This window comes from Copadichromis virginalis, linkage group LG22, assembly GCF_057382275.1.
Source record: "Copadichromis virginalis isolate Kocher_CV1m ecotype Utaka linkage group LG22, C_Virginalis_male_GT1.1, whole genome shotgun sequence".
NCBI lineage: Eukaryota > Metazoa > Chordata > Actinopteri > Cichliformes > Cichlidae > Copadichromis > Copadichromis virginalis.
In genome coordinates, this window is record NC_140638.1 from 17,007,329 (window position 1) to 17,216,334 (window position 209,006).

General features: G+C 41.9%; 5 protein-coding genes across 8 annotated transcripts; 3 read left to right on the top strand and 2 right to left on the bottom strand.

Annotated features, from left to right (window-relative positions):
• The first annotated feature begins 10,453 nt into the window (after positions 1-10,453).
• On the top strand, positions 10,454-24,144 carry mylipa (myosin regulatory light chain interacting protein a). The gene is made up of 7 exons (XM_085446095.1): positions 10,454-10,692; positions 11,820-12,010; positions 19,844-20,029; positions 20,900-21,097; positions 21,204-21,368; positions 22,137-22,560; positions 23,140-24,144. The coding sequence occupies exons 1-7, from the start codon at positions 10,606-10,608 to the stop codon at positions 23,332-23,334; spliced, it is 1,446 nt and encodes a 481-aa protein (XP_085302221.1). The 5' UTR covers positions 10,454-10,605; the 3' UTR covers positions 23,335-24,144.
• An 11,266-nt stretch (positions 24,145-35,410) lies between these two features.
• gmpr (guanosine monophosphate reductase) lies at positions 35,411-42,963 on the top strand. Its single transcript, XM_085446265.1, has 9 exons — positions 35,411-35,822; positions 38,558-38,677; positions 38,894-38,977; positions 39,183-39,356; positions 39,442-39,523; positions 40,629-40,735; positions 41,234-41,276; positions 41,669-41,828; positions 42,191-42,963. The coding sequence occupies exons 1-9, from the start codon at positions 35,736-35,738 to the stop codon at positions 42,369-42,371; spliced, it is 1,038 nt and encodes a 345-aa protein (XP_085302391.1). The 5' UTR covers positions 35,411-35,735; the 3' UTR covers positions 42,372-42,963.
• Positions 42,964-45,127: 2,164 nt separating this feature from the next.
• On the bottom strand, positions 45,128-163,699 carry atxn1a (ataxin 1a). Of its 4 annotated transcripts, none has more exons than XM_085447026.1 (5): positions 163,433-163,699; positions 124,072-124,258; positions 77,776-77,891; positions 56,312-58,660; positions 45,128-51,544 (listed from the first exon to the last, which is right to left on the bottom strand). In XM_085447026.1, exons 4-5 carry the CDS (start codon positions 58,148-58,150, stop codon positions 50,948-50,950), a joined length of 2,436 nt encoding a protein of 811 aa, XP_085303152.1. In that variant the 5' UTR covers positions 58,151-58,660; positions 77,776-77,891; positions 124,072-124,258; positions 163,433-163,699; the 3' UTR covers positions 45,128-50,947. The 4 variants fall into 4 exon arrangements, with proteins under 4 accessions (XP_085303152.1, XP_085303153.1, XP_085303154.1 ...); XM_085447027.1 differs by lacking the exon at positions 163,433-163,699 and adding an exon at positions 163,087-163,397; XM_085447028.1 differs by lacking the exon at positions 163,433-163,699 and adding an exon at positions 155,907-156,054.
• On the top strand, positions 134,018-136,067 carry LOC146683112 (E3 SUMO-protein ligase ZBED1-like). The gene is made up of 2 exons (XM_085446983.1): positions 134,018-134,486; positions 135,037-136,067. Exons 1-2 carry the CDS (start codon positions 134,018-134,020, stop codon positions 136,065-136,067), a joined length of 1,500 nt encoding a protein of 499 aa, XP_085303109.1.
• A 29,049-nt stretch (positions 163,700-192,748) lies between the features above and the next one.
• Positions 192,749-197,726, bottom strand: fam8a1a (family with sequence similarity 8 member A1a). The gene is made up of 5 exons (XM_085446555.1): positions 197,211-197,726; positions 196,504-196,624; positions 196,262-196,385; positions 195,039-195,178; positions 192,749-194,858 (listed from the first exon to the last, which is right to left on the bottom strand). Exons 1-5 carry the CDS (start codon positions 197,590-197,592, stop codon positions 194,714-194,716), a joined length of 912 nt encoding a protein of 303 aa, XP_085302681.1. The 5' UTR covers positions 197,593-197,726; the 3' UTR covers positions 192,749-194,713.
• Positions 197,727-209,006: the final 11,280 nt, after the last annotated feature.

Consider the following 209,006-nt stretch of genomic DNA (forward strand, 5'->3'; position numbering starts at 1 on the left):
GTTATGGAAATTAAAGCGTAAAAGCAAGCAATCATAAAAGCAGTCAAAACACCACCACTCAGAGTGCTATACGAGTTCTGATGCAGAAATGATAAAGAGTCTTATATCAGAAGGGTAATTTCTTACTACATAGCAAACCTAGCTGCTTCAGGCTTAATCTTAACCCAGAAAATCGAGTGAGGAAGAGTGATATTAATGGGAATTATTTGCAGAAATCCGTCACGCCCATCCCACTCTCAGCAGGAATGTCCAGTACTGCTTTGAGGCACAAAATCCTCAGCTTAAGTTTTCCTTTCCTGACAACTTGAGGGTTAAAGTTCTGGTGATTACTGCAGCCGGCTAAAATTAACCGCTCAGCTATGTGAAAAGCAGCAGAATACCCACTTCACCACCAACAGTGCCTGTGTGCAGTCTCCTCTGCTAGAATAGTGTCGTAGGAGAGAATATGTATGTGTGCCGGTGACAGCAGGAGGCATTACTGAGGAGTCTCTTGACTTGATAGTGATCTATCACATAATCAACCAGCCTGATGCTGCAGCAAAATGGCAAATACACACACACGCACACACACGCCTCAGCACGCAGCAGACTATGAACCCACAAGGACAAACACTTCGCATAAGAATCCCAAACAGCAACAGCCAAGGATGTCACCAGAGTACTTCAGGCCATCTGCAAAGCCTGTTGGTGAAAGCGTGCAGGTGTGTGTATGTGCATGTGTGCTTGTGTCCATGGCTGACTCATCTCTGCCACCACCACAAATGTCCTGCTGGAATCATCCATCACTCTCCTTTGTCCTCCACAGACAGACCACAAATGTAAACACACACAACATCAATTCATCATCCCAAAACACGTGCTCATTTCACCAAGTTTTTCATGCCCCTCTATGACACTTTTGGCATTACTGCACGTCAGTAAGCTAGGGCATGTTTTTAAATGCATGAATAAGGTCTGGCTGTCTGGAATTAACATTACAGATTATAAACAGGTCAGTCGGAAAAGTTGCAATTTTAATTTCATGTAATCTTTTACATTACACCAGTGCCCAACTGTTTTGTATTGTATTGCTCATAAGAGGTTTCACATTAGATGTTGGCCCAGCAAAGACCTTGAACAGCATGAGCTGCTCGTTGCTTACTGTTCTCAATAATATAGTTAGAAAATGCCATAAAACATAACGAGCTTGTGGACTTTGTGGCAAATGAAAACTGTTGTGGAAAAAAATTTGTCGCATATCTGTTGTTTTTGTTTCCTCTCTGGCCTCACTTGAGGATTTGTGATAAAATCTCGTCATACGTTCTCTGATCTCCAGTTCAGAAACAATATTAGCTGAAAACAGAGTTTTCATGACATCTGTTAGTTAGTATTTTACTAGTATAAATACTGAAATGGAAAATCCATGAAGAAGCAAGCACACTTTTGAGTCTGACTGACAGATCCTTTGTACAACTCATGTATGCGTACGTGCGCAAATAATAAGATACATCTATAATACATAAGAGGCAGCACAGTGTGCCAGAATGAAGAGAATTAACCTCGCTTTACCTCAGTTAAAAATTTATACAAAGGTGCAAATGGGGAATTATCTGCCGACTCTGTACCTGACAGAATCTATACAAATTAACCTGCAGAATACACCCACTCATGGGACAGCAGGCATATATAGTACGCAAGAGAAGACTTATATATGCACGAACATACTCTTTTCCTGTGATTCAAAACAATCTATATTCTCTCGAGATGCACGAGTTAACTTTTCTATTCCTCCCTCTCTTCCATGTTTTCTGCACAGTGTGAAAAAAATTGAGATGTAGAAATGAACCTAATAATGACCATTTGACGGGGTATGGCAACTTTGCACATCTGTTAACAAAAACAGTAACTCTTGACATTACCACTAGCAGTCTTACTCCTATTTTATTTCTGCTGAGCGATAATAACTGCCACCATCATGCCTTCACTCCATCTGACTTGCATGGCTGGTTGGAAACCAGAGCAGACCTTAAAAGCAATACCAAGATGTTAAGAGGCAGGAAATTCAACTTGCGGCCTCATGCTGTGAGGTGACAGCGCCGGCTGCTGAGTCACAACCAAGTCTCCTAAAGTACTCTTGGGTGGGGGTTGCCTCTGGGGGCGTAAGTCATCTTTATTCACTTTACAGTTCTACAGAAGTTGGAATTTCACCAAGAGTCCCAGACAAGTATTCAAAGTTTGGAAGAAAGTTTAGTTTTCACATTGATGTGCTTTTTCCAGTTAAGATTTTGCTAATCTAATGATCTACAACAGTCTTAGTCTGGCAAAGCAGCAGCGGGATCACATTTGAGAGTATGGTATAATGGGTTCTCTAAAATGCTTTAAATCTAATAGAATATAACTAAAAGGCTCAGGAGATGAAGCAATTGCTGTCTGGCTGGCCTCCTAGGACCTCAAAATTCCATGAAGTCACATTTGTCCTTTGGCCATTGGAACATGTGTCCTCTGCTAGGATTTGCAGTCTATCACCATGTTATGCAACTATCTCTGGGGACTGTTCCTTCAAGCACAGTTTACAAACACACTTGTACACCGTCGTCAGAAAATGGACCGGGGCACTCTGTGTTCTGCATTTCATCTCTTCTCAACAGAAGATGAGAAAATCTTCTCTTTTTCAGTCGCACTCTGTCATTACAACCTCGAACGCCTCCTGCCAGGAGATGTCAGGTGGCTGATTGTTCCTGGAATAGCCAGCCAAAGAGATAAAGTGTCCTGCCGAGCAATAGCTGGTGAATTATGGCATAAGAAAACAGCACGGTCTGCTTACTGACAGATATGTCTAACTGTAAACCAACCACGTCTTAAAAGGTAATATCACTGATTTGAAGTGTTTGAGCATTACTTGTACTTGTTTCATTCTTTAGTGTCATTTACTTTATTGTAAAAAGAAACCATCCAGACATATTGTTTGACTGTGAATGACGTCATATGAATATAACAACTGATGTGATTATTTCAACTTGTTGGATTTGAAGGGAATCCAGAGTATGGATCATGTTTTCTTGCTAAATGTTTAAAAATACAAATGGCTTTCTCCACAGTGGCAAAAAGCACTTAAATTTAATAATGCACTGGAAAAGAGGCACTCTGTACAGCTAATTACTTAGAAACACTGACTGTGGGAAAACAAAACTACGAAAAACACACTCACACACACACACAAATAGGGTATAGCTACTTATAAATCCTCAATTTGGTTTTACTGTGTTATTAAACTGTGCCATTTTCAGCAGTACATGTATCATTTGCCTAATGAGCAGTCATGATGGGCTGTCACTTGTTTGGCTTCATTTTTTTCCTTTGTGTTTAACATAATTGCACACTGTGCTAAAACATTTCAGCAATTTGCATATATCTAAGTCTGGCTAACGCCTACATAAATGCATCTTTCGACATCTGTACACCACACACATGTGGCTCTGAGCAGCAAAGAAAAGTCACACACTAAGTAGAACATATACTACCAGTCAAAAGTGTGGAACAACCTTCTCATTTAATGGTTTTTCTTTATTTTCATGACTACTTACATTCAAGATTCTCACAGAAGGCATCAAGAACTATGAAAGAATAATTAAGGAACTATGTAGTAGTCAAAAAGTGTGAAATAACTCAAAACATTTATGTTTTAGCTTCTTTAAAATAGCCACCCTTTGCTTTGATGACTGCTTTGCACACTCTTGGCATTCTCTCGATGAGCTTCATGAGGTCGTCACCTGAAATGGTTTTCCAACAGTCAGTCCGACAGGAGTTCCCAGAGATGCTGAGCACTTGTTGGCCCTTGCCTTCACTCTGCAGTCCATCTCATCCCAAACCATCTTGACTGGACTCTTCAGACCAAAGCACAGATTTCCACTGGTCTAATGCCCATTACTTAGGTTTCTTGGACCAAACAAATCTCTTCTGCTTGCTGCTTTTCCTCAGTAGTGGTTTCTTAGCAGCTATTTGACCATAAAGGTCTGATTCGCACAGTCTCCTCTGAACAGTTGATGTAGAGATGTGTCTGCTACTGGAGCTCTGTGTGTCATTTATCTGGGCTCTAATCTGAGGTGCTGTTAATATCTGCAGCTGGTGACTAGGATGAATTTACCCTCAGCAGCAGAGGTGACGCTTGGTCTTAATTTCCTGGGGCGGTAACCAGTTTCATAGTAGTGCTTGATTGTTTTTGCGACTGCACATTCAAAGTTTCAGCAATTTTTCAGACTGACTGACCTTCAGTTCTTAAAGTAATGATGAACTGAGTATGAATTCTTGCATTTGTCAAATAGGTTGGTCCACAGCTGACAGCCCTGACTTCTGCACAACACAACTGATGGTCCCAACAAGAAATTCCACAAATGAACCCTGACAAGGCACACCTGTGAAGCGAAAACCATTTTAGGGGACGGCATTGTGAAGCCCATTGAGAGAAGACCAAGGGTTTGCAGTGTTGTCAACAAAGCAAAGGGTGGCTACTTTCAGGAATCTAAAATATAGGACAAATTTAGAGTTATTTATCTTTTTTTTTTTCTTTGCTACATAATTCATATGTTTGATGCCTGCAGTTTGTATCTACAATGTAGAAAGTATTAAAAATATAGAGACAAACCATTAAATGATAAGGTGTATCCAAAATGCTGACTGGTAGTGTATGTAACACACCCACATCACAAGTCATAGTGTTTCAAGTCCCTGGTACAAGATACTAAGAATACACTCACTGGTCAACATGTGAGGTACACCTGTCATACTGCTTGTGAACTCAGATATCAAATGACCCAATCACACGGCAGTGACTCAGTGCATTTAGCCATCTAGACACCATCAAGATGACCTCGTGAAGTTCAAACAGAGCATGAGAATGGGGACGAACGGTGACCGGGCTTGTCTGAGTATTTCAGAAACTGCTGATCTACAAGGATTTTCCCATAGAGCCAGAAAATGGGAATCAGCAGTGATGAACATGTCAGAGGTTGGAAGAGAATAGCCTGATTGATTTGATCTGAAAGGAAAACAACTGTAACTCAAACAACCACATCATATACACGTATCCAGCCAAAGAGTCTGCAGCAACTGTGTGATTCTGTCATGTTGATATGAACCAAAATCTCTGAGGAATGTTTCCAGCACCTTGTTGTGCCATGAAGAGTTAAGGCAGCTGTAAAGGCAAAGGGGTGTCCAACCCAGCACTAGCAAAGTGCCTCTAATAAAGAGGTCAGTGAGCGGACACAAAATGATATGCTTGACTCCTTGCTTGGATTCACCCAGTATTCCTCCCTAATGTGATCTTTGTAACTGGTAGTACAATACAGTACAAATCACAACAAATCTAAGTGGGATTACTATAACCTGCAGGCACAGAATGTCCATTAGAATTGGTTTTGGGTTTACATTGTAGTAGTTTTGCACAATAATTTCACTTTTTTCATCTAAACTTTTCATTTATTCTATGCATTTATTTTCAAATTTCAGCATGGTATGACCGTCTGTGGTTTTACTATTCTCTCACTACTCATAAAAACAAACTCCAGGTTGCAAAAAAGGCTTTTATTCATAAACACATGATATATTGGATTAAATCTCCCTTTCCTCCCACACATGGAACCAGCCATGTGTATAATATTTTCTCAGACACCCAGAAAGGCAAAAAAATAAACACTGACACTAACTGTGCAGTGCTGCGTTTCTGAAAATAGCATTTCTAATTAGTTAGCCACAGTGACTGCATTTGAATCAGCACAGTTTATATCAGCAGGCGGTGGTTTACACAGTCTTCATGCAAAAACAATCTCACTGATTATTCACCGAAATCTGGGCCATTTCTAATCAGCAGTCAGACTAACTAAGATTTGAATATAATTAACCTACATGGTGCATGGTATGAAGTCCACCACATCAAAGACAACCAAACCTCTGATTTAGGAGGTCAATCTATTAGCTGTTAGGCTTCGAGAGAGCCATACTCCCTCTGCCAGTTCCTTAGTTCTCTCTGATAACTTCCATTCTGCCCGGTAGCGTAAATCATCCCTCTCTTCTCCTGAATCAACAAGCTCAATCCTCAGGAACATTTCTTTCTCCAACATCATCGAAGCCAGCACAGAGTCTGCAGCTTGTCTGCTTCTTGGTAATCTGGGAGAGGACCGAGACACCCCTCGACGAGTGGGCGGGCCACTTTTAACCCCTCTGCTTCTGACGTCGTCTTCCTTTTGCTTCACCGAAGACACATCTCTGCCATCTGAGGTAGATGTACTAGAAGAACTCTCATTGGTTGATTCTGAGGTGACAGATGACTGCGTGTCCTCCAATTGGTCAAGATCCACTTGGTAGGCTAATTTCTTATTACTTTGTCTGCTGATGGAGAGACAAGGGGGCCACCGGAGGGAGAGACATTTTGTCACCGCCAGCCATAATTCTTGAGGCCTGAATAAACCTGACCTTGGCTGATCGGTGTCACAAAAACTGTTTCTTTCCTCCATTTCTGCATGTTCTCCTTCAGAATCCGACTCCACCACCTCTCTGACGGAAACTCTGTTAGAGTTCTTTGGTGACGGTTCTGCTTCTTCACCTTTGTTTTTTGACGCTGCCTCCTGATCCTCCCCAAAGCTGAAAGAACTGCTGAACCTCTGGCTCCTCTTCATTGCTCTTTCTGCCTCCACATCAGACTCCGACGATGAATCTCCCTCTGACGAGCGTCCACGCGGTGACGACCGATCCTTTGAGTTTTTCGACCATGGCCGATGATTCTCTTCAGACTCAGAGGAGCTGCTGGCCCTCTGGCCTCTCCTCATACTTTGGTAAACAATTCCTCTCCTCCAGCTGCCCAGTACTACTCTTCCTTTGGCTTAACAGCGACAGATTGACAGAAAAAGAAGCGAAGTAGTAATAGCTATCACAACAACAGCAGCCGCAGCAGCTCTGCTAGCATGGCACATTCTGACATAATATCTGCTTCAACAGGCACAGCTATGCCAGTGGAGCTGGGCAGTGATGACGTTGTGATGTCATGTGCCCACATGCACACATACACACACTCTTGCACAAATCCCCTGCGTGGCTCTGTGTTCATGCTTCAGTCGAGTGAGATGTGACTTGCCTCAAAGGGAAGTGATGTCACATTGCATGATGTCATACCTAGCCTCGAACCAGGAGTCTACAAATGGTCTGTGTTTGTGCAAGAGCGCAGATGGTACAAGAAAAAAAAATAGATGCCCTACCCTTGAAATTGACCTAGATGTGCAACATGGTAGTCGTGAGAACGATTTTCCTTTCTATGCTTTATTCTTTGTGCTACAGTTGCGATGATATGCATCAAAAATAGTTTGTCTATTTTTGTCACAGGCTACCAAAATATACATTAAGTATTTTATGTTTTATTTACCCAATTAATTAAAGTGAAAAATAAAAGAATCATTAAAATCACTATGAGTTGCTCCAGATGTTTTTGTGTTTGCCATAAATATTGGTTCATTTGTCCAATTGTGTGTGCATGTGTTTACTTTATTTTGGGGTGCTGTAGGACAAAGAGAGAATTTTTGAAAGCTTAAACCAATAACAGCAACAGCAGCTGTGCTCCTGTTGGAGCTCTTTGTGTTGTAGTAGTAGAGTACGTGTTTGTACGTGTGTGTTTGTGGTCTTATGAGGGCAGTCTGCTCAGTGAGTACCAGACTAACAGCGAATGTTAGGTCACTGGCTATATGCTTGCTTTTCCATTTATGGTCCTGGTGGCTGCTCAGACGTCACGTCTCTCTGCTCATTCACTGCACACTTTCTTGCATCACCTCGGGGCAAAAGGACATTGCCTACTCCAAGCTGGCTGACATTCTCACACACAGAAAGACACACATACATGTTACATCAGATAAAATCTGTTGAGTCGACGTTTGAATATAGGCAGCGATGTGTCGTTGAAGGGAAGAGAAATTGATAATGACTGAAATGAGAATAATAACATTTCTCATACTGGTTTTATCTGATGTGATCAACAATAAAAACCTAGTAGTTCTAGTCTGGACTACTGTGATTCATTATTATTGGATCGCTCTAAAAGCTTCCTGAAAAGCCTTCAGTTGATCCACAATCCGGCAGCTAGAGTACTGACAGGGATTAGGAAAAACAGCATATATTTCTTCCATATTGGCTTCTTCTGATAAATCCCTGTTATATTTAAAATTCAATTTAATATCTTTCTCCCAAAATCTTGAATAATCAGGCCATGTCATATCTTAAAGACCTCTTAGTACCTATCCTAACAGAGCACTTTGTTATCAGACTGCTGGATTACTTGTGTTTCCTAGGGTATTTAAAAGTAGAATGGGACCCAGAGTTCAGCGTTCAGGCCCCTTTTCTGTGGAACCATCTCCCAGTTTGGATTTCGGAAAGAAACACACCCTCTATTTTTAAGATTAAACTTTTAAAAAACTTTATTTTTTGATAAAGTTTATAGTCAGGGCTGAATCAGGTGACCCATGAATCCTCTCTATAAGTTATACTGCGAAAAGTCTAGGCTAAAGGGGTCTTTCCATGATGCACTGAGTGTTTCTTCTTCACTCACCTCTTTTCACTCTATGTGTTTACACACCTCTGTGCATTTAATCATTAAATGGTAAATGGCCTGTATTTATATAGCGCTTTACTAGTCCCTAAGGACCCCAAAGCGCTTTACACAACCAGTCATCCACCCATTCACACACTGGTGATGGCAAGCTACATTGTAGCCACAGCCACCCTGGGGCGCACTGACAGAGGCGAGGCTGCCGGACACTGGCGCCACCGGGCAACGGGTGAAGTGTCTTGCCCAAGGACACAACTACCGAGACTGTCCAAGCCGGGGCTCGAACCGGTAACCTTCCGATTACAAGGCCTTGTAATTGAGCCACGATCGCCATTAGTTACTATTAATCTGTGACCCGCTTCCATAGTGTGTCTTTTGTCCCATCATCCTCTCCTTACCCCCTGTCGCAACAGATGGTTGCCATTCGCTGACCCTGGCTCTGCCTGAGGTTTCTCCTTGTTAAAAGGGAGTTTTTCCTTCCCACTGTCACAGAGTGCTTGCTCATAGAGTGCTGCGTGGTTGTTGGGGTTTTCTTTCTAATTTTGTAGCGTCTTTCCGTACACTCTAAAGCACCTGAAGGCAACTGTTGTTTAGTAAACTGAAATATGAATACAACTAAATTTAAGTGAATTCAATATGACATGAACATCACATTCTACAGATTCCACGTCAATCAGTTTTTTAAAAGATAAACATGACGTGACCAATTGTAGCCACCTTTAACACGATAAACTCGCCTGTTTACTCTGTTTGTGTTTATGGAGCCCTGATAAAAATTTATGGTGCTACCCAGATTGGCAAAATCTATCCGGAACCCAAGTTTGGGTGAAATCACTTTACTCGTCTCACAAGGATTTTCATGGCATAAATAAATGAAACCTGGATCCTCAGGTAAGATTTAAATGTGATAAATCGGAAGCTAGCACAGACAAAAATACAGCTGCCAGGAAATTACTTCATTTGAAGAAAAGTGTCAGTGCTTTTTGGCATTCAAAAAGTGATCCAAATAAAAGGGCCACAGAACACATTATACATCTTTAAATGTGCAGTATGTAAAGCTGAACCTTATTTTCACATCCCTTCCAAGTAAGTGCTTTAATACAATATCTAGATGATGAAGTGAGTGTTTTTAGGACTTGGCGAGGCAGTAATGCAGTGGCTGGGGAGTAGAAAAATATAGAGAAGCACACTGCATCTACTCTAAAATGTCCGCTGGCAGGAAAACTCAGAGCTTGGCTGAATACTATGCCTCCATAGTTTAAGTGTGGCTGCAGCTTTCTGCAGTGTCTTATCTGGCATCACTGCAGACTGATGCTGAATAATATATCATGAAATAGCAAGATGTGAAGAAATGATGAGGTAGAGCAGGGTGAATTATTAAGTCTCTCTTAGTCGTTTTATCTTGACCTTTTCCCCCACCTTGACACACTATAATCAAACAGTTTCACGTTCTCCGACACTCAAACGGAGCAGCGTTATGGAAAAGTTGAAGTTGCTAATGTATATAAAAAAAAAAAAAATCACAAAAAGCTTTGGATGGAAAACAGCAAGCCAGCGAAGCTGAATGCGCTCCAGTTATGGGAGTTATTTCTGGACTGCTTCCACATACATTATTCACACGAAACGAAGGGTAGACGGCACACAAGCCATTAAACTCACCCCGAGATCCGCGCGAGCTCGCTGAAACATCACAGCCACGAGGACAAGGTGAGTTCAGGTGCATGCAACAGGCGAGCCAAGTGAGGGCGCAGTGGACTCCTCACAGTTCAAGGCACGAGAGGCGAGATCGAGCCCGAGCGGCGTGCGGATGATACGCCACTTCTCATTGGCTCAGGATGTCAAATAGGCGGTGCTGTGCGCGGCGTTTCATTGATATACCCTACAGCTGGTGGCTGCGGACACCAAACGGAGTGAAAGGGCTAAGAAAGTGATGACGGCTTGATGTAGAGGGGTTGTGGGGGTTTTTTAAGCGAAGGCTCGAGAGTTGGTAGAGTGTTTTAAAGAGTGGCACACCAAAGATTTTCAGAAACAAAACAGTCAAAATGCTCTGCCACGTTACTCGTCCGGATTCGGTGGTGATGGAAGTGGAAGTTGATGCGAAGGCGAACGGTGAAGATTGCCTCAACAAGGTAAAGACGGGCTGCACGTTTTATTCTTCTTTGTGTCTTAATGTGAAAATAACGTCGCCGTATGTCCGTCGGTGAGCCAGCACGGCTCGGGTCGTCCGAAAAATATTTTCTTATGTTTCAGTCAACTTCACCTCTAATGTGTCGCGCTCATTTATGAGTCGACTATATGTGGCGAATAAGACTGAAGAGCCGAGTTTCTGCACGATTAGAAGATTTTATTTGTTTTTATTTCTTGAATTAATTAATTCGCCACAGCTTCATTGAGCTTCAGCTTTAAGCTACAACAAAACTGTCACCTGCTTTGTTGCTTGTAGCAAACTAGGACTGAGGAAACAATGTTCTGAGCGCCAAGTGCAGAAAAAAGGTCAACTCTTTCTTCTTTCGTGTCCTTTTCTTCTTCTTCTTCTTCTTTCGTTATTCTTTTATTTTAATAATACAAACCCTCTAAAGTGTCACTTCTGTCAAAAAGACACGGAGCTGAAACACGTAGAGAAAAGTTTTGTTAGGTTGCTGGGAAGCTGCCGACTGCCACTTCAGGCTCCTTCGCTTAGTCAGAGGCAGATGGCTTTGTGCAGGTTACTCCAGGTCATCCTGCCGCCTCTCAAGATGAAACTTAGCTTTTCACATCTCTACCCACCACCACCCCCAACTCAACATGGACACAGTAGTAACTGTTATTTCCTTTGATTGCCATTTCCCCTCCTCATTATGATGTTAATCTATTTAATATGCACAGAACGAGTTTTATCTCAGCCTCCTGGCTCCCTGTGCAGACTTTCAGCAGCAGTTATGTAATAAACCCATGGCTGCTGCCGCCGGAGGAGCGTGGGATTGCGGGCTTGATGAGCCCCTGTACCCCGGGAGGGGCTCCAAGTTCACTTCGTGAGCTTCAGAATATTGATGGGGGTTTGTGTGTTGGCGTATCTGCAGTAACAGCAGTACTGGTGAATTTCCTTGTAAAAAAAAAAAAAAAAAAAGTCCAGTGGGACTTTACTCAGTTGGTTCTCGTCACTTTCCACATGACAAGAAAAGTTATCGATTGCCTCTTTAAAGGAGCTCTTCACCATCTGTCACTGTCCTGTGGTGAAAAGCTTCACGCCTCACTTCGTCTGTTTGCCTTTCTTCAGGTTTGCAGAAAGTTGGGCATAATCGAAGTAGACTACTTTGGGCTGCAGTTCACAGGCAGCAAAGGAGAAAACCTGTGGCTGAATCTGAGGAACCGCATCAGCCAGCAGATGGATAATTTGACACCCTGTCGGCTCAGGCTGCGGGTCAAGTTCTTCGTGGAGCCCCATCTGATTCTGCAGGAGCAGACGAGGTACTTTTGAAAGTTTGCCCGCTGTAAAGACACCGTGTGCAAGGAAATTTGCTCATAGGCCTTAGAACAGCTATAACTCTGAACTACTTCCTCTTATTGTTTTGAGTGTGTAAATGTGTTCGTCATCTCCTCTAAAACGGGTCGAAGAAATGACATCAATTTTCTTTTTCATGACTTTAATGAGGAGCACGTGTTTGGGGAAACAAAACAAAGCCACCATTGGCGAGTTCCCAGAGCATAATCTGATCACTGTTTCCAACAAAGTGAAAATGCCCTATAGTAACCTCTTCCCCAGTCCTTCCGGGGTTACTATAGGTCATTTTGGTGAAGCGCCAGGCAGGAAATATGATCCAGCAGCTCTGGTGCTGTGTGCTGCTCTGAGCCTACCCCCAGGGACCCTCTGTGTGACAGCCAGGACCTCTCGTCACTGCTCCCATTCAACTCGAAATATCTTTTTGTTTCAATTGGCCGTGGCTGTTTTTCGTGTGAACAAAAGCCCTCCCGTTTTCTGCTTTTTCTGCAGATGCGGTTTGGGGAAAAGCTTGTGTGAGGGGTGCTTACCCTTGCGAGAATATGCCGTCAATTAGAATAACAGTTGCAGCTGAAGTTCTGGATAACTCTTGTTCACTTTCTGTGCTTTATTGGTCATTAGGCGATGGCAAGCAAAACTGCTGCTACAGTGAGTTGACATGTAGTTTTAACATGTGCCCTTCTCTGGTAGACTAGTTTAAAAAAACAAGTAACAATCCCAGGCTTGTCTGACTCGGTAGTCCCCTGCCCACAGACTGTAAAGTTATAAATGGAAAGTGAATTTTCAGCCTTTGAAACGAGTCCCAAAAACTTGTTTTGATGGAGTCGATGTTATGTTCACCCCGGGTGATGTGGTGAGTGTTTGATACCATGGATAGGAATCAAGGAAGCACTTGAACTGCAGCATTCCACTAGAACTATTTATCAAGCTAAACTGTCCCTGTTGTTCTCCGGTTCACCTACTGCTCCGACTCTCTTCCTTCTCCCTTCACTGTGCTCTATCAAATGTAAAAAGAGGGGATTTCTAATGTTTCTTCATGTGCTGCAGTTGGGCGATTAAACTGTGCCCACTCCTATTTCCTCTCTTTCTGGCTCTTCTCCCTCCATCTTCCAATTCCACTCCACTGTAGCCCATATTTGGCAACCTTTTGAAGAAGAAAGTGAAAGGACAGTCAGGGGGGCTAAGGGCACGGAGGACACTTGGCTGCCTGTGCGCTGACCTCCAGTAGATTAGCAGGAGTTATCAGCAGATGGCTGGTGTTTGGTCAAGACGTGGGGGGTGGGCGGTGAAAAGAAGTGAGATAAAGATTTTAAATTGCAGGTAAGGTCAGGTGGGTCGCTGCTAATAAATACTCGCACATGTCACACTTCACCACGCTGTGAGGTTAGGTGTTTAATTTTGGCTCAGCCTTCATGCCGTCCGTCTGCTCAGATGTGATATAATATGAGGGGTGAGCCTGCAAACACTGGCATCAGTTTTTAGAGAGAAGGCCAAGCTGTTGATGTTACAGCAGCAGCATTTTGAGGACAATCGCACGTGGCTCAGAAAATCCTTTTAGTGCATTTAGAGTGGTGGCATTTCTATGAAAGACTCGCATCTTTTTTTTTTTTTCTTGATTTTTATCTCGTGTGTGTGCATTTAACATCATCTTTGCTAGTGAACGGTCTACAAAAGAGTGGCATGCAAGGACCTTCTACACCAATTGATTAATTTTTTGTACTTGTAAAGAAAGGCAAAAGGACCAGTTTTAGCTTATTGTGTAGCTACAATGCATGGATGATTAATGCATCGTTTTCCTGAAAGATGGGTTTTGGAGGTTTTTTTGTTTGTTTGGTTGGTTTTTTGTTGTTGTTTTTTTTGCTTTGTAGAAAATAAATTCAAAATTTAAGCAAATGGTGCTTAGACAGACTAGCTTCCCTTTTCTTGTTCTGTCACCTTTGACCTAGTTAAGCTACAAGACTTCCTGAAAGTTGCTCTGAATGCACACATGCTGTCATGACACGCCTCATGACACAAAGCCATCTTCTACAGTCCACTTTAAAAAAAAAAACAAAAAAAAAAAAACCTTTTTTATTAGTCACACCCCTACACCTTCCACTGCAGCAGAACATCCAATAATTATTTTGAGTGCATTTGTGTACCCATCTGAGTATCTTCTGCTGCTTTTTTATTTATTTATTTTTTTTCCCCTCTTGTGTTCAGTTGAGCAATAAGTAGCAAGTGTGTGCGAACTTTAGTAAATATTCCATGCAGAGCTTGGAGGATAGCCTTGCCACCGTCACTGTCCCCTTATGGGCCTTTATAGACCTTACATAACCTGATGAACCTGCAGAGCTGCTTATATAAGCTGCTGCGCACTTTGCTGCTGCTTTAAGCCTAGCAGGTCACAAGTGTTAACCCTGCACGTGAGCATTAAAAGAAGCCTTAATGCTCAGATGCAGCAGACTGTTTGGGCACATTCTGCCAATTCATTTTAATCTTTGGTAGATAAACGTGACATTCAGACTCTAAACCTGAATTCATAGTATTTAAGAGGGTATGCAGTGTGACTGTATTGCGGGGCTTAAATTCAGCTTGCATCTGCGATAAAAGTGTCCCAGATCATGCTTCTAAAACCTCATTTACTTTTTTATCTGTTTGCTTTTCTTTTGCAGACTTGTTTAATATAGCTTGTCTAGAACAGTTTATGCTATTGTGTATAAAATTGACTTGGGGTGGCTTCTTTCCATCTCTCTATCAGCTTGTTTGTTTTTATTTATGTATTTTTCTTCTGTTCGTAAAAGTTCTTCGTTCCATAAGTTCTATAAAACATCCAGCATCAACTGACCTGTTACTGGAATAATGCTGCTTTTATTGGTTAAAGGATGCTGACAGAAGGGCCTCAACAGTCTCTGTTATCTGCATTATTAAACGCTACTTGCTAAAGGGCATTTATAGTTTAAATATGTGAATGTTTTCCCCTTCATTAGCACTCCTGTTTAGCATTCTGGTCAGGCAGTAAAAAAACAAAAAACTAGATGGCCCCAGAAGGCACAGCTATTAGCACAGGCTGTATCAGAGGTCCTGGTTGTTAACCCGTGTGCCTCCTCTGGTTTAAGCCTTTGTTTAACATCAATCCAAATCAAACTCAAAGTGAGTTTTATTTAAAGGAGAATTATTTTAATTGATTATGGCTTTTGAATAAAATGTTTATTTGAATCACTGTTGTTCAGGATGGTGACACAAGTAGAAAAGACACGGACAAACCCTAAACAGTTTTGCCTAAACGGTCTCGTGTGTGTGTGTGTGTGTGTGTGTGTGTGTGTGTGTGTGTGTGTGTGTGTGTGTGTGTGTGTGTGTGTGTGGAAAAAGCTCAATTTGACTGCTTTTTTTTTTTTTTTTTTTTGTATTCTCAGCAGATCAGTTTTGTTTCTATAACGCACAATTGCAGATAAGGACTATGAAGAACGAGCCGTGTTTGACAAAGTTCATACACGGCCTCTTAGAGTGAATGTTCTACAAAAACAATTTATGCAGGTCACACTCGATTATCGTTTTCAGGTCGTTGTGACATGCTACACAGACTATTAAGCCAAAGATCACATGATGCCTGTGGGTCTTCGAGTGTTGTTTTATCTGCAAGCTCTACAATCAGTAATTCTTCTCCTCCAGCTTCTGTATAAATTTCTTACCGTCTGTTTGTTGTGCACTTGAGTAACCTTGCCGTGGTTCTTTTGAAGCCACAACATGACAGTTTTTATATTTTTATGGTGCCTGAACTTGATGCTGGGCAGTAATGGCAATATTTTACCAGCCAGTTGCTTGAAACCCAAGAAGTGTTGCAGACAAGCAGCGGCTTTGTTTTAATACAGTGTCGGCTTTCAGTCCAACTTGTCAGTTCAAAAGCAAGTTTTATTTAGCGCTTGGCATTAATGCTGCGCAACTGTGCATCAAACTATGCGATCAAACCGCCCACAGCTTCAGAGAGGATGAGCAGAGGTAACTATAGTTCACTGACTGCTAGTAACCTCACGACACATTGCTTCTGGCAGGGTGTTATTTGACTAACTTACAAACCGCATTGTTGAGAGTCCAACCGATGAGGTCGGAAACTCTAGTAGTGATTGGCTGAAAGAAGTGCAGGCGGAGGTGTTAGGTTTCAGTTTGCGGGGATGTTTTGTACTCCTGTGAAATGAACCGGTTGACATTCAGCTTGGTGGTTGGTCACGGCACAAAAAAAAGATGAAATGGTTTTTATAGATGGGTGGAACATACTGGAAAGTTTAGTTGACTTTGAAAAGTTCTGTTTTCTTCTTCAGAGCAAATGTATTTAGAAAAAAATAATAATTAAAGGTTCTCACTGAGTTGCTGGAGGGGGGGACAATTCCTTTAGGGATATTTCAGTGTTTTCAAATGGTTCAAAGACGGAGCAGAATAAATCAGCTGAAAAATATATCTTCATCCCTCTTAGCTCCGCTCTTTGGCCGGTGACCTATTTTGAAATATTCGTTCTCAGGGCCCAGGCCTGCTTTAATTGAATTATTCCAGTTAGGCAATCAAGTATTGAAACTCTTGCACAGCCCTTCACACAACGATCTCCACAACATCCACAAGCTCTGTTTTCAGGAGATTTCATTTCACCTGTGCTCTCTTGGCACTGACGAGTGTTATGACTGTAAATGAGTAACCCTTTTAAGCCTTTGTTTATGGGTTTTCTCCATTAAAAGACAAAGCAATGGGGTGTATACAAAGTAATACAGTAGAAGTAGGCCACGAGACTTTGTGCACATTTCCTGGCATTCAGTCTGCATGTGTGCACGCTAGTTGGATCAGCCTAGAGAACAAAACAAATGCTGAGATGATGGCTGCAGCTCTAAAAGTACTTTCTTCAGTAATGATGCATGTGCAAATGTATCTGGATAGTATCATGCATTGCTCCTTGACACTGTGACTCAGAGCTGTCTAGCTGCTGATAAATGGCTCTCCGGTCACTCAAAGGGGGGTCACGGTGACTAGATTCTTTATCATCTGCTTGGAAACCAATTTGCTTGGGCCTGAGGGGGTTTATTTGTCCATTTCTGTTGTCTTTTGTTGCCGTTATAAAAGACGCGTAACCCTGAAGGATTTGTAAAAGACTTAACACTTTTTTTTTTTTTTTATGCGTCCAGACATACTGAGTCACAAATCCTTCCTTTCTTTCTCAGTGTTTCCAAAAGGAAGCTGCACAGTAAATTTAAGGAAGTCTGCCTGAATTGGATCAAGACCACATCAGCAAATCAAGCTCAACTCCCATGTTGGGTTATATTGTGAATTTATGGGCTCTTGCTTGTCTAATAGGAAGGATCTTGACAGGTGCTGAGACTGCCCGATCCTAGCACAGCTGTCTGAAAAGCTCTTTATTCAACAAATAGGTCAGGAAGTCCTTGCCTTGTAACTAACAGGGACAAAAGTGATAAAACTTGCTTTTACCAGGTTAAATTTGTGACTGTGTGGTGTTGCTGTTCAAATCCAGTGTTTAAAAGCACAACAGCAGGACGCGTGCACATGAAGCAGTTGTGTGCCGAGTTGTTTTTGTGGTGTTCAGTGGAGTGCATATTTGTTACCTCAGGCTCGTCAGACAGGAACGACTAGCAGTGATCTCTAGTTACCTCTTCTTCAAGATTTTTCTTCCTAATAGTTATTTTAGCCTGAGCTCAGCAAAGCACGCACACCTGTTTACACATATCTGGCTTCCCACAACACTGGAGTAACACAAGTTTGGTGTCTTACCCTGCAGCCAAAGGGAAGGGCCCAAAAGTGCATCTCATGGCACACTGACACAAGTCGAGCAATGTTGAGGTAAAAGTTTTGGGTACGTCTCCTCTCTTGTCTTATCTTATCGGTGCTGCGATAGCCAACAGGTCCGCACTTGTGCTGAAGGGCGCTTTTGAAATTTTAATTGCCGTTCATGGCAGCAATGTACATCTTGGCAGTCCCCACTTAAACTAGAGTAACCTCTGCGGCTTGCCCTATGGTAACCCTTTACAGCAACCTGTAGTAACCTCTCCGTCAAGTCGGTCCTATTGTTTGCGTCAGGCAGGTAGCTAACGAGCAGCTCGCCGTCACATGACGCCTGCTGGGCTTGACACAATAGATTGCAGTGTTTGTGTGTGCGCGTGCTTGAGGGAATGGGATGTTTAACACCATATCAAAGCAGTGTTTGTTATGCCTGAGGCTAGTCAGCTGCGGGGTTTCGTTGTTACAGTCTGGCTTTATCTGGGATGGTGTAGACTTGACTGTTTGTGTGCCCCACAGCTGCTTTTTGCTGCTGGAAACACTGCGAATGTGTGTTGGAGGAGGTGTCTGTTTTGTTTTTGGTTTTTTTCTTTTTTTTTGCATTGCAAAGCTGATGCACTGCATGTGCATATTCTGTGTGGGCTCCTCCTGCTCCCCTGAGATGACAGAGGAAACGCCACATCCATGTCTTCTGTAGTTCCCATAGGGGTTCTCAAGTACCGGTAGATGCGTTTTCCACATAATCAAAACAAACGCTTTGTACACACATAATGAAGAGTGTGGTGAGTGCTTCTTCTCCACTCGACTCATAAATGTCCTTGTAAAGCTTCTCAAATATCCCGAAGTCACGGTATGACCTGATTTGCACAAATGAAAATGTCTCTCTTGGCATCATGCTTCAAAGGGAACTTTGGCCCAAGGGAGGTTTTGCTTTAGTCGAAATAGCGAGCAATTTGAGGCACAATATGCTTTAAGTCTACATCAGGAATATGGAGCTCCCAAAAAAATGCTGAGAAGAGAGAAAAGTGCATTTTAAGTTTTATTTGTAGAGCACTGGAGGACTAAAGATGACAATCAGGATGTTTGTCCGGTGGAAGCTGCAGAGCAGGTTTATAGACAGTTACTTTGTTATAGGTCGAATCGAGGAAGGATCGTTTGGGTTACTTGCGTTCAGTGTTTTCATGATGTAAGAACTGAGTCACTTAGGGTGTTCCTGTTGACGTATTGTCTCCTGCTGCTAGAAGGAAGAAAAGTCCTTACATCTTTTGGTCAAAACAATAGCAAGACATGTCAAGACTTGTGTTTTTGGAGTATGGAGATATTTTCCTTGACCACGCCAGAACTGTGTGTTCCCTGTTAAAACATTAACTCAAAACAATAACAGTTCTTGCCCACTGTAAAACTTCCACATTTCGGAGCAGAAATGGTTTGGTTTAGGCACAAGCATGAGTAACGACGTAATTAGGGTTTAAATGGCTATATCACATTTTTGGCAAGAAGCCCAAGAGATGGACATGGATTACACACAGAGCCTGGCCGGCAGTCACGTAATCGAGCCCCAAGCAGTGCATGTTCAGTTTCCCATCGAGCTGCAAAGTCTAAATGCGCATGACATTAGAGAGCTGTTGTTTGCATCTTTAACTTTGTTTCTCAACTTCTACTTTTAGGGTTTCCAGTGAAATTACACTTAAAGGAAGTTAGTGGTGTATGTTTTTGAGGAAGTTGTAGAAACGGAGAGAGTGGTTGTAACCGCCGAGTACGAGCCAAGTGGTTTTTCCTTCTGCTGCACACACAGTTGCAGTCTGTGATGGGATTTAAGCTTTGCAATGACCACCTGCTCTGACATGTCTGGGTGACTTGAGTATAACACATGGAAGTTGGTTCTGCATGACTATGTCAAAAGTAATAAATGAATCCCTCTGTTTATTTTTTTAAGCCAATGGTTATTTAGGTAAAGTTTTTTTTTTTTAAATAAACAAAATAAAATCTCCACTAGTGCTGAGTTTAGTGTGAAAAATTCTTATTTCTCCTCTTTTTCTGCCATGTAGACACATTTTCTTTACGCACGTGAAGGAGGACCTCCATAACGGTCACCTGCGTATGGGCTCGGAACAAGCCGAGGAGCTGAGTGCACTCCTGGCACAGGCGGAGTTTGGCGACTACAACCAAAACACAGCCCAGTACTGGTATTCAGAGCTGTGTGGAGAAGAGCCCAGCCCCGCCACCATCGACAGGTACAGCACTTGCCAAACATGAAAATAAAATGTCTTTGTGAATATGCGACATTTGCACATGAAAGATGTACTAAGTTATAAATTATGCTGCAGCCTAACATTACCTCTAGTGAAGTTTTCTTAGTTTATGAGACAACTGTAGTTTTTATAGCCCACAAACATGCTTTCTAAGACACTCTGTACCACTGGAAAGTCACTGAAGCCACCGTGCTATTTTTGAGGGGGGTAGGAGTCCAGCCGAGGAGGCATGATGAAAAGTAAATAATGGAGCATGGCAACGAGCCAAAGGTGGCATAATGTGGCAGCTAATGGTCATCAATATTAAAATAATTTAAGAAATTAAAATGCTGTCTTTAGCAAAAAAGGAAGCAGTACAGTTAAACAGAACTGTCTTTTAAACTAGACTGCACTTTTCCCCTACATTGCAGCAGTTTTTTTTTGTTTTGTTTTGTTTTGTTTTTTTTTTCTTTTCCAAGTGAAAGACTTAAAGACTCAGATAAGAACACATCACGCACAGCCACATGGTTGGTGTATGCTGTGAGCTAATGCACAGACTGATAAGCAAACAGAAGCTGACAGGAGATCAGAAAGCATGTGCTCGCAGGGTTTCACTAACAGAACCTCCCACTTTCTCGTTAAATATAACAAGGACGACGGTTTTACTGCGTTTTTAACGTATGAGAACATGGATCGCGTTCTGTTACGAAATGTCACGTGTAGATGGGAAAGTGTAAACACAGCTTCCCCTTCTCTTCCTACATGTTGTGCAAATGGCCCGGTCTCTCTATATATTTTATAGCTCTCAGTATGGTAATACATATACTCTTGTGCTTTTTTGCAACTGACTAAAAACATTTTTTGCCCCTGCAGTATCATTTCCAGACACAAAACTCTAGAAGGTCTGAGCCAGGGCTCAGTGGAGTATCAGGCCCTGCAGCTGGTCTCCTCTCTGGAGCATTACGGCGTGGAGTGGCACTGGGCTCGCGACGCAGACGGTCAGAGGATGGCAATAGGAGTTGGTCCTGAAGGCATCGCTATTTGCAAGGAGGATTTCAGCTTGGTCAACAGGTACAACGACCGACATCTATAGTAATAACCTTGTTTCTAATATAACTGCATGTTTGATAATACAGGACGCGGCAGCATTTAACAACTTCCTGTTAACTTATTTTAGGATAAGCTATCCAATCATCCAGATCGCCACCCAGTCGGGGAAAAGTGTCTACCTGACAGTTACCAAGGACACGAATGACAGCGTTGTGCTTCTGTTTAAGCTGATCAGTAACCGGGCAGCCAGCGGCCTGTACCGAGCCATCACAGAGACGCATGCTTTCTACAGGTGAGGGTTAGAGCCATATTTAATCCCAGATCAGCGACTCGTGTATATAGTACACAAAGCCTATGTACTGCAGCTATGTGGCTGCATTTAAGAGAAGTGGTTCAAAGCTTTAAACCATAACTGTAAGTTATTGCATCTCAAATGTTAGAAATCACAGGACAAAGTCTGCAGCTCACCTAATGTCATGAGCCCAGATGAGTTTAAATATTGAAATAAGTTTTTATGCATTGCTGCACAGCTGTGTGTGTATCATTATGCACGTGTGTGTGTGTCAGCAGTCTTTGTTGTTAGTCATTCACCAGTCTGTTTATTGTGGACTATCCTTCACTTAACACTAGTGAATTATTAGAGAGGTGCAGTAAAACATAACCTAAAATGTGCTCTGTAAAAACTTGTTTTGTTCTCTTTAGGAGAGCATAAAGTGTCCCTGCCTGACCTGCTTAAGTAAATATGAAAGTGAAAAGTGTGTGTGTGTCCCCAAAACTCTTTGCAGTGAGCAGGGACAGTTTAGATGGCTGAGCTATGAAATTGTTCTCAATCACAATGATACAAAGACAGACCTGTCCTTTAGCTGCCAGGATAGTTGTTTTTTTTGTTTGTTTGTTTTTTTTTTTAACTCTGCAGACAAATCATTTATTTTAGTAGTAAATGGAACAGGATGGTTGCAAGTCACAATTTGCATTGATTATCTTAAACTGAAATCAAAGCTCAAATTCGTTGGCAGTAGTATTAATGCTTTTTTTTTTTTTTATATATTATTATTTTCAGGTGTGACACAGTTACCAATGCAGTGATGATGCAGTACAGCAGAGACTTCAAGGGCCACCTCGCCTCACTCTTCCTCAACGAAAACATCAACCTGGGCAAAAAGTACGTTTTTGACATCCGACGTACCGCCAAGGAAGTGTACGACCACGCTCGGCGAGCGCTCTACAACTCTGGCGTGGTGGACCTGATTTCCCGCTCTGAAAGCAGGGATCGCTACTCCCCTTCACGCTCCCCAAGCAGGGACGGCGAGCAGGACAAGGGGCTGGACTGTGGCAGCTGCCAGCAAAGCCGCGCCCTGCAGGAACGTCTGCAGAAGCTCAGAGAGGCTCTGCTGTGCATGCTCTGCTGCGAGGAGGAGATAGATGCTGCATTCTGCCCCTGCGGCCATATGGTGTGCTGCCAGACCTGCGCAAATCAGCTTCAGGTGAGGATTTCTCCACAGTCACATGTGCTGACAAATGACTCCTTAAAAGTGACTTTTGCTTGAAAATCAAACAGTTTCTGCTCCTACGTTGAGTTTTCAGTTTCACCAAAAGCCTTTTAAAATTATTTTAGCTCCAGATTCTTATCTTTTTTTTTTTATGGTCTTTTAAACAACATCCAAAGCCTTGCTTTACACTCTGCTGACCTGATTGTCCCCCACACTTAATCAGCTAAATGTGGCCCATCTTGTGGAAGCAGATGGTGTGTGAGAGTGTGCCCTTATGAAGGGATTATGTCAGCCAGGCAAATCTCTCTTCTATTAATTCAAATGGGGAAACGTGACCCAACTAATAGATGTGTGAATCACTCCGAAACTTTAAGGCAAAAGGAAACGTTTACTTCTTTGGAAAGAATCACAGTTTAGTTTTGTGGTTAAGTTTGTGTTGCCCTCACTGCAGCACGATCAAAGTTGAACATTGAAATCACGAGGCCTACGTGTTTGTGAAAGTGGTGCAGTTTTCCTGTTTCCCCTCTTAAACAGATGTATTTTAAATGCTTTTCTTCCTCTATTTCCCCCCAGTTGTGTCCCGTGTGTCGATCGGAGGTGGAGCACGTGCAGCACGTCTACCTGCCCACTTGCACCAGCCTCCTGAACCTGACGTTGACGGACAACCACCAGCACCGCAGCAATATTCCCGCGCCCATCCACAGAGACACGGCCTCTCCTCACACCTGCTCCACCACAGAGTATGAACACAAGCTCTACCACACATAAAGACGGCACCACCAAGAACTCCACCGTGAACACTTTGAAGTTATAACAGACAGATTTCATACAAAAGAAGGAACATTTGCTTTTTCATCAGCTTTTTTCCCTTTTTCTGTCCCTGACTGAACTTCAGAAATGACCAAAAATAGAAACTCCTGAGCATATTTAAAGATCTCCGCACTTAAACTACACTGATTCTTTGTTTTTGATGATGTTCAGTTTGTCACTGGTTCATTAGTATTTTTTTTTCCTTCCTTTTTGCTCTTTGTGTGTCATTCTGTCCAAACATTGTCTATTTTATTTTTTTAAATATCATTATGCCCTGCCACAGTATAATTTTTATTAAGATTAGGCTCTTATTGTGAATTAAATTATTGCATCAGTTGACCTGATACACAATTATGCTTTTGAACTTGTATTTTGGTTGAATGCTCCATCGTGAGTAGCTCCTAGACTGGCTAAAAACGGTATTTAATTGAGGGTGTTTTTGTTTTTTTTAATAATTATTTTTGAAGCTTTGACATTTTAAAACTTTTATGTAATGGCTTGAAATGCAGTTATTTTTTCTTAATGTACATTTTTTGTTTTTTAATGCCAATGAGGAGGTATTTAGAGGTTTTGCAGCATACTGCTCCTGAGTTTGGCACGCATCGCACAAACTGCAGAAAGACTACCACAGTCTTCGTCTTGTTTTGATCAGAACTGAATCTTACTGACACTCCACTCGGTTTCTTTCATAGACCGCTCAATCTTCACGAGTTTATCTCTCGTCTGGACAGAGATAAAATTAAAAACACTAAAGACACAGACACAGAACGGTTGTATCCAAAAAGAATTGGCATTTTGTTGAACAGCAGCTGCTTCCTCTGAAAACCTCACCTATAAACTTCCTCTCTCGGATGTGCTAGTGAGTTTCGGTATTTTAGGGTACTGGGACATCGGTATGTGCAATACTTGCTTGCCAAGCTTTTCATTTTCAGTTTTATTTAATTTCAAAGAATATTAAAAAGATGAGGAAAAACCCATATACACCATTGTCACTTTACCAAGGAAGGTTTCCTCAAATATGCCTGGGCTTTGGCCTTAATGTAGCAGCAATGTTGTTATTATTATTATTATTATTATTATTATTATTATTATAATTATAATGCCAGCTTTCCAGAGTTTCTGCTAGGAAGATGAATCTTTTTGTCTACGCTGACCCAGCTAAGCTCAGTCACTGAAGGAGAAGGACTTTTATTTTTCACATTGTACAAGTAGTGATTTGTTTCTGTTTTCTGAAGCAAATGCCACTATGCTCTGTTAAACGACTTGGAATTAAACCCTTTTTTTTTTTTATATATTGTGCTTTAACAGAAAGTATTAATAAAGTTGGTTTTTTTTTAAAAAACAAAACTGAATTGTCTGTAAATTTGTGGCACAACCATCACTGTTTCTGGCTTTTACACTTGACTGTCGACCAAGCTTAAGTATACCTGTTGTGTAATGTGCTGACTGACATTAAGAACAAGGAACTAAGCTGTAGAAACCAGCAGGCTCGGTGTTTTCCCATCTAAAGGCTGATACTTCCTAAAATGTTCCCATGTGCATAATAAGACAAACCACAAGGAAAACTGCATGGAAAGCTTTGTTCATTGTTACTTTGATCCTCTGCCTTCTGGTAAATTCACCCGGTGTTTTCGTCCTTAAAGTGATGACACCCCACGGGTGCAGTTCCTCAAGTGGTCACTTGAGTTTGTTCCAAAAGTGAGCCGAATCCCCTGTAGAAGCCAGTCACTCCTTGTTTGGTGCTAATCCCAAACCAGGTCAAGTAAGGTGATGGGTTTTTTTTTTTTTTTTTTTTTTTTTTGGAAGATTCTCTAAGAAGTAACCAACCCTCAAAACTCAGGAGCTACTTTCAGAGAAATATAGTCATCAGATTGTCTGACTGTATTTTATATTTTGCATAATAAAGCAATGTGGATGTCCTTTAAATCCAACCAAAGTTAATGTCTGGCATGACTGAAGAACTGCAGGACCATGACTGTTCCTGAATACTTGAGCCTGCTGTGTATATTGTACAGCGAAAGATCAACCCATCATTTTCCATGGCAGGGAGAGAGGTGAATAAAGCCGAGAGGCTTTACACTAATTAGAAATGACAGTTACCACTGGACTGCCATTAGTCTGGGAGTAAGAGTTTAAGTAGAAGAGATATTGATTAGCCTTCCTCTTCCCTCTAACGCCTCTGTCTTTCTCTGACCTTCTCGATAAAAACAGTGCTCTCTTACCCACACACACCCTCCTTCATTGTCATTAAATACCTCCAAGGACATGATGACAGCTCGGAGAAGGAGCGCGGTGATTCCAACTCGGTGATCCGTGCAGAATTTGTCTTAATGCCGGTTTAAAAGCAAAACGGGTACCAGCAAATGAAACGCGACCTGAGAGTAAAGACAAAATTAATCCTCTCCAGACGTGGAAAAACAGTACTGCTTTCAACCATTTCAAAAAGCGCGTTCACCTCCCTGGATAGAAGTTCTTCACAAATTATTCTCACAACTAAACTTTAACCAAAAAGAAATGAGCCTTTAGTCTCAAACTGAGCAGTGACCTGTCACTGTATACACTGAGCCTTGAATAACCTCCATGTAGGGTGAGGCTTCAAAACACGGATGCTTGAGATCAATAGCTTCTTTTTTTCCCTTGGCACACATTCTCAGTGTTCTCACGTTGCCACAAACTGGTTATGTAGCATCTGCAGCAGTAATGCTTTACTCTGACCTACAGATTTGTAGTTAAAAAAAACAGTTCAGTTTAATTGCAGTAAACTGAACACTCAATTGTATTAGGTACACATTGCTGTTGAACCCCCCCCCCCCCCCCCCCTTTTTTCTTAATTGTTTGTGGCATAGATTCAACAAGGCACTCTACTGTGTTTGAGATCCATATTGAGATGGAAGCAGACATAAGAAAATGGTCCATGCACTTTATGTGGTCATAAAGGGCATGGATGTGGTCAATACACAGGCAGGCTGTGGCTTTTTGATGGTGATGGTATGAGAGAATACAGCATTACATCATCAACATAAGAACAGGCATTGTTTTTCCGGTCTTCTGTTGTTCCAGGTTTGGTAGCCTCAGCTTCCTGTTTTTACCTGTTGGGCGTGGCACCAGGTGTGGCCTTTTTCTTCAACGTTCAATATGTTGCGTGTTCAGAGTTGCTCTTCTGCATATCATGGTTAAGATGAGTGCATGGGGAGAATATGCAAACTCCACACAGGATGAGTTGAATCAGTACATTCAAACCACGGTGGTTAGCACCTTTGCCGCCGCCATGCTGCCCCTTTTTGGTCAGTTCTCTGTAAACCCCAGAGATGGCTCAGCAGTTTCCAAAACACTCACACCAACAGCCACATTCAGCATCACTTACATCACCTTTCTTCCACATATTGATGCTCTGTTTGAACTTGAGTGGAACATCTTAGTCATGTTTACATGCCTAATGTAACTGGCTGATTTATGTTAAAAAGAGGTTGAAAAAAGCACCCGATGAGTTTATTAGCAATAGCAGGGGCAAGGTGCACAGGTCTTTGTAAGCCTGACACTGTGCTAAAAAATTAATTGCAGAAAAAAACAGCCAATACCTCGAGTCATAAGCTCTTTGCAAGGTGAAACTTTTGTCACATTAAGCTAAAATATTTCTGATTCCACACAGAGGTGCATGAATTGCTTGTTGAGAAATTTCCATCAAAAAATTCAGAAGAATGGAAAGAAAACAGTTTAGTTATTCATTGAAGACTGGGAATTTCTTTGGACGAGCCTAATCTGCTGCATATTTTTGCTCAGTCACGTTTCAATAAAACACGTGTGTCTGAGCCGAGAGCCTACAAAACTTTGATGATTCTAAAACATGAAAGTTGGTTGTTTTTAAAAAGCTCACCATTAGAACCAAAGAGCAAGTCAGTGAGATATAATGTGTAAGTGATGCTGCCTGTTGTTTTAGTCTGACTGTACTATACAGGGAGCTCATTTATATTGTGATGGTGGCCTATAAAGAGCTGCAGCAGGACTCAGAGTATGTCAAAGCAAAACTACAGCTAAGGTTGTGGATATGAATCATAATGTGCACAGACTGTGGTTGTGGGAATATAGAGGCGCAAAAAAACACCACAGGTTAACAAGAACTCGACTGGGTGTCAAACCATTGTCTCTGGGGAATGACGCACTTTCTGAACTTTGTTCTTCTTCTTAAACTTCTGTTTGTGTGTAAAAAAAAACAAACAAACAAAAAAAGCAGAGCCTGCTGAGAAAAGACGTTATGCAGCATGTTGTTTGCGGTTCATGACAAATTTTACAGAGCTGTGCATCTTCCCTGATGGAGAAAAAATAATAAAATCTCCTTCATCCTCATCACCTTAGCTCGTCAAATAGAAAACAAATAGAATCTTTAAATTCTCATCATTTCAACTCGTGCCAGGAAAAGAACATCAAAGTTCTTCTCCAACTTCACCCTCCCTCTGCCATGTGGTCTTCACATCTGCTTGGCCCAGTGACACACTGCCGGGGGAAACACACTACTTCTGAACGTGCCGGAGATCTGGTTCCTTGGAAGCATCAGCTGGTAACCTAATACAGGGAGATACAGTCCAGTCTGAGTGTGTGTGTGTGTGTGTGCAAGTGCATGCCTCTGTGTTCTCTCAGAAGTTGTAAAGGGGACCAAACACCATCGCTGTGCCAAGATACACAACATTCTCCACCCAGAGGATTTAAACTTCATCATTTGCAAGCCGACTTCAGTGTGTTATAATGAAGTCTGCTGCTAACATGTGTCTTTGTGCGTATAACTGTGGCGCTTTGATGAATCATTTTAAAATCACACTGTGGAATAGGGTGCCTTGCTCTTCCTGTTATTTCCAAGTTTGCAGCTGGGCAAATAAAAATTTAAAAACTCAAAAAATGTTGGTGAGATAAAATTATCTGAGGGGAATGAATATGTTTGTTGTCACTGCCTGCCAAGAGGCTCGAATGGCTAAAAATATGCATTTCACATGATAAGAAAATAAAGAACCAGATTGTTTTAATAAGCTGACCTGTTGGGTTGTTATAGGGAAACATGGTTATATACAATACAGGCATTATATACGAGTTCCACGAACAACGAGAGCTCATACAAGCATTTACATAGTGTGTGTATACCCTTGTATCTACCTGCTTCCCTTTCACCTACTTCCTACAAAAGCTCACAGCTCAAACACAGGTCGCAGCCTCCAGTTACGAGCTGATAAACGAAGAACACAGTTAAGAAAAAGCTGTTCCTTTCTTATCAGTTTTATTGCCGCGAAAGGTTTTAAAGGGCCAACACTGCTCTGCTTGTTTATCCGTACAGTACAGTGCGACGTGCACCACGGGGCTTAAAGATCAGTGGCCTTAGTATTCTCTGTAGCCTTATCTCATGTAGATTACGTTGATGTTATCAGTCACAGAGCGATAAAGCGTCGGGTCAGACTTCTGTGTATCCAGCCTCGGTCTTTTCCAAGCTCAGTAGTTTGAATGATTTTAAACTGTCGTTTCAAGATCCTTTTAGTTCAGTCTGTTTGTTGCACGTCGAGTCAAATTGATGTTACGTAACACGATCCCACGATGCAGTAGTTTTAGGGCTGATTTGCAAAAAGTCAGCTCATTTCAATATAGAGCACAAAAAAACAAAGACATGACTTTTTCATCGCAAAAAGTAAACTGTGTGTCGCAAACATTAGTCTGATCAGTTTGCCCGCTTGACTTAAATATTCTCCTTCTAAGCAACAGGATCAGAAGCAAATATCTCGTTCCAACCTCTTCCACGGTTGTGTGAAACTGTAAAGTGTGAGTGTTTATTAATGAGAGTTTGTGTAGCAAATAAATGTGAAAGAGGCTGATGGGAGTGAAGAGAGCGTGGAAAATAAAGGGGGTTTTTTTACCACAGAGAAGAGCTTTGGTTTCAGTGGTTAAAATGGTTTTAAGGTAACGGGATCAATTATAGACATTTAAAATAAGTTTAAAATAAACACATTTCTAACTGTCATATGAAAAATTGTAAAGTGCTGAGAGCCCGTTCTTTATGGGCGGGGCCTATTCTTTATGGACCTTTCTTGTGTGCGGAGCCTGCTTCCAACAAAGAGAATCAGGTCATTATGTCACATGAAATCCTATATAAAAACGTCTTGCTGCGTGTCTAAAACTGCAGTTAAAGAATATGTAGGGTTCTTAAAATACCTTCACAACTCTGTCAAGTGTGATTAATCGATGTATCAGTGTTGTTCATTTGAAGAAAAAAGTTTCCAGTACATATTAACGCTGATCCACTGATTAATGAAATGTTCTGAGACGTGAGCGGAGGGTAAAAAAACTATTTAGAAATTGTGGAAAATTCTAAAGTTGGTATGTTAGTATGTGTGATCGGTGGCTACTGAGCCTGAGAGTCAGAGGCCTTTGTCACATAAGCAAGAATGACAAAGAGAGACTGAAAGTAGTAAGAAGGGTGGGAACAAGTTCAGTGGACGTGATCTGTTTGAGCGAGGGAGTTAATGTTAACAATTAACATGCTAACTGAGGCCTGTAGAGTTTGAGATGTAGCCATCGGGTGTTTCTGAACATAGCACCATCTGGCGTTGTGGTGAATTTGCTAGGAAATCCACCCCTGAGAGGTGGAGCATTCTGTTAACATGTACCTGAGTGCTCCATGCTGATGCTCAGTTGTTCATCAGTATATCAGACCCAGGGTAAATAGAATATTTGTTTCCCTTTTGATTATAATTCTCTTCTAATGGCAAACTAGACAAGTGAATCTGAGAAAATAAACAGACTCCACATACATATGAAAAAACTAAGAAACCTTTGTATCTTTACATAAATAAGGATTACACTTCGATAAAGTACAGCTTATTAACAGTTCACTATTCTTTGAACCAGTTTGACAGTAATATAGATTTTTCCTCTGTTCCTCCTATTTTTGTCAAACCATAGAAGGGTTTCCATGCGAATCTTTAGTAAACTGAACTAATCCGGGTTTACAGTGTGGTTCAGCCACACAAAAAACATCCGTAGCACAAATGTCCATGGAAACAGCATCTATAGGTCCATTACTTGATCCCAAGTCACTCACTGAAAAATGAGTTATAGCAGGCCTACTCCACAGGACCAGAAACAGAAGGAAACAAACTTGGGCTGGCTGTCTCAGCCACACCAGACTTATTTGGACTAGTTCTCTAGACTGAGACATTTCTGTCCCTTTATTCATATCAACACAGTCAAAATGTTCATGTGAGGCTCTGGCTAGTCTGAAGTCATTTTCTTGGCAACATTATTCCTGTTCTTTGAAAGATAACAGGTCCACGTCTGAAATTGTAGTAGGGTTCAAGTAGATCATAAACATAATCCCACAGAGAACAGCCGGGAAATTCACTTCAGTTGAACATCTTTGAGAAGGCCCAGCTGAACCACGTCCTGAACCTCGTCAGAAGGTGGTTCAGAGACAGGAGTCTCAAGTCACTCAGGGTCAGTAGGATTTCTTCTACTTTTACTTCATTTCATTATTAAATGCTGCATTTCTTCCATTTGGCACAGAAGATTTTCCAAACATTTCTTGAGATTTGTGTTCTTTGTCTTTTTCTTTTTCTCTCACTTTTAAACTTGGACAGCAGAGCAACAATGTTGCTGTTCTGCTCAAGGAGAAACTCTTGCTTGTTCTCAAGCACAATCAGGTCATTCTGAATTGTTTTGATCTGCAGTTCTATCTTCGGGGATACCTGCTGTGTCTCTCTTTCCTGAATATTCTGGGGCTCCATCCGCTGGGCTATTCCTCTCTCCGCTGACTCAGTAGGTCTGTGTGATTCCTCTCTCCTGTCTCTGTCAGACACCGAATTGTTTAACATGTATTCATGTTGCGACATTTAAAAGTTTAATGCAAACAAACAAACAAAAAACTGACCAAAGACACTGACTGACTCAGTCATTTGTCTTTTCCTTCACATGGTTCACCAGACTTCCCTTCCCTGCTTTTCTTTCTTTTTACTTTGCTGTCTAATGAAGGTGACTCCCCCTTCTTACTACTTTCAGAAATACTGAAAGTAGTAAGAAGGGTGGGGAACAAGTCCACTGGACTTGATCTGTTTCAGCGAGGGAGTGGTCTTTATCACATGATCGGTCTGTCACATTATTGTGGAGGAATTTTGATCCACTCTTCTACACTCCACAATGTTGCTTCAGTTCATCAAAGGCCTTTACAGTTAGATGTAGCTATCAGGTGTTTTGCAGTTTTTCTGAACATAGCACCACCTGGCTGTGCTATGTCTGGATGAATTTGCTGGGAAGGCCACCCCTGAGAGGTGTAGCATTCTGCTAACACACACCTGAGTGCTCTATGCTGATGCTCAGTTGTTTATCAGTATGTCAGGCCCAGGGTCAAAAAAATATTTGTTTCCCCTTTAAATAATATTTTCTCCTAAGGAAATATTAATCAAGTGAATCTGAGAAAATAAACAGACCTCACATACATTTATAAAAACAATATACAAATATTTAAACTTTAACCTTAAACAGTGACATTTCTAAACATATTTGCAAACATGCTCTTTACACCAATGTAACATTTTATTATTTAGAGATCCATTATAATATCTTTCAAAAAAGCATCTCTTCACAGCCCTCCAAAATCTGTTTCATGCATTAACGTTACTCTGGAGCTAACAGTGCTGATGAGACTTTATCTCTGCATTAGGCTGAGTAATATGAGACTGGATCTGTGAAAAAGGTCTGACTCCTTGATCCTACACAAACCTGTGCTCTAGATTTAAAAACGATGGTATCGCATGACTCAGTCTCTTTCTAAGCTCCACGACCTGCAGCAACAACATGCTGCATACATACTATTAATAACACTGATATAACATTAATAACATATAATACTCTAACATACTATTATATGTTATATGATTTTAACTCTCAAGCAACTAAGCACTAAAGTACTGAAGCATTTGTTTCAGTAGTTCAAATGTTTTTGTTCCATATGCCTGTTTCTGTCGGTAGTATTTTTGCTAATCTTATTGCATGAAATTGTTGTAACAGCTACTCTTACTTCTATTATTAATAGAAGCTTATTACTTATTATTACTTTTTAATTATATTCTTATTATTACTTCTATTTAACTATTTTCCAGACTCAAATCATCTGCACAAAATACTTAAAATCTTACATACAATATAGTTTTCATACATAATGTACGCTCACTGGAGTATACATTATGTATGTATATTAGAAAACTTTATTAGATACACCTTGCTAGTACCTGGTTAGACCTCCTTTGTAACATAGATTTAACAAGGTGCTGGAAACATTCCTGGAGATTTTGAGCCATATTGCCATGATAGCATCACACAGTTGCTGCAGATATGCTGGCTGAACATGCATGATATGAATCTCCCATTACACTAAAATGTGCTCTGTTGTTGAGATGTGTTGACTGTGGAGGTCATTTGAGTACAGTTGCCGTGTTCCAGGAACCAGTTTGAGATGATTTGAACTCTGCGACATGGTGTCTTATTATGCTGGAAGCAGCTGTATGATGATGGGTACACTGTGATGGGATGGACGTGGTCAGCAACAATACTCCGGTAGACTTTGTTTAAACAATGCTCAGTTGGTACTAAGGGGCCCAAAGAAAATATTCCCCACACCTCTGCATCACCAGCAGCCTGACACAAGGAAGGATGAATCCGTGCTTTCATGTTGTTTACATCAAATTCTGACCCTACCCTCTACATGAACTGAAATCGAGGCTCATCAAAGCAAGCAACATTTCTCCAATTTTGGTGAGCATGTACAAACTGCTGGCTCACATTTCTGCTCTTAGCTGACACGAGTGACCCCCGATGTGGTCTTGTGCTGCGGATGCCCATCTGCTCTGCATTCAAAGATGCTCTTCTGCAGTTGTTCCTCTCAGTTAGAAGCAGTCTGAATTCTGCTCTGACCTCTGAGGTCAACAAGGCATTTAAATCACTCAATGGATATTTTCTCTTTTTCAGACCACTCTGTAAAATACTCAGACCAGCCTATCTGGCACCACCAACCGCGTCACATTCAAAGTCACTTTCTCACCCATTTCAATGCTCAATTTGACCTAAATGCACTGAGTTGCTGCCATGTGATTGGCTGATTAGAAATTTGCATTAACACTCAGTTGATCGGGTGTTCCTAATCTTTTTTTTTTTTTAATAGAGTTATACCGTAGTTAAAATTAACCTCACCTTTATCAGCTGCGATGTGAAGAGATATTTTTACTAATGCATCACTAAAAACAATTACAATTCAATTATATATTTTGCACTGGTATTATCACAAAATAAATAAAAGCTGAGAGATGATAGAAGAATGCCTCTGCATGTGAACATCAGGAAGGGACATCCTGTTCCCAGGAAAAACTTAAACAAGTGTTGTGTTGACGCTCCTCTTCTGACGTTCATATAGTATCTGTTTTCTGAAACTCTGCTGACATCTGCTGGTTTGACCGGAAACTGTAACGGGGCTCTTTATTTCCTCAGCTGCTATTTAAAAGATGCTACTGGGTTTAGTATGAATACACTGACTAATAATAATAAATATCATTAATAACATAAATATAATAAATGTAATTGATTCAGAGCGTAAGGTTGCAGGGTAAGAAATCATTATAATACATTTTTAGCGTGTTGCTTATGAAAGATGATTTATTTTTATGAGACAAAATGGTTTAGGTGTAATTAGAAATTTCTAGTCAAACACAGAAACGTTGGTACTGGGTCTGTGACTCAGGGTTTTGTGTTTATTGGTTAATTTATATTCTTGGATTATTGTCATTCTTGGTTTTCTGCTTGTGTTTATTCTTAGTTCCCAGGATTTAATTTTCTGTTACTTTGCCTTCCCCGTGTTCCTCGTCTAATCACTCGTCTTCATGTTCCCTCTGTCTCCCCAGTCAGTTATGTCTCTATGTCTCAGTGTCAAGTCCACGTGTTTGTTAATGTCTCTTGTCTCCTGTTTTATTTTGATAGTCCCTGTCCTGTGTGCGGTGCATTCTGCTTTGCTTCCTTTGTCTCTTTATGTCTAATTAGTCCTAGCTGTGTTTCCCTCCTGTTTCTCACTCCCTCATTACTGCCTCTGTATTTAAGCACCGTGTTTTCCTTTGTTTGTTGCTAGTCTGTCAGCGCTTCTTCCCCTGAGTCAGCTCCTTGATGTTTTGTGTCTCTTGCCCCTCTCTCTTGGTTGTAAGATCTTTGTAACATTTTCCTAGTCTCCTCATGTACTCTAATTGCCTTCCTTTTTCTTTTTTTTCTTTCTTTTTTTTTGAGGGGGGGTGGGTCCACTTATTCCCTTATTTTCTTATCCAGTTTGCTCAAATTTGTAAGGACACAATTCAAACCATGCTGAGTTTTCAGCTAATAGCTCTCTAAGAATCCCCTTGTTGTTGCTACAACTCCATGTAATGCCTGTCTGATTGTGTTAGCTTTAGCATCTTTTCTAGATTCAATTAAAGAATAAACGATGTGTTTTGTGACAGGCTGCAAGTACCAAAGTGTCTAAAGATAGAAAGATTTAAAACTGGTTCTTTGCTAACCTGTCGAGTTGTTGTTGTTCTTGTTGTTGGCTAGTCACAACACAGGCTTAAATAATTCATATAGGGTTAACAAAAAAAAGATATTCCTCTGAAAATGTTCACGTACAAGCACTGGCCAAATGTTGACAGAAACACTTGAAACACCTTCAGAAAGGCCTTGGTAGCTATTGCTGAAGACAACTTGACAACAAGAAAGTCTGGCTCCTTGAAAGCAAAATATAAAGAAATAAGAGGTGGCTCAAGACTTTTGCACACTACCGCACGTGTGCATATGAATCTACGTGACTGATTTAGTTTTTAGTTTTAGCTTTTGTTTGTTAGCTTGTCCTCACACTGTCTTGCCCATCGACAGCAAAGGGAGCAATGCCCCAGCTGGACACCAGGTGTGCTCTTTAGCACTGCAGCACGCGAGCCACTGCAGTGCTGCCATGTCTGTGAGTGTGTGTGTGTGTGTGTGTGCGCGCGTCTGCAGATGGGACAGCCCGGACCTGCTTGCCAGCTCAGCCACTGCTGCTCCTGCCATTCAGCTGAAGAGCGGCGAAGGGGGGAGGCACGCGAGGCTGGAGCGAGAAAAAAGACAGAAAGAGGGGGGAGAGAGAGTCCAGGCCCAAATAAAGACATGGGGGCCAGGACTGGGCTGGGTCCCGCTTTGCTATAAAAACGCTGGCCTCCTTGAGACTCGGGTTTGGTGGTTGGGGCTTGGGACCAGCGACCACCACAGCTGCTGCAGTCTTCCTCGGGGGAGCTACGTCTGCATACTCACCATCATCGTCCTGGTCATCATTTCTGGGGGCATTCAAGATGCCTCGAGTGGACGCAGACCTCAAGCTGGACTTTAAAGATGTCCTTTTCAGACCCAAGAGGAGCAGCCTGAAGAGCCGCTCAGAGGTCGGTCCTGTTAATTACGTCTGCTCATTACGCATAACTCACGCATTACATGTATAGTGTAATCAACCATCAGAACAGCTCTTTGGGTTAGACAGGTGTATTCTCCTGCGCATTGTGCCGCAATATCGTGTTAACTGTTTGTACATGAGGGCAGATTGATGAGGGTGGTGTCCTGGAGCTGTCTAGTTCTGATCAAATGCGAAAAATACTTTACATTTACTCCTAAATCAACAAAGATACCTCGTTGAAGGAGTAAAATGCGTCCTTGTCTTGTTTAATGTTGAGCTATCAGGTGTACACTGCCTCTGTGCTGGGCTGAAATAGTGTAACAGCGGAGTGACCTTCTTAAAGGTGACAGGAAACAGGCTGGACACAGGCATAAAAGAACATTTTGATCAGTTTGGCCTTGATCTAGTTACCTGTCATTATTATCTAAAGCAGACTAAGCAGGCCACATTGTGTCCAACATCACCATACTTGTGGTGGCACTAGATCTAAAGCAAAGAGTTTGAGCCCTCTGAGGGAGCAAGCAACATGAGACACAGGAGACTTCTCAGAAAAGTTGTTTAAAAATAGGACGGAGCGTGTTGCAGCCAACCAGAGCACATTCCACATGCCACAGAGATATCAGTATAACAGCAGCTTTAATCACATCGATTCAGGTCTCAGACACATGTGTGGCACCTGATGAATGCGGTTTGGTTATTTTGATATTTCAGATCGTAATGTGGGCAGCGGGCCGCGACTGAGACCACTGGATGATTTATTTTAAGTACATATTTTGCAGTGATGTGGTTTATTTTCAGCTTGATGGTGTTGGTGGCGGGGTTTAGTCTTTATTATGACAGGACAGACTGAGAGTAGACAGGAAGAGAAAGACAGCAGGGGGAAGACACACAGCGAATGGCCCTGCAATAGCCTTGCTGCACATGGGTCTTCTGCTCAACCTGGTGAGCTACACCAGCATCATTACTTTCTCATTATTAATGGTGAATAGAAAGGAAGTAAACTGAAAGTCCTGAGTCAGTGTGCAGCATCTGCTGATGTGCTGGAGCGAATCAATATAGACTATAGAATATCTCCCTCGTCCATGTCTTCCACCTCTTTCCTTCCTCTCACTATTATGAGGCATGACCTCATTATATGCCCACATTAAAAGTTATGGTGCATTGCGTACGGTAAGTCTGTAGCTTAAGTAGCTTTGCATAATAAATGTCTTGGTTCTAGTCAACAAAAGCATTCAGCACTAAGAGGGAGCCATTTAGAAAACTTGTTTTTAACTGTTGGCAAGGCAACTCACCGTTATGTCCCACTTTTTGACAACTATGCCGACCATCTTTACCTTCTTTTTTTCTAGGTTGAAAATTTACCAGTTAGACACATTTCTACATTTTCTACATATTAATACTGATAGTTGGTGATTAAAACCCCCAATATTCTGATATTTTGGCATTTGTTGAGCCTAATTTTTTTTTTTTTTTTGTTGGCATTTATAGCCCTTTTCCACTGGCAGCTACTCGGCATGGTTCAACTAGACTCGGTTTTTAGGGTTTTCCATTAGGTGGTAGAATCTGTGCCAAGGAGGAGAAATGGCTATAGAAAAAACAACAATGTGGTCGCTGAGTCTGACTAGAAGCCATGCACGGAACAGCAGGTATACCATCGCCTTAACGTCCTCCACTGTTGTGTTGTGTTCAAATTATGTCACAGGACTGTGTAACAACCCCACACACATGGAACTCGATTGTAATGGAAAAACATCCAAAACCGAGATGAGTCGTGTAAGTACTAGTAGAAAAAGGCTATCACAGTTATTTACAAGTGAGAAGTTTCAGAGTGCCCTCTGGTGGACAAACTATGCAATATCACTCACACCATGGTGAAGGGCGTTTTTGCTGTCTCTTCTTTAGTTTTTAAAATTTTTATTATTGGCCGTTAAATGCAGATACTGAAAGATTGGCAAATAACTATTATCAGCCAATAATATTAGCCTCAGTAAACACATTTAGATTGCTTACATTAGCTAACATTAGTAAGCTATACCAGACCAAGTAATGCTACAGTAGTAAAGCCACCAAGACTGTTGAACGATGGTTCTGGGAGAAGATTCTTGAGTAGTAACAAAGTTCAGCGTTTAGATCGTTAACTGGAAAAAAGGTTTATTTTAATGATTTAATTTGAAAGAAATAATTTCCGCAAGTGACTCAAACACTTTCCTGAAAATGGTGCAGCTTGTGTGTCACATTGAGCTCAGCTCAGCACAGGCATATCCATTAGAAGCTGTCCATTAGATCTAAAACAGCGGTCCCCAACCTTTTTTGCGCCACGGACCGGTTTATGCCCGACAATATTTTCACGGACCGGCCTTTAAGGTGTCGCGGATAAATACAACAAAATAAAACTAGTACCAGTACCGAAAAATTTTTTTTATTCATAACACACGTGAAAAGACCCAGGAAAAGCGAGTTAACGATAAAAACGATAACAAAATAACGCTGAAAACTGATAAAAACCCTGAAAACCGTACATTTCACACCTGAGCCTCAACTCTCGCGGCCCGGTACCAAACGACTCACGGACCGGTCCGAGGCCCGGGGGTTGGGGACCACTGATCTAAATGATTCAGTGCACCCATGCACACTCAGGAGACGAGTATTAGCCTTCTCATATTTCCAAGAAAAATGACAAGGATAAAAAAATACTAATAAATTTTAAAAAATTCCTTCCGTCCTCAGGTGGATCTTCAGAGGACCTTTACATTCCGCAACTCTAAGCAGACCTACACAGGTATCCCCATCATTGCAGCCAACATGGACACCACAGGAACATTTGAGATGGCACAAGTTCTCAGTAAAGTGAGTGAAGACAATAGTTATAAAAAAATAAATAAATTAAAAATACATTTGTTTTATTTTGTATGGTTGTGGATTCATCAGCAGGTTACTTCTGTTCAAGTTGAAGGACAATGATGGATGATAGAGAGAATGTCAGTGGCCCAGAGTATCTAAGGTATTTCTGAATCTCTCATTTTCTTCCTGTCTTCCTTTCTGTCTGACTGCTTCTTTCTTTAGCACACCCTCTTCACAGCCATTCATAAACACTACTCTGTAGAAGACTGGAAAAACTTTGCTGCTAGTCACCCAGAGTGCTTAGAGGTAAGACTTCCAGTCTTTGCTTTAACGTAGTCTGTGTGTGTGGATTCTCAGTCATCCAGGTCATCGCCTTAAGAGCTGGAAAAGAAGGAACTGGAACTTAGAGAAGTCCAGTTGCCTTCTTTTAAGCTCTTAAGACTTTTTACATGTATGTTGTCTCTCATAAGAAACTAGAAAATCTAAATAAAACACATTTTCATTCCCATAGCACGTAGCTGCTAGCTCAGGGAGCGGCAGTGCAGATCTGGAGAAGCTGTGTGCCATCCTGGAAGCCGTCCCTGCCCTCAAGTACATTTGCCTGGACGTGGCCAATGGCTACTCTGAGTACTTTGTGGAGTTTGTCAAGAAAGTCAGAGAAAAGTTCCCCAAACACACCATCATGGTAGGAAAGACAGTGCCTCACGTTGGCTGGCAGTTTGTCTCCTGGTGGATTATGGGATATTTAAGACTGTGTGCTGGTTTTGCAGGCTGGCAACGTGGTAACAGGAGAGATGGTGGAGGAACTCATCCTGTCTGGGGCTGACATCATCAAAGTGGGCATCGGGCCAGGTGAGTGGGTACAAAGGTCTCTTAACACAAAGCTGCACGGTCCTCAAACACAGAGACCAGCAGTGAGGCATGCAAACACAGATGAGACATAAGACAGAGACGTACAGCATTTTAAACCAAGTATAGCGGTCATGTTACACGCCATTAAGTTACTGACTCATTGCATGACTAATGTAGCCACTCTAACGTTGCTGTGGAGACATGAAAAATGTGGTTTTACTGGTACGATTACAGCAGACTAATGTTTGGGATCATTGTCATGCTGACAAATTAAGCCGTCGCCAATCGGACACTTTCCAGATGGTATTGCACGGTTTGTTTGTTTAATCAGGATTCCCATTCCCAGCCTCAGACTTATCTGTCCTTCCTGGGTTTACTTGCAAACTCAGTCCAACAACAACACGACATAAAAATGAAAGAAGCTGGTTTTTTTTTCCTAACACAGATAGCACTGAGTTTCATAGAGCGAATATAAAAATGGCAAAAATAATAAGATGAAGCTGCTTGTTTTCTAACGGGTGCGCCTATGAGTCACAATCATTACTAAGCAGCTGAATACTAAAGAAAATTCCATCAATTTTGGAGATTCCCAACGGCAGTGGCTGAAACACAGCCCCAAACCAAGACGCTGTGTGTAAAAATGGCACTACTGTTGTGTTTGTTTGTTTTTTGCACTGCACACCATGCCAACATTTGGCAAATTTTTAGCTATTAACTCCTTGCGAATCACCTTGATGGTGCAAAACTCCTATTTTATGCTTGTCAAAATGTGTTGTTACCAAAAATGGTGCCTTTTTTGTGACAGCCTGCTAGTAAAAATGTGCCTTAAGATACAATTTTATGTGCAGACACAACACTTGACATGGGTGCCTTTATTGTGCTTTTATGGTTCACAGGTCAGTGTCACATGATGTAACAAACAAAAACACTCCTTAAAAAGTCAGGTGCATGATTGGACTAAAAGCCAATCATGCACCTGAGTAGTCACCTGACTTGAACAGATTAAAAAAGACGGCAGGTTCCTGTAGTTACAACAGCAGCAATCAGCACAGACAGAGAGAGAGATAAAGATGTGGTTCTCTAATGTGTGCTCTGACTGTTGCAGGTTCTGTGTGCACAACAAGGATCAAGACAGGAGTGGGTTACCCACAGCTCAGTGCTGTTATAGAGTGTGCAGACTCCGCTCATGGACTCAAAGGTCACATTATCTCTGTAAGTCCACAATATAATTTTTTTAAAATAAAAATAATGAAGTCAAACAGTAATTAAAGTAAATATTGGCAATTTCTGCAACAGTAGGAAAGCTGTCTGCAGAATATGCTGCAAATATGCAAGAGGCTGAAATGAAAATGATACAAAGCAGAGTGCAATGATGTGGTTTTCATGTAGATACTGAAAATGCATCAAAGAGATTTCCATTTTAAATTGTGTTGTACTTGGAGGACAGGGTGGCAAACAGTGAGCAACAGAAGAGCATTTATTGCTTGAAAGACCAGGTTTTTTCTCGTCAGTTCAGCAGGTGTAACACACTGTAAACATGTGCAAAAACCAAAAAACATGTGCGATTATGCATCACTAGATTTGTTCATGCATGTTACTGAAGGTTTCCAGCCAATAGGGGGAGCAGTTTAGTCCTAAAATTAAACATTAAACCTGCTTCTCTGACCTAATGTGAACCAGTAAACTGACATGTGTTTAACTTCTGTTAAGGATGGTGGCTGCAGTTGCCCTGGAGATGTAGCTAAGGCCTTTGGTGAGTAACCAACCCCACGCTGTAAGAAATGCCCCAGTTAAATTACAGTGAAGTAGTGGCAAATCTATTTCCCAGATTACTTTTGTATGTATATACAGCTTACCTGCTGTAATCTACAAAAAACATATCTTGAGGTAAAAACATTTACATAATGGTGTCACATACAATTGTGATTATACTGTTTTTTTTAGTCTTTTACGATATAATCTCCATGACTTCATGCCCTTGTCCAAATTCCCTGACTTCAGCTTCGTGTGCTTCCCCATTCTTCACACTGCATGGCTACGGGAATGCTGTGGTCAACAGTGCGCTGTGTTTGTCTCTTCAAACTTGCTGTGTTGTTCTATACATCTTACCTCTGTGCCTACTCTGGCTGTGCCTCTGCTCCTCAGGTGCCGGTGCTGACTTTGTAATGATGGGAGGAATGCTCGCAGGCCACGACCAGTGCTCCGGGGAGGTCATTGAGAAAAATGGCAAGAAGTACAAACTATTTTACGGCATGAGCTCCGACACAGCCATGAAGAAATACACTGGGGGAGTTGCCGAGTATAGGTGAGATAGTGATACCCTGAGACTCGCAGCAACACCTGTGAGTCATTCATTTTGGCTTCATCTGTGTTGCTATGGGAATTCCTTTTTTTTTTGATTGCTTACAGTAACAGTGTATTATTATAGACACACTTTAATCACTCAGGTGTTTGCAACATTTTTTTTCTTATTGAATCCATTTCATACTTTGATGATTCATAACACAGACAAAAGAATTCTAGAACTCCAAAAGTTGCCTTTATAAAAAAAAGATGAGCCCATTTTAAACTTTCATGCTCTGGTCTTGTACTAGAATAGATGAGCAGATATTTTACCAAAGAAAGGTTTCTAAAGTCCACCTTCTCACCTCTTTCCTTGGCTCCCAGGGCATCAGAGGGGAGGACGGTCGAGGTTCCCTACAAAGGAGATGTGGAAAATACCATCCGGGATGTGCTGGGGGGCCTGCGCTCCACCTGCACCTATGTGGGTGCCGCCAAACTCAAAGAGCTGAGCCGCAGAACCACCTTTATCCGTGTCACACAGCAGTCTAGCTATATGTTCACTTAAGGGGGTGGTACTACTTTCTCCCAGTAGCAGCAGGACCACATACAGACCTACACCTCACTTCACCACGCACCTGTTTCTCTCAGGATATCTGCTGTCCGAAAGCTTTCAACTCCTTCGGGCTGCAATTAAACCAACTCAAAAATTTGACTTGAATTACCCAGATGGATAACAACACTCTACTCTCTTTAATCTCACAGTGAGTGTGTTTCTATGCTTGCAGAAACCAATAAAGTACTGTTGTAATTTATGCAGACATTGTTTTTGAATGGGAATGTGCAAATACGCTTCACCTGCTACCTTTCAGTTTTGGGAAACGGCAGTGAAACTACTACAGTAGAGATTTTTCAGAAACTTGTATATAAAGTTGTTACTGGAGGATATTTCAACATTAACAACATGTCAAGAGCAAGCAAGAATATGAGATTTGTAAAACACACTCAGCAGGAACGTGTTGGTATTAGTGGGAAGATCAATGATTTTGCTGAAGTGTATCCTAAAATGAATGTGCAAGTTGATATGCGAGATTAAGAGACTCCGGCCTTTAATTGTCAAGGCAGAAATTGTGTTGCAATAAACTGCATGGAGAACCTTGTGCTGGTTTCCTCAGTGGTGTTGGTCTTTCAGTTTGAACTGAGTTGGGACGCTTTCATAATGAGAATGAAGTCTTCACAGTTTGTGCATTTCAAGTATTTGGTATATTTACTTAAAAATGTGTCCCTCATTTTAAATCATGCAAGTCTAGAGATTTGTGCCTTTTACTGCATTGTAAAGTAACGTAACGATGCCATTAAACGCAGGAAATGAAAACCTACACTATGTAATGCATACTGTGATAACTAACAGTATTACATTGTTTATTGCAGTCAAGACAGAAAATGGAAGTCATTAATCAGTGAATGATTAACATAATTCCTCTTTCTGGACAATAAACTGTAACTAGAAGCTTTTGAGATTTCGGTTTCTTTTTCTGATTTAAAAGTTTCAACAAAAAAAAAGAAGAAGTGGTAAACCAACTACCAAGATGTCTGGCTTGGAGTTGAGACCATTTAGATTCATGTTGCATTACAACGAAACTTCTTTCATCACTTACTGCTCACATATTTCTAATATTTCTTTGTTGCTGGTGTTGCCACTTCCTGTGAAAACAAAGCTGCATGGAGTAGCTGCTATAAGATCAGGAGGAGAGTACTACAACTGAAGGTGGAATGAAACAGTCATTTCTTTTGTGCTGCTGGTCACATGTTGGGTCCTTGAAAACTTGTTTCTAATGTATATTTAGGTCCTTAAGTGTTTATAATTTTGCTTGTGTACACCACCACAGTGGATTTTAAATCAATCAAGAAGCCTCTGACAGGTTCATTTATTATTTTTCCCAGATAGACTCCCTCACATGTCTTTGCACTTCCTATTCAGAGTGAACAGCTACCAAATACAAGGTCAGCAGATTGAATCAACTCCAGAGTTTTATCTGCTTAATTTGTCATGAAATAATGGGGGAACAGGCCTCAACAGGTTCAAAAAATGCTTCCCTGCCAGTCGTCCAATTACGTTCAAGCCTTGGGACTATGATTTGACTATGTTTTAAATATGGCTGTAATTCCTAAACAGTTAATGCAAAACCTTTGTGAAGCCCTTTGAGTTAAAGCCGAACGTTTGCAATTAAATCACATCTTTTTTATTCAATTTATAATCCACTGTGATTGTACAGAGACACAATGTCAGTGTCCAAATAGGACCAAACTGTAATAGTTAGCTAAGCCCACACAGTGAGCTCTGTGCAAGGAGGCAAAAATCAATAACCTTCAGGGGCTACAAATATTAATCTGTTTGAGTACCATGTTTCATTTTGTATTCTTCTATACCAGCTTTTTGGTTGCAGTGTGGCTTTTAGACAGAGCAAGCACTTCCATAACGCCAAAGCTTCAGAAAGGCTCAAAACTGTAGGGCAGGTGTTATGTAGCCCACTAAACACTAGAGGGAGATATTATAAAAGGTACCAATTTCAGCACTGGGTGAAATCACAGTAGCTGCGTTCTGTACAGATATCCAGATCTTTTGTTCACGTATGCATTGCTACTCAAAGAAAAACACAAATTGCCCATTTGTTCCAGATATGTCAAGGTTTCATTTTGTTTTTCCAAAGAGGTGCGTTTGTACAGATGTCAAATACATACACCAACAGGGTTTCTCCATTGCTATAGAGGAAATGGGGTGGTGAGACACAGGGACTTGGTGAGTACAATATAGTACAAACAAGTTGGCTGGGAACTGCTGTGGCCCCCCCTGTAGGCCAGACTGTCCATGCAGGTCTGCGCTGATGTCCAGTTCTCCGCCACCATCTCACAGGCCAGTAAGTCTCACTTTAGTACGTGGTGACGCAGGTTAACTGAGAAACATCTTGACAGACAGGTTGCTAGCCTCAGGGCTGAGTGTTCAGATCACAGGAAGGACACAGCTGACAGATCAACTCCACCCTCTCCCTGGCAGTGGGCAGGGTCAGAGGTCAAGAACCACACAGCCTGTCCTGAAGTGTTTTTATCGCCTTCCACAGAGAGGCCGCCCAGAGATGATCAGTACACTAAAGAGTAATCCAAGCCATCTCCAGCATAATACACATAATATCATAATAATTTATAGTTAATTTCCAATAAGAACATTTGTTAATCAAATCAATTCAAATATCAAATTATAGGTAATAAATTTACATATCTTATAACCCATATCAAAAAGCCCACTATGCAAATTGACTGGTGTGAAACTAACTGTTAAGTGGGCCTCTACACTTTTTTTTTTTTCTTCTTTCTGCCTGAGTTGGTTATCCAGCGCTATGGACATCGACAAGACATCATACAAAAAAAAAGAAAAGAAAAATAAATTCATGAAAAAAGTGGAATCCTGATCGAATTCTGTTCACTTTTAAAACACAACAAAAGTGCCAAAAAACACATTTTTGTTTACGCAAAATGAAAGTACAAACATTAAGAAACAAAGAGCACACATGCCTTTTTTCTGATCAAAAAAAGTCAAAGCTCACTCACCAACATTCATTTTATTTGTCAAGTTGTGCAAGAAGCCAATTAAAAAAAAAAAAAAAAAATGACATTAGCACTGTTCCTCCAGTGAGGACGCTTGTCTTGAAAAACTCAACAATGACACATTCTCTACATAGTTTTAAGTCCCCTGACATTATACTGAGTGCTACAAGGAGACCAAAAACAAAACAACAACAACAAAAAGCTCCTGCACCAAAGATAATGCAAACAAAGCAAAGGTTTGCACGCGCTCTTTCCGCACCGCACAACCGAACCAAGCCGTGAACATCAAGAAACCGAATTTATCCGTTCAGGCAGGTTGGCGGTGTGCGCTGGAAAAGATGAACGCAACGAAAGAGGGGACGCTTTCCATGAGAAAGGGGTTTTCCTAGTAGAAAAGAACCAAGGAATCACCTAACACCTCGGCCCGTTGGACCCAAGAACGCGCCGGGCGCCAAGCGAGATGGAGCACAGACAGATAAAACACAAGGTTACGGCAAGGTGATGTGCAAACTTGAGCCATCTCTCCCCCTCTCTCTTTTTATTCATCAATAGTCACCCCGTTTAGTTTTTGTTTGTTTGTTTTCTCATTCTCTCTGTCTGTTTTGAATGAATGTTACCCCTGGGACAGGCGTCGGCCTGAAAGAGAGGGGTTAGACCGAGCCCCGTCCCAGGATTAGAAAGTGCTGAAACATTATCAAGTCTTTTTACATCTACATACATGTGCATCTCTTTCGGTTGGTTTAGAATCTTTTTTTTTTCCTTTTTCTTTTTTTTTCTCTTTTTTTTCTACAAAAAAAAAAAAGTGGTCCCCACTAGCGATGAGGTTTCTTTTTCCTGTGGGTCTCACCGTGAACCGTCGAGGGTCAGGGTTTATGATCTCACAGACTATTAGAGGAGAAAACACTCCCCCCCCCACACACACACACAAACACTCACACACATTTGAACACCAGGTGTACATAAGCATACATCCTACACGCACGACGACACACGGTGCAGACTCACAACTGAGGAAGGCCGCGAGGACGAAAGGGAAGGAGAGGAAAGAGAGGAAAAAAAGGAAAAACGCTTTGCTGTTTCTCCTCACAAACATCCTGACTCAGATGTGACACACACGTCAACAGATATTTAAAAGAAATACACGAGCCTTTAACGAGGATCAGACACTGGAGTCGAACTTTTGCTACATACACTTGGCACAGTAAAGAGGGGGAAAACAAAATCAAAGTATTGCACATTGTGGTACATTTCAATGGGATTTAAGAAAGACTTGGGAAATGATAACTACACTAGACCCTCGGAAAAAAAAAAAAAAACCTTGCTGATTGATTTATGTTATCATCTATAGTAAAATATAAACTCAGTGGCCTTTTTAAGCTGACTGTGAACAGGAGACCGAATATGAAAAGATGATGTAATTGGGAGGGCAGACCTCCTATATCCGCATCAGGCCACACTGAAAGGTAGCGAACGGTTGTCGTTAAGGGTTAAACAGATTGCTTTGCCTCAGAAGGAGGTGCTCGTGAGGCTGGCTGGCTATGATTGGGTACCTGAAACAAAGTTAAAGAGGTCACTACGGGAGTCGTGGCAAAGAGGCAGAGCTTGGCGGAGTCAAAAAAACGAAGAGGAAAAAAAGAAGTCTGCTGGTTGGCTTCGTGCCACACCGAGTCGGTTCGCCTTCAGCGTTGACAGTGTAACAGCAGTGTTTGTGACTGACCAGCAGGGACAGAGGAGGTTTCAGGGGTTGTGTTGGGTTACTGCATATATGAGAAACTTCCCTGAAAGATCAGCAACTGGTGTTGCAACTGCAATTTCTGAGGATTCAAATGAGTTTCATGAGGAGGGGAACTGCGGTACCTGGAGTGAGCTGGGTTCAGGTGTGTTAACGTCTGCAAACCTTTTTGCAGTATGAGACGAAAATTGTACTTCTTCTCTGGGCAAAAAGAACTGTTTTTGGTTGTCGTGCTGGAGGATTGTTATTAAAATGTTTATTGCAGAGATTTTGAGTGGAATGACTCGCCGAGCGCGCGCTCCACTCGCATACAAGGAGACTGCCTGAATACTTTTTAACTATTGCTTTCTAAAGTAACCAAAGCAACCACAGCGTCGCTTGGCTTTGGATTATTATTATTATTATTATTAATAATAATCTACCTGATCAACAGTAAGAGTCTGAATGGTTTGAGTGGCTGACAGTTTTGTTCAGATGTCTATTTTTCCTTTTGTTGGTAAGGGGGTTGGAGAAACATGTAGAAAAAAGACATACATTTATAAACCACTGCCACACACACACACACACACACACACACACACACACACACACAGCGGTTCCAAACCATGCGCACACACATATAACTACTGCTATTTCTACCAGATGTTTCAATAGGAACAGGATCAAATGAAAATGCGCTGCTGTGTGGGTGTCGATCTGAGAACCCTGTTCTATTATAAAAAATAAAGCATTTTCAAATCTCATTCGGGGCTCTTCTTACTCGCTCGCCTTCACTATCAGTCTGTCTGCTCATTCGACCACCAATCCACCCATTCCTCATCCATCTGAATACACATCCATCCTGCCATCACCCTGGTAAACTCCCACCACCTGAAACATTGTCGCCTCTATTTTTTCTTTTTCTAAAGGCAAGCAGCAACAGCCATAAAACATAAATACAGGCTGAGCAGGAACAGATATGCTCAACAGACATGCCTGCAGGAAGCCGCTGCCTCCCTAACAACAGCATTGTGCCAGCAACATGTCAAAGCTAATCTCACAAAACCTGAGATATGTTTACATGTTGTATGGCACCTCTATGTTACATGGTATAGATTTAAAAAAAAAAAACTAACCGGCCAATTGTTTTTTTATTTTTAGTTTTGTTTTGGGGTTTTTTAAGAAGAAGAAGAATCAGCCAAATGATCAAGGATGGCCAATTACACCGAAGGCTCGTGCTTTCATATTAGAGAAAAACCCCAAACTCCGTGAGGACGATCGACCGACTGACCACGCAAGCGCATCTGTTGAGGTAACTGCTATCTAAGGGATAAATGAGTTTTGGCTGGCTGAGCACAGGCCGTGTTCAAAAGCGAACCCTAGCCCCCCTTTACACTCTGGGCACCCCGGTTTAATCAGCAGGGGCAGATATTCTCCTTAAGCAACCCGAGAAATGGTCGGCTTTTAATTCAGTTTAGTAGGCAGGCACATGTTTGCCATAACTGTTGATCAGAAACGTTTCCTCTACAGTGTGGCAAGTGCCTGTTTAGGAACAAAAACCCTGATCTCCTCCAGTGTGTCATGTGGCTCTAGGGCTAGTTTTGGGACAGGGCCTTAAAAAAATGAAATAAAATAAAATAAAATAAAACAAAAAATAAAAATCGCGTCTCGACTGAACTCCCTCCTCCTGATGTGCAAATTGCAGGATTCTCTTAATTAAAGACTCCAAGTAGAAACACTGGACATTTAGCGTTGTCTTTATATCATTTTCCTATACACAGTGCACACACACTCTTATACAAACTCCCACCCATACACAAACACAGCTCAGAGCACTTTTTTCTGCACGGCTGCACTGTAGCAGTGCCGCGTGCATTAATCCAACGTCAGTCCACTAGTGTCTTTGCAGTAGGGACAATATGCACCAAAATAAACGCTTGCCTCTGCAGCTGTCTAAATATGGATTGCCAAGTACAGTACGTATTGAGTTTTAGAGACTATTTTGTGTCTGTGTGAGCGCGTGCGTGTGTGTGAGCAAACACACCAGCATCATACACACACATATTACAAACATATGATGACCTTCACAAGTCTGTGGGTGTGAGCTTCTGATTGTTGCTCTCAGTCTAAAACAGATCTTGAGCAGGATATTTCAAAGACTTGTTTCTTTTTTCCCGTCTTAATCGAACTTTCCAGACACGTTCCGATACTTTCCTGCCGCGCACATGCCGAAAACCGCGATACCTCCCGCTTCATCTCACTTCCTCTACCCTAACCTACTAACTGAAACTCCTCTCGCTCTCACATTTGTCCCTTGCTCTGTGATTTAATGGCACATCTGCTCCCACGTTACTTAACAACCTCTTTACCTTTCACAAAGTGCTTCTGCTACTTTCTGCCTTTGTCTTTAAAAAAAGAAAGAAAAAAATCTAAGAGCATACAGTACTTTGTAAATAAACACACAACATCATCATTTTTTTGTTGTTTTTTTTTGTTGGCTGTATGATGAGAGTGACAGGTGTGTTAAGTGCTTTGAAACATCCGGACCCTCTCAGAGCTAACGTGGAGATTCTCTCGCTTCCCCTCACGCGACCTTTCAGGATTTGTAAAGAAAAATTAAAGTGATTCATTAAATAAAACTCAAACAAAACCGCTAGGATCGTATGCGAAGACTCCGTTCGAGTGCAAACACGCTGGGTTCACCAACCCAGTGTGTTTGCATTTGCTTAAGGTTAGGGGCATCGCATATTGATACATGAACATTGACCCACCTAGGCGCGATCGATTGATTATTAAAAAGGACCCCTGATTAAGGTTTTAAAAAAATCTTGAAAAAAAATGTAAAACCTATGTGGTGAGATGGGAGATGAGGGGTTAAAGAAGAAAAAAAGTCAAATGAAAAACACTAACATGAAATGAAAGCAAAGACTCCACTGTCTACAAACTGAGCAGAGTAAGTGTTGTTCCCTCACAACTGTGTGCAGCACACGGGCATCGACACGATGACCTCAGGTTCCGGTCAACCACAGGCCCGGATGACACAGTGACAATCAGATCATATTAACTTCTGGTCTGATTTAGCAAGTGAAAATTTTTAATGATTTACCCGCAAATCCTTCATTATTACCAGAGGCGAATCCAGGCAGCCTTACTGCCCGAGTACACAGGTAACATCACTGTCACAGAGTGCGACTGTGAACCACCCATATGGAAAAGAAATAGTAAAAACTTATATGTGATTACTCATGAAAGTGGCCACTTTCTCATTACTTTCATACATTGTTTTAGTAAGTATCCAAAACATACAAGTTTCATTATATAATTTTTCAAGGGATCTTATATCCGTTTTCACTCTTATATGCTTTTCATACAAGTTTCACACAAGACAGATACAAACTTTATAAGATTTATATATATCTTTTCCATATGGGCAATCAGGGTGGAAATTTCAGCGTAAGGTGTCGCCGGCCAAGCAGAGCCATCGAATGTCGCGCCCGTGTGCCACAGAGCAACCGATAAACATTCAACGCACAGGTCAGAAATCCCTCACCAGAAATCTTCTCATGAAAATCACCAAAACTGCACAGATTGCTCATGTGATAATTAATCAATCTATTAAAAAAAAAACCATAAAGGTGTTAAACTACATGGACTTAATGTAAGGTGTAGGGTAAGGTTACCGCTACAGTACAGGATGTGAACTAAAAAGAAACAAAAAAACAAAACCACGACGAATGAACCTTCACCGTGGACATTTATGGGGTTTTTGTAGAATCTTTTTAGCTGTGTTTATTTTTTATTTCATGGGTTGTTAACAGTCCTGCTAGCCTTCACTTGCCAATATTTGACCTTCCTTCAATGCTGATTTTCACCTCATGAGGGATGAAGGAAGGTTTGGGAAGGGTCAAAGGTGGTTCCTCCTCTGATTTTTCTACTTTTCGACCCTCGGGCGCAGACCATCTGCGCTTCCTGCTTCCCGATGGCTTAGTAGAGCCAGCTTCTGTACTGCCGACAACCTGACCTTTGGAAACTCTTTCCCCAAACACGAGATCCCCGTTTTCCACACCGGAGATCCCTCTACCTCCATTTCCACTCTCCCCACTCCCTCGCTGGCTGATGCCATTCTCCCGCTCTCTGTGCCTGGGACCTCCTCCACTGCAGCTCTGAGGAGCGTCCGACACAGCTCTAGGGGGTTTGAGGTGTCCGTGGCTGGAGGGGACAGAGGCGTGGGCGGCCGGCTCCAGGGGTTGAGTCTTCTTCAGAGATCCGTTCCTCAGGTTCTTGAGCGTGAGTGAAATACAAACATCGCCTACAGAAAGCTTGGTACAAGGCAGCTCCAGAAGCTGGGTGGTCCGGTCCGGGCAGCATGAAGACCAGCCTTGGCCAAAGACGAAGAAGGGGTATTCCAACAAGACCTCCACGCTCACCTAAAGAGAATTGGGGACAAACGAATGAATACCTTATTTACATTATATACTGTTGTTTCACAAAAAAATCCACTTTGATCTTTTGATTTTGTTAAACTAAACAATCTCACGTAGAGCCGAAAGCTGTAATGTTTAAAGCTCCTTCAGGAAATTAGATCGGAATACGGGGAATTTTTTCTTTGTGAATCTCAGGTCCAAAAATCAAGGCATGAACTAAACCATGGTTTTAACATGTTAATTATGAAAGTTCATGACTTTAACATTATTTTCCACTCAGTTTTGGAGCTTCGATAAGAACGCAGTGTCTAAAAAAGGATAACGAGAAAAAAGAAGAAAGAAGAAGAAATACAGGAAATTGAATGTAACCCAGTTCCCAGACTAGCCCAGCAGCACGACAGCAGCCAGTGTCCTGAATTTTATTTGAGAAAAGCTTTAAAGGAAAACCTGCCATGCCTCTGTTTGGCCATTTTCTAAACTGAAATCTGAAATTCTGCGGCCTCCTGTTGACACCATGTCCTATAACACTGACCCTGTTAAGTACACATTATTAAAAAAACATGGAGAAAATCTGCTGCATATTACTTTACTGTTTGTGAACCTTTTTGTCATGACGAATACTGAAAACACTACACTGCTATACTACTAATACTGGTGTCAGCTTGAGACCTGAAACTCTCATCTGAAAAAGGACGTTTTCACAGAACTCTGAGGTCCACACCAGGATTCAGTAGCTTGTAGAAACACTTTTAGCAGCAATAACTTGTTCTCTGTACAACTTTCAGAGTCTCTCACATTATTGTGAGAAACTTCCAAAACTTCTGCTTTCATAGAGGTGCTCACACTTGCTGATCATCAGTTAATCAAGAGTGTTTGATTAGCAGCACATGGCTGCTATTCAATGCTCTTAGTAAGGCAGTAAGAAGCAGTAAGGGTATCCAGCTGCTCCTGTCTTCTAAGACTTTAAGTTAGAAAGAAATACAAACGTTTTCTGTTAGTGTTCTGCAAAGTCAAAAAGATATTTATGCAATAATTGTGATTTTTCTTTCACTTCTGATTTAAACTGTGGACTTAAAGCCCTGACTGGGTCTGTATTAGTGTTTGAATGTATAAAAAGAATGAATGGATGACAAAAAGAGATCGGCTGCAGGCTCAGGAGAAGGAAAATAAACATCAGAAACATCCGAAAGAAGGCAAAGCCAGGGATAGGATACCGTAAAAGAGCGAGATGATGGAAGTGGAGGAAGCTTCTAAGATGGGGATGAAAAGACAAGTTTAAAAAGAGAGAGTAGGTTGGACAAGAAGAAGAGGGAGGAAATGAAAAGAGAGCTATGTCAAGAAGGATACAAGCGAAAGACGTGACAAGTACCAAATCTCAAATCTTACGTCAGGCAACACTTTCCCCTCCTGTATTATATAACTTTTGACTTCTTGGAGTAAGTTCTCTGAGTGTGGACTCAAAGCTATAACCGCCGCTCAGGAAAAAAGTAAGAGGAACCATTAGAGCTGGGCGATAGAACGATAACGATATGTATCGCGATATAACTTTTACTCGATAGAGAAATTAAGCTATCGCGATAGACCTCGCCGCTCTTGTCCTCAAAAAAAAAAAAAAAAAAAAAAAAAAAGGTCAGCCAATCCAAATTAAGTAGCGCAGAGCCGAACCAATCACAGCCGCAGCGTCACGTCGCGTGACTTGTTATGTACAGCACAAGTGCCAAGCCGCACGTGTGTTTGTTTGGGAAGCAGCCAGCGGGTAATGGAGCCAGCGCGTAATGGAGGAAATGAGTGTGCCGACTAGAAAAATCAACCGAGCGTGACCGAAGAGAAAACAGATGATGGTTCCAACGCCGGAGAGATTGTCGAACGGAAGAGCCAAAGAAGTTCCGTAGTGTGAAGGTATTTCGGCTATTTCAAGTCTGACAAAAATAGAGTAGCGTGCACTGTAAATTGTGCCGAAAGCAAGTCTGGAAATACAATAAACTGGAGCATGCGTCACACTGCGCCACGTTATTGTTTCGGTGAAATTAATTTCTACAATACTGTTACTGTTAATTCTACTCTCTGCAGTGTTTAAATGCTTACATATACACACAGTTACTGTCCCTCCACACATACGACTCGGTTCTGCTTCTGTGCCCCAGCTTTGTTTACTTTTTCCCACCGAGGCTTCTAGACTTCTGATTGGCCAACATTTCTGCACGGTTAGGAATCTAGCGCCACCTGCTGCTTTGGCATGTTCATAGCAGCGTTTTCCTTCATTTCTGCCTTTATGTGTGGACGGGATTATTTTTTAAAACGAAAACGGAAAATCTCCGTTTTCAAAAATACCCGTGTACGTGTGGACGTAGCCTCAGTCTCTGACTGGAAGCGCTAATTCGTCATTCGGCTTTTGTCAGACTAAAGTAACTGTTAAAACTGTTTGAAAAGCTAAGCTATACAACAAGGAGAGATTGAGAATTTCCTTTTAGTTCTCAGTTTATTTGATATTGACAAAAGTTAGTCAGTTTTGTCTGTTCTTCTGTAAAACAAACTAAGATTTATTTTTAGAATTAATATTTTGTTTCTAAGTGGAATTGACAATTTAGTCTGTTTCGTTTGTCCTATTTTGAAACTTAAACGCTTTAGCGGCTGCCTTTTGTGTAGTTTGCAATATTTGCCTTTATTTATCTGAAAAAGTCTCATGTTCCTTAAGTACATCTACCCTGTTGAACTTATTATGGGAAATAAATATTTAACATTTCACTACATATCGTACTGTGTATGACTGTGTACGTGACAAATAAAAAAAAAAATTTGAATTTGAATTTTAAATAAAAACAAGCTGCTGATTATTTCACATTTTACTTGTGAGCAACGGCACATTTAAATCTTACAAATATAGTTATTTGGCTTATATCGTGATAGATATCGTTATCGCCTGAAATGAAAAAAACATATCGTGATATGAAAAAATCTCATATCGCCCAGCTCTAGGAACCATTGAAGGAGCACAAGAGAGAAAGAGAAGTCTTTGAAAGATGGTCAGCTTTTGTGGGGTACGACATCAAAGAGCAGCTGGGGGCGAGAGAGACGGTTAGAGATGTGCTGTGTGGGTGGACGAGTCGCAGCATGGACAGATGAAAAAGATTAACTGGCTTCAACGCACATCCTCAAAGACAGGGCGAAGGCTGCATGAGTGTACGTGAGCGCAAGTGTTCCTATAAAAACCCGAAAGATAAACTGTGGCATAATATCGGATATTAAGAGATTGCTGCAATTCACATTTAAATGTAAATGTATTTATACAGCTTCAAATCGCAACAAGGGTTGCCTCAAGGCACATATTATACTATAAGGTAAAGACTCTACAATAATATAGAGGAAACCCCAACAATCAATAATCAATGTTAATGAGAGATTCAAGTATGTTTGTATTTAACTGTGGCAGAGTAGAAAAGAAAAGAAGTAAACAAATGTCCCAAAAAAGGACAATTTAACCACTAAAAAAATGTAAAAACTAAAAAAAGACCACCAACATGTCATCTCGGGGTCTGCAGGTAACTATTAGCGTCAAATTGCACATGACTGATCGGAAAGAGATAAAAGAAAAAAGAGAACTTTAGTGGAAGGGGAAAAACATCAGAGCCAAACATCTGCCTATTAATGAATGAAGATATGAAGATAACATAAAGTCACCTTTACCAAAGTTCAAGTTAACCCACAGTTGAATATTTCTGCACAGGATAACGATCTAATGCACAGGAGCAAATCTACCAAGCACTGGTGGCAAAAGAAGAAATGAAGGCTTAAGGAAAGGCTTCGTCAAAGCCCAGACATCAATCCGACTGAAATGAGGTGGAAGGCTTTAAAATAGACAGTACATAAAGAAAACCTACAAACACCTAGCAACTGAAGGATACTAGATTAGTCACATACTAGATTTAGGTGTGCTGGTACCTCGGTCCCACCTGGAAAATGCCAAAGGACCGAGTAACTTTTCATTTACATGTTTGTGTGCATGAATGAGATAAATCAAACTTTGACAACCTCATGCAAACAGAGCTCTGTAAAGATCGTGAAACCACATGTGAACATTTTGAGAAATTATTAAATCACATTATTACAAACATTAAAACAATGTATGCAAAGGGGAAACAAATATCCTAGCTGTGTGAGAAGGTAAACACAAATAAACTTTAATCAGCACATTAAATTTAAGACCATAAATGGACTGCTACTTACTACCACTACTCGCACTTTTCTGCTGCTAAAGAGCGAACACTCAAAGTGATTTTAAACTGTAAGTCGCATTTACTCATTCGCACACATTCACACAGCAGTGTAATTTTTTATTCCTTCGAGCACTTTTTACCTCTCAAGCACCCACTCGCACATCAGTAAACACATCAGGGTCAGTGTCTTGGGAAAGACTGAAGGAACGGGGAACCTTTCGATTAGCAAATGACCTGCTCTACCTCTATCTTGTTTGTTTAATTCCTTTGCAAAAAAAGGCGAACACATCACAGTTTCATGGTGAGGTTACGTGCTAGAGCAGTGAATTTTAAGAATCTTGTTGTTAGTCAGAGGAGACTTCATGCTAAGCTAACCAGCAGCTAAAGTTTGTAAGATAAGACGATGCTATTGCTTAGCAAGAAAGCAAATAAGCTAGTTTCTCAAAATTGTAAAAACACCCCTGTACGTGATAAACTGATTAAGGAAACGTGTGATTGCGATACTGGACTCCTGAATCTGCGATGTCTGTTAAATGTTTCAGATTTTTTCCCTCACCTGTGTACGGTGTTCACCAACGGAGAACTGAACCACAGCAAAGTTGGGCGAGGTGTGGCTCCCCTCAATGCGCTCCACTGTGGACGAGTCTATCTTCAACTCGCTGCTGATCTCAGCACTCTGGATGAAGTCCTCTGTCTTCAGATCCTCCACACGTTTCAGCTCGCCATCAGCCAACTGGATGATGGAACCTTTGATGAAATATGGGGGGAGCGAGGGAGGCAGCACCGTACTAGAGGGGGGATGTGCGGCGGAGGTCGCCACCAGCCCTGGTGGAGCAGGAACAATGGGGAGATGAAGCTGGGCTTGGACCACTGCACCTGGGGCATCCTGGTGAAATGAGCCAGTGTGGGTCTCCAGAGTTTCTCCTTTGGGGGCGGTGGCGGCAATGTACGTATGTGGGAGTGTAGTAGGAAAAGGTGCAGCTTGGGTAGATGATGTAACATGGGAGGTTACAGGCTCCAATGTTGTGACTCCACCTCCACTGACAGGGATGATGACCGGTTGGGGGCCTGGAATGAGTAAGTGTTGCTGTAGGCTGGTGTGGTAGCTGCTACCACTGCCTCCTGCAATATAGCCGATAATAGGTTGCTGAGGGTAGATACTGGTGGAAGAGAGCCCCATTGAGAGTGGCTCTGTGGCGTTGTGGGTGGTCTGGATGACGGTCTGGGGTGGCAGTGTGCTGACAGCAGCTTTCAGGCTGTCTACACTTAGTGGGGGTGGAAATGTGAAAGAGGAGGTGGTGCTGGATAAGGATGGAGCACGACTGACAGGCTTGCCCATGATGTTGCCACTTTTCTCCAGGTGTGCAGGGGCTGAAGTTGTCACCTTCTCAGGGCTGGCTCTGGGTGGTACCAGCTGGTGGTCCCCATGGCTGTTGGGCATTAACATGACAGAGGTTCTCAGCCCTGATGGATCATGCGGAGAGTAGTCTGTTGGCAGAACCATCTGTCGAGCCTCATAGGAAGACAAAGAGGATGTGGCATCCCGTGATTTGCTCCCTGACTTGGAGATGTTAGACTCGAGTGGCGCGGCATACCGCCGGCCCCTTTCCAGCTCTCCATTGTGGAGCTCTCTGGGTCTCTGAGAGCCACCTTGCTCTTTTCTGGTGGGTCCATCCGTATACTGCACCACCACCTGAGACATGCTGTGTCCCAAAGTATGGTGAGGGTACATTGAGTGGGGCGAAAGGTGAGTGCCTCCTTGGTGATGGGATGATGGCACAGTCCGTGGGGATGTTGATATTTGAACATGGTGAGGGACAGGGTCTGTAGAAGGAGGAGGCATGGAGGTACGTCCTGTGGATGCTCGCTGCTGGTCCTGCTTGGAGGCCTGTGAAGGAGCAGAGGCCGTCTCTGTGTGTGAGGGTCTCTGTGCAGCCGAGGAAGAGGAGGACAGGGGGGGAGGAGGTGGAGGAGGAAGCAATTGAGAGGGGATGTAACTGTATGGGGCAGTGTAAGGTGAGGCTATAAACTGCATATTGTGAGGCAGATGGGTGTAATGGACAGCTCCTCCAACTGTGGTCTGTGGCAGGTGGGATGTGTACACTGTAGGAAGAGATGAGACCACCCTCAGTGAGGAGGCAGAGGTCAAAGAGTCTGATATGGAGGAGGGAGATTTATACTGCGATCCGTCAGAGTGACTGGAGCTACGGTGCGCACCCACACTGCTCTCGTTCCCACCAGCCACACTGGCGAGCCAGGTCATGTTTTCTGAGCGCTGGCTCTCAGTGGCAGGTGGCATGATAGGTGAGCGATTTTCAGATGGTAGCGTGCTAGAGAGGATTTCCCTCTTCTTTGGGGGCAGACATTCATTACTGCGCTCCTGGTTGGACTTCATGCTGATTTCACCTCACGCCCCTCAACTATACTTGCGTTATCCTTCCTCGAGTTTTGGACTACAGCTTTCTTTTTTTCCCTTGTTTTGCTTCCTCGTTCTTTCACTTTCGTTGTCGCTTTTGTTCGCTTTCTCACTTTTTGATGTCCGGTCCTTTATTTCACATTAATTAGCCACAAAATGAAACTTCCCCAATCTTGTCTCTTTTCCCTCTCTATCCACTTCACCCAAGGCCTTTTCTTGACAAAAAAAAATCCAGGCCCTAACAAGCAGGTGAGGAAGGATTAAAGATGGGGATGACGATATGGAGGGTTGGTTAAAAGGGGAGGGGGAAGGGCGGTCCGTTCCGTCCGGGGATCTTTAGCGACTGATGGGTGAGCTCAGCGTGGAGGTGGAGAGCGTCACAACGTCAAACCTGCCGCTGTCGCAGAGGACGATGGGGGGCCGAGTGCGTCGCACTTCATGAGGAATCATCTCCTTGTGAAAGAAAGTCTGCCCGCACGCAGCACAATCCTGTGGAAGAGAGAGGAAAAAATAGATGGTTAGACAAGGTGTGGCTCGTTAACTGATGAATAGGAGAATACTTTATAATTCTTATTCTGTGCTTTTTTTTCAGCAAGACTGCAACTATAATGACAGAGCCATTTTCAAAATCCCTTCTAGTGAATGCAGCGCATCTACAGACCTATAAAGACAGACAGGTTAATAATGTGTCTGAGCAAAACAACTTCTGCAACAACAAATTTAACAATGGAACAACACTTTAGCACCAACAAATCCATAAAAGGACAACGTTTTGAACTACGAAGAATAAGCCAGCAGGACATTCGGGAGGTCAAGTAACAGCTCTAAAAAGGTGACAAAGATGAGAATTAGGAGGCTAACAAATACAAAAAGCCCACTGCAACAAGCGTGACCTGTAGATTGTGTGGATATGGAGGTGTTTTATGTAACAATGTGAATAACAGCAACACAGGTCAGTCATGGGTAACTGCAATTTCAAGAAAAGAGACCCTGCTAATATAAAAATGACCACTCCAAGCAACAATAACCAGGCACTTTCAGTAAATGACTAATAATAAGAGTTTGATTACAAGCCTGTGTGTATACCATAAATGAGTGTACCACATGTGTGTGCCTGTGCGTGCCATCTGTTTGCGAGCATCCCCTACTGTGAAAGATGGGAAGCTCAGTGTGAAACTCATAAATAATGTAGAGGAATTTCAAGCACATACATCCCCAACACACACACACACACACACACACACACACACACACACACACACACACACACACACACACAACACCGAGCATGAACCGCTTGCTTACTCAAACACTGACACCTGTGTATATTCAATTATGCTGACACGTGTTTTTTTTCTTGAAGCACAGCACAACTTCACATACAGACACACACACAGACATGCACACGCACAGGTAGCTCACATATCGTTCACTAACACACTGCTGCACGGCTCACCAATTTATTTGTTCTTTGTAGAGTCAGTGAGTTTGTACCGTCCTTGGTTTCTGTGACCGCCTGCACAGTTACACATTTAGAAAACCGTCCATTTCTGCAGTAAAACAGCAAATTATATCAACGCCTAAGTGATGCTACAGACTGAAAAAAGCCTTGTGATGGACTGAGAGTCTGTCCGGAGCGTAGCCTGTCTTTGGCCCTATGACAGTTGGGACAGGTTGTGGCACCAAACAATCCCCTAACTGGAAATGCAGTTAAGAAAATGGATGGACTTGACAAAATAAAAGTAAAGGTTTTCACTATTTTTGCCCAATAAGGAACCAGATGATTAACATCTGAAAATACTTTTCTTTTTCTAAAAGCGTCTTTAATGAAGAAGATGGATGGAAGATGTGGACCATCCATCCATTCACTAAAACGTGTCAAACGGGACTGAGGAAACTGATTAAAAACAGGTTACAGCCGCATTTATTTAGCTGGTTTGGCAATATCATCAAATAAAATACAATACTGCATTAAATTTTAACAGTTAGTGGTTCTCAATTTGAGTCCTACTCTAAAGTTGCTAAAAAAAAACCCCAAAAATGTAGTTTTTCAACCAAACTTTGGAGGCTTCCACTGCCTTCTTAGCTAATTCCCCCACACACAGTATGTGTGTAAATGTGTGTTCTCTAGAGCGAGGGACATCATGCAGCTCAAGCAGATTCCTGTAATTTAAGACGTGTTGTAATGCTACTACAACACAGCTGCAGAAACAGGCGTAGGAGTAGGAGTAGAAGTACGACACAGGAAATCATTCCTGCCTGTGGCCATCTCCCTGTACAACGCATCCACTTAACACACTGTTTGCTGCTACAACTACACATGTTTCTTTTCCAAATATTTATTTATAAGTGACTTATGTATGTATGTATGTATGTATGTATGTATGTATGTATGTATGTATATGTATATATTGTACTATTCTTAGTTAGCGTATTGTCTGTCTTGTCTTAATGTTGGTTTAAAATGGAGCACTGTAACAAAAAATAATTTCCCCCAGGGATCAATAAAGTATTCTGATTCTGATTCTGATTCTGATTAAACACACATGCATATTCACATTCGCACGGAGCACACAGCAGCCTTTGTTTCATGGTACACAGCGCACACTCGCTTATTCAAGTATATACTTTATCTGTTTAATCGAGCCGGCATGATTCAGATGTGTGCTGAGAGGGAATGTTGATCGCTGAGCTTTTAGCCCTGAGATGCACTCTCTGTATCTCCCTCTTTGTCTCCTCTCTGTCACTCCACCTCCACTTGACTCTCTTGCCTCAGCCTGTCCACCTCTCCTACTACATAACCATTCTCAATTATCATTCTTCCATTTAATGGTTTTATGCTCCCTATTTTCTACATTAGTATTCACTTGTACACTCTTGGAATCCTTTTGCAACAAATCTTTGACATGTCTCTTCAGCAAACCTAACCTCAGTCACGCTGTTTAGTCACAAAATACAAAAACAGAGACAATAATGCACATCAATCCAATAGCTGACCTCACCTCAGTCTTAAAGAGTTTGTATACACCGTGCAATACTATTTTTATTTATCTTATTTTACTGTTCATGTGTAATAGTCAGTTGCCCTATAATCTTAACCTCATTCTGTCTTTATTGTGATGTTTTTGGTGGTTTTTCTTCCCTTCTGTACTCATAACTTCATTCAGCAATGCATCTGTGATGTACTGACTGACTGACAATAAAGGAATCCGAATCTACTACGTAAAAACAACTCAACAAGCTCTTGCTCAACTTAAGACTCTAAGGTAAAGGGAACGTTATATGCCTGAGTGTTCAAAGATGAGAGACATTTCATATCAGCTGTCACCTCAAACACGGACAATGTCGGTACATGCAGCTCAGATCTGCTCATGCTGCTGTCTGTGGCAGCATCAATTTGTCACAACTGATTCAGACACATGAAAATGGTTGTACTCCAAGAGAAATCTTATATGTGCAACATAAAATAATAGTTAACCTTAGACAAAAATCAGGTAAACAAGTCATGACAACAATAGCATAGCAGCTACTGAACAACTTCTGCTGGAAAAGTGTACTATCATGTCACATTAAAGGTAATGTGGGAAATTATAAAGCATTTAAATATACAAATATAACTAGAAATCACAGCTGTGCTGCGGGAGCAGAGACACCAATGCTAACTTCATAATCCTCCCGGTTGCTTCCATTTTATCCTGCAGTGTTACTAAGAGCCAGAAAGAAGTGTTCATAGTGGAAAAGAGAAAGAAAAAGAACTCAAAGTAGAACAAAAGAGTAATTCCCACTGTAAATCCCCTTCTCGCATCCACTGTGGGAAACTTTGGTATCTTAAAGAAAGAAAAAAGAAAACAGCATGGCTACAACAACAGTTAATGAGGGAAGAGACCGAGGAAGGTCGAGAAAGGGATAAACAGAGGCAGGGAGGTGAGAAAGACTGGAGAGCAGAGGGTATGAGAGTGAGGAAAAGCTTAAGATGCATGGGAGACGTGGAGAGGGATCGAGAGAGCAGGCTCAGCTGACCTACATTGCACAAAGAGAGGACTGCTTCACTGAAAGTGACACTCAAACACACATTCGCTGAAAAGCTAAGTCACCTGAATCTTGCTGAGCTTGCAGTGTGTACGTGCAGGACTGTGCGCTGTGGTGTGGGTGTGTGTAGATATCAGATGACCTGTAACCCAAGCTGCCTGTCCTCCATGTGCTTGAGCCTTTTTTTTCTCTATACACACACTCACAAACACGCTTCTCCACCTTACCAAAACCTGTGTGCAGGTCAGCAAATACTGGCATTTTTCACTCACTGCAGGTTCATATATGCCACCTTTCTCTCACAGTTGCTACTTCAGAGGACACAGTACTCATGAACATTAATCTCCTGGAGACTTACCCTCACCTTAAAAGGCAATCTATAATTTATAAACACTTTATGTTTTACTCTCACAGTAATGGAGTGCATTGTGGTTATGGTGCCACAACAGAAGTCATAAGGCCACCCACAACTATGACTGTTTAATACAACAATTACAAAATATTTACTTAAACACTGGACTGGACTGTCATACTGTATCTCTAACAAATCGATATCCTTCCAAACTATCGCTGAAAAACTGGCATATTAAATACAAAAAAAGTCTCTTTTTAGCATTAAAGTTGAGCTGTTGTCTTTAACTTAGTGGCATATATAGTACCGGTACACTGAAAAAGCTGCCAATTTTCATCTACACATACTACATTGCTTCACTGTGGGTGGATGCCCAAACTAGAAAATCTGACATATGCTTTATGACTTCCATTTCCCCCCTTTTTGTTGCTTACTTGGATTTTTCCACCACACATGTATGTCAAAGACCCCAAAATGCAGGGCTTTAAGAACTCTGAAAGGTTCTAGTTCCTGCAATGCAGACATCAACAGAGATGACTTATTTTTAAGAGTTATAACAGCTATGAAAAAGTTCCAGTGGCCAGAATCCACCTAAAAAAAAAGAGAAAGAAAAATCTGCAGCTACAAAAAGAACAAGGAGTCCTGTGACAGACTGCATGGTCCCCACAGAGCACTGATCTCAGCATTACAAAGTCAGTCCTGGATTACACAAAGAGATGGGAAAACAATGAAACAACTCAAATTCATAGAAGAACTTCTGGAGAGTCTCTCAGTTGTTTTGGAGGACCTAACCCTACAATGACAAATTATATGCAAAACTATGTACAAACTGATGAGGAAGTTCTTTAAAAATCTACAAATAGAGTGAATGATAATTTTAAAAGCTGCTCACTCAAATCTTTGCATGCATCTGTCAAACAGGCCTCTATAATATACTAAATATGTTGAATGCTGATGTTATCTTTCCAATACATCCATTATTACAGTTTCTAGTTGTAGTTGTCACTTTCGATCTGTAACTGCTTTCAAGTTGGGAAAATTCCCATGTTTGTTGAGTTCTAAAACCACTGGATCCCTTATCAAACATTTACATTCTCTATTTGGTGAGTTATATCAAACATCTGCAGAATGCAGTTCGCTAATGACCCAAATATATGATCTTGTTAAATAACAGTGACTTGTAGTGACTACAGAATAAACACAATCCAATTAAACTCCCATCAAAGCAAGAAAAACCCATTATACTTTGCATCTCTACCCAAGAGCACTGTAATAAGCATATTGGCTTATTAAGTCAACATACAGCAGACACGTTGTGGACATCTAGACACAGAAATTCTGGTGAGGCTCCACGATCAGTGTTTGCTACAGTGCATCTGTTTGCATTACAATTTTTGAAAACATTCCAATTTATCATTAAATTTCAGAATATGATGTATGACATACAAAAAAATGAAACTTTGTGTCGATCTGGAAACAAGTCAATATGCAAAGGAATAAAAACAAATATATCAGTAGTGTATAAACTGAGCACTGGTAAACAAGCAAAACTAAACTACAAATGATCTTCCAAAAAAGTTGAGATGCTGTTTAAATAATGAATTTGAAGCCAGAAGCAAGTTTGAAAAGGGTTAGTGGAGGAGTAAAAAGACAAAAAAAAAAAAAGCATAATATTAAAAAGCACCTAGAGCTATGGAAACAGGTCAATTACATAAAACATCCAGAGAACCTGACATTCAGAGTTAAAGATGGGGGAGGTGTTTACCCACTCTGGAAAGGTGTCAAATATTTCAGCAATTTAAAAAAATTATGTCTTTTAATTTGACAATCATCCCTGAGAAATCTTTGCATGCAAGGGATGAGGCCAAAAGCACAAGATTCTGTAGTGGTATTTCCTGTCAGTTGTGAACCAGTCCTAGTCGACACATTTCATCGTCGTATCCACAAATGCCAGCTCAAGCTCTACCATAAAAAGAAAAAAATATTTATATAAACAAGATCCAGAAATGCGGCTGCACTTTCTGAGCAGCTGCGGTTTAGATGGTACAGCGGGCTGGCCACTAATCATACGCTCCTGCACAAGCCCAAGTGTCTTGGACAAGACACTGAGTCCCAAGATGCTGAAAATGGCAGGCCAGCATGGCATCTCTGCTTCTACAGAGTGAGTGAAATACAACGTATAGAACGATTAAAAGGTGACGAGATTTGCAGGATAAGGAGCCTAATGCAGTCTCAGGAGGCAGATTCATTTAAACAGAAAATGCACCTTTTATTAGGCGGTTAGAAAGTCCATGCAAAAATCCAACCGATGACCAAAAACTTGCAGACGGCACACAAGATAGGTAATAGACACTGTGACAAAGGACAACGGGAAGACATGATTATTTATACACACAGAGACACACTAAGGGGTAATCGGGGAAACAGGAAATGCCTGGGTAGCAAGACACAGCAGAAAACAATCAAGACAACAAGACAAGCAATGTCAAACTACACAAAACACAGAAGACATACAGCTATCTACAAAATGTAAAACAGGACAAAGGAGACTAACATACTAAAGTTTGACGTGGAAAGACATATGAGAGAAAGCTGGGACAACAACCTAAATAAAGAACTTTACAACTTTAACATCTTTTGGAAACTATAAGGAAAATGACCTCAGAGAAGAGGGGTGATCTGACTTGTTATCAGCACACAGTTCAAATAGGGAAGCATGGCAGGGGCCATTTGTGAAGAACCACTAATACTGAGAAATATTTGAGATTTCAAAGCAACACAGACTGCCATCCAGATGAAATATTTTTTAGGAAGATAATGCCAAACCACATTTTACACATATACCAACATACTGGCTCTATGGTAAGAGTGCTGCTTCTAAACAACTCCCTTTGGTTCACCCTTATGAAAGGAAATAGACAAAAGAGTAAACTGCTGCGCAGCTGAAATCCTATAAAGAATGGGTAAATATTACAGCAACTGGTTGCTAAACACTTATAGTATTGTTAAAAAAGGGTGATGCAACACAGTGGTGAATGTGACATTATCCTAACTTTTTCAAAATGTTCTTCAGACATCAAATGTTAAATGAGCAAGTGTTTTTCTAATAAACACATTTCTCATTTCAAGATATTTTTATGAAATAACGGTTTAAATGAATGCAAATCATCTCACTCGGGTTTTGTTTACATTTTACATGCTATTGCAACTTTTTTTATGCAAATGCTGCTGCACATAATGTATATGCCTTTCAGTGTGTGTGTGGGTGCATGATTGCCCAGTCATAATCATAATCATGATCAAAGGGATAAGTCCAACGTGATGTGTTATCTCACAGCTAAATATAGTTCAACTAGAAAGTAGAGTGTTGCTACAGGCTTATACTTCACTGTCTGTCTCTCCTTCTCTTATTTCTTGATCTAAGCTTCTCTGCAGTTTTGGTTGACGTAGTTTTGCATTCATCTGTGTGAGTGTGTGTTTGCAAGCACGGCGCTGCCTATGTGTGTGCGTGTGCGTGTGCACATTAGAAGAACCCTTGCCAGACTGGGAACTTTGACAAGGCTGCCACTTTATTCACTGTCATCCTCCGCTCGTAATTGCACACAAACAACAACAAACAACACACATATAGGAGTACGGACAGATAGTGAGAGAGTGATGGAGGATCTGCCAATGACAGATGGGCACAGAGTTAGAGAAGCTCAAGGGGGGCCGAGAAAGAGAGTAGCAAGGCGGAGAGAAACTGAGAAAGAGGGAGAGTGGTTAAGAGTTACACAAACAAAGGGAGATAGAGATGGAGAGAAATAAATGACTGTGAGAAAGAGAGAGAGTCTTGTTCAGAAAACAAACACTTAGGCAGTGTTGCATGACTTGCACTTTCTCACCCCTCGGCAGCCCTGAGCTTGGTTGGATGGTTGGGTGGATGGAGGCTGGGGTAGGGAGGAGGGAGAGGGGGCAGACACACAGACGGGCAGGCAGGGAGAGCCAATGGAAGGAGAAGAATGAGAAAAATGTGAGAAGAGAAGAGAAGAGAAGAGAAGAGAAGAGAAGAGAAGAGAAGAGAAGAGAAGAGAAGAGAAGAGAAGAGAAGAGAAGAGCTTCAGGAGAACGGACGAATGCAAGAAACAAGCAACGACGTTTGTAGGGTAAACTAGGGCAGTACGCATTTACAAAAGGCATACTGTGAGACAACACCACAAGCATTTGAGACACACACAGGCTGACTCTGCTGCTCCCATACACACTTCATTCAGAGCGAGCGCAAAACTGTGTGAAGTGTACTTACCAGGGTAGCAGGAGTAGCCCACTTCTGCAGCATGCTTTCTCTCCCCCTCTCATTCCTTTGCTCCCTTAACTGCTCCCTTCTCCTGCTCTGCTGTGTCCCTTGTAAAGCACCCCGAGTCTCTCTCTCCCTCTCTCACGCTCTCTCTCTCTCAGGCGGTAAATCCCAAGCAGTGTACTTGTGCTACAAACTGCTATCTGCCTTTCTCCCCCCCCCTCCCCCCAAACAGACACCACAGACACACACACACAGAGCCAGCAACCTTCTACTAAATCTGGCAGGCAGGAAGCTCCCTCACTACCACTGAAATACAGCACTCAGGTGATCTCTCTCACACACACACACACACACTCGCACAAACGTACACACAAAACTGGTAGCACACACTAGCACACGCCCACAGGGAGGGAGTCCCGCATGCAGAGCTCCAACGTGTATTATGCAAGGGGCTGAATGCGAGCCAGAGCTCTCACACTGTCTGCCCCACACACACACACACACACACACACACACACACACACACACACACACACGCAAGCACACACAGGGCCCCTCCCACAGTTCGCTCGTCCAACTTCATCAGGTATTCATTCAAAAAACACACACATGCCAGCTGGCTGCACGCCCAGAGACCGCTTACAAGCAGAGAAAGAGAACGAAAGGGAGGGAGAGGGAGAGAGAGAGGCTGGGTGGGAGGGTGTTACAGTGAGAAGGGCAGAGAGGGGACTGTGGGAGAGATAAAGGCGGAGGGAGGGAGAAAGTGAGTAGTAGAGATTAGAGAGAGGGAGGCAGACAGAAACAGAGTGAGCGCATGAAAGAGTGACACATGGAAAACTCGTCGAGACACACCGATAGACTTGCATATAAGGCTGATCTGATCTGATCTGATCACGGTGACGCCAGACATATTTGATATATGCTGGAGAGGAACCGAGGAAAGGTGTCTTGTTTATAAAGGTGTAAGGGTTTGTGAATTAAATCAAGGAGGCAAAAGGAAAATCAGAACCTCTTTTCGTCCCCCTTTTCAGATATAGTTGGTTTCATGCTCGGATTCGACAAGCCTGCATTTCCCAGTTTTGACCACTAGATGGTATGACTGATTACAATTGTAGAGGAGTCTATTTCCGTTAGTTAGCTGACCTAGTTAAAAGACCATTTGGAAGTAAATATAGATGAAATGTGCTCTTCAATGCTAAGAGATGTAGCACGCACAGAAGAGAAATGAGCACTCTCTTATAGGATGTTAACACACACACAAACACACGTGCGCACACATGCAATGACTAACTAACTTACGGAAAAATGATTCCCGAAAGATTTAGTTGGTCTAAACATGCACTAAAAAGACATCCTGTTTGTTTTAGTTGGCCTTCCTGTCAGCTTGATATCATTCCAGGGTTCCAATGTTCAACACTGGGTATTCATAGTTTCTGGCAGCAGGAGACATTTCAATATTTGCAATGAATGTGGTAACATATAAAACACAGAGTAAAATGCTCAATGTGAAGAGTTTTAAAAAGCAGGAATGTCACAGTTTATTTGTAGTCTTTTTATTTTATTTTTCATAGGGCATTCTTACCGATAAGCGATCATCTAGTACGGTTGGGCTTTCATTCATGTTGACAACACAGTTCGTGATTTGCTATGGCACTGAAAGTTGCGAAATTTCCTTCCTGTTTCAAAAATATTCCACCCATTTCTAAAGAAATTGAATATTGTGCATTTCTTTAGAAATGTTAAGATCGGGGAATTTGAAGGCAGTTTTGGAAATGTAACCAACACCACTGCATTTTATCATGATCCTTCATGATGCACTGCATATGCGCTATAAAATCGTAATATTACGTTGTTAACGAAGAGTCTTTTAACATCAAAATGAAGCTCAAAAGAATTAACTCAAAATATCTGATTGAGGAGGAAAAGCAAAGCAAAAAACTGCACAACTATGACTATTTTGTCCATTAAACATCCTGCCCTAACCCAAGAAATACAATATGATTAGTAAGCCTGTAGCCTTCTAACATAGAGATATTTCTCAGCAAGCTTGAATCATAATTCACTGTATGAAGAGTTCACTAGAAGAACAAGTCATTAGTTTTTCCATTTAAATCAAATACAATGCAAACTATGATAAAGTCTCAGTACATTAAAGTACATTTTAGTATTTTAACACGCTTTGCCGATCCGATCAGCTGTTCGTAACACTTCCCACATTGAAACAGACGTCAACGCGAACTGTCGCATGTCCACCATTTCCTGTCCAAAACCGGAAGTGACGTCATTTTCGCGGAAAATGTAGTTTTTTACTTGTAGGCCTTAAAAGCCTATACTGGTGTTTTTATAAGTCATGTTTGACTCTATACTTTTCTGAATAGTTTCTGGGATGCTTAGAACTCGAATTGCACTGCTGGAAATAGTTTGTTTTGATGCACCTGCTGTTTTCTTTGCAAATTTGCATCATAGGATTGTTCTTTGTTTTTCCTGCAGTATATAAAAATTGCTGTATCTCCAAAATAAAACTATGAAGACACTCAAAATAAATTTCCTGTTGTTGTAAACTATTTTTTTTTTGCAACTTTTTTGTATTTAAAGTTTTGAGGGATAAGCCCCTTAAATTTCCCCAAGTAGAAATATATGTAAAAAAAACAAACAAAAACGATTTTCAATTTTTTTGTAGTTTATTGCACTTTTTTGCAATTAATGTACTTACTATGGACTTAATGCATACATATTATTAAAATATGGGCTATAACAGTTGTATTGATGTATAGCAACTTGAAATGCTCCCAAAAATGCCACTACAACATGTAAAAAAAAATATATAAGCTCTGGCGGATTTGGTTCTATGGTAGGTCTTAAAGGGTTAAATAAATATCGTCAAATAATCGAGAGCTCAATTTCAGTGAAAATAATCGTGATTATCATTTTTGCCATAATCGAGCAGCCCTATTTGTGTGGGTTTGTTTACAAGTGAAAGCAGGATAAGACAAAGAGAGCGAGACAAAGTGGGAGTAGAGAATGAGCAGAAAGAAATTAGAAATTTTAGTTTCTTGCTTGGCGATCCGAAGTCTAGCCCTGCACGCCTCCCTCCTTTGATCAGGTGGACCGTCTCGCCTGAAGCCTTGGTGAAACTTTTCGCCAACTGCTGAATCTAAAGATAAATGATACCTGTTGTTTCAAATGTAGCCTGAAGCCCAACCAAGACAACTGATTCAGTTGGGTGTGACTGAAAATTGGAAACCAATACGCTTCCAAAACATCACTATTGCTCAATCTTGGCACGACTTGCCTTCCTCAAAACCCATTTCTCATTGTCCTTTAGCATAAAAGTGTCCTGTTGAATCCCTACAAATGTACATAACTGCTTCATGGTGAATGTGCTGTATGTGTATAACACGACATCATAATCATCGCACATCTCCAGCTTTAGAAAAACACACATTTTTTCTTTGATTGACAATAATTTGACATAATCTTTCCACTTTAAACAACAAGAAGCACTTTAATGCAGACCTGACTGACAAGCCACACTCCTTAGTGAGTTTGATTAGAAATGGCCAGAATGAAGGTTGAATCAAAACACACGCATTGAGCTTTTCAACAAGACTCACTCATAACATGACACCTCAGTCAATGATCTCCTCTCATCAAGAATCAATGAATTGTTAAGTGCACTGAAAAATTCACTGCAAAACCTGCCTTATTCTGTCTCAGCCTTCTGCCTTTCTGCAGAGCACAGTCTCAGTCACAGCCAGTCACTAAGGAAACTGATGAAAAGCTTCTATATATACACACACACCCATATACATATCACACACTGCTCTGCTCTCTCTCCCTGTCACACACACACTGAATCTCTGTGCCGCTCTCTCTCAGTCGCCCACGCAAACTTCACACACGCTGTGGTTATGACAACAGCAACCCCCGCCATCCTACGCTCTCTTTACCCATCTATCCCCTCCCGTCTCCGTCGGCAAAAGTCTCAGCTCCCTTGTTTATCCATGTCTTTCCATCTGTCTCTGGGCCTTTTGTGTGACTATGTGTGTGTATGTGTGCGCAAGCTGGTGAGAGAGCACGTGTAGAGCCATCTAATGGTCACACACTCATACACACAAACTGTGTCTGCCAGACAGACTTTATGAACTAATGTTCTGTCAGTAATCTATTATTCAGAACCTTTTGTAATCATTTCATAATTATGCTAATAGTGCCCTCTGAACTTTGGGGCATTTACACGGTCTGCAAATATCTTTCATTTTTCACCTTGCTCACAAACCCTCTGCCAGACTGTTAACTTGCTGGCAGTGTAGTGCGCTACTTCGGCCCAAGCCACATCCCATTCACAAACCTACTAATCCACACACACTATTAGATCCCTGCTAGTCACACACACAAAGAAGTATGCATGTGTGTGTTTGCAGGATTAGGGAGGGACTGGAATGGATGGGCAAATCACTGCTAAGCTCCTCTATTGCTGCATAATCCTACTGAGTACACACACACACACACACACAGGCACACATACACTCACGCAAACAATAGTAGTCATCGTTGACATTCAGACACACAAATATGCAGGCAAAAGTCCAACACACTTATTCAATAACAAATGCAGACATAAACACTCAGATATCTTTTCAAAGACAATATATAATCCTGTTCGGAGTATGTGTGTTGCAGTACAAAAGGGAGTAAAAGAGAAATGTGGGATGGGAGGTAGCTGGAGACAGAAAACATGAGTTGGGTTTTTTTCATCTTCTGTTAAAAAAAAAAAAAAAAGACCCCAACGAAGAGAGAAAAATGGAGATAAAAGTAAAAGACAGAAAAGAGGCGTAAAAAAGAGAGATAAATGTAATCCAAACACCATTATGCAATCTATTCATTCACTCTGCCCACACAACTAGAACCCTTTTGTCCATTCAACCACCTTCCCCAACCCTTCAAGAAATGCAATACATACAATTAGTAATCCTGTTTTAAATTCTAAATATGACTCAATTAGTGTTTAAGAACATCGAAATATTTCTCCACAAGCTTGAATCATAATTTATTGTGTAATGTAAAAGGGTTCACAAGAAGAACCAGTTATCCAGTGACTGTAGTTAATAAACAAAGAAGAAGAAAAAACAACAACCAGTAAGGTCACTGTAAATTACATACGCTGACCCCATGTGGTCCTATGGAGTTAGTGCAAGCATACAGCCCATTTGTATCTTAAGTCGGCCAAAGGAGTAAAAAAAGAAATACTGTACCCCTTACTTTACTTTACTTAGAGGTTTATATATTTAATCCCTGAGATGTCTGAATAAAAATATTGAATGAACATATCTATACATATCTATATATACATACATACATACATACATACATACAAACATACATACATATATATATATATATAAATATGTAGTATTTGTAGTTTTGGTAGTAAAACTAATGAAAATACAGTAAAAAAATCTAAGCCATCTAGTGGGCCAGATTGGACCTTTGGGCAGGCCAATTTTAGCTCATAGGTCAGATGTTTGGCACCCCTGCACTAAGCTAATGAAGCAACAAAAATTGTAAAAAACAAAAAACTTTTTCATATTCACATAATGAAGAAATGGTTTACTGAATCTGTGTGTTTGGGGGTTTTTTTGTTTGTTTTTTAAAGGTTTTTAAAGTTTACTCATGGTTGCTTCATTACTTTCCTTCACTACTTTTTGTTTTAGGCATTTTAAAAATGTTTGTCTTGCTGACTCATCTGACAAATCTTACTATAATACACATAATGAGTTTGTTTGCCCGTGAACTCCCGCTTCACAATCAGGAGTTGAACAACCAAAACATGCACCCAGGTTGAGTACCCAATGGGCATGCAGATTGCTAAAATGTACCTTCCTGACTTATGTGATATAGATAAGAACCAGGTTCTTATCTATATCACATAAGGCTAAAAGGTTTTTTAGCATTTATTCATCCAAAGCGCCTTATAAAGCATAGAATCATTTTAATTTCATAACAAAAACATAAAATTTATTATCACAAAACTTTAAATGAGCATGGTATTATGATGACAGTATTTTGCCTAGAAACCACCTAACAACACATCATGCACTAAGTACCATAGGCCTGTACTAGTACTTCTACTGGTATCAAACTCAAGATGAAAAGAATAAAAAATTTCCCATATTAAAATTTTCAGTCAGAACCACTATAGTTAAAGCTGATGCAGTAATTTGCCAATATGGCACTGTTTAGGGGGCATTCCCTCCCTTCTGTCCGCACACATTCAAATCATTAGGTGGGGAGAGCAACAGCAAATCAGTGGCAGGCGTGTTTTAGTCAGATACATCAGGTAAGCTTTGTACTTTGTAGAGCTGAAGTGGAGGTGGGTTGAGAAGTAGCTTGCAGGTGAACAGCACCTATAAAGAATTTTAGTAGCTCACCCTAAATAAGATTTTCCAATTGGATGGGAAGAAAGTTATGCTCTATAATTCTTTTATTATCTCCTACAATGTAACATATGTAGAGTGTGACTGACAGAGTTTTTCTTATTAAACCGATTTCCTTCCTTCCATCCCATTTTTTCATACAAAAAGTCAATTTGCGATGCCCATGTTTATCTGATGATTTGTTCATATAAGTGGGAGAAATGCGAAAAAGAAAAGAAAAAGAAAAAAAAATCAGACTCCGCTGACATGAGTAAGAGCTTTCAAAATCTGATGTCAGGCTGAGAACTATGCTGACAGGTGCATGTGCGCGAGTCTGAGGTGCTGCAGAGATCACAGCACTAAACAGAATGGCTGAGCAGACAAATATTAATACATAATGTGGCTGGAGTTGTTTGTCAGTGCACATACACTTTATTTTTTTCCCTCCTTGACAGAAAAAAAAAAGAAGAATTCACTCAGATTTTAGGATGGTCGCTGCATGTGTCGACATCTAGGACAGAGAACAATACTGCTGTGTTCGCTGAAGGTGAACTGCCCGCTGTAATGGACACAGACAGGCAGACTGGCACTAATTGGCATGAATGGGCATGGCAGCAGGCCTTTTGTGGATGAAGGAGAGGTGAGCGGCTGCTCAGCATGTGTCCTTGTCTATGAATAATGCGTTCCACCTTTTCAAAGGCACACGGACAAAAATGTCAGAGCGGCAGCGCCACTGCTTGAGCACACATTCATCAAAGTCCTCTGCTCTACACAAACACACATCCAACACTCCTGAGACTCAACAGGACACACGTGCAGCGCACACCAGAGCCAGTACAGTACTCAGCAATCATCCAAACAAACAAATTCCACAGGCAGACTCTCACAAACACAAAGGCTCCACGCTCCACAGGTGTCTGCATGCTGCCCAGCAGCATCCCTGCTTGTGAGGCTAAAATTTGTGTGATGAAAAGAATAGAGTTTAACGTAGCATACAAATCCATACATCCCTCCATTCATGTTACCCTGCACACTATGGAAAATAGCTGTGCTCTGTCCTCTCGGTCTCCCAGAAGGGAATAAGGTTTTCTGTGCTGGTAACAAAGGGATAATATTTTATTTTCCAAATCTGTGATCAACTGAAAATACTGCAACAGAAAATAAAGCTGCATTTTAAATGTTATATGTGCGTAGACAAATAAAGATGGAAACTTTCTCACTAAGACAGAAAGCATGCAGTTAGTGGGTAACTGTATTTCTACATTTTCCAAAGAAAAGACCTCACAGGACTGATTGATTTCATCACTGGACACACATAACAAAGAAGTGGAAGTCTTTACATGTGTAAACTCTAAAGGCTGCTTCAATTTCTGCCTATTTGTTGATAAGGAACTACGGCATTTCAAGATTTCTTAAATGCGACTGTGTGTTTAGGCAACACTTTCCACCAGCATCTTCAAAACACCACTACACTGAAGTTGTTCTGACGGGCTGTAGTGACCTTAAGCACCATGCCAACGTACTTTATGTGGTTTTTCTGGCCTTCAATTTGTTCCCCAGCTATATATGCAACGTCTTGGCTGATAATACGAGCCAAAGAATTACTTTGACTTTCTAGCTTACACTAGAAATACCATAACTGAAGTTTATGTTAGTGCTTCAATCTCATTTTTCCAACTTCGCCTGACCTGACAAAGCAATTTATATTTAGAGATTGTGGTAAAGAAAAAAGCTTCAAGTATGCACAAACAGTGAGTTGGATTTGGTTCACTCCAACATTCCCACTGCTTCAGACTTTGAAGCTAGAATGACAAAAAGGAAACAGACAGACTGACCACACAGGCTTGTCACTGCTCGCTTCACTTTCCCAACTAATCTGTCACTTTCTTTTAACATCATTATTCTCGGTTTGTTTTTATTCACACACACAAACACACACAAACTGAAAGACCAGCAAATTGTGTGCAGTTAGCAAAACAAGCTTATTTCTGTGCAATATGCTTCCGTATGCATGCAGCTGTCTCGTGTTTTAGAAAGACACACACCCTTGTTTTACTATCTTTATTGGGACTCCCCCTAACCCCAGTCTCACACGCACACTCAAACACTCACAAATTGCCTTCAGGATGGTCGTACGTGTCCTCCTGAGACACAACACCCTCTGACCATGACCCCATTTCAACACCAAACCCAATCTCTGCCTGGAACACCAGAGGGTTTGACTGCAGTTATGTAAGCCTTTGCAGTGGTAGAGAAACAGAGGGAAGGACAGAGAGAAGAGGGTAAAAAAAAAAGAAAAAAGAAAAAAAAAAGAGGGCAGGAGAGATGGACACCGGGACCAGGAGTGGGGGAGCGGGATTAAAGTACAAGTAAATGATGGCGAAGCAGAAAGAAGATAAGAGAGACGGTGAACGAGACAGTGATGTCACCTTGTACTTGCGCTGCAGTGAGACGGACAAAGAGAGCGAGTAACAGAGGTAGAGAGAAAGGGATGTTGAGAGATCTATTAGCTGATAGAAGCCATGCAGACAGCCTCCCACTCCTTAGGCAATTGATTCGAAGGATATTGTGCTGAATGCTGTCTGCGTGTGTGCGCAACTGAGTGACAGTGAAACTAGCTTTGAGCCTCGGGGCATAAAGTACTAGTACTAGAAAGCTACTGGCGTGTTTCTACAACTGAAATGTAAACCATCACATTTTAGGGTAAATTCTTAATGTTTCGTGAATGTAACGATTTGGATTTAGCACATAGTGATTATGGTTAAAATCTCCTTTGAGTAAGTTTTGGTGAATGCGACGTCCTTTTAAGTGGCAAAAACAAGTTTGCATGTCTGTGTGTGTTTCAAGAGGACAACATAATGGAATGCCTCGATTCGAGACTTGCCAAGAGCCCTTTTCCCATACGCCAGGGAGCCAAGACTTCCCCAACCAGCCAAGAATAGCACCGACACTCTCTCTCTCTGTCTCTCTGCTTTACTCTCTCTCACCCACACTCACGAGCACTCACACATTTTTACTGTTTGGATTTGACAAGAAGGGTGATAGTGTGAAGGAGGAAATAACAGCCGTGTGCACTTCAACACCGTTACAGAAAAAGAAGAAGAAGAGGGACATTTTCTAAATTCATATTTGTACTCTTCAACAAGCAGTGCAGTGAGACGTTTTTTAGGACACAATATGTTTTGATCAATATGACGCTAATAAATCTTCATTTATTTGAGTTTCAATTAACTCAAGGAAGGAGGGGGGGGGTTAGGGAGGCAGGAAGACAGAGACATACAAAAGCATAGAGAGGCAGTGAAACTGCCGTGCTGGCTGCTCCCTGTGGGGTAAATGGGTTTGCTGTTCTCTCTGTGGATGTGTACTTACAGTATATGTGATTTTTTTTTCTTTCTTATTTTTTTGAGGCAGCAGTAAACTGGTGGATAGAGATGTGGACCACAGTGCATTCCCTTACTGCCACTGCATCACAACAACAGGCAGGAACATGTTTTCTACTCCAAAAAAAGAAAAAGAAAAAGCAATGACATACTGTATAAGAACCAGCCTTACTGACAGTACAGCTCACTTTTTTTGTCTTCAAACCAGTGTTTAAGCATCTCTACTAGATGTGATTACCAAAGCTGGGCTTAAAAGGAGTTAAAATATTCTACTTTAAAACTTGTTTCTCTCCTTGTGACTCACTGGGAAAACAGCTTATAGTGAGCTGAGAGGCTATCCATCAAACAGAAGACCCGAGTTCAAATCCTTGACCTCACTGAAATGTCTGTGAGTGAGATAATCGGCAGCAGCTCCAAAGGTGCTATTCTGTAGCTGACCCTGCCATCTTACTTCCCTGCGGTAAAGGTAGGAAGCGAAACAGAATTTCCCCTTTGGGGATCGATATTACCACAAAAAGACAGCACTTTCGCAGTGAGTAATTCAGAGAAAATCAAAGCAGTTGTAGTCTGTGCTTTTCAAGAAATGTTGAGAACAGCAGCTCTATTTGTAGAGAAATATTAGATAGCAGATACTGAAAGAAAAACATTAGAAATACATATGCAATGCAAACAAAGCTGTAAACCAAACAATTCCTTCTCAAGCCGTACATTTACCTCACATATGAAAGGTGGTTTTTGGTGTGTTGTTTTTTACATGTAGAAGTCGCTGATTTGAACCTTGCTAAACACGCATCTGTGCAGCAGTTGGAATGTCAGGTTTATTGCAAAACTGGACTCTTAGTCAAAGAGAAAACACTGATCTGGAAAAGTCCTTGATGCCAGAACTAATAACATCAAATTAACCATGGCAGACTAACAGCTTTTAGGTTGAAATAACAATGTGATAGCAGTTTGTCAGTTGTGATTCAGCAGTAATGAGCCAACTACTGTGTCCTAGGTTGTCAAGCACAACCTGAGTTCTAGCAACTTAAAAACACGATACGCAGCGGGTCGCCGTGCACAGACGAAACTAGATTACATAGCAAAGAACAGAAGATGCTTTTTAAAAAATAATTTTCACCATGGTATCAATGCAAAGACAATTTTACCTCATTCAACACAACCCCTCCAGAGCCCCCAGGTGTGTCAGCAGGTGGTACAGCCCATGGAGAGGGTTCCAGACTATCCCAGAATGCAGTGTGTTGACTCAGGGACACAGCACTCCCTGGTGAATGAAAACAACAAACAAAGTTACTCAAAATTTATAGGGAAATATAGGGGGAAAGCGCATATGTTTATATAAATTCACATATATTCATATACGCTGTGTCAGCAATAGCAAGAATGGATCTGGACACACAGCTGAGGACAGACTGCATTGTTCCGTCAATAAAAATAATCACTGCTCTTCTTTGATTCAAGAAGAAAAACCGTGGTTCTGATTATTTTGCTACAAACAAGTAAATAAAAGTCCTACAATAAGACAAAAAACCCCACTTCTGTCATGATTATGTGGATGTTGATGAATTATGTGTGAATAGGTGGATTTTATGCTGCGATTGTTGCTGTGCATGAACATAAGTTAAAAATGATTTGTGATATTTGTTAGAGAAAAGGTGGGGGACATCTAGCACTTCCATATCTATGAGAAGCTTCAAGTGCTTCGCTGTTTTAAAAACTGCAGGTCATCATTATACACAGTGCATGTCATACTCGGGGAAGAAACTCCAGAGTATCTTTAAAGACATCAAATGTGCAACAAGCTGACTCGAGCAGACGCCCACGCACCAACATAAGAGACAGACTAGCTGATTGTCGACAGTGTGTACACACTCTGTGGGACTAATTAGGCAGGTTGTGCTGGAGTGACGGCTATGTTATGGGGATACAAGACACATGTTCCCTGCTGTTAGTCAGCGGCAGTATGTGTGTGTCTATGAATGTTTATGGGGTATATGTGGGATGCCAAACATCCTACTGACCTAGTTCTTATATGTCTGACAACAAGAAAAGAGGTGGGGAGGTGTGGGAGGGAAGTTTGTATGCAGCTGTCTTAGCTGTGGGAAAGTGTTTCATTGCAGCTCATAAGAAACCGAGATGGGATTACAGCATTTGGCTGGTTTTGTGATAGTAAAATATGTCATTCCATTCACACTTTTTAAGTTATGCATGATCACTCTGTGGGACGGAGAGAGGAAGAGAGAAAATAAATATCTGGTTAAAACTGATAGTGCCCAACAGAATCAGGCTTAAACATTTACACATGCGTTAAAGTGTCTGCACAAAGAAAGCAAGAGGGGTTCTGTGTATTACAGAGACTTGTAATGGGTTTATGTAAGGAGGAGAAAGAGGAAAAAATAGATGAGCACTGAGGCCATGGATTAGCAAACACTAACTGGCAAAGGAATTGATCACATGGTATAAAAAATACAAGGGAGAAAAGGGGGATGCAGGGAAGAAGCATTACACACAGAGAAAGAAAACCCAGCACCAGAGAGCCAAAAAATATGTTGAGAGACCAAAGAAAAAGTAGAGTACAGACAATCCAGAGGTGATGAAAAATAAAGACAGATGGAGAGAAAAGAGGGGACAGAGAGGTAAAGCAAGCAGGGAGGAAGAGGGAGACAACAGAGAGGCAGAGGAGAGAAACAGATGGTGGCAGAGAAGAGGCAGATAGAAACTCAATGGGATGACAACACTGGCATAGCCAGCGAGGCACAGCAGGGAGTATGAAAAGCTGAAAAATGTCAGCAGAAAGGGAGGAGGATGATAAGAAGTGAGGGCAAAGCAGGACAGACAGCGAGGGTTTTCATCTAACGCTGCACCAACTTTCAGGGAAAACAAAACAGACCTTCTCATCTTATCAACACAATTTATCAGCTTATAAGCTTCTCTTATTAAAAAACAAAAAACAAACCAACTAACTAACAATGCTTTATTTGCTCATTTCTCATATCTGTAAATTAGAATTATTGCGATAAAATAGACTTGTTACAATTCAAAAAAGCTAATCATATAACTGATATCTAAATCACCCTTCACATGATGCTCTAATTACTTCAGACTGTGCCTGTAATCTGAATCAGCTGTCTATTTAATCCTTCAACTACCTGGGGTCTCTTAAACAGAGACACCTGCTCCTTTCTCCTCACACACAAGCTGAGATAAATCTCTGTTCTAGATTGTGAAGGGTAAAAAAACAAAAGTAACATGATTTCTACAGCTTCATGAGCAGAACCAATACTGTCAGACCTTATTTATTAGTCATTATAAAATAAAGTACTTAATAATGTCTTTTTAATATCCACACACAGAAAATATAAGAAATCTACGGTGTAAGAGTTTTACCTCATTAACCTCCTAATCACGCTTATTGTGAGTGATTGTAAGAGTTGTTGCACTTGAATTGCTTTGCTCAATACGGCTTTTAAGGTGGAATTACCGCAACAGCAGTCCATCTCCCTTAACAGTGCTTAATACATGTGGTCTAATCTTTTGACTGAATATTTTCTCTATTTCAAAGCAACATCTTGTTCATGGTAGTTTGATACTTTTGAATCCGCACATCTTCAGAATAATAACAAATACACCAGAAATGTCTGTCAGCTGAAAATTATTCAGCAAGTCCAGGTAGTAGATTCGTTCAAAGGCTTTAAGAAACGAAAAAAAAGAGCTTAATGGATATCTGAACTCTGAGTTCATTAATCAACAGTTTGTCTTGTTCTGACTTTGGTCTTTTACCAATAATGGGAGTAGAGCCTGTGCATCTTAATAGCTTTGTTAAAGTTGTTGTCCATGACTTAATCACGCGTGCAAAGTAATGAATTTAATAAGTCTGAATATGAGCAATAAGGAATAGGAGATCTCTCTGGCTGTTTGGGTTGGTACCATTTTACTATGAAACAGGAAATCTCTGTCTGTGAGTTTGTTTCTTTGACTGCCAACTCTTCCTAGACCGTAATGAGTTGAGCAGCCAAGCTTGGCACATAGGTACATCTTAGGCTCCTAGAGGCTCTTATCTACAGGGTGGGCCATTTATATGGATACACCGTAATAACATGGGAATGGTTGGTGATACTAAAGTCCTGTTTGTGGCACATTAGTATATGTGAGGGGCAAACTCCTCCAGATGGGTGGTGACCATTTAGAAGCCATCTTGGATACAACTTTTGTTTTTCCAATAGGAAGAGGACCATGTGACACATCAAATTTATTGGTAATGTCACAAGAAAAACAATGGTGTGCTTGGTTTCAACGTAACTTTATTATTTCATGGGTTATTTACAAGTTTCTCTTTGTTCACAGCCATTGACATGTCAAAGAGGTTAACACGTGAGGAGCGGATCGAAATTGTGTTGATATCTGGTGAACGCAGTAACCGGGTCATTGCAGCAGATTTCAATGCAAGACACCCTACGAGTCCACCCATCTCCCATGCTACAGTCAGCAAACTGCTTGCTAAGTTTCGTGAAACTGGTTCAGTGTTGGATTTGCCAAAATGTGGACGCAAGAAAACTGTCACTAATGAAGAAACATCAGTGGCTGTCCTAGCTTCATTCAGCAAGAGCCCACAGCGTAGCACTCGCCGCATGTCACTGGAGAGTAGCATTAGTCGAACATCCCTTCGGCGGATATTAGCTACTCACAAATGGCACCCTTACAAACTCCAGAATGACCCAGATCGGTGCACAGAATTTGCAGAATGGGCAAAACAAAAATTGGAACAGGACCCTCAGTTCACGCAGAAGATTTTGTTCAGTGATGAGGCAAACTTTTATGTGAATGGTGAAGTTAACAAACAAAACCACCGCTATTGGTCTGACACTAACCCAACAAAACAAAAGTGATGGTTTGGTGTGGTATATGGGGTACAACGATAGTGGGTCCATTCTTCATCAATGGAAACTTCAAGGCCACTGGATATTTGAAATTGCTACATGATGATGTGTTTCCCTCTTTATGCACTGAAGCTGGCACGTTCCCTGAGTTTTTCCAGCAAGATGGTGCACCACCACATTATGGGTGCCAGGTCCGAGCATTCCTAGATGAACAGTTTCCTGGAAAGTGGATTGGTCGTCGTGGGCCAGTTGAATGGCCCCCAAGGTCTCCTGATCTGACCCCCTTAGACTTTTATCTTTGGGGTCATCTGAAGGCAATTGTCTATGGTGTGAAGATACGAGATGTGCAGCACCTGAAACTACGGATACTGGATGCCTGTGCTGGCATTTCTCCTGCGGTGTTGCTATCAGTGTGTGAAGAGTGGGAGAAGAGGGTTGCATTGACAATCCAACACAATGGGCAGCACACTGAACACATTTTATAAGTGGTCAAAAATTTGTAAATAACTCATGAAAGAATAAAGTTACGTTGAAACCAAGCACACCATTGTTTTTCTTGTGACATTACCAATAAGTTTGATGTGTCACATGACCCTCTTCCTATTGGAAAAACAAAAGTTGTATCCAAGATGGCCGACTTCTAAATGGCCACCATGGTCACCACCCATCTGGAGGAGTTTGCCCCCTCACATATGCTAATGTGCCACAAACAGGACTTTAATATCACCAACCATTCCCATGTTATTACGGTGTATCCATATAAATGGCCCACCCTGTATATCAGACGTTATGATGTCATCATGTTGCCCAGCAACCATCCAAAAACAGGCTAAAATGACCTGTTTGGGGGATTTTTGGACTTATAAGACTTTATAAAAGCAACTTTTTTTATTTCATGACTGTAACCTCTAATTAATATCCAAGAAAATTATTAGCAACAACCTGAAATGACCTTTTATTTTTGCCTTTAATTTCATGACAATAACATCTCATTTATATCCACAAAGGCTCAGTTGCACATAATATATTATATCATCATCATGTTGCCTAGCAACCACTTGCTAAAATGATCCTTTTTTTCCATTTATGCAGCTACAACACCTTATACAAGCATAGTACCATTTCAATTTCACTGCTCAAACAGGCTAACAATACAGGTGGGATGGGCATGAACTAGTAATAGCAATAAAAATGAATGTTTGGGATGAATCCAGAAGACTAAATAACTCACAAGCTCATTAAAATAAATAACAAAACTTTAATTTAACTTTAAATACACAAAATCTATCAGTAAAATACTGTAAATATAGTGTGACACAACTTTATCAGTCCTAATCTTGGTTTTGTTGTTCCATTTCATTTTTCATAAAGAGAAGAAAATCACTTGAAATTTTAAATGAAATTGTGATAAATACGATATAATTATTTCTTACCCCACCCCTACCGAAGCTTTTTCCATACTCCACATTGTACGCTGTCTATTTTACACATATAAACACTGTATTAATCCATCACATCCATAAATTAGGGAGGCTAAATTAGTCAGGAGTGGTTCAGTTTAAACCACATTAAATAAATAGCTGATCTAATTCTAAACCGCAGTGGAGTAGCCAGCTCCTGTGTGTATTTATGAGAGGTTGTTTTATTGTGTGTACTGAAAATGAATGTGCCTTAAGGTTTTCCATTATATTGTACCAGAATTATACAGCATTACATTTATTTGTCAAAAGTGACTTGCATTATGTGCATTCAACCTCCAAACCAACAAAGACCACATTCAGTGCTACTGTGCAAACGCTCATATGATCAAAATGCCTCCAGTATTCATCTATTTGCTGCTAATCTACCTCAGTCTCAACAACAGACCCTGTACAACAGCAGTCGGTGAAAGACGTTTTATGTATGCTGATTCACTGTCATCAAGACAAACTTGTGATCATACAGTACAAAAGTTTGGTATATTGCCCAGAGCCTTTTCCCAGAGCAGCTACTTTAAGTGTTGGAGCCAGTAAACAAATGACAAAACACCAAAGCTGCAGTCTTTTGTGTGACTTTGCTGCTGTTCTGTGCCCTCACTTTGGGTAAGCGGGTTCACAATGATGCATGTAACAGTGCGTGGCTCTCTCTTTCAAAGGCGATGATATTCAACACGCCTAACAAATGTTCTCTGTGTGAATGTTTCGCTGTACTTGACTGCATGCTGGCGTGATTACGGCATGAATGCTTTTGTCCACTCAACCATCACTTCATCTGTTTAAGTGCTTGCATTTTTCGCCAAGTGTATCAAATAAAACATCCACCCACTTCTACCATGACTGCAGCCAAATCCTATGCCTACTGCACAAGTTTGGTCGAACATGTATGGTGCATTTTTTCCCTTTCCTTTCCTTTTTTGCTGTAGACTGTAGAAACCACAAATGCTGGGTTCAAGAGCCGAGCTCAACCAGACCTTAATTTAACAATGTTTTGCAGAATTGTGCAGAATGTTAGTAAATAGTAGATAAATTCAAGGTTAAAAAGCCTTCAAAGTCTAGATTTTTGCACTTTATCTTCCTGTAAATACTGAGGGATAAGTAAGACCATTTCAAAGCCTCAAGAATCCAGTTTCTCTTTTCACTTACTTACCAATTACCTTTGCTGTAGTACAGCACACAATTCGTCATTATAAGTATGGCAGACGATCACAATCACAAGAACACATAGACGGAATACTTCAGGAGCTGACGTAGTGTCTGACAGCTGTTTGGTTGCTTAAGGCAGAAGAATGCAGTGTGTGTGTGTGTGTGTGTGTGTGTGTGTGTGTGTGTGTGTGTGTGTGTGTGTGTGTGTGTGTGTGTGTGTAGACTGAGTGACTGACCATCATTGTAATTTAAGGGAAATGCCTTCCTCAACCACAATCCTATTTCCCTAGACTCCAACAATCTTGTCATACCACAAGTGAAGAATCAGCCCTCTGCACGTTTAAGGTGCTGAGAACAGGAATGTTATCATAGGCGCACATGTGTTTGGAAAGAGCCGTGTCCTTCAGTAATCATCACTATCCTTTACTTAATGTTTGCCGTGTTACTGGAAGTGTGTACGTGGCAGCTGTGTTAGAATCTGTGCCAAAAACAAATCATTCCTGTTACAGGCCTGGACTATTTTTAGCATACAACCTTAAAATGTGTTTTTGAAAAGTAGGAAGATGAACAAATAACAATCACATGCACATGCGCACATGAAAAAATAAGAACAATCTCAGAGGAATGTCTAGTTCACCCAATAGCATTTCCTTCTTAGTCGTTTCAAAGCCTAAAGTAACAACAATGCCATTATAAGGCTGAGAGTATAGAACAGTTTAACTGATGGAGGTCATAGTTTTCAAACACACTGGTAAATGAGAATTGATCTCATGTAGGATATTTTGTGTGTGTGATTGTATTAAAAGAACAAAGAATCAATATGTAATTGAGTGCTAAGCTACAGTATGGATAAGAGTTGGAACACCAATACTGCTGCTGTGATCACAGGCCTAATTAACCTGACACAAATCCGTGCAAAACTCTGGAACCAACTCTCATTTCTTTATATGCATGTAAGGCCAAAACAGAGTTTGTACAATTACAACAAACTTGTAAGCCAATATTTGGTATGACCACCTTTATTCTTCAACACCTGAGCCTAAACTCTCTTGAACATGTTTCCTTGTAATTTCTTTCAGTAGTCATCAGTATTTCACGAGGATTCTTGAAGGAGTTCTTCTTTGAAAGTTGGCTGCCTTTTGTTCAGTCCTCTGTCACTCAATAAGACTTGTTTCGCTGCTGTTTGTACTACACTTCTTGTGTATTTTGGCATACCTCACTCTTTTGTTGACATTCAACCTTCCAACCATTTCTGATGAGACCAGACAGAGTTACTGTGTCTGCTCTTTGCTGGATTTTTTTTCTATTTCTTGCTTGTAAAGCCACTTAACTCGTTGCTTTGAAAAAGGTTCGGTACAAGGACTGGACTGTAAACCAGAAAGCCTGGAGAACTATTGCTCAAGAACACTTGACCATATGAAAGCCTGGCTCCGTAGAACCAAAATATAAAGAAAAGACAGGTGACTCACGACCTTTGCGCAGCACTATATGTTAGTGTCACTGTCCAGTTAAAACTGCTTACCACCACATTTAGTGGTCAGTAATTACGCTGATAGATTAAGTACTATACAGTTCAGGAAAGTTCTGAAATATGTTAGCTAACACATTAAAACCCAATTAAATGCTCTGAAACGTGGGAACACGACAGCTGATGTTCAGTGTTCCGTGACAGTAAAATATCATATAAATAAACAAAATAGTGACTCGATCAATCAAAAGCCTTCACTGTAATTTAATAAGAGGAGCATTCCACACTTGCAAAAAAAGGCAAAATAGAACATCTTTTTAACAAGTTGGAAAATGTTGCTTCACGTTACTTAATCAGTCACAATCAGCTGGGGAAGGAACGAGGTTGCAATCATCACTTTGTACCACTAGCTGTCAATAAAATCTAGGAAAGCAACTAACTTAATATTTCCCCACTGATTAAGACCCTAATGCCAGATCAGTTGAGTGAAGGTTGACAGCCCTTCTACTTTTTGTTTTTACTTATCCCACACAAATTCACAGGCAGGGTATTGTCCTGCCTTAGCATTACTTTGTAAAACTACACTTGTGTGTTTGTCTCACACACACACACACACACACACACACACACACACACACACACACAGAGCCGTGGGATTGTCTTACCCCATTGTCTTTATTTAGGGCAAATGAATGCCTGTCCTTTCTCGCTCTGTGTGTGTGTGTGTGTGTGTGTGTGTGTGTGTGTGTGTGTGTGTGTGTGTGTGTGTAAGCTTCTGCGTTAAGAGGGCATGCTGAGAGAATAGGAAGCGTGCTTTCTTTGCCAACCCTCTCCTTGGCAGTAAAACAAGGACACACACACACACGCACGGACACGCACACACACACACACACACACACACACACACACAGCGTTGAGCATTTTTAATTGGCCCCTGATTTGCCAGTAAGTGTTCTTGCCACTTTCTTCACCTCACTGTGCTGGCCCCCTGCCTCAGAGCCTGGCAGAGGCACAACTGGACTTAGAAGATCTGTGCATGTGTCAGTGTAAGTATACATACATGTGTCATCCTCAAGAATAACACATGTCTTAAATTGGTTTCTTGGTCACGACAATGAGTTCAGTGTATCCAAATGGCCTCCATAGTCACCAGATCTGAATCCAAGAGAGCACCTTTGGGATTTGGTGGAACAGGAGATTCACACCATGGATGTGCAGCCAACTAATTTGCAGCCTGATATCAGAAACAGATTGCATCCTCGCCTGCTATCTTTGCAAAGCAGTGACAAAAAACCTCATTCCTTTTGCACTCTGCACACACTGAGACAACTGCAGGCACACACATCTACCAGCAACTCAAGGTCAAAACAAAGAGGATGAGATAAGTGTGTGTTGAGTGGTCTATACGTGTGCACGTGTTTGTGTGAGTGTGATGACATCATTACTACAGCCGAGCACTCTATCGTTGATTGATGGAGAAAGGGTTGTTATGGTCGACTGCTGCGAGCTCAGTGCCCGCCAGCTAGGCACACTCTGTGTGTCTGCGCGTGTGTGCGTGCATGTGTGTGTGTGTCATGCAGCTCGTGTAAAATGATAAATAGGAAGGATACATTAGCCATTTGTTGAAAAGGCAAGTTTGTAACGTAATTGCCTGCTGTCACAACAATTATTATTTATTAATAACTGAGTAAGCAATAGCAGTAATTGATAAAATGGAAACTATCCATAAATCCACATATCCATATATATAAGATGTAAAAATATAGGTACAGACACACACAAACACTACAGGACTGTTTTCAATCCTAATTTATGGACAATGAAGAACAGCAGATATCTGTGTCTATATTTTTATTGAAACATGCTCTGGAGCGGCTTCATTTACATAATTACAGAATTACATCTTTAGTCTGTTTTGGTAATTATATACTCATAATCTCATCAGATACAGTTTATTCTCTATGAACCTTTTCTAGGTAGCACTTGTAAGCAGATAGTCCATTCAACCTCACTCCCTGCCCTATCAGGTTATCAATCACACACACACACACACACACACACACACACACACACACACACACACACACACACACACACACGTATGCATACACACATGTACTCATGCTACTCAGATGACCTCCCATTGAGAAGCAGAAGAAGGAGACACAATATTAGCATCACGTCACAAAAAAACCCAAAAACACACAAAACAATCGTGGCTCAACCATCTCTGATGTCGCCTGTGCAACCAGAGCTCTTCAGCAGACTTCAAACACCACGAGGAGCCTGAAAATCTTACAGGAATAATTAAAAACAAGCTCATAGGAGCAAATAAACAAAACCGCAATATTTTCAAGCTATGGGGGGGGGGACAGAAAGTGCCTCCAGAAAGTCCCCTCTATCACAGCTCTAAACATTAACTGTAGACACCTGTAAGCATCTGAGGACATTTGCATTATATCAGAGTGTAGAGGGTGTGATTTAAGATGAGCAACACTGTATTGCAACCAAGAGTGGCAAACTGTATATAAAGGATGGAAGTAGCAACTATGACATTGCCTACTGGTTTGTGAACTCCAGTTTTGAAGCTTGAGTTCTTGAGTATTTGTGACTGCTGACATCTTGCTCTGTTTGCAATGTTCTGCCATCAGCTAATATCACAAAAACACAGAAGAGGTCCAAGTGAGCAACTCAAATTAAAATAAGTGTAACCTTACAGACAACTCGTGGCTCGCAGCACCTACTTGTCTAAGCAGAATTATAATAATATGAATGGGTACAAAAACAATAAAAATCATATTCATCTATAGTAGTCAAATGAGGGAAATCTGCTTATTACTGGTGTCTATAAAAGCTCTTTTTGAAGTTACCCCAAGTGGCCAACTCGAGGAACTGCAGTTTTTAGCACTTCTATGTTGGCTTAATCCAGGGGTCTCCAACTCCAGTGTTCAAGTGCTACTGTCCTGGAGATTTTAGATGGATCCTTGTTCCAACACACTTAAATCAAATGTTGTTACCAGGCCTTTGCCAAATTTGATGGCATGGTGAAGAGGTAATTCAACCATTTGATTCAGCTGTGCCGGACAGTAGCTGTCGTTGATTGGAGTTGGAGACCTCTGGCTTAATCACAGCTGAACCCATACTGGCTGTATATACAAGCAAAACTGCAAAAAACATTACACATTCAGTTTGGTAGATTTCCATTTAGATTACAGTGAAAATCCTGTTTATTTTTCTTACCTCATGTCTTTGACTTAATGACTATTTATTGTGGCTAAATTATACATGTGAAGTGTGTTAAACTGCACAATATATGTGTATGGTATGCCTCAGGTGCTCACTGAGTCAATCACCTGACTAGCAGAGTGCTCCTGCTGAGGTCACATGTTACAAAATGAAAAATTAAGCAGATTAGGGCAGCAGTGCGGACTCATCTGACCATCTCATAAAGAAAGGTCACAAGTTAATGTAAGAGTAATTCGCCTCTTATTGAATGAGAAATCATTCCCTATTTCTTTTCTTTCAAAAGAAATGCATCAGCCTAAATGCGCTGTGGATTAAGTTACTGCTTATGCGGTGGGTCACATTTTATCAATGAATGTTTAATAACGTGGACGGCAACCTAAACTCGATTTATGTCTGCAACTGAAGTAAAAACCGAGTCTCAAACGCACTGCACTGCTGCAGAATGAAAACAGAGCGTCTTTGACTGTGAAGCAGATAAAATAAAGACAGGAGGGGGAGAAAAAAATGCTCCGACAGATAGGGGTGGGGTGATAACAGAGGGAGTGAATAGAAGACAGAGACGAAACACAAACGAAGAAATAAAGAAACCGAGTTGTGGCAGAATATGATAAAAGAACGAGGACCTCGTCTGAGTCTCTCTCTCTCTCCCGCCCTCTCACTCTCTTTTATTCTAAGATCTTCAAAGACTAATGCAGCACTCCTGAGAGACTGCTACCAATACTGGCGGGACACACACACACACTCAGCTGGGAGACAAGCTCTGCACAAGCCTTCTCTGAACCAAAGTAATGATACACAGAAATATCAGACAGACAGATGAAGGGAAAGAAAAGTGGCTGAGTCAGGCAGAGAAGAACCTTTGACATAAAAGGAAAGAGGAAGAAATTAGATACACCGTCTTCAAGCGAACAACTGGAAGTCTAGGTATTTTTGCAAAAATCAGTTAACAATTTTGTCATATGTAAATTTAGCAAAGGAAAAAGCGAAACAGGTAAAGAGTTCCAAACTCAAACTGTGACAGAATTTCACCAAACGTAATGCAGTGTCACACAAAGCATGGGCTGTGTGTACTGTGTAGTAATATCCTCGTGGGTCTCCAGTAAATGCCCCCTTTTCTCGTTGTTTTTTAACACTGTTTTCTCATTAAACACCAGTGTGCACACCACAGCGTCTTTATGCCGAGTGCTTGACATCTTCACTAGCATTATTTTTTCACTTGTCAAATATTTTCTCTTATCTTTGACTGAAACGCGACAAAAAATAAAGACAACACAATGAAGACACATGCCTCCTCCTGCTCCTTCATTTTTGCCCTGGGAGAAAATTCTAATCTAGCATCGCTGTATTCCTTCTCGCAGCTTTGCACAGAAGATGAGTCTCGCAGCAGCAGCATAAAAATGTGCGCTGCTGTACACGTAAGGCTTTATCACTTATCTGCACGGCTGATAAAGTTGGACTCATTATTTGCCGTGGTTGTTAATGCGGCTGCTTGGTCTGGGGAAATAATATTCTTGCATGCCTTGTTAACTCTGTTTCTCTTCAGTCCTTCCACCCGCCCGCAATTTCTCTTTGTCTGGCTCTTTTTTTTTTCTCTTTCTTTTTCTTTTCACAAACCGCCTCCTTGTCTCTCATCCTCCCACCTCGCTTTATTTTTATTGTTGTCATTCGAAATCTGTCACTCGTCTCTCACGCTGGCTGTCGGCTCTACGCATCCTCTCCTTATTTGACCTACCCACTTTCGTCTATCTGCCATCGCCCACCATTCACAAGCCGCGCTTGCAAATTCCACAACGTAACATGTATGGCCTGTGAACACTTGTCAAAGGAGCACTTGAGGGATGTTTGACACAAATGACAAGGCCTTACCATTCACACTACGTAACGTACAGCATGTTGACGGTGACAGTGCAGCGCACGCTTTAAGTAACTGAACAAATCACCTAAAGGAGCCAAAGATTTTCCCGCTGCACCCTCTGAGCTGTCACATATTTAAAACTTAACTAGATTTTAATACATGTTGATGTTAGCACCTGCAAGGGCATAAAAGAATAAGCAAATAAAAAGAACTATTAAAAAGACACAAAATAAATCAATATAAACTAGACGGGAAAAACAGAGAAGGGCAATGAAGCCTGAAAAGCCGAGACAATAAAAAAGATAAATATGAGAACAAGCCAGAAAGCAGGCTGTTGCTTTGTTACTGTGGTCTAAGAACACAGAGTTAGTACCAGACTCACTACCGGCATTTAAAACTGAATGTAGCTGAACAAAGCCACGTTAATGAGTGTGTGTGTGTGTGTGTGTGTGTGTGTGTGTGTGTGTGTGTGTGTGTGTGTGTGTGTGTGTGTGTGTGTGAAATCTATTAATAACCCAGCTGTTTTTGAGTACTCTGTTATATTTACATTGGAGAATGTATGCACACAGGCGCACACACCGCTGTACATTCTCACTGACGCATTTGTATTTGGCCGCTCACACTTCCTGACACTGCTCGTGGGACTGTCACTTAACCTCCTTGATTTGGCAGTAAAGGTATGACGCTGCTCGACCATCAGCCCAGTCACACATCACATGTTCACAGGTGGCCGTGTGGTCTGGATGTGTTTCAGAGGTACTTGTTTTAATCAGAGACAACATAAAAAGTGAAACTAGCTACCAGGTCGGAGAAGTGAAGTAAACGTGGAGGTGCTTTAAACCTGCATTCTTTTTAATGGGCAGCAGGGGGCGATACTTGAGGCTGCGGGGAAACTTTTGGTCCTGACGAGCTTATGGGCACAGTCGTTCATTTCACTGATTAAACTATTCTGGAAATTGATCTTGTTATTTGCCATCTAACGAAAATGATACGATGCTTTTTACGAAGTGTTCTCTCCATGAATGCAAAAAAAGTGCTAATTAGCATGTTGCGATGTGTCTGCTAGAAAACGTGAGGACGTTATAAAATATCTTGTGTAATTCAGATTTAGTGGATATAGATGAAATGTAATTCTTATTAAATTAAAATGGCAGGATGCTTTCATGTGGTGTTATAATTGCAAAAAAGGCAAGTAACTTTTGACTGCTGGACGGTTTCCAGGCAACCTGATGGCATCATAATTAAACCTGCATTACCGAAATTTTGTGGATATAATTTTGATGTTATCGTCATGTAATAAAAAAGATACGATGCTTTTATAAGGCATTATATGTGCATGAAAGCCTAAAGTAGGTTATTTCAGCATGATGTTAGGTGATGACATGATGATAATGACAAGAACATTCAGGGGCTTAAGATGCACTGGTGTCCCAAGCTTGCTTGTTCAACTGATCTTGTGGGAGGAGCCAGTGGGCAAAGAAACAAACACATACAAACACAGACACAGACTATAATACATGAAATCTCTATCAACAGTAAGTGTCATAAAGGAGGATTACTCAGGGTATCCTCACGGGGCATGCTGCCCATTGCTTGTTACATTCAGTAAGAGTGATATCTAAAAGGCTAATCAAACCAATACTGACATCATTTTTTCTGCTATACTAAGTACATCATTGCTGCTCTGTGATTAGAAATAAAATAACCAAAATAATTTACATATATGATAGTAGTGAGTTTATTTACCCAACACAAATACCTTGTATTTATGCTGTGATATCCAGCTCTCTTTTACCTCTCCTGTCTCTCCTTTATCTCTCCAATTCACGATGCTATACGACGTTCGGTTAGCGACCATTAGTTGAAGACGACTTTACTAAACAAGGTTTTGTGAAATATGAGTGCAAAAGGAGTGCAACAGGTGTTTTTATTCACTTTACCATCCGGGTGTTCTCTATATGGCAGCGCCAGCGTGCATAATACCAGGACCCTGGAAATGAGGCAGCTAAATTCAGCTGTTCACTTGATACTCCATCTTTACACAAATGTAGAAAGGCGACCAGATATACATGTTCTCTCCATTTTCTCATTGTGTGTTACCTTTTTAAAGTAATACAAAAATATATTGCATAATGCTCCAGCACTGTCCTACAGTGGAAACAGATGCCTCTCATGCTAACTGATGGCTCTAAAAAAGGTGTGAATGTGAGCGTGAACTGTCTCGCAATGTTAGCACTGCGCTGTCAGCAGGAACCATCTCACAGTATATAAAAGAAGTCAAACCAAATGGTTCCCATGTATGCCTGACTGATACAAGCACTAACTAAATTTAAAGAGAGTGAAAGACTGACTCAAGAGGATAGCAGAGTGCTCTTACACAGTGGCCGATAATAAAACCACACATCCTTTTAAGATGCACTGTTTGCAACACTTGATCAGAGCACATTTACAGTCGTTATCCTATTAAAGCCCTACACATGAAAGGCTCTACTGTGAAATGCACAGATGTGTCCACCTGCAGCTCCTTCTTATATAAATATGTGATGCTAAAAATAGTGTCCGTGTGTGTGTCCGTGTGAGAGGGACAGAGAGGATGATATCATTATCATGACTGGGCGCTGGCTGATGGCAGGTCATCATGGCTTCCTGCCACTCGCTCTTAGTTTATGGGCCTCTGAGAGTGTGAACACCACTGTGCATGAGTGGGTGCATTCTGTCCTCTTCGCTGGGACAGTGGGGATATTTTATTGAGTTCATAAACATAATGTACACCCACACAGGCTCACTCTATGTGAAATCCCCTCCTTTTATATGCAAAGATCTCTCAATTTGTTCACTTCTTTTGATCCATCTCCTCTCAATATCATACTACATACAAAATAACCAAATCCAGGGGGCGCTAGCGAGCCAGCAATGGAGTAGGACGTGTTTCTGAAGGCTCCCGCTAACAGAGTTTCAGAAATAGTTTTTTTTCAACCTACAAAGTCTCATTTTATGTCACAGGGGAAGCTAACAGTTTTATATACTATATTAAAGCTTCACTCGAGACAAAATGGCATCGAACCTAAGGAAATACAAGTACACCGGAGGAACTGCGGCTAGGCCCGGCGCATCCTCGGGCGAGAATACCAATGGTGGCCCAAGGGCGGCGCCCGGCTCAGCGACCACTGAGGAACGGGCTCAGCAGAGCGATGGGCGCTTTGTGGACACTGATGCCCTGAAATTAGAGCTTCTTCAATCCATTAAAGATGATATCAGCGTGGTGTTAAAAGAAGAACTCAGGAATGCACTGAAAGAAGATTTTGATAACATTAGGGCTGACGTGCAAGAAGTGAGAAATGAGATTGCTAACAATACGGCGGCAGCGCGCGCTGAAATGGATGGAGTTAAGGCCACGGTGAAAGAAGTAGAGGACGGGCTGTCAATGTGGAGCGATGAGGTGGTCACCTTGCAATCTACGGTGAAGACTTTGAGGAAGGAGCTATCTGACCTGAAAGATAAATGTGATGACATGGAAGGCAGGATGCGGAGATCCAATATCCGTATCATGGGGGTCCCGGAGGGCCCGGATTCGAGCTCCACCACGGCCGTATCCGCGCTACTACGTGAAGCGCTGGGTATGGATAAAGATGTTATTGTCGACCGCTCACACAGGAGTCTGGCCCCGAGAAGGCCGGGTGGTAACCCGCGGGCCATCATAGCCAAGCTTCATTACTACCAGGACTGTGTGGAAATTCTACGCCGTGCCAGGACCCAAGCTCCGCTGAGGTTCAATGGACAACCGATTGCAATATTCCCGGATTTTACGACCTCGGTGGCCCGAGCTCGGGCTGCTTTTACAGAAGTCCGGAAACTTCTCCGTGAGCAGGAAGGTATCCGTTTTGGGATCAGGTTCCCAGCGCGACTTTGTATCACGCACAACGGGGAGGAGAAAGAATTTCTGGATGCGGCGAAGGCAATGGAATATGTTAAAGAACATATTATCAACGTTTGAGGAGGCTGCGCCTGTCGCTCTATGTGGGAGCGCCAGTGCTACGGTTGGTTGTCTCAGTTACGGCTGAGTGTACATGACTGTTTGTTGTAGCGTTCGCACGGTGATGAAAAGCTTGAAGAGACACTTCTTGTTCAGACATTTAAACTTATTTCATAAACACATTTTGGTTCATTTTATTTCATGGCAATACCATTGGGTTTAGAAAAGTTCTATACTTTGTTTGGATGTCGATATATGTATGTGTATATATATATATTTTTTCTTTTTCTTTTCCTATTTTATTGACTATTTTTCTTTGTAGGATATGTTATGTCAAGCGGCCAGCGGGAGCCTAAGAGTCTGGCTTATAGTAACCCAAACAAGCACTAGGCTATATGTGTGGATCTGTTTGCAGGGGGTTTGGCAGTCACCATGTTCGATCTGGTGTAATTGCTCATTGTGTTCTTGGTTTGGGCTTCAGCCAGATATGTTTATTTTACTTATCAATGTGTTTTTTGTTTTTTGTTTTTTTGTTTTTTTCCTTCTTCTTCCTCCCCTCTCTTTCCTCTTCTCCTATGCCTGTTGTGCATCTGGAGCTTTCATATTTTACTATTTGAGCAGGGATGAGCACAGCGCGATCATTTAGTGATCGGGTGGTAAATTTTGTAAGCTGGAATGTAAAATCACTCAACCATCCAGTCAAGCGGAAAAAGGTTATTACTCATTTACAACGACTTAGAACGGATATAGCATTTCTCCAGGAAACGCATCTGCGTACCTCTGATCATCTTCGAATCAAGTCTGGATGGGTAGGCCAGATATATCACTCTAAATTTAATTCTAAAGCTCGGGGGACAGCAATATTGATAAGCAAAACTTTACCATTTATAGCCACAACTGTAGATGAAGACCCTGCAGGCCGTTTTGTTGTAGTTGTAGGACATTTATATGGTTTCCCCTTGATTTTAGCGAATGTCTATGCCCCTAACTGGGACGATCATAGTTTTTTCACTAATGTCTTTGCACGGCTTCCCAACATGGCAACGCATAATATTATTCTTGGTGGGGACCTAAATTGCTCATTATCTGCTATGGACCGCAGCTCGCACAAATGCACGCCTATTTCAAAATCAGCACGTGTTATACAGCGTTTTCTTCATAACTACGGGTTAGCTGATGTATGGAGATTTCGTAACCCAACTTCAAGTCAATATTCTTTTTTTTCTAATGTCCATAAAACATATACTCGTATAGATTATTTCTTTCTGGACAAAAAACTCCTCCCTTTGGTGACAGACTGTGATTACAAGGCCATGGTGATTTCAGATCATTCACCTGTTGTTCTTTCACTGCGTATTCCCAATGCTTACTCCAATTATCGGCCATGGAGGTTCAACCCAGTATTGTTAGCAGACGAAGAGTTTGTTAATTATATTAGGTCTCAAATAGATTTCTTTCTTGCCATCAATCAAACTCCAGAGATGTCACCATCAACTGTTTGGGAATCTCTAAAAGCATATCTGAGAGGCCAGATAATCTCATTCTGTGCGAACAAAAGGAAGAGGGATACTGAGCAACTCTCTCTATTGGCTGACGAAATTACTAAACTAGACACTGTATATAGCCATTCCCCTGACCCGGTATTATATAAACGTAGGCTGAAATTACAAACTGAATATAATCTTCTATCTACAAAACAGGCTGAGTATCTAATTTCGAAGTTGCGTAGCTACTCGTATGAGCATGGAGAAAAAACAGGCAAGCTGCTAGCTCATCAGCTACGACAAAGAACAGCTAATCAAGCTATCCCTGAGATCCGGAATGACCAGGGAATAAGATGCACGGATAACCAAGGTATAAATAATAGTTTTTTTTAGATACTATCAGACTTTATACAGCTCCCCCCCCGGCTAAGGATGACCTGGCTCTAGAAAATTTCTTTGAGAAACTTGATATCCCTTCCTTAGGAGAAGATGCGGCCACCAGTTTGGAGGAGCCCATTTCTGATGCTGAAATTGAAATGGCCATACGGAGTATGCAGTCTGGAAAATCACCTGGCCCCGACGGGTATCCTTCCGATTTTTTTAAGAAGTTTTCTAACCAATTGAATCCATTGTTAAAATCGACTTTTGAAGAATCTTTCCTCTCACAATCCTTGCCTCCAACAATGCGTCAGGCAGTGATCTCCCTAATTCTAAAAAAGGATAAGGATCATTTAGATTGTGGCTCATACCGTCCAATATCTCTGCTGAACACCGACACCAAAATCCTTGCTAAAGTGTTGGCCCGCCGTTTAGAGAAACATCTGCCCTCCATTATCTCACCTGATCAGACAGGCTTTATCAAAAACAGGTACTCGTTTTTTAATATTAGACGTTTATTAAATATAATCTATAGCCATGTCAAAGGTACTGTATTGGAAACTGTTATTTCACTTGATGCTGAGAAAGCGTTTGATCGGGTGAGATGGGACTTTCTTTTCCATACGCTTGAAAAATTTGGCCTCGAGAGTAATTTTGTATCCTGGATAAAAGTATTGTACTGTGACCCTGTAGCGGCCATTCGGACCAACAATAGTCTGTCCCCCTTTTTTCAGCTTCAGCGTGGCACACGACAGGGGTGCCCTTTGTCACCTCTCCTTTTTGCCATCGCAATTGAACCGCTAGCTATTGCTCTAAGACACTGTGTTGAGGTTGAGGGAATACGTCGTGGGGATATCGAGCATAAAGTCTCTCTTTATGCCGACGACATGCTCTTGTTTATTTCCAACCCTTCAAATAGCCTCCCTAAACTTTTAGATGTACTTAAGGAATTCGGGACAATTTCCGGATATAAGGTGAATTTCGGGAAAAGTGAGGCAATGCCTTTAGGTACAATAACCGGGGAACTTTCGTCTATTTTAGCACCTTTCAAGCTCAGCTATAACAAGTTCAAATACTTGGGCATTTGGATTACGCAGAATCATAGAGACTTGTATAAAACTAATTATCTTCCTTTATTGTCTAAACTAAAGGAGGATTTTGGAAAGTGGGAGTCCTTGCCTCTTTCGCTGGGTGGTAGATTAAATATCATTAAGATGACTATATTCCCTAAATTTCTATATCTTTTTCAGTGTCTTCCAATTTTTTTAACCAAGTCTTTTTTTAATAATCTAAATAGTCAAATCTCCTCCTTCATTTGGAACAAAAAACCACCTAGGCTGAAACAGAGTGTATTACAAAGACCGCGGAGCGCAGGAGGCTTGGCACTCCCAAATTTTCTGTTTTATTACTGGGCAGCTAATATAAGAGCATTATTGTACTGGATGAAAGACCATGATAATTTATCATCATCATGGGTAACACTGGAGCGGCTGTCGGTGAGTCAATCCTCCCTGGTGTCTTTGCTGTGTGCCAGATTACCTCTGGCGAGACCGATCTCCAGCTTCACCACGAATCCTCTTGTTGTCCACTCACTGAAGTTATGGTATCAGCTCAGACGGCACTTTAAACAGACTGAACTTAATGCACCACCGCATAGACATTGCATGTTCTCCCCATCCTTGACGGACGAGGCATTTAACATATGGACAAAGCTGGGAATAACGTCAATGGCTGCTCTTTTCACGGACAAAATCTTTTCCTCATTTGAACAGCTGGTGAACAAGTTCAAGATCCCTCAGTCACACTTTTTCAGGTATCTACAACTCAGGAATTTTGTTGCTTCTAATACTGACTGCTTTCCGTCCTGTCCACCACCATCCCTTTTGGATGATATTTTTGATTTTAAGCCAAATGCTAAGCGGGTTATAAGTGATGTTTATGAGCTGTTGAGTAATTTTAGGCTGTCCACATTGCAATCACTTAGGGAACGATGGGGAAGTGATCTTGGCCAACGGATTACAGATGAGACTTGGCACAAGATAATCAATAGCATTTCTTCATCATCTATTTGCCTTAAACGTGGTGATTCAGTTCAAAGTTGTTCACCATCTCCATTGGTCTAAAACTAGACTGAGCAAAATCAAGGATGGGTTTGACCCCACATGTGACCGGTGCAAACGAGAGCCTGCTTCCCTATTTCACATGTTCTGGGCGTGTCCAAAACTGGGTAGCTTTTGGAAAAGCATATTTGAAACCATATCCAACATATTTGGTGTTCCAATTGCACCCTGCCCGTTTATAGCTATTTTTGGAGTGACGCCTTGTGATCAGAATCAGAATCAGAATCAGAATACTTTATTGATCCCTGGGGGAAATTATTTTTTGTTACAGTGCTCCATTTTAAACCAACATTAAGACAAGACAGACAATACGCTAACTAAGAATAGTACAATATATACATATATATACATACATACATACATAAGTCACTTATAAATAAATATTTGGAAAAGAAACATGTGTAGCTGTAGCAGCAAACAGTGTGTTAAGTGGATGCGTTGTACAGGGAGATGGCCACAGGCAGGAATGATTTCCTGTGTCGTTCAGTGGTGCTTTTCGGTAATCTCAGTCTCTCACTGAACGAGCTCCTGTGACTGACCAACATGTCATGGAGTGGGTGGGAGGTGTTATCCAACATTGTCTTTATCTTGGACAGCATCCGCCTCTCCGACACCACCTTGAGGGAGTCCAGCTCCATCCCCACAACATTGCTGGCCTTACGGATCAGTTTATTAAGTCTGTTGGCATCTGCGACCCTCAGCCTGCTCCCCCAGCATGCAACAGCATAGAGGATCGCACTGGCCACCACAGACTCATAGAAAATCCTCAGCATTTTCTGGCAGATGTTGAAGGACCTCAGTCGCCTCAAAAAATAGAGACGACTCTGGCCCTTCCTGTAAAGTGCTGTGGTGTTTTTAGCCCAGTCCAGTTTATTGTCAATGTGTACTCCAAGGTATTTATAGTCCTCCACAATGTCAACACTGACCCCCTGGATTGAAACAGGGGTCAAGTGTTTCCTGGTCTTCCTGAAGTCCACGATCAGTTCCTTGGTCTTTGCCATGTTGAGCTGCAGATGATTCTGCTCACACCACGTGACAAAGGAGTCGACCACAGCCCAGTACTCTGTCTCATCATCCCTGCTGATGCATCCAACCACCGCAGAGTCATCAGAAAACTTCTGAAGATGGCAGGTCTCTGTGCAGTGGCTGAAGTCTGTGGTGTAGAGGGTGAAGAGGAAGGGGGAGAGGACAGTCCCCTGTGGTGCCCCTGTGTTGCTAATCACCTTGTCAGACACACACTGTGGGAGACGTACATATTGTGGTCTTCCTGTCAGGTAATCAACAATCCAGGACACCAGAGAAGCATCCACCTGCATCGCTGCTAACTTATCACCCAGGAGGGTCGGCCTGATGGTGTTGAAAGCACTGGAAAAGTCAAAAAACATGACCCTCACAGTGCTCGCCGGCTGGTCCAGATGGGTGTAGACACGACTGAGCAGGTAGATGATGGCGTCCTCTGTTCCGAGACGAGGCTGATAAGCGAACTGAAGGGGATCCAGATGTGGTCTTACTATGGGTCGCAGCTGGTCCAGGATGAGCCTTTCCAGGGTCTTCATGATGTGGGAGGTCAGTGCCACGGGCCTGTAATCCTGGGGGCCACTGGGACGAGGCGTCTTTGGTACAGGGACGAGGCATGATGTCTTCCACATCACCGGGACCCTCTGCAGACTCAGACTCAGCATAAACAGTTTATGAAAGACTCCACACAGCTGGGGGGCACAGGTCTTGAGGACAAGGGGACTCACTCCGTCTGGTCCAGCAGACTTGCCTGAGTGAAGTCTCCTCATTTGCATCTCAACCTGGTATTGAGTGAAGGTGATGGGTGGGGGAGGGGTGTCAGGAATCTCACAGGAGGCAACATGTGAAGAGAGAGGCTGGCACAGTGGTGTGGCTCTGGATTCCAGGCTGACTGCAGGTGAGGTTGTGGGGGTGGGAGCAGACACTGTGGTGTCGAATCTATTGAAAAACAGATTCAACTCATTGGCTCTATTCTCACCTCCCTCAGCTCCCCTGCTGTTGGTTGGCCTGAATCCAGTGATGGTCTTCATGCCCCTCCACACCTCTCTCATGCTGTTCTGCTGGAGTTTCCACTCCAGCTTCCTCCTGTAATTGTCCTTAGCCTCTCTGATCTTGTCCTTTAGTAACACCTGGACCTTCCTCACCTCCTCTTTGTTGCCCCCTCTGAAAGCCCTCTTCTTGTTGTTGAGGAGGGCTTTGATGTCCTTAGTCACCCACGGCTTGTTATTTGGGTAACAATGAACAGTCTGAGCTGGAACAATGGAGTCGGTGCAGAAAGTTATGTAGTCTGTGATACACTCAGTAAGCCCATTGATGTCCTCGGCGTGAGGCTCACAGAGTGTTTCCCAGTCGGTCACCTCGAAACAGCCCTGTAGTTCCGCTATTGCCTCCTCTGACCACCTCCTAACAGTCCTGGTGGTCACAGGTTCCCTCCTCACAATTGGCACATAGCGGGGGGTGAGGTGAATCAGGTTATGATCTGACCTACCAAGTGGGGGGAGGGAGGAGGAGCTGTATGCATCCTTGACGTTAGCATACAGTAAGTCTAAAGTTTTCTCTCCCCTGGTGGGACAGTCCACATATTGTTTGAATGTTGGTAGTAATGTTGAATGTTGTGATGCCAGTCTTTCCAAATCACACTCTGATCTTCTGGCCTTCTGCACTCTTTTGGCCCGTAGAATGATATTATTGAAATGGAAAGAGCCATTTCCACCTGTATATGGGCAATGGGTTAAGGATGTCATGTACTATACTCAGCTGGAAAAGATCCGCTACACTGTAAAAGGTTCGGTTCGGCGGTTCTATGACACATGGCAACCTTTTCTTACTTACTTTGAAAGATTAAGTCCGGATACTATTGCTTAATGTGCGTGTGAGTGGGGTTGTTTTTTTTTTTTTCCTCTTGCTGTTGTTCATTTATTTTATTATTTACTTTGTATCTGTAACTTTATTTTATTTTATGTTATTTTGTCTCTCCTTTCCTCTCTGGCTGGGTTTTAGTTACACTGTTCTGGGGGGGTGGGGGCACAACTGTTTGTTAATTTTGCCATAATTGTTGTTGGAAGCAATTCTTTGTTCAATAAAAAGACCTTGATCAAAAAAAATAACCAAATCCAGAGTTAACACTATTGCATGTAATTATGCCTCATTTACCTAGTAAATCTATGATTCTTGTCAGAACGAGACAGCGCATAGTCATCTTCTCATTTCTTAGCTCTTTTACTCTCTCTCTTTATCTCCTCCAACCGACTTCTTGTCTAAATGTTTCCTTTCTTATCTCACTCTGAGTATAAATATCTCCCTTCCTTCCCTCCTCCCCGTGGTTGTCCCTCATTCCACTTTCTTTTCCGCCCGACCCCTTCTTTTTTTTTTTTTTTGAACGCACTCTCAATTCCTCCCACCTTTCTGTATCAGCCCAGCGCACCTTCCACCGAGGGCGACTTTCTTCACCGTCTGCCTTTGAGTCGTTAGGTGAGGTAATCCCAGTTATAGTCATAAACTCTCCCAACACGCTCGTACACACACCCTTTGAGCACAAACAGGGCGATCATAAAGCTGACAATGCTGTCATTCAGACTTATGGTGCTGGGCAGAAAAACACCCAGAGACAGAGCAAAGAGTGAATGCAAGAGAGTTTCCACTGTGTGTGTGTGTGTGTGTGTGTGTGTGTGTGTGTGTGTGTGTGTGTGTGTGTGTGTGTGTGTGTGTGTGTGTGTGTGTGTGTGTGTATGGGCTGAAGGCGAGAGCACAGAGGGGAGCCACTACAACAATTTACTGCAGGAAACTCAATGAAGGAAAAACTCAAGTGTTTGACTGGAGGGACTTTTCTATATGCTCCATTCACTTTTAGTTCAACAACTTCAGTATATGTGCATACATGTGTGTGTGTGTGTGTGCGTGTGTGCATGCGTGTGTGCATGCCTGTGCGCGCATGTGTGTGTGTGTGTGTTTTTGTGTGTTTAGGGGATTCCACTGTTTGCTCTGCTCAGTATCTCGTTACATCATCACATGGTGCTTTGGGCTTGCTAGCATTAAAAAAAAAGAAACACACACACAAGCTGGTATACACACAGGCACAAATACAGACAGAGATAAAAATGTGTTTTAACTGCAGCTGTGCAGCAAGTGTTCATGTGTGTCAGTGTGAATAAACTGTAATGAAGTCATAAGATTGCAAGGGCACACTGGTTGACTCTCAAAGAGCCTTTATAATACCTTTTCAATATGACCCTCTTAATGCACTTAGAGAGAGAGAGAGAGAAGCACCAGCCGGTGGAGTGGAGAGACACAGAAAACAGGCCAAGTGAATCAGGTTAGGAGACGAGGAGGGACAGTAGGAGAAGTGAGGTGGAAGGGAAAAAATAAGCCTGTGAGAAGTATTTCAGCATTGCTTTAAATATCAAATTTAATAAAAGTAAAACAGCTATGTTCGAAAACTTTTTCTGAACTAAATTTCAGCTGCACACTCGTATGTAGTTGCAGTTTGAGTCATATGTTTTACATATAAACCCGAGTCTGCAGTGCAACAAGTGACTGTAGTTGTAAAGCTGGAAAAAGGTAGCAGAAGTACTAAAAGGTATAAGATATAAGAAAAAAAACTAAATTCTTGCTCTTTTCCCCTCACAACTCTCTAGTTTAAGTACCTAAAAAGTGTTCAGTGACATTAAGATTAAAGATGGCATCAGACTAATACACGCTAGTCGCTCACAATAAGAAAAATCGTCAGCACGGATCAGGGCTGTGAAACGTGCAGAGCCGAATCAGCAGCGTGCCACGAAAGAATGGAATGTGCTTGACAAAAGGTCAAGACACACACACTTAGGCGTGTACGCACACACAGACACACACACGTGCAACCACCCACACACACCTGTTCAATGTCTACATGAGGAAGCTGGGTGAAAAGGTTACATTCCTCAGTATCTATTACTGAGTAGATATGGACAGACTGGTGTAAGACATGAAAGGAAGAAAGAAAAGATGGACAGACGAGGTGAGTGGTGGCGTCTTCCACCATCACAGACGTAAAGTAAACAAAGTGATGCTGAGACAAAACAGAGAAGCTGCTTGTGCGAAGACTAAAATACAGATAGAAAGGACAACAGAACAGAATAATAGAAACAAAATCAGTGCTTACTCCATGTCTCTTGCATGCGTCTAGATCAGGGGTCGGCAACCTGCGGCTCCGCGTGGTTTGGGAAAATAAATTAGAAGTATTTAGCTGAAGTGTATTTTATTTATGTTAGTTATTTTTTAACTTGTAGTTCTAAATTGGAAGATTATTGTGATATTGAAATATAAAAATAAAATTATATTCTATTATTTTTTCATCGCTCAAAATAAGCGTCACATTCGCGGAAGCCGGTGTACCCGCCAAAACGCCGTGCATTTATCGAGACTTTCAACCCCAGGTAGGCCAATTATGGATCTTCGGATCCACATTATGTCAGCAGCCATTCTCCACTGTGAACTATGTTAAAAACAAACAGCGCTCACGCCTCACAGATGACAGCTTACAGTCCCGCGCAAAGATGAAAGTGACCTCGCACAGCCCCGATCCGCAGACGCCGCGCGCAGTGGCCCAGGAGCAGAAGTCCCACTGTAAACACATCACGGCAGACCCGACGATGTCCGCATGAACACGCTTTTCAGCATGTCTTTATTGACCACCTTTCACACACAGCCGGCTGCAGCCTTGCAGCCCACAGCCCGACACACGCCAACACAACAGCACAGACAGCACAGACATAAGGCGGCGAGGCGTGATTGCGGGTCCCACTCAGGTGCGTCCGCCCCCCCTGCAGTGGCGCCGCAGACCACGCCCCGCCACACACATTAACCAGGTAAAATACATATTTAGGCAGAATTTTGCAAATATCTATTTTTCATCTTTCAGCAGCATAGTGCTTTTTTTCCAATTATTTTTTAAAAGTCAGGTCAAGGCTCCAAAAGCCCAAAGGCGACATAAGGGTGGCGGCTCACAACAGTTTTTGTTTGCTGGATCATTTTAGTTCAGCTGGGTGTCTTTCCTTTTGTTATATTTCTTTAAGAGTTCAAAATGTGTTAATTACATAAATAAAATGTAATTTTCTCTGTAGCACTTCATGGATTTAAGCAACACGCCTTAGTTGTTCACACAAAGCATAAAGGTAAAAAACGATATATACAGTGTTATCTTCATTTTAGATGTCAAAAAGTATTTGCGGCTCCCAGTGTTTTCTTTTGCGTGGAAACCAGGTCCAAATGGCTCTTTGGGTGTTAAAGGTTGCTGACCCCTGGTCTAGATGGTTCTGTGCCAAGCAGCAGTCTGAATCTAGAGCACCGTTAACAAGGCCACGTGTTTACTGTTCTGTATCAGCAATCCTGTGTTAACAATCTGAAATTACTTGTACTCTTGGTTCATGTAATTTGCTGTCAGTTGTGATCTAAAATGCATCAGAAGTCTAATTATCTGTAGAAAGTAAGCCTCCAAACATAAAAAGCCATTTAAATAACTTACTCTAACTTAATGCATGCGAGCACATCCCACTGTTCACTGGCTAAAACGTGTCTGGCTGATTGACTGCACAGCTGGTTGAATGGCTGACAGCCTGGTCAACAGAACAGCTGTGTGACTCTGTGCACAGCTGTACGACTGGCTAACAGACACATTTATTAACTGTCTCACTGGATGGCTATCTGGCCAGCTGTCTTGCGGACTGATCAAGGTATCTAAGTAGCTTGCTGGGATCCTGCGACTGAATCGCAGGCACTAATGCATCTAAAATAGCATGTGCTATAAAAAAAATAGTCTCCAAGCACAACAACAACAACAACAACAAAAAAAGTCCCATGTTTCCATGTAAACAAGTGCATGTCTGTGTGGATTCTATGTGTTTACTGCCTGTATGTGCACAGGGACGTACGTGTTTGTGTGTCTCCATGTGTGTTTGTGTGTGTTGTTTCAGGGAGGGGGCCTGTTGCTCTGTGCTGTTATACAATGCATATTGTATAACAACTGGCAGTGTGTGGGCGGCTCCCGCCATCTGGAGAGATGCAACCCCATATTGTGCCTGACGCTACACACTGTATGTGTGCGTGTGTCTGTGCACACCCTTTTCTATGTGTTTGTGTCCGCCCTGGAGCTACAAATAGATACAGCATCATCTACAGTAGTTAGTTTCCTGGGTGCACGTACATGACTGATTAAAGGAAGGTAACTGAGTGCAGTCCTGTACATAGTGCTTATAGAGCAGGTTTTGCAAAGCGAGACTGATTAAGATTCATACTTTGTTCATTCTCATTAATACTACAAATGTGTTATTGCAGAAATAGGAGTATAAATAATTGTACACAGACTGTGTGGTGATGTCCTCTAGGGGTTCACAGCCGACAAGAGACAGCGAGGACTTCATTATCGGGCTTAGCAGGAGACAAAGTCTCACTGTTTTACTCCTAGTTCTGGGTTTCCACAGTGATGGAGTCAACCAAACAAACAACGTCTTGGAACGCTTCGTCCGCAAATAAACAAGAGACACACTCACAGGAAGACATACAGCGCACTCACATGCAAACACAAATGCACACAGTGTGAATATGGTGCTGAGAGAGCCCACTCCATCAACTGCGAGCCAGTGCTCAACTGTTGCTATGGAGAGCAAAAGCATGGCTTTCTAGTCTATTTTAAGGTGACTGGTGTTACTTCCCCCCCCCCCTGCATATATCAGAGTTACACATGTGATAGCAAAGCATTGTCCCTACAGGGTATAGCAGGTGTGAGATGCTTATAAAAATTACCAGCCACTAAAATTACCAGTTACCAACTTGCCCTCTATGCTCCTCAGGAGCTGCAGCTCATCAGCTGACCAAATTCTACAATAAAGCCAGCAATCCCAGACAATCATACATCCAGATAGGCAGGAGAACTGAACTGAACGCCTCTATTCACATTCAAAAGAAATCCCAAGTCGTTGAACTACAGTGCTATTTGTTTGACTTGTCACACCGTTCAACTTTTAGTTTGTTTTGTGTACATGAAGTGATCATTGTTGACATCTTGTGTATGTGAAAGTGTGCAGACGGGTGTGGGTGTTCCTCTATTTTGTCTCAAGGTGAATGTGTAAGATCCACACAGCAAGTGAGGTGTTACATTGCCTCTGTTTTTAGCACATGACTTGACACCTCTAAAGGAAATCAGTGGCGCTCACATCCTGCCTTCTGCAGTGAACCTAGTCTTTCGACTGAAAACCTAATTCACTGCAAGTAATTATGTACTGAACATAAAACTTGATGTGATGCTCATACAACTTTATGTTAGCATTAGAAAAACAGTGAAAAGATTAAGAGGTAGTTCCTGTTTTTTAATGTTAAACTTCAAATATTCACAAAATTCAAGGATGTGGGTTATTTTGCTACATGACTACAGTCGTTCTGAAACGTGCAGCGGCTTCACAGTTGGTTGGTTGACAGCCAGCCGCATGAGCAAAAATCAAATCCAGTTCATTTATGTATTCAGATAAGCAGCAAGCCCAGTTTGCAACTAGACTCAGAAGAAGGGAAATCTAAGGAGTAGTTATGCCCTACAAACTACTGACCCTGCATGTACTTTTTATCTGAATGTGAATAATTGTGCCTACATTTGCTGTGTGCCGCTTAAATTTATCTGCAGTTTGTGAGTCATACAACTATTTCCTGTTTGTTTGCCCCAGGATTACCAACCGCACCGCGCTAATGGCAGCTCTACGACTGCAATGACCATGGAAGACTAAAATCAGGGTAACACCCTGGTTCTAGTAGAGTACACAGGAAGACCACCGCTGTTGCTACGTCATATTTCATCCTCACTACTTCCCTTCGCTCCCTAACCCCAAACAGGAAATATCTCCTACATAAATCCCTCGGGATCGTGTAATGAGGCTTGAACAGTACAACTGTATCTGTGTGCTCACGCAAGTGGGTGTATGTGTGAGGCTTACATGCCTTTCAATCTGTCTCTTATTTAAGACTTCTGTGCAGAATTGCACACACAATTCTGAAAAGGTTATGGGAAAGAGCCTTTGGCCGCAATTTCAATAGAGAGGGAAAGAAAATAAAAAGAACTAGAGAGTCAAAAACACAACATACTTATGTGCATGTAAATGCATCGTATCAGCTGAAAGAGCTTTTTTTGGACTCTGTTGCGGTGTGACAGCAGAGAATATCTTGGTGCTCTGGGTTCTATTTGAATTTTACAGTAAAACCTAAGCCAATGAAAAAACAGCAAGGAGGGATTTTAGAAATAACTGGACCAGTGATAGCTGGTATCAATACTGAAGAACAGAAAAAACAGAGGAATCAATGATGTGAAAAAGACACAAAGACAGGGAGGGAGAGAAGAAAAAGCAGATCCTGCCCAATAACTGCAAACTGATGTACTCAGGTAAGTTCTTTTAAATGGCAAATTTCATTGAAAAAAATAAATAAATCTGCTGATTGCTTGATTAATTCATTGATTGTTTGGATGTATAAAGTTTTTATGTGATTATTTTTGAACACCTCCTTTAGTTAAATTTGTAACATCCAAATTAATTAACTTGTGCTAAAATCGATATCCACTTATTCAAATTAAAAATATTTAAAAAGCAACAAACCTCGACATTAGGCTTTTATTTGTGTATTTTCTTGAATTTTGCATGCATCGATACAACCATCTCATTGCCGATGCTTAACTGCATTATCTACCTAACATACTTCTATATGATGCATGTCACATGACACCAAATCTGTGGAGACAAACATGCACACTTGCTGTCCAGGCTCACAAACATCCCAAGTCAGGATCTTTTATCTGGAAGTTTGTGTGACAGCCAGAGAGAGAATGAGAGGCCACAGCCATTAGAAAAGATAAGCTCAGTAGGACAGTAGCGGTGTACCTGGTTATCTGGTTAGCATGATGGCGCTTGTTGTCACTTTTTATGTATTAAATTCCCAGAGTTGTTTCTTTGTTGTAAATAGCATTTGTCACACAGGCCTGCAACGCTAATCGAGTTTTAATCTCGATCATGATTTTGGCCTGCCACAATTAAATGAGCACGACCGAGCAGTATTTGAAAAGCAAGCCAAGCCATGCTATTTAAAACACAAAGGAAATCAAGCGCTCTCTAAATTGGCACTTGACCACATGTCTGAATGTGCCAATCACAGCTGTTCCCAGCAAAGGACTACTCCGATAACACCAAATCACAGGTGTCAAACACAAGCCCCAGGGGCCAGAATCAGTCTAGCAACTTCTTCTATTGATAAAGACCTCCCCCATGTCCAATCATCCTACACCAAAGTAATTACGTAATATATAAGCTTTTAAAATGACAGAAAACTTCCTGTTTGTTAACAATCTACTATAGGATTTTCTTTTACAATAAGTCTAGGGTAAAATAAATCAAGAAAAGGTTTTTTGTGAATTAACAGAAACTTTCTCTTTTTCTTTTTCTGTAATTTTACATATTTATTCTTACAATTTAAGTCCAAAGAGTTCTGCTGCCACATTTCTTTCATTTACTACATCAGCATTTCTTTATCAAGTAGAAAAACCCAGCATGTATAATGAGTTTGACATTGCTGCACTAAATTAAAAGACAAAAAAAATAACCGTCTTCCTGGCACAACAGAAGACAGAGAGCTCATCCCTCGAAGTTGGTCATCATCCATTGTTTGGAAATACATGTGTTTGTACCACATAGCAACACAAATCAAACTACCTGGAAACACACGACAAACTGCATAATTTATTCCTGCCCTGTCCACTCTGCTGCCATAACAACATGAAATTCCCAACTATGGGACTAATAAAGGCTATCTTATCTTACCTTAATGTATAATGAATGCATGAAGGCAACACAAACAATGCAGTGGTTGCTAACATGAATCTTCTGAGCAACAAAGGCTTCAGGAAAACGGTCAAAATCTGTGCTGTATGCAAAACGTTGCAGGGGAATAAAAGAGGGACCTCACAGCTGTAGAATACTCTGCTGTGAGTTTTAGTCACATCCATCATGCAGGTATAACAAATGGTGTGAGAGACTTTATATCATTTGTCTGCAACGATTAATTTATAAAATTTAATTAGCACAATGTAAAAATGAAAGCAAGGCCTTGCTGATTGACTTTTATCTCAAGTTTTGGAACTTCTTTTTTCTTATCAAACGTGTGGAGCGACCTGCTGTGGCGACCCCTCGTGAATAAATGAGCGGCCAAAAGTAGCTGTTCTTCTTTAAAGAGCTGCACTCAAACCATGTGAATGAGGAGTGCCAATTTAAATTTGATGCAGAGAGGTGAAGAAGCAGCCGCTAATAAAAATAATAATAAAAAATGAGTAATTGTGCAAATAACTGCTCAACAATACTGAACAGCCCCAGCGTATGCGTGTAAATGCGTGTTTGTCGTAGGCCGTCCTACTGTGGCTCTGTGTGCGTGCAATTGCAGAGCAGGGTGGAGCTGTATAATAAAAATGCTAGTGAGAGAGTTGGGACGAAGAACGGCAGTAAATAATGACTGTCTCAATGCACAGGAGATTTCTGACACTGTAATAGCGAGCTGTAATATGGGCCAAATCTGTCCCCAAGGACAACATCGGATTAACCAACATCCCTCCAACCACACAAGTGCACACACACACACACAAAAACAGAACTACTGCTTCACAAATCAATCTGATCCTCCCTCCTGCTTATTTAATAGAAGAGAATCGAAGAGAGGGACTGAAAAAAAAGAAGGAAGGACAGCGGAACATAGGAGTGTATGTGAGAAAAAGGAACGCAGAGCTATAAAAGATCTAAAGAAGGAAAGGGGAGAGAGAGATGGAGAAGGAAGAAAAGAGGACAAGTGTTTCAATAATTCACAAACTCCTGCTTCATTTAGAATAAAATCTGTGCCTAAACTGGACCCGTGTGTCCTCCACACATGACACGTCATCTGCAGCAGCCTCGCCTTGCATGCACAGTATGTGTTGTGCATGTGCGTCTGAGCCTGCAAAACGATGTATAAACATGGTGGTATTTTGTGCACATGAGCGTCTGAGTGGAGTTTTGCTGGCTAGCAGACACGGATTTCTATTAAAGGAGTAATGTAGGTTCATTAGCAGAGCTGCTGCAGTGAGAGGGAAGAACAGGAAAGGCTTAGCAACAGACAGCTTTATATTTGTACACTATATAACACTTTTTTTTTAATAACGATTCCCTTGCATTTGTGTGAGCGTATGTACTCTCCCCTTTCCTAGCGTATTGTGCAGACAACTAATCTGAGCAAGTAATCTTATTCAGCAATAACACTAAGCAGTCTGAAACCACTGCATGTCTTACACCTCCATTTTTCTAATAGCCAGCAGGGGGCAACTCCCATTGTAGGAACAGAAGTTTGGTTATATAGGAAAAATAACCTTATTGCTTATGTGATTTATAACTTCAGCAAACATTTCCCAGATGAGTTTATAGTGTCATTGCTATTGCTAGTTTTCAGTTTGCAAATAATGGGCCCAAAGCAGAGTTACATGAACCAGTTTGTGGCGAAGAACAGCATCCTAAGATATACTAAACTGGCAGCTCAGGAGCGGCCAATCAGAACGCTCCATGCTGGCACGTAGGAGACTGCTGGTGGTTAGTGTGCAAAAGTAGAGGAAAAAATGTGCTCCTGATGGACTGTGAATCATTACTCGGAGTTTGTGTTTGCATGCTTTTTTTGTCAGGCATGTGTGCGTGCAGCTAACCACTGAATAAGTACAGGAACTGTTGTTAAGTTACCTCATTGTTTATAGTGCGTTTGTTACAAGGTAACCTTGTCTAACCTTGTCATCAGATGGTTTAATTACGGCTTATAACCTTGTAAATGCTGACATTTACTGAGCGACTTGAACAACTGCTACTTGAACAGCTTAGGCAATGTTTCTCTTAGCTTTTACTTTCTATAGATGTATAGAGGGCAAGAACTATATATTAGAGCTATATATCAGTGAGATCTCATTAGCGCTCCTGTGTACTAACTTCATAGCTATGGTTTAATTCATTTAATTTCATATCCTTATGCTTGCTTGTGTTGGGCATCAAGTTTAAACATTTAGCTGGTAACATGTTACATTGTATATGACAACCTGAATTTATTATGCCATTTATTTCCTTGTTACAGAACTATACACAGCCAGACAAGACTAGAGGTGTAATTTACTCTGAATTTCAATAAACATTTGCGATGCCTCCCTGGTGACCACATTTATTAATCAACTGGCAGAATTACACTCTCAGTAAATCCATTACAGCTTAGACTGTGCTTTAGGGCGTGGTTATCCTGTGAGTGTGCAGTGCCCTTCTGTGTCTCTAAAAATAAAAATGGCGATGCTGACCTCAACAGGACAAACCAATGGGTTATGCAACAGTGGGTACCTCCATCTTTAATATACAGTCGGTGCTGGGATGACATAAATACGTTATGCTGAGGTAGTTTGTTATGTTTTTAAATGCCTGGTAAAGACGAACAATTACTTTTAAAAGCCACAAGTGCATTTAGCTTTTGACGACACACATTACATCAAATATTGTTTTAATTTGAAGTGTTTTCTCTTAACAACCCTTTGCAGAATGTCAGTGAGAGCTATACTTATAGTTTTTTGCTATTTAGATATTTCTTTTGTGATACATATATTTGGGGGTTTTCCACTTGTAATCATAACCTTCACCCTTCAGTTCACTGTACCATTGCCAGCTTGATTAAGCTACAATAGCTATCATAGCTATTTAGTGGCTTCTAGCTAGTGAAAAATCTTTGGAGCACACTAGATACAGGAGGGTATTATTAAATGTTTAATATGGTTCACTACTGAATCTCAAGAGCCGAAAAGTGGTATTTGTTACAGCCTTTAAGTTAGCCAAGAGCTAAAAACAAAAGAACTGTAATTTATTTTGGTTTTTAAGTGTGTAGCAATAGAAGCTATGTTTATAACAAAAGACAAAGTGTTCACTGTGTTTGTGAGTATCTGAGCATGTGTACATTTTGTAGGCGCTTGATCTTTCCTGCATGCTTGGTCATGCACTTATACGTAATGTGATTTTTTTTTTTTTTTTTTTGCATGCTCCGTTGCACCCTAAACACCTTCCAGGAACTCAGCCGTTTCAATCTAAAGTGCAACAAAGACACTAAAGTGGGAGGGAAATAAAGGTAGTTCCCTAGAAGTGATTACTCAAAATGTCAACCTGCTGAGGATAACAAGCAGAAAAGTCTTACTCCTTACTGGGAAAAAATTTCATCACACTCTTTCAGATAATCTGGCAGCTGATCACACAGACCACATGGAGATACACTAGCCTTCGTGCTCTTTGTCACGTGTGTGTGTGTGTGTGTGTGTGTGTGTGTGTGTGTGTGTGTGTGTGTGTGTGTGTGTGTGTGTAGGAATTTGTAATGATTTACATCTCTGAGTGTCATTCTGTTCATGTTGTTCACGGTGACCTGCACCAGCAGGCACTGCGCTTATGTAATCCTTACTGTCAATCCCATTCACACACACCTCCGTAGACACACATGTCCTGCGCACGCACACACACACACACACGCACACACACACACTACTGTCTTCCAACAGAGCTGAGGTTATTCTCCAGTTGTGGTGAGAGAGCCCTGCATGGTATCGTCAGCACAACCGAGAAGGAAGCAATTTCTCCCTAGAAGGTAAAAAATTAACTGCTGTAAATAATATTTCAAGTCTGATGCCTGCTGTGCTCTCATCACCACTTATACTAACAGTTAAATTATTTTAGCAATCCCAATAATCTACAGAAGGCTATGCAGAACAGAAATGTGCTTCATCCCCCCCACCCCAGTTTCCACATATTTTTGAATATGACAGTATGACAGTTCACTTTATGTTCATGTTGCTTCCCACACACTAATCAGCATAACCTACAGTTATGTACAGTGGCAGCCGGAAGGCTTCATGCTGATGTGTGATGTGGACTTCCATGTTTTTATTGCAAGGCCGGATGAAGTCCCTGAATGGATTCATAATAAATTTGGGGGGTTTCAACATAACCAACAGATTTTATTTAAAGGAGAAATTCTGATGATATGTAAAGGACCTTAAATACTTTTTATACCTTAAGAGGCCAACTAATTTTACACAATAATAAAATAAAAGGCAAAGATCATATGATGATGAAGTGGTTAGCCCCACAGCAAGAAGGTCCTTCCTCAGGCAATCCACACATACATAACTGGTGATTCAAAACCGTCCATAAGCATAAACAGTTGTCGCATGAGTAGGTGGCATGATCTCTTTGAGTGATGCAAAGAAAGTATGTTGAGAATTTTCTAGGTCTGAAAAGGAGGTGACTCTGCCGGTTGACTATAAAGACATCTTAAAGAAAACGTCCTTACATCTCATGTCATTTATGACCCCAGGAAACATTTTCCTAAGGGGTGTAAATGATGGTCTCATTTAGAATATAACAGACAATTAAGCATGGATATGCATGGCTACCTACAAGAAGATATTATGTAAAAGATTCAGAATTCTGTAATGATGAGTGTAATTTATCTTCTCTTGGCATATCCAAAAAAAAGAAAGTAGCAAACTGTTTTTATCTAATGGTAAATGAATGATCTTTTTGATTGGCTATATTATATTATAGCGCTGCGATGGACTGGTAACCTGTACCCCGCCTCTCACTCTGTGACAGCTGAGTGACCCTGCAACCCTGAATTGAAAAAGATTGGATGGATATTTATAAAAAGGACATTCTTGGGGGGGAACAAAAGACCCACAAAAAGGTCCAAACTGAATGACAGTAGTTTTTTTTTCTAGGGGTGCAAAGTCTGAGCATGTCTCAGATGGCCGTGTTGAATAATGTCTGCTGGCTATCACCCTCCACTGTTCCATTAAAATTCCTCAGCCAAGGCCCATCTGCCATTGTTATACAATTCAGGAGACCACAGGGCCCCGAGTTCACTACATTCCCCCCCAAGTGAAGGAAAACCAGTTTAGCTCAATGGGCTACTAGCCTCCACCTCTCCACACATAAAAGGATGGAGTACAGCGGCATAACTGTGGAGTATTAGCGATATTGGTAAGTGGCAATCCATCAGCCCTGCCACACACACTGTACACACTATTTCATGAAGGCTTGGTATAAACAGCACTCTTGAGAACAAGAATAATGGTGACTTTTTTCCTCTCAAATACGGTCAGTAGGATTCCCACAGGAAAACATTTGTTTTCAAGAAAATATTTTGGTTTCCTGTGCTCTTCCTGTGTGCTCAGAAGATCTTTTAGAAAAGGTAAGTCAGCTCACGTGAAGAACTAGATTGATCCCGTTACTAGTGCAGATGCAAAGGTTAGGAATGGATATTATATAGCAGCATTAAAATAAAAGCACAACCAAAGAGAGACAAGGTGAAGAAAGGGAGACAAAGTCAACAACGAGAGAAGCTGAAAGGGAAGTCAGGACACTTGGAAAGATGAAAGGGAGAAAAATGATGGGAAAGTTGACAAGGAGGTAAAAGGGGAAAAAAAGAAGGCGATAACAAAGGGAACAAAACTCAGAGGTGCAGTAACAGAGAGACAGTGAGGTATGTGGGGGGATAGTGAGTGGGAGAGTGTGGGTGGCGACAAAGATGGCACTTTATCATACAGCCTAGTTGTAAAAGCAATAAACTCTCTATAGGTCTCAGCATAAAGACTTCCCAGGCACCACAAAGGCCATGCTCATTCATCTCACTAAAAGCTGAAGTTGCTGAATTGAGCTCAGCTCCTCCTGGAGAGAAGTGTTTGTCATTGTGAACTTCTGACCATTTCAGAACATCCAGGCATAAAAGCAGATAAGAAGTGTGCCTGCATGTTTTCAGTTGCCTTTGAACTTATTCAGTTCGCCTGCATTTTGTCCCGCTGAATGCCAAACTATAAGTTTGGTTTTGGGGTTGAACTGTGCTAGCTATTAGCAGTGGCTGGAACTATTTTGTACTCTATTTGATTCCTTTTTCTTTGCTGCTTGAATGCGATCTTGCAGACACACAAAAAAGTGCATAAAAACATCACACAGGCAACAGGAAATTAATCGTACAGATGGCATTTGTTCCAAGAAAGTACAGACCTACCGTGACTGACAGGGAAACCTGTCAATTATCTAATTTGCATGACTTCTGATTCCTTTCTGCAGGTAATTATCATCCTATGATGTGATCACTCTTGCCAGTTTGCCACCCACCTGTGCCTTCCCTTTTTCCCTCGTCGCTCCTCTCGATTCTCTCCATCTCTCACAGCACACTTATACAGGAGGTGTGATTGCATGAAGCTGCAGAGAGGAGAGAGCATCCCAGGGGCTACACTAATGTACAGAACAGAATGCAGCAACTGTGAAGGTGAGCAAGAGAGAGGTTGGAGTGGGAGGGGGTGGGCGTCCATTACTATAATCATTTTACTTCACTTGAAAAGGTGGCTCTTAAAGCAGGTTCTGTGGAGGAGACAAGAACGGGAGAATACGTGGAGAGAGGCGAAGAGAGATGAGCGGCTCTTATGGCTGTTAGTAAATCTAAAGCACAACTTCATTTTTCAACTTTTATTGCTTTCTCGCACGAGCACCCAGAGCATCCGCACAATAACCAAAGACATTTCAGCGGTATATTAGCATCCCCGTAGTGCGTTTGTAATATCCTTGAGGTGTCCTGAGACGTGCATTCTAGATGATAGCAATTAACGAGACGAGTCAGGGCTCGACAGCAATCACCGCTTTTAAAATTATTCATGTTTCGGGTTAAAACACACAAACCATAAATCAAACGTACTAATTCACATCCGATGCAGTTTGTTTCACCCTGCTATGAATACAATAAAGCCAAAACCCTAACGCCGCACAAAAGTAATATGTTGCTCCATGCAAACAATGAGGGATATCGTTCAAAGCAGGCACGGAAGACAGGGAATGCCCTGAAGGAATAACATCTAATGCAATCAGATTGCTCTGGCCAATTAGTCAGACTAGCCTAGCCAGAGATGATGTCAGCCGTCATTACTCACTGCTTAATGCTATAAAGCAGAAGGGAATCAAGAGAAAACAAAGAAAAGAGCAACAAAAGTGGGTTTAAGCTGAGAAGAGCCCACTTAATCACACCAAACAGAGACTAATACACTTATGTGAATAATGGCACCCACGCTGAATAAAAATCTCTCTCACACACAGTTCATCCACCCTTACATACACATTTAAGAGTAAATGCTTAGATATATTAAGCCATGCTCACAATGACACAGTACACAGCAAAGATGAAGATGCAGGCATCCACCCTCAGCACGCTGAATGTTCCAGCATGCGTATGGCTCATTAGTAATGACCTACAGCGGCATGTTTTTCCACACCGATTACAGTCAATACCCCACAGCTCCAAATGACATTTTCACATTTCACTTTAATGTACAGTCAGGATGTTATAGGGTGATCTCGCTCAAATACACTGTCGTACTGTACAGAAGGGTTTCTGTCCAGCGGCCCACTGGATCCGAGTTGACCCCGAATAGGCCCAAGCGTCAGGATTTTTTTCTTTTCCCCACATGCATTCCTCAGATGCTTTCCGGAGGTACAACCAAACCAAATAAAACTGGATCATTTATCTCAGTAGATTATGTTTCCTGTTAGCCGTTTATACACATCTAAAAAATGCTGGAAGTAGCTGCTATAACTAGTATTTTAACCTAATAGCACCCACCCATTTTAGTTGAATACATATCTTGATACCATTTACATAGCATGTAACCCATTCTTCTGGCAGCTGCAGGTGAAAGTATAATACAATACTGTGTAAAGGTCTTTGAGGTTTAGCGATTCAGTGTTCAATTGTGAAAGCTTGAAAGTCAATATTTGGTGTGACCACCTTTATTCTTAAACACAGCCTGAACTCTATTAGGCAGCTTTCATTTCTCCAAGCATTCTTTAGGAATAGTTCTCCAGTTTTCTTGAAGGACATTCACAGATGTTGGATGTTTCTGCCTTTTGTTCTGTTCTCTGTCACCATGATCCCACACTGCTTCGATAATGTCGAGGTCCAGGCTCCGGGGAGGCCAATCCATGACTGATAGTGCTCCATTGTGTGTTTTTCTATCCAACTGTGCTTTTACTGCATTGGCAGTGTAGAGTGGATTAAAATTTGACCGCACTTCAATTCAATTCAATTTTTTTTATATAGTGCCAAATCACAACAAAAGTTGCCTCAAGGCGTTTTATATTGTACAGTAGATACAGAGAAAAACCCAACAATCATATGACACCCTATGAGCAATCACTTTGGCGACAGTGGGAAGGAAAAACTCCCTTTTAACAGGAAGACACCTCCAGCAGAACCAGGGTCAGGGAGGGGCTGCTGCGACCAGTTGGGGTCTGCGTTTACAGTTTGACCAGCAGCAGCACTGGCTGAAATCTAGCCCCAAACCATGACAGAGCCTTTACCGTGTTTTACAGACAGCTGTAGACGCTCCCTACACATTTACAACATTTTGAAACAAAATTTTCAAATTTATATCAGTCACTCCATCCAACCTGTTGCCACTGATTTTCGGTTCAGTGTAACTGGGAATACCTCCATGGCCTTCCACTTCTGTTGAAGCTTCAGTGAAGGGTGGATGAATCAACTGAGGGGCCAGTGAAATGAGTGTGTCAGAAAAAAATGGAGCAAAGGCTGATTTTCGACTCTAAAATGGTCCAGTACAAGGACTGAGCTGAAATTCATGAAATTAGTGAAAATGCAGCGAAGAAAAACAGACCTTCAGAGACATATTGTTCAAGAAAGTCTGACTCCTTGGAGGTGAAATATAAAGAAATGAGGGCCGGCTCAATGCTTTTACACAACCTCAGTATGTAAAAAAGAGACAAACAAAATAAACATGCACATAAACATCCATAAAAATAGGTAATTATACTGACCTCATTAACTAATAGGTGGATTGATTATTAAGCCAGACTTCAACATCTTTACAGCTACTGTATAAAAACTAGCAAGTTCTAGGGGAGTAAAGTAAGAATCAGACAAAGCTGCATTTCTCATGAAACTCTCTTCTACCAAATCAACTGTGCTTCTGTTACATGGAGCACTACCTTCATGCAACATAGGTTTATACGCAAATGATCTGAAATGTACTTACAAATGTTTCTTTACCAAATTTTGAGGCTTTTTACTTGGAAAAGAACAAACCTGGATGAAACATTCAATTAAGTTTGGTTCCTTTTTCTTTGCTCTCTTGCGTATACAAATCAGGTCGCTCCTCCAATTGTGAATGCCTCTCTTTATATCGATTCATTCACACACACTTCACTTCTTTTTTCTGCCTCCTCTGCTCTCTACCTTTATCCTCTCTTCTCAGTAATTCAGTCTGGATGAACCCAACAACACTGAGCAAGGTAATTAACTAACTGTTTAGTGTGCAGAGGCAGTTCAAGTGTGTGTGTGTGTGCGTCAGTGTTTTTGTGGAGAGCGGCAGCATGACGAGTAAAGACAGCGAGACAAAAGACATATAGAGTAGAAAGAGCAGAAGTACAGAGAAAGATATGATTTTACTTATTAGCTAATTGTTCTATCAACATCAAAAGGGATGCAAAGATACCACCATAATATCTGGTCACTCTAAAAACTCTACCTTAATTTCCCGCTGTCCCTCTTCTCGTTTGCTCTCTGTCACTGTAATTCGTGACAGCTGTTGTTGCAGTTGGCACTCTCAGGTGTGTGTGTGTGTGTGTGTGTGTGTTTCCCCTGCTCTCCGAACCCAATTCAATTCTACTATGAGAGTCGGGCCCAGATCAAATAAAGCAGAGCGTAGCGATTACAAGAAAACAGAGAAGGGGAAATCCATGCTCCCTCTCACGCACACACAAACACACACATAGAAGGGATGACCTCTCTATATACTTGTGTACATACTCATGGCAGCACTGTGCCCCAGATCTACTAGATTTCTTACTTTAGAGGAGTTGATGTTAATTACATTCTCGTATTGTACAAGTGACACGTAATTGGCAATAAACTTTTTAGCCTGTGACCAACAAAAGGGACTGGGTCGGCTTATTTTATATATTGAGCATTTGTTCAAGCACTCACAGCCCCTGGCATTGCTGGATATCCAGAGGCTCCCGTGAAACTGTATTACAGAAAGCATCACTGGATTAATTAGTCATTTGACATCTCAGAGATTACTGTGAGCTGTTGCTGTAGGCAGCATTGAGTTTAACCGTGAACAAGAGTGAGAGTGGGTATGAGTAATTCCAGTCTCAAATAAAAAAAATTTATCAATCTGTAAAAAATTGATTGAATCCACATAAAGCTGTCAGACTTCCCCCTGCAAGACATAAATAAGTTTAACCCTTCCGTGCAATAACGTAATGAAAGCCAAGCGCATTTTGCAAACAGGCCCCGAAAAGAAAATGAATGAGCAGATATATGATGATGATATGATGCACACCATTGTTTTTCTTGTGACATTACCAATAAGTTTGATGTGTCACATGATCCTCTTCCTATTGAAAAAAACAAAAGTTGTATCCAAGATGGCCGACTTCTAAATGGCCACCATGGTCACCACCCATCTTGAGGAGTTTGCCCCCTCACATATACTAAAGTGCCACAAACAGGACTTTAATATCACCACCCATTCCCATGTTATTACGGTGTATCCATATAAATGGCCCGCCCTGTAATATATATTTATATATATATATCGTGGAGACACGACCAAGACAACCTACAAACTTCCAACTGAGCGTCACTATGGGGACAAAAGGTAATTTAAGTGACTTTGCACGTGGCGTGGTGAAAGATGGGCTGATATGAGTATTTCAGAAACTGCCAGTCAGCTGGGATTTTCCCCATACAGCCATCTCTGGAGTTCACAGAGAACGGTCTAAAAAATGCCTTCCTAATGCCAGAGGTCAGAAGAGAATAACCAGGCTGCTTCATGCTGATTGGAAGGCAACAGTAACTCAAATAACGCTCTAGACATGCAGAAGAGAATCTCTGAAAGCACCTTGAAGTGGATGGGCTACAGCAGTCCCATTTATGTGAGTTGAGAACAGGAAACCGAAGCTACGATTTACAAAGGCTCATCAAAATGATAAACAGAAGACTGCAAAAATGTTGTCTGGTCTGATGAGTTTCGATTTCTGTTCCAAGATTCAGATATTAAGGTCAGAATTCAGGCACAGATGTCTGGCTTCCTCCCACAGTGCAAAGACGTGAGAATGTGTGTGTGAATGGATGTCTGTCTCGGTGTTAGCCCTGCGGCAGACTGGCGACCTGTCCAGGGTGTGCCTCGCCTCCCACTCTATGGTAGCTGTGTAAGGTAGCAGTGTATCCATCTCCTGATGACTACTTCCTGCAGGATACCACGTTACAAAGCTCAGATCATCCCAAACTGTTTTTTGAACATGACAGTGAGTTCACTGCACTCTAACATCCTCCACCGTTACCAGATCTCAATCGGGTGGAACATGGAACAACGGGAGATTTGCGTCATGGATGTGCAGCCGACAAATCTGCAGCAACTGTGTGACGCTACAAAATCTCTGAGGAATGTTTCCAGCACTTTGTTAAATGTATGTTATAAAGGATTAAAGCAGTTCTAAATGCAAAACAGGGTCCAACCCAGTAATAGCAAGGCGTACCTAATGAAGTGACAGGTGAGGTGAACATGTCACTAATCAGCTGGGTACCTCTTTGTTAGCTGCGTTGTAACATAAGCTTATTCTCCTCTTAGACTCACTGTAAGTCACACAGGATACAACATAAGCCACGTGTCAAATGTCAATTTTAGTTGATTTATGTCATGCGTTCTCATTCTGATTCTACATCTTTAGCTTCTTTATAGCTGGCAGTCTCTATATGCTACACCGACAGCCACGGCGACTTGCCGCCCAGTGTCATTGTTTGAGCTTTTAGGCTGTCACCCCTCCATCTGCTCATTTCTGAGACTTTGTGTTCAGAGAAAGGCAACTGTCAACAGTGAATTTACAATGGAGAGAGAGAGAGCAGAAAGCAGCGGGGAGTGAAATGTGTAATTTCCAGTCAGCGAGAATGACGGCTGAAGAAAGAGGAAGAGAAGAGGACAAGGGGAGCAGGGAGCGACTGAATTTTAGAGAAAAGAAAAATCCAAAAAGGCTACTTTATGTTCACTTCTTTCCCCAATTATCAACCTTGTTTCTTCTTTATCTTACCTTTTGATTTATTATACTTACACTCCCCCACTCCCATCCACAAAACTAGTCCTCTATAAATTGGTACAATGTTAATTTAATAAGCTAATTAGTCTGTACTTCAAAACATATTTGTAGAGGTATGAAGCAAGTCCCTGAAGTAGCTCACAGCAAAAATAAAATGATGCTGTTGGTGAGTCGAGTATAACCGTACGCTGAGGGGGCGATAAACAAAAACTTATTTTGCAGCAGCCGGTGGCACGCTGCAACTGGGACGAGAACCAAAAATCATGTTTGGGTTTTATGATATATTTTTTAAAATAACTGGTACAAAAAAAATCCTCTCTTTCTATATTGTCTGTGTCTACAACTATCCCATGATAACAACAGCCCCTCTCACAGAGCAGGCAGAATGAGCAGCAGGAGAAAGCGGTGACGGTATTGGTCACAGAAGAGTTTAGGACAGGGAGAGGGGAGAGAGGAAGACCGTAAAAGATGTTCAGTGAGACAAAAAGCAGGGATTGGCTTTCTCGCTCTTTCCCTCAGTAAGCCCTTCTATTCATCCTGCTATCCCTCATAGGAGAGAATGGAGCTTCAACATGCAGCTGGCGAGACGGTGATAAAGGGCTGGCGGAGAAGCTTCAATACAAGCGGCCGAGGATTCAGTAAGAGGGAAAAGAGCAGAAAGCTTCTTCAGCTAGAGGATGGGTAGTGAAACTGAGAGCGAGAGAGAAAGGGAATATTGATGAGAGAAGGAGTTGAGGGACGTCACAATGGGCCGTTGAAAGTGAAGAGTGAAAACGAAAACGAGAAAATCAAAAGTCAAAAAGCATGAAGGAGGGCGGCGAGAAGGACAGGAGCTCAGTTCCATTCAAAGAAGTTTATCCTCTGAGTCACAGAAACGCACATACACCCAAAGCACACCTAAGTACCTCAGATCTTATGAAAACTGCTATTAAAAGAAGAAAAGAAAAAGGACAGGCCCGACCCATCTGGTCTCATACCTGCAGCTCGACTCGTTTGGTTCAGACTCACGTAGGTTGCACAGTGAACCAACAACATATAACTGATTCTTGATATACTTGGAGAAGAGATGCGTCAGTGTACCATGACCGCACCCCTCTGAACTGGACTAAAGCCTGCTACGTATGGTCGTGTCAGAGAATAGCTTGGCTCATGCAGCTAGCTCGCCTAGCGCAGCGCTCTCGGATCGTTTGTTGGTTTTTCGCAGCGTAAGGTCTCTAGCGTGGGTTTTCAAGAACACACTAAGTGTTGAAAACTACAACACAAGAAAACCTGTACTAGAACTACATTTCATATTGTAATATTACTTTTCCTGCTTATAACTGCATGTATGAGATGTCACTGGACTTACTGCCAGGGAGAATGACTGGCTCTAATCCGTAATATCATAAACCCAGCACATGCTTGTTGATGTTTGAGGCACTGTACGATTGGTTATTTTATTTTTTCTACTCTACTCATACCCTATTTAAAATGTTATCTATAATAAGCAATACGAGGGAAGTAATTAAATTGTCCTACATAGTCCAAGTGTTGCTGGAGCTTCAACTTCCTCATATTGTCATCTCATGAAGCAAAAGTTACTGTGGTCACTGTAGTTACTGTGTGGTGACTGTGTTTAACTGGTCAATAATCACAATCCTTCATGCTATAAACCATAAGCGATGCTTATATGTTACCGTGCATGGTTCCATGGTTACCGCTGATCTGGCATAAAAATACATGCCTCCTCTACAAACAATCCCTCGACAGCTTGAATACAGCAGATGGATTTAACCCATTAAAACTTAACGCATGTATATCCATAGACTGTGCGGGCACCACGGGTCTTACTGGATTTTAATAGCAGCTTAGCTTGTGTACTCATAACGGTTATCATAACAGATCAACTGGACCAGAATCTGCCTGATAATAAAGCGCAGACATACATGTTAAAAGTCTCTTCAATTCAATCCAATTTATTCAATTAAATTCTCTTTATATGGTGCCCAATCACAACAACATGCCCTTTATATTGTAAGGTAAGAAAAAAATACAAATACAGAGAAAAATCACAACAATCAGACAACCCATATGAAGAAGCATTTGGAGCGACAGTGGGAAGGAAAAACTCCCTTTTCACAGGAAGAAAGCTCAGTGAGGGACAGCCATCTGCTGTGACCGGATAGGTGTGAGGGGAGGAGACAACTGACTCCCTGACTCCATCCTCTTTGAATCCTACCTGAGAATAGGAGGCAGAGCTACTTTGGCCGAGTAGGTGGAGCCTTCTGCTCAGCTGAGAGCTGACAACGGATTGCAGTCGTAGTTCCTGATGTGAAGCCTTGATCTCTCCACCAGCAGAAAGGAAGGGAGAAGAAGTGTGCGCCGTCTATTCACGTCTGTATGTCGGCAGTTGTGGTCACAATTCCCTGCAGATAAACAGAGACAGAGAGGCTTTTATTTCTCTCTTCAATATTGCATCCTATGAGATTACTTAGGTCTGGGTTATTGCTTACTTTAGCTCAATTATCATAGCATAATAACCACATCCAGTGCTCTGCAAGTACAATAATCAGCTTAATCATTCAGTATTCTTTTCCTCTTAATTATTTCAGTTTTGTGCAGAAACACTGCTACTCTTGGAACATTAAGCTCTCATAGAGAAGCAATATCCATTAAATTGTAATATTGTAGCCTTAGTAGCCCCCCTGTTCACGAGGGGCAGCCATTCAGAAGAAAGTTAGCTTGGAGGGAGGGTGTCCTTCAAGCGAGAGCAGCTCAAACATTTTGTTTCAGACATTGGATGAACTTGAGTCAAGGCAAGTCTCATACAGTCCAGGAATAAAAATATGAAGCAGGAAAGGAGCAAAACAGGTCGACGTTAACAATGAGCTTGATAGCAAAGCGATCTTTGTTCATAAAAGTTCAAGAAATAACAAAGAGAAGCTACATAAATAACTATTAGTGAGGTGCAGGGTGATGCTGCTATTACAAGAAAACTCCACTTGCCTTCTGTGTTAAGAAATGGGTTTGCAAATTTGACGAGGAAAATTGTAGATATGTTGTTGTTTATGACAGAGTGATTGCTACCACTGCCTTTCTTGACAAAGCTGACACACACACACACACACACACACACACACACACACACACAATGCCTGTAGTACTTGCTAAATCCCAGTCCTTGTTTAAATAGAAGTCTTTAAACCATGTGCATTTGTAAATGTCTGCACTTGTGATTCTTCCTCTGCTTTTCCCTTTTTCTGTTGTGCTCTCTCCCTCTCTGAAGACTATTCAGAACAAACACCCATGCTATTTATACACTGACGCCGAATCAGCATGGTAACCACGCTTTGTTTACCCACATGAGACACACGGTTTGAGGCTCGTGTCCTCTTTTTTTCCCTCTCTAAACAAAAATCACAACTACTTAGTTCTTGCGCATTAACTTAGCTCAGTTTCCAGTAAGGACAGCGTTTCTCTTTCTCTGACCAAATGTCTCTAGTAAACTGAGAGCAGACCCTCATAATGAAGGTAGTATTTCTGTGAAAACCACATCTCATAACCTGGAAATGTTAAAAAATTTTACACTACAATTCGTTTTCTCAGAAAGCTCTGATCGAGAGTCACTATGTCTAAAGCAATACCGAAAGAATCGCACTTCTCCTTTCCTACTCTGCATGCATACCATTCAGGGAAATAAGTTCAAGCTCCCTGCATCAAACGCTCAGGCAACCAATACACTTGATTTTGCACCTTCTGTGCAAAGTACTTAATTCCCAACTACTGTAGTGGCACTCCACCATAACCTAAAGCAGGGCGCTGTTGCATCATTTATCGCCCAGGTGTGAATCCAACTTTATGGCTTTGTTGCAGGATGTTCATTAAAAAGAAGTGAGTTAATGTTCCCCGGGCAAATAAAATGTGGTACAGTGCCTAATTTGATGCACAAGCACATCGAGAAACACTTAGTGCTCCCATCCAGTGTGCTCCCTTATTTTAAGTAACCCCGAGGCTGTTACCACAGTGACAAAGACATGTCCCAAGGTCACAGGGCCGAGTCGAGCGTTAACTTGAACCCCGAAACAACACGTTGACTCAGCAACGCAAAATCAGGTCAGCCGATCATGTGACAACCAAGAGTACCCCCTACCCCGGGGACAGAAAGTGATACTAAAGCATGCATGTTTTTGTTTGTACTAACTTAACACAAAATTCAAGCACATACACACAAGCACCCAGGCATACGAAAGAAGCAAAACACATCCAGCTCGTAGAGTCACGTATACACACAGAAACCCACACAGCCGTGGGAAAAGGTACACAAAAAACAGCAACAGCATACACAGAGGCCAGGACAACAACTTTACCAAAGATGACTTGATGTGAGGGTCTTTCAAAGAGGAAATACGTGCTTATTAGTGGTTGAAATGCACAAATCATGAGCTCATCATCTGCCTCAGAGCCCCAGATTCATGGCTGTCATGCTCTTTGCTCCCATATGCACTTCCTATAGATGAATAAAGTCACTTTTATCCCCAGTTAAAGCAGACAAAGCCTTGAAAGTGGTTATTTTCAACAACCGCACATGCATTGTAATAAAGTATGAAGCTATTATATGGTTGGACATCAGCTGTGCAAGTCCTTTTCCCAGTATTGGATGTTGTAAAAAATACTATGAGAAGAAAGAGTGACACGTACATGTAGGCATGAAAAGTATGGCAGTACTAGTCTGCCTACAATACAAAAATCTGATTCAAAGCTTTATTAGCAGAGCAAACATACAAAACACATCCTCAGAAAATGGTCTCAAAACATGTCCATGTCAACAATCCAAAATAAATAAACAGACATTTTTTGTCATTAATTTACATCTTTCAGTCCCATTTTTAAAAGTTTTTATATCAGGATATAAGGATGTTTAAATGTCTCCATTCACTAAATCATCAGATGTTCCTCTTTGTTCAATGTGGGGGGGGTTTCACTTGGATTCACCTTGCCTGTGTGCTTCTTGGAAATGGGGGGTGTTCTAAATATTGTGAAAAGTTTACACATAAGCACAGGTTTGTAAATGCTCACACTTACGACTGCAAGATTTTCCTCCAACTCAGCAGCCTCGGATTCAGTTCTCCATCTGTTGCAAAGGGCACTCAATAATACTGGCAGCCCCAATGTGTGTGTCTGTGCCTTTGTGTGTGTCTCCATGTGCACCTGTGAAACTGTGCACTGCCCCTTTCAGCCTGTTTTTTTATTGGTCTCCTGCCTGGCGTCCCTCTGTCACACAGAGGCTGTGCGCGTACGTGTGAGAGGGAGAAATTTTAGTGATATCTTTGCGAGCACCGATATGAGCTTCAACCTGAGCACCAGATTAAAAGAAGCAGCAGGTTAAAGACCCGGTGTGTCCGAACCAGGTGCGTTGGACATTTGCCTTTTCGCGTGTACCTTGGTCGGGTAATGTTTCGAAAAGTTCAGCGCTGTGGTGCATATCTGAGAACAGCTCAAGGTTAAAGGTCTAGGTGACACGGTTTAGATTAGGACTGTGGGTTAAGGTCAGATTGTAATCTGGCTGTGACGGTTAAGGTCAGGATGAGAGGCATAATAAAAAAAAGCAGTGCACTGTGCATTGATGAGTGCCCTCACAATGACACAAGTAAATATATATGTATAAAGAGCACAACAGTACTGCTGCTGCTAAAGCAAGAGGACGCAAGAAAGCAGACGCTCTACGTACTTTATAACATTCTTTCCCATAAAAGCTCTAAGCTTGCACATTTCTGTTACATGTCACGTCAATTTAACTCTGGTATTCTCACATGATGTGTTCCTCCCACCCTCACCCTAATACAATATATGATAAATGTAATAAATCTCTCCTAAGAGGCTAGCAGGGAACTCCATGTGTCCTTGATTTCCTGCCTAAGCCATCTTCATTTGTGTTGTCTTTGTACTTGATCTGAACTTTTTGCAAATGAAGAAAGTTCACAAACTCTGGATCCAAAGGCATTATAAGGCAGATGGCCTTGGAAGTGAACTCTGCTGAAAATGAGTAGTACTTGGCTATTCTGCACAACATACACTCCTATAAACAAGCTGTTTTTCTAGTTTGAAATGTGCCAAAAGAGTAAGATTCCAAGGACTGAGGAAAGTGCAGCTTTGCAAAGGTGTTGGATTGCAGGCCGGTTCACTGGCTCCGCACAACAAAACAGCAATAAGCTGGTTGTTTGACCACAGCATGTCCTGCATCCGACTGGCTGCACGTGAGAGGTGGAATTATGACCAAATGGCTTAAGTCCTGCAAAAGTACCGGTAACGTTCCTGTGAAATATATCCCCTAATAAATTTCACTCATTTGAATTAAATTGAAACTTTTATATTCTTACATGCAAAACGATGACAGATTTTTGCTTTTCCAATTCTATTCGTTAAGTATTATGCAAGTAGAGCTGGGCGATAGAACGATAACGATATGTATCGCGATATAAGTTTTACTCGATAGAGAAATTAAGCTATCGCGATAGACCTCGCCGCTCTTGTCCTCTTAAAATAAAAAATAAAAATAAAAATAAAAAAAAGAACAGCCAATCCAAACTAAGTAGCGCAGAGCCGAATCAATCACAGCCGCAGCGTCACGTCGCATGACTTGTTACGTACAGCACAAGTGCCAAGCCGCACGTGTGTTTGTTTGGGAAGCAGCCAGCGGGTAATGGAGGAAATGAGTGTGCCGACTAGAAAAATCAACCGAGCGTGACCGAAGAGAAAACAGATGATGGTTCCAATGCCGGAGAGATTGTCGAACGGAAGAGCCATAGAAGTTCCGTAGTGTGAAGGTATTTCGGCTATTTCAAGTCTGACAAAAAACAGAGTAGCGTGCACTGTAAATTGTGCCGAAAGCAAGTCTGGAAATACAATAAACTGGTGCATGCGTCACACTGTGCGCCACGTTATTGTTTCGGTGAAATGAATTTCTACAATACTGTTACTGTTAATTCTACTCTCTGCAGTGTTTAAATGCTTACATATACACACAGTTACTGTCCCTCCACACATACGACTCGGTTCTGCTTCTATGCCCCAGCTTTGTTTACTTTTTCCCACCGAGGCTTCTAGACTTCTGATTGGCCAACATTTCTGCACGGTTAGGAATCTAGCGCCACCTGCTGCTTTGGCATGTTCATAGCAGCGTTTTCCTTCATTTCTGCCTTTATGTGTGGACGGGATTATTTTTTAAAATGAAAACGGAAAATCTCCGTTTTCAAAAATACCCGTGTACGTGTGGACGTAGCCTCAGTCTCTGACTGGAAGCGCTAATTCGTCATTCGGCTTTTGTCAGACTAAAGTAACTGTTAAAACTGTTTGAAAAGCTAAGCTATACAACAAGGAGAGATTTAGAATTTCCTTTTAGTTCTCAGTTTATTTGATATTGACAAAAGTTAGTCAATTTTGAGTCCTGCAAAACAAACTAAGATTTATTTTTAGAATTAATATTTTGTTTCTAAGTGGAATTGACAATTTAGTCCGTTTTGTTTGTTCTATTTTGAAACTTAAACGCTTTAGCGGCTGCCTTTTGTGTAGTTTGCAATATTTGCCTTTATTTATCTGAAAAAGTCTCATGTTCCTTAAGTACATCTACCCTGTTGAACTTATTATGGGAAATAAATATTTAAATAAAAACAAGTTGCTGATTATTTCACATTTTACTTGTGAGCAACGGCACATTTAAATCTTACAAATATAGTTATTTGGCTTATATCGTGATAGATATCGTTATCACCTGAAATGAAAAAAACATATCGTGATATGAAAAAATCTCATATCGCCCAGCTCTATATGCAAGTAAAACTATCCATCCATCCATCCATCTTCATCCGCTTTGTCCGGGGCCGGGTCGCGGGGGCAGCAGCCTAAGCAAAGAGGCCCAGACCTCCCTCTCCCCAGCCACCTCCTCCAGCTTATCCGGGGGAATACCAAGGCGTTCCCAGGCCAGCCGAGAGATATAATCTCTCCAGCGTGTCCTGGGTCTGCCCCGGGGCCTCCTCCCGGTGGGACATGCCTGGAACACCTCACCCAGGAGGCGCCCAGGGGGCATCCTTGTCAGATGCCCGAACCACCTCAGCTGGCTCCTTTTGATGTGGAGCAGCAGCTGCTCTACTCTGAGCCCCTCCCGGATGGCCGAACTTCTCACCCTATCTCTAAGGGAGAGGCCAGCCACCCTTCGGAGGAAGCTCATTTCTGCCGCTTGTATCCGCGATCTCGTTCTTTCGGTCACTACCCACAGCTCGTGGCCATAGGTGAGGGTAGGGACGTAGATCGACCGGTAAATTGAGAGCTTCGCTTTTACACTCAGCTCCCTCTTCACCACGACGGACCGGTGCAGCGTCCGCATTACTGCAGCTGCAGCCCCAATCCGTCTGTCGATCTCCGGCTCCCTTCTCCCATCACTCGCGAACAAGACCCCGAGATACTTGAACTCCTCCACTTGGGGCAGGAACTCATCCCCGACCCGGAGTGGGCACTCCACCCTTTTCCGGCTGAGAACCATGGCCTCAGATTTGGAGGTGCTGATCCTCATTCCCGCTGCTTCACACTCGGCTGCGAACCGTTCCAGTGCGAGCTGGAGGCCCTCACCCGATGAAGCCAACAGAACCACATCATCTGCAAAAATCAGAGATGAGATTCTGAGGCCACCAAAGCGAAAGCCCTCCGCCACTTGGCTGCGCTTAGAAATCCTGTCCATAAAAATTATGAACAGAACCGGAGACAAAGGGCAGCCCTGGCGGAGCCCATCACCCACCAGGAACGAGTCCGACTTATTGCCGGCAATGCGAACCAAGCTCTTGCAACGGTTGTATAGGGATCGAATGGCCCGTAGCAATGGGCCAGACACCCCATATTCCCGCAACACCTCCCACAGGACACCCCGAGGGACACGGTCGAATGCCTTCTCCAAGTCCACAAAACACATGTAGACTGGTTGGGCAAACTCCCATGAACCCTCAAGTATCCTGGAGAGGATAAAGAGCTGGTCCAGTGTTCCGCGACCAGGACGAAAACCGCATTGTTCCTCCTGTATCCGAGGTTCGACTAACGGACGAACACTCCTTTCCAGCACCCTGGCATAGACTTTCCCAGGGAGGCTGAGGAGTGTGATCCCCCTGTAGTTGGAACACACCCCCCGGTCCCCTTTCTTAAAGATGGGGACCACCACCCCGGTCTGCCAGTCCACAGGTACTGCCCCTGATCTCCACGCAACATTGCAGAGGCGTGTCAACCAGGACAGCCCTACAACGTCCAGAGCCTTCAGGAACTCGGGGCGGACCTCATCAACACCAGGGGCTCTGCCACCAAGGAGTTGTTTAACTGCCTCAGTGACCTCGCCCCCGGAAATTGGCGGGCCATTCCCCTCATCCCCAGACTCTGCTTCCTCCTCGGAAGACGTGTCAGTGGGATTAAGGAGGTCCTCGAAGTATTCCTTCCACCGCCTGACAATTTTCTCAGTCGACGTCAGCAGCGCTCCGCCAGCACTATACACAGTGCAGGTAGAGCACCGCTTTCCCCTCCTGAGACGTCTGACGGTTTGCCAGAATCTCTTCGAGGCAGTCCGAAAGTCTTTTTCCATGGCCTCTCCGAACTCCTCCCACACCCGAGTTTTTGCTTCAGCCACTGCCCGAGCCGCATTCCGCTTGGCCTGTCGATACCTGTCGGCTGCCTCCGGAGTCCCACAGGCTAACCAAGCCCGATAGGACTCCTTCTTCAGCCTGGTGGCTCCCTTCACCTCTGGTGTCCACCATTTGGTTCGGGGATTACCACCACGGCAGGCACCAACCACCTTGCGGCCGCAGCTCAATGCAGCAGCTTCGGCAATGGAGACGCTGAACATGGTCCATTCGGACTCAATGTCCCCAGTCTCCCTCGGAATGCTGTTGAAGCTCTGCCGGAGGTGTGCGTTGAAGATCTCGCGGACTGGGGCCTCTGCTAGACGTTCCCAGCACACCCTCACTACGCGTTTAGGTGCACCAGGTCTGTCCAGCGTCTTCCCCCGCCACCTGATCCAACTCACCACCAGGTGGTGATCAGTTGACAGCTCAGCCCCTCTCTTTACCCGAGTGTCCAGAACATATGGTCGCAGATCTGCTGATACGATTACAAAATCGATCATCGACCTACGGCCTAGAGCGTCCTGGTGCCACGTGCACTTATGGACACTCTTATGTTCAAACAGGGTGTTCGTTATGGCCAAACTGTGATTAGCACAGAAGTCCAATAACAGAGCACCGCTCGGGTTCAGATCAGGGAGGCCGTTCCTCCCAATCACGCCCCTCCAGGTCTCGCTGTCGTTACCCACGTGAGCATTGAAGTCTCCCAGCAGGACAACAGAGTCTCCAGGTGGAGCACCCTCCAGCACCCCCCCCCCCCCCCCCCCCAGGGACTCTAAGAAGGCTGGGTACTCTGAACTGCCACTCGGCGCATAAGCGCAGATGACAGTCAGGACCCGTTCCCCGACCCTAAGGCGCAGGGAACAAACCCTCTCGTCCACCGGGAAAAACCCCAACGTACCGGCAGCAAGCCGAGGGGATATTAGGATACCCACCCCAGCCCGCCGCCTCTCACCAGGGGCAACTCCAGACTGAGACAGAGTCCAGCCCCTCAGGAGACTGGTTCCAGAGCCCAAGCCATGTGTAGAGGTGAGCCCGACTATATCTAGCCGGTACCTCTCAACCTCACGCACTAACTCAGGCTCCTTCCCCACCAGAGAGGTGACGTCCCTATTGCCAGTCTTGGCAGCCGGGGGTCAGTCCTCCAGGGCCTCCGCTCCTGGCCGCCACCCGGCACACAATGCACCCGACCCCTAACAGAGCACCGCTCGGGTTCAGATCAGGGAGGCCGTTCCTCCCAATCACGCCCCTCCAGGTCTCGCTGTCGTTACCCACGTGAGCATTGAAGTCTCCCAGCAGGACAACAGAGTCTCCAGGTGGAGCACCCTCCAGCACCCCCCCCCCCCCCAGGGACTCTAAGAAGGCTGGGTACTCTGAACTGCCACTCGGCGCATAAGCGCAGATGACAGTCAGGACCCGTTCCCCGACCCTAAGGCGCAGGGAACAAACCCTCTCGTCCACCGGGAAAAACCCCAACGTACCGGCAGCAAGCCGAGGGGATATTAGGATACCCACCCCAGCCCGCCGCCTCTCACCAGGGGCAACTCCAGACTGAGACAGAGTCCAGCCCCTCTCCAGGAGACTGGTTCCAGAGCCCAAGCCATGTGTAGAGGTGAGCCCGACTATATCTAGCCGGTACCTCTCAACCTCACGCACTAACTCAGGCTCCTTCCCCACCAGAGAGGTGACGTCCCTATTGCCAGTCTTGGCAGCCGGGGGTCAGTCCTCCAGGGCCTCCGCTCCTGGCCGCCACCCGGCACACAATGCACCCGACCCCTATGGCGCCTCCTGCGGGTGGTGGGCCTGCGGGAGGATGGGCCTATGTCTCCTCTTCGGGCTGTGCCCGGCCGGGCCCCATGGACTAAGGCCCGGCCACCAGACGCTCGCCCTTGGGCACCCTCCCCGGGCCTGGCTCCAGGGCGGGGCCCCGGTAACTAGTGCTGGGCGATATATCGATTTTTTAAAAAATATCGATATATTTTTATACAAGACATAAGCTGTGACAATATCGTTTATATCGATATAGTCTATGTTGCGTTATAATTACACTTGTGGAGCCGCTATTTTGCCTCTCTCTCGTCTGGGTTTGTTTGCCCCGCCTCTCACCCTCACTGAACACAAACCCCCTCCCCCATCGCTAAACCTCCAGTTGGCAACAAGATGGACACAGGAGCTAGCGAAGAGGAGCTCGTCGGAAAAAAGAAAACCAATGGCTCAATTATTTGGAGATGGTTCGGGTTCAAAGTGTCAGATGAGCAGCAGAATAATGTATTCTGTAGAGAATGTCGAAAAAGCGTCGCAACGAAAGGTTCGAGCACCACTAATCTTTACCACCATTTACAACTGCGCCATAAAGTGCAGTATGAAGAGTGTGTGAAATTGCGTGCTGTAGCCCAGACCGCAAAGTCTTCCGAGGTTCCTGCCGTGAAACAGACCACCTTACAACACTCATATACTCGTGCTGTGCCATATGATACAAAAAGTGAGAAGTGGGGGGAAATTACTAAAGCAGTGGCCTATCATATTGCTAAAGACATGGTCCCCATCTCAACTGTGGAACAAGAGGGCTTTATACAGCTGCTAAAAACTCTTGACCGAAGATACCAGTTACCTAGCCGGAAATACTTCACCAGAGAAGCACTGCCAAAAATGTATACTGATGTTAGACAGAGTCTCGCTGCCCAGCTCACCAAAGTGTCTCACTTCGCACTGACAACCGACATGTGGTCCAGCAGGACATGCGAGCCATATATGAGTGTGACTATACATTTCATGGAAGACTGGGAACTGAAAACTGCCTGTCTCCAGACCAGCTACTTTCCTCAAGACCACACCGGAGAGCATATAGCTGAAGCCCTGCAGGATGTGCTCAAAACCTGGAAGCTCAACCCGACGGGACTGGTTGCTATAACAACTGACAACGGGGCTAATATTGTCAAGGCGGTTCAACTGAACAAGTGGTCGAGGATCCAGTGTTTTGGTCACAGGCTTCATCTGGCCATTGGTAAGTGCAATACTGAATTTTTTGATTTGGAAAAAAAAACGCTAATAAATGAAAAGTGTATAGAGTCTCTTGTAGAGCTAAACATGCCTATGGACCACAAGACAAATATTTTTATAAGTCATAGCCAGCATATACATCTATCACTTAGAAATCGAAAGTTAGTTGAACAAATAAATAAACTATCCCTATTAAATCCAATAAACGTATTGGGGTGTATTTGTCTTTGTATTAGATTGAGTTGTGACACTAAATGAGGACCACAGCTGAGACAAGACAGGGATACATTTTTAAATACATAGTGAGATTAAAAGGTGTAAAAAAAACGAAAAAAAACATGTTCTAATCATTTGGTGATCTGGTGATTTTACCAAGATAGTTTAACTAGAACCATTTCTAGGTTATACAATACACGACACATTTTGCAAATATTGTTAAGTCTTATGCATCACATTCTATACAACTGAGATGGATGTTAATTTGCCTTTGAGTGATTTGCATCTTAACATAACAATTAAAGTGATTTTAAAAGTTTGTATTTTGTGTGTCACAGGACATGCTATGGATGATGCCCGCATTACCCGGGCTATTTCTCTGTGTAAGAAAGTCGTCAGCAGCTTCTCCTACAGCTGGAGGAAGAGAAGAGAGCTGGCTGAAGTGCAAATACAGCTGGGTCTTCCAAGTCACCAGCTACTCACAGAGGCAACAACTCGCTGGGGATCAAGGCTTCTCATGATAGAGAGAGTTCTGGAGCAGGAAAGAGCACTTTCTAAAGTCCTCTCTGTCGACATGAAAACCAGACCTCTAGTCCCTACTTGGCAGGACATAGAGGTCCTGGAAGCAGTTCAGAAAGCTCTCAAACCCTGTCAGGACTTCACTGATGCACTTTCAGGAGAGAAGTATGTGACCCTGTCCTATGTCAGACCTGTGCTACACCTGTTTAACACTAGTCTCCTGGCACCTGGAGAGGAGGATAGTGAGCTGTGTAAATCCATCAAGACCCGCATTGTGGATTACCTCAACAATAAATATGCAGATCCATCCACCAGTGACCTGTTGGACATGGCTTCTTTTGTGGATCCACGGTTCAGGGCAAAATACATCCCTAGTGAGAAGATTAATGCACTAAAACATAAACTCATCTTGGAGGCAGAGTCTCTGCTCAGCTATCAGGGTACGTGTTTGTCTGAGCTGACTGATCCAGCCGTGCCTGAGTCTGCAGACCAAGAAGAAGCAGCAGTAGGCCACACAGCTAAAAAAAAGAGATCACTGGCAAGCTTCTTCCAGCACAGCACAGCCACCAACACTGGTTTCACAAAAAGGGAAGCAATCGAAAATGAATTTTCTAGCTACCTGTTGTCAGTTTGTGTAGAGAGTGATGCTGACCCTCTCAAATGGTGGAAGGAACATGAAGTTGCCTTTCCAGCACTGAGCCTCCTGGCCAAGAAATATCTTTGTGCGCCAGCTACCAGCTCCCCTTCTGAAAGGATTTTTAGTTGCAGTGGAAACATTGTAACCTGCCACAGGGCATCGTTGAAGCCTGATAATGTTGACAGATTAGCTTTCCTGGCACAAAATCTGTAAGCTGTACAGTTGTTGGCCTTGCTTGTTTGTGTTCTTTCTATATTGTTATTGTCATTGGAGATTTGCACAAAGACCCACTGACCAAAGAATGTAATTTTGTTAATTTCATTCAATCTGTTTACATGTTTGGTTTTTTGCACAAAGTACCAGATGATTGTTCAGCAATACACACAAAGAAGCACTTTAGAAAACTTTAATTCAGTGTAAGCACTTTTTAAAGAGCAAGATGCCTTTGTTATTTTAGATCTGCATCTTTTTAGTTTACATTTTACATTTAGTTTACAATTTTTAGCTTTTTGTTATGTATGAAAAGAAAAAAAATGGAGCATTATTATTTAATAAATGCTGACAATTTATTTTTGACAATTTTTTCGTGTACATCTACAGTTGTATCTTAATAAAAGTTACATGTGTGACATCTGGGACAAGTACCTTTGACCAAGAACTCTCTTTTTGTTCTTACTTTATGGGATTAAAAAAATATCGAGATATATATCTTATATCGCCATCCAGCTATAAAATATCGAGATATGAATTTTGGTCCATATCGCCCAGCTCTACCGGTAACCCTATCCCGGGCAGGGTAAACTGTTCCCTCGGTGTCCTTTTCATAAGGGTCTTATGAATCGCTCTTTGTCTGGTCCCTCACAACTAAATTAACTAAAAATGAAAAGAAACAAGTGACAGTGAAAGAAAGTAAGAGCCCCATACACACAATGAGGCTGTAACAGGAACATGAACGCTTGGTTATGCAACTCACTTAGCAACCCTCAGCACTACAACTGCGGGTCAAAGTGTAGCACTCTAAAAAGTGTCCCAAATGTGCTTCTGTGTACCTGATGATCGGGCTTTTTCCTGCTGACAAACACAGATATGTCTTCACTGCCATTCATGCAGTATTCATACATGCACCACATATATCTCAGTAATTGGTGCTTCTGACATGTCAGATGTCAGAAGCACTATTATTAAAATATTCTGAGATTAGAATATTTAATTTGAGTGTTTCACTAAATAAACTGTTTCCACTCAGTTACAGATAGTTTGTTTAAAGAGGAGGGGTATGTATGAGTTATTTATGTTTTTTAGCTGCCTGGAAACACGAATATTAATTTAACTCTACGCTATAGTCAGAGAGTCAGAGTAGTGTTGACAAACAGCAGCTTTCAAAACTTATTTCTGCCTGCAGCATTTTATCCCACACAATACTGAAATCTACCTCTGCCTCAAACGGTTAGTTTGGTTGGGTATTTGTGTAACTTTTGTCACTTAAAGGGTTAATCTAGATTAAAATGAACGTGTTAAAACAAGAAAGGCACATAGCAGTACAGCAACAGCTCCATGTCTGTGACATCAAATTACTGTTTTCATCAAGAGAGTCTTGCAGCTTTGAGGACAGTAATTTCTTTCTTTGTGTGCTGTTTTCACAAACAAACTTTGTCACATGTCGACACAAAATCAATTTCATAATTTTACAAAAAAGTAATTTCGAGGCATTCAGTGTTTTAAGGTCGAGACTAGAATGTCGCTGGCCAGTGAAACCCAATGACGTGACCAACACTTGTGAGCCAGCGCTTGGCGACGGTGGCGAGGAAGGCAGATACCTCTAACAGAACCAGGCTCAGGGAGGCCCGGGGATGTTCCACAAATAGTGAGGGGTGTGAGGTCTAGGAAAGGCAGGGAAATACACATCAAACTGTTCTGAGATTATATTTGCTGGACTGACAGTTTGTGTCCCTCTATGGTCTAAGAGAACCAGAGACACGAGGGGGAAGAGTGAAAACTTTCATGCTCAGTTTATTGACTCAAGCACTGATTTTGGGCTATACCAAATAAAAATAAGAAATCAAATTTGTAAATCTTGGTCAGGCCACACAAGTCACACTCAGACCCGCCCATTGTTTGCAAACAAGGCGGTGCTGTCAGAAAAGCTCGACATTCCAAAACAGAACTTCTTACATTATTTATGGTGCTACCTCGTTTAAAAATATAACATAATACACTGTGACAGCAGCAAACCGAGATGGCAATCAAACAATGCTCTAACACTCTGTTCATAAAGTAGATTACCAACAGAGGTAAATTCAGATGAAAACACACGTGCACATATTTTGTCAGCACTCAGCATTGAGGCACCAACAGAAACTGGCTGTGTTGGGGAAATGCTTCAGAGGTTTACGTTGAAAGCACTTACTCACTGTCTAACGCCTCTGCACTACGCCTTTGCAGGAGGGGCCATTAATTGTCACCTGATGTTGTTACACCACTTATGAAATAATAACAACTAATTAAAGCCATGAGATGATAATATTAACAAAGAACTTTACTAGAAGGTCAGTCATTGAGGTTGTGTTTAGTATTTTACAAAAGGCTTTAAAAAGAAAGCTATAAGCAAGTAGAAGCACACTTTGTATATCAGTCAGTTCCTTGGTAAGATTACTATGTGGTGCCGTGTCCTTGAACCAGAAAATTAAAAGTAAACTAACAAAGGTTTAATCAAATCCAACATAATCCGTTTCTTACTTCCTGTCCGTCACCTTGTCTTTTTTCCCCACTAAGATCTTCCTCTTTTTCTTCCTTCCTTCTTCTTTTTTTGTTTTTATATACTCTCTTCCTGTCTACTGATGCAAGTATTCTCCAGGGTAACACATCACAACATAACAACATCACTATGACACAAGACAGAGATGTGAGCTGAAGGGTGGGGGGGAAGTAAAATTCAGAGCAGACACACAGTCCAAAGTGCATCTGCATAGAAGAAAACTGAATGAAAGAGGGAAAAAAGAGAGGAAAAAGTGAACAAACGGTCTTCTCTACATGGCACGCTGGTACAGCAGAGCTAACGTGCAAGTGAAGCCGACAGAGTTCACTAGCGTTGAACACTGGAGCGCAAGTTGCCACCTCAGGGAATTGCTCAGCATTGCTCAGTCGAGCCACGTTAGCACAGAGAGCCTGGAGACGCTGGAGTCGCAGGGAGCCCGGCTTTGATCGCCTCCCTAAGATCCGAATACGAGGATAAGGGGAATATGCTGGGAGGAGGACCTACAGGGAACACACATGCACCGAGAAAAACCACTTCAAGGTGTACACATGGGCACACACACACTGCACTACTTCAATTGCAATTTTTCCAAACATTTAAAAGACATACTGTACAGTAAGAACTACCCACGCATGCATAGTAATAATCTTCTGCCACTGATTCCCTGCAAAGGTTTTCTCTCCCACTCCCAACCACAAGCAAGCACATGTGTTCTGGAAACGTGTAGAACGCTCGATGCACCCAGACATAGGAGACGCCGATATGAACGAGAGCTCAAAACCAGCAAACCCACCACTGAAAATTAAGTCCGAAGCTGAGTTAAATATGAACGGGGACAGCAAACAGCATTAATGCTACAGGCGCGCTCTCGAGCAGTAATCTGACAGTCAGGCAGACAACACGTATAATGGCCGGATTACGGACTTTCTACCACAGGAGAGCAAAGCGGATCCAAACTGTTGCTGCTCGAGCAGGTTTCAAGAGACCTCATTCAACACCTTGACACAAGCGTTTAGTCTCACTCGCCCCCACACTTTCATTCCTGTCAGAATGTGCTGAATGACGCGTCAACCTCTACTCTTTTTCTTGTCTGTCATGCTTTTAGCCGTGCCAAGAGAGTCGTTTCTTCTTGAAGTTATAATTGCTTGTACAAGCGAAAGTTAAAGTTCACTGGTTGAGGACAGAAACTACGCTACGATCGGACCAAATGTTGGGGTGGCATCTTCCAGAAAAGTGAAAAGCGCCGTGAAAAAAAGGTGAATCCACTCAAACATTTAGAGCTAAACCTCAAATCTCTCTTCATCTATTAGCTTTAAAGGCTATTTTTATTTTTTACTAATACTTTTTTTTTTTAATATGTACTGAAGGAAGCATCCTTTCCCCAGCAGGAGACCAATGAAGGTCACACGAGGTAGTAACAGGGCTTTCACCCAGAAGCCTAAGGTCCAATGCCTGCATTTTCTCTTATTTGAGGAAATATCTTTCAAATAGAGTTCATCTGAGGAAATAAGCACAAATTATGCGTTTTTGCAATAGGGTGCTAATAACAAGGGCCTGAAGATGCAATTTGAAATTGGTTCAGTGCTGAATTATACCTACCTGCATACCTGGATCGGTTCAACTCTTGGGTCAGGTGCCTTTTTTAATGCTTCATATCATCATTCATAGGTCAGTGTTAAGTGGCATAACCTTCTGAAAGCCTCAAGTCCACTTAAAAAAAAAATATAAAAGTGGGCTCCTTGGAAACAAAATATAAAGAAATTAGGGGTGTCTCATTGTACAGGAACTGAATTTATAAAAGACAAAGCTGAAGAAAATGATAAGGAAAATTAGTCTGGCGTAAGGCATCTTATGCTCCATTGCTCCATCTAAAGAAAAAAAACATGTACCATGGGATACTAGTGCAATACAACATTACATACTCTTTATTTGCATGTTTGCTTGAGAGTTGAATAGAAGTGGGTCAAACACAGCTGCTGACAAGAACAGCTATTGGCTGAGAGATAAAGTTTGAGGAGAAAAACATACATATCTTATTATGAAGGCCTGCAGGCAGTATTAAATCTTTTAATTTAACAACTGCTTTGTTCTTGTTTGAAACTATTTTGTATGCTGACTAAGTTTAAGTTGTTTTTGAAAAAAGAAAAAAAAAGATTCATCCTTACAAATGACTGAAAATCTCACTTTTGAACATAAGGCAGACCTGACGTGCACACCAGAAGTGTGTGCATGTGGCCTGCCCTCAGGGTAGTGTTTAACCAAAGAAAACACATCAAAAATAATTGTGCACATATTAGGCATTATCTGTCCTGCACCAAATACTTTACTATCCCTCTTTTGACACTGTGCTCAACTTTAAGAAGATAATAGTTATTATGGGGTTCACAGCGTGACCTTAGGAAGTCACCAGCATACGTCAGGAAGCACTACGCCCGTGGCAGGTTCCTGCTGGCAGCACAGGTGCTCATACGCTCACTTAACACACACTGAACACACACACACATACACACATACACACATGCTGATGCACAGACATTTGGCCGGGACACTGCAGATACATCCTCCTAGCCACACTGATAAGCCTAACCACACACAAAAAGATGCACACACATAAAAAGTACAGGTGCTCACACTGCCCCACCAGCTGTCCCTGACCAAGTGACCAAGACAGAGAGGACAAAGGAACAGAGAGACTACAAGAAAGAGAACTGAGCAGATGCCAACACTGACAGGTGTGTGTACTATATGTGTGTGTGAGAGATGTGTGAGTGAGCGCGTGCATGCGTGCGGGACAGATCATGGCTCGCTTCCAACATGCTGCACTGCCCTTAACCCAAATAAGGTCCAGTTATCTTTGTTTAACCTTGACTGCAAGTGACGTGTGTATTTTTAGCTTGCATTATGTGCGTCCACACCTGCAAACTCATCAAAAACACAGGCCCGGGGAAAAGCCATAAAAAAACACACTCCCTCCTTTAGGAGCTTAAATATGGAGCTCGACATCAACAGTAATGTGACATTTCAAGTCAGCGCAGTTGCTTCTTGAGGCTTTATGTCACTGTTGAGTTATGTTTGTCTTGTGACACATCATAAAAGACTGCTCCCGCTCACTCCTACAACAGAGCGACAGTCAATTATATAACCAAGGTCAAAGGGTCAGAGTACCTAACCCTGTGTTGGCCACACCCTGCTGCCTCTTAGCAAGCCATAGTGAGACAAGGTGTCAATACTTGGATGTCCAGTGCTGCTCTCCAGGCTCCAGGGGCTTAGCTCAAACATGCCTTAGTGTGAAATCTCCTCAGCCCTGCAGTTACACACTGTTGAAAACTCTAATAGTATCAATTAATCAAATTAAAATTCATGAATTGTTTTGTTTTCTTTAGTTTTCTTAATCCCATGGAGAGCACCTTCAAGGACGAAGGTGGACAAACGTTTGGTTTAAAGTCCAACATGTTCTTGTAAATTAACTGCATACTGCCAGGTCCTTAATTCCTCTTTCACTGTGCGCACTTTTCTGGAACAGGAACTTATGGATCAAATACTTCCACAGAGTGAGGACTAAATACGGCACTATTTTTTAAAAGAGGTCAGCTATTAAAATGGTGTATGGCCTTTTGCTATCAATGTATATATCACAAATACTTCACAGGCAAGAGAGGCATGTAGGAGCTTGTAGTCCAGCTACAGACAGCATTATATTGTGGTCTTGTAAAGTATAACAGTACAGTTGCTTGTGGCAGCTTGTTACACTGGGCGTTAGTCACAGGGATGGGCACCATGGGGCTACAAACTGCTACAAGGTCATGCTGAGATTACATAGTTGGAGGGGCCAAAAATTTAATGTGCACTCACTCAAACGCACACACCCCTTAGGGATTTGTATTTAGCTGTTAATGGCCCCAGTTAAATAAGTAAGGAAGCGCTTTAGATAATATATAAATGGTGAATTTTCTTATCACATCTGTTTGGCAAGGTTTTTTGTTTTTAAGTACGAAGGCGTAGGCTTGCTAGGACATCCTTAACATTTACATTATTTCTGTAGCTACTGTATTTAGCTGTATTCTGTCAGTACTTTTACAGTGCATTAACATCTCACAAAATAAAACAGTGAATCACTGCCAGCACTGCACTCGAAAGTTTAAATGAGGGCAGGTTTTAGTAGTGACTGCTTCTGCCTTTCTGTGCAGAAAAAAAATGCATGCATTAGAAAAAATAAACACACACACACACACACACACACACACACAGGGTTGTCTGAGGTCAGGGAATTCTAAGTGCATTCCCCCCTTGACACATACTGTACGTCTCTTTCATACACACACACACACACACACACGCACGCACACCACGAGTGCCGTACAAACACAGAGACAGACACACACACACTTACTCAGAGGAGCGCCCCGAGTGTCTATACATGATTAAAAGACTGAAAGTGGGGCAGGCGCACAGTTCTTCTTCTCTGTGAAATTACTGCAGTTCCTTTTAGCCCACCTCAGCACACACACACACACACACACACAGCCACTCAAATGCACACATACTTAGCTCTAGCCCTGTGTCCATTATATGTGCATAAATACAGCACAAGATAACAGGTCCATAAGTTGGCTTAATAATTGGGTGATACCTGCCATGAAGGAGAGTACAGGAGCCAACCACTTACTCGTGCTGGCAGAACAAAAAATGACTGAAATGCTGTTTACTTGGTGCTTTGCATAATTATGCTATAACAGCACATCCAGAACACCCCAAATATTAAAAATAAAGCGCCCTATTGCTTCAGTGGGTGTCCACTAACTGTTGAAAGATACCCTCATGTCTCATCTGTGTGAATGTGATATGTGATATATGTCAGCTTTTAATGTAAACTAGCTGATTATGAATTCAAACTGCTTTTGCCATGTAGTACTGCATATTTTAAGAACAGCTTACCCTGAGCGAGCACAAATTAAAGGATCAATTTAAAGGATTAAGAATATCCAGGGGGGATTGAAAGGCATCATTACAATAAATTCTGCAGTCATAATGCTCGCCTTGCTATAGAATTGCAAAATGCTTCTATCTGAGATATTACTTCGAAAATAGCACAGTATTTATTTATTTTTTTGCTTCTTTTTTTGTTTTGCTTGGGTTTTTTTCTTTCTTGCTTCTATCACTATGCTATTCTGTGCAAGACCAGGATTTCTTAAACCTTTCACTGCACCTCCAGTGTTAAAAGATGATCTGGTCCATTGATTTGTGATCTTGGAACTTTTCACAGAAAAGTTGCAGATCTGCAAATACTGGAACCACTAAAAATAGCTCTCAGGGAATTCAGATGCCAGTTACCTCTTGCAGGACTTTGAACAGCAAACACATCTGTTCAAAGGACAGATGTTTTACAGATTACATTATTACAGAAATGCTTAATTTTCTGTATTTCATGTTATATAAATATATGTTTGCTTTACATGTTTGTTTTTTTGTTAAACAATCGATTCCAAATGTCAGTTATTACAATTACCATTCATTTGTTTTGGAGCAGCACGATTCATTTACCTTAAATAATTTCCCCCAGGGATCAATAAAGTATTCTGATTCTGATTCTGATTCAGCCTTTGCGCAGCACCTAAAACAAACCTTTGCAATCCTTAATTAAACTTCAGGTAGTCAGACACAGACGTGCGCTATTTTTGGCAGATCCACCTCATTCTGAGTCACGCACAAATGTTGGAAATCTGTCATGAATCATTCTACTTTGGAACAAAAAAAACTAAAATGGCTTTCAGTTACATGTCTGTACAAGAGGTGCCAATGACATACTGTGGTACCCTGAATTTAAAATTCAAATTTGCATGATTTTCCAAATGCTAAGTTCCACATTAGAGACTAATAAGAATAAAAGAAATCATGAGAAACGCATCAGGGTTTCTTGTTTATCAGCTTTACAGAGAAAAATGCTTTAGAGACGCATCATACTTCACAGTTTATCCCAAAATGATGTATTGAACATATGCTTTCAGGTATGAAGCAATTGATCTGGGCTATGCTTGGTAGAGGTATAATGCCAGTTACAAATCTCTCAACATGTGCACACCGTGCACAAAATACACAAACTGATCCGAGGCTTTTTCCATCTTGCGGGGCTTACAAACAGAAACCCATTTAAATGAGTGCAGGACACAAGCTTACTACTTTTACGAGGCATTATGAAACTGTGCCTCAGTTTTAGAAGATTAGAAGTAAACAACAACAATAAAACCCTACAAATCTCTTTTCCAAAGCTGGAGCATACGGGACCGAGTAGTATTACTATTGGTCCACTCCGATCATGTGCTGCACTTGGCAAACGCACTTAGGGCCGAGAAAGACCTGTGCAAAAAGTTCAAACAGAAACCTGCAAATCCAGCAGCTTCTTAGCAGCCTTGTGCAATTTTCCTGAGAATTAGATCATAGGCTGGGAGAGGGGACTGGATTTTTCTGTGTTGTGATTTTGGGAAATGAAAGTACACGTTTGAAACATGAACCTTTTGAAGTTGTGGATGTGTCCAGTTTTACATTGATCACTCAGGAACTGTTGATGCAACATCACTTCCAAGAGAAACTGATAAAATACAGATAGCTTTTGGGTCATACTGATAAGGCCTGGACTTGCAGGTCAGCAGATAGGAAGTCAAACATACTCATACTGGCACTTTGTGTTAAAACACACATTCAAGCACACATGCTGCACAGTTAGAAGGATTGATAATGCTCACATTGTGCAGAATAGCATGCAAATAACATGGAAAAGCTGCATTAAATTTTCTAAATAAGATACTGGCACAGAGCAGGATATTGAAAGTACTTCAGCCTTTTCTTAAGTATCCCTAACGTGTATTTCCCTAACTATCAATATATTAACATTACCAAGACAACACACTATAAACAAGCCACGAGCACTAGCAACCATGGTGCAAGACAGCTGACTCATATTTTAACCTCCTCGAATCTTAAATATAGAGCTCAGCTCCTCAAAACAAACACCCACCTTGACATTTTCTCACATCTTGCAATTTAAAACAATACTGATGAATAAGTGCCACATCATACAATGTGTGTAATACAAACTAAATGCGGTGCAAAGAGGAGAGAACCTATTAGCAAACTGAATCATGGGAAGATGAAACATGCACTTACAGCCCTGTTTATAGTATCTCATAAGAATCATGATAAGCACTGACAAGCTTAAACCCGACCATTGCTGTTCTAATTTGTTTTACAGGAACTCAAGCAACAAGGTATCTGCAGATGTTAGCTGCTGTGAATAGTTGTGATTCAGGGTCGCCCTGTTCAAGAGCAAATATCACAGAGCTCGGGTCTATCTGAGTGAATAAACTTAGCAGTGTGTGCATCAATGTTGCTGTTGGGTTTCCATCAGGAGGCCAGGAAACCTCTTCCCTACTTTGTTTCATATCCACAATAAGAGACCTTGTGAAGTTTCCAGTTGGTTTTATCTCTGTTTTTCAAGTTCAAGAAATAGAAAAGCTTTGGACATCTACATAAAGTATCCTCAAATGGCTCTCCCGCTCTCTTGTGCATGTTTACGTTAAAACTACCACACCAAAGCACATTAAACAAAATAGCCTCCAATTTATTTATTACAGCCAGGGTGGTTCAGTTAAGTCGCAAACTGAGTAATATTGTCATTAACCTGTTACTTTCTGTTCAGCACCTTTACACATTCAACTGGCTAATCTCATATGGTTGTGTAACATTTATGCTGCTTTAGCGTGACACCATGTGTTGCGCACCGCAAGCCGCTTTACAACCCAACTCCACTCCAGCTTCTCCTTTCATGCTGTTTGTGATTTACTTGCTCAACCTTGCTGTAGCCATTCAAACAACACAGCTAATAGGAATTTGCCTCAGTGTGCTCACATATAACTACAAGACACACCCAACAACACACAATACAACACAACACAATACAAATACAAAAAGTACATCTAATTGATCGAGCCTATCCCTGTTGGGAGAAGACTGAGCAGGTGATGTGTTAGGTGGAAGGGGTCAGAAACAATCCTGCTAGCCATTGTGATGGCATAGTATGAAGCTATGGAAGGTAGATCGCAACCAATGATCTCAGAGGCTCTACATGCAATGTTTATAAGCTGTTGTTTGGCTTGAGCTACGATAGCAAATCGGGCTGGGCTGAAAGTAAGCATGCTTACTCTGTAAGCATTTGTCATAGTACAGAATCACATAGCCATTTCTCACAATCTATCACTAAACTTACATTTTTTTCACACACATGTTGTTTACACTACGGATGTACCGACTGCTTATGTGAATCACATATTGTTCTGATCCCAGCTGGAAAAGATCTAAAGCGAATTCATTTCGGTTCTATGTTGTTTACTACACCACGCACTTGCAGTGTTTAAGTACTGTGCATTTCACCACACAGTCGTGTCCACGCAGTTATCTGCTGTGATGAACCAGTCCGTCTGTTTCTGCGCTATGACGGCATCTCTTTCATATTTGTCTGCATTTACATTCACGCACTGAGGTGCTTTACCTCACTTACCTTTCACAACATCTTATCTCTAAAGCATGCCATTGTTGTCTCTATTTTATCATAATGAAAGCTGAAAAGACTGAACAGCAACTCGAGACGATGATGTCTGCAACAGTTACACCCTTTCCTGAAATAGCTGTTATGACAGGTGTATTTTGTTCAAGTTCAATGTCCTGAAACAACATGTTTTTTGCATGCTTTAACTCCACCCTTGACCCAAATGGACACATGGATTCTCCTCCCTCTCTCTCCACACCATTTCTCTTGCTTTAGGTAAGAATGTAAATGGTAGCCATAAAATGCCTCTTAAAGGTGTACGCTACCTCAGTGCTCTCAACCTCCACCCTTTCAACAGTTAGGTAGCGTGCCCTGTCAGGTTGCAAATGCACTCAGCTTCATCTCAAGCAGCCCTGCTAGAGATGCTGTGGGGGCAAATAGCTAGGAGAGCTAATGGCACATCATGTAGCATTAAACCGAGCTGACTAGGCGCTGGTATCCAAAACCAAAGCACTGGAGAGGAGGGGGAGAGAGAGCATCTTTTTCCCCTCGAAAAGGCTGTTCCTGAATTTTGAGGCTAAATGAAGGGGAAAGGTCTGACGGGAGAAGAGAAGGGGAGTTACACAGTTACGTTAGTGGTGAATGTTGACATCTGACAGGCAGGCATAGTAAGCACCCATATACAAACTACCAAATCTTCAGTCAGAAATATTATTTCTGAATTTTGAAAAACACACAGTAAAACTAATACAGTTCTCTAACAAATTGTTTTAACAGTGCTGCCCTGCTGTGGCCTTAACGGGCCATGCTATCAGAGGAAAATAGCAGAGAGCACAGAAGCAGTGTCAACAGCAGACAATGAAAGCTAAGCCCAGTCAATTTATTTCCAAGGCTCTTAATTACTGTTATGATCTTATAGCTCTTCACAACGCCTACATTACTAAATGGAAACAATATCACAGCTTAGACCTATGACTGAAACAAGTTAACATTTGCAGAAAAGCCTCAACATGAAGAAGCCCTCGACCTAGATACTTTTAAAGGGATCCACCTGCCAGACTTCAGTTGAAGCCATTTGGACTGTGGTTTAGTTTCTCTAATAGACTGTCAGACCGTTAAACAACAGGCCAGGGCCGGAAAATCATATCTGGAGCAACACACCACTTAAGTGGGGATTCCACCTTAAATGGTTCCGAAAGAGAAGGGAAGTGTTTATGGGGGATGGGGGATCAGGCCAGGTTCTAGGCGTCTATGTTAGGGTGTGCAGCTAGAAATAACATGTGGGTCAGAGACGAAGACTGAAGGTTAGAGCAGGCAATAGTAACTCGCAGGTTCCTAATCTGCAGTCTCACAGAGAAAGGGAGAGAGAGCGTGCCAGGTGTCGTCCAGATTGGATGTCAGTCCATCTCTGCAGTGTTTCTGACCGGTCGTTCTGCACCGATGGAAGCACTGAGCTGAACATTAACTGCTCTCTGTAACTGTGTGCTGAAACCTCCAGCACTAGATTTTCCCGAATCAATTAAATTACGCGCAATACCTGCAACATTATGCTGAAATTCAAGCCCTGTAGACATACTGCAAACAGTACACGGGCATTTTTAAATACTGCACATGTATGCATGCATTACCAGATGTAAGAGAGTTCCCGTAAGAGGGAAGTTACAAAGTTCCCTTAAGAGCAGTCAAAGTTAGGGAATGTACAAAAACAGAAAAGTTTTTGGTGCTTAGTAATTTCCCATTAGGGAACTTTCTTTTTCTACCACAGGTAATTCCCTTGGGCAAGTCCCTGTGGATAGGTGTGTACGCTGGCTATAGCACAGTATCCGTGCACATATTTTCAAATATATGCTGATACTGAGCTGCATGTAAGGTTGTTAATGTCTGATCTCAATAAGAGTTAGATTATTCATGGCCATCCCGTACGTGTTGTTTCTTACTCTGTGTTCATGACGGCCTTACTGCATGTTAGTATGAGTGTCTACAAGAACGGCTCACTTTAAACAATATCTATACCCATAGCAGGTATGAGACTGGGCCCCGTTAGTCTGAGCTCTCTGGCAGCTAATATTAGATGATAGTGTCAGAGAATTGGACCTGGTCTGGCCACAGTGAAACCTTACATTGACCTCATTTATCTGTGTCATAGCTCATCAGCTGGCCTGCCACACAGTCACCCACTGTTGAACACACTCACGAAAACATGACTGAGCTGCAGCATCCACAAAAACTAACACACAAATGCCTGAATAAATGCACACAAATATACAGCTATAAAACTGAAGACACAAAAATAATAGAAAGCAGAGTTGAGGAGCAGGCATTTTTTAGGCCACATTATACTAAATTACAACTTTCTGATTATTCTTTTGTCTTATTTTGACATTTTTTGTTCCTGCATTTTGATTTATTGTGACCACAAGATGCAATTTATTCCCATTTCTGTTTCCCCATTTTGGTTAAGTTGTGCACACACAATAATAAGAGCTGTCGGACAGCCCAGGCAGTCTCCCTTTTACTTTGTTGGAATGATATTCACAAATTTAAGCTTTCCAAATCAATAACTCATGAGCAAATTGTTGGTAAAACACGGGCGGCTCCTCTTTGTAGCCACAGCACGGCGAATAACAAGCTGCAACTTCATTTTCAACAAGAGGAGGCGTCTCTCCACGTGCACCCAACCGACCCTCTACAACACCGATACTACAAATACTACAAAAATTATAAATAACTTCACTCCTTCACAGTCGTGTCAGAAAAATCACTTCACACATGGTCTCCTGTTTTACCAGCTATGTAAGTAAGTAAGTAAGTAAAATTTTATTTATATAGCACATTTCTAGATAGAGATCACAAAGTGCTTTACAAGATATAACAGATTAAAAAGACAAAAATACAAACAAAGTTAGCAAAAGGCAGTTTTAAAAAGATGTGTTTTTAGCTGTTTTTTAAAAGTAATCAATGAATCAGCGGATCGTAAGTCCTGAGGAAGAGAATTCCACAGTCTGGCGGCCACAGTAGCAAAAGCTCTATCACCCCTAGTTTTCAGTCTCGTATACTGAATGACAAGTAGGCCCTGACTACTCGACCTCAGAGACCTACTAGGGGCATAGGGCTGTAAAAGTTCAATGATATATGGTGGTGCTTGTTGTTGAAGAGCCTTGAAAGTTAAAACCAAAATCTTAAACTGGACTCTAAATTCAACAGGAAGCCAATGTAACTGCATGAGCAACGGTGTTATATGTGAAAATTTAGAAGCTTTCGTCAAAAGTCTTGCTGCAGCATTCTGAACGATCTGCAGACGCTCCAAAGAACCTTTATTTAAACAAGTAAACAGGGAATTGCAATAGTCCAGTCGTGAAGAGATAAAAGCATGAATAACAATCTCCAGTTCGGTATAGGATATAATAGAGCTCAATTTAGAAATATTTCTTAAATGATAAAAGCAAGACCGAACAAGAGATTTAACATGACTATCTAACGTAAGAGCAGGATCAAGGATAATCCCTAAGTTCCTGACAGATGGTTTTACAAACGTTGAAAGAGGACCAAGAGCATTTATTATACTGGGTATATGTCTATCTGGGGCACATAAGAGGACTTCGGTTTTACTTTCATTTAGTTGGAGGAAGTTTTCAGCCATCCAGCCTTTAATGGTTTCCAAGCACACATTTAAAAGCCGCAGCTTAGAAGCCTCTTCCGGTTTAAAAGATATATAGAGTTGGATATCGTCCGCATAACAATGGTAACAAATATCCTCAAAAGGGCTCAGAATGTGCTGGAGAGGGAGTAAATAAACTAAAAACAGTAATGGCCCTAGCACAGAGCCTTGTGGCACACCAAAAGACAGGGACGCAGAAGATGATCTATACTTAGAAACTGCCACAGAAGAATATCGTTCAGAGAGATACGAGGAGAACCATTTCAATGCAGTCCCAGAGACACCAACCCAGTGTTTCAGCCTGTTAAGTAAAATATAGTGGTCAACAGTATCAAAGGCCGACGTAAGATCCAACATTAAGAGAACAGAACATTTACCTGCATCGCTTTGTAACAAAATGTCATTAGAAACTCTAAGAAGGGCTGTTTCAGTGGAATGAACTTTACGAAAGCCAGATTGAAATTTGTCGAAAATACTATAATTATCTAAAACTGCTGTAAGCTGCTTAGCCACGATCTTCTCTAGAATCTTAGCAATTAACGGAATTTTTGAGATCGGTCTATAATTGCTAGGGAGAGATGGGTCCAGCATAGGCTTTTTTAACAAGGGATGTATAACAGCAGTTTTAAAATAGGCAGGGACTATGCCCGAGGCCAAGGAGGTATTAATTATAGTAAGAATACAGGGACCAGTAGAGTAAAAGACATTTTTAAATAATGATGCAGGTAAAAAATCAAGAGAGCAAGAGGATAATTTTGTTGCACTAACTATTTTTCCCAGCTCTGGTAGTGAGACAGGTGAAAAACCTTCTAAAACAACAGGCCGAGCTGGCGTGGGAACAGACAGCGCAGACGCTGAAAAAGACAGGTTTTTCCTTATGTTGCTAATTTTTTCTAAAAAGAAAGCAAGAAAAGTTTCACAATCTTCAACAGAAGAAATAATAGCAGCAGGTGGAGCAGGAGTAATAATATTAGTAATAGTATCAAATAAAACTTTAGGATTACCTCTGCTCCTTGCAACCAACTGAGAAAAGTAAGCAGCCCTCGCAACTCTAATAGCATTGTTAAAGGAGGCTAAAAGATCCTTTAAATAGAGGAGATGAACATTTAAGTGAGTTTTCCTCCATAACCGCTCAGTTTTACGACAATTACGTTTTATAAGACGAATGTTGTCATTTAACCAGGGTACAGACTTGGAAACAGGCACAGGTCTCATTTTAATCGGACAGATTTCATCTAAGATCGAAAGACAATGATAATTGAATAGATCTATAGAAAAATCAACATCGTTTTGTGGGGATAATGTTAAATTAAAAACATCAGAGAACTTCTGTGCTGTGGAGGAGTCTAAAGTGCGGGAAATAACTGTCCGATGAACAGGAGACATAGGCTCATAAAAAGACATATTAAAAAAGACACAATAATGGTCAGAAATAAAAATGTCCTTAGAACAGATATAATCAATATTCAGACCCAAAGAAAAAACAAGGTCCAGTGTATGGCCTTTGTTATGTGTGGGGCCAGATACATGTTGGATAAAATGAAAAGAGTCCATGATACTGGTAAAACTCCTAGCAAAGCGGTCGGACTCATCATCAATATGTATATTAAAATCTCCCACAAGAAGCAATTTAGACAACCTCATAGTAGAGGACAGAAAATCACTAAACTCGGCTAAAAACGAGCTGTTTGGGCCAGGAGGGCGATAGACCAACGCACAGTAAAAAGGATCCTTCTTTCCAATTTTGATGAGCTGCAGTTCAAAAGACAGAAAGTGTCCAACTTTCACTGAACGGCAGTTAAAACGGCTCCGATATGCCACCGCGAGGCCTCCTCCACGACCAGATCCTCGAGGCTGGCTAATGACAGAGAAGCCATTTGGGCACATTTCAATAGTAGACGAATAATCCGACCCCCGTTGCCAGGTCTCAGTCAAAAACAGGAAGTCCAGATTTTTAGAAACAATAAAATCGTTAAACACAAACGATTTATTCGTCAAAGATCGGGCATTAAAGAGCGCCATAGACAGCGGGGTGAAAACATTGTTGTTGGAAGAAGCTAGAGTTTCTCGAATTAAAGGGCGTAAATTCTCGGGATCAGACCCTTCACGTTCATATATTCCACTCACCGAGGGGATGAAAAGCCAGTCGGCAGGAGAGTCTGGATGAACCCTTCTGAGATAACACGGCCTTGGAAAGCCGGGCCTCCTATATCCAAGTAGGGCCTTGGGAGACAGATTCCTCTCCATATAGCTGTCATGTGCGTAGGCAACGGAAAACGCCCGACATCGCTTTCCAATTCGTCCCCGCCGCCAGAGGAGCCTAAGCTTCACCTGGATGCCCGATCTCTTTCCTCTTCTTCTCCGTAGTCTACGGGGAACGCTGAAAGCGCTGGCCGAAGATCCAGTCACAGGCAGAGGGTGGAAGGTACCAAAGGAGTGCGGAGAAAAGTGTGGAGAATGGAAAGTCCCACAAAAGGAAGGAGAAAAAACATCTTTGGCCGTCATTGACGAACGGATGGATAACAGCGTCAGACGATCGTAGACCAAGGTAGCCAGTACATCATTAAAACAGTTAAAAAACAGCAGAGTAGAAAGAAAAAACACGACAATAGAGCGAGACCAACTACACCCGGCAGCGGCGAAGCCAAACACAGGCGCCATCATGCCGGATGTCTTTCCTCCATGTGGCAGCTCCCAGGCTCCGTACACATCTACACATAATATATACAGTTTTTGTTTTTCTCAACTCAGGGAATTATTTCTAAACTTGAGAACAAAGATCGCATTATCTTGCAAAACACCATTCCAATCAAATCAATAATAGAAGCGTGACGCTATTAAAAAAAGCATAGAAGAGAAAACTGTTATAGACGGTAAAACAGCAGGAAGAAAATGAATTCTCTTTATTGTACAGAAATGAATTCCTATAATTGTCTTGCACCATACTTGTGTCAACTCACTCAAAGCAGGAGTGATGCTACCACCGTACAAGTCAGCTCTCATCACCCAGTAATGCATACAATAAAGTGACTTTCATCAAACAAGAACTGCGGGCCACTGGTTTACAGTGCCAACCAAATTTATTAGACCACCACCCAATGTAATCTTTATACCACAGCTGCACTAAATTACTGATCATTATCAAAATATTTTATCACATTTCTTTTATTAAAATGATATTTTTAATGGCAAAACTATAAAGATTTTCCAATTTACTGTTATACAAACAACAAAAATCTGAAAAAATCTTTTTAATTAAGATGCCAAATTACAGTTATTTACTTGCATTCCTCAATAGAGGGTGGCTGTAGCTCAGCACATAGAGCACATAGATTGTCTACTGATTGGAACGGTGGTAGTTCGATTCCCACAAGTGTCTGTGCAACAGATTTATTCGAGTGTGAATTCATGTTAGTTAGTTTGGATGTTCTACTTCTCGGTCCAGTGTGCCGGCTCGAATGTGGGTACGAAAATGTGATTTATTCTTTTAAATTTGCGTTTTCTTGTTTTTATGACAGGTGGTGTAATAAATTTGTCAAGTGCTGTAACTTTGTGAAAATATTTTCTAGTCTAATGCCGATGGAAGAGAATAACAAACTAAAAAGAAAAGACACTTTCTCCAAAGAGGTCCTGAAACTGTAATTGGGAATGGACTCCTGGGGATCGCGGCCGGGCAAGTATCATCCTGGATCGCTCCGAAGGAGTGTTTTAGCACACCTCCCTGACTGTCACAGCCAAATGACCCTGTTCCAATGTCATGAGCTTACTACATAGCTAAAGGAAAGGCCAGAAATAATAGCCAGCGAGTCAGTCAGTCAGACATGTACCCTGAAAGCTTGTCAGAAAGCTAGCCTGCAGCCAAGTATCAAGCCAAATGTCCAGCCAGATGAGGCTGACCCAAAGCCAGCCATCCAGTATAAAGGTGAACTAGCCAAGCCGCAGCTACCAGCCAGACATGGAGCCAGCTGGACTGACATACAGATAGACAGAGAAATGCAGCACTGCACCCAGCTCTATTCAAACCACACCACAGATTTGTCAGAGGAAATAGTTTCAGTGTTGCAGACACTGTTTTAAATACTGCTTGTGGTTTAGTTGCACAGACTTGTCTCGACCTGTTATCAAGTGTTTGCCCATGTATGGCCCAGGCCATATGCTTAACCATGATTTTTTGTTACTACATATCGGTGCAATGTCAAAAAAAGGATAGAGAGAGCATCTAGCCCTTATTTGAATTCTCGTCTTTACTCCACATGCCACGTCATGGACCATCAATGAAATGACAGGCAGCATAGTTTTCTGGTGCATTGCACTGACCCTGGCCTTACAAGGAGTAAACAGTAGTAATGGAAAGCAATGTTTTGCCAAGAATAACACTGGTGAAGGGTGGGTTTTGGTATTCCAGGGATTGTTTCTATCACTGGCCATTTTCCTGTTATTGAATTCCTCTCACTCAATGCATATCCTTCTGGCTCAGACTTAAGTCATTGTTGATACCCACACACCCACTTTGCAACTGGGGACATGGGGCTTTTGCTACCCACTGAGGTAAATCCAGCAAAAATAGAGGTGCACTTAGAGTCACTTTAACTGGAATTCACAATTCAAACAAGTTAGCGTGATGTAATGGACTCTCTGCATGTCCAGACACCTTCATTTCCAGCTCGGTCTACAGTTTGTTAAACTTTAAGGTTTAATTTGCAAATGGGAAATTACAAAACGACTGCCTCATACTAGACTGGTTTACATGACATAACTGAATGCATGAATACAAAAAGCGACTTGCAAGAACGGGTATAATGTTCTTTGTAATTGAAAAGATGAAAGGAAGAATTTGAATGGCATGGTCCAATTCGGTTTATCCAGCTGTCTGGGATGACTAATAAAGCTAACCATGACCTGATGTAATCAATTATAGCACAAGTAACAGTGTATTTTGATTAATTAACGTAGTACTGCCCCATAAATCAGCTCCAATAAAGTCAGAATGAGCACAAGAATTCATTAGTTGTTAATCTTGTGCCATAACCTTCACCCAAACAGTATTTGTGAATGTAATGTAGAACTCATTACATTTGTGCTCCAATGAATGTACATTACCCCAATTCCTAACATTCTCTCTATCTATCTGGCTGTGTCCCAGGTTGTCAGCTTATCCCTGTCCCGAGCCTGAAGCTCTGCTGGGGAAAAGAAGAGTCTGCAGGAGCTGTCTGCCTGCCAGTCAGCGTCAACTCCCCTCTGTAATCCTCTACTGCCTTTGATAAGGAAGAGAAGAGAAGAGAAGAGAAGAGAAGAGAAGAGAAGAGAAGAGAAGAGAAGAGAAGAGAAGAGAAGAGAAGAGAAGAGAAGAGAAGGATTTTGTAGTTTGGAGATAAGTAGGAATATTTTTTTGAAATAAGCAAATTAACAATTTTAGCAACAAAACCAGATTTCAATGATCCCACCAAATGTTTTGTGGCTCTTTCAAGCCTCATCTTAAAGAGACACTCCTCTGTTACGCCCTATATAAAACCAATAACACATACACATTCCCTACTAATAGCTGAGCCGTTACCTGTTTGGTTCTCCTTCATTTATTTTAGCATTCAAAAGGCCCACGACTAAAACTTTTCGTTCCTTATTGGAAAAGAGATAACAAGCGGGAGCATGGTGAATGAACTACTGCATGTTCACCTGCCTTTCATTTATAGTTCAGGGGATCTTACTGGCTTACAGATTCAAATTCGTAGCCTGCGTGCTCGTCATTTACCTATTATTCTGTTTTTATTTATACACCCTGGAGTTTAGACTATTTCAGCCTTTTACACCGTTTTCCTGGAAAACAGACGACCCTATATCATGTCAGCTCCACTGGCAGCCATTACAGAGCGAAAAGCCAAAGTAAGTCCCAAAGCCAGCTTCCCTGTTTCACATGGTTATTGAGCCATACAGCAGCTTATCGACCCGACAGCGTAACACAAGTTTGTAGGATGGCTTTAGTCCTCTCTCCCTCTATTTATCTTCCTCTGTCTGTCTCGTTCGCTCATTCGGGCACTGGGACTATCTTGGTCATTCAGAAGATTGGTATTGATTAGCCACTTCAAAATAAAGACGGTAAGCATAGAAACAGGGTCACAAAGGCTCTAATGTCTGAGCACACACACACAAGGATTCAACATTATGCACTCCACACTGTATATAAATGCCACTTGTTTTGCACATATTCAACTCTGTATATTTTATATATTTTATTATTATTATTATTATTATTATTTTACTATTTAATTTGTAAAAATGTGTATACACACACACACACACACGTAGGAAAATATTTAGTATACACATCCAGAAATGCATACACTATTATATATTGTACATATATTTATTAGTTTCAGGTTGGCCATTCTTGTATTTTGCTCGTTTGTGTTGTTGTGTTTGCACATCTCTGTTGCTTGTGGGGCTCGCACACAAGAATTTCACTCGCATGTGCTGTGCCAGTGTGCCTGCACATGTGATGTGACAATAAAAAGTGATTTGATTTGATTTGATTTGAATGCTGCAAAGTGGCAAACAAGAGCAATCCTTTCTTAGGTCCTCTAATGTCGTGATAGCTGTACACTAATAAACTAAACTATGATCGGGACAAATACTGGCAAATAGCGCAAGCAAACAGTGGCATGTTTTTCACTCTTCCTGCAGATTCAAGGGCACAAACGACAGATTAAGGAACACAGGACTGTACACTAGTCAATAAAAAAAACATGATAACACATGGTGAAGTGTTCTGGCACAAGGAAACGTTCATTGATCCCCTTAATAGCAGCATACTGTACGTGAATGTGTCCTTTATCTCGAGTGCGTGCATGTGTACTCGCCGCACTCGTGAATAGAGGAGGATAAAAGGAAAAGCTGAAAAGGTCTGAGCACACTGCACAGTTCAACAAGACAGCTCGATCGCTTGATCTGCCCCCATCCCCACCCACTGCTGTCTACCTTTTTAAAACCATTTTTCCTCACACACTTTATTTTGTTGGTCCCTCATAGCTCACCTCACTGGCTTTTTGTCATTCTTTTCGGGCTCACCTCATTCGATCCCACACTTCTGAGCTTTTTTTTTTTTATTATACCCCTGCATTTCTGACCAACACTGTTTCCTTTCTGTCAATTTCTCGGGTAACTTTTAGCAGAAAAGGAGAAAACCACAGATTAACTCGCAACTGCGGTCTGGTGTGAATGCGGCATCGTTTTCATTATCCCACAGCAAATAACATTTTTTTGTGTTACAGCAACAGACATAAAGGTGTTTAGTGACTATTCTGAACATTGTGGCTTGGTAAGGCAGTTCTGGCACCTGATTTGGATGCTTGATGATGGAGAACTACCAGAAAGCCAAGTGGGAAAGGTCAGCGTAGGACCCACTGGAGAGATTAAGCTCAACTTTGACACGGGAGTAGCTGAGGATCCCCAGGGACAAACTGGAGAAAGTTGCAGGAACAGCACTGCCCGGAAGCCGTTCGCGCAATAGTCACAACAGTTTATTAACTGACTTGTCTTCATGGGCGCAAACTGTAGCGGTAAACAACAAAACCACACTAGGAGGCACGCAGCGGCACCACAAGTCACAAGACTTTCGGCAAAATGAGACTGAAGTTGGAATACCACACATTAGTTTCGCTTTTAGATATTCTACTGTGAGATTTTAAACTCAACTTTCATTTTCACTCACTGCTTCTTTAGGTTGAGGCACCAAACTACACGGGTAGATCTAAGCGCCCGATAAGGATTTTGGTTCAGGTTGAAACACTTTTCCCACGTGAAGGCATGAAACGTATTTCAAATCGAAACTCAAGAGTCATGCCACAATTTTTAAAAAATTTGCAAATTTCTTTTTTTTGTAGCCTCAAGTAGTCTCAAAAATCACATGTAATTTATATGATAATTTTATTGTCTTTTTTAGGCATAAAAATACTGCCAATTAGAATTTACAATACATTTCTATGACAAATCCCACTTTATTTATGGCATTTTTGCACTACAAGTGGATCAGTGCAACTTGTCAAATTTTCTGTGCAACCCAATGTAAAGAGTAAGCATTTTGTTCCACATAATGGCTCAATAGAGACACACAGAAACACGCAGACACCTGTTTCGCACATTTGTCGATCTATTTGATCCTCCCACCCATCATTCACTCAGAGTATTAAACCATTTCTGTCACTTATTCATTCAGGCGTGAAATCTCCACCCAATCATTACCTGGAAATGATCTCTCTTTATGTCTTTCTCACAAACACACACAAACACACTGACACAAAATCTCCCGCTCATTTCCACACACGCGCACACACACACACAGCGCAAGTTCCAAAGACGACACTCTAGCGTGATCTAGCAGATGTGTGTATTCATGTGTGTTTGACGGTGTGAGTCCGTGCACACATATGGCAAATGAGCCAAGCTCAGTTAAATGACTTGTGATTAGGACATTGGCTTCTAATTGCCACTCATTACCATTTGAAAGTGAGTGGCGGCTCAAATCAAAGGCTATAGCAGCAGTGGTAAAGTGTGCGCATGTGTGCGTGCGTGCGGCGGGAGAGCGGCTGAAGCAGCATGCCTGATTCACAGCCGCACGACTTGTACAACAGTTTGGACTTTTGCTTCATACTTTTCCTTACAAGTAAGGCAACGCTTTTTGGAGAAATGTGGGTAAAAAATATTCTGAAACTCAAACAAACTCAATCTAAAACTCTTTGAAATTCAAACTGTAACTAGCACAACAAAATCTAAGTTTACTTTTCAGCATCTCATGGTAACAGTCTTGGATTAGCACTGGGCAAATCGCTGCCACTCTACCTAAATCACTACAACACCCTCTGCTTACCTCCCTTCTAAAAATCTGCCCGTCTTCCCTTTATATTAACACCTCCCTTCTGCTCAAGCATTCATAATGCATCTATCTTCCAGCCATAAGCTGTTTTCACACCGGAACACCAGAGTCTGGAGAATCAGGTGAGCACACTGGCGGAAGTTGCTCATTTTCACAGGTAGCACACAGCAGGAGACAGACCCGTCCATAAGCATTCTTACCACCAGAAACATTCTGAGCGGTTCAGGCAAAGCTGCTGCCTGTGGAAGGTGCAGGGGACGGGACAAAAGGCAACCAGTTGCTCGCGCTGCACGCTGTCAGCCATCATACAGCGGTGGATATTTGCGTGCTAAAAATGCACCGCGGTGGATTAACATCTATAAAGCTTCAGTCGTGAACAGTTCCTGGACGCCTCTAGTTGACCTCGCTAGCAGAGAAATTTATTTCAATTAAAAAGACCTTTCCATGGCATCCCACAGGGACTAACACCGGATCCCACTCACTTCATTATCCACATCCTTCCCATCATTATACATGAATCCATCCCTTGTTAAAGATTTGAAGCTGAGCTGTGTATTTCCCGAGTACCTCTTGGATGCGACCCCTTCCTCTCTTCTCCAACCTGCTGTATTTAATACCAGTCACACATAAAAAATACATAATAGTTTCAGTATGGTTAATAAAGACTTAATGGCCATGTTGTTAAGTGCAAATACAACAGCCAATCACATGCCACCAACTCAATGCATTGATCTGCGTGTTCGAAAGGGTCTGACCGAATACCAGTACCTAAAAAATGGCTGGCCAGTGTCGATTATGTATTTTTTTTACAGAAAAGAGACAAAAGTCAAACTAGTGTGCATTATTTTTTCTTCACACTTTTTCTGCTGTCTTTCTGAATAAATAAGCAATCCAAATTATTTATTATTAAACAATAAAAGTAATTATAAAGTAGGGCTGCCACAAACGATTATTTTGATAGTCGACTAGTCACCGATTATTTATGCGATTAGTCGACTAATCAGATCATCATCCACTGGACGTAAAACTACAGCTTATTGCACCAGCAGCATCTGCTCTTCTATAACTATCATTAGCTTACAGCTTTAAGCTTTTAAGGTGCTAACTAAAAATAAAGACAAGATGATAGTTTATTCAATTTTAATGAAATTTGCAGATTGTTTCGGTAAAGTTTAATAAACTCCTTGCTATCTAAAATATAACAGGACACCGGAGTATATTCTCCAGCATCTCACACTTCTGATAATCAGCTGTCTGCTTGACGTTTATTCAGCTGTGTAAAAACTATAACTTTAATCTCAGCCAAACCGATTTACTCAGGAACAAATAAAATACTAAAAAAAAAAAAAAAAAAAAAAAGCCAAACAACAACATTTTTAATTTATCTAAGTGACTCATATATATTTAACCTGAGTCGCGAAAGACGGCGGTGGGTTTGAAAACAATTTGCCGGGAGTCCGGTGTTCTCACGGCGCTAGTGACCTAGCCCCCGGATAGCTATCGAGCTAGTGGGTAACAGACGTCTCCGAAAACGTCGGAGCGCTTTTGAAAATATGTGGTGTCCTGATAAACTGAGCCGATATTTGAGGTTTACACAGCTACATTCTTGCCTGAAAATATGTTAAACGTTTATTTTGTGACCCAGAAAGAATAATAAGAGTAATATTAAAACTAACTAGCTACCGCCATTGTTGGAAACTAAGCTGGGCCGCGCTATGAATTCTGGGACACAGCTGCTTCTTCTTCTTCGGGGTTTAACGGCAGCTGGCATCCTTGTACATGCAGTGCTGCCATCTTCTGTTTCAGTCCGTTATTACACTCTTAAATCCTGCTATTATTCCTGCGTCTTTTGCGATCTTACAAAGCTTCAAACGACACGTCGACTATTAAATCAGTCGTCGACGATTTTGATAGTCGACGTAATCGTGACTAGTCGACAAATCGTGGCAGCCCTATTATAAAGTAACTTCACACTGATCTATGAATATTTTTCCACACCATGTACCACATGAAGGTGTTTCTAAATGTGTGTTTCACTGCACTGACACAAATGTTGGAAGCTTGTATATGGGATTTATGGCAACCACGAGATCACATTTCTTTCAGTACTTGGACAACAACAATCACAGGCAGTGCAGATAAAATCTGAAACATGTGTTTACAGGCATGAGTCAAAGCAAGCAAGGAATTTAATTAATGGGTCACTCGTACGTTTGTGCTCGCATCCTCCACGGAGGACAGAAGTTCTTGAACTAGCGACAGCACTAACAGAAATGTCCAACACCATAAAACAGGTAAGTAATAACACCGGAGCCGACGGGCTGCACTGACTCTATAGGTTCACTCTGCAAGTGTTTGCTAACACACAGTGGCTGCAAGTGAGTGAATTACAAGAACCATGGAATAAAACAGAAAGTGTGTTTTTACTGAAAGCTGCAGATTCAAATTTGTTGGTGTTGCAATATTTTCTATTTCTTTCAGTAACACGTTTAAAAAGTAGCAAAACAAGCCTTTTAGATAGAAAGCAAGTTTAACCACGATCACAGCTGTCTGCTGAGATATCTCTGTGTTGAAAGCGCTCTATGGGGTGTCCAGTCATTCATTGCTTAAGGCTACAGGACAGGCTTCAAAGATGAAAATGACATAATCAACAAGTAATGCAAACCCACTTCTGTTTTTTCGTGTTTTTCCTATAAATTGCACAGATATCATCAGAAAAGAGGAAGACTTAAGCATGCAGCTGGTGGAAAGAAGCGCAGCTTTTTTCTTTCTTTTTCTTTTTTTAATCTTGAGCATTCACTTTGTCAATCAGTCTGCTGCCATTAGGAATGCTCGTTAAAAAACTATAGTGTGAGTGAAAGCATTGGCTACCACTTGGGACGCATAGCCTACCCTGCTCTGAGGTGTAAACAGAGTAAAAATAGCTTGCTATCACAGGCTTCCCTACAGTCCCGTTATATAATGGTCCATGCTAGGATGAATGACATCACGGGTAGTCCTGCAATCACAAACCGTATGTCCTTTACAACCAGCTGGCAACGTAAAACATTGTGTAGTATTACGTGCGCAACAATAAATGCTTCCTAAGAATCGAAACATGCAAAACACCTGCGGTTACGCTTTTTTTTTTTTTTTTTATCTAGAAATCATGTGGACTGTGGTTAGTAGTTCGCCTCCTTTCGTGTGGAGAAAACACTTCCGCGATAGTGAAACGTAGATTTAAAAAAAATGTAACGCTTTCCCCTGACAGTCCCTGTCAATAAGAAAAGAGTTCAGAAGAAGACCTATGTGGCCCGAAGCGACATTATTCGGACATGTCCGACAAAGAAATAGTCTGCAAAGAGGAAATGTTTTGAGCCGAGGTCGAGTGGCGCAGTTACTGGAAGTACAGCGCCTGCCCGACTCCCAACTCACCCGGCGGACGCGCTCCTCGCTCGGTCAGAATCCAGCCGAACCTCCGCCCCTCTTTCGTCCCATTTAAACAACACTTTGCGTTGTTTAAATGGGACGTTTCCAAATGACAAGTATACCCACCCACAGCCCTCGTGGCCGCGTACTGTGTGGTCACTTAAAAATAGGTCAGAGTGCGAAGTAAACATTTTCTAAGGCTTTGAAGTAAACCAGAGCTTCAGCGCCACCCTTCCCAGTTCTTCCAGCCATTTTTTTAAATTTAGCCAGCTCCAAAAGAGAAGAGTGACAACGTCAAAACGGTGACAGGTTGGCGAAACCGGCTCTGTGGAAATAGTTTTGTGCGACTTACTGCGGGGTGTAGCGGGCTGTTGAGTTTGTGTCTCTCCTTGTTGCCAGGGCTCCCCTGCTCTGCTCCGGCGCTGACGGTGGAAAGCGTCTCCCCTCCTAATGATGTCTGCAGCGCTCAGCTAATAGCTCTCTGCCCCCACCTTCAGAGAGAGAGAGAGAGAGAGCGGGGGAGGGAGGGCGAGAGAGAAGTTCAAATCTGGAGCAGTTTGTAAACTACTCATGCAAAAATATGAGAGCTCGGAGCACAGAAAGCAGTCACAGAGCTACAAGAGAGGTTCACTGACATTGCCAGAGTGTGGGAATACACAGTATTCCTTTATTGGTAAGATTGTTTTACTCACAGTGGAGATTGGGCTGCGTTTTCAGGAGCAAATGCAAAAGCGCGCTGTGTGAAAGGAAGAATGGTTAATATTAGTATTATTATTTCTGTTTAACTCAGCCTCACTCAAAAAGTGGCTTCTCAGCAGTGTAAACACTTTATCTGCAATACAACCCCGCACAGCTCAACATTGAGTTTATATTACAAAAGTAAAATTCTGAGGCATTTATACTTAAGGCTTAAAAAGGGGGGATCTATTAATCAATATTTCTGTGTCAAAATGATCCCACACTGCTTCAATAATGTTGAGGTCCGGGCTCTGAGGGCCAAATCCATGACTGATCATGCTCCATTGTTTGTTTTTTCTAACCAGGTATGTATTTATTGCATTGGCAGTGTGTTTGGGATCACTGTCATGATGAGAAATGAAGCTGTTGCCAACCAGCTGGTTTTCAAATGGTATTGCTTGGTGGATTAAAATCTGATGGCACTTTCCCTTCTCTCAGAATGACTCCTTGACAGCCTCCCGTCCACAGAGACCATTTCTGATGAGGCTTTAGTGAACAGTAAATGGATCAGCTGAAGGGCCCATTCCTTAAGGACAGACTGTTCATCTGCTGTAGATTGTTTTTAGGCCTGACACTTCTTCTTTTGTCCTCCACCTGTCCAGTTTCCTCAGATTTTTTTTCAAGGATGCAGTGCACACCATTTCAAGACATGCCAGATTTTCAGCAAATAGCTCTTCGAGATGTAAAAATACTGTTTCCTGTCTGTCACACTTTGTTAGCTTAGGTGTTTTTCATAGATTCAACAAAAGAAATGGGAACAAATTATGTGTTTTTCCAGCAGCCTGCTAGTAACAAAGTGCCTACAGACAGAAATTAACATTTAATTCATAGGTCAGTGTTAAGTGCGTACAAGGACTGAAAATGAGTAAAAGCAAAAAAGCAGCCAATATCTAATGTGGCTCATAACGTTTGTACAGCACCAGCCAAAAACATTTTTACAAAGTCGTAGTGGCCTTGACCTTTTCCCACCTAAAGCTAATCCTTTCATCCCTCAGTGCATGTGAACTTCTGTGCCAGACGTGCAGAGACACCGCCTTCACATAGAGAGGATGGACAGATCGACAGCCAGAAAACAGAATGCCTCGTAACATAGCTGTCACCAGCAGGGAGGCATAACGAGTCATAAAGTAGATCCACCTCCACTGGCTAAAATATCAAAAGGCTGCAGGTCACTGCTTCAACCATTTAAATCTAATAATATCATATGTATTATGTAAAACATATGTAATAATAATGCGACACATTGTGTACTTTTCCTTTTCTTTTGGTTAGTATATTTGTACATCTGTGTATTATATAATCTAGTGTTACTAATTTGAATAGATGATATTTTTTATTAGCCCATGCAGGGGAACAAAAGTGTCACAGCAGCAAAACAAAGTCCATAAAGTGTGATAAATGAAGAAGACAACATAAAAGTTAATGAATATTATCTGAACACAAGCCACAAAGCATATTAGGAGTCTGAATGAATAAATATAACACGCAGCAGGCCTGTGGATCCTGGATGCAATTTAGCAAAAACTCAAGATTCACTTCAGATATTTGTTCTTATTGTTTATGCTACGAGGTCCGTCCTGTTTTCAGCTTGAATTGCTGCAAAAAAACATGTCATCCTTGGATTTGACTGCACCGGGAAACTTCTGCTTTTTCTCAGAAGAGAAGAAGGTCATGGTATGTTTGTTTTTTTTTAAAGCCAGAGAGTTCAGGATCTGTTCGGCTGAAGGCAGTCACTGACAGTCAGCTGACAGTGACATGATGGAACATCTCAGCTGCCGACAGCGACTGTTTTCACATACACACGCATAGCTACAAACATAAACACAACGATGGAGTGATGCTAGAAAACATGCTTATGAAAGATGTTTATGCACTCGTGTCCTGATTAACTCTAATTCACTTTAAGGGGGCTAAATTCAATTCGCTCTAGTTAATTATTATCAGTTATAATCATGCGTAAAGCATGTGTCAAATAAACACAAAAACTAAGCTGTGCCACTGAAATAAGCTATCAAGATGAAAGAAATAAACACCCGCTTAACCCCTTCTCCTCTTTTTTGTGTTTTTATGATCTTGACCTCCGTGACCTCTCCCAGATTTCCAATGTGACAACAAGTGCCTTTGCCTCTTCGTCAGAGGAGAATGCAACCTGACACTGCTCGAGAGCCGAAGGGTGCACGAGGCTGCAGAGTGACAGACGATCAGGGATCTGTCCCACTCCCTGCGAGTCACTCAATAAGTGGCCTATTGTCCAGCACTCTATTGTGCTCTTGTCACATGCATCCCAAACAAAGAGACAGAGAGGTAGGTTGCCCTGTGTGCTAGAGGGCTAGCATTACATTCATGAAGAGATGCGGTGTACAAGCAAGTGTACGCAGAGAATGAAGAGCTTCATTTAAATAAAAAACAACAACAAACATTTAATATCCAGACCACATGTGTGCCATTTGATCCTGGAAGCCCTTGTAGTCCAAGTAGTAAAGGAAATAGTGCACTAACATGCAGAAGGCCATCAAAACTATGGAAGTGATCTGCAACTTTGAGACATAAAGGAGATTTAAATACGTTGAGATTTGACTGATTGTTGTCATTACTACATCAGCCAGATGTCTGCGTACTTTTGTGCTAACCTACCACCCATAATGCACCTCGTAGTTTCAGTTTCACGCCGTGTTGCTAAAATAGAACTTCCTATAATAACAAATGTGTAAGGCCAGAGTCAAGCGGAAGCAGTAAGTTGACCACACGTTTTAAAATAGATCACCAATTTAATAAAAATACTTCCTCAGTGTCTCTCGAGCTCACGGGCCTGCACATACGCAAGCATGTACTTGCACCTTCTTGTTCTCTGCATGCACTCACAGGTTCACACCTACTCACTCTTACAACGCGCCGATCTAATCTTTACATATAGGATGCTAAACGTCTTCTGCAGACAGTTCAGCAGCCCTCTGTTTGATATTGACATTGGTTTGCACCGTTCAGAGCACAACGTGACTCCATAGCAGTGTGTGTGTAGTGCAGGGCCATAGCGTGCTTGAAGAATAAAACAGAAACCACTCCCATGGGAGGAGCAGATTCTTCGAGGGTTGGGTTCCTCCCTAGAGATGTACCTGTGTTTTTTGTAGGAGGTATGAACAGTATACACTCGGGTACAATGAAGTGTGCCAGGTGGGGCGTGTATGGAAACAGACCTTGAACATGGAGAGTGACATCCTTAGTACCTGCATAGTAAATGAGTCATATATAAAAATAATTCCCCCCCCCCCACACACACACACACACACACTTTTGTTTTTATTCTTTCCAGAAAGAAAAGCTTTAACGCATTTCAGCTCCAAATTAGAGACATCCACTTAACAGACAGAAGTATGCACAAATAAGGAATTTGACAGTTTATCTGGCAGATAAATAAATAACACACTGAGCTTAAAGCAGGGACCAAGGGAGATATATATAATTAATCATCACCAGTCTTTGAAGGCAGCTTTACAGCGATTTTCAAAGATTTTAATGGTCATGGACATTTCTTTTTTTGGACAGCGGAGAGTGACAGAGAAGCAGCGTGTCTGAAGTGCATGCTACTCTACACACTACAATCACCTATTATGGGCTGGCGCTCTCCAGGAATCGTGGCATTGCATTTTCTTCATTTGTATATGTGGACCTCTGCATCATCGTGTCAGCTCATCACATTCTCTGCAACAAACCAATACAGACTTTTTTTTTTTAGCAGAACAGCAGCGCTCCTCCTGTATGCTCTGAAAGCAGCTGTCACTTCAGATTTCAAGGCTGCGCTCTGTCCAAGTCCCCTCTCTGTGCGCAGAGGGGAGGTGGTGTGTTTCATAGCTACTCACAGCTCCCCCCATTGTTCAAATGTGGAAGTGGTTATTGGTTTACAGCGTTTCCCTACATGCTATCATGTCACATACTGCAGCATACAGTTGCATAAATGCAGAATTATCCACAGCTTTGCTTGTAATTACACAAAATAAACACCTTTTAAACAAATCCAGAAAAAACACATGACATAAATGTTTTGTCATTGAGTGAAATAAGTATTTGATCCACTATAACACTGCCAGATTTCTGGCTCCCACAGACTGACTATCAGTCAATTACAGATACTCCATATCTAAAACTCATTACATGTATAAAGCAGGCTTGTCCACATTATGGATTCCTTCCACTCCAACCTCTCCACCACCATGGAGAGGACCAAAGAGCTGTTAAAGGACATTAAGGAGAAGATATTACAGTGGGGCAAAAAAGTATTTAGTCAGCCACCGATTGTGCAAGTTCCCCCACCTAAAATGATGACAGAGGTCAGTAATTTGCACCAGAGGTACACTTCAACTGTGAGAGACAGAATGTGAAAAAAAAAAATTAAAAAAAATCCATGAATCCACATGGTAGGATTTGTAAAGAATTTATTCGTAAATCAGGGTGGAAAATAAGTATTTGGTCAATAACAAAAATACAACTCAATACTTTGTAACATAACCTTTGTTGGCAATAACAGAGGTCAAACGTTTACTATAGGTCTTTACCAGGTTTGCACACACGGTAGCTGGTATTTTGGCCCATTCCTCCATGCAGATCTTCTCGAGAGCAGTGATGTTTTGGGGCTGTCGCCGAGCAACACGGACTTTCAACTCCCGCCACAGATTTCCTATGGGGTTGAGGTCTGGAGACTGGCTAGGCCACTCCAGGACTTTCAAATGCTTCTTACGGAGCCACTCCTTTGTTGCCCGGGCGGTGTGTTTTGGATCATTGTCATGTTGGAAGACCCAGCCTCGTTTCATCTTCAAAGTTCTCACTGATGGAAGGAGGTTTTGGCTCAAAATCTCACGATACATGGCCCCATTCATTCTGTCCTTAACACGGATCAGTCGTCCTGTCCCCTTGGCAGAAAAACAGCCCCATAGCATGATGTTTCCACCCCCATGCTTCACAGTAGGTATGGTGTTCTTGGGATGCAACTCAGTATTCTTCTTCCTCCAAACACGACGAGTTGAGTTTATACCAAAAAGTTCTACTTTGGTTTCATCTGACCACATGACATTCTCCCAATCCTCTGCTGTATCATCCATGTGCTCTCTGGCAAACTTCAGACGGGCCTGGACATGCACTGGCTTCAGCAGCGGAACACGTCTGGCACTGCGGGATTTGATTCCCTGCCGTTGTAGTGTGTTACTGATGGTGACCTTTGTTACTTTGGTCCCAGCTCTCTGCAGGTCATTCACCAGGTCCCCCCGTGTGGTTCTGGGATCTTTGCTCACCGTTCTCATGATCATTTTGACCCCACGGGATGAGATCTTGCGTGGAGCCCCAGATCGAGGGAGATTATCAGTGGTCTTGTATGTCTTCCATTTCCTGATGATTGCTCCCACAGTTGATTTGTTCACACCAAGCTGCTTGCCTATTGTAGATTCACTCTTCCCAGTCTGGTGCAGGTCTACAATACTTTTCCTGGTGTCCTTCGAAAGCTCTTTGGTCTTGGCCATGGCAGAGTTTGGAGTCTGACTGTTTGAGGCTGTGGACAGGTGTCTTTTATACAGATGATGAGTTCAAACAGGTGCCATTCATACAGGTAACGAGTGGGGGACAGAAAAGCTTCTTACAGAAGACGTTACAGGTCTGTGAGAGCCAGAGATTTTCCTTGTTTGAGGTGACCAAATACTTATTTTCCACCCTGATTTACGAATAAATTCTTTACAAATCCTACCATGTGGATTCATGGATATTTTTTTTCACATTCTGTCTCTCACAGTTGAAGTGTACCTCTGGTGCAAATTACTGACCTCTGTCATCATTTTAAGTGGGGGAACTTGCACAATCGGTGGCTGACTAAATACTTTTTTGCCCCACTGTACATCTACACAAAGCTTGACCGGGCTAAAAGACCATCAGCAAGAAGCTTGTTGACAATGTGACAACTTTTGGTGCGATTATTCAGAGCTCCATGCAAGATCTCACCTCATGGGTAAAGATGGTCATGTAGGCGTATTTAGGCATGTAGACATGAGCAAGACAAAATGTTCCAGGTCAAACTGAGCATCAGAATGAGGCTAGAGGGTGATTATTGGGTGAAAATCTCTTGTTGTTGTTGGCACAGGTCAGTGGAGAGTGGGCTGACTTCTTTGAGTTGAGAGGAAGGCAGCAGCAACTCACACAACCACTTGTTACAACCGAGGTATGCAGAAGAGCGTCTCTAAATTCACACACGTGGAAACTGAGGCGGTAGTGTGCACCAAAATTGGACACCAGAAGATTGGTCTGGTCTGCCTGGTCTGATGAGTCTCAGTTTCTGCCGTGACATTCAGACGGTGAGGTCAGAACAGCATGAAGTGAACAACATGAAAGCATGGATCCATCCAGCTCAGACTGCTGCTTGTGGTGTAACGATGCAGAGGATATTTTTATGGTGCACTTTTGGCCCTTTAGTGTCATTAACCAGATTTGATCTGGACTCAAATGCAGACATTAAAATTAAAAGCTCAGATTTATTTTGTTCACTGATGTTTCTCAGTCAATCAAGACTAAAATGTCATAATCTAAGCAGGGAGCAAAGGGGCAGGCAGGCGAATAAACAGAGCCTGTTCCAAAATCATTTTCCTTCAACGGTTTCTTTCTCCCCGCAGGTTTGCTGTCTTCCACAGTTTTCCCTTTTCCACACCGGTGTTTCCCCACAAATCCACAAGCATCTTCTCCAAAGAGACATAGGTAAGTCCAAATCAAAGACAGCTTTTTCTTTTTTTTAAACTGACTGAGGAGCCAGAGCACACTGCCACAGTAGATACAACCACAGACACACACACAGGAGAGAAAGTGAAAGTAACAGGCACAGGAGGACAAGGACATAACACTTAGTAAGATCATAGCCTATCAGAGTAATGCTGCTCATCCTGCTGCCTCAAATCTCAAACTGGTTTCTTGACCATTCACATAACATTTGAGAACCCACTGTGCTCAAATGTCCTCCACAATCACCAGTTCCCAGTCAAATAGAGAACCTTTGGGAATTAGTGCAACAGGAGATTCCCATCATGCATGTGCTTCCCACATATTGGCAGCAACTGTGTGATGCTATCATGTTAATATAGACCAAAATCTCCAGTTCCTTGTTGATTCTGTGCCGTGAAGAATTAAGGAAGCTCTGAAGGCAAAAGGTGAACTAAAAAATACACATGCATCAATATATTTAGCTGCTTCGGCATTTCTCCCGCTTTGTTGTTCTACAGCAACACCATTTATGCATCTTATGATATCTTCACTAAATTCAGAATCTGAGGAAACTGAAATCATGATTCGGCGTCATCTAAATCGGTGCGTAACCTTTCAAATCTCGCTAAAGTGCCGTCATTTTCTCACCACCTCCCCAGCAACCAAATTACACAGACTTAAAGTTGCCCTTGCAAGTGTAATCCTACAGTGAAAGCCTGCTATCGGCTAACCTGCTCTCACTCACCTTCCCTATTCCGCAACAAGGGAGAAGGAAAGCAGGGAGGATTAGGATGCAAAGAGAGTTCCCTAATCTGTGTATTAACAGCAACCAACTGAGTCTGGCTGTCTCGGGGAGGCAGAATTTGGGAAGTAATCTAAAAGTGTCTCATTGTGATGTGTATAAAAACCCCGCAGTCTTAATTGGAAAGGAGAAACTCTGATACACCTAAATGTCTCATGCTCACACCGTGGCTGTCAGCATTGCACCAGATCAGCAGTAACGTTACACTTTGCCTTTGATAAAACATAAATAAAGCTTGAAAGAGAGGCGCAGAACAATGAGATCCGTGAGCGCGATGTGTGTGTGTGTGTGTGTGTGTCTTACAGCCAAGCTCCATCTGTATGAAAAAATAATTGGCTCTTAGTTCTGGACCTAGAACTTATTATTAGACTGCTGCCTTTGTAGATGAAACTGCAAATTTAGAGGGGCACAGAATGTTTTTCTTATTATTACACAGATTCCGAGTTGCTGCTTCACCCTTTGAGCCCCTGGCTTTCTGCACACAATCATGTTGATTGTATTATTTAATTTCACTTTCACCTTTATTGTAATTTCTTCTTCTGTATAAGACCTTTTTTTCTAAAAAGATTCAACTTTCTGTCCCCAAAACAAACAAACAAAATACAAGCACTTTCTTTTTTTCTTTCTAATATGTCTGAGGCACTCTCCTCCTGCTCAGCAGTCGCTTTAATAATTGACCGGGCAAGGGATGCAATCACACAAAAGCACATACACACAGGTTCACACGTGCGCATGCACAGGTGAGTGATATGGGGACAGGTCCCTACAGTACATGGCCACTAACTCTGGGGTCAGAGTGGAGTCAGCTGGATAATGGATGAGCTTGAAAGAGGCAGCTGACAAATCTGTGGCACTCCCCTTACACCCTGTCTATCTGCCCGGGTGCATGATTTTTTGCTTTTGTGCGTGTTTGACAGTATGACTGTGTCGCAGGAGCAGAGAGAAAAACTGACAGTGTGACGAGCCACGTTTGGCGACACAAGTGAACGGGAGAAAGACTGGGAGGCGAAAAATAGAGCAGAATGTCCTTTTGATTTATTGTGATGGCGGCATCTGAGGGCGTCGAGAAATTCCTCTTAAACTTAGATGATTGCACATTAGACTTTGGCCCAGATTTTTAAAAAAAATTTTTTTTTTTAATACAGCAGCCTTGCTAAGAAGAGCGGCATTAACAGCATGATCAGTTGAATGAAAAGAATGCATCGGAGATACGCTTACTGGACACTTTCTTTAGTTAGACCCTGCTAATACTCTTTCAATTCTTCAAGGCCAAATTCTGAAAAGAAACTGAGACTCAATTTTCTTCCAACTTCTGGTGTCTAATTTTGGTGAGCCTGTGCGAATCGTAGCCTCAGTTTACTATTCTTATCTGAATGGAGGGACACCCGGTGTGGGCTTGTGCTGCTGTAGACCACCTGCTCCTCATAAATGCTCTTCTTCACAGCTCAATTGTGAGAAGAGGCTGGTTGTTACTTTCCTTTCCTATCAGCTTAAAGCATTTTGAGGCATTTTCACCCAGAGAACTGCTTCTCTCCTTTTCAGGCCATTCCCTGTAAACTCTAGAGGTGGATGTGCGAGAAAATCTCAGTAAATCAGCAGTTTCTGAAATAATCAAAATAACCAACAACCATGCTGCGTTCAGAGTCACTTAAATCAATGCTCTTCCCCATTCTGATGCCCAGTTTGAAGTTCACCAGATCATCTTGACCATGTGTGCGTGCTTAACTTCACTGACTTGCTGCCATGTGATTGGCTGATTGGATATTTTGTTCAACAAGTACCTAATAAAGTGGCCGGTGGGTGCATGTGTTTGTTCATTTTTTACTAGTAGATGAGAGGAAGATGCCATGCTCGGCACAGAGTGGGGAAATCAAGCATGAAGTCTGGAGGCAGGGAGAAACAGCCGACAAGTCTCCACCCATCAGTACCTATAAAGCTAGCTAGTTAATACCATTCTGATACAGAGTATCTTAAAATATAACACGCCGAGCTTTTCCAGTGTGTGGATTTGAATGCTTGAATGCTTCCTGATTTATAAATTCTTCAGATTGTAATTTGATGGTCAGACAAAACAACGAAACAAGCTATATTTTTCCCTCGAAAAAGACTTTTTTCCCTTCAAGTCATTACTGAAAGCAAATATCTAAAGATCAAGATCTGGATTTAGATTTTTCCAAATCTCGTTAGAGGACAAAGTGGAGCAGTAGGACAGGAGACATCTGTCAATGCACTGTCTCCCAACAGGCATTGATTACAGCGAGTCACGTTCATTGATCAATACTCCTTCTGTGCCTTCAGCCTCTGACCACAATCTTTAGCATGTGTATATTGAGGTTAGAGCTGCTTTTTCACACGTCTCTCAGACGCCTCGGAGCGCAGGCATTTTCCATGTGTACACATTCAGTGTTATTTTCACCATCAGTCTGTTGATAGAAAAACACAGAGGTTTTAGGTTGTTTCATTGTCATGAGAAAAATAGTGTAGATGGCACATTTGGTGACATACATAAGCCCCACTTTGTATCCAGGACTGACATTATTACCACTGTGATACCAAAATCTTTTGTACGGGGAGGATTTTCTGAAGTATTTCTTCATCAAAAACAGAAGTTTACACTCTATATTTGTTTTTTTCCTTTAATTTTATTGTATAGATTGAACAAGCAAGTTATAATGTAGTAATAAAGCATTAGCAGTGGTGAATTTTGTTAACAGAGTCAGGGTAATGAGAGGGGTGCTGATCTTCTCTTAGTCTCTCTGAAAGGGAATGAGCATGTTTTCCAAATGTTGTCTTCTTCCTATAATAAAAGTGTCATCCTGCATTGTACATACTAGGATTGGATTTCCCTGAAGTTTCCTTAATCGGTTCTTTCTAATTATACTCTCTCATGTGAACCACTTTGATTTCACTTGCAAGTGGAACAGGTTTAAAATTCTCAATGCGATCAAGAGAACAAGACGCTCACAGCGGTCGTCTAATTCAATAACGAGTGAGTAAATTTTTTACTGTGATGCAAACTTTTAAAAAAGAAAGCAGACCTCATCTCCTCTGTAATCTCTCTCGCCGTTTCATTTTTGCCTCCAAAGTTAACTGACTGCTCTGCTCTTACAGTGTAATTGAACATGAGCATCCACAAGGCCAGATCGTCTAGACGCTCGATTTCAAAGGCCTTTTAAAAACTTGAATCAATAAAGTTGCCGTCTTATCAACGCACTGCTTCCCTAGACGTCTGGCCACAAGAGGCCTCGTAACGTTGAGCTCGCACAAGCGCCAAAACCCTGTCGATTAATCGTTACCACCGTGCCTCTTTGCTTGTGCAGTCATCAAAATAAGTGAAGAAGAGCCTTCTCAGTGAGAAACTCTCAAAATTTTAAGTGATTACGTTGCTTACACTTACTGAACAGTGTTGATTTATGTGCAGTCAATGTGGGTGGAATGTAAATAATTATTTTGAGTGGCAAAGATATTTCCCAGTGTTTTGAATGCTTCATTTGAATGTGACATCTCAAAGCCCAAAGTTTTATAGATTTAGCAAACAGTGAACTGGAGGCTTATCATCAAGAGGCTCAGCTGGTACGAGACAAGGTTGGGACACAAGCTTTGAAATACAATAAGCTGGTGTTTTTCACAGAAATGGCTGATCAAGCTCCAAAAGAGTCAAACAATGAAGTTCTGGGCAGGTAAAAGAGGTCAAACAAACAAAGGCCACTCGAGCCTAGCTATTAATTAATAATGGTTACATGGTTGATTGATCAATTTTGTCTGCGCCGAGTTGGTTTTATTCCCCTATTTGCCATCTTCATTACGTCTGTTTCCTCTTTTTTTCCCCTTTATATGTTTTTATAATGTTGGCATTATTCACTAAATTGTTTTGTTTTAGGTTATTTTCAAGATCTAGCCAGTGACTATGGATGAAAATTATCCAACCGCTAACTCTGGTGCATTTCCAGCAAAGTTTATTAATGATCATTAACCCTGTTAAAAAATAAAATAAATCAAATTAAGTAAATAAAAGACTTACAACTATCTAAGACAATATCTGTCAATGGCACAGAGACACACGGCAGAAACCAACACAACTTAACTAATACCACAAAAAAAACAAACAAACAAGTAGCCTAACAGTTACTTTAACTTAACACTGCCAAATAAACTACACAATATACTTAAGGTAACCGATTCCAGGTGGCCCCCATGATTTTCTACACTTGGTACAGTCCACTTGTCATGAGCTCAGAAACAAAATGGATATTTAAAAAAACAGAGAAAGAAATACAAGATGAAATAATGTAACAGCAATGGCTGGACAAAAGTGAACTGTTAATGCATGCCTCAAAGCACGCTAACGTATTTTTAATAAATATGTTTACATGAAGCTAATGATTGTGTGTAGAAGTGTAAAAGTGTAAATCAAAACTGCCTTGTTGTTTTGTCTGGTTACTAACTTTATAGTAGCAGCCCTGATAAAGCCTTGTACAGCTACCGTTTTCCCATACGTAATGTCATGTAACTAGGGTTGCCAACCGTCCCTTAAAAAACGGAATCGTCCCGTATTTAGAAACAAAAGTACACGTCCCGTATTGAGCTAATAAGGGACGCACTTTGTCCCGTAATACAGTGAGAATCAAAAGTAGTCTATAAATGTTAATGGAATTAACGCTTTGTTTGAAAACATAATTCCCAGCCCCTCTCCTGCTTTGTGACCAATGAGCTGACAGCACACTTATGACAATTCGAGTATGACAATTCAGATTATCTCATTGGTCGAGGAAAGGTCGCTTGCGGAGAAAATACCGGAAGACAACAGATGACCACAACAACAAGCATGGCCAACAGGGAAACAAACGCCGACACTGCGGTGCACGTCTCGGATGACAGTACACCTAAAGCTGGGCAGACACTGCGATTTTTTTCAGTCACGTTATTCAGCTCTTGCTCAAACTGCACGATTGACTCGCAGGGATTAGAAGTTTGCAGGTCACGATGCAGGTCTCACACTATACGGCCCGATGCTCTGACGCGACCTGAGTACTCACACTGTGCCAACATAACATGAAGGTTATAACAGAAAATCTGTCGCTCGCTCTCTCTGTCTTTCACTCACACAGACACACCACCACCACCATCAACTTTGCTAAATTGCTAATGAAAAACATGATCAGGCAGCTGTGATTGAGCAGCAGTGTAAATCCAACTATTTTCACGGTTGTTGTGGTCGTGATAATTTTGTGATGCCACATCGAAAAGGCTCGGATGAGCTTTCCAAAGTTCTACAAGTGCCTCCATCACTTGTGTCCAGATCACACGCTGCACAGCCGTGCTGCTCAGTCTTTTTCACCGATGTTTACGTGTTTGCGCATGAGCAGTGTGAGCGGCTGTGGTGACACCCTCACGAGCGATTGATGATCGGGAGCTGGTCGTGAGGTGTTAATCGCTTCTCGTTACCCCACGTATACTACACGATGCACGATGAAGGCCAAAATCGGGCCGATCACCAAATCGGTCGCACGACTCAAAAATCGGCTCAAAATGGGCCAAAAATCGCACAGTGTAAGCCCAGCGTTAGAGCAGCAATGTTTGTTCCCCTCAGAGAAAGAAAAGAAAAAAGGCTGCAAAAGTACAGGGAGGACTGGGAAAAGGAAAACACCTGGCTGGGAAAGTGCACGATAACACCTATAAAGCGCACTGCACTGTGTGCCGGCGCACTTTTTCCATAGGCATGCTTCTAGTGGTGGGCACAAGAAGAACATGAGGGGCGTGAAAGCTCGGGGAACCCTTAACCAATTTCTTGTCCACCAGGCCACGGCAGAAGCAGATATGGTATGTAAACACTGGTTTGTTGTTTAAACCCTCTGGTTAAGGTTAATATGGGCATGTGCGGTGAATATCAGCGCTATGTGGCCAGAAGTGTGATAATATAATTTATTTTGTGTAATAAACAACTGTAAGGATAGATGATTACAACAAATAGATGAATAATACATAAAAGTAATACATAGATGAATAATGATGATGAGTTAAGATGCGTAATCATGGGAACAAGCGGGTTTACAAACAGTAGCAGCTGATTAGCATTAGAAAAGCTGAAATAATACCTCAACTGAAGCCAATTGTACTAAATGCACTATATGTGCACTGTTACAAGAATATTTTTCGTTCTATTGCTTTCTATTAATTTATATAATTTTAAGTTAAGCAGGACAGAGTTCTTTTAAAGAAAGATTTACTTATATTCTCAAAAGTTAAGCATGACAGGCTTCTGTTTAAGAAGGAGACCTGTTTTACTGTGTTAATGTTGTCATTTTGAGCTAAAAATAAATGGCTAAATGATCATTTGTTTCCCATATGGTCATATCACAAAGAATATGCATCTGCTTAAATCAAATTCAAGTCAAATGGTTAAAAAATAATTTCACACACACAAAAAAAGAGCTACCACACTGGGAAGGGTGAAGACAACTGGGTTGCCCGGCCCTGGCCACGAGGTGTCCCTTATTTATTTTTCAGGGAGTTGGCAACCCTACATGTAACTTGTTTTCTTGTATGCGGCTGAGTGTCAACAATTTGCAACCACACCTTGCTTGAGTATTCGTCTTACTATCACATCTGTCATTTGGTGTGAATGTGTTAAGAAAAAGAAACTGTTTGCTCGGCATTTTCCTGACCACTCACTGTTCACATCAGCTTCTCTTTGTAGTGTCGTGTGAAAGAAAAGAAGATTTTCCCAGGACCGCATAGAATCCAGTGAAAAACTAAGTACACTCTATGGTTCAGAAGCTTGTAGAACCACCTTTAGCAGCAGTAACTTGTAAAGATTTTTCCTGCATGACTTTCTCTTGGCTCTGTCTCTCTTCTTTCCAGCATTGCTTTAGTTCATTGAGGTTTGCAGGTATTCTATTATCCACAGCCCTCTTAAGATCCGTGGACTTTGACTGGACCATTGCTACACCTTCGTTTTCACTCATTCTGTCGTAGATGTGCTGTTGTGTTGGGATCATTCTCCAGCTGCATGACTCAGTTTTAGCTCTCGTCCTCACTGTGGTATACAGAGGTGTTCACGGTTGAGTCAATGACTGCAAGGTGCTCAAGTCCCCTGACTGCAGAACAAGCCCAAAGACTGAGGCCTGCAAAGTCTGAGATGCAGCTCTTGGGTTTTCTGCAGTTTTTTTCTAAACAGTGGAGAGTCTGACCTTGGTGTGAATTTGCTGGGACGTCCATTCCTGGGAAGATTGTGACACAACACTGACCTCAGTTGTCTTCAGACCTGCAAACTGGCAAAAGTTGTAACTTAGATTTATTAGAAGAAGCCAAAAAATTCATGTAGCAGTTCAAATGGTTGTCAGCTTATTAGGAACGACGGTTACTCTTTAGCTGTAGCTCTCCTGCTCTTTATTTCATTGGATTTGTAGAATTTCATCTATGCACACTTGTTTGAATGTAAGACTTGGAATTTCATTATTAGATTACACATTTCTTGTCTGCTCATAAAATCCGCAGCACAGACTTTATTTAGATTAGATAGAACTTTATTAATCCCTCGGGTGGGTTCCTCTGGGAAATTCGATTTCCAAAAAAGCACAGCACCGACAGAAGTTACAGAGTTACAGAATATTATATATATATATGTGTATATATATATATATGTGTGTGTATGTATATATATATATATATATATATATATATATATATATTCACACACACACACACACAGTGGGGCAAAAAAGTATTTAGTCAGCCACCGATTGTGCAAGTTCCCCCACTTAAAATGATGACAGAGGTCAGTAATTTGCACCAGAGGTACACTTCAACTGTGAGAGACAGAATGTGAAAAAAAAAAATCCATGAATCCACATGGTAGGATTTGTAAAGAATTTATTCGTAAATCAGGGTGGAAAATAAGTATTTGGTCAATAACAAAAATACAACTCAATACTTTGTAACATAACCTTTGTTGGCAATAACAGAGGTCAAACGTTTACTATAGGTCTTTACCAGGTTTGCACACACAGTAGCTGGTATTTTGGCCCATTCCTCCATGCAGATCTTCTCGAGAGCAGTGATGTTTTGGGGCTGTCGCCGAGCAACACGGACTTTCAACTCCCGCCACAGATTTTCTATGGGGTTGAGGTCTGGAGACTGGCTAGGCCACTCCAGGACTTTCAAATGCTTCTTACGGAGCCACTCCTTTGTTGCCCGGGCGGTGTGTTTTGGATCATTGTCATGTTGGAAGACCCAGCCTCGTTTCATCTTCAAAGTTCTCACTGATGGAAGGAGGTTTTGGCTCAAAATCTCACGATACATGGCCCCATTCATTCTGTCCTTAACACGGATCAGTCGTCCTGTCCCCTTGGCAGAAAAACAGCCCCATAGCATGATGTTTCCACCCCCATGCTTCACAGTAGGTATGGTGTTCTTGGGATGCAACTCAGTATTCTTCTTCCTCCAAACACGACGAGTTGAGTTTATACCAAAAAGTTCTACTTTGGTTTCATCTGACCACATGACATTCTCCCAATCCTCTGCTGTATCTTCCATGTGCTCTCTGGCAAACTTCAGACGGGCCTGGACATGCACTGGCTTCAGCAGCGGAACACGTCTGGCACTGCGGGATTTGATTCCCTGCCGTTGTAGTGTGTTACTGATGGTGACCTTTGTTACTTTGGTCCCAGCTCTCTGCAGGTCATTCACCAGGTCCCCCCGTGTGGTTCTGGGATCTTTGCTCACCGTTCTCATGATCATTTTGACCCCACGGGATGAGATCTTGCGTGAAGCCCCAGATCGAGGGAGATTATCAGTGGTCTTGTATGTCTTCCATTTTCTGATGATTGCTCCCACAGTTGATTTTTTCACACCAAGCTGCTTGCCTATTGTAGATTCACTCTTCCCAGTCTGGTGCAGGTCTACAATACTTTTCCTGGTGTCCTTCGAAAGCTCTTTGGTCTTGGCCATGGCGGAGTTTGGAGTCTGACTGTTTGAGGCTGTGGACAGGTGTCTTTTATACAGATGATGAGTTCAAACAGGTGCCATTCATACAGGTAACGAGTGGGGGACAGAAAAGCTTCTTACAGAAGACGTTACAGGTCTGTGAGAGCCAGAGATTTTCCTTGTTTGAGGTGACCAAATACTTATTTGCCACCCTGATTTACGAATAAATTCTTTACAAATCCTACCATGTGAATTCATGGATTTTTTTTTCACATTCTGTCTCTCACAGTTGAAGTGTACCTCTGGTGCAAATTACTGACCTCTGTCATCATTTTAAGTGGGGGAACTTGCACAATCGGTGGCTGACTAAATACTTTTTTGCCCCACTGTATATATAAATACAGAGACAATATAAATAAAATATACGAAGGGGATAAATAGAATAAATAGGAATAAAAAATAAAAATACAAGTGAATTGCACATTTCAAGTATTGAGTCTATTGCACTGTTGACTATTTACAAAAGTATTGCACAAAAGGTATTGCACAGTGAGGTGAAGAGGCACTACAGCTTAGTTGTTCCCCCCTCCTTTGTCCTCCTGTTTCCCCTCCCTCTCCCCTCCAGAGAGGAGTTAAACAGTCTGATGGCGTGTGGGACAAAGGAGTTTTTAAGTCTGTTAGTTCTTGTCTTTGGGAGAAGCAACCTGTCACTGAACAGACTCTTCTGGTTGTTAATGGCCGTGTGCAGAGGATGCCTGGCATTGTCCATAATGTCCATCAGTTTCTTTAATGTCCTTTTCTCTGCCACTGTCACCAGAGTGTCCAGCTTCATGCCGACCACAGAGCCAGCCCTCCTGATCAGTTTCTCCAGCCTGGATGAGTCCCTCTTTGCTGTGCTGCTCCCCCAGCACACCACAGCATAGAAAAGTACTCCAGCAACCACCGACTGGTAAAACATCCTCAGGAGCTTCCTGCAGATGTTAAAAGACCTCAGCCTCCTGAGGAAGTACAGTCGGCTTTGGGCTTTTTTATACAGGTGCTCTGTGTTGCATGACCAGTCCAGTTTATTGTCCACCCACAGCCCGAGGTACTTGTACTTGTTGACCACCTCCACCTCCTCCCCCTCTATCTGAACCGGCAGTGGACCTGCTCTAGACCTCCCGAAGTCCACAACCAGTTCCTTAGTCTTTCCTTAGTTCTAGTATTTGATATAACGCTTAAAGTAGCAGCGTGTACTTTGCCTTATAAATGCCCCCACAACTCAACAAAAGTCTTTACTCACTGTTGTTCCAAACGGCACGTCTCTTTGAGTCATGTATCCCAGCTGATGGTTTCCCCCTTGTGTGTGTGAGTGCACGTGTGCGTGCACGCGCTGAGGCATATGATTCATTTACAGTGGAAAACACTGTGTTTTCCGAACATGGATAAATTATTTCACAACTGGGGCAGAGGCACATTTCACCACCGCCATGCTGTGCAAGATGTGTGTGCAAATTAAAAAGGACACAGTATTATGGATAATGGAGGATAGACAACCAATCCTATGGCCGGGCACCGGCAGCTAACGAAGAAGCATTTGGAGAGCAAGTCCTAGCCGCAAGCTCTGATAACAAGAGAGTCAATTTAGAAGGAAATGTTAACAATAGCTTCAGTGGCAGCTGATACCTTCAGCGCGCCCGTTTCTTGTTCTACCTGAACTGGATATTATTATTAAGTACTGCATGTAGTACTTAATGAACCCCAGCAGTTAAATAACACAGCAGAGTGTTGATTTGTGCAATATGTTGTGTCTGTTCTTCTTTGCACGTGTGCTAGCCTGCTGCTATTAATAGCAGACCTCAGCAGCCGACCTTGCATTAGCACATGTTGTCAGTCATCACGCCAGATTATGACCTATCAGACGCTGCCATCTGTGAGAGGAGGGTGGGGTTTTCAGCTAACTAACTTGGAGACTGGCAGCGATACATAACTTTTATTTGCATATCTGTACAAGGCTAACTTAATCTTTCCTAGTAACCTGTTCATTTATGCTTTGTGATTCTCTCCTGTGTCCTTTGGGCACCACTAAGCCACAGACAATCGCCTACATAAATGCCACCTGTTAACAGGCACACATCCACACATATGGGCATACGGTGCACCCACGCCAGGGGCCAACTTGAGGATAATTTTAAATCCGCTGGCATTTTGTGCATACCTCCACCAGAGGCAAGCTGGTGTTGGGTTTGTTGAGGCCCCACCAGATGCACTAATCCTGGTTTGTTGCTGACTGTGAGGACCTAGAAGCCCAAAACCAACGAGTCGGACATGCAATGCACCCTCACAGAGGTCACAGTCTCCAGGTTGAGTCTTCTGGAGGACTGCATGCAACATTAGTACAGCAATATTCATCTCTCACGCTGCAAGCCCTGAAATGCATGCCTAGACATAGACTGCTCTTCCAGACCCTGGATTTGAATATAAAGGCATTTTAAGCTGTGCGAGAGTGCAGTTGTTAGGAAATTATATTTACGTGTGCATGACTTCTTATGAAAAGGGAGAGTCGGAGAGGGTGTGGTGCATTTCTGCATATTAGGCAATAGAACAGCTGACAGTACGGGTTGTACACACACGCACAATGAGACTGCTGCTTTGTCATCGAGTGTTTACCACTTCCTCCTCCTCTCCACACGTCTCCTCCCCCCGTCTGTATATAGTATAGTACTACATGCTCCAGTTGACAGCTCATGCCGAGCCAGCACATTCCACATTATTACTACTTCAGATGTTTGTGGCCCAGAAGAGTGCTGATTGGCTGAGCTGCCTCCGACACTGACGCCACTGGAGAACCAATAGAGCTGGCTCTGGGAAGCAGACAGTTTAAAATGAACTCCCTCTGTTGGGCAGTGTAGAGAGAGGCTCAATTCATCTGTTTAGAATAAAAATGTTTTAATGAAATTAAAGGGTTTGAATTGGACATAATCCCACCAGCCATTATATTAATTTATCAGTTATACAAACCCTTCCTGTCCTACTTCCCAGTTTCACCTCTTCTTCAGTCACTTATTCTCGCCTCCACTTTCCAGCAGCATTATTCAGACAGAGGCTCTGCTGCCATACAGCCTGTCGCTGCCACACGCTTGAGTAGACACAGTAACACAACTTAGCATTTGCTCACTTTTACACACAAAGGGATGGGTTTCTGTTGCATTTCACAGATGATGCACAGTACAAAACGTTCTCATTATTACAGCAGACAAACACACACACACACACAACCAGTTTGCTGCTGCTCCCTGGCTCTGCTCAGCTGTGTGCGGCGTTGGAAAGCATCCAAAGGCTTGTAACAATATTTTGCAAGCTATCTGAGGGTGGGGGTGTCCTTTAAAAAAAATTCCCAGTAAATGTAAGCTTGCTGAGTCACATGGAAAGTCCTGTTCTATCTGTTCTTTATAGTGTGGAGTTTACAGGTGTGTGTGTGTCTGTGTGTGTGACTGTATAAACTTTACTTAGTTTACTAAAAGAAAACAAGTCAAGTAGAAAATGCTGTCACAGTTTATACCAGTGCGTCCCGTAACCTCCTTTGGACCTGGTGAATCTTCTGGTCTTCTCACTGCCTCACAGAGAGGCAGTGATGAAGTTACTCTAATACTGTAAGTTACTCTAATACAAAGTGGACCACATCAGTCCAGCTCTGAGGTCCTTACACTGGCTGCCTGTCCGTCAGAGGATAGACTTTAAAGTTCTGATGCTGGCCTATAAAGCTCTGAATGGTTTAGGACCAAAATACATCAATGACCTCCTGACCCAGTATGAACCATCCAGATCCCTCAGGTCATCTGGATCCGGTCTTTTATCAGTTCCCAGAGTCAGAACCAGACACGGAGAAGCTGCATTCAGCTTTTATGCTCCTTATATCTGGAACAAACTCCCAGAAAGCCTCAGATCAGCTGAAACACTCAGTTTATTTAAATCCAGGTTGAAGACTCACCTGTTCTCAGCTGCATTTGAATAAAGCACCAAATCCACACTTTAAGCTTAAATTTCAAAACTTACATTTAACTACTGATTTTATCTACTGTTCTGATTTTATCTGTTTTGATTTTATATACTGTTGTTTGTTTGTTTGTTTGTTTGTTTGTTAATTAGTTAGTTAGTTTATTTGCTTGTTTTAATCAATTTTAAATCATGCTTTTTATTTGTTCTTGTTTCTAATGTCTCTGTAAAGCACTTTGAATCACCTTGTTGTTGAATTGTGCTATACAAATAAACTTGCCTTGCCTTGCCTTGCCTTACTGTTAGTGACGTTTACACCACTGAATGAATTTTGTCATTTCTTTAAAGGTGTTTTGTGAAATGATGATCCCACATAGTATCATAACCTCACAACCTTTCTAGTTCCCCTCACACTTAACATTCAGGCACAGAGTATTCAGCACCTAAACAATTCGCTTAGAAGGTATCTCTGTTACACAAGCCATAGGTGAGAAAATATTTCACCATAACTGTTAAATGTAGGCTAACTACTCTGTGTGTAAGTTTGCCAGATCAACTTTATTAGACAAATTGAATCAATTAAAATATATATAATACATATTAAATATGTTGAAAGCTATTATGGTGTCCATTTGTTTGCTAACAGGCATATAGTTTGGTCAGCCTTTGTTTCTGTATAAAACATGAAGGTAGCCACTGTCACCTGTTTGTGAGCCCAGTTTTGAAGCCTGACAGGATGGCTTTATGGCAGAAGTGACTGCATTTAATCAAGATGACTGAATGCTAAGTTATTGTTTAATGCTAACTAGCTTGGTTAGCAAGTTGCAGTTTGTGCTAATTCATGCTAGCTAACTTACTTATTGGAAAAAATCACTCAACATTCAGCACACACTTCTTTGACAGTCTGTTAGAACAATTAAGAGCATTCTGAGCCATTTAATTTTACAAATAGATACATAAAAACACTAAGTGCAAATAGCCTACGCAAGAGAAGGAGTTCAGTTATGTGAATTAGCATATTCAAAGCCTAGCTAACAGGTACAGACTACAGACAGGTGTCAGCATGTACCTGTCAGTCAAAGCACCCGCACTTGTAATATTGTATATCATTTGGTTTTTAATAGACATGCCGCCCAAAACACCTCCCGCTTAGGGGTTGTTATGCTCAAACCATTTTTTTGAGCCAGGCTCTAAATTTGGGCATTTTTATATGGAAGTTTATGACGATTGATCAAGCCCCATCAGTGCAGAACGGCTAAAAACTCTAAATCCCAAACTCTTGTTACAGGAACTTTACTTCCTCTAGTGGCCACGTGAGGCTGGATCCAAAAGTGTGACATTCCCTAAAAGTTAACATTTTAAAAATAAAAACTTTACAGCATTAAAAAGTGTAGAGAAGAGTTTTTATGTAACTCTTCCACCTGGACATTAGACTTAGGGGCATAGCCACTTTTGACTGATGGATGCAGGCTGCTGGAGCTGATTGGGATCTGCTAATTGGGGTCAAAGAAGTTAACCTCTCTGCCATGTTTTTGCTGTTGGTGACATTTGAAGCATTTTAATGGATTAGCCTAACAATAATACAACATGCAATGTGGCTAAGGCCATTCAAGAAACTTGCGCTTCAAATTTGATGAGTGATGAAATTCTAGCATTTTTTTAGCCAGTTACTTCATTACCTACACTAATTAGCCGCTATGTCTATGCATTGCACCTGAACAGGCTGCAGCTTGCTAAGGAAGCTTAGCACTCCACTCCTGTCATCCATGGCTTCCAGCCCCCAAAACAAAGTGTGACAAAATATAAATAAATAAATGCTACTGCTGATGCTTTAAAATCTAGTGGCTGCATCCACTTTCTATGGGATTATACCACTTTTGGAGCCAGCTCAAATAACCACTGGAGAAACATCAGTCTTTCCAGCTCGATTCGATTTAGTGTTTTGTGTTTTAGATGGTGACTCCTTAAAGTTTGTACAAATTTCACAATTACAATAACAGACTGCATATAAAGGCAGGAAGTATGTGTGTATACTGTATGAAGTACAGTTCAAAGGCACCGTCACTAGTATGTGTACCAGTGAGGACAAAGTGCTGGTTTGTGTTGTGTGGGTGTGTGTGTGTGTATGGCCATGGCTGTTTGTCTTTTTCATGTGCATTCATGCACTATGTTTGTGTGTGTGCGTGCGACAGAGCACAAACAGAGAAAGCTGAGCTTTGCAGGGCATCTCTTGTATAATAACTGAACGCTTAAGTGAGGCTGGGTGAATTTTAATAGAGTTCTGCGGGGTATTCCATTGCCTCTGGTCCCACAGCTCAGAGATCAGAGAGAATTTTCAAGCATGGTGTCCCTCAGTCTCTCACACTCACTCCTTCTCATTTTCGCTCCCTTCCTCCCTTTCTCTTCGTCGTCTCTTCCCATTTTGCACTCTCCCTCTTTTCTCATTTTGAACTCTCTTTTCCAATCCGTTCCTTCCTCTTGGGCTTTTGTCTTTCTCTTAATCCCTTTCTGTGTCTCACACTTTCTGTTGTTTTTCTTTCCCCACTCTGTCTCCCTGTGAAATTTGTATTAGAGCCACTCGAGGCGTAATTATTGCTAAGCCTCTCTCAGTTCCCTGGCACAGAGAACAACTCATGACTCTCTGCACAAAAACTTGCTACTGAAGGACGAACTGTGATGAACTCTTAAAATCATGCACAATAGCTGACAAAATGTTTGGATAGTTTTCCCATGCACAGAGATTATACAGCAGAAAGCTAATTTTCCCGTTGCCTCAAAGCCATTTAAGGACTTTAATCCTCTTTTTAAACTCATATCTAAGTTCTACTAGCTCAAAATTTATGGAGGGTGCTATACATTTATAATTCAGATGATGCATTTACATATGTTCTACCCCTGTTGGAGCTCCAGGCCACACACGTGGGCATCAGAGCAACCTACAAGTTGATCTAGTGGTCCCCGAAGGCCAGATTTTGCTAAGAATTTTTAAAAATAAAGCTATGAAAGAAATATACAGATGAAAACAGGAGGGTAAGCCACATCTGCTTTGGCAATAAAGACAATGAAATTAAAAGACTAGAGTTAGTAAAAAGTCGTGAATGGTGGCTGTGATTTCTCATTAGTGTCATTTGTGAGCATGTTGGAGTGAGAAAGTTGGCAAGAGATTGGTGATGATTACTAATTCATTAGGATTAATGGTTGCTATTTAAAAACTACCATTCTGAGGAGAGCCGAACAAGCGTTGTGTCTTCCCAATGGGACCATGAGACAAAATATGCCTCCAGCTAATCTCTGCTTGAAAACGGCTCATAAAAATTCAACAATTTGGCACTAGGAAAAAAGTAGCTGTAGCTAAAGTTATTTATGAGCCTATGATAACTAAATAAGCTGTTTCTGAATAACAACTTGATCATGTTTTCTAAAGGACAGGCAGGTATCTTGAGTCTTTATGTGTGAGAGGTGCCAGTGGGAGCTATACCTGCTGTAGATTTCTTTACACAGTACTGTGCAAAAACCCCTCGTTTCTTTATATTTGCTTGGAAAATGGGAAACAGGTTCGGGGATTTATTGAAATATGTGCAACCATAAATGGAAATAGAGCACATAAGTCAAAAACCAAGCTTGAAAGTCAATATTTGGTATGACCATCTTTATTCTTCAACAAAGCCTGAACTCTTTTATCCAAGTTTTCCTTTAATTTCTTTAAGTAGTCTTCAGGAATGTTTCACCAGGCTCCTTGAAGAACATGCAATGTTCTTCTCTGGATGTTGGCTGCCTTTTGTTCATTTCTCTGTCAAGATGATCCCACACTGCTTCAGTAATGTTGAGGCTCTGGGGAGGCCAATCCACTGTGTGTTTTTCTGTCCAGGTATGCTTTTACCATACCACCTGTTACGGCCGAGAGGGCCCGGCTGTGGGTGTGGACTCAAATGCAGACACAGAGGGAGGCAAACGGGCGTGAACACAGTGCTTTATTTACAAGTGTCTAGTGAAATTACACAACAGGAGACTATGAATGCTATGAATTATGAAATGCTATGAACTGTGAACTGTGAGGCCAAACTGTGAACATGAAACTGAGTGCTATGGCTAGGTGCTGGATTTCACGGATGGAAAAAGGGGCAGCGGCTTGGATAGAGGTACGCAGTCACTATAATGAGAAGAGACAAGTAGTCAGTGGCAGTCCAGTGAATCACAGCTGCAGGATTAGGCTATGGAGGTTAGGGCTTACGCGTTGCAGGTTTAAAGTGTCATGCGAGGAAGGGGTGTCCAGGGGGTTCCGGGTGAGGAGTGTCCAGAGAGGATCCAGAATATGCGTGGAGTGAGGGACTTGGCAGGGAGGCAGGCAGGTGTAGTCCGATGGTGGAGAGGAAGAAACCAGATGACAGAACCAGCGTCCAGGCGGAGATGAGAGTAGTTCGGGAAACGTGACTGCCAGGTGGGTCCTATGACAAAGAAAAACACGGTGAGGGAAAAGCAGTAGTTGAGGGTTCTCACAAGGGGTTCGCAGCCTAGCACTGACATGGGTTAGCAGAAGATCTGGCAGAGGTCTGTTGTGAATGCTGGTCTTATATGCAGGTGACTTGATTGGAACCAGGTGTGGAAGCTGATTGGAGTCTCTGCCTGAAGGTAGAACCCAGCGGAGTGGAAAAACCCCGTGCTCACCCGGACCATGACACCACCTTTATTTATAAAGCACTTTAACATAAAACCAGAGTTCACAAAGTGCTGTACATGCTAAAAGCATAAGTAAAGAAAATTAAAATGAGATAAGATAAAATAAAATAAATAACTAAAAAACTAAAATAAATTGAAACATGTCAAAACAAATTGAGTCAACCCCTCTAATCAATGCCAAAGGCTTCAGCGAATAAATATGTTTTAAGAAGACTTTTAAATTCAGAGAGAGAAGATGCCTGCCTAACATGCAAGGGTAGATCATTCCACAACTTTGGAGCAACTACAGCAAAAGCACGATCACCTTTAGATTTATACTTAGTTTTTGGTACCTTAAGGAGCTGCTGATTGGCGGACCTAAGGGAACGGGGAGGTGTATATGGTTGTAGTAGCTCCGAGAGGTAGGGGGGGGGGGGGGCCAGGCCATTAAGAGATTTAAAAGCAAATAAGAGAATTTTAAAAACAATCCTAAAATGTACAGGTAGCCAGTGGAGTGAAATTAAAATTGGGGTAATGTGCTCAAACTTTTTTGTTCCAGTTAAAAGACGTGCTGCAGCATTTTGCACAACCTGCAGGCGCCTAATGGACGCATCACTAACCCCAAAATAAAGTGCGTTACAATAATCCAGCCTAGAAGTAACAAAGGCATGGATTACTGTCTCAAAATGCTGTTTCGATAAGATAGGCTTTATTTTGGCTAATTCCCTCAAATGAAAAAAGCTAGATCTTACAGCAGCTCTGACCTGGCTTTCAAGTTTAAGATTTGCCTCTATTTTAACTCCCAGATTAGTGATGACTGGTTTAACATACTTTTTATGTATTGAAAGTGTGTTTGGGATCATTGTCATGCTGAAAAAGGAATCTGTTACCTGTGGATCAAAATCTGATGGTACTTATTTATGTTCATTTTGACAAGATTCCCGATATCAGCGATGGAAAAGCAGTCTCAAACCACGACAGAGTCTCCACTGTGTTTTACAGATGGCTTTAGATTCTTGCTGTTGTATCTCTCTGTCCGATGATTTGAACCAAAGGTTTCAAGCTTGGATTCATCGTTCCACAAGTATTGGTACTTATTTGGTATTTGGCATACCTCAGCCTTTTCTCTCTGCGTCGCTTCCTTAAGAATGGCTTCCAGTCAGCCTCCCTTCCACTGACACATATCTGATGAGGCTTCAGTGAACAGTAGATGGATCACCTGGAGAGCCAGATGCATCTCTCAGGTCCTGTGTCTTGGATTCCTTCCTATTTCTTAAGGATATGACTTTCAGATTTCATTCATCTGCTGTAGATAGCTTTTTACACACACTTCTTTGTCCAGTTTCCTCATATTTTGTAATGTAAGATATAAGACTTTAGATAGTAGCTCTTTGGGAATTACCTTGTTGTTGCAAAAATACTGTTTTATGTCTGTCAAACTGTGTTAAATTCAGAATCTTTGGTAGATTCAACTAAAGAAATGGGAGCAAATGATGTTTTGCTAAAAATCTGTTAAATTGGTTCCTTGCAAAGTTATTTGTTAGGTCAGTAATAAGTGGCCCAGTCTTTGGTCAGGCACAAAGACTGCACTAAAAATGAGTAAACAACAGATAAATAACTGAAGACCTTCAGAAAGCTACTCGAGACCACTTGTCTGGCTCTTTGGAAACAAAATAAGGAAATGACAGGTGGATCAAGAGTTTTGCACAGTAAGTAGAATCCAAACGTTTTGTTCAGTTATGACTGATTCAACTGGAACCAGTGCTGTACCATTATGGTTAATGAGTCTTAATTCCAAGTCACTGTAGTATTACAAAAGAGCAGTGCTATGCACAGTAACACCACCTGTAGTGGAATATACTAACCAATCCATTTTCTTAATTACTTATCTGGGGCCTATCCCAGCTGTGACAGGTCATGAGGTACAGCGCACCCTGGAAAAGTTAAATACAGAGCCAACAGAGACAGACAGACAGTCATCCCCCAAATTAAACACGACACAGAATTAATGCTAATGGCACTGGAGGTGTAAATCAGCAAATGTTTTCTTACAAGTTCATCTACTTAAAAGGTGGTCGATTGTGTTCACAGCTGGTTTCTGCTGCCCCCAAGTGTCCATGGGCATCACCTACTGCAGGTTTAAAGGCTTAAAGAATCACTGTCCTCTTCCCACTTGTTTAATGGGGCTGCAAAGTTACACTTCTTCACTTCTTTTTTTCTAAACATAGACCATAATGTCCCCTGTACTGAATACATAAAACCATATACACAAACAAAGTATCCCCACGCGACATAATTCAGCCTGTCTTTATATAATTAACTTTATTTTTTAAAATCAAAGGGAAATGTTTCACTGTCCTATGCAAAAGCCTTTTGATTTCTCTTGTCTGTCATGAATGTAAGACTGCTACCTGTTCAGGGTTCATGTCTGACACACACCTGTGGCCTACAGGACAGGAATTGAGGGAGTGGCTGTGGCTCAGGAGGTAGAGCGGGTCATCTACTGATGGGAATATTGATGGTTTGTTCACTGTATGTGTATGAATGTCAGAGGATAAAGTGCTTGTATGAATGGGTGAATGGGCCTCACAGTAGAAAGCAATCTGAGTGCTCAGAGTAGAAAAGCACAATAGAAGCGCTGCTTCGTTTACAAAGATGATACAACAGGATGTTAGGCACAATAAGCAAGATGGTTCGTATTTCTAGCATCTGCGCCTCAGCCTGTGTCATTCTCTGCTGCCCTCATGTGGCCTGGTCCCAAGTGTGCAGCAGTTAAAGGATGTCAGTTCTCAACGTAAAGACGTCAGTATTAACAGCTCTATGAAAACAGGAACTAATAGTGTGCAGACATGTGATGGGAAACAACCTGACTGAGTGCTTTGTTGGAAGGACTGTTGCTGTTGTTCCGACTGGAACTATACTTTACTTTAATTCAAAGTGCCTTTTGTGGTAAAGTGCAAACATTGTCATGACGTGCACACCCAAGTGAAACTGATTCATAAATATATTCTGAAGATTATCTGTCAGTGTTGTTGTCTTTTCTTTCTTTTACCCTTTGGTCTCTTAAGGGCCCTTTTGTTAGTTGCTTTTATGACTGGAACAAATGTATCAGACTCTGTAGTAAAAAGCAAACTTTTCTGCTGTTATTTTATTACCGCAGTACATCTTCAACCCTTCCTCTTTCCACAGCCTAAATAACATTAAATATGACGTAATAACTGTTTAAAATCTGAAATGTCTTTTTCCATTCGATGAATTGTAACCAGTTTCATCAGTGTTTGAACTTGTTTTTCCTCTGAAGGCTGAGAAGTCATTTTTACTGTGGAGAGCGTAATCTCCTGTGTTAATAGCAAATGTAAACTTTCATTATGGCTACTAAAATGTTTTATTCATATTTTTAAAGAATAGATGCTTTAATGTATTTTTATTATAAAAAACAGAAACTTCTGTTAAGTTTCTGGTTGCGAGGGGAAATCCCAGGTGATCAGCAGTTTCTGAAATACCACCCTTAAAATCACTTAGATTACATTATTTATGCTCTGTTCTCAAGATCGATTTGAACTTCTAGCAGGTCGTCTTAACTATGTCTACTTGTCTGAATTGCTGCCCTGTGATTGGCTGATTAGATGTCTGTGTTAGAAAACAGTCCAACGGGTAATCTAACAAAACGAGTCTTTACAATTGAAGAGTAACAGCGGTCATACGAACGCGGGTCCTTTCAAAATAAAAGCTGCCCTGAGTCACAAAAGCTACAAGACTGACGAGAGAAAACATGAGCAGAGAATTTAGAAATCTATTTGCACTCCGTACCCCCCCCAAGAAATTGGACAACTTTATGTCACCACATCAGAAAAAAACACTTCATTAAATGGTCCGTGGGCACATAAAAACAACTCTTAAATGTTCTTTTTCAGCATTAATAAATCACAAAGAAACTATCAGCATGTTAGACATTTGACTGATCATTGTTGGCTTAAAGAAAGAAAGAGGCTGCAAAGTGTCGTACTCTAATAACAATGCTGCCCATGTGTTTGCAAGTTGCCAATACGTTAAATTATTTATAACTTTTTCTTACAAAGTATTAAAGAACAGTTAGCTTCAGTTTGTAGAAAAATGAAACAATCACACAATAGTGGACATGCACTTTAGTGGTACAAAAATCTTGCATACTGCAACTACATAATCACAAAAGGTAAAAGTTATCAAATCCTTTCAGGGTCACCAAAAAAAAAAAAAAGGAAACAGTAGATTGTGTCATACAGTAGCGCACTTATTAAAATTCACATGAGCTGCGGGATTATTCCACGACAACAAGCTTTCCAACTTTACACACTCTGCGATGAGCAAAAACCTCACAATACTTTAGTTTTGTCCTCTGAGCTTATTTAGAGCGATACAGTGGTGAGAATTAAAGGTGCAATTTGTAAAGAGTGTTCTGTTTCTCAGCCTGACTCAGGACTGCAGATGGACTTTTCCTCCAGTTTTATTTTGGGGACAGTAGGCCATTCAGGAGCCTCGCATGCCATCTTGCTTTGCATATACCAGTTGTGCATAGAAAAAGAGTGACGGATGACTCAAACCTTTTTACTTGCAAAGTTTGTTAATTTGAATATAAAAATTTTCTGCAGAGGCTGACAAAAACAGTCATGTTCTGTCATTTAATTTTAAAAGGTAAAACGGAACAAAATTGCTCTTAAATAAAAAGCAAAGCACACCAACAAAATGTGTTTTTTTAACTGCTCCTTTAAAGTTTCCTGAATGTGTCGCTCTTTTATGAAAGTGCATGTTAGAGCACCTCACTTCATAATATTGCTCTTATTCTTTTTTCATAAACATATGACACTGAAAAAAAACAACACTGATGTTGTTTAGCTAACTCACGTCTACTTGTTTGCACTTACTTTGCTGCTTTCCTGTGCTCTGTTTCACATGGAGACACACACGAGCTATCGGCTTTAGAAATCCATATAATAGGTCGGCCGGGCTGCCTAAAATACACAGACAGCCAGTGTCCAATCAGGACTTCTCCCTGGCTTTCCCTCTCCACCAATCTCAGCTTTAGACCTTCTAGCTTTGGGACACAGTAACAGCAGTAGTGTTCGTGCAGTACTGATGAGCCTGTTGGCAGGTAAAGACCAACTGAGCCAGGGAAAAAGACTAATGCAGTGTCTAACTGTGCTGGATTGCACGACTGATAATCATGCAATCACCAAAATGCTGATATGTGAAGATTTAACTTATATAGATTTTTGTTTGCACTGGACTTTTTATTGTTATTTATTTTAACAGCAGATCAACAACTGTTTGTGTTTGCTATCACAGATGCTGTTGCAGCATTGATATATTATAAAGCTAGCTAACATCATGTTGTAGGATCCAAGCCTCCAGCTGTCTGTGTCACCTACTGCCATTAACGCACACAGGACACACTGTAAGGTCAGTTGTAGGCTGAAACCGAAACCGTCCAGCGCTTTTGTCCAACCCCGTCCACCACTGCATTTATAATTTCATCTCTACAACATAAAATGTAGAATCTGACATAACTTCAGAAACTTTGAAGGATTTCATCACATTGTGCTGACGATTCCACTTAACTTTTAAATGTTTTTAATTAAACATCTTACATATTGCACCTTTAAATCCCTTACAGCAGGAGATGTTTCTCATCCCACTGTACCAGGTCTACGTCTGTATACGTTTCATTTTATAGAGCGTTCCAAGTTTTTCCCAGCAAAGTCACTCTCCTCTGTGTTAGTAAATCTGAGTTCGATAAAATTTTCTAGATACTCTTTAAACAGAAGTCTAATACTGCTATCTGCCTCCTCTGCGCTGAACAACTATGGTCCCCGCCACAATGTCGTACACAGTCCTGTTGTGCTGGAAGAAGAGGAGGGTGATAAAGACAGGGAAGAGGAAGGCAATGGAGAAGTTCTTGTTCAACGCCCGCACAGTAGAGCTGTGAAAATCGAGAGAGACGAGGCAAAATATGAGCTCAAACAGGGACTTACTGAATCCCACACAGATGCTCTAAAAGAACTGGAAACAACAAATAATATACTTTTTTTTAAAACTTTTTAATAAATATAAAAATAACTCAACAGGGAAAAAAACCAACATAAAAAGTGTGAAGACTCACGCTGAGAAGGACACGTTGGATGCTGGGACCACAAGAACACAGTTGGGTCGTATAAGGGTGGACGTATCGCACGTCACCACCCGCAAGCCGAGCAGGAACTTTCCTGGCGTAGCTCCACCAGCGCCCCAAATACAGATGATCTGATTGGATGAGAACAACAAACATCACACCGCTTGTCACCGAATGTCGTTCGGTAGGAGAATTACGAAAGACTTTCATTTCCATGTCTTGCAACGTATATTTAGCTGCGCTGTTCTGGGAACTACCCTCGCCCTCAGTGTGCATACATGAAAAGGTGGAGGCTGGAAGAACAGCAGCAAGGCCCACAGAACAGAGCAGGCATCAGTGGTGATAGATAATATTGATTAAGTCACAGTTGGTGTCAGATGGGTTGCAAAGCAGCCAGCAGATGCACAAACAAAAATAACAGTATATAGTAACAATTAGTGAATTAATCAAGAGTATAATTCCAGCTTTTGATCAGCCCCATGCACAACAACCACAGTCAGAGACCAGTTGAAGGGGAATATTTAGATAAGCTTGCACTTTTCAGAAAATGTGCCTATTTTAATGTGTGAAGCGTTAAATGAACTAATGCTAGGCTCAAGTTTTTATTGCCCAATATTTCGCAGTGCAATACACATGGCCATGAAAATAAATTACTCAAGCTTTTATTTATTGCATAACTAATCCCGGCCCAAAACATTAACAGGACAAGAAATTTGTTTTCAGTATAGCACAAACAAGCTCAGAGGCAGAGAAGGAAACATGCCATATGGTGTGAGTCTGAGCAGAGGTGCATGAATATCCCAGAGCTGGCTCCCACCTGGGAAAACAAGACAATATCGTAATTCTAACAAGAGACGGGATAAGTGACTTAATCGCAGGCAACTATGAATGCAACGTTGCATCACTGTTCTCTGTGGGCGCCGCAAAGAACTCTGACGCTGCCTGTTCTCATTAAACAAGAGAACGTGCTGCTGCTATTGGGTGTAAATGAGAACAGTGCGAAATGTTATTTATACTCTAACAGGTGTTCTGCTTTAATTCGCAGTTGCACAAGGAAAACCTTGTACACTCTAAAATGTTATTAAATGTTATAAAACAGAAAGCTTAGTTTGGGTGAAGATAAACACACGCTAGCATTCAAATTTTCAATATTAATATACTTCTGCACATCACTTAACCGAGCATTTATCAAGGCAATGAGAAATGAGACTCACCTCGTAGACACACACCAGTACCCTGTAGACCAGAGCAACAGCCATCATCTTCTGCAGGTCCTCCAGGGACGTGTTCTCATCTATCTCCTCCACAATGAAGTGGGTGATAAATTTGGCAATGTCCCTTTAAAGAAGAGAGACAGTTTGTCTGTGCAAAGCGGCATAACTTGGAATTCAAGCAGATTGAGAGGCCTCATTTAAAGTTGAGTCTTTGCCCGTTTATCCTGGTGTTTTTTACTCACTTCATACCACTCAGATACATGATCCATAACACGATGGTGGCTTTCACACAAAACAGGATGAAGAAGTCCACAGTCTCTGCGAGGAACCTCTGGAGAGGAGAGGGGATGGTGTACTCTTGTCCTGCATGGCAGATGAAAAGACAACAGAACAGCCGTTTTCATTACCGTGGCAACTCAAAGCTTCATAAACTCATAATCATTCACATATAATCAGTGAACAGACACTGCTGACAGTCACAAGAGAAAACAGAGGACGAGGAAAAACCTTGAAAGACTCTTAAGCATATAAGCTCGTTTCCTCTAGGTCATTTACTTAAGCCTGGTCAGACTCATGACCTAGCTTTAACACAGAGCTGGGTCTTACATTCAATTGTTACTAATCAGATTACAACAAATAAGCAACAATAATCAGCCCGGATGATTTTCCTGCTTTAAAGATTACATTTTGATTACTTCCATAAATTCTTATTAAACTTTTACTAATCATAATGCTTTCAATTCATAAACAGTAATATATATTTAGTATGTGCACCTCTTGTGCAGTTCTTATGAGGGTAATTTAAAAACGTTTAAAGAGAAACTTACATTTGTGAGTTGTTTAAATATGTTTAATACTGAAGTAATGTAAAAGTATTCATGTAGACTGGGCAGCATGTGTTGTAATTAGCACTTAGTAACTGATTCGCGCTGCCAAACCTGAGCCCTACCTGCCTGAGGCGGGTTCCCGTTCTGCTGCTGACCAGGACGAGCATCGGCACCCGGGAGCGGGTTGGTGGCTGAGCCCAGCTCGGTCCCGGCAGCCAGGTGAGGAAAGGAAGCTGCGGGGGATGTGACAGGATAGTAGCTGTACCAGCTCCTTGTGTCAAATGCTTGCTGCCCACTGACGGGTGTACCCGGCGGCGTCTGAGCGCTTATCCCCGGCGGAGGGAAGGGGAAAGCTGACAGAGCCACCCAGCTCTGCCAGCTGGCGTACCCCCAGTAATACTGCCACATCCACTGCTGCAAGTTTGCGCAGTATTCCGCTGTAGCGGTGCTCCGAGGCTGCTGTGCGTCACTTTCAGGACCGCTGCTGCTTTTTTCGTCCGTCATAGCCGCAAATATACCTCAGCGTCCTCACAGGCTTGCCTGAATTTGGCAGGAAAACCGTTTAAAACGCGTTTAGCCCTCAGGTAATCCTCCCGGTGCCCCGTTCATTAGCTCCCGGCTGGTGCAAGGAAGCCCCGGCTAAATGTGTTTGTAAATACGGGGACTTCCGGGACCACTCACTGCTATACGCCGCGCCCTGAGTCTGTGTCGTTTTATAATATTTATGAAGCTCAAATTAAAGACTTGTGTGTCTTTAAAACAATACTATCTACTCTATCAGTGCTTCATTTATCATAAATAAACACCGTGTAATCACAATGGCAAGAAACTCTATCCCCCTGCTGTCATTAATGGTATGAGCCATTTAAAGGATCATTCTGGGGGTTTTTTGTTTGTTGTTATTTTATTCAGGTTCCTGTGAATACTTGTCATACTTTGAAAAGTACATTTCTTCCACCTTTGGCAGCCATAGCAAACATTTACTGCTTTTGATTTTTAAAATTATGCCCTTTATTGAGCTGTTAATTTTCCACAAGTTCACAGCACAAGTTTTAAATGTTTACCGCTAGTTTCCAGTTGTAGTGTGATTTGTGTTAGTGTGCTGTGTCTACTTGCTTCCACTACTGGCATCTCTTCCTCACATCTTAGCTCCTTTGGAGAAGGGCAGGAAATCCACAGCATCCGTCTAGAGCATGGGTCTGCAACCTTCACAGTGTTTGTTACAATACTCTGTTACATCCTTCATGGAAACTGTATTCCCTGATGGCTGTGGCCTCTTTCAGCAGGATAATCTTCCCTGCCACAAAGCAAAAGTGGTTCAGGAATAGTTTGAGGAACACAGCAACAAGTTTGAAGTGTTCACATTGCCTCCAAAGCCCCCAGATATTAATCCAAGTGAGCATCTGTAGGATATGCCAGACACACAAGGCCACCTTGCAACTTAAAGGACTTCATGAAATGTTAACAACCTGGTGCGAAACACCACAGCGCACCTTCAGGGCTCGAGTGGAGTCTACGCCTTGATGAGTCGGGCTGTTTTGGCAGCAAAAGGGGGACCAATACAATATTAGACACATAGTCATAATGTTATACTTGATGTCTACAGTATATGTATAGCACGTGCAACATTACTCTAAGACTGCACCACAAGAGAGCAGCAGAGGTCTGTTTATGCACGTTCAACAATACCAAATACAAACAACAGCATTACCTACTCTGTATTTGTACACTTTTATCAACAGTGACTGATGATGATGTCTATTACAGTTAGGCTTATTGCAGTTTTTATGTTGTCTGCTTTAATTCAGGTGCATTTTCTGGGCTTTTCAAAATAAAATGATTCCTCACAGAACTTTTTTGACCATGTACATTCCCACCTCCTACCACATTAAGAGCTCACAAACATCTTAACTGAGTGATTTCTGCAAAGTGGTCTGCCGCTGAGGTCACTGGGGTCAAAAAGTCTAAAACTGGCTAGTCAGCTGATGGAAAGCTGTGCTGCTTTCGCTCTCACAAACTCTTTCCCTCTCTTTCTTTTTAACCCCACTTTACAGATGTTGCACACGCCTCTCTCCCCTCCTAAATGTTTAACTTACTCACTCACATCAGTCTCTTTTTTTGTGTGTCTTCGCTGGCTATCGTTTTACTCCCCCTCCTCTCTGATTACCGGGGAAGTGAGGGCATTGTATTTGCTGACTGGGCTGGCCCGACTCTTTGGGTTAGGTGTTAGGTCTGCCAGATCCACATGATTGTGCCGGGCCTAGTGAATGGAGCCAGTGAGGCGAATGCCAATCCGCCCCCAATGAGCGTTATCCCAGTCGACAGAAACCATACGATGACTGTGCCCAAAAGTAATCAGGTCCAAATAAAAGCAGTGTCTGGCAAACGCTGACCCCCATAGAAACCCAACAACCTGGTGGGATTACTGCTGTGGAGGTGTGTCTGAGCGAGTGTGTGTGCTAGAAAAGAAATGAATGAGCAAGAGAGGTTTGGTGATCTGGTTAGTGGTGGGCTATGTATCACCCAGATAAGGAAGAATCTGTAATTTTATTGTGTAAAATTTATTTATAAGTTTCCATTTGTGGATGTGCTATAATGTCGTCCACGACATCTGAAGACTGTCAAAACTTTAGAAACATGAAGAGTAACTAAAATTATTACACAGCCTGTTTTTTAAAAAAATCTTCAAAGAAACCACAAATAAAAGCTTCGTTGGATTGTGTGTTTCTGCTACTGCAATCATATTGGCAATAACACCAAATATTACGGTACTGTGCAAAAGTTTTGAGTCATCACTTATTCTGGGGTTTTTTGCTTGGAAAATAGGACTTCAGTGCAGTGAGTTACTGTGTACTATGTGAGCACACATGGAAATATGGTACATAAGGCAGAAACAGAGTTTGTAGGATTCTAACGAGCTTAAAAGTTGATATTTGGTGTGACCACCTTTATTCTTCAACACAGCCTGAACTCTCTTCGACAAGCTTTCTTGTAATTTCTCTAAGTAGTCTTCAGGAATAGTTTTCCAGGCTTCTTGAAGGACATTTAACTGTCTTCTTTGGATGTTGATCTCTGTCAATATGATCCCCCACTTCAATCATGTTGAAGTCCAGGCTCTGGGGAGGCCAATCCACAACCGATAATGTTACATATTGTGATTTTCTGTCTAGGTATGCTTACTTACTGCATTGGCATTTTGTTTGAAGCTATTGCCAATCAGAGTCTGAGTGCATGGATCAAAGTCTGATGGTATTTTCTGTGTTGATAATTCCATCAATTTTAAGAAGATGCCACACACCACTGACTGAAAAGCAGCTGGAAGCCATGACACAGCCTCCACCATGTTTTGCAGATAGCTGCTGACACTGTTGAACCTCTCTCCAAACCTCCTCTACGCATATTGATTTTCAGTCCAGTTCTTGATTCGGTATTTCTAGCTCTAGTTCTTCTTTGCTTTGTGATTTCTAGTTCTTGGGTTTTGTTCCTGGGCCCCTCACATTTCGCGTAGGTTTAGTTCTGTCTTCATGTTTATTTTCTTGTTCTCCAGTCGTGTCTCATGTCGCAGTTTGTTACTCCTGTCCCTGTGCTCCTTATTCCCTCTGTTCAGTGTCAAGGTCATGCCTCTGTGCATGTCGTGTATTTCCTGTTTTATTTTGATAGTCCCTGTCCTGTGTGGTGTGTGTCTGGTTTAGCTTCTCTTTGTCTTGTTAGGTCTGATGTGTCCCAGCTGCGTTGCCACCTGTTCCCCATCCTCTTGTTGTCCTGCCTCTGTATTTAAATCTGTGTTTCTCTCTGTCAGTTGTCATGCCGTACCCTCGGTCTGCTGTGTTTCCTCCCTCTGTGTTCCAAGTAATTATAGTTCCCAGTTCCTGGTTTATTTTCTCATGCTTTAGTTTGAGTTTTTGGTTTCTAGTTTTGTTTTGTACTGTTTTTCACCAATAAAACTGCCGCTTTCAGTTACAATTCCCATGTTTGAGTCCTGCATCCTGCCTGCCACACAGCACACAATGACACTGTCTGAATAAAAAAAATTAAAAGACCTTCACAAAGCCTGGAGAAGTTTTGTTCAACAAGAGTTCGACTCCTTGTAAGGAATTTATAAAGAAACGAAGAGTGGCTCAAGACTTTTTCACGGTACTGCCTATAATGCTCATCCTGCTGGGATGTCACCATTGCTCGGATTTGGAGAGAATTAGATCACAGTGAGCGCCCATTTTAAAACCGCTGAATCTGCCTGTGCCCTTATTAGACCCCTATATTGTCAAGGTGAGATAAGGGAGGCACTTGGACTCCTCGAGTGTGTGTGAAGACACATGTTCTCCTTGTAAAGTCAACTTTGCTGTAGAGGAACACTAATGGCACTTAGAGCAGCCTCTCTCCTTTTATCTGAGGCAGCTTCTTAATTGGGTATTTCACAAGGAAAATATTTCTTCCTTTTGCACTCTGATTGTTTAGCTTTTGCTGGTGCGCACACTCACTGCCCTACATGGAAGACAGGCCCCTTCATTTTGATTATTCCTTTTGTTGTCTGAGCCACTGAAAGTATCTGTGCGCAACACAGAGTGTTCATAGCTGAGAGGGCTTGCTGTGTCTATAAAGGATATGGACAGTTCTTCCAGACACACTTAAAGGGAACAAGGTCACCAAATAACCTTAACTGCTCTGAAGTGCGCGATATGAGCTGAATTCTTTGTGTATTTGGTCTTCAGCGGTCAAAGATTCAGTCTCATTTCTGGCATATTTGAGTTCTTAAATATAAACATGTTTCTTCTCTTTGAGTGGCTTTGATGGATGAAAACCGGCACCCGCCCCGGCGTCTCTCTGTGGGATATTTACAATCCACAAAGGAGGATAGCAGATAAGAACTTGGCATAGTTCTAATTAAATTTAACACTGATAACACTCTGACATACTCAGAATACAGCGTCACCAGGCAATTACAGGGTTTAGCTTAGCAAAAACAGCTGGTCTTTATCAATTAGGAAGAGTTAAACACAGAACACTGAAAGCATCAGAGAATCAGCACTGAACCGTAAACGTGTGCGCTTTAGTCAGTAAAACTCAGCTGTTAATAAACTTATCAATATGGCAATTCTATCATTGAAATACAGGAGAATTTGACTGATAATTGATTTCTACACTAATCATCCACAGCATTAAAAGCACCTGTCTGGTATTTTTGGTCTCTTGTGTTGCTAAAATCATAGATTGTGGTTTTTGGGTTCAGTGGATTGCAGGGCATCACACTTCACAGATTGGGTTTGTTCCAGGGAATCCACCAAGTGTTTCCTCATATTCAGATTAACAGTTTGCAGACAGGGTCAGTGCCTTGGGCTCTTTGTTGTGTTCTAGAGCAGTTTTTTGATGCGAGGGAACATGTGAGGATATTTTATTGAGGGAGGCCACTGTCATCATGGAGCACTGTTGCAAAATGGGTAAACAGAAGACTCATTTTGTATTTAGGTACAAAACCAAAGTCTATAAGGTGCAAAGAATCCACAAAGAAAGCAATTAGAATCCAAGAGATGAACTGGGAAACATATGGAGCAGTCAGCAGAATCTAAAAACAGACAAGGAGCACACCAAGCAGGATAACAGGAAGGATTAAGAGACACTGACAAAGGGAAGATTAAGGTTATAGATACACACAAGGCAGTCGGGGAGATAGGAAACACCTGGAGAGAAAGGCACACCTGAGCATAATCAAGGTGACAGAAGCCACAGGAAGCAAAAATAAAGGCCAAGCAAAAGGGACTCAGAATAAAACAGGAAGCAGCCAAACAGAGAAACATCTAACACGTGACACAGAAGGGAGAGCAAAAGGCACAAAAGGTCACAGATAAACTATAACCAAGACTAGAAACCTAAAGTGAACTAAGAGCTCAGAATATAAGGAAATACTTACAAAACACCTGGAACCAGGAAACCATGAAGATCCTGAATAAAAATCAATCAAACCACGAGAAACAACTTAACTTTCACACGAATAGAAATGGGAACTAAAGACAGTTCAATAGACATGAAAGCAAAAAGGCAAACCAAACAGATCATATAAAACAACAACATTTGAAGTCTCAAACTTTAAAGCACGAGTCCCAGCCCAGTGAAGCTGACACAAAAGTGTCTTAAACTTTTAAACTGTTTATAATGGCCAGCATGGGGCGACTAACCTGGTTGCTAAAAGGCTTTGACGTGTGACCTCAAACAGTTTGCTAATGCGTTGTGGGGCTAGTTTCAGGTCACACTGAAAAAATGGAATTTTCATAATTATTATTTTCATCACATCTAGAATAAAAATACCAAACAGCTCAGCTCCAGGTTTGATAAGGGTAATACAATACCTAACCAATAAGGCACGTCATAATAGCTATGTCTATCTATTTATGCTGTCTATACTCGAGTCCAATGCATTTCAAAATGTAATTTTTTATTTTTTTTTACAGCAGACATTATAAAAAATGTTCACTGTTGTGTTTTATTTGTTTTTTTTAGTCCAGTCCCTGCTTGAGAAATGTCTCGGGCTCTTTGGTTGTGTCAGTTTCAAACATGTGGAATAGTTTATGTTAAAGTTCCTCAGATAATACCATATCTCTGGTGTGGAGCCCGTTACAAAAGGTCATAACTCTGGGGTTTTCAAATGTATCAAAAAGTATCATGAGTTTGTCAAAAAAAAAACAAAAAACCTAGTTTGAGAAATTCCTCTCATGGTCATGTGTGAACTCAAGATCTGGGAGTCTGCAGGCTTTTTGTCCTTGCACGTTGTGTCATAAACCACGCACTGCTTTAAGTTCTTACTGGACACAAAGGTTAGATTTGGAGTGCGTCTGTGATTTCAGGCATTCAGTCATCCAGAGAATGTGGGGTAAGGGGTCACCCGTATTGTTTTTAGAGGGTGGAGAGAGTGCAGCATGTGATTTGTGTATACATTACTCAGACTGGCCAAAATCCACGTGGCATTTAATGTTTCATGTAGTTTAAAGTCAGTTCTCACAGCTTCAAATCAGATTAATGCCTTTAATATCCTTCCCTAATTTCATGCAGGGATCAGAGACTCTTTTTAAAGAAAATGAGCAATTTTGTCGTACTAAATATATGTTTGTGCAGTCGAAACTTCAAAAAGCGAGAGCGCTGAAGAGGAACAACTTCATCTGCTGAGGCAGCAGAGGGAAGTCCTTGCTACCTTTGCCCCAAAGAACAGGGGGAAAAATCCCCTCTTAGTCTTATATGTATCAGTGAGAACCAATTAAGTAAATTATGTCTGCATCCCCAGAGCCTTGACAGGAACACCCAAGGGGAGAACGAGAGCACAACCGCTCTCCCACCAGCTTCAGTTTCGAGCAAATTCCCTCTCATCATCGTCCTCCTTCTCATCGCTTCCCTCGCCTAATTCTCTGCAGTTTCCTGCAGCTTTAATGTCCCGGCCTGTATTCACCTTTCTCCCACTGTTAGTACACAGCGGTGAGGAGGTGAGAGGTTAGCTCACATAACAGTAACAAACCTCCCCTTCCTCTTCCCTTTTACATATCACACTCCCCTGTTTTGTTTTGTTTTTCCTCGCTCATTCCGTACAGCACTTTGTTCATATTCATTCATTCCACACCTTCATTGGTTTTTGTTTTTGTTTGGGGTTTTTTTTTTTTGGGGGGGGGGTGCTCATTTTAAATGTGCTCTAATCAGTGTTTGATCGTCACATTGCATTTAGTTACGGTGGAACGTCAAAGAGTAGAATTCCTGCAGAAATTGCAGATGTTGCAGCTTGCATGCGCCCAATGGAGAAAGCTAGTAGGTTGCTGTCGTGGTTTACTCTCACCACTTTCATCTAACTGAGTCCTTTCTGCTCAGCACCAGCCAGACAAAATCAACACTTGGTGGTGTACATAGTGGAGCATTTAAGGTCTCAAGATCCAGATGTTTCCATCAGAAACTCGTAGATACAAAAAAAGAGTCAATATTAGCGCTCTAAGTCCAGAAAGTGTGCCAAGAAAATATCCTCCAGCAGCTTGAACTACTGATACAAGGCCGGATGGATCCACATTCTGACCCTACAATCTGAATGTCACAGCAGAAATCAAGACTCATCAGACGAGGCGACATTTTTTCAATCTTCTGTTGCTCAATTTTGGTGAGGCCATGTGAACTGTAGCCTCAGTTTCAGTTTGAATTACTGTTATCCTCCTATCACCACCGAGCAGTCTGACTGCTCTCCTCTGACCTCTGGCATGAACGAGGCATTTTCTCCCAGAGAACTACTGCTCACTGGATATTTTCAGACCATTCCCGGCCAACCTTACAGAAGGTTTTGTGGGAAAATCCCAGCAGATCATCAGTTTCTGGGATCTTTGCACAATCCAGTCTGGCACCAGGAACCATATCACGTTCAAAGTCACTTAAATCGCCTTTATATTTGCCTCAAAGAACAAATATTGTCATTTTTATGGCTCTAAATCAATATTTGAGTTAATCAGATATCATTATAAAATGTCTGTTTCCTCCAGTGTAATGAAGCGCTGCTGGCTCAGCAGACAAAATGATGACGAATTCTAAAATCAGAGCAAAAACCCCCAATAGACGTTTTGCAATATCTCACTTGTAATCTTCACCGCCACCGCCACCCACTCTTATTTCATTACACCGGTGTCTCGATCCAGACTTACAGTCACATGCTCCATTTCACTTTTTCATAATCAAAAGTGCCTGACGAGGCAAACAGCTAAAACAAAAGAGTTGACCGGCACAGAGTGCATGTTTGTTTAATGTGCAGCTGTGCATTGCAGGGAAGGCGGCCAAGCTGTTTCCCAGTGAGTTTCACACGGACTTTAACTCAAACAGCTGTAAACCCACAGGCCTCAGAGTAGAATAGAATAGAATAGAATAGAGTGTGTAGATGTTACACGTGAAATAAAAAAGCAACTGTGCTGTTTTTATAAATGAGCTTTTTGGATGGATGTTAAATAAGTCTTGCTTGAAAGGTTTGGGTTTATGGTGCAGAAGGAGCTGTTTACAGTCCACTTAGAGAAAGGTCAGTCTGTGACTAATGGCTTCCGTTTTCCTCCCGCCTATCAGAGGCTGCCGTTATCTCTCCGCAGCATTGTGGGGAAGTGCCTGTTGCCTACAGCACGTTGCAATGTGTCCATCAAGCCAACTTTCCTGATGACCTATTGTTTTGTTTTGCTTTTAGCAAAGCTTTCCTATGAAAGTCTAAACTACCTGCATTCTGTCACTGATGAAAACTAACATCACATACTGAATGTACTTACTAGGAGTAATAAGGCAAACTGACACAAACGCAGCCAGTGTGATAATAAATCCTCTTAAGAGATGATAAAGATGCAAACATACACAAACTCTGCTAAACTCAAAGGAATAAAATCAATGTCTGAAATGTTCAATTCTGAGCGTCGGTCTCGTATTTTAACCTCCTCTGCTTTTTCCTGAAGTTAAATGGTTTGATTAAAAAACAGTGAAACTGTTGAATCTTCGTCAGACAAACCGCATAGCCTGACCTTTAAAATATCAGCTCCGTTCGGCCGTGCCACCTGCAGCAGAAGGTCAGTGCGTCCCCGTGCATCACTTATCCGCTGCTCTAGCCACTTAGATTCACACATTTTTGCTATTGTAAGCAGTGCGACGGAGAGCCTGCTGTATTGTCTGCAACAACGGGGCAAATATCTGTTCTGGAAGAAAGCAATCAGTTTTCAGACTGGAATGTCTGCTGCTCAAATCGTCAGGCTGGTAAATTATACCAATGATGATGTTGAAGCATTGGTTTGATGTTTGCTTTGTTTTCATTAAGCTTTCTAATTTCTGCAAACATATTTCTTTATTCAGCGACTTCCTCTGTATGTATAGTGTATACACCTCTTGTTTTTGCCGGTTGGATTGTGTACTCTTTTGGCGTTTGAAGTTGGTTTTCCCTCACAGAAGTTCCGCTTAAGCTCTTCATGCTGTGGCCATAAAATAAACTGCTCTGCGTGTTGTAAAGTCACTGAGTGCTCTCAGAGGTCGCAGCGTGAAGAAAGCCTCGTGTGGACCTGAAATGGTTCTTCCCATCTGGCTCATTGTGGTCCCACACTTGTTAGTCCTCGCTCCCCCCTCTCTGGATCACCCCCTCCAGATTATAGATCACATGTCCTGTCACACAGTAGTCTTTCGAGTGGATAAGCCAAAAACTGTGACAACTGGTGGAGGATTCAGAGCAGAAAATACAGCCACTTCTGTTTATTGACTTTTTCTAAAGTAGGCCATCAGGAGAGTTGGCTTTCCATTCATTTATATGTCTTTGATCACAAAAATAGACAAAATAGTAAGCAGGTAATTACATTTCTATAGAGCTTGAGGTCTGAGCTGCAGTGTTCCCAGGGGTACCCATTGTGTAGAGACTGGTTTGCATAGTCTCGCTTTAAAGATTTCCACCATCCTTCCTCCTTTCAGCTGTACAATCACTCATGGGGCTGTTATTCTGAGGTAAACTCGGACAGGAACTCTTGTTGAGATGACTAGAAAAACATAGATTATTTGTTGTGTTCTCAAGGGTGTAATAGTGTTTCCTCGTATACAGTACAGAGGCCCATCAGAAGTTATATTTTGAGCTGCCTCTAAATATAAAGCAGTTTAACAGCATCATCTTAAAGAAGTATATAATTTAAAGATTAAACAGTGAGAATATGGACAGTCTGTTTCCTTTCAGAAAGACTGAGACTAAGTATGAATAACTGAACCTGTCAAAATCAAAAATATATCATAACTAAATTACTGAACTTAGTCAACAGTATGGGATTAGCTAAGCCTCTCTGTTCTCTAGTAGTATATCCAGCAGATCAGCAGTTTGTGAAATGCTCATAGTTATTCAACTTGTCACCAACAACCATCCCTCTTTGAAAATCACGTAAATCACTTTTCTTCATCATTCTTATGTAAAGTTTGAACTTCAGCTGGTCACCTTGACCATGTCTATGTGCCTAAATCCATTGAGGAGCTGCCATGTGATTGGCTGATTAGATATTAATGTTAATGAGCGAACTGGCATACATAACAAAGTATGAACTCCTTATGATTGTCAGATTCAGAATTAAAAGATCTGGTATTTTAAAGATTTTTGAGTTTAATCCAAGCGTCTCTGCCGCAGTCTCTGGAGAGATGATAGCCTGCGCGCCTAGACAGAACAGCTTGCATAACATTCTCACACTTGTTGAAGAAATCAGAGCTTGCGAGTTTCAGTGGAAAAAAAGCCTCGTTGCATGGCAGCCAGCCTCCCCGACAGCTCCGAGAGCAGGGTGCCGCCGGTGCGTCGAGCCACCTGGGGGGCTCTTCAACTGGTGGGGGAGATTGTCACATCTTGCAGGAGCTTTCCTCTCCTCAGGAGCTGCCTCTGCAGGAGGGGGAGATACAGGAGAGGTGGAGGAAGATCTCAGCCTGGGTGTTTATTGTCTTATGTAGTCTGGAAGATGAGTGGATGGTGGGGTGGGTGCAGTTTTCTCTGTGGTGGGGTTGGGTGGACTGTCCCGGGCTCTGTGGGGCCGGGCGGCGCTGCTGCACTGGGCCCGGTCTGGATGGGCCTGGGCCCCCTTTCCCTGGCGGGTCGCGGAGTATGGGGGTGCCTACTGGGGTCAGCGGGGGAGCTGGCCCCAGGGAGGGGTCACTTGCCCCTCCCTTCCTTCCCTCCCCATCTCCAGCTGCCTCCCTCTTCCCGCTCCACCACAACCACCCACACATGCAGGGCCTTGGAGTAGGGGTATGTCACCAGGGTGCAGAGGAGGCTACCCCCCCCCCCCCCCCCCCCCTCTGTCCCCTTCTGGCTGCCTCTGCCTCAATTTTATCCCACAACTTAGACATTCACATTACTCACACTCTCATTACACATACATATAGGATCTTGGGGGTGGGCACGATACACGGAGTCCAAAGTACCATCAGGGTGT

What these genes read in the sequence shown, in the direction of transcription:
- mylipa (XM_085446095.1), top strand. Translation starts at nt 10,606, where the DNA reads ATGCTCTGCCACGTTACTCGTCCGGATTCGGTGGTGATGGAAGTGGAA. An exon ending in GATTTCAGCTTGGTCAACAG is followed by an intron (nt 21,098 to 21,203) that starts GTACAACGACCG and finishes AACTTATTTTAG; the next exon opens with GATAAGCTATCCAATCATCC. An exon ending in GAGACGCATGCTTTCTACAG is followed by an intron (nt 21,369 to 22,136) that starts GTGAGGGTTAGA and finishes TATTATTTTCAG; the next exon opens with GTGTGACACAGTTACCAATG.
- gmpr (XM_085446265.1), top strand. Translation starts at nt 35,736, where the DNA reads ATGCCTCGAGTGGACGCAGACCTCAAGCTGGACTTTAAAGATGTCCTT. An exon ending in AGATGTAGCTAAGGCCTTTG is followed by an intron (nt 41,277 to 41,668) that starts GTGAGTAACCAA and finishes TCTGCTCCTCAG; the next exon opens with GTGCCGGTGCTGACTTTGTA. An exon ending in GGGGGAGTTGCCGAGTATAG is followed by an intron (nt 41,829 to 42,190) that starts GTGAGATAGTGA and finishes CTTGGCTCCCAG; the next exon opens with GGCATCAGAGGGGAGGACGG.
- atxn1a (XM_085447026.1), bottom strand. Translation starts at nt 58,150, where the DNA reads ATGAAGTCCAACCAGGAGCGCAGTAATGAATGTCTGCCCCCAAAGAAG. An exon ending in TTGGTGAACACCGTACACAG is followed by an intron (nt 51,545 to 56,311) that starts GTGAGGGAAAAA and finishes AATTCTCTTTAG; the next exon opens with GTGAGCGTGGAGGTCTTGTT.
- LOC146683112 (XM_085446983.1), top strand. Translation starts at nt 134,018, where the DNA reads ATGGTCCCCATCTCAACTGTGGAACAAGAGGGCTTTATACAGCTGCTA. An exon ending in CAGGCTTCATCTGGCCATTG is followed by an intron (nt 134,487 to 135,036) that starts GTAAGTGCAATA and finishes TGTGTGTCACAG; the next exon opens with GACATGCTATGGATGATGCC.
- fam8a1a (XM_085446555.1), bottom strand. Translation starts at nt 197,592, where the DNA reads ATGACGGACGAAAAAAGCAGCAGCGGTCCTGAAAGTGACGCACAGCAG. An exon ending in CGGGAACCCGCCTCAGGCAG is followed by an intron (nt 196,625 to 197,210) that starts GTAGGGCTCAGG and finishes TCTGCCATGCAG; the next exon opens with GACAAGAGTACACCATCCCC. An exon ending in TCCAACGTGTCCTTCTCAGC is followed by an intron (nt 194,859 to 195,038) that starts GTGAGTCTTCAC and finishes CGATTTTCACAG; the next exon opens with CTCTACTGTGCGGGCGTTGA.